Raw genomic sequence first — 207,907 nt, 5'->3', positions numbered from 1 at the left:
GGCCGTTTGGCAAAGAAGGCTATTCTGCTAGTGCTCTTGTTGACTCTGAAGTTCACTTTGACTAGCTGTGTTTATCGCAATTAGCAAGCAACTCGAACAAGCTATGTAAATGCAGCCTGAGATATTTACTAGTTGACCCAATTAGCAAACTAGCAAACAAAGCTAATATAGAGGCTGAATAATTAACAAACGGAACCAATATAGTGGCAAGAACATTTACATTCATACATTTTCTACGGATAGAAACGTAGATGTCTTCCTAGTTTTAATTAGTTTTGCTAGTCTTCATGACAGTGACTGGATCACTGGGTTAATCACATTTAGTTTACAGTTTAGAATGTTTATGTAGAGGTAAGTATTTTTGTCTTATTAACAGTGGCTGGACAGTAAGTTAATTTTCCTGAATCTATAAAATGCTTGGACCCATCCTGGTGAATTTACTAGCTGACATAAATAATGTTAGCAAGACTATAACACTTACCAAGCTATGCAAATATCCTGCATTCCAGCCTGGATCATTGACTAGTTGACTTACTATTTTGGGTAAAAAAAAAAAAATTCACTGTTTAAGGGTAAAATATTAGCTCAAACCTACCATAAAAGGGACAATGTATTTAATTTTATTCTGAAGTCAACAAACTTCTCTGAATGTATTTGTGTACCACTTCAATTCTTAGGATACCACTAGTGGCAAACTAAGCTTCAGTCATAAAAGTCAAAGTCGAAACCTCTGACTTGTAGTAGATAGAGACTCTTTCTGAAGTGGTCCTGGCTGTTTTCTACTTATATCTTTTAACTGAAAAGCATTTGTTAGACTCCTGCTCCTCTCAGCGAATGTATCTAGTATCTCCACAAAATTTGTTCCAAAATTTGACAAATCCTAATGTAACTGCATAGTTAGTTCCTAGTAATTATAGTGGTCAGGGGCATTTTGGGATATCAAGATGGTGATAGCGGGACAGAACGGGAAAGCGAGTTCGCAGTGTGTCTCTCACGGCTCACATATAGCACTTCTCTGGGACCCAACACAAACAGTTATACGGGCTCCTATCAGTCAAAGGCCCACCCCCCATATATGGCACCACTGGAAATGCCTGCTAGGCCTTATCTACATAAACACTAAATGTAAAAACAGTGATCTTAAAGTCCCATCGTGAACCCTAAAACTTCACAGTATACCCTTTCATGTCTTTTATATGTTTTCTAAGAAGGGAGAACAATTATAAAAAGTCTGACGTTGAGAAGAGATGCAATTCAACTTACAAACTACAAATGCAGTGGAATATGGTCTGCTCACTAAATAAAGGTAATGAAGGTGTACCTTTGATGGTACTGACCCTGTGACACTTTCTGAGAGTATAGCTGAACTATTCAACTCCACAATCTTTCCTGTTTGACCCCAGTCTAAGTTTGAGGAGGCTTGTTTTCAACCAGGCCTCTACTAATCCAGATTTTAGCCTTTTACCATATATGTCTTGATCTACTGTCTTGATCCCTCCGTGCTGATCCCTCGTCCTCCTCCGCACCAGGTGGGTTTATAGAGCATGACAAACACACTCACAACTCCATGCTCCTTCCAGCTAATTGAATTACTCTGTGCATGTGTTTCTGTGTGTGTGCGAGTGATGGGTCTGCCTGTGTGCGTTCTCATACAAGGAAAAGCCCTGAAGCTAGGTGTCATGTTAAGATAAGTGTGAGATTTTTACCTCTGCTTATTCAAATGAGACACGTCAAAGTGCATCTGCTAAAGTGCACTCACTTATTAGCGCTCATTCTATTGTGTATGAATGCATGCTTAATTACTGAAAGCAAGAAGAGGACAATGGCTCTATCTGTTGTTAACTACATTCAGCCCTAAGAATAGTTATTTTTTTCCATGCCATGTTCAACACCATGTTTTTTAATTAAAATGCCCCTTTTGACTGCACTATCCTCACAGGTAATTTCCATAATCCTGGACATATCTTCCCTTCAGGAGCGATTATAATTAAGCATTATTAAGATTGGATTATTCACATGCTCCTTCTTATCTCGGCCGGAGTTGAGTCGAGAGCACAGCACCCCCATGGCCGAGGCGGTGAAACAAAGGACATCTACAGGCTCCTTTCAAGGAGCCTTTTAACCATTGTTTCGCAATTACTATTTATTTTCCCTAAAGTGCGAGGCTTTCTCATGCAAGCACGGACTCTCCTGGAGCTAGCTGTAACCTCTAATGCGTTATGTTGATGCATCCAGCTCCCTCATAGCCTTCGGCCAGCCCTAGGCCCCTGTGACCTCACCAAACTCCAGACCCTAAAACAGGCCCCAGGGGTTAAGGGTGAGACATGCCCGTTTAAGAAGGCCTTAATGGAGACATAAAAAGCCAGCTTTCGTAGGAACATGAAGACGGAGGATCCTGAAGGACGGCCCCTCTACCCGTCACATCAGACCATGTCTTTGCATGGACGGCGAATACAAACTGCTCATTTTAAAGGCTAATTGTGAACGTTTGACGTGCCCATTTGCAGCAGCCTGGAAAAGACTTAAATGATGAGGACTTCATAGCCCACGGTTATGCAAAGGTTTGAATTAGAGTGAAGTACCACAATGATATTTAACAGAAAACAAATAGCAGATTATATGTCTTGACGTGTGTAGCCACCTCTTATAATGAACCGATATATTTCAGTATAGGGGGCACTACGGCTGAACTATTTGGGGGTATATGTAATTGTGACTTTTGATTATGATTTGAATTGCAGTTATTTTCTACCAGGAAGATCTGGCATGAAATTTGAAAACTGCATTCATTTAAAAATGTGGTTTCAACATTAAAAATTATTCCTCTTTAGCACTTTTTGGACTTTGAACGTTTTTGACACTGATGTTTATTGCAACAAACACAACTTGCATAATCTCTATTTTAAAAAGCATGACATGAAACAGGATCCTCAGAAGAAATCCATCCATTCATTTATTGTCTGTAACCACTTTTTCGGTTCAGGTTCGCGCTAGGTCAAAGAGCCTACCTGGAATCACATTGGCACAATGCAGGAACACACCCTACATGGGGAGCTAGTACATCACAGGGCACCAAACACTGCCAATCCACCTACAAACCTGGGTTTATGTGGGAAGAAAGGAAAGCACCATGGAGGAAACCCATAAAGACATGCGGAGAAAACACCTCCTCACAGACAGTCACTCGAGGCTGGGCTTGATCCCACAACCCCAGACACTGGAGCTGGGTGACAGCAAACTTTGGAGTGATATCCAATACTATTACTAATCACCTCATATCAGTCCCTGGCCTCATTATTTCTTTTGTGTCTGAATGCCATCAAATTTTTACAGAAATTATCCAACATCAAGTTTAAAGCTTCCCAGAAGAGTAGAAGCCAACAAAACACCCACTATTAATACCCTTAATTTTAGACAAAGTACTGGATGAATAGATGACCAAAACATGGCCAGATTATGTCTGTTTTTTTGATAAAGGTCCCTTAAATGTGACATGCATTGTTTTAATCAAAAAACATTTTTACAAAATTCTGAGGATGTGTAGTACCCTTTGCTACTCTCCAGTCTTTCTGCATGCTCAAAACCCGTCTAATGTGATTATGGAGATCCACTGTCAATAAGTGGGTAAAAACAAAGTGTCTCAGTCCTCTATGCTAGGCGCACTCTCTCTCTATATATATATATAAACATTGAAAAGCATAAACTGAAATGACAATATTGCGCTATTCCTCCTCCATCTGTGGATAACATTCATTAATTTATGCTGTAGATGGAACTGACTCTAAATTCGAGAAAGTGCTAACTGCATGAAAGTAAACACAGACAGAGGGTGCTACAAATATAAACAACTCAAGTAACGAATGAGTTTCTATGGTAATGCAGAAACTATGGAGCTTCTGAACATAAACAAACAGAGAACGGCATTTCCCCACAATCATAGATGTCTTTAAGGCTGTAATAAACAGCAGCACCCTGTAGGAGAGCTCCACTGTGCATTCTAGTTCCTAAAGATGTCATTTTGAATGCTCCAATTACTGAACAATTAGCCAGCTGGGCATTATAAAACAAAGCAATTAATGTTATGCTAATAAGCCCGATTTCTAGCTATTCTGTCATTTGCTAATTATTTGTTAATTAGTCTGACTTTGTAGCACATCAAATTAAGAGTGATTAATCAGACAGATTCTGGTATTTAACAAACTCCTCCACAGAGCTACAACAGATCTAATAATTCTGCACAGTGCGAGTTTGATTGCACAGGGAATTCTGAACAACGGCACAGGCCTCAGATTAAACCTATGGAGACATTTACCTCTTGAGGACAGTAAATATGTAAATGGATATAAAATCATAATACAAGACATCAATGTAAAACATCTGGTGTGCTCAAAACTATGGGCTGGCCACTCCACAATTAATTGGGATCCCTACAAGCAGAAAATGCTTGTATTTATTAAAAAATAATAATAATAAATCAAAATAATCATAATAAAATAAATGAATAACTTAATAAACATTTTTCAGACATTTGAGGTGTGGAAAATGTTCCTCTCAGATTTCTCTGAAATATTTTTCTATTTTTTCATAAATAATCAATACCTAGATTTATCAGATATTACATAAATAAAACCATAGTGAATATATAGGTTACACAATAAAAAAATGAACATGAATACAAAACAAACACTTTGGAAAATCTGGTCAGTAAACAGCACTTACACTAATCACCAGCTCCTAGAAGAATCACTGGTCATGAGAGCAGAATTGTCACACTTTAATAGATGCTTTAAAGGTTCACTAACCTCCTTACATTGCTGGCAGGCCAGTCCCACAGTGAGAGTGAAGGGGGCAGGTAGATGGGGTAGGTAGTCCAGGTGAGTGTGTCATTAAAATCCAGGTGTGCTCCTCCTCAATTACATCACTGTCCAGCCGCCTAATCACTGGCCACCCTGCCCAGGTCAGCCGCACCAGCAGGGGAATCTGGGAAATCACAGGCCACCGCTGTCTTTTAGGGCTGGGGAGGGACAGACTTGACAAGCAGTTTTTATGGCCCCTGAAAACAGAAGTGCAAGTGATTATCCTCATAGCTCTCAGCTGAGCCCGTCCTCCCCTCTAACCACAGTAGCCCAGGAATCCCACTAGGACAAACCCCAGTCATTAGAGTCAAAATGGAGAAGAAAGGGTCATGAACGTTCTGTCATTGCAAGTACAGATTTAGCGCTGGAGAGGTTTTTCAAACTGATTTGATATTTCCTTCACATAAGAACTGTTTTCCAGGGCTCCATAGCTTATCTCCCTAAAGTTACACAGAGCAGTTTCTTCAGTGCTGAATCTGGCGTAGCAATGACAGGGGCTCTATTCACCTTATTATGGGTCAGTGAAGCATCACAATGATTTTGAAGCCGTAACGTAAGGCGAAAATATTATGTAGCGTTCCTTAAATCCTAATTCCTTTAAAGACTAAGCACCACTTAAAGGACCTTCATGGATATTTCATATTATTGTAGTTACTGACATATATAAGTATGAATTAAAATGAAAATAGCAGCTTAATTTGCTTTAAAACTGATAATTTTATTAAATTGACGGAAAAACACGAGCTCGCTACGGAAATTCTTGAACGCAACCGTGACGTCACTGGTGGACAACAGCTGAACAACGCCGCGGTAAAACACCGTTATGACTGACTGTTATGACAGTATCTAGCTAAATAACCAACATTATTCATGACAATAGCCTAGCAATAAGCTAAACTCAAATGTAGAGGTACCGTTATTCTTGTAAATGTGATCGAAGTCGAACTCGAATTCCTCCGACACTATAAACCTCCGTAATGCAGCTACGTAGCCGAGTATAATCTGAGACACCGAGTTTAGCGAGTCAAGCTAACGTTAACTAACACCAACTAAAACAGGCGAAGTGAGTGTCCTTACCCTGTTTACCTCCATGTTACAGAGGCTCTTGAACACCTTTCGTTGGTGTCCTTACATTCCATTTTCTGGATATTTTGGGATCTTTGGGCCATTTGTTCACAGATGTCCCACTGTACATTGAATGATTGCAGCCAAAAACAACACACCTTTTCGTCATTTTGTATTAAATTAAGTGCGACGTCTAGAGTGTTGTCCACCATCTACGTCACAGGCAAGACGCCTATTAGAGTTTCCGAACACCGTTGGGGGGGACCAACGGTCTTTTAAACCTTATTCCTTCAATTAGTAAGAAATAACATGAGCATGTGGATGAAACTGTTAAGGTTTGTAAACATTGCAGCGACATCACGCTGGGCTCTGAAGTTTGTGGTGTCAGTGGAGAGCAGAGTTCTGTCTGTGTGAGGCGAGGGAGTCTTATGTGGACAAACGCTGAGTGTAAAAAAGGAGAAATGTTCAGTAAATCAACCTCAGAGCGCTGGACTCAACTATTTTTACTGTGTAACATAACGAAAGAAAATGTAACGGGGCTATCGCTTCGGTTTAAAGCTACTTCACAAACACACCACGTCAAAATAAAAGTCACTAATATAAGAAGTAACAGAAAAAAGGCTGCAATCTTTCTTTTCTTTGTATTGTTTTTATTATTATTATTATATTTTTTTCGTGATCCAAAATCAGTCTGATAAACTGTTACTCAAAACCCGTGATCCAATTCAAACTGTGAGTTTTGTGATCCATTACACCACTACTAAACTGTTCGGAATCACACGTTTCAGAATGAGCCACAGCTCCGTTCAGCACAAGAGCCCAGGGGTGAAGAGCAAGGAGCAGAATCTCTGGTTTTTAGTTGTTTTTTCTCAGTTCTCTTTCTTCCTTATTCACATATTTTCTACATTTAATTAATATTTTTTTCTCCTTTTTCTCCATGCTTATTGTGTCTGTTTTGCTCTGTTTAACTTCATTTTTGCACAATCATTGCACAAACAATCATTCAAACTGTTCAACTGTGCACACACACACACATAATATCCATAGAAAAGCATGATGATAAAGTTAACCAAGCCCAAGAACAAGAGCTGAATAGAGGAGTAGCTATAAAGCACTGGAAACATGTTCTCTGGGGTGAGGGAACTGCATCCAGAGAACTCATCTATATTGATGAATAGCTACATAGCTACATCTGCAGAGCTAATATCAGTACCTGATAGTGTAAAGCCTTCCCAGGAAAGTAGAAAACACTTTCTCCTCAGCTAATGTAATACATCAAAACAATTAGAGAATGCTAGTTTCTGCAGAGACTCTTCAGGACTGGATTTTGAGGCTAGTTTTGGGGGTCATTGAGGGCTGGGTTGAAATTGATCCAATGTATGTGTTAATGCCAGTGAACCTGTGTGGGAGAAGCATCTCTGAGAAACTCTGAAGGTATTCCAGCTCATGTTCATGTGCTGAGGATCTTAGCCTTGTTATTATGACAATAAAGTGATTATAAAGCCCCAACCTTAAGCAGTGACCTTGTACACACCACATTAGAAAAGCCCATAACTCCCTGCCCCACACACACCCATCCCATGGTCATACATACTCACACACATGGCTATGTGACCTTGTGTAGCATAGCCGACTTAAGCCTCATGGACAGTCAAAGGTCAGATAGGGGTTTAGATGTGTACTCAACACACACCTATTGCATACGTCTGGCCCACCCTTGAGATACTAGGAGTGTAAAAGATTGACAGGAACATATCAGTGGGACATTCATCTTATATGGGATCTTAAGCTGACACCAGTGAATACAAAAGATCTCCTGAGGGTAACGGGTCTCCTGGGGTCTCTAGACTGCTGTATGTTATTAAAGATCTTAGAGCATAATATGCAGTGTCTGGCAGGTACAAATCACACATTTGTAAAGTTGGTACTAGAGCTAAAAAAATTTGGGCACAATGCATATTTTGTGATTTTTCTGACTAATATTGCAGTTGTTATTTAAACTGCGATTATGTTCTATACTTTAAAGGTCTAGGACTGTTTTTATAACCAAGGAGAATTGGCTCTATACATTAAATTTAAAAGTACTTAGAGAGTATGAGGCCTTTGTTGTTATATTTTGCAGTTCATCATGTGCCACGTTTTGTCAGTCGGAATATGGATGTGGACTCTTACTCTCAGATTATGTAGTTCTGCTCTAACACAAAATGTGGCATTGTAATAATTACAGATGTCCATCAAAAAGGCAGCATCTTTCTTTCTGTGCTTATATCTTTCAGATTCACAGATGTTCATCTAACTCAAGCCATTGACACTACCTTCTCATACCACACCAGACCCTGGATTTTGAACTTTACACTCGTAACAGACTGAATGGTTCTTCTCTTCTTGGGCGAAAAGAACATTCATTCATTCATTGAATGTAACCAATTACACTTCGCAGGGTGACACACACTCACACCTACAGACACTTTTGAGTCGCCAATCCACCTATCAACGTGTGTTTTTGGATCGTGGGAGGAAACCGGAGCACCCGGAGGAAACCCACGTGGACAACACACCAACTCCTCACAGACAGTCACCTGAAGCAGGAATCGAACCCACAACCTCCAGGTCCCTGGAGCTGTGTGACTGCGACTCCTACCTGCTGCACCACCGTGCCACCCCCGAAAAGAACATTACCTCGTTTATTTTTTTAAAAAAAAGTCTAGAGAAGCTTGATTTGTCAGATTAAAAAATACAGTTAATCTGTGCAAAGCTTAATGACATATGTCTCCTACTTTGCATGGTACTCACTTCAGATTAACAATAATTACTGACAATGATGTATTAAAGCAGTCCCTAGTCCATGTGGTGAACACTGGTGTCTGAGTAACTGAGGGTCACAGGTCACCTGTGATTTTCCATTTTGCTCTTTACACACTGAGATTACTCCAAAATAATAACATAATTACATTTCAGGCCTGTATTTATTGTATATTTATTTATAATTGTATTATTATATAACTGTTTTTTGCACTTTCACACTACCTCTGTTGTGATACACTGTACGGTACATTCACACACTTAGTACCTTATGTCGTTGATTCTGTTGTCCTGTATAATATATCCTTGCACTATTGTTTATCTTTCAGATGTACAGTTTTAAAGTGTTTTCTCTGTGTAACGTATCACTGTAATTAAAATGTTCTCCCAATCTATGGTCATTTTATGGTTACTGTAGAATTAAAAATGACAGTTGTAAGTTTATTCAACTAAAAAGAAGTTGTTTGCAAAGCAAAAAGAATATATTCATCACTGCATTTGTTATGAGTTTCATAAAAAAGGGTGAAGCTCTGTAACAGCATGTGCACTGATTTGTTCTGTTCTTGCAAATAATATTGTATACAAGAGTACATGTGAATTTTGGTTTAGACAGTTTAAATATGGTGATTTTGATGTTAGTGATTGTGAGTATAGCGTATTAATACTTCTATTAATATAAATTATATAATTATTCATTATCTGTAACCGCTTATCCAATTCAGGGTCGCGGTGGGTCCAGAGCCTACCTGGAATCATTGGACGCAAGGCGGGACTACACCCTGGAGGGGGCGCCAGTCCTTCACAGGGCAACACACACACACACACTTTTGAGTCGCCAAACCACCTACCAACGTGTGTTTTTGGACTGTGGGAGGAAACTGGAGCACCCGGAGGAAACCCACGCGGACAACACATCAACTCCTCACAGAGGGTCACCTGGAGCGGGAATCGAACCCACAACCTCCAGGTCCCTGGAGCTGTGTGACTGCGACACTACCTGCTGCACCACCGTGCCGCCCTAAATTATATAATTATTAAATATTTATTTGAACATAATCATATAATACATTTTTATCTTTTATTTATTTATATAAATGACAAGGCAAGGTTGGCCTCAACCACCCTTACTCATATTGACTACGCCTTTCCTGAATGCTCCTTTTATACCCAAGCATAGCTGTACACCTTTTTGAGATGTTTAAGATTGAGATTATTTCACAGCATGAATTATTGCAGGTATCAATTTAAAAATGAGGGTATATTAAAAATGTATCCAGTAAAATATTTACTATGTTTTGTAGGTGATATACACATTACTGCCTTTGCATGTTCTTTGGACATAAGGTTTGTATCACTGAAAACGGGACAGCAGTACCAGAGCTAGATATCAGAACACTCTTTTCTCTACAGGCTCCTGTGAATGTGGTGAGTGGGCTGTGTGCAGCGGGCTCGTGTAGGACTAATTAGCATGTGAAGGATGAGGAGGCAGAACTCATTAGGGCTCTGGAAGGCTGAGCATACTGTCGCCCTCTCCCTGTAATGATGTTGAATCCACGGCAAGCCCGAGACACACAGCACTTTATCAAACGTCTCCTTGTTCAGGGTTAACCCTGCTGTTGACACTCATCATTCCCACTTCTCCATTTTGCTCCATAAAACCTTTGATTCTCCATCCCCCCCTTCACCTGTCTGGCTCCCTCAAACTCTTCATCTCTTCCTGCTAATGCCCTCTTGGTCGTTTTACTCACTCTCAGGGCTGGCCGTAATTCACCTGGTGTTTTTCATTCTTCATTAGTGGCTCTGATGTGACATGATGAGGCTGAACTAAATGGTAGAGTTCAGGTTGCTTCGTTATCTATCACTGTTCCTTAAGTGAAGTGTCAAAGTCCTCCAAATGTTACACAGACCATTATAGAACTATTATAGAAATTGATACAACACAGCCATTCATTCATAAATTCATTGATTCATCTTCTGTTAAGGCTTCATCCTGTCCAGGGACCGTGGTGGGTCCAGAGCCCACTCAGATTTACTGGGCACAAGGCAGGAACATACCCCATACAGGGTCCCCTTTTTTGCAGTAACAAGCTTTAGCTACGGTGACCATATTTCCTACCCTCTTCCTAAAGTAACATAGTGCAGTCTCTGCAGTGCTGAGCCCAGAGTAGCAGTGACATAGGCCCTGTGTACCCTATTAAAGGTCAGTGGAGCATCACAATTATTTTGAAGTTGTAATTTTAAGGTATAAATATTATATAGTGTTCCTTTAAATAGTTATGCATGCATTTATGTGTGTGTTTTTTATGCTTTTGTATGATAAATTACTTTAACAGCTTTCTACACATTTCTGTTTGAAGTATCAAGTAAAACAGTAATGTTAAGCACTGTTTGGCTGAATATGATGAATGTTGTTACCAGTTGAAGATGCGCAAACGTAACTGCGTCTCAGTTCTGTTCCAACCCCTTGAAGAATTGGGATGTGGGAAACACTGCAGACAGCAAAAGCTGAATCCCAGACATTTATCAGCAACTTGGAAATCCCTACATGCATTTTATAGGCCCCAGAAAGAGGACATGTGGTCACCCTATTTTATCCCAGTCAGATGGCTCAAAACTGGAACATTTCGGTGAGGATTGGATGAGATTCAGTCATCATTAGTAAAGTTAGGTACTAGTAGTTTATGATTATTTCTGGATTACAACAGTCACTTGAACTCATTCTGCAGAACAGTTGAGAGAACACAGTTCCAGTGTTCCCAACCCACATGGCATTGAGCATGGCGACCTTGAACAGTTTCATAAGCAACTGCACATTTCATTTCCTATGAAGACAAGCTCTTTGTGCCCAACTGAACATCTGCGTCCAGGACAGGGTGCATTCAATCTTCTGTACATGTATAGCCTAGCAATGACCTTGGGCTGCAGATTACACCAAGCTGAATTGAATTTAACTTGTGTGGTCAGTGTCTAAGAGTCACTCTGCACTAAACCCAGTCAACAGAAAACATGTCTGAGGGTTAATAGATAGTTTAACGTGATCCTAATCTGGAGAAAACCAATATAATGAACAAGGAACTAACCCAATTTTAGCATCAGAAGACATTCGCTCTATTTTAGTCTTCTTGCCTGTACCACTAATTAAGCGTGTAATTATTAAATAACCGTCTTTTGAGATGTGTGTGAGAGAGCAGCCTGAGGTGAATTCATGGCTAATCTAATTGGGGCACCTTGTCTAATAGTGTAGTAGTAAGAAGAAGAAGAAAAAGAAGACTAGACGCCTTCCGACTCGACGCTGACCGTCTGCACTACTGAACCCGTGAACGTCTTTCTCCACAACATCTTTAATTCTGCTACATTAGGCCCAGGATCTGATGTCTAGTCAGTGTGTGACTTGTGATGAGGACATTAACCCGGCGGTGCACTGGTTCCCCATGTTTGAACATTGTAGCTGTCCATCAGTAGAGAATGAGGGCCGGCTCTTTTTAAATTACTATAATTAGCTGAACATCTGGAATGCGCTTTTAGGTGTATTTTTATTCCCAGGGTTTGAGTTGAACATTTTGGTTTCATGCAGTACTTGTGTAGGCTTCAAAACTTTGATCTGTAAGCTATGCATAACCTTTCTTTGAACTTTTACGAAGGTCAGCCTGCTGCTGGTGTTGCACTTTCCCAAAGGCGAGAGTTTTATTAAACTCTAAACCAAATTCTGACAAAAACTAAACGTTTGACGAATATTGTTTAAATACATTTCAATGACCTCCAGAATATTAACATGAAAACAAACAAACTTTAATTGTAGCCTAGCTCCTCTTCTGACTTATGACACTGAATATGTCACTTTATTCAATGTGTAACCAATGAATGAAGTTTGAGGCCTGCACGTGAATTTTCTGTTCATTGTCTGTAATCACTTATGCATTTCAGGGTTGTGGTGGGTCCGGAGCCTATCCTGAATCACTGAGCGAAAGGCGGGAACACACCCTGAATGGGGTGCCAGTCCTTCACAGGCTGATACACACTCACACATTCACTCACACCTTCACACCTATGGACACTTTTGAGTGGCCTATCCACCTACCAATCTGAGTTTTTTGGACTCTGAAAGGAATCCGGAACATTCGGAGGAAACCCACGAAGAGAAAACACCAAACACCTCACAGACAGTCACCCAGAGTGAGCTTTGAACCCTTAACCCCACGACCCTGGAGCTGTGTGACTGCGACACTACCTGTTAAGAGCTGCGGTCCAACAACACACATTGGCAGGTAGATTGGATACTCAAAAGTGGGCCTAGGTGTGAGTGAATGTGTGTGTGTGTGTCACCTTACGAAGGAATGGCGCCCCCTCTAGGGTGTGTTCCCACCTTGTGCAGTAGTGATTTCAGGTAGGCTCCGGACTCACCACAACCCTAAATTGGATAAGCCATTGCAGACAATGAATGAATGGTAGCAAATTATATTTTAATTGTAGGTTTTTAAATTGTGTTGATTTCATACGCCCCATCTCCAGGACTTGTAGACAAGAAGGAACCAGTAGCATGCAAAGCTCTTGATTAGCTGCGCATGAACAGGAACTGTATTTAATGCAGTGTTAGCAAGAGTGATATAACCACCCCCAACACACACACACACACACACCTCAGCCCTAGACAGTGGAGCAGTGGGACAGTGTTAGCTGGAATGATACATGGGTTTAGTTCTGGGCCTGTGTGCTCTTGGCAGGAAGGTGGGATGATGTGGCATTTTTACGGCGCTCTTTTATTGGGGCTGTAAGGATTTGTTTGAAGTGTGCAGCAGTGTGGCTGTGCCTGTGTGTGCGCGCGCGAGCTGGGCTGCGCTGATTCTGCGCAGTCGCCACGCTGTGCCGCTGTTGTTCATCTGTCCTGAACATGCCCCGGGGGCCAAAACCCACTGATGCTTTACCTCATTTCCTCGCTTTAATAAAGCACGAGGAATTGGCCCGTGGCGCGCAGTCGTGTCGCACGGTGTGAGCGCCTTAATGTGCAGCACGTTTCAAACGGAGTGGCGCTGATGTGAGTGAGTGCAGCGATGATTACAGTGCGACACTCTCTGCGCCTATTTACCGGCAATGAAATGTGCCTGCGATACAAATATCCGCCTCACGAAGGCAATTGGCCTAATCAAGTGGGGAGAGTCAGGCAGCGGTAAAGCATATGTTCCACACTCAGGACTCAACTGCAGCAAATACACACATTTAATGTCTCTTTTTAAGTGCGTGACACTTATTTATGAGTGTGTAATATATATATTGACGTACATTGACGTAGTGGTGGTGTTTTAATGTGTGTCATGCTGGTACAATTGGATCAGACACAGCAGTGTGCCTAGAGTTTTTAAATTTCTCAATGTCAATTCTGAGCTGTGAATAATCCACTAAAGAAAAACATCCAGCCAAAACCAATGTAGACCAACAAGGTAGGTCCTGCAGGGGTCCTGACCTTTGAAGTACAGGGGGAAAAACAGGCTAACAAAGTATGCAAAGAAACAGACTGACTACAGCCAATAATTGTAGACTTCTACGGTAAATGCCGCTTACAGTGAATGTAGATACAAGGTTTCCCCAGTAAACAAGGAACGTCCCTGGACGTTCAAAATAGGTCTAAAAGAAGTCTGTCCGTGAAGGACATATTTTAAACGTCAATGGACGTCCAAAATCCATCTTAATAAGTTAGTTAAGTAGTGAACAATTAATAACGTCAATGGACGTCCAAAATACGTCTAATAGTCGTCTTTTCAATGTCTGTGTTTGGACGTCTTTTCAACTTTCATTTTCAACCTTAAGAGAACGTTGATTAGAAGGCAGTCAATACGTTATTTCAACGTTGAATCAACGGCTAAATGTTTACTGGGTTTGCTCTTAATCCAGTCATCGTTCAAAGTAATTGTTTACAATGTTTGAAATAGTTATAGAAATGCCATAGTTTTATTTTTTTCCTTTTGGGAGATTGTCCAATTTCTTAGAGACCTTTAAATTAGTGAAAAGTTTGTAATTAGATACAGCCATGTATCCACACTCACTGTTTGATGAGTTTCACTTGTCATATAGATGCATTTTGTAGTTTCATCTGTTAATTTGCATAATGTTAGCCTCCCATGACAATGTGTATTGCCGAAGGTAACATTTGTAGGAGGAGGGGTAACAGTCTGGGGCAGTTTTTCATTATCTGAGCTGGGACCCTTTGTACAACTTGAGGTTTTTAAAGATATGGTTTGAACATATTTGGTGTGATGGAACTCCCGTGGCCTTCATAGGGCACTGACTTGAACCCAGTTGTGATGGTGGCCTGTGAGTTAAATTCAGTGTGGGCGCAGTGTTTACAAAAGCTCCAACAGCACTGACACACCACCAGCACCACCGGCAATGAGAATGATCCACCACCAAATTACACCTGCTCTGTGGTGGTTCTGTGGGGGGGTCTTGATCATTGTAGAAAGGGACAAAAAAGGCAAACAATGTTTGCAGAGAAACAGATAAAAAAAGGCTTCTAAAATAAATACTCAAGCTTTAACAACAGTTACTATTATTAGTGTGTGTTGATGTCACTTTACTGTTTATGTTCATGATTAACTAATGTTAATGATGTCTGTGAACCTGATTATCTACTGAAAAAGTCTTTACAAATCTGCTTTTTTAGCAGTAACTAGATCAAGCATTAGAATACGTCTTTAGAATAGGACTAACCTTAAAAGCTGTTAATAAATGGTTTCAATTCTGTTTAATTAATGGTTATTAATTAAATTGTATACACCGTAAAGTCAGTAAAAATCATTTGTAACACATAGATAAAAAGGGCAACATTGACCTGTTGTTTTCCTAATAGTTATATAACTGTCAGAAAACTTTCTGAAAACATTGAGACATCAGAATGTCAATTTAATTACTTTTTAATTTAATGAATGCCTACCTGGAATCATTGGGTGCAAGGCGGGAATACACCCTGGAGGGGGCGCCAGTCCTTCACAGGGAAACACACACACACACACTTTGGAGTCACCAATCCACCTACCAACGTGTGTTTTTGGACTGTGGAAACCGGAGCACTCGGAGGAAACCCACACGGACACGGGGAGAACACACAACACTGCTCACAGACAGGGAATCGAACCCACAACCTCCAGGTCCCTGGAGCTGTGTGACTGCGACACTACCTGCTGCACCACTGTGCTGCGGTTAAATGTTGGTTAATTAAAAATGGTGGTTAAATGGTTAAACTTAATGAGGTGCTTTCCCAGACAGGGATTAAGCCTAGTCCTAAACTCCAACCTGCTTTCAATGGGAAATTGAATTTCAAAATGCTTTGTAGTCCAGGACTAGGCTTAATCCCTGTCTGGGAAACCACCCCAGTAACAAACTTATGAAACTGACAGACTCAACTTTGACTCACAGAGAAGGCAAAGTAAGATAAGTTTCCAGCAGGATCTGAGATTTAAAAATATAGATGTAATGTGGGTTCACTATTTGGCGCAAAACATGTCACCGCTGCCCTTTTTATCTATGTGTTATAACTCATTATTAAGAATTTTAAGGAGTTTACAACCTAATTCCTAACCATTGATGAACAGATTTAAAACCATTTATAAATATTTAAATATTAAGTGCACTCCAGATTAACCAGTGTTAAATCAACACTATTAGTATAAATATGTAACACTCATAAAAACTCTCAGTGTTAATTTAACACTAATGGCATTGATGTAACGCTGGTGAATTTGCTGTGTATTCTTATTCTAACATAGGACCAACTGCTTTATCTCTCCACTGGATACTGGTTTTGACCATTGCAAAGTCAAGTGATGGCTATTGGAAAAAGTCTTCATGCTGATTTATGCTGATTGACAAGGATATGTATTCCTCTTTAATGCCTTGCAATGCTCCTCGAGTCAATTGCTTGCTATCAGGGGGTGCAGTGATTCCCTGTGCTGTGGGAGCATTGACTTGGATAACTGTAGATGATATGGGCAGTGCCACAGAAGAGAGGATTAATAGCTGTGTGCTTATTTCTTCACCTCAGGAGGGGACAAACTCACCCCACAGGTTTGATCTCACGTCAGCATGGGAGCATTTAAAGGTTAATCAATCAATTTCATTTAGATCAAATGATCCAAAATCGAAGGTCAGGTGTTATTTTTAATAGCCGTTTGTCTTGGAAACAATTGCAGAACAAATTAAACGTGGATACTGCAGGGGGGGAAAAAAAGTGGTCAAGCCTGTGGCCTTTCCTAATCCGTCTAGATCAGGGGAGAGGGAAACAGCGAGTCATGTTTTCACTGGGAGAGGCGAACTGTGCCGAATAAATTACGGCTGACATTTGGGTCTTGATGAAAAGGTTGAGCTTGAGACACAGTAACTAAATAATGTTGAATGGTCAAATGCTGCAGGCAACGTTTCCAAATCCATTTCCCCAGCAAGGCTGCGTCCAGCAGCAATAAGGGCCTTTTAATTGGTTTGCCCACTGAGTAAACCACTTTCAAATGCAGGGGGCATTTCAGCAGACATCCCGTATGTGTCGCAGGGTGATTTACAGTAGCTTACGCCTCATGCTTTCAGCTACTTTATACAACAATTCATTCTGACCACATCTGATAGGTTAAAAAGCTTATATACACCATACATGTATCATTTTGCTCGTGGCAGAGTAACAACAGTGGTCGCTTGACACCAAGCAAGCATCCAAATGTAATATCACATTACTATAGCCTTCAGAATGTACACATTGGAACCATCAAGTCTTTATCAAGTCAAAATCTAAATGAACCATGCCTCAAAACTTCTAAATAAAAAAGTAGGATTGTGTCGCTTCTTATTTGTCAAATATATAGCAATTTTGCATCATGAGAGAATCAAATAACACTGGTTAGCCGATATTGCTAAGTGTGCTAACATTAATGAGTGGTTTTGTTGTTAGTGACATGCCCAGACATGGAACTCTGGGTCTATACTTTTTACTCATTTATGTAGAGCTTTTTCTAGACACTCAGGGACACTTTTACAATCAACACTGCATAGAACGCCATTCCATTCAACACACACCACACACACTGGCAAAAAGCAGCTGTCAAATGAGCACAGCATACTCTCGCTAGGTTTCATTCACACCCATTCACTCATACTAGGGTTTTATTTTTATTTTTTTTTTGAGTAGCCTATTCACCTAAACTGCATGTTTTGGTTTGTGGGAGGAACCCCACGCAAACACAAGGAGAACATGGAGTTTAGGGAGAACAGATGGACCTGAGCCCAATATCCCAGTGCTGGGAGGTGAATGTGCTGACCACCAAGCTGCCCGAGTGAAAAACTGGGGAAAATTCTGGCTGCTTTTTAAACATCACCCCTGTCACACACTCTGTGATTAAGAAAGAGCCATCAAAGCTTCACTAGCTTAGTTAGCCTTTAGCTGTGTAGGTTAATACTTCCCAAACAACTAATTTACCACACATAGCAAAGCTTGCTGGAGTATGTAGTAAGGGTGCCAGTCTTATTTATTAGTGCAGTGTGTTATATTGTAGCATAGCATTTTGTTTAGCTTTGTTTACACTGTAAACTACTGCAACTACTTTTATGGGGGAAGAAATTAACAAAAAAAAATGGGGTGTTTTTGAAAGCTTTGCAAAGCTTTGCCTCTTGTCTTTACTTTGCAAAATTGTTCAGTAACAGCAACAGAACACTTCAGAATCTGTTATCATGAATAGCATCAAACGCTACAAAGAGACCTCCGTGATATTAGACTTGGCAACACGTCCCTCTTAAGGATCCACTGATAAAACTATATTATACACATCTGTGTAATCTGAAACATTGAAATTCCACAACTGCTGCCCTGCTACTGTTGCACGTTATTGTCCCTGACGCTTCATAAGGGCAGTCAGTGAGTGTCTCTTGGGCCTTGCTTAATTTAGCCTGCGGTAACACTCCCCCTCTCCCTGCACATAATGGATGATCCCACACACCAGCATGCAGGAAAGGTTTAATTAAATCATATTCCAATCATAATCCATGTTGTTAATTAAACTGGATAATTTATAAGTACAAAAAAGAGAGTATTTATTAGCTGTTCCCCAGTGCTGCTAGTACAGCAGCACATTAGAGGGTGAGTAACCCCCTCCACCATCTCTCTCTCTCTCTCTCTCTCACACACACACACACACACCCCCCACTCCCCTTTTCTATTGATGCCTCCACATGATTGATAATGAGACAGTGACTGCTGTACTATTTGTCTAATGGCTGTGCAATTAAATCCCCTTGTAAATGACCCATGCCTCATTTCATCCTAATCTATGGAATTTTGATTGAATTTGTCAGCGCTAATTGAAAAATACTGCTATTTAATGTCTGCATTGCAGTTGCGGCTCAGCCTGCCTTTAACGAGACAGTGTCCCTGTGACCCTGTGGATTGAAGAGGGGGGGTGGGCTGTTATGGGGGGTCGTCCTTGATTTGGAATGGGGCGCAGAGCAGAGGTCATGGCTTTAGGGTGGGCGCTGAGAAGGTCCCCATAGATTAAGAATAATTTAGAGCGTGTACCAAAAAAAAAGGGCCCGACATGGTTTTTAATGATCTCGCCCACCTAGCCCCGGCAAACCATCAAATACATATCACATACATAATAAATCTACAGGGCTACACAAGCCAGTGCTGAGTTTACCTCTTCAGGAAAAAAACCTACTCAGGACAAGTGTACTGGGCACATCAGACCCAGGGCTGCAATTTAGCAATTTATACTCAGTACACTAGGTTATATGCTCATATATTTTATTCTTGAAACAAACGGAGTTGATGAATCAGCTATGCTATATAATATTAAGGAAATTAAAGGGGCGCTCAATTAGAGAATGCTATTCACCTTTAATTAACTCTGCTCATCTATGATGTCTTCACCATGTTTCCTATTTTTAAGTACCCAGAGATTCTGTTATTTTAGTTCTGAGTTTTAAATGTAAGTAACATTCAAATACAAATAAATAAATAAATACTGCCAGAATGTGTGCGTGCGCATGCGTGCGTGTGTTGTCACAGAACGCTGCCGTGTGCTGAGCAGACTGAGTGTGTGTGTGTGTGTGTGTGCTAAAGGAGATGAATGGGGGCAGCTGATTCACTGAGAGCGCGTGAGTGCTGACAGGAGTGGCATGAGGAGATGACATAGTGTCGGGGAGGGGGGCAACAACACATCTCAAATCAAGCCTATCTCCTGCTGCTGCTACGCACACACACCAAGCCTATGGAGACTGTGAAATGATTTATTCATGAGCTGTTTAGGGAACACTTACTATTATAAACACAGGTCAGTGAACCCACCACAATGCATTTTTGCAGAGTCTTAAAAAGTGCATTAAATTTTCGCGGTGGTTCTTTGTTAATAACCAGAAGCGTTCTTGGAACTGAAATATTTAACAGATATGACTGAAACTTAAGGAAATGACCTTGGTTTGTGTGTGTGTGTGTGTGTGTGTGTGTGTGTGTGTGTGTGTGTGAGTGTGTGTGTGTGTGTGTTTTGGGGTCACTAGATTAATCAATAAGAAGCTTGATTTTAAAATCATATTCTTTTTGAAATCATATTAATACAAAATACAGGAAAATTAATATGATGACGATTTAATTACGGATTTAAAGATATAATTAAACACCCATATTATTTTTTACTTACTGTTTTTATTACAGTGTTATTGTATTTTGCAGTGAATTCCGGACGTTCACCTTCATTTCACTACGTTCCTCTTAAGAAAAATACTATTCCTGAATTTTCCCTGTAAATCCATATGGAAGTTAGAAAAATGAAGAGCATTTCAAGCTCCACAACATTAACACAGCGTTTCTCCAAAAGAAACGTAGTCTATAATCGAAAACGTTACAAACGTGAGACTATAAATTTGAAGTAGTGTAATATGTATGTGTTGTGACGCCATCTTTAAAATAAACAACACAGACCTATTAAACTACTTCAAATTTAAAGTCACCCATGCAAATTATTGTTGTGGGTGAAGCTTAAGCTACAGATTTGTCCAAGAGAGTGCCCTATTCACTATATAGGGCACTCTTTGAGGGTTCTGGCATTTTCTAGTACAGTCCGAGTACATATGTACAACACCGCAGTAGTGTAGATGCAACACTCTTAAATAACACTCTTAGCTGAGCTGCTAGGATGCTACTCTAACTTCTCTTAGTATGAGGTGCACATACGTTGATTTTGTGTAATAAAACATATTTGCTGCGGCACAGAGGAACGTAACTTTTTACTACTGGGGTCCGTTTAGTTGATATTATGTTAAAGATATTATATTCTGTCTATTGTAAACAACTTGGGGATGTTTGTTATATTGATGACAAATTAAAAACATTGAGTCTAACGCTGTATATTTATTAGACATTTTTTTAAATTAAATAATGTCAACAAAATGGCTGCTCATTTCCCCTTTGAAGCTGTGTTTTAAATACAGTCTCAAAGGGCAAATACAGACAGCCAGGGTTTTACACGTCATAAACCTAAAGCACCAGTACCATCAAATTCTGGGGTGGGTCTTTTGAGCTGCAGGCGAGCAGACAAGGGCTAATTGATAGAGAGACGGGGATTAATAGCATATTCCGATCTGCACATACTGAATTAGGGCGAGGGTGTAGATTCAAGGCATTAGAGGTTTTCTTTCTTGGAAAATTCTGATTATGTAACTTTGATGAAGAGAGAGGGATGTAAACCATTTGAAATGATGTATTAGAAACAGGTGACATCCCTTATATTAGAGGCCAACTGAGTGCTAAACGGATAGCTTAGGTTTGCCTGGGGTGAGATTAGCCTGTGCGCTCCCCTGTGTATCAAACACAGCAGCCAGTGCTTGCGCGCGCCTTAACGCGTCAAGGCATCTCCAAGGCAACGCGTTTCCGCGCGGCCAATAAAAACGATCTCGCTCTTGTGGGCGTGTTCCCCGCACGCGCTTAAACCAAGGGAGCGCGAATCAAACAGGCCAGTCCGGCGACTGTGACGCGGGTAGAGAAGAGTGCGCGCGCACGCCACTTAAAGAGAGAAAGCGGGAGAGAGAGAGAGACAGACAGAGAGAGAGAGAGAGAGAGAGAGAGAGAGAGAACACCTCGCGCTTAAATCACTCCCGGGTTTCCGCGGACGGCACGCACACGCGCTTGGCTCTGGCATGCGGGTTCACAGTCGAGGACTCGGGAACGCGGACGCAGGATTACAGCGAGCTGTCTGACGCGCAGGACACTGGACACGGGAGCGCGCATAAGCTGCTGCATTTATATTTAAAGCCATAGAGATGTACGTCTATGGATTTAGAGCAACTATAGCATTGATTTTCTTTATTCTTTTCGCAAATTGTTTTGTCCTGCTTTAGTGTAGAATTAAACTAACAGCCTCACAGCGAATAAATCACCTATAAACCGCCACGTTTTTCCATATGGACGTTTGAAGTGCTTGCAGAGGTTTGAAATGAGGTTCGGATGTTCACTCCAAGTCGTGTGTGCAGTATATAAAGCTGTTTACAGATGTCTGCTTTTTGTTAAAGTTTAAGAAGGAGTCGCTGAAAGTTTCTTGTTGTTGTTGTTGTTGTTGTTGTTGTCGTGACGTGTCCGCCGTTGGGCGAGGAGCGCGCTCCACACTCCGCGCACGTGCACGAGCTTTATGAGCGCGGCCTTCGGTCCTTCGTCCTTCGTCATGATGCAGCGCTCCGCCGCCTTCAGTATCGACTCTCTGATCGGGGCTCCGCCGACACCGAGCCCCGGGCCGCTGCTCTACGCGGGTTACCCCATGTTCGTGCCCTACCGCTCCGTGCTGCTGCCTCCGCCGCCCGTGGCTCCTCCCCCGCCGCCGCCGCCCCCCGTGGCCGCCCCGCCGCTGTTGCCGAGCTCCGTGTGCTCGGGGCTCGCGCTGATGGCCGCGGCGCCGGGAGGCTTCCCCGCAGCTCCGCAGCAGCACCGCGACGCCGCCCGCAGGCTCGGGGGCGGACAGCAGGCGCTGCACGTGGCCTTCGACACGGCGCAGGAGGCGCGCGCGCACGGCGACGACCCCAAGAGTTTCGCGGGGAAGGAGACCACTGCCCTGCTGCCGCTGACCTTCCACGACGAGGCCGGACACTGCGCCGCAGGTCAGTTTTAGAGCAATTGAGATAGAGATGCGTAAAGTTTTTGCAAAAGTTTGAAGACACCTGGTCAAATTACAGACTGCGTATTTATTGTAGATTTGTTTCTCACATGTTTCTCCAAATACAGAAAAAAATCCAGTAACTGTTAACTTTAAGGTTATTTTCTGAGGAGGAGTTTAGTTGTTTTCACGTATAACATTAACAACTGTCATTTAGCCAGAGGGTTTCACGTGTCTGCAAATGACAGAATGATTTATCAAAGATTGGTACACCAGGTGAACCCAACATCTAGAGGAGAGCCATAACCAAAGATCAAGTTATAGCCTACATTCAAACCCTTTTCTGAGTATTCACTGTTCAATACGAATGCTTTCTTCTAAGAAGCAAAATACGGAGAATTTCTTGTTTGTTTGTGCCCCCCCTCAAATAGGGTTCAGCCTTCATTCATAAAAACATTTCACTTAGAATGAGTCTGAAAACTTTCAGAGTGAACAATGTCGTACAACAGAAGTACTTTTCTACTCACAATGTTTATCATATAAAATACTTTTTTAGAACTACCAAATGAAAAATACCTTTTCAGCGTTTTAAACGAAACCCATATTTTTAAATAAACGTTAATATTACGTCGGCCAGTTATTTTTTCTTACCCTTGTAGAAAGCTCCTCCTACTGCAGTAGTGATAAACTGTGCCTCTCATGTAACGTTTTACACAGAAATAAATCACATCCCCCGAGTTATTTCATTCTGAGATGTGACGCCAAAGAGAAAAAGCGGTCCCCTAAATATTTGATGATAACAATGCTGAAGCCGTAGGAGTGGAGGCTGAGGGAACTGCTGTGGCACGAAAGTCACTAATCGTAAAGGCCTCGAGCAAGAGCCTGCAGCCAAACTGCTGCGCACCAGTAAACGTGAAGCAGTTAAAACTAAAATATGAAGAAACAGCACCACGCTTACATCCACATCCTTTACATTTAAATAAACACTGAGAGAAATATAAACCAACAGAGGAACGTGACCCCAAAGTAAACAAGGCGAGGCACTCGCTTTCTACTTTATAGTCACCTTTTAGGGGTTTTCTGCTTTTATTTACGGAGAGATACACGGTTTGAGCAATAATTTTCGTCGCTGTTTAAACACAACTCAGTGCGAAACAAGGCACAGGTGTGGAGTAACAAATCCCTGATCGAGTTACTGCATTGTGACCTGGATAGAATAAGAGTAAACAAGCCAAAGTCATTTGAATAAAAGTAGAAGTTAAAAACCCAAAACAACTACGAGAACTTCAGTTCTTCAGAAATCCAATTTGTAACTACCCTAGTCTTCTCAATTTGTTGTGCCCTCTTGGATAAAAATAACAATCCTCCTAAGTTCGTGGTGTCACAGAGGAGCACACAAACAATTCCAGGAAATTAAACAGAAAACACTAAATATCAGAGTCTAAAATGTAAGAGTCAAACGTAATATATTAATCATAATGTCCGCGTTAAAATGACTCAAATACAAATCCGCCTATCCATATGCATTTATTATTATGGTAGCATACATTTAAACACTTTATATAATATTTTTTTTTATTTTGCGACGGGTGTTTCATGACGGTTACCAGACTGTCTAATTCTCAGAGGGAACTGAAAAAAAGAAACGCCGTTATTTATAACGGATTGACTCTTAAAACTGTAACCGTATTCAGAAATTACCCTCATAGCTCATTTCGAACACTACATCCTTAACAAGCCAACGTTATTCAAACACCTTGCGTATATAAGGAACCATGACAACCGTTAAACCGCTTTTCTGCTATAGAAGCCGTTTGCTAAGGCTATGAGTGACTTGATAGAAAATGAGGGATGTAACAAGTAAACAAATATCTCTCGTGCTTTTAAAGCAAGTAACGTTAGTTACTGACTTGTAAAAAGACGAAAATGATATTTATATCATTCTGAAATATCACATTTTTAATGTAAACACTCAGAAACACTGGGAAATGTGCTAGAGAAAACAAGGCAAAAGTTACCCCGAACATTCGCGATTTAAATAGCGTCTTTTTCCTTTGACTAGCAGAGAGGACAGGTTCCTTCCCTAGAGAGCTTTCATGTACTCTATATATTACTAGTAAATAAAAATCTAGTAATATGACGTTCATCAAATAGCAAGCCGATATTACACGTTAAATACGTGTTTTCACTGATGTGTGTAAAATGCTCCCAGGGTTTTAGAGGACATATGGCTGCTGAACTGTAGTGTTGTAATCTGTCTAAAGTTCTAAACTCACTTCAGTGTCGTACGCTTACAATAAAACACATTGAATAAAAGAGTATAGCAACGTGCTTATTTGAGGATGCACCATTTTGAGGTGTATTGTGTAATGTCATGGGGCAACTGTCAAGTGAATTCCAGTAAAATTCCCAGCGAATTAGAATGAATATGATAATTGATTTAGCACACTTTAGAGGCCTAACCTGCATTTAACTAAGTTTGTATTAAATCAGTCTGTTTTTCTTGTGTGAAGTAAAATTAAACTTAACATTGACTCGAACACTAAACTTCCTTCTAACCCCAACTTAAATCTAACCCTATAGCCGTACTCTTGTCCTGAACCTAGCTCTAACTGTAACCCTAAATCAGATTTTTCTGTTTTTGGTTTGAAAAAGTTGCTATAGGGGGAATTAAACACACTGCCTAACTGCGTCCATGAAGTAAGCACTTCAAAATTTGATTCGATTTGAATTAAGTTCCAAAACAATATAAAAATAACATTTAATACATCTTTAATTCTATTGTATTTCTTTATTATTTTATTTTTGTATTTGTTTTTTCATCTGTTAGTACATTGTTGACAGAATTTGAACGTACACACGTTACACTATAAAAAGTTTTAACTAAAAACCTACATTAAAAAAACTAGCTCCATTGGGACTTTTTTTCACAGGTGGAGCCCACAGTGTTCATTTTCATTCCTTTCCTCACACTTCACATTCGGACTGTCTGTGTATGACGTTTATGCTTTTAATTAATGCAGAGTCGTGTCAGGAAGAATCCCAGTTTCTGATTTTTTTTCTTTCCTTTAAAACATAAACTTTGATTCAGAACATGGGATTTTGCTTCCTACACTGAAAAAGGAAAATGAAAAAATGTGATGCCAAAAGCCTAAAGAAACATTTAATGCAGGTAGCAGCAAAATGTTTACACTATTCATGAAACTTTTTGATGCTTTAGAACAGTTTTTGTTAAAAGCCAGAATACACAAAAGGGGCAGAATGTCTATTTATTAATTCATTAAAAGAAAATTCTAATATGTCAATTCAAAGTATTTTCCTATATATTAGTAGTCACATACACTCATGTACTGACGACAATAACAACACTGTCCACTTGCAGAAATGATGACGTATTTACTCTAAGTATAATATATTTGTAAATACTGTACATGTAAAGGTATGTTCACAACTCTCCAGATTTCTTAAAATGAGGCCGTTTAACTTCGCTGATGCCTATATTTGCTGAAATAGAGCGTTAAAAATGATTGGTGTCACTAAACATTATCATTATCATAACAAAGCCTTTTGGGACTACAACTCTAGAATTTATCATCATCTCTTTCATCTATAATTTCTTGTACTGAACGCCCCTTAAACCCAATTACAAACAATTTGGCCCAATTTTGGTGAAATGCGAATAAAGACAGAAAGCCTGTGAGGGAATGAACGCATATATGGTTTCATTTCAAGACAGATTTGTTTAAGTGATTTATAAAATGTGTTTAATGTTCAAAAGGAAAACGATTACAGTGTCATAGGGATGGCAGCTGCAGTGTGCTATGGGCGTGACTGTGTGGAAGTTGTGAACGGGCTGCGTCCCAAATCAAAATAACTAACTTAAAGTAATGAATTCTTGTCAGCTTGTGTACTACATTTGACACACTATCTAGTAGCTTATGATGGTATGCTCTTTTGGACACAGCCTTTGAAAATAAAAGTTTTTTTTATAAACAAGGCCCCTGACTTGGATCCCCGTCTTTTGTGTTTACAGTACGAGGTCACACCAAGGACGAGTCCAAAGAGGACGAGTGCCACCGGAAAGAGGACGGTTACTCCATGGACAGTGACCTGGACTACAGCTCGGACGAGAACGGCGGTCACGGCGGACACCGGGACGAGGGTGACGGCTGCGGACCGCTGGAGGACGGGTCTCGGGGAGGAGGGGGGGCAGGGGGTGGAGGTGGAGGAGCGGGCGGGGGAGGCGGCGGTGGTTCCGCGGGGAAGAACCGGCGGCGGAGAACCGCTTTCACGAGCGAGCAGCTGCTGGAGCTAGAGAAGGAGTTCCACTGTAAGAAATACTTGTCCCTGACGGAGCGCTCGCAGATCGCGCACGCGCTCAAGCTCAGCGAGGTGCAGGTGAAGATCTGGTTCCAGAACCGGCGCGCAAAATGGAAGCGCGTGAAGGCGGGCAACGTCAACACCAAGGCGGGGGAGCCCTCGCGCAACCCCAAAATCGTCGTGCCCATCCCCGTGCATGTGAGCCGCTTCGCCATCCGCAGCCAGCACCAGCAGCTCGAGCAGGCCAGGCCTTGATACACACGATTAAAAGTCCTTTTATAGACTCTCTGCAAATCTGTGTGTACAGTCGAGTGCAAATCCGGGGCACCTCTGGTCGAATCACGTTTTTGTTGATTTTGGAAATGAATATAAGTACATTTTCTCTACCGAGAACATAATTTTGCACACTTTAAGGCACAATTAATACTTACACCTGTTTGAAAAAAAATATAAAAATATAAAACAAATTACAATTCAGTTTAAAAAAATGCACTAAAATAGTCAGATAAAAATAAACATGTTATAATTTTTCATTCAGAAAATGAACAAAACGTGTTCATTGACCAGGGGTGTCCAAACGTTTGCACATCACAGTGGATATCTGCGCTTGTGGAGGTTCCTGAAAAACAAATGGACCAAACATTTGACAGAACTAAGTTAAAAATCCTGAGAGGACTCCGCGAACAGATTCAGGACCAAAACAACACAAGCTCCAGAGCCACCGGAGACATTGTGACGTGTACAGTTATATCTGGAGCTCTGCTGAGGGAGCACTTGAGGTCGGTCTGAGCACCCTGACCACTGAACGGACAAAACGGACCAACTAAACGGACGCCCCGGGTCTTTTAAAACCTCCTGGACTATATATTTGTTATAATTAATATTCCTCATTCACTTTCAGTTTCTTTAATTTAACTCTTTCCCCGCCCTTTGAGTTGAAGGGGCGCGCTGCTAATTTATTTGTTATTGTGAGAAACAGTTGCTAACACTCGGTGGTTTTACTGGTTAAAGATTATTGTGTGGATTAAAGGTGGAATTTAAGCAGTTGTGAACGATTTGTCCGCTTGTTTATTATTTTGAAGGTATTTTAGAGATCCCGAGAATCAATACTGTTAAGCAAATGCTGTGCGCGTTCACGTGAGGTGTTTGTGTGTGCGCGCGCGCGCTCGTTGGTTCGCGTGGAGCGGTTTAGGGGCGTGTCCAGGGAAAGTGACAGTTTAAGAACTCATTAAAACTTCCTTCATTCTGTTTGGAATTAAATAAATTATTGATTATTTTAGCGTAGTCTGATTTTTCAGATGAGGCTATAGATAATTAAAATATAATCATTAGCAGTAACAACAACAACAAGGCAGTAGACCCACAAAACAACAGCAATCTGTGTAATACACAGCAAGGCTATAACAACCATTGTAATACGCTGTAATACACACATAACAACAACTGTCATTGTAAATGGCTGCAACAGACCCATAAGCCATCAGCAACAAAAACAACAGTCACTGTAATACGATACAACAATGATTTCAAACAACAAAAATCATCATTATCATTATAATATAGTAATCATGAACCTTTTTCCCTGAAGAATGAACAATCCAGTCAATTAATATATTTGTATTTAAGTTAAATTCAGTTTATTAATTTATTTATGACGGCTTTATAGAAATCGCAGTTTAAGTCCAAATAAACAGCAGCAAATCAACGGAAAACACGGAGGGGATGTAAGATTGAAAAAAGTGGAGAGTAAAATCAATTTAATTTAAAATACTTTCTCGAATCTACTATTTTTTATAAAAGCCTCAGAGGTGTCAGGGCAGTGGAGACCAAATACTGGGAAAGAAATTTACACTCTAGGCCTAAATTTGCTTCATCCGATAAAAACAGTTGACCTCTAGAATATCATATCTATAACAAATAATAAGAAAATAATGACTGCATCAGTAATCGTTAAATCCACAATCCTCCTGTCAGTAATCACCTAATCAACCTATTATCACTAAATCAATAACATTCTGTCAATAATCGCTAGTAGTCTATAGAGCTTTTACTATAAATCAATAATCTCTCTGTCAATAACCACATAATCAAACATCAGCGTCAGTACCATTTTCAGTAAACACATAAACAATAACAGTGTTTTAATAATCTGAATAACAACCTCGAAAATAATAATCATATATTTTGTCACTCATATGATAATATTTATATAATTTGTAAATATATGAATAATCAATATCAACAATCCTTCTGCTAATAATTATTACATCAACATTCTTTACACAAACGGTCACTTTAACAATAATCTTTTGATCGATAACCGTCAAATGTTCGTCTCTGCTGCAGAGCCCACAGTGCCCCTCTGTCCGCTTCATTGCCCAGCTACTGTTCGACGAGTTTGTTGTTGTTCTTGTTTTAAGGTGGTATTAAAATTTGAATTAACTGGTAATTGGTATTATTAGAGTAACACAGACCACTGTTTTTCTAAAACTTCTCCTCAATCCGCCACGTTAAAGAGTTAAACATGGCCGCCCCAACACCGAAATCTAGTTGATAATAAACGGATATTTAGAAAGTATTAACCTCCGCCGCTTACGACGAAGGATTTATTTTTCTGAAATTCAGAGTCGTGCTAATGACCTTAAAACTAAGGCCAAAATAACAGAAACGTGTACGTTTTCACCAAATGTTCACGAACCTAGCGCTCAGAGCCGTGGGGAACGGTCTGGGGTCAGACCTCGAGTCTTTCAGAGCCACAGCACGTTTTTATTAAACCGAAAACCTTGTCATTCATCGCCCAAGAAGTCCCCAATAAACCAGAGAATTTCTCTCTCTCTCTCTCTCTCACACACACACACAGTAAATAGATCTGAAATGTACACTGTGTTCTGTAATGACAATATGGAAATAGATGTTACAAGAGGAGAGAGAGAGAAAGAGAGAGAGAGAGAGAGAGAGAGAGAGAAAGAGAGAGAGAGAGGTGGGGCAAACTGTATTAGATGAGAAAACAAAAGGTGAGAGATAGAGAGGGGAGAGGAGGAAGACAGATAGAGGAGAGTGAGACAGCAAGAAGAAAAAACGAGAGAGAAAGGCAGGGGTAGAGAATGAACTGAGAGAAAGGTGCCAGATAAGGATAGAAAAGGGCAAGAGACAGAGAGTGGGACAGAGGGCGACAGAGAAAGAAGAAGGGTGCTCTAATGACATTATTGAAAGAAATGTGTTATAAGTTAGAAATAAAGAGAGAGAGAGAGAGAGAGAGAGAGAGAGAGAGAGAGAGCTCTGACAATTGCCCTAACTCTAATGAATTTTTTTGCAAATTGTAATCAAGGCGGCCGTCTTGGCTGACAGATAAATGGCCCCCAGGGGCCGCACGGGCCTCAGCTTTTCACCACGGAGTGTGTCCCCCTGCACTAAATTAACAGCAACTTGTCTAAGCTTCAAATTAACCCCCCAATGATTAATTCTGATGGAGAACAAGCCCTGAGACTTGTGCCCCTTAATAGACGCTGCTGGAGGAGCCAGAAACCACACAACACACACACACACACACACACCTCTGTAGGTGACCAAATCTCAATTAAACATGCACAAACAGAGCAGAAAGCTAGAAGAGTTTGTTGGGGAGTTTATTATCCCAGTAAATAGAGTAACAGTCATCACTGCATTTATTGTATATGGAAACAAGTTTTTGGACACTTACTCATCCAAATTGTCCTCTGAAATAAAGGGAATTAATTGGGATTGTGAACACTATTTTTTTTTGCCATAACAGTTTCTACTATTCTGGGATGGCTGTTCTCTATTGGGTCTGTACTCCTCTATATACTCCTCAGTCAACATTTGACAGTGAACATTGTGACCCTCGGCTCATGTGTTGATGATCTGGGGCGATAAGTAGCACCTCCTGCCGTTTCATGCTTTAGGACTTAGAGAAAATGTCCATGATTGAAATCAAAAAACACTTTCCTTCTCTCTGTATATATTTCTCTCTCTCTCTGCAAAGAAAAAGCATCTGGATTTTTTTAGGCAACGAAGAGAGCTCCAAACATTGAAAAGTAAGATCTGAGATGAGGATTTTCCTCTATTCCTGCTCCATAGGTGGTTAATATTAAATAAGGTTTTATGATTAGGATTATTTAAGGTGGAAATATACAAATTCGGAAGAGGGCTAACAGCATGAAAGTAAACACAGACCAAAATCGTTACAAAACTAAACAACTCGAGCTACAAATGAGATTCTGTGGTGATTCAAACAGTGAATAAAAATACAGTTCCAGCTTCTGAACGTAAACAAAACAGAGAAAACAATGTTTACCCCAAATTAATGGCATTTAACCACAAGAATGTTATCGTGGTCCGGTTATGATGTTAGAAGACAATGATAGTGAAATAGCTCTGGAAGACAAACACCACTCCAGTGGTCCACTGTGTAACCGTTAAATTAAACAGGGTTATTTTAACTCATGTGCAGCTGTTCCAGAAAACCCCATCCTATGGGCAATGCTGTTCATGGATATTACAGAGAGTGGGTGTAAACAGCTGAAAGCCTGTTTGGACAATGGTGCACATCAACATACTAAAGAGCACGAAATCCTGGTTGCCTAAATATAAGAACCGCATTTGTTTAATTATGTTTATTGTTTAATCACAAACGGAATCTGCATGAACCAGCAATGTCTTTCATTAAAGGGTGGGTAATGGAATCCTGGGGTTCCCTGGCATCTTAATGAAACATCTTTGAAATGTTTTGGTCAAAATACCACAAGGATTAAATACAGCAGTGTGTCCCCCACAAACACCCCCACCTGCTCCGGGAGACAGTCTGTGAGGAGTGTGGTGTGTTCTCTCTGTGTCTGCGTGGGTTTCCTCCGGGTGACTGTCTGTGAGGAGTGTGGTGTGTTCTCCCTGTGTCTGTGTGGGTTTCCTCCGGGTGACTGTCTGTGAGGAGTGTGGTGTGTTCTCCCTGTGTCTGTGTGGGTTTCCTCCGGGTGCTCCGGTTTCCTCCCACAGTCCAAAAAACACACGTTGGTAGGTGGATTGGCGACTCAAAAGTGTCCGTAGGTGTGAGTGAATGTGTGTGTGTGTATCCCTGTGAAGGACTGGCGCCCCCTCCAGGGTGTATTGCTGCTTTGCACCCAATGATTCCAGGTAGGCTCTGGACCCACCGCGACCCTGAACTGGATAAGCGTTTACAGATAATGAATGAATGTAAGCAACGATGATGACAATATTATTATTATATGGTTCTGCTTTTCGCATGGTTCTCTTTCTTCTCCATTCTTGTTACTGAACTCAGTACTCATTTCTTCCTGCTCATTGTGTTTATTTAGCTCAGTTTAAACTCGTTCTCACATAAACACAGGTTCACAGGTCGCTGTGATCAGGACAATTCTAATAAGTCTGCGCTGTACATAAAAAGCAGCACAAAATAATAACTACTAGTTTTATCCCATATTTTCTGACACAGTCCACAAAAAACATACTGGGTTGTTTTATTTCATAGTGTGTGTTGGAAGGCTCTAGATTTCCAAATTAAAGTGTACATGCACTAGAAAGGTCATTTCTTCATATTATGTCCCCTTTAATTAATTCCATATGTACAGACAGCCAAAACTGCATTAAATACTCTGATGATCAACTCTAATTGATTTTTTTACAGGTTTGAGTTTCATATAAGGCAAAATATACAACGTTCTAAACGATTATAGTAACCAACAGTACATTCTTTCTCATATCAGACCGGCAGTTTACACTGAGCCAGCGTTACATTCTATAAAAATGACCTGTGTGTGTGTGTGTGTGTGAGACAATCCTCAGGCAGCTCTTCTTCCTTCTGAACACAGCAAGATTATCATCACACCATGATGGCCCCACTCACGCCTCATTTCAGCGCCTCTCTAGCATTCCTAATGCCATTAGTGTGTGAATGTGTGTGTGTGTGTGAGAATGTGAGAAGCTCACACACACTGATAGATGAACACACAGTTCTGTTAATGCACTGAACCAGCGTTTCGGCTCACTGGACCCTATCACATTGAGAAGCCACGCTGATTTATGATGGGAGCTGATCAGACTGGAGCTGGACAAGATGCTTTTGGCTGGCAATCTTTTCATCACATGACCACACCAGTCTTAAGCCCAGTTCAGATCGTTCGCCGACATGCCAAACACACTTTTGGAGTACGTGCACTTAAAGGGAACATCTATGATTGTGGGGAAATGCAGTTCTCTGTGGTTGTTTACATTTAGAAGCTCTGCATCTTTTAAGGTGGAATAGTGTGTATGAGAAGAGGGAAAAACGACTGTTGTTTGTTTAACTTGTCTAAGTTTTTATTCACTGTTTGAATTACCACTAAAACTCATTGTAACTCGAGTTGTTTAGTTTTGTAGCACTTGGTAATGCAGATAGCCATCTCAGAGTTTGGAGACATTTCCACCTTCAGTGATTCAAAACAGCAAAAATCAATATTACCCATCTATGGAGCAGGAATAGAGCAATATCCTCAATTTGGTTTGTGCTTTTCAATGTTTGAAACCCGTTGCCTAAGAAAACTTCTGCCGAGAGAGAGAGAGAGAGAATGAGAGAGAGAGAGAGAAAGAATGAGAGAGAGAGAGAGAGAGAGAGAGAGAGAGAGAGAAAGAATGAGAGAGAGAGAGAGAAAGAATGAGAAAGAGAGAGAGAGAGAGAGAGAGAAAGACTAGGATATCAGACTGAGACAGACTGATACCTTTAACTGAGCAGGCAGTTCAACAGCAGTTTTTTAAAAAGGCTAAGAAAAGCCCTATTAATATTCACCTACTAATACCTATGGGCAATTTCAAACAGTCAGTTGACCTACCAACATGTGTGGGCTGTGAGAGGAAGATGAGCCAAACTCTGTGGACTTGAGACATGGATAGAACCCAAGATCTGAGATCCAGGAGCTATGAGCTGTGATAAATACATTAATTAATTAATTCATTCATTATCTGTAACCACTTATCCAGTTCAGGGTCTACCTATCATTGGGCGCAAGGCGCCAATCCACCTACAAACGTGTGTTTTTGGACTGTGGGAGGAAACCGGAGCACCCGGAGGAAACCCACGCGGACACGGGGAGAACACACCAACTCCTCACAGACAGTCACCCGGAGTGGGAATCGAACCCACAACCTCCAGGCCTCTGGAGATGTGTGACTGCGACACTACCTGCTTCCAAGGCAACCTTTTTTTCTGACACGTTCATAGTATTTTAATTTGAAAGTTGAATTTAAAGGTAATGTGATGTAACACACTGTGAATAATGTGTGTCTCAGGCGTCAAATTCTAAATGAGTTGATTATTCCCCGTAAGTTAAGTTCAGTTTGCCGTAGTAGATGTGTTTGGCACAATGTTGACAGGTGGATATAAGGCTCCCATTTTATTTCCTATCTTCATCAGCCTCAGAACGACAATTCAAAACGAAAAGCTTCTGAGGTCAGACCCCAAACGAGTCTTGGCCGATTGATTTAGAACACAGTGAGAACCGCTGCTTAGAGACCCCTAGGTTTGCGGTTCTCCTGAACTTGCCACTTGTGAAGCGATTAACATGGAAACGAGCTTCCTCCATTTCTCAAACTCCCCATCACCTCCACTTCCTCTCACACACTGAAGCACACACAATCACAGCCACAATATCTGCACTTCCTCTCCATCCTCTCTCTATACAGCGCTCCTTTTCTCTGCCAGCCTTGTCTAATCTCTTTAATTACATTCTGCTTCCCCAGGCTGCCCAGACCCCTTTTGTTTGTCTGGTCAGGGGGCTTTTTGTCCCGCTCCTTCGTCTCCTCCCTGCTTGCTTTTGTGGGGCTGCTGTGCTTTTCCCTGAGAGAGAGGATGAGGAGAGGATTAGAGGAGCATTATCCCATTAGAGCCTCCGCGGAGTCCACAGGGCCACGGCTCTAAACGCCTTCATCTACAGCACAAAATAATAACTTCTCATGGCGAGCTGAGGAACACACACACACACACACACACACACACAAGGCACAAGAACATGCTTCTCACTATACAGTGGCCATCAAATATTTGTATGGCAACATCCATCTTGGAATTGTTCCTTTCACCTAAATCAGAAATGGTTTTTGATCAACTCCAAATCAAAATGCAGGGCTTTGCTAATAATCTGTGTTTTCTTTGTGGACACCTGATGGTAAACAGTGAATTCACCAGCTATAAATGCATTCAGCTCTCCACAAGAAAACATGAAATGCTCAATATCAGCTGAATAAAAGCCTAAGATCACCATGCTGAATTATTAGTGCTATATACAAGGTCATGAAGCCCCCCTCACTGGGTCACAGCAGTGGAACAGTCTGGAGTCATGGAACACCTTCCAATGTGTTTGGTGTGAGCTGGAGTGGCCTTTGTTATAGAAAAGTAATCTATTCTCAAGCCTTCCAGGCAGAGTATAAACTTTTGCTGCAGCAAATGTGTAAATCTCTATATTAATGCCCTTAATTTCAGAAGAAGGTACCGCACAGCTCCAGGATTTCCAGGCCCCACGTTCAACCCCCGCTACGGGTCACCGTTCTATTCCACCAAAGGAACTCTAGTTCTTGAAACGATTCTGTTCATGAGTCTTGGAATCTTGGTTCTTTCCAGTGAGCCCACTGAATCTCCACATAAACCTTCAGGTTTAAGTACATTAATGTAATTCATATTCAGTGGGGGTCACAAATTCTGAAGGCAGCTGTCAGAAACTGTGACCCCCTATGCCATAGCAATGAAGTAGCGCCCTCTAGGGTCACAGAATTTGGTGTAACAGCGTAGCCAAGAGCCGCGGCCCTGACCAACGCGCCTAACCGCACCAGAAACACACAAAACCGAAGTGTGTTCCTGCTTTATTTCCTTATCCTATTATTTATTTATATGAAACATTGTAAATTACCCAGTCCAGCTCCACTGTGCGATAACGCTGTGTTTGAGGCTCTGAGCTCTTTCTCGAATCACTGAACCTCGACACACCCACGAACGACGTCATGGTTTGCGTTGATGTTCCAAATTTAGCTCCTTGTAGGTGGAAAAGCGCTAGTATTGAATAGATGTGTGCAGAATTTGGTGTGTTCTCCGTGTCCTCCCACAGTACAAACACATGCGGGTAGGTGGATTGTCTGTGTGTGATTCAGACCCACTGCAGCCCTGAACATGATGAAGTGATCACAGAAAATCAATGAATGAAGGAATCATTTATTTAATTTCAGAAGAACTGTTGCATGAGCAGGTGTCCTCAGTGGTGAATTGCCATACAAATCAATCCAGGCGTCACAAAAGTGAGCGTGACTGTGAGCGAGATGCCTTGGGATGGACTGCTGCCCCCTGTTCACTTAGGCAGCGCACCCACTGCGAACCTGAACCGTATGTAGCAGTTTTGGATGAAGTAAAGACAACATTCCTTGTTCACAGAACAACCAGTCGAGGGATTTATATTAAGAAGTATTATTTTCTTTATTGAAAGGAGACACATTACAGTATAAGACTCTGCATCAGGTATAATCTTTCAACACAGAACTGTACAGCTGACACAAACTCAATATAATAATAATAATAATTAGATATACAACAACGATAATCATAATCATAATGCCGATGATAATCGTGATGCCAAATGGACTGTTTAAGAACAAGTACACAAAAAAAACCAAAACAAAACAAAACAAAACAAAAAAAAAAGTAGTGTGAGAGCCCCTCCCCCCCGTTTTCAGATTAGCATATTCATTTATAAATAATCGCTCTGGTCTCTCAGGTCGGGCTGTTTCATGGATACTGTAGACAAAAATGAGGTAACAAAAGCACAATAAAAAAAACAAAGCAATCAAAATCGCAATGATACTATGTGTTTCTCACATTTTACACCTATGTACACAACGTGACAGCTAAATAGCAAGCAACAACTGGTCTAAAAGTGAGGATGCATGTAAAGCAAGTTGGAATTGACATGTGGACCCACGTGATCACCTGTTTATTCTTCCTATGAGGGGGTGGTGGGAGCGATGTCCTTTGGTTGCTGTCATGGTTTCGGCTGTGGAGGTGGTGCGGCAGCTCCTTCATTCTTTCCCAGTTCGCGAACAGATGGCGTAAGAGAGAGAAATGGACCACTATTTAAACTGGAAGTAAATCCCAACAATAAAAGAGCAACAAACAGAAGGATAACGTTGGTAAGTAAACAACAAAAAGGAACAGCTGGAACTCCTACGATTGCTAAAATGTTTTTTTTTTCTTTGTCCACTAGTGTCACCCGTCAGTCCACATGGTCTTTACTGTCGACTGGAAACATTTACACAATGAAGAAGAAACATTTACATCCGTTCATGCAAAAAAAACAAAAAAAATAAATCGCTTTTCACAGAGAGGTGGACGTAAGAGTGTGAGGAGGTTCACTAGAATCGATGTGTGAATGCTGTAGTGCATTTTGTCATAAATAACGGGGAACTGTGGTGCGACCTCTAGCAGGTCTGCTACATTTATTTACAAGGCAAACACTTCACATCTCGGCTGAGATGAAACAACGTATCGTTTTCTTCTTCTTCTTCTTCTTTCCTCCTGTTGTCAAATCTCACATTACTGTACACACTCTTCAATACAAGCCCCGCTCCTTCGTGACCCCGGAGAGCACAAAGAGCTTTCTGAGGCCAGGCCTTGTCCCTTCAAGGCCCTAAAGACTCTTAGAAACTCAGCAGCAGCATTAACTGCATGTTTAGTGTTGCAGACTATAGACTTGCGCTACGCTTCTCTTTCTCCCGACGCGCTCGCAGACCAAACCCTACACCAAGTGCCGTCACATAACTACAACACGGTTTTTTTATTCCCCAATAATGACATATGACCTGAAACAGAGTCTTACATTTCTCTGTGCCACACAGCAGCCAATACTGGTGTGGATGATTTGCAAACAGCGCCGCAAAAGTTTATTAAAAAAAAAACAAAAAGTCGCCTGGCTTTCGTCTGGCTTCATATTGCTTTAATACAGGTCGATCAGGGCTTGTTTCTGTAGAACAATCACACTATGGCAGATAAAATTGAGTTAAGAATAGAAAGGGAAGGACACTGAATTAAAAGATAGAGAGCGAGAGAGAGAGAGACTGACTCTACGGTCAAGGAGGAGTTATGTGGAACAGCGGCATAGAACTACGGTCACCAACACTCTTGTAGGAGGTCTACCTTTCTGCACAGCCTCAGCTGTTCCTGCTACAAACATAACAAGGTCATGACTGGATGTCTGGATGGGCCGCATTAGTGCTAGGTTTAATGGGAGGGCTCATTGTTTTAGATGACATTTTTAACATCGTAGTTCTCCAGGAAGAGGCTGAGTTACCACTGGCACAGTCGTTTTTGCTTAGTCTCTGTGTCGAGACTCAGGCTGGTGGACTCTCAGGGGGCCCCTGAAGACTATTTTGAGAACTCCCATCCTAAGAAGCCTTTCAGTTAACAGTCCTTTAAAAATGTATTTTAAATACCTCCGCCGAAAGGCCCTTAATGAAATCAAACACGAGTCACTCCAAAGAACCCTTTCAGGCATCTTTAAGAATGCAAAAGACCGAAAGACACACTTCTACGTTCAGAAGACGCAGCATCATCCTCGCACCACAGAATTTAAGTTAAAAAGAGGCTTTTTTTTCCTTTTCTTCAGGAAGAACATTTTCTCTACACCTCCACCACCACCTTTAAAAGTCAAAGAGTGACAGAGCGAGAAAAGACCAGCGGGGATCAGAGGAGCAGCCAAAAACGCCTGCCCTTTCTGAGATAAACACGGCATTGCACTCCAAGGCCTCGGCAGATAATGGGTTGGAAAAGAATGGGACATCTCTAGCGACGCTGACAAATGATCACACACACACAAGAGCTTCTTAAATCGGCAAGAGTCTCTCCGGCATAAATAAGTACATAGTACGAGTACATAGTGGAGAGTTTCTCCTGCTTCTCCTGAGCACCTGTTATTGAGAAAGAGCGAATAAATGAGGCGACGTCTTCCCCTCGCTGATGTATCCGTCATAAAGCACAGGGAGAAGTGCAAACGTGGGCACTGGCTTGCGTTTCATATTGACGGAGACGTGAGGTTACATCCCTGCCCCGAGCCTGCATGCTGTTTCATTTGTATTGATCAATATTATCAATATGGCTAATGTGAATAAGAAAGGTAATGACTCCTAGCGCGCTCTCACTTTTGCTCACACACACATACACAAGCCTGAAGTCGATTGTGACTAGCGCTTCAGAGGAGACGGTCAGACGTCCGAGTTGCTTTGCTGACAGTCGTCGAGGGAATGGTGGCCTGATGGTTAGCATCAGAAAAAAAGCATGATGGACCAAAAACAGAAGGAAATTCCCTTTAAGTTTTGAAACAGAAAAACTGGAATAATAAATATTACAAGCAAAAAGTTAGTGCCATCTATTTAGTCACCTGCAACTCTCTTTTTTTTATTTATTTATTTATTATTTTTTAATGTCGAACCTTCCTCTAGTCCGAGAAAACTCCACTCCAATCAGTCACAATGAAGGATCTCTTTTGAAAAGAATAAAAAAAAAGGTTTAAAACAAGCATCTTCATGTAATGTCATCAGAAATGTAAGATGGGTGTTTTTTGAGTCTCTACAGGATATTTTTCCCATTTCTTAAAAAAAAAATCCTTATAAAGGGTTGTCATTTAAACTGCTTCCTGATGGTGAGATTTCTCTTCTTTTTAAATAAACGCACTGAAAGCTGTATTAGAAAAAGTGAAAGGGAGAGGCAAAGAGCGAGGACATCGAACATGTGCAGTCAGAAGTTGGTCAGGAAGAAAAAAAAATATTGGTAAAGTTCTATGGGACCGTTTGGGTCAAGTGACCGGTCCCGCGTCACATCTTTGTCCCTTTTAGTCGCGTGGGAAATGGCAGCTAGTCGCGTTGAGTCTTAATGGCCACTCTCACTTTAATAATAATCTCCCATCATGCATCTTGCAGCATCAGATGACAGAGGCAGAAGCAGGCTTGGACTCTTCGTGCATCTCGGTGCTGCCATGCAGCCAGAAGACTGAGGGGTGGGGCTTCCTCCCAATATGTGTCACCTGACATGGGAGGAGCGTGTCATGAGAATGCTGTTTGCCACTGAAAAATGAGGCAGGCAGAACGTGAGCGTTAACAGCTCCTTCACAACAAGCTAGTGGCGGTCTGAGGCATTGCAAGTGCAAATGCAGTGGTTCCGTTAGTGTTTCTTCATTAACATTGTGGTTGTTGCAGTCATTCCCATTCCCAGTTGTAGCATATATGTCTTTTCTGAGCTAATCTAGTGGTAGGACTGTACATTAGGATGTGTGTCTGAACTGAAGGTGAGGGAAGGCTGTGGTTTGGAGTCATCGGGAAGGTGTGTGAGTGAGTGTTTGAGTTTGCAGGGGTCATGGGTGTCAGATAAGGGCTGAACTGCCTGTGCTGCTGCAGCTGTTGTTACGGTTGTTGTTCCTGCGGGAGAGGTTGGGTGTGGCGATGAGTGGGTAGCGCTCATCTGGACAGCCGTACTGGAGCAGGACGTCCACACACTCCTGGCTGTTGGCCTGTCGTGCATACGCCAGCGCTGTGTTGCCGTGGGCGTCCCGTGCCATGATGTCTACCCCGTACTGGGGAGAGGGGGACACAGAGAGAGAGAGAGACAGAGAGACAAAAGGGAGAGAGAGAGAGAGAGATAGACAACATTTTAGAAATGAATGTATATATTAGATTCACAAAACCTTTACAATAAAAAAGTCTATATTTACTAGCGTTTAATCTTCAGAAATGTATTTTTTAATTTTTTAAATACAAACTCTGAATGTATCTGAAATTCTGTAGTGTATAATAAACTACATTAACCCTAACATCCTTTTTAACTATTTGGTTTCTGCTCACACTTAAGATCTGATTAATGATTAACACTAAAATGTGCACTGAGACAGGTCTCAAAGTCTCATACCCAGATGAGGAGCTGTGTGAGGACTACGTTGCCCTTGCGACATGCCAGGTGCAGGGCTGTGCGGCCGTCTCCCTCTCCACACGTCTCATTCACCTCGTCCCGTGAGCCATGGGCCAGCAGGACCACCACAGAGCGAAGGTCCTCCTCAACCGTGGCCCTCAGCAGCTGCTGACCCAGAGGCAACTCCGTGCACATCAGAGTCGCCACAAACAACTTCTGCTCATACTTCGCCCGAATCCAGCGCTCACGCTCCTCCCTAAATACACAGACACAAAGAACACAGAGACAGGGTTTACTTCCCTGGGTACGATAAAACAAACAATAAAAATACCAGTGATAAAATATAGAAACATGCAAAAGAGACCACTCTCATTCATTCATTTCCAAACGAAACAGACATCTAATAGAAGTTGATGGTTATTATAAAATACAAAGTGTTGTTCACACATTCAGTGATGTGATGACAGTTAAATATCTTTTAGGTGCTGAGTGGTGAGCCTCCTGTGGATCATTTCAAATCTGAAGCAAGAGTGGAGTTCTCCTTTTTCTCACAGCTTTAAATGCTACATCTATGGGTGTCAGCTGTGCATCGCTGTTACGAGTCGTGTCCCCTTTCTCATACTTCTAATTATGACTTTTTTGACAGGAAATGGACTAAATAAAAGATGATTATAATTCCTCCAATCCAAAATCTATGACGTTGAATTTTCACATTTAGATTGATGTAACATAATGCATCAATGCATTTGTACAGCCTTGAGGTTACGTGCGGAATTATATCTGCGCAAACATCATGCGTTTTGACTCGGCCCTCATTCGGAATGACATTTAAAGGCTGATGGGATATCTGCAGACTGGTGTCGGTTTCAATTTTCATTTTTTAACATCCAACATCACATATGCCTCTGCATTTAGTAAGAGCCTCATATGACAAACCAAGGGAGAAGGAAAGAGAAAGAAAGGAGTACAGGAAGCAATCAATTTAAGGTGGTGTGTGTTTATTTTGTCAGAGAGAAATGTCAACCAAGCACCCCCTCCCTACCAAGCCCAGAAGGGGGCTATCAGTTGCCTGTTTCCAGCTATTCCTGCTAATCCTGTGCTATGATAGCACTAATCAGTGTTAATCCCTGCAGTGTAAACAGCTCCATTCAGGCCTGGCTTGGATTAGTTCAGGCCCAGCTCCTGTCTGAGGGCTTTGGGGAGTAGGCAGAGCCCCGGAGGAGCACACGGCAGAGGATATTGAGCTGTCCCCTGAACCACAGCTGCCCCTCAGGGGGTCCCAACCCAGGAAACCACAGAACAGAGGGCAAGAGAAACCCCCTCCAGCTTTGACTTCCTCTGTAAGCAAGGCAGCTGCTGAGAGAAAACAACACTGCACTCTGTCTGCCTTGATTTCAGATATGAGGCTATTGATTTTAATTATTTTACTTTAGATACAGACTTTAAGGAAACAAGTTTAACGGTGTCTAACAGTGCCACTTAGATATAATAACAATAACTGTGCATCACAGACAAAAGTTACCTGCTATTATAAGTGGATCTGAGAGTCAATAGAAATCATACATATTTTGTATTATTTTTCACTTTTTAATATTATTAATTCCATGATTTTGATATTTAACTTACTTTATTTTATGGATTCAGCTTGTTACAATGATATAAAGATGAAGAACTGGTAAATGCCACTTCAGTAGGGTCCCATCCACTTACAAATGTTTGTTTTTAATGGAAGGATTTTCGATAAATCCAACAAATCTAAGGGATGTTAATATTGGACAAATACTGGACAGTTTTATCTGCCAAATGCTTTTCCACCTAGGCCTTACTTCAAATGGTCCAACAGTGATGCTAAAAACTAATTAGCTCTGTATGGGTGTCATGGGTGGGAATGTGGAAGAAGTAACACTTCACTAGCGAGGCAGATTGGGAAAAAAAAAAGGCAATCAATAGCCCAGGGGGATCGATGGTTTCCTGGCATCCTTCTCAATCAAACAAAAAGAGCCCCATGCTGACTCCAAATATCCCATGGCACACAGAATTCTTATTCAAACCTTCAGTGTCCAACTTGTTGATATCTCTAAAAACTGACATTTCATCCAATAAAATTGAAAGGCGCTAAATCAATCTGCACAATTCCGCAAAGGACAGGAAAAAGCATTTTGGAACTAATGGGAGGAGTGAAGGGGCAGAGAGAAGAGAAAGGACAGAAAGCACAGCAGCAGCAGCAGCAGCTGTGGGAAAACTGAGTGAAGGGGGGGTTCTAGCAGGACGGAATGTTCCGGGGTGCTGCTGCTGGTCAGTGCAGGGTGAGTGAGAGGGCCGGGCGGGGGGCCACGGGCCACAGACCCCGCACAAAGCACACTGGAAGCTGGGGAGGAGAGGGGAAAAGGAGGGCGGAGTGGGAAGAGAGAGGAGGAGGTGAGGGGGAAAGGAAGAGGCTCTGCAGGGTCTCCCTGACCCACCCCATTTCTGCAGCCGGAGGAAATACGGAGCACTTCAGTGCCCACAGAAACGCATGCCTTCCCCGAGGAGCAGCGTTGCCAAGGGCAGAGCCAGAGACAACACCGGCAAACTGACTACGAATCAAACCACAACTCTAAAAGCAAAAGGTGTATTTCTTTTCTCACCAAAGAGCTGGAGTTTAATCCCTTTCCCTCAGTTTCTAATTATGTTTGTTAAGAAATTAAGCGTAATAACTACAAGAACACATGCATTAACGTCTGTGAAAGTAACAATACACACACACACACACATATATATATATATATATATATATATAAAGGCATCCATTTGGGAACGCAACATATCTTTCTCATTAGAAGTCCTTGAGAGTTATTTACACTCGAGGGTAGTGAAAATGGCATCCATCCATTAGGTGTCATGCAACATTTCACGTGACCCTGCCCACAGATAGAGACAGGTGCACAAAACAAACACACACTCACAGATGAGAAAAGCAAGGAGTAGCTAATTACCCCAATTAGCTTCTCCCTCATGTGAGGACATGGTCCCTAAAGAGCTCTGTTTGTATGTGTTCCCATGTGGCCGCTCGGTGCTTATTGATTGGAATGTTTCATTTTCATTGACCCATGTGCAAAAATAATCTCTTATTTAAAGCTTAAATAAACTTTGTCCATTAACAATGCTGACTTTATAAAGTACTTATTAAGACATGAACAAGCACGTACATTATTGGATTTTACAGTAATTGTACATCTGCCTTTTGCCTTTCATTCTGAGTTTGTCTTTTAATTCTGAGATTTATCCCTTGCTTCTTGAAATCCCAAACATGCAAAACAATATTGAGGTCTACCCCCTGCAGTGGCAAGTTAATATTAGTAACATTAATATTAAATACTGGTTATCTAACAGTCATGGTTTTGATTATGTAGCAGGCATTGCATGTTTTCTCCTTTTCTTTATGTTTTTGCTGGGCCTCGCGGTGCTTAGGCCCCTCAGTACATCAATGTCTTTTTTTTTTTCCTCCAATCCTTTGCATTGACCAGAATCAATTTAAACAACAGTTGAATCAAACATCTCTGTAGTGCTTTTGCAGTGTATACATTCATTTCGTTTCGTAAATTATTCCAATAAAGCTTCAAATTAATCTCCTACTTTAACATCATAATAAGAAGTGCAAAAGATTACGAATTACAGCTATAAATGTTTATATTGTGAATCTGAATCTTTGGTTTCCATTTGTTAGGCTATGAGGCCTTCTGTCCTCTATTTGGCCAGGATCATCAACATGTGTGTGTCTGCTGTTTGAGTCACTTCTCGTAACTGATTACAGTATGTTATTACTGGCATGATTAAATAGTGGGGCTGTTTGTGATCAGCACTGACACACACATTCATACACCCCACCTACAGCGTTTACTGTCAGGGCAAAGGAGGGGGCAGATGAGGAAATGCTAATAACAGCAGGCAGGTTTCTTGGCGAGGTTAATTCAACCCTACATATCATGCCAGCTACATCCAACATGGCCACCCGCGACACACTGACACGTCTGAACACGAGAGCACTTCATGTGAAATGCCCTTACGGCCTCTGGCCATAAACGATGCATGCACAGTTAACAGCCATTAGAGCACTCATTACCACAATAACATTCCACCACAGATACAACGAATACGGCACCAAAGAGTTTATCAAAGATATTACAGTTTTCCTCTTTGCTCAAAAGTAGTCAATCTGTGAAGACGGGTTTATTGTATTCATTCAGTGTCAGAACAAAAAAAAAAAGCCTTCAAGTGTAATATCAAATCTAGCAGCGTTTGTTTTGTTCACTTTTTAAGTTTGTGCCCCCTACTGACACTTTAGCTCTTCTGATCTTTAAATTAACAACGAGAATTTTTCTAAAATCAACTCAATGAGAGTTGTCCTCCTCAACAAAGCTGTTCCGAAAGTTGTCACAGGCGTCATGTTCCCTTTCAAAGAGACAAAAACATTCGCACACTACACAAACACACCTAAGCTGCCTTGTAAATGTCTTTTTCACGAGCAGTTAAAGTAGTTACAGGGGATATTTCTTCTGAGATTAGATATAATCTAATCCACTTGTATGAAAGAAAATAAAAGAAAATAAATGAAAACTTTTTAAAATTAAATGAAAATATTAAATGATCTGAAACAGTAATAAAGCTTTCATATTTGAGAGAAGACAAGCAAGCATTCTAGCTCCAAATCAGAAATAAATCCACAGGTTTCTGGTTAACCAAAACAAGTTCAACACTTCAGCAAACAAGTTGTGGCAGACTGACTACACTTCTACTAATGAAAAATCTTTCTACCTATACATTATGGTCTTTAATGATTCAGGGATTAGTGCTGAAAGTGTAGTTCAGTTCAGAGGTCTGGGATGAGTCCAGGAGTTTTGAGTGACATCTTAATAAGGCAGTGTTTCTGTGCTGTTGGGGGGACAGAGGGCTGCGTGAGAGGAGATGTGGCCTAATCGCTGCTGGAAGCAGAGGGGCGGAATGCAGAGGGTCAGCTCACGGGAGGAGGGGGGGATTAATGGGTGTTGGTGTCAATCTCTGAGAGGAAGGTTTCCTGTGCATGTGTGCGAGTGTGTTTTGTGTGTGTGTGTCATGCGTTCTCCCTGGTCGAGCACTTTGTGAGTTGGTGTTTACACACTTGCCAGTGTTTCCTGTCCGGCTCAAAGGCAGCGGCTGTTTACCCAGCGCTAACAGGCGGCTGCAGGATCACCCACCCGTGACCGGATGGCCCTCCAGCTGCTGCCCATCACACACTAACACACAGGTACGCCACCTCACCCATCACACAGAACTTTTGTAAGCACAGTTGAGGACAGTGCTAATTAAATGAAATTAAAGTAAAATTCAGATTGCTGTGTGTACAACAAAATATTATTTTTTGAAATGCAAAAAATGCGATGTGTAAATAAACAGCAGCTAAATATAATCATAATAATAACAATATTTAAAATAATTATAAGGATTACTCAGTTGTTTTGTTTTTTTTATTATTATTTGAATATTCTAGACAATTTTAGTCATTCAAACTATTCAATAGTTCAAAAGACATGCTTTTCACCAAACCACTGACCTTCTTAGAAATAAAAACCTGTTGACATTTTTAATAATCCTTATTCGAAATCATTTCTATTTATAAATAATTACTGCTGAAAGCCCAGAGCATCACAATAAGGTGTGATTTACATGTCTCATGACAAGGGCCTCAACAGGTTAACAGATTACAGCAGTAATCACATAAATCAACATTTACATCAGCAGGCAGAACCAAAACGGACCTGAAGGCTTTTGCATTAGCCTGTACCAGTGGTGGTCCGTTCAGAGAGACGAGCGGGTGGGCTGCAGGTTTGAGGGTGAAGATGTATGGGTGATGGGGGGCTGGAGAGTAAATCATTAATTTGAGCCAGGCCAAAGAGAGGAATCTGCTTCAGCTCAACGCCAGTGCTCTTTTCTTTTAGGCTAATTATACCACTAATTCAGCTCATTAGAGTCCCACCGACTCACAGGTAATGAACTCTGACAGGACAAATCTGTCAAACAGACAGCGACGAACCCTCACCTGCGCATGCGCACTAAACACATGACAGAACACACACACACTCTCACATTCATCTTTGAAGGGTATTTAAATGAAAACCACTCTCACTAGAAGTGTAACAATCCACGGTGTTGCGCTTTATCATTCAATACCAGCCTCTCGATTGAACACACACAGATAAACAATACAACAGAACTTAACAGCTCTGAACATTTTAGAATTGGTCAAAAGATTTTATTTTATTAAGGGCATTAATAAGTAGTTTGTCCCCTTTGCAGCAGTAAATGTAAATTCTTTTGGAAAGGGTTTAGAACATTTCCATACAGATTTGACTGCCTTCGATCACAGGAACATTAGTGAGGTCAGGTGCTGATGTTGGATGAATAGTTTTGGCTCACGAAAGCCACTGTAACTCATCCCAAATATATTGGATTAAGGCATTGCTTTACACCCTTCTAGCCGATGCTTGCCATTTGGCACTAGGCACTGTGACTTCGGCCTCATGTGCAGCAGCTCCACACCATCCACCATCCCATTTCAATTTATAAGAAGAGCGGCGTTGAGATTACACAAGCTGTATGAGCTGTGTCCACAATGGGTCCACTCTGATGCAGGGGAAGTTACTAATTATAGGGTAGTCTGCTAAATGTTGGTTATTAGTGTATTAGTGTGGCTCAAATGACTAAAACTGTAATATAGATATGCCACAATAAAAGTAAAATTTCACAGCTGTCTATTACATGCTAGAAGTGAATATCAGATAAATCTGATTATGGTCGATTCTGAACATACACCCCTAGCCAAGACCACTATACCACTACAGCTTCTCATGCTTCAGTGCACCGCAATATCTTCTAATAGGAAGCTGCGATGGACAGAAAGAGGTATAAGTGAGGGGAATGTAGGCCATTTATTAGGAGGAAAAAGCCGCGAAGGGACAATTTCCTTCTGAGGGAGAGAATCCTGTCTCTCGCTTTTTTCTCCCCCTTTACTTGCAAGAGGAAAAAAAACACAGGGGTCTGAAATCAATTACACTTTCCAGCCTAGTCGTTAGCTGCCCTTGGATAGACACAGATAATTAAGCTCAGCGCTTTTTTATTATGGGCAGATTCATTCCGACTGAGCTCTGGCCCGCACTGCACTCATATCAGTCCCTCTGGAGGCAATGGGCCACGTTGATATGAGGTTCCACTTCCATCGAATGGGATCAGAACGCTTCAGCGACAGCATGCAAATACAGGCCAAAAGCCAAGCGCAGAGAGAGAGAAAGAGAGAAAAATTTATGGGGTCTTCTTGGGTGGTGAATTATAAGGTTTCAAGTTTAATAAAAAATATATATTTAAAAAATCTGTTGTATCCCTAAATGACTTGATGTTTGACCCCAGACCATTCCCCACAGTTAGCTCTGAATGATAGGTTATTGAACCTGTCATTTTGTATTAAAGAGATATTTTTTGTTGTTATTTGATCATTTTAAGTTATGATCATAAAGAGAGAGAGAGAGAGAGAGAGAGAGAGAAGAGAGAGAGAGTGAGTGAGTGAAAGTGTGTGTATTTTCACACAAATATGCATTAGTGATCTCCAAGGTAGCGGCATAATAAATTACTCCTGATATCAATCAAGGGACTATCATTAGGGCTTAATCAATATATTGGTTGTCGGATAAAACCAGTCAAAAGTCTGAAAAATACTTGAAGACATTTTATCGATAATCAATATCCACCATAATATTTTAATATTTAATCTGCAATTCTACTACAAATCACTAGCACAGTGTCCAGTACTTAAGCAATTAACACTTCCAAAGTGCCAAAAGAAAGAGAGAAGTAGAGTAAGGGAGAACATACGATCGAAGGATGAAGACAGCAAGCACGCCAAAAACATGATATATCAGCTCCTCATTAATTTGGTATACAGCAAAGATGAGAGAGAGGGGACAGTTTGATGAGTCAGGCAGAAAACAGGCCCATTGCTTTGGCTTTAGTACATATTAACATATCTCCTCATGGGGACTGGGGTGCAGTGGCCTGCTCTGATTGGCTCTTGTCAGCCGGTTTAATGTCAATACTAAATTGGAAGCCTTGTTAACCTAGTTGGGACATGATTATGGACAATGGCAGGCAGTCATGTAAAAAATAACGTCTATTAGGTTAATCTAATCAAGGAGAGTTCTTTTATTTCTTCCTTTTTTTTTCTTTTTACAGATGAATTAGAATGGGAAGCCAATTATTTGAAACATTTGCACTGTGTCTGTCTGGAATGGAAAGAGAGCGAGACTGTTTAAAATGCGGCCCACATGCGAGCTCATATCACAGGGCTTTATCACGAGAGAAGGGTTGGTGAGTGACACCCGCAGACCGCTAGTTAACACTGGTTAAAAAGATCTCAGTAGCTTCTGGTGGACCAAAAAAAGCACAGATAGTGTAAGAGGAGAAAGACATGTATGTGTGTAGATGTGATGGAACAGTATTTTACCATTTTACTCCATCATGAGCTAATGAAATCATCAGTATTATGATGCTCATGATTCTAGAGTGGGAGAAACATTCTCTGATTTATCAAAGGTTTTACATTTAAAAAAATATATATTGATGCTGTAATATCACATACTTCGCAATGTTAAATATATCAGTTTATCCTACCTTTAAATGTTACACAGCTCGAGACTAGCAGTCCGGGCAGTGATGAGGAGTAGACGAGGCTTAGCATGTCCCCTTAAACTCTGGGGTGATTATTACACCACGACCCCACCTCCTCCTCCTGCTGGATCCCCTGGGCCCAATCTCAGCCTGGCTTTGGAGAGGCACACCTGCACCCCCGCACCAGAATAAGCAGCAGGTCTAATTTTAAACCTGTTAGCGCTGCCCTTTCTGAGACTGATCTCTGGCCATAAAGACGCTCTTTTTTTGCCCGCTTACAGCTGAATTATTACAGCTCAGACATCGGTCATGATGAGGCATGTAGTTAAGGGAGTCTGTGTGGCTGTGTGCGCGATTGGGACCAATATCTCAGCTGTCTGGCTGGGATGAAGATGTAACTGCACACAATCTAGGGGAAAAAAAAAACGGTTTCTGTCTTTCATTCCACTGTGAGAAGGCAACACTCTGCTCTGGGTCTGAAAGGATGTTTAGTCGTTATGATGCTGCTAATGTGAAAAGGAATGGCACAAGGCTAGAATACGGGAACTGGAAATTTAAGATGTGTGCTGTATGAAGTGAAACGTCTAAATATATGTTTTTAAAATGACTGAGGAGGAGAAGAAAAAGAAACCAATTTTCAAATCTGGACTTTGGAAGTGTGGAAAAAAAAATCTTAAAAACAACAACAACAAAAAAAAGACCTTAAAAACATGGTAAAATTTGGGTTTTTTGCTCCTGGAGCGAATTCTGATTCTTGAACTGGTTCCATTCCTGATTCTTGGAACCTTGGTTCTTTCCAGTGAACTGGCCCACATCTCTACACATTTAGAGGGGAACCATGAATACGTCATCAGCGGGGGGTGTCGCTGTGGCAGAATACAGCTCCAAAGTCAAAGATAAACTGTCAGAGTCATGACAGGGTCATTGTTTATTCTTTGTTTTACGTGGAGTCAGACCAGAGTGAGATATAATACTGTGTAAATGTTGCAGAGTTCAGAGCCGTCCTGCTGAGCTTGTGAACAGCGGAGAAATGTAACCAAAAGCCACAGTTTTGACCAACATGCATGGTATCGCACCTAACAGCAACAGAAACACACACAAACGGAGCATGTTCCTGTTTTATTTCTTATTATTTATTTATATGAAACGTTGTTAATGACCCTGTCCAGGTTGACTGGGTGATAACGCTGTATTTGAGGCTCTGAGCCCTTTCCTGAGTTACTGAACCTCAACACACCCACAGACGACAACACAGAAAAACCTACTCTTTTTTGGTTCCAGTTCCGAACGAACTTTTCTGGTTCGTGAACCAGTTTATGACGGTGGAAACGTTCCAACAGGTTCCAAATTTAGTTTGCGAACTGGAACCGTTCAGGTCCCTCATTGGTGGAAATGTGCCACTAGTGTTTATTTACAGCCCTGTATTGAAATCATGGGTGGGAAGGAAGGAGAGGTGGTTTCCTACCCCCATCCAAAAGTTACAAAGTTCAGTTTCTGTTAAGTCCTGAGTAGCAATGACAGACGCTCTATTCTCCCAGTCACAGGTCAGTGAAGCATCACAATGATTTTGAAAAGTGTCCCTTTAAGCAGTCACACAAAGAACAGAAGATGTGATGAAACCAATAGGTGGACAATCTAAACAATAAAAAAATGAATAGAATAAGGCTTGTGGGCAATTTATCATTAAGAATAAAAAAATAAAAATCATGAACGACTATTTTGATTGGAAATCTAATATAGGAAACTGTGGTCTTGGACTTCTGCAGAGTAAAGTACTCAAAAAAGTACTTGTCTTCATAACAACCTGATGTTGCCTGTTGTTTCTAAACTATCATTTACACTAGTGAAATGCTACTGAGGGTGTAGCCTTTGCTACGCATACACAAACAAAGGGAACTCTGTGTAAAAACACACACGGAAAAGCCAGGGCAGTGTGTTTTGCACACGTGGGAAGACACTCACCCTTGCTGACAGGCTGCAAAACGTCACATCAGAGGCGAGGGTTGGCAGCGCTGGCTGCCAATGAGCGCCACCCTCCCAATAAGTCACCACGAGGCGCAATTAGCACAGCTGTCACTCGCCTGCTGCCTAGGCCACTAATACAGCTAGGCACCCTGTGTGTGTGGGTGTGTGTCGGGGGGCTTCTGGTGTCCATGACAGCATTGCACTAATTAAAACAATAAGACTTAAACATGGCCTGGCTGACACCACAGTGCTCTAATGCCAAGACCTGAAGCTTAAAGCATGAATGTATGTGAGCAAAAGCTGCCCTTAAGAAGCAGAGGACCACACACACACACACACACACACCAAAAAGCTGGAATTCGTAAGCAAAGAGGTGTTGGCATGTTGACAGAGGCATTAAAGGTTAATATGGGTGCTTAAGGACGCCTGAGCTTGCCAGGTTTGTTAACATACACATGAATAACTAATAACAAAAGGAAAAAAGCCACCTTAAATACATGATTTAAAGGTAATATATACCCATTTCCCACAAGTTAACATGGATCCGTGGGGTCTTAATAAAAAGTCTGTGACATGCTTTGGCCCAAATACCACAAGGATCAACAAACACGGCATTGTTCTTACCTTGTCTAAACAGCCCTACTAAGGGGCTTCAGCAACTGTTCCTTTAACTGAGAATGAGCCACAGCTCAGTTCAGCACGAGGTGCACAGGAGTGAGGAGCAGAAGCTCTGGTTTTTAGTCGTTTTCACTTGGTTTTCTTTGTTTTGAATCTAAAAACGTTGATCAGTATTCTTATTTCTCTATGCTTGCTAAGTTAGTTTTTTGCAGTTTAAATTTTGATCTTTGAACACTCACAAAAATGTAGTTACGGTGCTGTGACTGTAGATGCTCAGACAAGAAGGTGGGGAAATTATAAACTATGTACACACAATGGGTCTGTCCCAAAACCTAGTGAGCTGTCTACATAGACACACTTTACATCATAGTGTGAGCCATCAAGTAGGCTTTCCCAATTCTTAGATACTTTAAAAATGCTGCCTACTGAGTAAACTGAACATCAAGGCAGCATCAGACCCTTCTTAAACCACGGAGGCAATCCAATGATACAATGTAAGAACAACTCCTGTCTATTTCACTCTTCTTCTACAGTAATAATAATTATGCTAGCTGCTGAGGTAAGTAAAAACCAAGACTACGTCCAAAAACTGTATCAAAGACTAGCCAAAACTCTGGATGATCCAAACTGTGCTCTTGTCTGGTGTCTGGTAAAAAATAAATACATTTGCCCAGTTTGTGGGTGTGTGGCTCAAACTTGTAAAAAGGAGAGACAGACTGAGGAAAAAGAGCCTGAACGGCAACAACTAAGATTCAAGGAACGTCATTTCTCTCCATGAAGGCGGACCAGCACAGCTCTGAAAGATAATTCCTGCCTGGGGTCTGAGAGGGGCTGCAACGACGGATGAGCTGGGCCAAGAGACGGAGGTGTGGAGCAAACGAGTGGCTCTCTCCATCTCCCCCCTCCAAACGGGGGCCCCTAATTGAAAGGCGAGAGTGGCCCAGACCTTGACAGGCGGGAGGTCAGTCTAATTGCTGCTGGCCATATTTAACATTAAGATAATCAGCCCATTAATTACCCTTTGGATCATTAAATCAGTCGCTTGCAAAATGAAATTTCGGGCTCTATTACTCACTTGAGAGACCACAAGGGAGGGTTTTCATTTATCAGCCACCAATCCTGAACACGGCACAGGCACAGGAGTGCTCTCTCTCCCTCTCTTTTGCTCACTCACTCTCTCGCCCTCTCTCTCTCTCACACTCACAGAGCATAAACTGCTTTTTCTCTACGCAAAAAAGAACCATACAACACAATCCTTACACAAAACAAACCAATTCGCTCATTCAGCACAGAAGCTATAGAGAATTAAATTATCTTTGATGAAAAACAACAAACAAGGTCCCAAAAAATACATAACTAAATAAATGACCTTGGAAAAATAAACGCTTAGCGAGTTCTTCCATGCTTTCACATTTCACATGGCAGTAATCATAGTACAGAAGGAATATGCAGATAATTGCCCTTTCACACAAGTAAATTTAATTGTAATAAATAATTAAAACACATTTATTTTGTTAAATATACTGCAATTTATTGTAAATTTCCGTGAAACTCTATTAGTATCATCTACAAAATGAGGAGAATGGACTCCGCATCTGTCACTATTATAGAGCACTTTTTTTTTTTTTTAACAAGTTAGATTCAGCCATTTGGACAGTTACAAGTTTAATCAATTCTGCTGCCTGTGAAGTGATGAGGAGAGGGCGAATTACACGCACCACAGCCCAGACATACATTGCCACTAACTTCCGCCCCCAAGTCTCAGAGACTCTGCTTATACAGACCTAAAGCTCACCTGATTTGTGATGAGTACTACTCTATTTTACATAATTACAGTACACTTCCTGTAATCATCATCATATATTTGTATGTATGCAACTCTAACTAATCAACAAGCTTATTGTTAATTAGTGAAAGAGTTATGTAAGGTGCGTTATATTAGACACCAAATGTTGTGAGGAACTACTTTATGTTCATTCTTTGTTTGCAAGACCTATATTTAATTAATGCAGTTTTTTAGCATTCCATAAATACCTACAGTATACAAGAGACATTGTGTATTATGGAATTTATCATGATAATGTTTCATATTGTCATATTATCCACCCCTACCATGTCAGTTTAATTAGTGAACTGCTACTAAACTTGTACAACAGACACAGATTTCCGAAATACTTTCCCCCTCCACTGGAGCAGTAAGGTGCTAGTCAGGAGCCACTTAAGAAATGCTAGAATAGCTGCTATTGACAGCAGGAGAGCGATGGCTGAAGCGGCCAGCTTCATGGGCTGGGGTTAATTGAGATAGTATCGACCCCTTCAGTAATCTCTCCTGCTCACTTGCAGGGCCACAGGCCCTCCGCGTATATAAATAAACGGCTACATGAGGAACAATAAACGCATTAGTGCATCGATGGTGAGTGGCCGAAAATGGCGGATCCATAAGGAAAGATTTTTGGAGGGCTCGAGTAATTAAAAGGTGCTTCTGGTGAGTAATGAGGCCGGTGAGGAGCAGAGAGTCGATATTCCTGCAGCCGGCAGTCAGCTTTAATTTGTTATGATGGCTGGTGGGGCCGGACCCTCTCTGCCGATAATTACATGGCTAAAGACGGAGGGGGAGGGAGAGGAGGGCACAGGGGGGTGACGAGTAATACCCACGCTGAGTCAAACAGACAACTCTCTATGATATTGTCTGACTGCTCACCAGTATGTAAGACGACATTCATCATCAGTCACTACATGGTGGTTGGGACAAGATGCAGTGTGAGATGCATATATTGTATCTATAAATGTACCATATTATTTAGTAAATATTTGGAATAATTAGTTACTAATTAGTTGTTTTGTGCAAAATATGAACTTCCTTCATTTATTCAGTGAAAAATCCCAATTCTTACACTTAACGTTATATGTAACCAGGGGCAGCTGTGGCCTGGTGGTTAGATAACTGGGCTTGTAACCGGAAGGTTGTCGGTTCGATGCCCAAATCTGGCAGGTCATGACTGAATTACCCTTGAGCAAGGCACCTAACCCCCCCCCCCCCCACATTCATAAGTAGTTTTAAAACTGATGACATTTCTCACCTGCTGGCGTCTGGTGCTGGCTTCAGGCGTCCCTGTGCATTGGCCTCCCACACACTATTGGCCAGCTCGTTGCCAATGGCAGACATGACCTTGATGAGCTCAAGGGGCCACTCATCCAGGTCAAGAGAACGCACACGGGACAGGTGTGTGCCAAGGTTACGGTGGATACCTGAACACTCAATACAGATCAGAGCACCCAGATTCAGACTGGCCCAGTCCGGGTCTGGGGAGGGAGAGAGATTGAGGATTGAGTGAGAGGGAGTCAATACGGTAAGTCCTTCTGAAACTGCTGTTTATGTTGTTTGCCTTTTTTTTGTGAATAACATTTTGCTGTTACATTAAATCCTAATGATAAGAACAGAAAAGCAATACTCACTCTGGGCCTCGCAGTCCACACAGCGAGAGTTTCCTCTCATGTTCCTGACTGACTGCAGTGCAATAGCTTCAGACTGGCTGGTGAGACGCGACTGTGGATTGACATACAAATACATAAGGGCTTAATATTTTCAGAATAATCCTCAATGTTCATTTAAAATAACCCTTCAATATTGCTTATAATCACAGAGGCAGTCATTTTCTTTGATATTTCAGATCAAAAAACATAACATGTCAGCAGTGGAACACATCATGCAGCATTTTAATAAAGTATGATTTAAAAGCAAAGGGAGAAAACAAGAGGAAGAGAATAAATAGAATGGAGGCACTCAGTAAAAGGTATTCTGAAGAGCAATTGGCCATGGCCTGAGGCATAAACACAGCGAGCGGGTGGAGAGCCAAGGCTGGAGCTGGGGAATAGGCGAGCAGAGTGGGGCCATATTAGCTCAAAGTAATTGCCATTTGTAATTTTGTGTGTGTGTGTGTGTGTGTGTGTACTGATGGTGAGGGGTGTGTGTTTAGGAGGCTATACTGCCATTCTGCTACATTGTGCACAGGGGCTGGAAGGACGTATATTTGAGATTTGAAATTTCAGCACAACACAAAAAAAGTCAATGTAGAATTAATTTAGTTGTGATGAACTGTTATTAATATACATTGTTTACAAATGTGGTCCCTCTATTATCATAGCATATGTTGTCATTGTTGGGATAAACCTCCATTTTGTATTTCATTCATTCACTCATTGTCTGTAACTGCTTAACCAGTTCAGGGTCACGGTGTGTTCTGAGCCTACCAGGAATCATTGGGCGCAAGGCAGGAATACACCCTGGAGGTGGCGCCAGTCCTTCACAGGGCAACACACACACACGGACAAATTTTTGAATTGCCAATCCACCTACCAACGTGTGTTTTTGGACAGTGGGAGGAAACCGGAGCACCCGGAGGAAACCCACGCGGACACGGGGCGAACACACAAAATTCCTCACAGACAGTCACCCGGAGCAGGACTTGTACCCACGACCTCCAGGACCCTGGAGCCGTGTGATTGCGCACTACCTGCTGCACCACTGTGTCGCCCATTTTGTATTTTGTTGAACTCTGGACTAATAGAAATGGCATGGTATATGGCAATCCTACCATAACAAGATTTGGAATATAACTGTTAAAACTATACAGTTATAGTAAACATGTTTTAAGAACTGTTTTTTCTCCCCTTATAGTTAAAAATAAATGTTAATTTGCATTGTTATCCAAGTCTGAATGCAGTGTGATCCTCCTGCATGGATCTACAAATCTGTCAGTTCAGTAATTGAGGTAAGTATTTCATGAATAACAACAATTAAATATTTGTCATGTCTTCTCAAAAACATAATTTAGCTAAAAGGGCATTATGTTTTTTTTTTTTTTAATGAATGGTGCATTGCATATGAAAACTCACATGACTAAATTTCCCTGTTCCTACTGTTAACTAATAATTGCAGCCCTAAAGCATTTCAAGTACAAGAGAATTAATAATGTATTACAGTGGTCCTTCTTTCTCCTGCTATAAATGGAATCTTATTATTTACCTTCTGCTTGCTGCTCTCACAAGACTGCAGGCTGGCAAGAATCTGGCTCTCGATGGCCTGCACCCAAGCGTCACGCTCTTCATAGGATGTCGCCTCAAAGTTCCACGTCTGGCCCGTCAGAGACACAATGATGAACTCAAAGTTGTCCTCTTGGTCTGGAAGACAGAATACAAGAAGAAGGGTAAAACCCATTCATGGAGGTAAAGACTGCAGACTGCTACCACTGCCTTGGTAATGGAATGATAAGCTAATTGAATTATAAGTTTCCACTTTTCAAATCCATGTGATACTTGGCTGATAATAATGCAGACTTGAACAGTGCCAGATAATTATTTTTTATAAAAAATAAAAAGTAAACAGACTGTTCAGTCAAGTTCAGATTGTCTTTAAGTGAATATTTATTCCATACAATCCTACGATATTCCAGGAAACCAACTTAACTTTCCCAGCCAGCAGTGATATCTCCGGCCCTGCAGAGCACCTGTTAGTTTTGGCTGGGACAAATATTCCAAGCTTTCCTGACCTTCAGGCCTGCCCTGGAGCCCCTTGATCAGAATATTCTGCTAATTACCGACCTCAAGCTTCCCCAAATCAGCCACTAGCCTTCTCCAAATAACTCCCTCAGCAGGGTGACATATGGATCTTCTAACCAGGGCCACGTTTAGGTTAATGGGCCAATCACAAGTCAATGAGACAGGAAAATGCGTGTGTGTGTGTGGTGGGGGGGTAACCGACTTTCAAAAGTCTGTCGGGTCTTTGAGCTCAGAGGGAAACAGGGAGCTCGTTTAGTAGTGTAGAGGGTCACATTTGGAAAGCGTTAGGAACAAAAGGGCATTGACTGGGTGAACATGGGGGGGACATGGCTGGCAGCAGCACACAGATGGCTGAAAGAAGGAATTCGTATTGATGAGAGCTTGCTGTGTGTCACATTCAAAGGGAACCCCCCAGAAACACGATCTCCAGGGCACAGGAGATCGCACACTTTACACACTCTGCTTATAATTTACTCTGGAAGGGACAATTACATAATGAAGAGGCAATCAGAGCAGCAATATACCCTGCACCCAAACACATGCACACATATATAAGCACTTGCCCTGTGTGAGGGCCTAAGCCAGTGAGAGCATCTGGAAAACAAAAATAAATAAATAAATGCAAAAATAATAATAAAATGGGGAGCACCAAAGTAAAAAATAAATAAATAAAAATAAAAAAAGTCTTGACAGAAGATGGGAATAAAGACTAGGCACAAGTCTGAGTGGTTTCAGTAGGTGGCACATTATAGGCACCACTGTATTTAGTTTGTCTAAAAGGTCATGAACACGTTGGAACAGAAAACAATGCTATGGCAATACAGTAGCACTTTTGAGAGACAATCAAATTTGCATACAATGAAAACCTGGAGTGATAGAGTACTGTTCATTAGCTATGGGATCCAGACCTAGTCATCTAACATCAGTACATTGCCTCACTAATATTCTTGTAATTGAATGAATGTAACTGAATCAGATCCTCAAAAGCATCTAGTATAAACATTCCTGGAGGTTTAGAGACTCTTACTGCAACAAAAGGGAAGATCTACTGATTTAAACCCACCTACATAGAGTTTAGGTAGTTTCACTAACAATGCCCAAACACTTAATACGAATGAACTAATATACAATAATAAAATATTCCTAAACATACTAAAAAACTGAAAAACAAAACAAAACCATTATGAATGATAACAATTTCAAACGTGTTTATTAATAACATACCAATATCCATATAATGTCCGCAACCATCACCTCAGCTGCAGGAAAGCTTCAAACATGTTGAGTTTTCGGTTCTGCCTGCACTCTGTTCTGAGAGAACTGTGAGAATCGTCGCCCCGAGGGACAATTTCTCAAGTTCAATTGGCAGGAAAACTCACTGACCATACCACTTCCCCCTCCCTCAGTCAATCATCGGCCTAATTGGGATCCGATCACACAAGTCCGGCAGAAAGTCCCGCTGAGGCTTCCCTGCCTGCTGGAAAAGAGCCTTCTGTTCAAACCCAGAATCTTAAATGACAGCAAAGAAAATCACCCACACTGCGAATCATTCAAAGGACTGAGACTAAAAACTACAGGTCTGTCGGCAAGACCATTAGTGCCATCAGGATCCACTTAAACATAATTCTTTTAAATCTTTAAATACAGACCTTGAATCCAGCTCCAGCCCTGAGATGACACTAGGGGGCCAATCAATTACTTCAACCATATAGTTAATCATCAGAGAATACAAAGTTCAGGACTGAAAACTGGATTCAAGTCAGGATTAGAGGCTTTATATTCCTTTTCGATGAATCCACTATAATTTTCAAACATGAATCCAGCAAACAACTTTAACCCTAAGCGATATTTTTATGTACAATAACAAAAGCATGATTTTTTTTTTACATGAATTATCACTAGTTCAAACAAGAGGTGATATTCTGTCAAAAATGACAGATGAAAAACAATGCCACATGATATTTTATAATGACTAAAATTGAATGAAATGTATGGTTATATTAGAGTATGGTTATGTCTGGTCAAAGGGAAAACATGTACACTATATGGACAAAATTCTGGGATACCTACAGAAGGTTCCAGGACGTCATGTTCTAAATTCATAGGCATTAATATGAAGTTCGTCCCCACTTTGCCCATATAACAGCTTTCAACCTTTTGAGAAGACTTTTTTCAAGATTTTGGAGTGTTTCTGAGGGAGTTTACCCATTCATCCAGAAGACCATTTTTAAGGTCAGACACTGATGTTGGACAAGAGGGCCGGGCTCACAATCTCTGCTCTAGGCTCTGTGTGGATAAGTCAAGGTTTTCCACACCAAACCATGCTTTTATGGATCTTGCTTTGTGCACAGGGGCACAGTCATGCTGGAACAGAAAAGGGACATCCCCAAACTATTCTTACAAATTTGGAAGCATACAATTGTCCAAAATGTCCTGGTATGCTGATGCTTTAAGATTTCCCTTCAATAGAACTAAAAGGCCTAGCCCGAAGCCTGGAAAACAACCCCACAACGTTGTCCTTCCTCCACCAAACTTTAAACTTAGCAAAATGCAGTCAGACAGGTAAGAGTCTCCCGGCATTCACTAAACCCAGATTTGTCCATCTGACTGCCAGATAAACAGGAGTGATTTATCACTCCACAAAACTTGTTTCCACCACCAAGGCTCTATCAAACGCTTGGGATCATGCTTGGTGATGTAAGGCTTTCATGCAGCTGCTTTGGCCATGGAATCCCATGCCATGAATCACCCTGTGTAGTTTATGTGCTGATGTTAATGCCAGAGGAGGCTTGGAGCTCCGCAGTTGGAGTCAGTTACCGAGTCAGCAGAGCGTCGGCCTGCCAGTACGTGGCTGAGTTGCTGTGGTTCTTAACTGCTAATGCTTTTCAATAATATCACTCACATTTGAAAGAATAGAATGATACAAATTGATATGGGAAAAATATAATGTCACAGTCAAATCAATACAAAACAGAATTGCAGACTTTAAACTGTGAATATTATTTTATTTCTATAGTTATGTAATGTAAATAAAATCCATAATAAATATGCAAATGAACAATAATGGTTTTAGACTTCTAAGGGTTGGAACCAATCTACCAACTAGCAACTCAATCACTACTGAAGATACCTGCAGTAAATGGAAAGCAGTGAAGGCCTTCTTCTCTGTGCTCTGCACTTGCTAATCTGTAGTCAATTTAAAAAAAATAGAATATAACACCATTTTATCTAAAAAAGGCACCTTTTATTCACCATGGCTAAAAATTCTCTTTAAAACTGAAAAACTTGTTTTAGTGCGTGTGAATTAAGGAAGAAACTTGGTTATTGTGTCAATTCTGTTCCAAGCATTTCTCAAGGTTTGAGATCACTGGAGCATCCTGTCTTAGATTGGGCCCACCCTTCAAAGGCGCGGGCCCCTCTGGGGTCAGCCGCAATGTTCCCATCCTAATTAAATTGCGATGTTTTTTTGGGGGAAAGGGTGGGCATATGACAATTATGGAAACCAACAATCCAGAAAGGAGCGATACAGAGGAATAATTTAAAGCATGCGCTCACCCCCCTTTGTATCTCCCTTAAGCATGTGTAACACACAATTAATAAAACTCAATATCACAGTGAAAGGGCATACTACTGCTACTCCTCCCCTCCCCATCAGTTCCCTGTGAAATGGGTTGAGTGACTGACGCTCTCATCCACAAAGAGCCAGCAAATGAGGAGCATATTATGCTGTTATGATACAAAGCTTAGTTTCAAAACAGCCTCATTACGGGCAAGCCCTACATTTATCAGGAAGGACACAAAGATATTTAAGAGAAAACAATACAGCCCCCCAAATACTAAATTTAATTTTCAGTATTTATTGTGCATGCTCTCTGCTTTTATTATACTTTTACATTATTAGGAGCATGTCCAGCCTTACATTTCTATTGTGTTTTCTGATTTAGGTTTTGGTGTCTGAGCTTGTTTGGACTGCGGTTTTGAAAAGTCCTGTAGTTATCAATTATTTCCCTTTATCTTTCTTTGTACTAATGGGTTATCTAATTTTATTTCCTAAATATCCCTTTAAATATGAAATAACTTGTCTGCCAAGGATTTTTTTTACTTTAATCTAAACATAGAGACACATACATTACTGTGCAAATGTTTTTGGCACAAGTTTATGTTCAGATTTTTTGTTTTGTCGAGAGCCAAACTGAAGTGCATACTCCTCAAACACTCTAAATGTTACATAGCTTTGTTCAATTATTTCAGCAGCACACCTGATTTTACCCTCTGTTTAAGGCATTTTCTCCATTTCTGCATATCTTCTTATATTCACATACATTACATATCAAAGAGATCAACCTCAGCTCGCTGTAAAGAGGCCATATTAGACCTAGAGTTCTGTCAAAGGCGATTAATAGGTCCTAAAGCTGAAACCAGACCCGTGGTGAAAACACATCGTTACATAGAAATGTCCATTTATCAGTTTCATGCAAAATGTAGACACCCAGAAATTCACTAATTACATACGGCGAGAGGTAGATGATGTGCATCTCTTGTATTTCAAAAAAACCTTCTTCATATGATGCGAGTCATGTAAGGTCTCACAATAAGATGGACATTTCTCAGAGAGTCAAGAAATGTTTGAACCATGCTTCGGCACTGTACTATTGCAAGGATGTTGATAGACATCAAATCAGATGCTTGAGCGCATTCATAGACCCCAAGAGGGTTAATTAAATGATTCACTAATCAGCCATAACATGTAATGGATAATGACTATAAACAATACCTTGCTGACATTAATAGATGTTTGGAAATGGTTAAACAGTACAATTACATAAGTAAGTATAGTCGTAGAACTCGGCTTTAATTTTCATGAAACATACTGTTCTTGGTACATAAACAGACAACAATCCATCACTTCTGAGATATTATTCATTTACAAATCATTTTTGAGCATAATTATACTTTGAATGTTCTTTCCAAAAATAAAGACAGGCAGAAAAACACACAGAAACACATATCGACTCAGACAAACACACACAAGTCCCTGTTACTACACTCAAAATAACAGTGCCTTTCTCTGCATGGCAGCATGCAGGCACACTAGAGCAGCAGGGCAATTTGTGATCTCTGACACCAGCAACCTTTACCAACACACCTAATACACCACTCACCGGCCATACACACTGCTGCATAGGGGCTACATGCACGGGACAGGGTGGGGGTGCTGCCAGTGATCGGGGTTGGGGGCGGGGTGGGGGGTGTGCAGGCGGAGGACTGGCTAGATGGCTGGAAACACAAATTAACTGAGCGAAATGTCAAAGCACACAGTATTGCTTTGTGACACAGGTCATTAATTCCCATATTATTCGCACCCTTTTACAGCATTAATAACCTGGAAAATATTACACAAGTTGTTCGCATCCAGAAAAGAAATATGTATCCATATTGAACAAGTAAATAAAAGTGGGGAGTGGGGAGGTGAATGAAAGGGGGGCCTTGAAAAGGACTGTCTCCTAATCTACTCCCAAGCACAAACCATGACATTACAACATCCATTTACATTTACGGCATTTGGCAGACACTCTTATCCAGGGTGACTTACTAAGTTAAATCATGTAAAGGGTGTGTGCGTGTGGGGGGGGGGGGGGGGGGAGGGGGAGGGGGGTTTGCGCAAGGGTTGTGTTTGGAGTCTTGCCTAAGGAGCCTTAATGGTATAGTGTGGAGTGTTTACACAGGCAGGAACGGAACACCATTCTTCTGTATAGAAGTCAAAGGTGTTCCTTTGTTACCCATTACATTATACCAAACAAACCAATACATTTCACAGAATCAAAGCTGATAAATTCCAGCAACACACTGACAATTGATCCACCAAACACACACACGGACACACAAGCCACACAACATCCATAACATGGCATGCTTCAAAGTTAGTAAGGAGGAGTGTGTGTACGTGAGGTAGGACTACCTGCTGCCCTCACTGTAGAGACATGTGATTTACAGTTTAGGGGCAAACAGGCAGATTAGGGGGATCTTCAGGGAGCACAAAGCACAGCACATGAGCACAGAGAGATGACTGGAGCTCCGTTTTCAAGGGTCTGCATCCCTCCCTGCTCTCTCTCCCCCCCTCTCTGGGGTTAGTTACCTTCAGTGGTGGAACTGTTGTAAATGTTGCGCAGACTACCAACGCGATTTAGTTTCCACGCTCTACGTTTGGCTGCGTCCGCAGAGGAGAAAAATGAGAAGGGGGGGGGGACCAAAAAGCAATGACAGAAGAGCAAAAAAGCAGAAGTGTCAAGGAGACAACAGCATGTAAAGAGAGAGCGCAAAAAAGAAAAAGAAAGAAAGACAAAGCAAGCAAGAAAGAAAACAAATAAGTGATAAGGCAGTATGTAGGAAAAAAACTGAATAAAAAAATCAATCAATTAATTATTAAAAATATAGGAAAAGAAGGGAGAAAAAGGACTGAACAAAAAAGAAAAGGGGGATCAGGAAAAGAAGAAAAAACAGGAAGCAGGAATAAAATTAAGAAAATCTATACGAATAAAACAAACAAATATGAAACCTATTAATACAAAACAAAACGAGAAAACTAACAAAAATCAAGAATCATTAAATGACGGAAAAGAAGCAGCATTTAGGCAGCTACAAAAGACAAAAGGGTAAAGTGTGAAGAGCAATGTGAAATGAACAGGCAAATACAAACAAAGATAGGTGTCATCAGATCAGTCCCCAATTCTTTCACACAGTGGGTTTGTGTTTAGTTAAATTAGTCATGAGGCAGGAACTGAGGCCAGTTTAATTATAGTTCAATTAGACTCTGAATTACATTAATTACTCTGTTAATGAACGGGTGAGTTCAAAAGTTTTCATTTATTCTCACTTAACTCGTACCAGAATACAGACTATATATCTATTAGTGTTAGCTGGAGTGTTAGTGTGTTATAATGACTTAGACATAACCGTCCTCTAGAAAATCTAAAGAAAAAAATGTATATATAAAACCCACTGCAAATCTTGGATTTAAAATAAACTGTGTTTGTGTGACCGTGTATCAAAGCAGCTCTTTTCCTCCGTTCTTTAAATAACAGCTCATTTCACCGACCATGTTAGGGCTGACCCGGAGTGTGGACACTTCAGAACTCCAGGTCTCTCTATCCTCTCACACACACTCCTTTCCCCTCAGGGCAACAGGGACATTTGTCACACAACAGTAGCCATGGAAAAATAAAACCCATCCAGCACCCCCCTTCCACTCGGGGTGCTACAAAAACAGACAAATAAATAAATAAGTACTAGGTATGCGAGGAAAATGAAACCTGTGTACCCTGCGAAGAGCTATTTTCCACACAATAGATTCTGAGGTATATTAGTTCAAACTGGGGTGCTAGGGGAAGATTTACTCTTTTGAGTGCCGACTGCGGGGTGGTTTTATTCACCTTTCAGAGCGAATCTGAACACATAACGACTTATTCCATTTGCACCTGCACTTGAAACTTGTTCCCTTGCCTCAGCGTGACTAAAGAGGCACTTGAAAACAGCTTTCGGGGATCAGAGAGTGTCAGTGTTAGTGGCATGTCGCTGAAGAAGATATGGCTGTGTGCTTTGTTACCATACCATTAGAGAAAGAGCCAGGGACATGTGTTCTTTGTTCTGTGGCGGCTCACCTGCGGAAGGCTTTAATTAAATGCCAGAGCCGCGTGTCACCCCCGTGTGGGGCAGGGCCACCTGCGAGGCCCCCTGCTGGCTTCTGGAATGTTTTCGCTCACCCCTGGCTTCTTCTAAAGCCTGCCTCTGTCCTTGCTCTCTGTCCTCCAGGCTTTTCATGTGTCTCTTGTTTCCCCCCACTGTGGCTCTGGAACCCTGGATAACATTTCAAAGCTGCCCGGCTGCCTGCTCTTATCACAAGCGGTAATTACTTAACGATGGCCACTTAGGGCCCCGCGTGGATGGTTGGTGATAAACTGTGATCAGCTGAGCAGCACACACACACAGCTTCAGTACCAGGTGCAGGAGCCGCAGCAGGAACTCATGAAACGATGGGCATGATCAATATGCATGGGGGCAGGCTGCATGATGAAGTGTGATCTTGATCTTGTGTGAGAGGCAAGAGAGTGACTTAAAAGTGGACCGCCATTTAGGTGGAAATTTGTGTGTGTCTGTTCAGGGGGAAAAAAACCTAAGTAAATTAAGAAACAGAGTTTGAAGAAATGTTCTAATGTTTTCAATGAGTCTAAGCTGTGCCTGTAGTGCACTGTTGATTGCTACACACAGTGATTTCACAATACGACACAATTCTGTTACATAAAGTCAGATACTTTCCCTATTGCAATATAAAATCTTTATATAATGTATAAAATATTGTTAAAATTCAAGAGCATTTTATTATTAAAATTTATTAGTGTATTTTATTTGTTTTAATGCACACTAGTATTTATTTACAAACATACACTGTGGTGGTTTTAAATTTTTTATTATTTTCTTTTATTTTACACAGTTCTATAATGAAATCTTACAAATATTCACCTCTCCTTCTGGAGATGAGAATGTAAATGTACCTTTAGAGAACACAATTGGACTCTCAAGTTGTACTGTAAAAGGTACATTTACACTGTTTGTATCTTTAGTGACCAATAATGTACCGTACCCTTCTAATATGATGTAATCGAACTGATCACTGTGTACATTATGGGCCCGGAGGTGCTGTCCTGCAGGATTTTAATCAGGGTTTTTTTCAGATATCCTCCTGTAAAACCGGCTAGAATCATTTTTCTAAACAATTATCACACAAAGCCCTGCCATCCGATGAAACAACGGAGGGATGTTCGCTACAGGATCCATTCGTTACGTTATTTTACATAAATACTGAATGAATATTATACTGCATACTGTGTCCAGTTGGGATTTTAGCTTGTCAGTCTTGCTGATCAGTCTTTTTACAGATCAAATGCTGGTCTTACCAGGTAAGGCCACCCAGATCCTAACCTAGCAGTGTGTGTGTATATAGTGTATCTATGAGAGTGTGCGTGATAGATAAAGCAGTGTGAGGGCAGTACCTGGCCAGCACAGCTCATGAATAAGCAGCTTGCTGACAGGCTGATCTTTCACGGTGCCGCTGGCGTGACAGCCGTCCCCGGCCCCACGCACCAGTGCTTAATGGCTAAATTGGGAGACTGTTACTAATCGCTTATTGAATAATGAAAGTGACACAGCTGATAAAAGATTTCAATACTGTAGATTATTTATAATATTTCACTTAAGTGCCTGGCAGATGAATGGGATCTCGGGGAGAAGGCCCGAGAAACGTCCGACAACGCTCAACCTTTTCAAAGAAAGGAAAAAAAAAAGGGTATTGTAAGACAAAGTAGGTCTCCAGGGAATGGCAGAGAAGGGGGAGGGAGAGACAAAAAAAAATAAAAAAAAGACTTGAACAGCGAGAGAGAGAGAAAGAGGTACTGAAAGCATCTGCATTTCTCACATCGTACAGGTCCAAGGAACGAGCCAGGACACAATTTATTTTTTTTTTCAATAAAATAAGGTGCGATCAAGGGGTCACTGATTAAAGGAATCCATCTGGCTCCAAAATACCCAGCTACCTCCCTCCCTCTCTACATTATCACATTAAGTTAAACAGCCCAGCAACAGTCAATCATACAAGAGAACGACCCTTTAAACAGAGAGCTATTAAAGCTACATGATTACAGTGGAATATTATGCTTATTGATTTCTGTGAACAATGACAGTTTCAATACTTGGGCGCAGTGCACTTCTCTGAAGCGCAAGATACATGACTGAACTTCAGAGATTCATCAGAATGCTCAAAGTATGCTTAACATCGGGGAATGGTCAATGTCCTTGGAGAGCACTCAATGGTCAATTTAATGAGTGACCTCAGAGAGACACTGCTGCTAAGGAAAATTTTTTGAAAAGTCCAAATATGTTGCAAAGTTGCTACTTCATTCTGCACCGGATCAACAAGCTTAACGTAGTCTAATATCAAAGCTTGCACACAGCCAAAGTTTTCAGAACACCTCCATGTTTTTATACTCATTGTCCATTTTATCAGCTCTACTCGTCCTATAGGTGCTCTGTGTAGTACTAGAGCATGGAGTTTGACAGAGAAACTGGGTGAATGGGGCCAAACAAAGCTTGGAGAGCTACAGATGGACTATAGTATGTAATTACAGAGCTAAAAAGAGCATCTATGTTAAGTGGAACTGAATATGAGTGTAAACAAAGAGGTCATTTTAATGGTTTGGCTGATACACAGTAGCAGAATCAACAAAAGAAAGTGTATTGCAGTCTAACACCTTAAAACATCTTAAAAAAGCTTTCATTCTGTTCTCAATATTTAGGATTATTATTGTAAATAAGTGATTGACTTGATTCTAGGTTTTAAATAAATAAATAAATAATAAAAAGATCACTGGTATCTGAGGATTAGGTTTTACAGAATATGTTAATATAAATTAACGTATAAAGTGGAACACATAGAAAAATAGGACTTTCCTGAGTACCATTTTTAGGTCTTTGGAGCTTTGGCCATAATATCCAACAACTATTCAAATATTCTAGGGAGTGGGAGGGTAGGGGGAGTTAACACTCTGTTTAAGCAATACACTGTGTTGGGCTGTTGTAGGCTTCATTCGTACAATGACTTTAATGTTGACGAGCCTGAATATAGTAGGAGTGTTGAGTTGACTGAGAGACTATATTATACAATTGTTTAAAATATATATATAACAAATATCCAAATCTCAAAATTCAAAATAAAAAACATACTCTTCAAACGAATATATAATAGCCAGATATTTCTCCAAAACACTTAAACAATAGCAGAACAACTGCATTCTCACAACAATAGTCACTATATTACATTGTTTGCGAAGCAGGCCAAGTCTGTCTAATGCGTACAGTAGGGTGTCAGTAAAAATACAAGATAAAATACTGAAAATATTGCTAACCAAAACTAGTTCAGTGAATCCCATTAACAGCTGAACGCCTGTAAGAAAGAGAGACCTTTATACTTATACTGAATTGGCACTAAGCTCCTATCTTAAAACGACACGATAATGGCAGTCGCTACAATGCTCATGCTCACTACACACACTCGTCAGTTCCGTCAGATTGGCCTCCTTTGGGAGTGGATCAATAAGGCCGATTGGGAACAATTTAAACAAGCACTAATCCTGCGCTCCCAGGAGGAGGAGACCACCCACACCAGCCTCGTCCAATTAATCACACCCACTCTGAGCTGACACATACTCATCGATCATCCCAATATTCTCTGTCTCTCGCACACACACACACGAGCAATGACAGAACTAAGTACAATCCTTTACAAATAAGTTATGAATATATATACTATGTAAGCAATAAAATGCAGGTTATTGTAAGATATATTGTCAAATATATTGAAAAATGATACATTGGTATCAGCAGCATGCTTTGACACAAACTGCAATAGATCCTGTTAACCAGGCCCAACTACAGATTACTGCAGACAAACTTACTGACCCAGTAACAGTGTTTAATTCCTATATGGAGCATTACTCATCATAGCATCACATACTTGTTTACATATGAAAATGTAAAATTTATTGCTATTATTGTAGTAACGGGTATAAAAAGTGCCTGAACTAACAAAGTGTAAAATAATATTTTTTGCAAGTTAAACGTGACATATGAAAAATATAGAACATCTGGAGTTCACACCAGAAATGTGTCTTTCTGATTTTATACTGTGTGTTACCTAGCTAGCAGGCACGTCAGAATTGTCCACATTCCCTCCTGAGTCTCTCCAATCACAACGCTGGACCAGCATTAATGTGAGTGTGCAAAACAAGAATGGAGAAGAAAGAGAACAAAGCAAAAGTGTCTAAAAGCCAGTGTTTCTGCTCCTTGCCCCTCATTTCTGGGTGCCTGCATTTTAAAGTAAACAGAGGCTTATACTCAGAGTCTGAGGCTGAACTGGTCGTTCTGAACAGGGCTGTTTAGAAAATGTTGGAAAACTACCATGTTGTTTTGATCCTTGGTATTTTGAGCAAATCTTGCCTCAGAACGTTTCATTAAGACCTCAGAACTGTTTCACCTGTGGAAAACGTGGTACAACATGTTCCCTTTACTCTCACTGTGATTAAGCCAAATAGGAATACGTTCTTAATGAAATGGACTGCAAACGATGATCGAGCTACTGCACTTGCTTGAGAAAATAAAAATAATAATGGATGCATATAGAAAGCTGTTTTTCTACAAGTTATAAGAGATTATATGATTGTTCTTTTGCCACCCGTCAGTAAAACTGAGCCAGTGAGGTCTTACTGTACTGGACTCGAAACTACCCTTGAATAAGCGTTTGAGGGTATGTGAACAGGTTTGTAGTTGTGTGTGTGTTTGTGGTAATTACTCAGCACATTCCCCATCAGCTGTTGAGAGCTAATCTGAAGGAAGAGAATGTGTTACGCACATCTGCTGCTCAGCAACATCTGTTCCGCTCACCATTTAGAACTCATAAGACTCCATGCATGTGTGTGCATGTGCATGAGGGTGTGACTGAGAGGAAAACTGCTGCCAGTACTGATTTTAACAGGCCAGAATTCAAGCCATTATGATTTTAGTTCAATTATTAACTGATGCCACTGACAGTAGTTAGTGTGTTAACTCACTGACTATTAGTTGTTTAATAATACTAACTTATTTGTTCACATTTCTTATTGAAGTAGGCTAACATTATGCAATCACCATAAGGCTTAGAGATGAGAGTAAAGTTTGTATAGGGTATATTTGGAATATACAGCTAAACATAAGTATTACTGTTGGTTTATAAACTTGCTCAACATAAAACTGCAGATCTTATCCTTGAATTTAATAGGGGCTCAGTCTGACAAGACCTTGGTGTTGGAGAAACATATCCACATGTTAAAACTGAAGGACATTTGGAAGCTGAAAAGAAAACAAATAGATTTATTCTTAGTTTTATTACCTAAATAACAGCTAAAGAATGTATATACAGCGAGCATTTGCCTGTGTGTGCTTGCTTTCTTTTTTTTGCTGTTTTGTAAACAGATGACCACAAAGAACCATATGGACCATATGATGGCAAAATGCATTCATTTTGAATGTGGCCTCAGAGGAGTGTGTTAAGATGAGGACAGAAGCATACACGCTCAGAGCAAGAACGTGGAGAGGAAGGGCGCGAGAAACCACAGCCAGGGAGCACAGTTACCTTCTGCTGTACCGGAGAAGCCATCGGCTTTGAAGTTGCTGGTGCTCTTCTTCCGGCGGTGTTTCTTGCGGTTGGCGTGAGGCGAAGGTGGAGGGTCCATCTTTGGACTGGTAGTGCTGGATATACTAGGACTGGAACACACTGAGTCGCCCAGACCAGTATCTACAGCGAAGAGCATGAGAGAAAGGCAGAAAAGAGACAGGAAGGCAGAAGAGCAGAAAAGAGAAAGACTGATGTAAATGATCAGGTCTCAAAAGCCCTTATATCCATAGCAATAGCCCAGAACCCAGTGCACTACATTCTATGTCCAAAAGTATCTTTTTGCATTTGGCCATTTATGGCATAAACATTCTTCATTTTTGAAGAAAATGTGCAAGAGCAGGTAGTTTGGATACTTATGGACATACATTGTAGATATAGTGAATGAGCAGCAGTGTTAATAGTAGGCTGTATGGCACTGGCATTTGGCCTGATTCTCTGGCTCAAGCTATAAGGAGGCGCCTTTCACTTATCATGCACGAAGCTGACAGCTGTGACTAGCGGCAGAATAAAATAACATTCAGATCACATCAATATCCGGCCGGCTGGGTGGGTTGGGGTGGAGGGGGTGCAGGCTGGCGCTGCGCGTGGCCCCAAGGACGCTCATAACTTATTTTACAACCGTTTAGTCTCTGCTCAAGTGGAAAACATGACAACTTATCTCCGTCGACAGGACGTCGTCCACAGCTTGCAATTAACCGCCTCTGTCTGAGCACGGCACACACACACGGTGTTAGTTTACCTTTTCTCCAAACAATCTTATCCACCATTGCTTTGTTGCTGGAGTAGAGTTCTGTATCATTTATCTATCATTTCACTTGCCTTTAACCAAATCGAATACTAGATTAACTGTTGGAGGGCTCATGACAGGATGTGTCCACCCCCACCCCAGCAGAAGCTGATCCTGAGAGTCTGAATTCCACATTATCTTCCAATCAGAGACACCTGCTGCACACAAATCCACAACAAAGGCCACTTTCACAGAGCTTAATGAGAACTCAAAATTGTTATCTTCCTGTTTGGTGAGTTTGAATGAACACACACACACAAGCTAGAGTTGCAAATGACTCGGGGGTAGGAGTTTGCTCCTCCTACGATGTTTGAGAGATGGGGTTGAGAGGCAGAGATACAGAAGAGTGTGATCAAGGACAGAGAGAGGGAAAGTGGTGGGGGGGGATGTTACGGGACTAGAAACACAACTAATGCACACACACACACACACACACACACACACACACACACACACACACACACACACACCAGAGAGCAGTGCTCTCTGTAGTGTAGTATGTAAAGTTCCATAGTATGTAGTTTGGGACACAGTCTCACTCTCTAACGTAAAGGTTAATCAAATGCTGTTCCACATTATAATAAATGTATTATTTTACTGCCTTATCTACATAGGAATCAGCTTATAGCTAGCTAATATTTTGGGTATTGGGTGGGCTTTGACTCAGCAAATATACCCCTTTTGTAAACTTTGTTGGTACAGGTGGGGCGCGGAAAGTCCCCTTCGTCTGAGTTGGGGAATGATAGGAAAAGTTTGAGAACCATTGTTTTAGTCAAAGTAAAACTCAGCGGCTGCCCCTAGAGCATGAAATAGTCATTGCCTCATCACAGACTGGAGATGACAGTGAACACAAAGCTCCACTATCACCAGGACTGTGTATGCATGAAAACAGAAGTGTTACTCAACAGGCCGGGCTTTGTGGGCGGACGGGCGGGCGTTTGCCCTGGAGCAGAGCGCCCGAGCGGCAGGACGACCTCTGACACACCGCCTCTGATCCCAACTCCCCCCGTGCAGCGACACACTGCGGCACAGAATCAAAGAGACACCCTCATTACTCTTGCGGTAATTAAAGCAGAGAGGGCAGCCACAGTCACCGACTCAGGGCCAGATGCATTATTTTGGTGCTGTATGGGGTGCTCTGGGGCACGCCGGTTTAAAGAGGAAGAGATGACAGGGGACATCACATTTGCTTCCTCCACAACCCCCAAGACAGAGGGATGAGGGAGGGAGAGGGTCAGAGAAACCATATAATGCAGGGAGATATTCAGCAGCAACTATACTGAAAATATCCCTTATATACACCAAGCAGACACACAATTAAATCTACCTCCTTATTTCGACAATAATAGTTGCAGTTCTATAGTTTGTAGTTCTATAATTACAGATTTAGTATGTATGTTGCTCGGCATACATTGTTTGCCTACTGTGCCGCTGTTCTTTGACAGTCAAGGCCCCCACAGGATGACTACAGAGCAAAGCACTGCAGTGACACTGACGTGGTGGTGCCGTTTGGGTGTTGCACTGATAAAAGTGGATACAGCAGTGCTGCTGGAATTTTTAAATCCCTCAGTGTCACTGTTGGCCTGATCATTTTCCACCAACCAAGCTATCCAATCAGCAGCTTCCTGTAGTACTGTCCTGTGACCACTGCTGCAAAACAAGATGGCCGACACAAACTGTGCATCAACAGATGGGCTGCTGTCTCTGACTTTAGATTGAGAAAGTAAAGCAACAAGGTAGGTGTCTAATAGTGTTCTGCGAATGGGTGCAGTGTTTAAAAACTCCAGCAGTACTGCTGTGTCTGATCCACTCAAACAAACACACAACCACTATCAAGCATTACTATTCTCTGCATTGCTAAGAATGAGGCATCACACAAAAAATACCTGACACTGAAGGACAGAGTGAAAGGTTATTAACAAAGTAACACACACACATATATATATATATATATATATATATATACACACATACACACACATACATACACACACACGTGTTGTGTGTGTATGTACAGGTACACACACGTACATTAGAACATTTAATGCTAGTATGATTCACCATCACCACAACAACTCTGACCAGTGCATCCGGTTGTTAAAATATAAAATCCTGCCTACTTTAACTGCACCAATTACCTTAGTTCTCCTTTAAATAAAATTGTCTGACATCTTAGTGATACATAGGTCACACAAAAACAGATAAGTGCTCAGTAAATGAAGTCTCTCTCTATCCCTCTGCCCCACGAGAGGGATATCCTTAGTGTAGCCACTTGGCAGCATTGCGCCAGTGCGGTGAGGACCTACAGCTAATTACTTTACCACGCATTATATTCCTCCCTCCATCCCTCCTCCTGTGCAGGAGAGAGAAAAAAAGAGACAAAGGGGGGGATCTCATTCCTGTCAGCTCCTGAGGCGAGAGGTGACAAGCAATCAGCATCATCCAGCCGTCAGCTTACATCCACAGCAGCAGTGGCCAGGCACATCATTAGACCAACAGAAAGGTTACTTATGAAAGAGATGCCGAGGGGACAGCACACATTCGCGCGCGCACACAAACACGGCATCACAACTGAGCAACCCTCCAGAGCCCCTCCACTGTGGCGCTGAGACCAGCCAGGCCCCTCTCTCATTACACACTGGAGACAGCTGCCTTCAAGACAAGTCCATTTAGTGCATATACCTACATAGGGTACATTAGGTACATTACATTCTTCTGGTGAACATTTATAAGGCTTCATTACAGAACTGTAAAATTATAAATCATTAAATAAATAAATAAACGTCCTGGAGATTAAATTGGGCGTATGAAATAAGCACAACTTATAAATCTACAATTAATATAGAATATGGTGCCATGATGTTCCCCAACTAAAGTATTAAACAAGTACATTTGAGGCTACCATCAAAGCTACATTTGCTTTTGAGAAAGTTCCATGTTCATTAAAGGAACACTACATAATATTTTTAATCTTAAAAATCACTGTGGTACACGACTGAGCTGTAATAGCTACTCCCAGCTCAGCACTGCAGAAAGCGCACTATGGAACTTGTGCAGAAGGGCAGGAAAACACCACCCTTCCTCCCCTTCCCCATTTATTTAGGTACAGTTCTATAAAATTGAATTACACTAGGGGGAGCACCAGGTGCAAAAGAATATGATTTGACATGAAAGCACTTAAAAAATTATACAATTTTTTGGCCCCAAGTTGTTTTAAACAGCCTTTTACTGTGTGTTTTGAATTGAGTGGAACAACAATGTCAGGCACTGTATACAGACATTCTAAATTATGATGAAACCTCTGCAGATGAGAGTGAGAGAGATGAAGAAATGAAAAATAATTATAATATCCTCATTGCACAACTATCTGTATCAGTGAGGTTAAAGTGGTGCGATTGTAGTCCGAAGCTCAGCTGTGTCTGTGTGTGTGTCTGTGTGTGTGTGCGTGTGTGTCAGCCTGCTGCAGAGGCCCCTGGGAGCCCGTTTAAGCCTTTCACAGCTTTAATGGTTATTTGAGGCAGGCTAGCGCAGGGGGCCTGGGGTGAAAGCAGGGGTAAACACAGGGAGCAAACCAGCCACACCGTATCACCACTGTTAATCAACACGCAAACACTCACAAGGCCTGACAGCTGTCACTCTATCACTCACACTCCCTCTGTTTGCACTGGAGTTAGTCCTTTATATTTTTTGAATATTAGGATTGTCAGCATTATAGACGCTATTTTTCTTAAGGTATTACTTTGTTTGTTTGATTCTCTGGACCATCCTTAGTACATTAGGTTGAACTCTACATGCTCACAGCTTACACAGCACTGATAGAATCTAACTGTAACCCTCATGTTCAAACACAGCTTTTAAAAGTAATATCTTCTGCATCTTTGGCAGACTACAATAAACAGTGATTGTGGGAGTTAAATTGACAAACAGCACACTATCAAAAGCTACAGTAAAGTCTCTATAGTTTTACGAATCAGTTAGCTGTATGAATAAGAGTGAGACAGCTACAGCTGGTATAATTACTGAATATATTGTATACAAGATATACACATTTCCTTTGGAATATACAGCTATTGTAGCTCACTCTGTCAGCCACTGTTCACTTTGTGAAACGCACCACTTTAAAATAAAAATAAACACACGATAGAGTCGATATAAACATGTGAACTACATCAGCATTAATTCATCAATCACATAATCTGTATTAATAGTGATTCATTAGTGACCTGCATCCTACAAACAGCATCCTGTTGTGCAGCAGTTCCTAAATATAAATGTTTGCCACCACCTTGTGGAGAATGTTAGGCTAACTGTGCATGAGTGAGGGAGTGAGTGAGTGTGTGTAAGTTACAAACCAGTTCCACAATGTTGCTCTCCATAGAAAAACCTGCATTTCCATTTTTGTTGATTTTTTTTTGTTTAATGTTTCATAAGTAAACCATCAGCTGTCCTTTACACTGTGTGAATGGACCAATAGAAAAGCTCAAAATTACTTGGAATTAAGTCTTTTTACATTGACTTCCACTGAATTTTATGAAGGCTTTATCCCTCTCCTGTAAAGTTACTATTATGGAGATACATGTTTTTCTTTTGGACAGCGACGATAAAAGCACATGTAATACAGACCCCAGCTACTAGTGTAAGAGAAAGTCACAGTGCACAAGAACAATCCCTCTATGAGCCTCTCAGGCTGCTGAATGAATGTGTCATTGATAATGTGGTGCTGTGAGTGCCCATTACTTTGATAAACAGTTAAAGGAGCATTAACGCTTGACACTACAATCAATGTGAGATATATGAGAGCACTGGAGAGTTTTGTGTGGGTGGGTGTGTGTCTGTGTGTGTGTACCTAGCGGTTGAGTGTTAATTCACTGTCTCTATTGAACTATTATGGAAGCCATGTTCCAAGTTCCACTGTACATACTGCCTCCCCAGTTTGGGAAAAAAAACAGCTGCAAGGAGCGTCCAATGTATATGAAGCTGGACCAAAACCTGGAGCTTTGAGACTAAAGCAGCAGATGAAAATGGTATCTTGCCTCAGACTATTACGAATGTTAAAGTACTCTCAAATATTTACTCATTTTTTACTAACTGTATGACATTTTTACCTTTAAAAAAAGTTGGATTAGTAATTAGATGGTCCGACTGCCTCTCGCTTGTGTGTGTGTGTGTGTTCACGTTTGTAGGGGAGCTGTACTATATAGTTTCAGGTGATGATGACTGCAGTAATCCAAGCAGTAGTCGGCCAAAATGTCTACATTGCAGGCGAGAGCTGACAAATGTAGACCTCTAATTCGTGTACCTAAAAATGCATTAGTAGCCATCTTTTAGTCTGAATTTTGTTCTTTTATCTTGGTCAATTTTAATAGATGACACAGATAGATACAGTACCTGAGAATGATTTACACGCATGTTGAAAGTACATTAAGTCATTGTTCTTAAGGCTAAGTAACACTAGCCAAACCTAATAGAGAAGAGGGAATAAAAATGAGGGCTTAGCACAGCAAAGTCGCTGGTTCGATTCCCACAACAGGCAAGGCAATTTGGGGAGGTGGGGGTAAAGGAACATCACTGTCCTCCTGCCTCAATCCACAGCTGAGGTGCCCTGGATCAAGGTACCTAAACCCCAACTGCTCCCTGGGTGCCAGGGATGGTGCTCTGGGTGTGTTCATTGCCCCTTAGGGCACTAGTGTTTTTGCGTGTGTTCACTGCCACAGTACATTCACAGTACTTTTAGTGAAAAGAACAAGGATTTCAGCAAGTATCACTGGTCATAGCTCTATATTTAGGGTGAATGTGATCAAAGCAGCCTTTCTAACACTAAATATATCTTTGTAGTTGTTTATGATGGTCTATAGACTTATGAACAAAGACATACATTAAAGTTCTACAAAGCAAGTGTGTGATGAGCTAAGCAGCTTTCAGCTTAGAATGTGGTGGTGTTGATAAGCTCCCATTCCATAAACTCATCATCGGACATCAGACATTTCTTGACTGACGCCATTTGCAGCAAATTAAAATGGCCCAGATTCAAGTAAAGTGTGTTTAGGTGTGTATGATTTTGGATTGTGGCTAGGGAGAGGGAGGTCTAGGTTTCTTTACTCTGACTGCTTCCCCTGCGACCCAGACCTGGATAAGTGGTGGCCAATGGATGGATGGATTGACGATTTTGGATGCTATTTTTGACAGTGAAAACAATGTTATATTTATGATACTCTTAGAAAAGTAGGCCTGGGCATAGTCCCAGTGGCAGGGGGGGGTGGTCCGTACCTGTGCTGACCCCTGAGTTGGCAATGACAGTAGCGTCACTCCACTGGTCGGCACTGGAGACCGAGTATGAGCGCTGGTGCATGCCGTCTGGTCGACTGTTGAATGATACAAGGCTGATCCCACTTGCCATCTGAGATGCAGATGAGCTGCTGCTCACTGAGCCTAGGGAAAGAGAGAGACAAAAATAAGGAAAATAGAAGATATGGCACTTCTTCCCATTAACTGACAGAATGATACAGATTTGTCTGGAAGAAAACAGATGTAGTTTTTTTTCTCTCCAGATTCCTCCCTCCAATTAAGGCTTTATTCATTTGACCTGACTCAAGGTGACGTCACAGACGTTAACCTTGTTCTCCGCACGCTAACAAGCATAAACATCAATGTGAGATTACTCTGAGGTTAATTATCCCCACTAGAGGGGCCTAATTAGGATATGTGCTTCCGAATATGGATTGCTTCCCAAACTTTGCAATTAAGTTGGCCATCATAGGCAGCTGGGTATAATCATACTAATAAGATTACAGTACTGGCGTCCTGTTCGTGCAGAGATCGCAATATATGGCATATGACATGCACACTCATGTACAATCATCCATGAGGGCCACTTAGCATCCAAATAAAAACGCTGCACCTCAGATTTAACAGGCCGTTTAACTACGTCAGAACAAATGTAAATAACAGCATTACGCAGATGTTTGGAGTGTCTGTTGTAATCGCAGCTGAAATGTTCTCTCCACCTTAAAAATAGCAGAACTGACCAAATGCTTCAGCCTCTCAGAAGTAATACATTGTTTTACTGCTACAATTCACCGCTGGCCTGCTGCAAAAACTGCACTGAATAAAATGTCATGACTCAATTTAATCTCCTTTGTAGCGGATAAATCAGACCCAGGCACCTCTGGGGGAAATAGCATGGGCCGATTGGGCACACCGAGGGAGCTGATAAACTACAGTTTTAACATCGGTGGCCATCTGGGAGAAACTGAACATGCCGAGTGAGATGCAGTGAACCCGTCCCCCAAACACAGATTTTTTTTTTTTATACCTTGCCAAGACAAGAAGACATGTTCCATCCATAGGATTCTTCATTAAATGAAAATAAACAAATAAATAAAATTATATATATATATATATATATATATATATATATATATATATATATATAATTTATTATACACACTAAGCAGCGTTTCTCATGACAACAACAGCAAAAAAAAAGTCCTTAAGTGTGGATAAGCATGTCTTTTAAGAAGCATTCATTTGAGCCTATATGGTTTGCAAAGATATGAAAACAGACACACACACACACACAGTAGACAGCTATGTGTGTAATGACTGAGCTCGTTTATAATTGGAGCACTCCCAAAGAGAGATATTACAACAAACACATAAGAGGTCCTTCTGATCACAGTAGCAACCCGGCCTCAGAGAGTCGAATCCTTGACTTACAAAAGCTTTCATTACCTTACGACTGAGTGAATTATATCCTTCTTCTCCCCCTCCCCTCCTTCCCTCCCTCGCTCTCTCTCTCATTAGTGCTCATTTCAGAGCTGCCTGACTGGAGAGCCAGCACTGATTGCATTAATATTCATGACAATAATTAGTACATGTATTATGGGTCACTGAATATTCATGCTATTAGTTCGGTCCTCCTGGAGCTGTGTGTGTGTGTGTGGGCACATGTGTGTACAGGGTATTTTATATTCCCTGGGGGGATTAAAAGATGTTGCTCCTTTTCAGTGTAATCGGTCTTAACAAGAGAAGATACAACAGTGTGACTGTCACAGTTTAATAAAAACATTTGATATTCAGCTTGCATTGTTAAGAAGCAGCAGACACATGCTTTTATATGAATTCAACAAGCCTCTAGACCTGAAATCATCTCAAGGGGCTGAAAACATTTAGGGAATTACCCAATCACTGTATGTAGTAGTGTGTCAAAGTGTCTCTTAGTTGTGGCTGTGCTTGCTTTCTTTTGTCTAACTCACCTGTCTACAGCAATTTACATGCACCATCTTATTAGGTTAAATTTATAATCGTTTTTATCAAGTTGGTGTTAATAATATAGGTTACAATTTCAATGATATTTCTTGCCATTTAAAAACTACACCATTTCAGAGTAGGATTTAGATTTACATACCATTCAATTCCAAAATAGAAGTCCCGTTACCTGGAGCCTGCCCCAGCTGTAGGTTGCTCATGTCCTTGGTGAGGCCATTGGTTTTGGGGCCCGGTGCAGCGCATGTGGAGATGGCTCGGGGAGGCCTTTTACCCGGAACTTTCACCGTAGTCCGCAGCAGATCGATCTCTTTCCCATGCACATTCTGCATGTAGTCCTGGAGTAAATCAGTTTAAATGTACTGATAAGATTTCTCAGTCAGGATACAGTTACATTTGTGTATTCATCGTTAAAATGCTCTTTCAAGTTATATTTCAGTGTAATATTGTCCTGTACGTGATATAGCTTAAATTTTCTAATATATTAGCAGCATTTTATATATAGTAATGATGATAATGTTATACAAATAAGAAATCAGTAAAAGTGATTGAAAAGAATTCAGGGAATATATTCATAACCATTTTATACACAAAATATATTAGATTCTTATGACATGTAGATGTTGTTTTATTGCCACAGAAATCTATGATTTGAGAAACTAAGCGTCTGTTCACACCTGGCATTAACATGTATCCTGGGTGATTCCAGCAGGTGTGTACATACAGGTGTGAACGGGGTACAATGCGTCTCATGGACACATTATAAATCAATCACACAAATCAATCGAACCTACGCTTCTCCCATCACACTACGTTGAATTACTGCTCACATTTTAATCATTTGACTAAAAAACAGTTACAATTCCTTCTTGGAAACTGCCAAAAGCAAGCCATGGCTCCATCAGAAACACGAATGGCACTGTGCATAAGGCAGGGGTTGTAGAGTCTAGTACCTCGGACATTATAGCACTAACTTCCATTTACTGCAAAAGGAAAAAAAAAACAAAAGCCTAGCTTATAAAAAAAAAAAAAAAAAAAAAAAGTACACAGACATGTGAATGCACACATGCACACACACACACACACACACACACACACACATCACAGCACGCGGTGAAGGTGTGTTTGGGATGACGGGCAGGGGGCCGGCGAGGCGCGTGGCTTTGCTCGCATCGATGATGAAAGTTCCTCGATGCTAATGGGGATGCAATTACCAGCAGCAAGCTGTTGGCCCACCGCTCCTGAAGGGCTCTCCTGTGGCTTGTTAAGCCGTGTTGAGAGCACTTGGCTTTGAATTGCCCTTTTGTAGGCCTCTGGTGAGGGACGGAGACGCTCTCGATATCACACACACACTCGTACACAGAGAAACGGGTCTTTTGTGGCGTCTGGTTTGCGATCTGCAGACGCAGGAAAGCCGCGGGTGGTCTACTCTAGCACTCAAAGGCCTGCCCCCTGTTCTTTGAGGGAAGACGACCCCATCGAAGCACATGTGCTACTGCGGCCCATCAGGAACACACACACATTGGGAATAGTATACCAAACTGTCTATGTGCAACACTTGGTCTTAAATAGACAAGGACAAAGCCACTTGAGGGATTTAAGGATTAGATTGCTTCTTTTTATCTGGAGTGTTCAAATGAGTGAGTCTGATGAAAACATCAACTGAACAAGTCACAGTGCATAGAAGACAGATGTCATTATATATCTGACGCTCTCCAGAGATGAATTTATTGTGTTCTATAGTATGTCTGGATAAATTGGTGTGTCCAACAGACGGCAGGATTTGCCAATAGAATAATGCACTATGGAATGAGTGTGTGTTTGAGATTTTAACATTAATTTAAAATGCTGGCATAAGAAATTGCAATAAACAGTGCTTTAAATTTTTTATTTATTTATTTATTATTTTTGAACAAAGCGAGAAAAAAAGGGAAAAAAAAATCAGTGACGTCCCAATCTGTCTCAATCAGGGTTGGGGGTCAATTCAGACATATTTTTGGGTTTTGGCTTTTATGTGGACACTTTATGTCCAAAGATTTGAAGCATGTCAAGCGTTTCTTCTGAATTCAAGGATATCCAGGTGTTGATTCCAACTCAGCAGCAAGAAAATGTTTTAATCCTTTCACTTTCCTGGCTTTTGGAGATTGAATTTAAAATAATCAATATTTCTTTTGTCAAGAACGCAGTTTGTTAACAGAAAATTGGTCAGACACTATTCTGTAAACATTAAGTAATGGTTTTTAATAACTTGCCACATTAAACCAATGTATCTGTGTACAATTATTCCTGGCAACCTCCTATTACAATCAGAACTAATTGTTTTATGAATAAAGTTCACAAAATTAGTAAATAAATAAATAAATAGAAAAGGCACACCAGTCTTAATTGGTGTGAATGTGAAATGCCTGTTAGCTGTTTAGGCCTCGTGTTTCCATGTTTCCTTGAGGAGTGACGTGTTTTGCTGCTAATTATGTTGCATCTATTGCCATCTACTTAATTAGCTGCATTAATGTGATTTCTTTTTTTTTTTTTTTTTAAACGTAGTTGAGCAATTAAAAGCCCTGATTGAGTTTCATTCTATTAGCCTCCACAAACACTTTAATTGATGCCTTTGTAGCAGACGCCTGCTGATGAGAGCAACCTGTTCACCAAAGGAGGGGGACACCACCGGACAACACTTTCTGTGAATTCAAAATGATGACGGTAACAACACAATCACGGTGGCAATGATTTCAAGCCAAATATGCAGCATAGTGAGATAGAAATTCAGCAAACAGAGAAATATTTATATTCAGCAATGTAAAGCTGCATTCATTATGAACACAGACTTAGAAGGGACATATCATACCAGTATTCCCAAGTTAACACAGGCTCCTTGGGTCTTAAATGAAACATCTGTGACATGCTTTGGTTTCTTTAAATGAGAATGAGCCACAGCTCAGTTCAGTGCGAGATCCCAGGAGCAAGGAGCAAAATCTCTGGTTTTAAGCCATTTTTACTCGATTCTCTTTCTTCTGTTTTGCTTTCTTCACATTTAATGAATTCACTCATTTCTCTGTGCACCCTGTGTTTACTCTCGTTTATTTCACTCCATCTAACCTCATATTTGCTCTTACATATATGTAGTCAGGCCCTTGTAATTGGAGATAATGTAACTGGAGGTGGGACCAAAGTTGGCTTCATTTTACATAAGATGACGCACAAAATCAGAACGACTCATTTTCTGTTTAGTGATTTAGACAGACCTCTAAACTGACAGCTGTTTTTTGTTTGTTTGGGTTTTTTTCTTTAACCTAAGTTTGAGAATTGGCCGTCACTCAAATATTGTCCTTTTAGAATGCTATCCAATTAACCAAACACAGCCATGTTACATCAGGGAAAGCCTTCCCAGAACAGTGGAGGCTGTTAGCACAGCAAATAATAGCCTTGGTTTCAGAAGAGATGTTGGGTGAGCAGGTGTTCACAAGTTTTGGTCATCTTTGAAATATTAGTCTATTAAAACCAGCTGTTAATGACTGCTTATTAATAAAGTACACGAATAATCAATACTTATATTGTTGAGCAATTGTGGAAGCCCTAACAATGTTGAAGTCTATGGGATTCGCATATTATTCACATAACAAGAATACATGAATACATTCAGCATGACGCAGGATGGGTTTCCCAAAAGAATTCTAGTACGAAGAGAATTCAATCACACAGAGCGCTCACTCTACCAATTAAAATCATCTAAACGTAAAGATTTTAGGACACTGAGCCCTGCATGTTTCACTCCAGACTAAGGACTGCTCATTTAGTTAAATATTTATTCTTCATTTCGGCATTCTAGCTGTCTGCTCGCCAGCCGTCATCCACTGAGCTAGCCATCTCTGTCTTTTTCACTTTATCCATTCATTCCATCTGTCACTGTGCCATCTCATGCTCAATGCGACAACATTAGGAGAATAACTCAGTCTTTGATTAACACTAACAGTGAGGCCTGAACAGATTCCAATGTAGACAGAGAGAAGAGAAGCAACAATAAAGTGGCACGGGGACAGCGTGCGTGTTAACAGGCCGGCAAAGCTGGTAATTAGGCAGAGCCATTATGGCATAATATCGCACATCATCAGTGTCAGCCGTGTGCAAACAGATGATGAGGGAGCCAGCAATTAACAGCAAGGCCACGCTCGGTGAGGTGAATATAGTGATGCATGAAGCACCAGCACAGAGGCTCAAGAATACGCAACAGAACACTGTACTGACAAAACAAAAAGATAAGCCATAAAACAGCAGAGTACAGAGGCACAGAACTGGCAATGAGGCCTGCAACATACGAGATACTGGTTAAAAGAGTTCATACATTTTGCATTAATTAGTATTTACAGCTATGTCTACATCGTAGATACAGTTTTTCTTTCATAGATTTCAGATAACTGAGCCAAACGTTCAGTTTCAATAATCAAACTTATAACGTATTTGCAGATAAGTGAATACAATGAATTTAAAATGATTGTCCTATGTTGTCACAGGTTTCAAATGCTAGGTAATACTTGAGGTGCCTAGAACACCATACAATTCAATCTACCATTCAGATAATATTTGTACAGTGATGGTCCTTGTTTTCAGTGAGTTGGGCTCATATTGTGCAGCTACATTTAGAGATGTTAAACCTATGAAGTGCAGTAATATGGTATTTCTGATAAAATCACCAACAGAGAGTAGATACAAGTTAGGTGTACTTAATAAAATGCTCATTTTATTTCGTCAATTCCTTACTTTCTTATGTTGAGACAGCATTTGTGTGTGTGTGTGTGTGTGTGTGTGTGTGAGTGAATGAGAGCGAGGGCAAGACTCACGTGCAAGCTAGGGTGGTAAGTAAGAACTCCATTGTCGCAGAGTGTGACATATTTCTTCTTCCACTCTTTATTCAGTGATTTGCCGCTTCTCTTCAAGAGCATTCCCTGTAGGCACAAAGTAAATAAGTGTAAGCAAACAAGCATCTACCATTACCTTCACTGTACCTCATTCTGTAATTAGAATTTCAAACTCCTAAAACCGTTTACATGTTTTGCACAAAGAATGTTAAATGCTAAATAATACTCTGCCTTAACAATACTTCACCTGAACCAGAACTAGAGCAAAATCAACGTGGAGCAGTTTGAGTATTGTTTGGCAGAAGAGATTACAATCAGTTATACAAACTACTTCATCTTAAAAGGTATGTACAAATTCATTAAATTCATATATATATATTTTGCTATGCATATTATTTTGGACATTTGGAGTCCCCTCATGCTCATATTCACGTTATGTAGATAGACACCTATGCGAATGCATGCACACAGATCATACACATACTCTGAAGAATATTTAAGTCTTTTACTCTCAAGTTTAAACCATAACATTCCCATAAGTTTCAGCCTTCAAAATCTCAAGCAGATCCAAACCCCCATTATCCCAGATTTATGGCGTCATCTGCACAAAACAACAAAACAAAACAAAACAGGGTGACAGCTTATTTGTATAGTTCTGAGAACAAGGAGGAATTAATTCTCTAAAATGCTAAAAGCCATGAGCGTATCTGAAAGTTCATGGCCACGTTAAGAGTGACGCTAGCCACTCTCTCCTACGCACATCAGCGACTGGCTGACTGACTGGCCGTTTAAGGGCTGGCCGCCCACACCTCGTTTCAACCAAATTCATTAGGCGAGAAGAGGGATAAAACTGTCCGCTGATTAGCAATTATGCTGCGTGCGGCGCGTGTGTCACTTCGCAGGACTTGTTAAACATTAACACGCAGACAGGGCAGATATTAATAGAGTCCATGCCCCCTTGGAGCATGGCAGGAACCACAAAAAAACTCTCTCTCTTTCTCTCTCTCTCCTTTTCTCTTCTCTCCATCACCCCACTGTCATAAAAATGCCATGTTCCCTCAGTGTCACACACCAATGGACTCCACCTAATTATGTGGTAATTGGTATCTAAACAAAGCTTTAAAAAAGTGCATGAAATGATGCACTGAATGACTTGACAGTTACTTTGGAAAGGAAGCACTAATAGCTGCCTAATAACAGCACAACTTCGCAGAGTACAGTGGAAAATATAACAGCTAATAATGACAAACGTAACATCACCTCCGAATGTTTATCACATTGTTTAATGAAGGAAAATGGAAATATCATGGAGGTCAATCTACTGTGCTGCTGTAAAGTGCCTCTGTTACCCATATAATGTGCACAGCAGCACTGAGTGGAGCTGCACAATATATTGTTTGCTTATGATTGTATAATTGCCATACACACAAGTAATGCACTATTATGGATAATACAGGTTGATGACAATATCTGACACATTTCATGTACATATCCAAGTATCAAATGTCAGATACTATAATGCCCCCCACCCCCTTTTCATTAAAAATATTTAATTGATCAAATATATCTAATATTATCAATATATTACTGCATTACTACAGTTGATTTTCTAATAAATCTCATAATATTAATAATAGCAACATCATCAGAATACTGATATTCTGTCCATATCTCATGCAACACAGCGGCACAGCGCATAGCGTTGCTCTCACACAGCTCCAAGGTTCTGGGGTTGTGGGTTCAAACCCCACCTCAGGTCACCGTCTGTGAGGAGGTTGGTATGTTCTCCCTGTGTCTGCATGGGTTTCCTGCCCAGTACAAAAACACATATTATCAATAGTACACAGCTGTCGACAGCTGTGTATTTTGCCCATAGGTGTGAAAGTGAGAGTGACTCCATGAGTGTGCGCTGCCATGTTATGGACTGGGAACCTGTCCAGGGTGTGTCCTGCCCTGTGCCCAATGATTCCAGGTAGGCTCTGGACCTAGTGCAGCCCTCAATGTACTCATACAGTGACTATAAATGTGTTTTTGTCACTTATGTCCTTACAGCAAAAGAATTTAAAACTTGATTTTGTTTTCAAAGGGGTGCTGGTAGGGCTGCTCTAAAAACTCAGCCTGGGGTGAGGTTACTATAAATTGTGTGTGTAAGTGTCTGTAAACTGTATGTGAATGTTTGTGATGTGTGTGTGTGAGTCTGTTTCCTCGGGTCCGTCCGGGGGCCCTCACACCCCGAGTTGGAGACGAGTGAAGACCTGGCACTGAGCGAGGGAACAACAGGCTCTCCTGCTGTGTGCTAAACGCAAGTTGACGAGATTTTTCATTTCCTAACGAGAGAGCCGCCGCTAGCCAGCCAGCTGCCACACACACTCAACATCCATTCCTTCATTAACACACAGACACACAGAGCGCGAGAAAGAGAATGTGAGAGAGAGTGTCTCAGTAAGGGTGAATGTGGAAATGAGTGAGCAAGAAACAACAGAGTAAGAATGAAATGCTTAGCGAGAGAAAGGGAAAACAAGGGTATGTTAAGCAAAATAATAATAATAAAAAAATCACAACCCAACTCTCAAATACAGTAAGAGCTAAAGTTTGTCATGTTAACATGCAAACATTTTCACTAATATGACTGAGCTGGATACTAACTCAGGATTAAACATTATTCTTTTGCCATTAAGAAAAGGCTGAAAAATGCACTCCCAAAGCCCCTTTCACACATGAACGGTAACTCAGAAATCATTCAAAGCTTACGCAGAGGACCTTTAAGTGTGAATGCAAACAATTTGACCAATACTTTACACAGATGTCATCCTGCTAATGCCCTGGTTAACGCTCAGTTTAAGGTCTGCATGAGCACAGAGCCTATAATGTCCCGGAGTATTTCCTGCACACGCAACGCCCCTCAGATACCTCATTATGCTGCCTACTGAGATATCTTAATCTGGAGGAAATGTAAGCCTTTAAACAGCTCCTCAGACACAAAGGCAACCCCAAAAGGCAATGCAGGTACAACTCCCATCTATTTCGTTCTTCTGCCAAAGCAAAAATGTTTAAAAATGGTGATAAAAACAAGAAGTCTAGAACTCATCATGCTGAAATTCTGAGGCATTGCTAGACGCTGAGGTTGCGTGCAGTGAGTGGGAACAATCCGTGACACAATCACTCTAACTAGTCTCAATAATCTGTCCCATGCAGAAAAACAACTTTTAGAATGCAGCCTACCAAAAGAGCTGTCTACTTAGGGAGCTCACTAGGTTTTGGGACATAAAAAGACAAAACAGAATTTAGAACAAAAATGATAAAATGACCACAAGAGAATATAAAATATATGAGCATAGAAAAGAAATGATGTTTAAATGAGCGCTTTGTTAGCTATGAGCAGGCTTCTTGTGTTGTTGTGGGTGACCAATATTTCTTCTCTCAGCCCTGTGCAGTTTGGGGTTTGTTTCACCCTCGTTTGGCAATCCATCGGGAGGATGACAAGCGATCATTTTGCAGGAGAGGCTAATTGAACGGCATGTCGCCTCGCTGATGGGGGTTATCCTTCACTATTTAAGGTGGTGGTCGGTGACACCTTGCTCGCCCCTATTTTACCTCCCCCTACCCTGACAGACTTGCAAGGTCTTCCCATCCAGGAGGAATAGAGGAGATAAATAAAACAAATCCAACCACCCTCACTCCTGCACTCTTTTCACAGATGCCTGGCTTTTAGTGCAATGTCAATAACCCTAGCACCTGTAAGCCTTTACTGCTATGTCAATATCACTAGTGCCTAAATTAGCTTCTAAGTGCAATTCCACGAAGACAAATAATAATGATGTGACCCACTGGCCTATTGTTTAAGATGAAGAGGTGCTACATATGAAAAAAATATTAGAAAAAGGTTTCAATTATTATTGTGGACAAAATTATCTTCTTGGACATCTAGTGGTACCAACAAAAATCCTACTGACATGAATATTTCGAAGCTTGTACTGCGCTGCCATAAACAGACACCTAAGACCTAAAAGAACACTGTGATATTTTTCCTTAAAATTACAACTTCAATATAATTGTGATGATTCACTGAGGTGTAATAATGAAAATAGAGACTCTGTTGCTGTTACTCTGGGCTCACCACTGCAGAAACTCCACTATGTAATGTTTGGAGAAGTGTAGGAAACCCTTTATTTCAGTACAGTGCTGTAGAAATTAATCACATTTTCATTCATTATCTGTAACCGCTTATCCAATTCAGGGTGGGTCCAGAGCCTACCTGGAATCATTGAGCGCAAGGCGGGAATACACCCTGGAGGGGGCGCCAGTCCTTCACAGGGCTAATCACATTTTGCAACTACCAAATTACCTAGTGTTCATTTAAGCCCTATTTACAAATCAGTTATGCAGATGAGATAAATGCACATTTAATGCCCCACAGCTGATGGATTTCAATGCTGCAAAAGGGTTTTAACCCAAATTTGATTTCTAATGAGTTAAAACAAGGCTTGCTATCTGAATGAATGGCCATTTTGATCAGAAATTAAATAAATGAATGTAGGCTTCTGAATGTAGGTTTCTTGAAAAAAAGGTTTCAGTCACAAGGCCTTAACATTGCTCAGATGTTAACAATAAACAACAATATTAATCTTTATTATTTCCAAAGGAGTATATATCAAAAACAAAATAAAAAATAAAAACAAGCAGAGACCAGTATCAGAAGCTAACAAAGACTACTAATCTCTGCTTACTTGTCCATTAAATAGGCCAATCTGAGCTTGTATCTCTTACAATTCAGTTCCACTATCTCATCCTTTATTTCGTCCATTAAGGAACAAAAGGATGAGGCCACTTTAAGATAACTGTGGCCTGAGGAGAGCCTGGAGTCAGTATTAGTGGACAGGATCCATCTCCTGCGTGTCCGAAACCAACAACGGGTCAACAAAGAGCAGGGCGTCTGCTTAGGGCAGGCTCATTGTTCCTGGGAAGACCAGAGAGAAGGGGGCTAAATTAAAGGTGTCATCCACACACAAGTTTGCCCCCAGACCTGTCACAGTGTCCGTGTGTGTTTGTTTGGGTGTATGGGGCACTTAGAGTGATACTGGCTGAAAGCTTGAGCTCCTCTATCTCTGTGGCCATCTGATCTGGCCAGCGCAGGCAGTGAGAGGCCACCATCCCACAGGACATTTATCATCAGCAGACACTCAAACTGCAGTGAGCTCACAAAGCACGGACACACACACACCCCAACATCACGACCAAAACAGTCCAATCGTTAACTAAAGGTAATGGACAAAGAGTAGACTTAACCCTTAACAGTAATTTAGCTGCTGAAATCTTTGCTGTAATATTTCAATTAGATCTAATATCAGGTAGAACACATCTACCAATATCAGGAGAAGTGGACTGGATGCTGGGGAAAAGAGTGGGAAAATCCAATTCTGTAAGAAATCTGGCCTGAAACACCACATATTTTAAAGATGAGATCTATATACGCATCAGTGAATAGTCAAGGTTTCAGTGTCAACATACACAGGAAATAAAATAATGGTTTGTAAATCAAACGTAAAAGCAATCTACATCAACAGGTTTTGCGTTTTCTATTTTTTCCTAGTGTTTCTCTGTCAATAAAAGACCAAAATATACAAAACATGTACAAGATGTAAACTATTCTTTAAGCAAAACAAAACTGTAGATACCAAAGTAGATCTGAGCAAGTAGCGTCAATCTCTTGTTAGCGAAAACATTTAGAAAACATTTCGATAAATGGCTAAAATAATATTTCTATTGCAAAATATATGAAAACTTTCTTCTAGTAGTTTTCAAACCAATCCCAACTATAAACTAACAAGCAATCAATTAATTTTCAGCCCAAAAGGAAAAAAAAAAATGTAGTGCAGTTTGGGGGAAATTTATTGTCATCTTTAATTTGGCTATGAACAGAAAGGAAAGATCAGAACTGTAAATGTAAAAACTTCAGTTTTAAGTTACCTTCATGTGTGGAAGTATTTTGTTTTTCTCGTTATGCTGTACTTGAACTTACTTTTTACTAAACATTTTATTCTTCTAAACATAAATGTGGAGCAATAACTGAGAAATAATAGTTTGCTTACATCATAGATGACTTCTAAAATGTAAAACACAAGCTTTAAGTAATTAAAATGTTCTAATTAAAAGCATCACACTATTTTACTGTGATGGGTGTTGGCTCAAGATGCAGGTAAAGGGCATACCCTAAAGACCAGGTAGAACAAAAGGAAGCTACAAAAAAAAAGAAAAATCCATAAGTGGCAAGAATTTTTCATGAAACGGCTGGGAAAAAAAAAAAAGAATAAAACTTTTACTTCTTTATCTTTGGACAATATATGACTTGCCCCTAATGGTCATTGGAACCATGTCAGTTTGGACAGATCTTTTTAAGATGGTGTCACCTACTGCACCTACTTATGCTGAGATAAAAATGTCAGGCAATTTTCCGTACTGTCACTTTAATTCAGCTCAGAAAGTGAATGTTATATATTCTTCAATGAAGCTCTTCATTTCTGTTCTACACAGCACAGAGGTAAAAAACCTCAGCCTGTGAGTATTATCTACCCACCAGAGTATTCGCAATATCACACCAAGGTCATGCGAAGAGCTAATGACTGATACTAACAAAACAACAAGCACCGCTTTCAAAATCACCACCAAGACAGATGCTGGGGACATTAGATAATCTAAACCCAAACAGTCCACCACAGCTAAGTTTGTGTGTTTGGTTAAATTATTTTCCACTAAAATTATACAGGAGAAGAAGGGAGAAAAAAAAATCTCATTTGCAGGAGGTTAGCATGCATGACAAAAATGCCATCTTGGCCAAAATGGCTCGGAGCGGTGACAACCTTTCCCAGGGAAATGATATTTTTCCAATCCCGCGGAAGGCGGATCATGTCACACTCGTTAAAGGCTTGATAGCAGGTCTTTAATATTCACCGTCTTAATTAGGACTGCAGTTAATTTCATTAAATTCTTTCGGTGCTAAATGAAGCAGATTATGAGACATCTTTTATTGCGAAGCGTGAAATTACAGCCTGCCCGCTGCCAATGGCAGGGCCAAACTAATGAATTACAGGGTAAATAACACCCGAATTAACCATCCAATTTAACTCCTTACAAAGCACCCTGCTCGGAGGGGGTGAAACTTTGTCAAATTCACACAGCTCAGCGCCCATCTACGCACCAGAACACACAATTACAAGCATGAGACTAATTTCCCTTTATGATGAAGAGAGAGACTTCTTGGTTCCGTTTTTATTTCGAGAACGAAAAGATGTCGGACAAAAGTCTGAAGATTTAAGAGAGTAATGCATGGTAAAACGCACGGTGAAAGAACAGAGTGAAAAAAAGATACCTAGAGACGTGTTAAAATGTGCTTTAAATTCATACAAATGAGATATAAAGCCTGGCTGAGGGAGATGGATGGATCACTTAGACAAATGGACTTTAAAGAGAGAAAAAAGAGGGACGAGGAAAGGAATATCTGGGTTCTCACCACTAAAGAACGATCGATGATGTTCGCAGTGCGAAGTAAGACTTGCTCATGGGAACACAACAAGAGTAATGACCGATAAAGATACGCAACTATTTGGTGCTTTATGGCCAAACAGTCACTGCAACTCTTCGGCCTAATCTCACTTTTTAATCCTCCAATCGCTCCCAGTTCTCAGTCCATCTCTCAATTAGGTTCTCTCCAGCAACACTTGCTGAAATTAATTTGTTGAAATGCTCTCGCAAAATGGCTCCGTCAGGCTCTTGACAAAGACGTGTGCGAACCTCTCCGCAGTAATTATCAGCTAATTAAGAACGCAGAACAGATGTTGGCGGACTCCAAGCCATACAGGGTCTGTAAACAAAGCTGGCGACCATCACGGCAGCAGTTAGCCACTTTACAAAACGCTCAACAACTCAATAATCACGTTTTCACTATAAACACATCTCCCTGCATTGGAAATGAACTTCTTTGGGACTGGAGTATGAAAGAAATAAATAAATAAAAATAAGCTTCGACTTAGCCTTGGAGTAGGTACAAAAAACAAACATATAAATAAACAAATTTACCACACCACTTATTCCAACAAGTCAAAACAAACACAGTTTAATAAACAAGTCAAAGCGAGCAGGGATCGCTGTCGTGACCAGACGCAAAATTATGGCCAATAAAAACAAAGCGCGAGGTCAAAGCTGAGCATGTGATTGGCAGAGGTCACACTGGTTCCGGTAAAGCCAGGTAACCCTCGTGACCCAGACACACCCCCTCCGCAGGCTCACGGCTGACGAAGCGCGCCTCTTCAGTCCCTAATTGCTGTAGAGTGGGTGCCCGCCCCACCCTCATTACCGGTGCCCCTGTCCACCACGTCGTTTGCACATTTTAATGAGGAGCATGTTCTAATGAAGGCGTTTTTACAAAGGTTTCGCCGTAGCTGAGAGCCATGGCGAGAGCGCAACCTTCAGCTCAGGAGTCAGAACAATATCCCTGGTAATGAGATCTCGACAAGCAGCAAATAAAGTGTGGCAGTGAGGGAGAGTGAAAAGGAACAAGAGCGTTCTCGCGTTACCGAAACGCACGTTTATTTACATCTTGAAGACATTCACATGGGTTTATAATCGTCCCATGCATGCTTCACCCAAAAACCCAAGTGCTGTGAGGTGGGACAAGAAAATAGCCTCATTCAGGTCTTTTTCAACATAAAAATGTGCCACAGTATAAGGGTGTTGAGGACAAATTGGTTGTTACAAACCTGTCGAATTTTGTTTAGCTGCAACAGTCCATCTCCTAAACGATAGCATTTTAATATTTTAAAGCTGACTAAAATGTATTTTTTTGGTTAATTTGCCTAGTTTATTTATTTTTTTATTTTTTTATGAGATTTCTCAATGGCTTCTTCTTCCACTGCAGGGCCAAATGTTTCTTAAGGCTGTTCCATACCATTCTGTGACAACACAAACCTGTTAGCCCATTTACATTTGTTAGTATGCTAAATAATGTTTCATATTTCTTTGTTTGTGTGCAAACCAGCACAGACTATCAGGGGCTTACCTGCGGACGTTAGCGGGATATGTGATCAACAGCGGTCAAGGAATGTTACCAACAAATCATATAATACACATTTTTAAAAGTATAGCGAGAATGACTGTATTTTGTACTCAACTCTAAAAACATTATATTGTAAAATAAAGAGTTTTGAGCAATCAGTGGATCTCTACGTCATTAAAGCCTTCCCACTCAAAGATTTTGTGGCCCTGAGTATGGTTAGCTAACCCATTTACTAAGCATGGTTTGTAAGCGTTCTGCACCTACCCATATTAGCTTTTTTTTTTTTTTTTTTTGAATAAGTGCTGGGGGTTAGGGGAGGGGCGCAGGCTTAAAGTAAAATCAGTGAAGGGGGCAAGTCCATAGAGGTTGAAAAACCCCTTTGAAAACATATTTGTTGGCAATTTACGGGTAAGTCAATAAAAAGTGCAAATTCCTCAAATTAAATATTCTAGTACCGATAATCTATTTGCAGCTTCTTTGACAATTCTACAAAATCTTCAACCATTAGAATACAATTGACCGTGTTGGGTGGTACACCCTTGTGTAAGTAATCGACTAACAATTATGAGCGTACCTTCAAGGAACAGCTAAGCGACAAACCTAACAAGCTCAGACATCTGCCATTTCTCATCAGCAGCCCAAGGAGAAGCCAGAGCTCTGACTGCGCTCAGATGATATCAGGGTGGTAGTGAGCTTCACAGTGCTGTGGGAGAGGGGTGTGGGTGTGGGAGAGGGAGCCGGGACGTGCCGGTGAGTTGAAAACGTTTGCAGGCGTTTAACAAAGTGGGAGAGAAAGGAATAAAGGCTGAGGGCAGTCTCATTAAAACAGCGTGAAATAAGTGCTAATGCAAAGCGTGTAGACAGTCGCGCGCCGGCGTACGGACACACATGAGCAAAGCGGTCTAATTGGGGAGCAGGTCGAGCGGCCAGCGGAGAGGAAGATCCAGAGCGACACGGACGCCTTTGCAAGAGGAAAGACCACGGGGAATTATCAAATCAATTAACGTCCTGCTCCAAAAGGAAGCTCTGGCCTGTGCCTGTGAGCGATAACCGTTCCGCTTGCTTTTGCGGTTGGGAGGGTGTGGGTGGGGGTAGTCCATTCTGCTCATGTTGGAGAAACACTCAATGGCCGAAGCTAGCATCCAATTAGAGAAGTGCAGCAGCGGGCCGGCCAGTGATCTGATGGAGGTACTCAGCAGCAGCTGAGGTTCTGAGAGCCTGTCTATCTATCTCTGTGTCTTTTACCGTTTCAGTGCAAGAGTAACATTTATTTTAGCATGTAATGTATTTTAGAGTGTTTTGGGTGGTGTAAGCCATGTAAGCTTTCAGAACGTTCATAGCTTCAACCGAACATAGGATACATTAAAATTCACCTTCTTAAGATGTTGGATTGGCTTAGGGCTTTGTAGTTTAATACCTACTCTAAATTAGCCTTTATTCCAACATACAACACTACAGTAAGACTACTAACTTGACATGTGCCACATCTGTAACATCTGGATAGAGATATCTGCCAAAAACTAAAAATCCAAATATTGTTCTTATAAGATCAGGTTTGCAATTTAAACACATCTTCCGAGTTAAACAGGTAAAAGTTTAGTCACGATACAAGCTGATACCGACTAACTAATGTTATCTAAAGCTAAGGCTAGGTTCACACAGCAGGTAAAAGTGGCCCCAATCCGATGTGTTCTTGGAGTGGCTGTGTGAACAGCAAAAATCGCATTAAATCTGACTATTAGATCTGATGCGGATTTGGCCTGCTTTCAAATGTGGTACTGAAATCCGACCCATAACCCATCTGTGGAAACATGACTCTGTCTGAACATTCAGATTGAAATTCATGTGACTTGAGAATGAACGTTGAGAATGATCCTAGGATTCAGGTCCAAAGCATTTTTTTTATCTGATGTGTTAAAGAAATGAAAACAGGCTGATCAAATATTAACTTGTAAAAAAAAACAGCTTTTTTTTTTGCATATAGAGGTTAGTTTAGGAGCATTAATTATTCACACTGATTCCACATATAAGGCACATTATATAGACAGTGTGAACAGCTGAACAACAAAATCTGATTTATTCACGAAATCATATTTGGGCCACTTTTACCTGCTGTGTGAACGTAGCCTAACTGAAGCAGAAATTTTGGACATTTAAACCTGAATGCCAAGCAAACAAAACCATTCCAGATGTTACACAGGATCAAACAGCCAGTGTAAACGACAAAAGTATTAACAAATACTTTCCAAAACAACAAACAAATGAAGTAAACAAAAAGCTAACAAGTCCATAGAGCTAGACCCTCCCTGTGAGCTCTAAAGGTGAAGAGCAGCAGGTGAAATCTGGCCATGGGCTGCAGGGGAAAGCGGGGGTCTATGATGAATGAAGCCTGTTGATTGATCTCCTCATGAGATGACAAGCTCTGGCACTGAAGAGGCCCCTCATCCGCATAAGTACATGTAGGAGCGTGCGTGTGTGCCGAGTTTACAGGCTCCTTCTGACACCGGGGAAATTAATCCCTCATTTATGTACCTGCAGTGTCAAGTGGCTGAAGGATGCTCGAGGGACAGGGCTCTGTGCCAAGCCTGCAATCACATGCACATACACTAACTACCAAAGGCTCTTTCCTGGGAAGAACCACACGCTTATTTGAACTCTGAATATTTCACAAACCATAACAAATGCTAAAAATCAAAAAGCAAAAACAGTACTGGCCAAATTATTATATCATACCCAAACCTCAATAGTTTCACTTTAATGTGTGTGCGCACTGTGCACTGTGCATGTTTGTAGAGTGTATCCATTGTACACAGACACACACATTACATTTTTGACCCAAAGCTTATGTATTATTCATAGAAAAACATGAGTTGATGACATTTGTCATGTTCGTAAAATATGATCATGTAGTTCTTATGCATTAAAAAATAAGAAAAATCTTCCTCGACCTCTCATTAGAGTTCTCCTGGCGCTACACAGTAATTAGAGTAGCTATTCCAAAATGGAGAGAGCACACCAGGCCTCAGCAGTGGTCAGCTGCACCCCCATCCCCCCAAAACAGCTGTGTGAAACAGGCCGGCCTCTCCATCTGTCAGTTCTGCTCTGCTCTGGCCAACCTCATTTGTTCATCATTAACTACCATCGACTAAACAGGATGCATGCAAACGAAGCAGCAGAATTGGACTAGGTACTGCTAACAGAATTTTGCTTTGTATGCCACGGCAGAAACACATTCAATTGCTGCTGAAAGTTCAGTCAGAATGACTGACAGAAGGCAAGCATAATTTAATGATGACATGCTTATCGCAGTCAGACATTTGTACTTTCAGAGAGCACATTTTGGCTGATACAACCACACAATGTACAGTAATTTAAACCTTTTGAATGTAGCAAAGACATTGCCTTCACCGGGCAATAAACACACTCACACCTTCGGACACTTTTGAGTCGCCAATCCAGCTACCAACATGTGTTTTTGGACCGTGGGAGGAAACCCAGGCAGACACAGGGAGAACAGACCACACTCCTCACAGACAGTCACCCGGAGGAAACCCAGGCGGACACAGGGAGAACACACCACACTCCTCACAGACAGTCACCCGGAGGAAACCCACGCGGACACAGGGAGAACACACCACACTCTTCACAGACAGTCACCCGGAGGAAACCCACGTTGACACAGGGAGAACACACCACACTCCTCACAGACAGTCACCCGGAGGAAACTCACGCGGACACAGGGAGAACACACCACACTCTTCACAGACAGTCACCCGGAGGAAACCCACGCAGACACAGGGAGAACACACCACACTCCTCACAGACAGTCACCCGGAAGAAACCCACGCGGACACAGGGAGAACACACCACACTCTTCACAGACAGTCACCCGGAGGAAACCCACGTGGACACAGGGAGAACACACCACACTCCTCACAGACAGTCACCCGGAGGAAACCCATGCGGACACAGGGAGAACACACCACACTCCTCACAGACAGTCAACCGGAGGAAACCCACGCGGACACAGGGAGAGCACTACCTGCTGCGCCGGTTGTTTATTTTGGCTGTTTTAATTTATATTATTTTCCAGTGTAAAATTAAACAATTATTTATATTGCTTTGACTCTGTGAACATCCGCATCAATTAACTTGTGATATTCAGATTTCATGCATCACTCAATATAAAGTCACATAACACTCCCAGGAAGTTTGCTGCATTTGTAAACTATACAAGGACAGTGTCATGGAGTGATACCTTTCTGTAATTCGATTTAGGTGCTTTAAAGTTTGTGAAAATATTTAACTACATATTTCACCTCAAGTTTTAGTAATAGATTTCATTAATGGTAGTATCCAGTGGGCGTGGCTTTTTACCACAGCCTGGAGTCATTACTTAATGTATTGAAAATTATCATAGGGCTGTTTCTGTTTAAAACAGTGCACTCTGATAACTAATCTCAACTGCAACACATTTTGAATATCATCCTTTCACATCTTCTACCACAAAAAGACATAAATGGGATTAAAAAGTGGCCCAATACTAGTTTTTTCTCACAGCACTATCATGTTAAAAAATGTTTACATTTTAAATCATAATGCCACGGTTTGTAACAGTAGAAAAAAGCAGTTTCTTTAAAATTAGAATCACTTTATTATCCACTGTGCTTACACATAGAGGAATTTGTTCTACGCCTTTAACCCAATCCGTGCAGTGAAACACACATTTACACACACTCTACTGAACACTAGGGGGCAGTGAGCACACATGCCCAGAGCAGTTGGGGTTTAGGTGCCTTGCTTTCAGTCAAGACCTGCCAGCTCTGGGGATGGAAACAGCAAACATCCAGTTACCAGCTCAGTTCCCTAACCACAAGGCCAAGGTTACCTCTTTAAGAGGTCCTCAAATATTATGCAAATGCAAGTTGTTTTTAGCTCATGCAGATTAATTGCAAGCTATAGCATATGGCTTTGTAATGCTCAAAAGCAATACTTACAGTACAACACTACCATTCGTTTTTGTCATTTCTGCAGGCACTAATCCTTTGTGAAAATGTACATTATGGAAAAAAGTAGCATTCCCAGCATTCGATGCCAGAAGCCATATCATCCAATGGCACATAGCGAGCACAGCTCTAGCTGTCCCACTGCTGCAGGGAGTTTTGAAACAGAAGACCAGACTGTCAGAGACATCCCTTTGCAGTACAAGCGTTCCGGCCCAGCAGGGTCCAAACCCACCCATGGACCGGCAGCTCCTGCTCTGGTAGCTAATGCTGCTGAAGGGCGGAAGCGGCACGCTAATAAACACAGATCTCATTTAAAGGAAGCGCTAATCAGTGATGCAATTTGTTCATTAGAAAATTACAAACAAGGCTTGCCGCGCTGACATGAGAGGGTGCGATTAGCCGTGCTAATTACCTGATTCTTACACTCCAGTTGAGACGCGCAACGGAGGATGTCTACCCACCCCCACTTCACCCCCCACCCCTTCGCCTCTTGTTTGTGACAAATTAAAGCCAACTCAAACAATCTCTCCCAGAACACCGTGGGGAGGTGGTTGGGTGTTGGAGCTTGAAGGTAGAGCAACAGCAATAGCCCATTCAAAGTGCTCCCCCCTGCAGGAAAGAGCTGGGCTTTGAGGAAGGGAGAGGGGTGGTGTTGAAAGGGGTCCATATGCCGACCGGTAGAGCGCACTTCATTAAGATCCTTTTACCTTCACACTATTCTCGACAGGAGGAGTAGAAGATAGAGATAGAGAGAGAGAGAGAGAGAGAGAGAGAGCCAAGAGAGAAATCCCTTCCCACTCCTTATCCTAATGATCTTGTTTCAATACACAGGGGATCCCAGCTCTAATTGATGTCAAGTGTATGCTTTCGCTGTTAATCAAGGAGACGGCATCAAACGGGCCCGGCGAGGGTCCGAGTGCTGATCACAGGCCCCTTGCCAGCAACATGCCGCTCCCGGACCCCAATTATCCCGCCGCAGACGGCCAGCCAGACCCTACCTGCTTAATTGGGATAGCACGGCCACTTCCAATGCTGTCTGCTCGGCCCTCCAGTCCTTTCTTCTCCTTGTCTGGTTCGCTCCCCTTGCGAGACTGCGGAAGGGAGGGGAAAAAAACATTGCTTTTGAGTGAGAGGCAGGCTAGCAACTAATTTAGTTTGACTCTTGGCTAGACTAGAAAGTGTGAGAGGCAAGGGGCACATGTAGTACTTCAACGGGTCAAAGGGCATGCGAGGGGCGAGCTTGATTTTCACATGGACCCAGGCAATGTCCTCGTTTGACAGCTTTATATTAAAGAATGTGCAGACTACAAGCTTATAAAGCAGTCAGTATGAATGCATGCATGTGAGCGCAGGCTAACCGTGAACAGGTTTGAGCGGCGTTTGGATTGCTTGCGGACTGGTGTTGGGGTGTTGGCTGTTTGGGGCACATCAATGCGCAGCTCCTTCTGGCTGGTGCTGGGAGTGGAGGGAACGGAAGAGGAGTAGTCACTCAGACTTCCACCTCCATTGCTTGTCTGTCAAATGCAGAGACACAGATAGAGGAGATTTAATCAATATCACATCACCAATAATGATTATAACTTCAATCTTAGTGGTAAACAGCTGTCACCGCAATTTTACAGTCTTCTACAGCCCTGTTAGAGGAACACTATGTAATACTTTTACCTTAAAATTACAGCTTCAAAATCATTGTGATGTTCCACTCTCCTGTATTATGGAGAACACAGCCTCAGTCTTTGCTACACCTGGCCCAGCACTGCAGAAATTGCACTATGTAACTTTTGGAGGAGGGTAGGAAACCACCACCTTCCCTACTGCTCCCCGTCAATTTTACAATGCTGTAAAAATGTGTTAAAGTGGGAGAGACCCAGTAGCGGGTGGGAGGGGGAAGGGGGAGGAGAAGAAGAAGAAAAAAAATGTATATCTTACCTAGTGTTCCTTTAAGGATACACTGAATATTTGGAATTTAGGGCTCCTGGAGTCCCCTTACAGTTACAGAGTGTAGTTAACTTTTACAGCACTGTCCTGAAGTCAAGCGGGAGGTGGCAAAAAGGAAAGAAGGTTTCCTAGCCTCCTCCAAAATAACAGTAGTGCAGTTTCTGCAGTGCTGAGCCCAGAGTAGGTTCTGTTGGTTCTGACAGTGGTTCTGTTCTCCCTACTACAGGTCAGTGAAGCATCACAACAATTTTGAAGCTGTAATTTAAAGGTAAAAATACTACCTAGTGTTTCTTTAATCCATCTGGACCGACATAAAATCTATGTTTGCAGTTTTCAAGTCTCCTTCCCATGATTTATAACTTCAAATATTGTACAAGACTAGACCATTTTAATTATTTAAATCATATACCTGCAACTAAATTGGTTTTGAATACACATCATTGAAATGCACAGCTTCTTGGGACTTAACCCTTTCTATTACAATGTGAGACAAACCCAGCATATGTTCAGCACATCTCTGCACAGCATACACAAGATTTTAGTTTCAAAATTCCATGTGATGCATGTGTAATAATGTGTGACAACATCTGGCATTAATACAAGCAGTTCCACACATTAAGTGAAATGCGCTGCTCTGTTAAGGAACAGTGTGGGAGAGACATACAAGGGCTCTGTTAAACCTTTGATAAGAAATCAATGAGGACTGAGCTGAGCGGATGAGTTGTGTGGGATGAGCCAGTCTGTGTATATGTTCTCCTCTGCCATGTGGCCAGTCAGAGAGTAACTCATTACAGAAAAGACCACCAAATCATACACTGTAAGAGAGTTTTGCATATGGGCGATTAGTGGATCCAAAACTATCCATACAATTTTAATCAAATTAAATAGTAATTTAATTTTACTATCAGCCGAGTGTGTATCAGGACTTTAGGTCCACTAGAGACACTCCATTAAGTGTATATCCCACCTGAGTAATATGTACAGCTGACACAGGCGCTGAGCAGACTGAGGAGTGGCTAGGTGAATTGGGTAGGGATTTGCAGGGTCCAATCGACAGCTGCTGCTTCTTCCGGGTTGCGACGATTTTCTGAGCCACTGAAAAGTCACAACACACAAACACAAAGCACATGTCACAGCCAGTCACAACAACATCTATTCACCCGACTCGAAGAGACTAACAGCAACAGAAACTGGAGGACAGCTCTTCGGATACGGTGATATATAACATGGAGATTATTCCCACATTGACATTCTGCTCTTCCCCTGGTTGGACTAGTCCACTTCATTACCCCTCATAAGGGGCTGTCTTGCAGTGCTGACCCACGCCTCTGATTCTACCATCACTCTCCCCTAGTCTCCACACACACCCCCAGAACACCCATTATTTAACTATTATTACGCCACGTTCATTACTCAAGCCCTCACGGAGAGAGCTATCGGCGCGTGCAAAAGGGCGATGTCAATCAATCGCTCCCCTCTGGCCCTTATCGATTGATGGGCCGCCGGCCGCGGTGGCAATCAGCCGCACTCAGCAGAGAGATGTTCAAGCGCTCTGTCATCTTCCCCCTACTGGCTACATTGATCCCTGAGCCGGTCTGCCATGACGAGCTCCTTTTACCACAAAAATTCCTCAACAGACAAGGAGAGGCTTACAAATAAAGTAGGGCCTATAAACGATCCTGACAATCAAGAGCTCCTTTATAACCCAGGGAGCTTGGATCCAGATTCAGGCCAGAATTTAACAATGGCTTGACACCAAAACCTGGCCAGATAGGTGTATTCATATTTAAAGCTAGTGTCATACTAGCTGGCTAGTTCAAAACCCTGGCCTGGAACCTGGATCCAAGGTCCAGATTTGATGACCTTTGCTTTAAAACTCATAGATGGGAGATGAAACTCATGACTGCTTTATAAGCACAAGTTTTAACAAAGAATATTTTGTTACCTTCTTTGTTGGGATAACTTACAAACGGTGCCAAATGTATTCAGTATGAGCTGATGTTTATTAACGTTAATAAAGCCATACATCTGATTTACCAGAATTTACCGGTATTGGTTATAGGCTGGATTTACAACCCTTTTCCCTACATCAAGGTGTTCATATAGTGCACCACTGGTATAGTTCAGAGGTATTCAAATCCAGACATTTGATCCATGTTCCAGGCCAGGATTTTCCAAAGGCTGGCCAGGATGACACTACACCAGAGAAGGCCAGATGCAGAAACAGAAATCCGTAGGTAGGAGCTGGATCATGTCCATTGTGTTTTCATGGGATTACACTAAAACTGACTACTCCTAGTTGCAACTATGGTGTTATACCAACAAGCTATTATGAAATACCAGCCTGGAACATGGATCCAAGATCTGGAATTGAAGACCTCTGCTATAACTGATAAGACAAACAGCAGTCATCTTGAATACTTTGTTGATATTTTAATTACTTTTAAAGATGATTACAGACTGTCATACCGTGTAAGAAGTCGTGCTACTATGTAATATGAACTGTAGACTAAACTGCAAGACACATGCACACTGTTGGTTAAAGCCTCTTCTCTTCCACCAACCAAGGCCACTCCACACAAAAACCCTTAGCTCTTCTTTCTGGAGTGGATGGGCACGTTAGGGCAAGAAAGAGTTAAAGGAGCCTCCACCTCCAGAACTCAATTACTCTTCTCCCAATAAACACGGCCGATACTCATTCCCCTGGAAATGAAGTCATTGTTTTAATTGGATCTATTAAAGGCCTGGACTTTAATGATGATTCGGCCATAAACATTTACCTTCAGGTGAGAGAGTTCTGTCCAAGGGCAGCCGCCATGACACTAGACTAAACTCATACACAGAAGCCGACCTGCTGTTACAACAGCAGCGCCCATCTGTGTTTGTTTAGACTCAAACACCACAACACACTAATTCCTTGACAGAAGGTGCATTTAGCCTCCTTCCAGACCAAAATTGCAATATAATCCTGACAAGACACATTTGTCTGGCATAACGATTTTTCACTGAGCACCACAGCCTCCATGCAATCTGCAACAAACAAAATGTAGCTGAGAGGATTACTCAAAACAGCTTAGTAACACCATAATGTCACACTTCTGGACACAGGTTACAAAGAACTATGAGGCAGTCGACGGAGGTGGCTGAGAGATATATGACCACATATCCACAAACGGCCATTCCGGCTGTATTTTACTTTAAGTGTTAAGAACAGTTATGATAAGCCTGTGTTAAATATTTAAACTACACGGCTAATGCAATTTAACTTTACCCATCAATCTCTGCTCCCCAGTGAGCGGCAGCCATTTATCCTGGTGGGAACGACCAGCGTTTGATCAGATTTATGACACATCCTTCAGCCACTGGAGTCGAGAGAGAAGCAGGCATCCTAGAGTACATCCTACCGCAATTGACTATGTAACATGGCAATACCAAAATAAGAGATGTTGAAGCTATTCCAACAAACAAAAATGTTGTAATAAACATGAACTAGGCAATTGGTTTAATTATTTTGGTGTTTTAAAGCAGTTATGCTTTGTGTTAACCTACAAAAGCATTCATTTTTCAACAGGAAGAATTAGGCCACAATGAACGTTGAAATTTAAAGTAGGAGTGCATGATACGGCAAAAATATGTTATGATTCTTGAAGACATTAACATGATATATAACTACATGATGATGATATTGATTTTCTGGGATTTAGTAAGAATTTAAAGACAATGAAAAAGTATGAAAACTAGTGCCACATTCTAAAATGCTGACACAAACTTGGAAGACTTCTGAAAGTCTACTGTTAAATCTAAGGGGCTCCAAACCATGAAAAACAGCCCCAGACCATTGTTTCACCTCAAAGAAACATGATACGTTCTTGTGACTTGTTTGGCTGCTTGGCCACCGAGATTAAATTTATGAAGAAGCAGTGTAGAAGTATTAAGTCATCATCATGTACAAACTCCGAAAAATCTAGAGCGTTAGGTCTGGATATTTTCCAGAGATGTCCTTTCACACATGAAGCATACAGTCTGAGAATTTCCATGTCAAGACTGTGATAGTCAAGACAATGATGACAAAACAGAAGCCATTGTTTGTGGTCATCCAGGCTGCACTAAAATAATGGCAGATCGCATAGCCCCGTTACCTGTAAATGTACACAGCCATGCCAGAGATCCTACCGTTATTTTTGATTCTCAAATCCATTTTAACTGTAAAGGATTTGGAAGTAGTTATCCATGCTTTCATTACGCCACATCTTGATTACTGTAAATCTCTCTACCTGGGTATTAACCAGTCAGCTTTGTGTCAGCTGCAACTGGTCCAAAATGCAGCTGCTTGGCTTTTAACTGGGACCAAGAAGAGGGAGTACATCTCGCCTCTTTTGTCCTCCCTACATTGGTTGCCTATTAAATTCAGAGTTGAGTCTAAGGTCTTATTGGTTGTTTTTAAAGCTTTAAACGGAATGTCTCCTGCGTCTGTATTCAACTCCGAGAGTTTTAAGATCCTCCAATAAGTTGTTGTAAGACACATCGCATTCTAGACTTAAGTGACAGAGCATTTTCTGTGGCTGCCCCCAAACGGTGGAACAGTCTGTCTGTGTTTATTAGAATGTTGATCTTTTAAAGTCCAATTTAAAAACACATTTATACTCTCAGGCCTTTGGGTGCTTTAAAAAATTTCTAATGAACGTATAATTATGTTTAGTGTAAATCTGAATCTTGTTGAGATTTGAACCTTGAGATTTGATTTAAATTTTTTTTTTTTTTGCTATTTTTATGTACATTTATACATTTCAATGTTTGTACTTTCATGCTGTACAGCACTTTGGTTAGCCCTTGTGGTTTTTAAATGTGCTTTAAAAAATTAATTTCAAATGTCAAATTTCAAGACATGTTCTCACAGCTGGAAATCTTCCATGTGCTTTATGGGGGTGGAGCCTGTGTAGCATGACATGATCCTCTGGAATATTACTGGCTCTATTCACACATCTGTTCCCTTGGACATTATCCAGACTTTGTACTAGGAGGCTAAGCAGGATAAACGTTTGTAATGTCCAGTACAAAGTTACGGACATTTGTGTTCACAAATACAGCTCCTTTGGGTAACGTCTGGAGAAGTTTTGGGTTACCGCGCATGTATGAAAAGGGCTTTAGTGAGTGCTTCTATTAACGATAGCTGACTTCAATGCGCTACATTTATTGGCTCTGTTCTGGCATCTTTATATTATCTGTGTTTATCTTTGGAGACTGCACAGTTATAGGCTTGATTTAATGTATGAATTACACATCAGGTGTGAATGAAACATCTGGACACTCCACTAACACAATGTTTCTAATTTCTTTAGACCTAATAGTCACATCTGAATATTTCTAATTTTATTTTCTATGTGATACACTGTATATAGCCTGTATAAGATGGCTTTTTTTTCCCCTGAGGTTTTCTGGTCTGACCTGTGTCTAATGGGTCAGAATCTCCCACTGACTGGAGCCCTCATTCTGCTGTCCACCAAAGGTCATGGCCTCTATATTAAATTCTCAGCTGGTACTACATGGTTACCTTGTCCTCTAGCATAGAGAGAGAGAGAGAGAGAGAGATGGTAAGAAAGAGTGTAAGGTAAGAGGATATAATAAAGGTAAAAAAAAAAATTAAATAAAAAGAAGAGAGATTAGAGTGTGTGTGTGTGTGTGTGTGTGTGTGTGTGTATGGGGGGGAGAGAGGAAAAGAGGGCAAGAGTGTGTGTGTGTGTGTGAGAGAGAGAGAGAGAGGGATCGAGAGAAAGAAGAGAAAAGGGGGAGCGCCCTGCTGAGTTTATTAGGCTGCTGTCAGGCCGCTTAGCAGCAGAGTGCTATAAATATTAACTAATGAGTCGGAGGGAGCGGCGGGATGGCAGATGAGCCGCCCGCCAGGGATCCCATACAAAGGTCAGAGAGCTACCTCACTTACTGCTCAGTAATTACACCAGCTCTCAAACCTGCTCTACACACGCACACACAAACACATATATGAACACAACTGGTACACACCACACACTGTCTGTTCAACAGAGCGCACTCTAGTAGACACACACACACTAGCTTTAACATGACAAGACTGCTATAACACTCAGGCCTATCTCTGCAATTGAAAATGATGAACATGACGAGGTACAAAGAAATTAAGAGGCTGTCAATAACTGGGAATGGTCAAATATGAGTGTCAGCTCTCTGTCGTCACTAAAGGTAGAATCTTAACTGATCTAATGTCTGATATATAACCATACTTCACTCATATCGGACGTGGCTGGCAATCTACATTTTAACAAGACTAGGTCTGGCCCAATTCAAATCTGCTCAACTACTAAACATGGTGTTCCTTGCTTTTACTCTACTATAGTATTTTGATTAAGGAATCAGTTAAATTTAGTAATTGAATTAAAAAGGCATTATTTAACAGAGACATTAGTGCTTTTAATGTGACACTGCCTCTTGGCTATATCTCCACTCTGTACTATTAACTGACCAGTGGCAAAAACCCTCAGGTAATAAGGAAAGAATCTTCTTGCTCTTTTTTAAAGTAGGCTTTTTAAGGCTGCAGCAGTCTTTCTGTCTTTCCCACTCATTGGGTCTTAAATGTAAGATGCAGGCTCTACACTGCCCTCTGGTGGACTACAAAATTCAGATGCCCCAATGTTCTTCAATATGAGAAAGTATGCCACTGGACATTTGCTCATTTAAAAATCAAAAATCCACATTTAAATTATTTAGATTTGTCTCTACATTAAATCTGTGAGCAAAACTACATTTCCAATCAGGTGCCAAACGTATGCCAAAACAACAAATGAAGGCTAGTTCTTTGTTAATGATTCAATGTTCCAGAATGAATCTATGTTAGTAGAACTAACAATGAAATAACAAGCATCACTGCATCTTCTGGAAGTCAGTCCTTTAAGAAGGCTACTACTCACCATGAGCAATAATGCCTTGGCGCTGAGAGCCCGTCAGTGACAATTAAAACAACGACAACAACTAAACTAATTACGGCAATAAAAGTATATGACAGTGACAATGGAGAATAATCATAGGATATTAAAGGCCAAAGGAGAGAGTGAGAATCATAGAGAGTGAGACAGAGAGAGAGGGACAGACAGACACACAACGGAGCTCGTTAGTGTTAGCGTGTGCTAACAAAGCTTTCCATCTCCTGCTCTGACACTGCGGCTGGCTGGCGAGGAGAGGAGAGGAGAGGGGGAGTGTGGTGTAGAGGTAATTAGGATAATTAAATTAGTGCACTGATGGACTCAGGCTGGGGAGATGTCAAGATCCCTCACCTTTACCAAAAGCCTGCCACACACACACTTAGCTACAGACATCATGTACACATGCAAATACAGACTCAGAGTCGCAGGCTATTTAAATTACGCACCAATTCTACTGGGCTAAACCCTTGGCTGACCCCGGACTAAATAAAACGGCCCTTTATTTGTCCACTGCCCATCTCACAAACACTTTGTTATATAAATTTAATGCAGATAACTACTCAGCCAATTATTTTTAATGGTTAATGTTCTTGTTATTCATGCAATGGCATTCGGCGACCCTGCGATCCTGATGGCCAGCATCGTCTGATTCATGACAATTTAAAGCCACTGTATTACTGCATGCGCAACTGCTGACAATTACCATTTATAAGAAGTGAAAGGCCAGACAAGGTCCCTTCCTGTAACATGGGGCCAATCTCGTTTCTATAGACTTTTGTGCCATTGAGAGTTATGAATTTGAGGGAATAATCATTGATTTAGACACAAATAACCATCATCAAACATGTATTATACTAAAGAGAGAATCGATATCGTTATCGCTCTTTAAAAGGATCACTGTTTCCTCTCTAATCTACACGTTAATTATTTCTCAAACTTGGAAAACAGATCAAAACTTGGCCTGTCTGACAAAATCTGTAGCTTTATACAATAATATGCAAACATTTGAACAAATCACACAAGCCTCACTATGGGCCTACGTCTTCTCAGAGGACATGATGCTTATTCTAATAAGAAAACTTTCCACTGGGCAAAGGGCAAACCTTAAAAATATACTAGTAAATATATCTCAGTATCATATAACATGGAAATAATTATACAATATTACACACTGTACTTGTATCACTATAAAACGTGTATAAAACTATTATAAAAAGTTGATTAGGACTTAGCTGAGCATAGCTTGCTGATGTGCAAATCATTAAAGTAAACAACAAAACACGCTTCCATTTCTAAAAATTAATAAAACTGAACTATTGTATATTTTTACATTTGAATACGTTAAAAGTTGTCAGTTTTTCTGTTTGTCATGTTTTATATTGTGAACATCTAGATGGCGATGGGATAACTATCTGCACTTTACTCATTATTTTAAGTCCATAGTAATAAGCATCACATATCTTAATCCGGGGAGACTTCAGTGCAAACATACTGGATATTGACACCTGTCCTCAATTACTGTATGTGTACGTGGCTACAGTTAAAATGCTCAAAAAGACACAGAAATAAACTAACAGCCACTAACTAAAATAAAGACATGTGAAATTCATTAAAACCATAATCACACTGCTACAAACATTACACATAACAGTGCTACTACCCTCAGACTGTGGAAATCATTTTAGACAAGCTTGGAAAACCCAGGACAAAATAAATAAATAAAATGAATAATAAATAAATCCTACACATTGTAGGACGCGTTGTAGAGAAACAAACCAAAGCTAAAAGGCTTGTCGACAACACGCCTAATGAAGGGATGATGTCATACCTGAGTTCATACCCAATTATTTTTGAGTGAGCATTACTATTGTGTTGTACACGTTCCCTGTAAAATTGAAGAGACCGTGTGTGTGTGTGTTGTAAAGAAACAGACCAAGACCGCATCAGAAAATTAAGGTCATGTGCACAGTAATTATGGCCACTGCACTGCTTTGATGCAAGAATAAGCCCAAGTCAGGCAAATGAAATGGAGTGTGTGGGTGCATGTGGACACACACACACACACACACACACACACACCTCTGGGCAGGGGGGGAAAAAAAGAAAAAAGAAGAAGAAACCAAGACGCCATTGCGACACAAAACATTAAAATAATCATTTTGGTACTCATCAATGAATTCCACTACAGTGGATAATTAGAATGCGTGATTAATTGAGGATGATGGAATGAAAAATGCAAGGAGACAGCGTCTGTAATGATAAGAAATTTAGCCTTTTCTTCTTCTCATTTAGCGCTACTGATGAGCTTGGCCATTGCACAGACACGCACCCTCTCTTTTGCTCTCACTCTCTCACACAACCCCCCCCCTTCTCTCTCTCTGTCTCTCACACACACACACACACACACACACACACACGGCTAAATTACAGCAGACTTGGCTGCAGCCAACAGTGTAATAATTAAGGGGATAATGGCTGAGCGTTTAGAGTGTAAATCTCCCTCCTGGGCCGAGAGCTTTACGCTGCTCAGCAAGCCTGCCTACATCTGCCACAGAACCAATCACTCTCTAGTACACACACACAAACACACACACACTAGAGATATGCAACACATTGTTTCTCATCATACCTGTCTTTGTGGTGCTCATATTGCAGTGGTGTGATACATATGTAAAATACAGCTAATCATTTGACTAATTTTTGTGTGTGCGGTGAGCTTTCGGACCAATCAGAGGCACTCACAGGGTGTTTGGATCAAAGGAATCAAGGCCCTTTTTATGACTCAAAACACAAGAATACAAAACTATAACCAGCGCCCTCTCATCAAGAGTTCTCTAATGTGTATTCAATGAATTAGAAGATTGTTTGTCCATATCTAATAGTTACTAAACAGTCACTGGGGTGGTCCCCTCAATGCATCTTCAGCGCTTTTAGTTGTGGAACCCTACTCCAATGCAATTATATATGTTTTGAAACTTGCTTTGATTTCATTTGTTTTGTCTTGACATTTTTTGCTAGTTTACTACATTTTTAAAATGTTTATAACAAAGTAAAAACACGCACAATTTTATTTGAAAACACATCTAAAATGTGCAATTAAATTTTAAGACCATAATGATATCATTCCTGTTAGATTTACACTGTTTACACTTTTGAAAACAAAAACATAACTGTGCATTTCCTTCTTCCAGTTTGCACTTAATTTTAGGCTATAGAAATTATAATTACATTTGCACAAACACATTTTTTACTATACTTTGAGAATTTAACAGAAATATATATTTTGATAAAGAAAGCTGTGAAGTATGCAAATAAAACAAACAATTCAATAATAAATATATTTTAAATACCAAATCTACTCCTGGGTACGTTTAAAATAATCAACCTTTGCACCATTTTGGCAATATTTTGGTTCCAAACAAAGGCAGACAAGGCAGGGAAATCACATGATGTTAAAGTGTAAAATAAGTTATGCAACTATTAAAGAGGCAAATTTATGAACATACAGTAATCACATTTCTGTCAATGGAAATATTTGATAAAAGCTATAAAGCTATTTAACATCCACATTGTACTTCATAAACTGAATACGGTACATGTCGATACTGTTTATCCAATACTTCTGCAGACAACAACCATCCCTGTTTACGTTACCACTCGTCTACATTAATAGACTGCTACCAATAATTACAATAATTTTTTAATAGATTAAATTATTGCAATGAGACTTCTTATGTCCTGAAGTTGTCCTTCACTACGTTGTGCAGAGCTACTACTTAAAAAAGGCAACAATATTCAAAGGTTTAAAAAACAAAATACACGGCAATTAAAAAGGCAAATTTAAACACACACACAGATCCCAGTACAGGACTTAAGCCCCAGGTGAGTAATACAAGGCCCTGTGGGGTTGGGTGGTACAACAGGGAAGCACTAAATGGGTTTTGATCCAAATGATTTCCCCATAGGCCGAGCTCTGGAGGCGGCATGCTGTCTGTCACTGACATTTAAACTCAACACTGCACTATATTTTATACAACCATTTCTCCCACATACACACAATACATTTACTGAGCAGGTGCACCAAAGCAGTGTGAAGACATAGCACACACATCACAATATACTTTGCTGTCAGTATTTCTCCTACGCTAAACACCAGCATACATTATCGAAAATTAGTACAGAGACTGTAAACCCGCGAACTAGGGCTGTGCTGTATCGTCATCATTTAAAAATGTGATAAAAGTGATATTACGACTTGCTTATGTAATGACGTCATGCAGTTACCCATAATATGGCATACCTTCTTTACACGAGTCACACAGTGAAGTACGGTGGAAAGTGGAGGAATTTGCTCCAAAACAAGGGGAGTGACTTCAGTCGTGTGGAGGTGGTTTGGATACAAAATACCACATGTACAAAAAAAAAACATGTTATAATGTAAGAAATGAAGGAAGCCTTAACAACAGAAGGGGGAAACACAACTAATCCCTTTTACCACGCACCTGGTTGAGGACGAGGAAAATCAAAAATGTCTTTAGAAGAGTTCAACAGCCAGTGAGCTCTAACCCAACAAAAACTCACTGCACTTAAATAAAACCATTAAATATTATTAATATAGAATAAATATATAAAATGTTATATATTTAATATTAATATAACTTTTATTTTGTTGCAACAGTGTGTTCTTGAAATTAATCAAATATTTTTCCGTGTTTTGTCATAAGCCAAGAATATCGTTATCGCCGATATACCCTAAAAATATTGTGATATTATTTTAGGGCCATATCGTCCACCCCTACCACGAATCAATAAATACGTAACGTGAAAGGCCATTTGAATCTGTTATACTTATTTAATAAATGTAAATTTAACAGGCTCACATTTTCCCTTAAGCCCTAGTGTTAAATAAATAAATTAAACTATAAATAAAGTTTTTTTTTTGGTAATATTAATTCCTTTTATATGATACTGGTTTTAAACATTACATATACATGTTATATATTTGCAATCCATTACATTTACCTGCCAAACCAAAGCTCATAAGATAAAACACTGTTTTGAGCCTGGTCATATCTGCAGTAAACGTAGTGTACTGATATCAAACATTAAGAATAAAAGACAACTTTAAAAAAAAAAAAAAAAATAATAATAATAATAATAATAATAATAAACACTTTCATGCAGAACCCTAATCTGCTACACAACCAATTAATTAACTCCCTGATCAACTAGAACTGGACTGAAGCTTCAAGCTCTTGAGACAGATGAGCAGACGGAGTGACCAGTAGATAAACATGAATTTCTTAGCATTTTGTGCCCCCTGGCGGATACATCATGTAGTGTGTTGGGACAGAGCACAGAACAATAACATCCTTCCAGGACTAGAGTCAAAGGCATTCGTTTCACCTAACCTTCATAAATAAACAGAAATTAGAGGCTGGTGATAAAATTATTCAGTTCAATGTATAAGCCTCAATTTTAGCAGACACACAAACCAATGCTTGGGCCAGGAGACATCACAAGGACCCGTGAGGATTGAGTAGTAGTTGAGCTGAGCATAGGAAGCGAAATGGGCCATTTAACATGCAATTAAAAGCTGATTAAGACGTGGGCTAGCTGAACTATTCTGCAGAAAAAGTCACCTTGTTCTCTTTGATTTGTGATCTCCTTGCGCTAATATGGCATTATATTGCGTTACAGAACAGCTGTGTAAGTTAGCTCTTAGCAGTGATTTGGAGGACACTGTTGTGAACCATGTGCAGAGTATTACATTTCTTTCTTTTGAACATGAAAGGAAATCTGCTGGATCTGTAAGAGCAAGCTCTGTTTGTTCCAGTGTTACACAACTCCTCTCAGGAAAATACGCTCCTGAATAAACAGATTATATAACAGGTTATACTTTACATAATGCTCTATAAGCTCAAAAAAACAAAACCCTCACTTATCTCAAGGTGTAAACAAATATAAATCTCCTAGGATCCTTCTTAACTGTAAAATTAAATCTACAAATACATATATATGAATAAATAACTTACCATCCTGAAAGACACGTTCCACATTGAGGCCGTAGGTGGCACAGGTCTCGTAGTATGTACACCTCTTCAGGTCGTTAGAGAGCTTGCGCGCTCGAGCGTCGTCAATGACGCGAGGATTAGCTGCACTGATAGCATCTGCACACAGGGAATCAAGATAAGTCATTGCAATATTACCCAGCCACATAATTACACAAGTCAATGTGAACTTTGTGTTATACGCTGTATGTCCAAAGAATTTATACGAGTTTATTGACGCACTTCAATAATTGTTTTGATTTTATTTGATGGTGCATGCACAGCTTCTGTAATCACTTTAGAATGTGCTAATGAAAAGGGATGCTCTGGAGCAGCTGCACGTGAACCAAAAGTCACTGTGACCAAAGTCAAGTATATAAAATCCTACCATGGAGTCGAGGAACTGAGTGAGACAGCTTCATCCATTACCTCCGAGAAGTGGCCTTTATGAACCTTAACTAATCAGTGCTTTACCTCATGTTTACGAGGCTGAATGCTGTCACATAATCACAGCATGAAGAGGAGTTGCTGTTACTTCTACAATAGAGTGACAAGCTGCCCCAGATATCAGGCAGGATTTTCATATTGTCACTGTCCAATTAAAAACATGTATCTCCATTTTTGTTGATTTTTAGTTTACTACATCATTTGAACACAGCAGCTGTCCTTCATGTTGTGTGAAAAATTCATGATGAATGAACCAATAGAATTGCTACAAAATTACTTGGATAAAAAACATTTTACATTCACTTCCATTGAAAGTTACGTAGTAACTATTTTGGGAGAAAACACTTCAGCGCCACTGCGCATTTCACGCATTTCTGCGCATGAATTTGGTTCAAATTAAGAAAAGTTCTTTTCAACTCAGCGTTTTTGAGATGTGCGTGTGCCCTCTAGTGCCAAATGCAGGAAATGCAACACAAAGAAAGGCTTCAAATAAAGTAAAGATCGGGTATTTTAATTAATTAATCAGAAAAAAATGTTTTGTTTCAAGCTTAGTTTAGAAAAAAAACATTGCAAGAGAATAAAACATTAGCAAGTCTCGCTCTCATCATCAAAGAATTGTAGTATTTATGTTTCAAATGTACTTATTAATTTTAAATAGACTTAGGTCATTAAATGATCTTCAAAACAAATTAATAACTTTGAAGATAACTGACTTTAACCATTGATATTAACATGTGCACTTAAGTATACCTCTATTACTCAGTTCTGTACCATTATGAGAAACTGTAGCACTGTAATCAAACCCATAGATGGAGCTACAGCATCACAATCTGGAGCGAGAAAAAGCACTCCTGTGTATATGAAAGATTTATACATCATCAGTTACTACAAAGTCAGCTGACATGCTGAACACTTCAGTTTAGAGATATCTGCATATCACTGTGAAATGGAAGCTCATGGAAGGAGGAATATAAATAGGATGATAATAAAGATGACGCTGTGCTATGTTCTGAATGTTGGTGTCCGTTGGAGACAAAAACAGATATTTTTTTCAGAAATACATAGCTCCCTAATGCATTCATAGTAATTATACATTGACATGAGCAGAGCAGATATATAAGCAATTACAGCTTATAGTCGTTCAGCAACAAATTAATTCTATTTATATAAAAAGTAAGGCATCCAAAGAGAACGCATATGTCTTCAGTCTGTATTTTAAGCTCCAACAGATGTCAATTTACTGAGTTTATTAAAAAACATTATTGGAATCTTACATGTTATGAGGGAAAATAAAAAACAAACTGAAGAGCAAAACAAGAACGTTGGGGACACACTTTATGAACAAATGTTACCAAGTTACAAAGACTTCTGTGAAGCCGTGTGCATTCTGTAATGTGAGGCCATGTGAAAATATATTCCTGTGGACCGTAGGTTCAACTCACCCTGAGTTCCCACAAGCACCAGGGGCACATCGGCAGTGTTGCGGTAGTTGGCCATGCGGCTGTAGTAGTGATACACTGTCTGAAAGCTGATTTCATCCTCCAGACTGAAGACGAAGATCACCGCATCCACCCACAGCGCAAACTGGAAGAAAGGGGAAAAGGGGAGAGAGAGAGAGAGGGAAAAGAAAATGCAGTTTAGCATTCCAGTTTCACTAAAACAAAACAAACCTTCAACACTGCCTTTCAGTGTTAGCATTCCTGAGAGACCTGAGAATACAAAGTACGTGGGATTTCCTGTGCTTATTGGCAGAAGAGCACTCGACTTCTTATTTGTGTAAACAAATGTCACTGACCCTGTGAGAACCACATGACATCACTGTACTGTGGCTTTACTGTAATGGTACTGGACTCTCACATCTCCTCTCAGAAATATCTCCTTACTCTCAATTCTGAACATGCTGAGTGTATGTGACAGACAAAGGGTGCTGGTGCTTTGTTGTCAAGGACATTGGATTGTACTGGAATGTACTACACAGTTGGGTAATCATTCCTGCATGTTTATTTCCTTTCATGTTTACATTTATTGTCAGCTTTTGTCATTTTTGCCTAAACATGTCCTGAAGTTAGTTCCAGGCAAGAACTTCAAAGCATTCGATTTAATTTCATTGCATGCTGTGGGAGTGTAATACCTACCTGTGCCTCCGGAGGGCCCCCTTCATCCCTGATGAGGAGGAGATAGCTCTGCCCATCCACTACAATCTCCTTTTTAAAGCGTCCACCTAGAACGGAAGCAAGCAGTTCATTAGAAGGAATAACACTGTCAAGACACGGTCAAACACTGCTGCCAAAATGGAGGGTGAGTGGTGGATCGAAAAGCGACATGGAGATGGAGGAAGCAAATGTGGTCAACGTTTTCTTTTCATTAACTTTTTTACTCAAGTATATTTTCAATTATAAATACCTGACTAATTATGCCCCATATAAATATAAAATATATATATATAAAATATCAATTCTGTTATTAATTAATGCTTAGAACATTAGGACTGTATGTACAGATCAGCTCTCTCCTCTAAGAGCAGGGACTGGTGTCTAAATGTGGATGTATAAACAATCGCTTGGCTGAATGCAGCGGAATCATGTAAACAACTTAGCAGTCATCCTACTGCACAAGGCCAATTCTGACTGGTGCTGCCTAAGAGCAGTACAAAACTGACTGTAGAGCAGTAACACAAGAGAATACCAACTGATGAGAGAATTGAGTTGTGCAGTAGAAATGCACAGTATATTATTGTAATGTACAGTACAACAGTGTATAAAAGCAGGTCTGCTGCTTTCCCAGCCCAACACAGTCAACAGAAAATATCTGGCCAAATCCAAAGTGTGACCACTACTGTGATGTTCATCTAAAACCGAGCAGGAAACAGCAGTTTGGAATAATGCAAGCAGGAACTTTCTTTCATTAGGAATTTACTGCCTGAAAACGTTTACTGTATAGTCTGATATTAGTATGCATTAGAAAGCATAATCTGCCATGGATTCTGCAGCATCTTATGCAGTGTATTTAGCTATTTTCATTTTTAATTAAAAAAAAAATCCTACGCTTTGCACAGCTTCCCACTTAATTAAGCCGTAAGCTTGCTGAGAAACTGAACTAATCTCAGCTCAACAGCAAACTAATTCTTTATTTTTACACCCAAAAGTGTTATATGCGAATGCCTGTTAGGGTAGACATTACCTAGCAAAACCTAACCTGAGCATGGTACAATAGGTTAAGCTTAGGATGCCAGAGAACATAGTCAAAGATCAAGTATTTGAATTTTCACTCTGTAACGTTAGCTAAAATGAGAAATGTTCTATATAATATTAATGAAAGTAAATAAAGTAAATTAACTCTACAGTAGATGTACTTTAAACAGGAAAGTCAATAAAAGCCAATAGCTGTTCATACATTAGCATGGGTATTATTTAAAAAAAAGATAAATATAGCTTTGTGATTCACAGGAGAGGGTGCAAAGGGAGGGCAAAAAAATAAATCTCAACCCTAGAGCACAAGACATTGATCTGTAAAGATCTTAGGCCACTAAATATATCAGTGTCATAAACGCAGCTTATTGATGATGAAAACCACTCCTGTTGCCATAATTGTTTGCTTTAGATATGTTTTACCAAACACCCTGTGGGCTCATTTAAACCTTCCTTTAAAAAAAGTGAGCACATCACTGTGGGCAAATTTAAAGTCATTTTCATCTTGTAAAACCAGAGGTACCAGGTTTTCGTCACTCTATAACCTATGCACAAGGCTTCCTTCATTGTTGGATGCATCAAGAGCATAGGAGCTCAAATCAAAAAAGAATTACGATCGGAAAACTATCTACTCTGATTTGTATAAACAAATTAGTATAACATATGCATCATTTATATTCCTATTCATGTGGGACTTATTATTAATATAAATAAATACATTTAAAAATCTAAATCCTGTGCTTGATTAGATCATGTTCTTTCCATATCAGACAAAAGCAACATCATTTCAGAAAACTTTTGAAAAAAAGAAACAGGCAATTGTTGCATTGGCTTTTAACATAGATTTGTATGTGAATGCTTATTTAAACTATCTATGGCTAATATATAATTACTTATATTGAAAATGATATTTTTCAGGTACGTATCTGCCAATACTCATACCAGTACATAAGTATATTTTTAAAATGTAGAAATAAGAAATAAAAGTAGTTATATCTACTTAGTTATTGCAGTAGCGTTACAAATATAGTGAAATATTTCAGAAATATCACAGTAACACAGCATCACATCACGTAAAGGTTCTCTTCTGGTGTACGAGCAGAAAATAATATTGTGGAATATGTTTTAAATCCAAGCATCTGCACGATGCAGACTTTTTTCATAGCCATTATCATTTACTCTTTCAGTACCATTATGATATTCTCTATCCTCTGTTCACAAAGTCTGACTTCTGGGACTGCCTCCAATAATTGCCTTTGGGAGTGTGAGCACATTCCATGACATATAAGCAATATAATGTAATTTAATCCAATGTAATATAATATACAATGTTATGAGAAAAGCACATTTTTCCTGTCACTCCTTCACTGACAAGTCCTGGCTTTCTGAATTCAGAGAACTAATGAAATTTGGTAAATTGAATAGTGAATAATCTGCTCTAACTGTCCTCAGGCTGGGTTAACCTGTAAGTAAGCGCAGTTGGCCCAATTTGACCTCTGGACCCTGCTTCATGTGAGAGATGGCCCTGGAGGTCAGATGAAAGAACAGAGCGAGTGAATTAATGATGAAGGCAAAGGCGAAGATGGGATGTCTCTGTCTCCCCAAGGCTGAGAGGAGGGCAAAAAAGCAGTTCATTTAATTGGCGGGGATTCCTGTGTGTGTTTTGTGTGTGTGAGAGAGTGAGAGGGGGGTCAGCGTAATGGTCAAAGGGTCTTAGTGTGTGCAGAGTTAAACACTGCTAACCAGCTTGACTCAAAACGAGAAGACCTGAGAGAAAAAGCCTCACTCCTTTTCTTTCTGCCGAGGCCCAAAATCAGCTCAGGGGAGCTACACTGGAGCTGACACTGACCCATGTCCTTTCACTGCTGACCTTCAGCTGCTTAACCTTTCGACTACTAAAGACGATGGTCTATATGGGGAAAGAAAGGAGGAAAACGATCAAATCCCTGAAGAGATCTGAGGAAGGACATTTGCAACACTAATTATAGTTGCTTAAAGGGGAATGTCAGCGTTTTTTTTCCACGTTTTCTGTATAATTTATGAACTGAAAGCTAAACATCAGTTTTGTGTGGAATGTTTTAAATATTTATAGTAGGGGTGATCCAAACAAGGGGTCACAATGTCTGTTTTGCTAATATATGCATATGCACAGAGCAGGTATGTGGGGATCATTCTCAATGCTGCACCGACACTGTTGCACTGATATGAGTGGATCTGACACAGCAGGGTAGCTCGAGTTTTTAAACCCTTCAGTGTAACTGCTGGACAAAGAATAGTCCTCCAAACAAAAAATATCCAGCCAACAGCATCCGGTGGGCGGTGTCCTGTGTCCACTGATGAAGGACTTGAGGAAAATCAACACTAACTGTGCAGCAGTATAGGAGCTTTCTTCTATGACTTTACATCTACAAGGTGGACCAACGATGTAGGTGTGTCTAACAGTGGACAGTGATTGGACACAGTGTTTAAAAATTCAAGTAGCACTACTGTGCCTTATCCACTTGTACTAGCTAAACACTGCTGACTGAGCTGATAAAACACACACGCGTTTTTATCCCGATCTTGTGACAGTAAAACATTGCGAAGAATGAGGTTTGCCATATCAGAATAAAGTTACCATCTAGGAAATGTAAAATGGTGTAACAGCAGTAAGACACCAATGTATATGAATGGGGGCCCATGGCACTGCTGAAGCACTGATTCTCAAGCACAAAATATGGCTCATTGAGGCTCCACAAAGAGAACACTTTGGCATGCTTTCTGCTGATAAAGCTCTATCTGCTCCTGCTTCTTCCCTGAATGGAGAGTCTATATCCAGTTTGAAAGCTGTTATGTTCTCCGATTAAACTGCAAGATGGCTAACTCCTGACAGCTGCAAAAAAGAGGACTAACAGTGAATAATTCAATAAAGTGAAAGACTGGCTGTCTGGCTGTGTGTTTGGCGGGGGGTCTGATTATGTTGTTGTGCGAGGCAGCTCATAAGAGCACTGAGGCGGGACGGTCAGGCTGGAGCAGACGGCCGCTTCTCCATAATGACACGGTTTTGGTACCGCAAGGGAAGAGGAAACTGAGTCGGGTCAGGAAAGCCAATGGCAGAAAAGCACAACTCTCAGCCACAGTTATTTATAACACCATTACAGTACAGCAGCCAGTGAGAGAGAGAGAGAGAGAGAGAGAGAGAGAGAGAGACATATACACACACCCTTTCACTAATTACACTCTGGTTTTTGTAACCTCAGCTGAGTTTAGAGCTACAGATAAAGACTCAAAGCTTCACATATCCAGCATTACCAGAAGCTGCATCTCCAACAAATGCAAAAGAACAATACACACACAAAATGATCCCATTCTGGACACAGCTTCAGCGCTCTGAAGGGTCTCACACTGACACAGCCCGAGACTGCAAGCTCGAGTCCGACGATCTCCAACAGTAATCGAATGATGGAGTGGGTGAAATGGAGGATGACAAACAGCAGAGCTACTGAGACAGACAGAGGGAGAGAGGGTGATGGCGTGCCACTTCCTTGACTTTAGCTTGATTTCTTTAAGGTTCGTCTGGCAGATGCAAGCCATGCAGAAAGAGCTTCTGTGTTGGGGCTATAATGGTCCGCTGTCTATAGCTCTAAGGAGAGAGCGCACTCAGCACAACAGGGCAAAATGGTGTAATGGGCTGTCTGCTATATCCGAAAGGCATGTAAGGTTGGGCAATATGAAAATATTTGTTATTATTGTGATAAATGATCACAACATAAAATGGGGGTGTATTTATACAAATACCAATTGACCACATCCAAAATGATGTACCACCTCTCTTGTCAAATCAGAGAAATCATTGAAAAATGTGGACTATTTAGGTCTAATTAGAAGGAGATCTGAGCATGGGAAACTAACCCTGGAGCTAGAGGGAGCTGTTTTATTTCTGATAAGGGCACTCTTTTATGCATCTTTTTACACATGGTCTTTATACTAAATACCAAGGTTAGTGTATTGTATCTTCATTCATTCACTCATTCATTACTTTCAGTAATTCAGTGTTGCACAGCATCTGGAACCCAGTGAGAATCTCCAGGTACAAGGCAGGAACATACACAGAATAGAGCGTCAGTCTTTCACAGGGCACCCCACACTCACACAGTCACTAACACACTCCCACTTATTTAAAATTTTGAATCGCCAATCCACAAACTGTGGGAGGAACCCTGGAGCTCTATGACAAAACCTGTTATGCAGTGGTGCTGCCCCGACAGTGTAGCTTAACTAAAGTTTTAATTACTAGTGCTGACCCTGAGCTCCAACTGCTGTCTCTCAACAGGGTTATCTGAATCATCATCACCTTCAGAAACTTACTGAAAGCATCTGATTCTAGCATATGTCTGGATTACATGCCCCTCATTAACACCTTCCAATCGGCCTAATAATTCAGAGGAATTTCCTCACGTTGTTGTTCTCAGGTCTGTCAAGAGTTTGTTCTTCAGTTGATCAAAACAAACTGGGCTTAGAGACAGTTGTGATTGTTTGAGAGATTTTAGGGAGCCCAAGTTACAGCAGGCTAATTGAATGTACTAAAATATTTGTAGCTACGTAACCGCATTTCATATGTTCCAATGCATTCACGGATATAATGAAGATGAAATATTGTGATAAATCATCTGTACATTTTGTGCCCATGCTTAGAAATAACCTTAAACCTATCAAGCCATTTGAAGGAGGTTACACACCAAGCCCGGTTCACTCCCTGGTGAATTACCCAGTGACCTCTCTATGATGGAGTGATGAATAAAAATCAAGGAGGTAGAAGAAAAGAAGCAAAGAACGAAAGTTACCTGCATCCACGTCAGCTAGTTAAGAGTGCAGCCAAGGAAAGAGAGAGAAATAAAAAAGAAGCAAAAAATCAAGAGGTAGGCCAGTTAACATGCATAATTCAACTTAACTCTGTGTGTGTGAGAGAGAGAGAAAATTATATACAAGATATATATATATATATATAAGGGAAGATAAGCACAGCATTCATTCATTCTTATCTGTAATGGCACCGCGCTGCAGGAGCAGAGGGTTGTGTGCAGCTGTGTGGGGGAGAGGAGCTCAAATCAAACACACATGTGCCTGCCCCAGTTAAAGAATAAATAGATAGATAGATAAATAAATAAACAAACACACAAACAAACAAAACATGCCCTCAGGACGTCAGTCCTACTAATCTACAGCACTGACAAACTTGAGCATAACCACTGTGGTTAGCATCCTACATTTCACTCATAACGTGAAAATAAGAGGGGGAGGGAAACCAAAACAGGAGAACAGAAGGGAGAAGAGGCAGAGAGAGAGAGAGAGAGATGAAGAGAAGAAAAAAATAGAGAAGGGAAGAGAAGCTATAGGGGAAAAAATAAAAGTCCCAAAAAACATTAACTTCAGACTCCTCTTTTCACATTCCCAATTCAGCCCACAAGTGCAGCCAGTCTAGCTGTGTAGAGGAAGGAAATCATTGCCACATTTCAAGTTCACTTTTTGATGGTGGCTGGTGATAAACCCTGCTTTTTTTTTTCCCCCACTCTCGCGTGGCTGATGTTTATAATCACACTGAAAGATTCAGCGGAGTCTCTGCGTGTTCTATCAGCATCATGTGAACGCTGTGTAAACGTTGAGCAGCTCAGGTGGGTGCTGGGATTTGGAAAATGGGCCTTGTTATGGTGAGACCTGAGGGGTGAAAGGCTCCCCCTCTGCTTGAATAAACACACACACGTGTGTGCGCACACACACCCTTCCTTGCCACTCTGATAATATCTCGATGAGAATGCGACCATTCATGTGGTGTGTGTAGTGAAAACAAGCGGATGGCGGGGTGGGGATTGGGGGGGCGGGCTGCAGCTTTAAGCAGAATAGTTATAAAAAATAAAAAATAAAAAAAAACGAATGCTGGGATTTTTAAAGGCTCCAGTCAGATTTTGGAACAGCACTAGTAAGTGGTTTTGGGGTTTGGGGTTACTCTACCAATGCTAGCAGGGACTATTTTTAAACCTCAAACGGCAAACCAAGCGGGAAGGGAAAAAAGAGGAAAACATTTCTACGTCTGGGTCGGGTTTGCAGGGACACAAACTCTGCATACAAGACCACACCGTTCTGTTTTTAAAGACAATGCTAGGCTGTGATCATTTATTTTAAAAAATACCAAAGTTAGAATCTGTGAAGGAAAAGCGTGGTAATATTAGCAGAGATGCCAGCAGCAGGGATCAGAAATCTCCAGCTGTGGATCCAACTTTACAAAAAGCGCATGGCTTCAGCCTTCTCTGATGTCACATTGTGTTGCTTTTGGCACTGGCTACTATAATCCACGGCGGCAAACACACAATTGCCGTTTGCCTTTCTTTCGGGGCGATTTCCCTGCTGACCACTGGTATGTGGTGGCTGAAGCTTTATAGCAGTGAGAGCGAGAGAGCGAGGGAGGGAGGGAGAGCAGGCTGCGAAAGGCCAGCGGCCACCGCTGACCGACCAGCCCTGTGGTCAGTGTATTCGCAGAGGAGCTCCCATACAGAGCACTTGACTTAACGCAGGCCCACTGCAACCGAACTGAATATTCAGAACACAAAGTCATCCCTGAGTCTCTCAGAAGGTAGAGTTTAAAATGACCGGATGATAGCATTAATAAAGAAATCAATTATTAACACTGAAAGCATTGCTGAAAGCAGATCCTAGCCTCAGGATGAGAGCATATTGTTGGGGTTTTCTGGCTGTATGCCGGCTACATTCTCAATTATACATGGAGAGTATGGCAGAGGCCTGCAGCTCAGTGCTATGGTCTGAGGGAGAGTGTGAGAGAGACTTCAGGCTCTATGCCTTGGGGGGGAACACTTTAGTGGGCTACTGACCTCATTTTTGGGCATGAAAAAAAATCAGTAACAGTAACTTTTTCTAAGAAAGTATGTAACTATGACAACATATGAAAAATAAATAATAAACTGCTATGACTGAGGACATTTTGAGAAAGAAGTTGAGAGATGAACAGTGCAGTGAATTCTTACCTTCTGGACTTTCCTCCTGAACATAAGTTCCCGTCAGATACCTGTGCACCAGAGCCGACTTCCCACTGGCCAAGTTTCCAACAATGCCCTGCGTTACACAGATGAAACAGCAACTTATCAACGATCAACACACTAATGAAGGCAAAGCATACAGCTAGAATTCATCTCAAGAGCCTCTGTTGTAACAAGAATGAACCAGCTGTCTGTCAGAAAGAAGTTGGGACCAGTGCCTTTGCCTATGATATATACACTTTTGGTCTTTGGTTGGAAAATGCAGCCAATTTTATTCTCACTGGAAGCTGTACATGTGAGAGAAATTATTCAGTTCATGTGGAAAAAAAATGATTCTTTATACATAGTTCTCATTATTATCACTTTGTTTTCTTTTTCTGGCTCTTTATTGCCAAAGAAATTTCTGGTTCTGGTTGTGGTTGTCCAAAGGCTGATGAAGTTCATTTGTCACACCCATAAACCTGTAACAAAGGTCACTTCTTTTTAAATAGAACTGACGTTAACTACGCTCACACTTTCTGAAGCATCGTAAAGGGCCACATCACAGACAAAATGGAAAACTGTAATCAATGCAGAAGTAGTGAAGATAACATAAATGGTTTGTACAAGACCAAACTTCAGCACTTACCACTTTAAGCTCCGGTACGGAGCGGCTTAATGTCCATTCCTGACTGTTCACGAAGGCATCTGTAACACAAGACATTGAGGGCATGTTAGAATTGATGACATGGGGGGGGGGGGGGGGAATAATAATATTAAGATAGCATTGCCACAGACACAGGCCTAGTGGTTAGGGAACTGGGATTTTAAACGGAAGGTTGCCGGTTCGATCCCCAGACCCGGCAGGTCATGACTGAAGTGCTTTTGAGTAAAGCACCATACTCCTAACTGCTCCCCGGATGCGATGGCTAGGGCTGTCCACAGCTCCGGGCAGTGTTCACTAGTGAGTGTGTTTCACAGCACGGATTGGGTTAAAATGCAGAGAACACATTCATCTGTGTACAAGCACAGTGGCCAATAAAGTGAACCTAATTCTAGTTCTAAAAAATGGCCTGGACAGAGAGACATTTACTTTTATTTTCCTGGATGATCTTCAATCCATAAAAAAATAAAAATAAAAAAAAACACTACAGAAATTTAGATCTGGTGTTTTTTGTTTTTACGGGGGGTCCTAATAATCAGACAGATCATTTATATATTTTGGCCATCTCCAGTATCAGAACAGCAAAGGCTAACATCCCTTATATGTCCAACCATTGTTGTTGCTCATCCAAAATTTCTTTAGAATTCCAGGGAATTAAATGAGAGTTTGTCTCCACTTTTCTGCAGAAACAAACTTTGCTTATCTGGGAAGGCTTTACACCAGTCTATTAAGATCAATCACAAAAGCATTAGCGAGGTCAGGTACTGATGTTAGACGATTAGTTCTGGTAAACAACCCTCATTAAAATTCATCCCTAAGTTATTGGATGGAGCTCCATCCCTCCCTAGAATGCAACTCCACTGCTGCACAGCCCAATGGTGGGAGATTTTACACCCCTCTAATCAACAGTTGGCATTTGGAATGGCGACCTTATGCTTGTGCGCCACACTGCAGCACAATTTCCACAAACTACAGTATCAAATAGAGCTTTAAATATTAAGCAGCTCACATTGACAGCACGAGACAACGATAATAACGACAAACACTTGAGGAAATCCAAATGAGGGGCACATACAGAGCACACATTACAATTTGACGGCAACGACACACCACTACATTTAATAATGTGTGTTAATTAGAGGTTATCAGGGTCCAACCACCCTGCGCTATGTGATTAAGTAGACACTATAACACAGTAGCACCACAGAAACTGCAGGTGTACCCATTCATAAACCAACACTGATGCTTGAAAAGAACACAAAGTGGTAAACCACAATCAGAGCTGTGCAAGCAGGAAAGCGTTGAATATTTCTTCCTTGATGCAGCACAGCTTATTAAAAGCATGTCATTAGTTATGCCCCATCACTGACATGAAATTACCCCCAACAGCCCCTATTTATGAGCACATACATTTGTTGCACCAGTGCCCAGAGCGTAAATACTACTGGGTTTCATCAGCGCTCCGCTGTCTACTATAAAAAGCCCGTGTTTGCTCTAGAGAGCACACAAACATTTCGCAAGGGAATTCAGCACGCCGGTCGATAGAATGAAGATGGGAAAACAATAGCTCAAGGAGCTGCTTCAAAGCTTCAGTTAGTTGACTGTCACAAAAGAATTGAGCTATGAAATCTGGGTTAACCAGCCTGGGGTTTAAGTGGTGTTTAGAAACTTACTAATGTCTGATTTAAAAGAATGACCAAAATGTGAGCTTCAGAAACAGAAATGAAATAGTAAACAGAGTAGTGTAGTATAGTCAATCTAACAGTCCTATTACTTCAATTACAGGACTGCTGCAAATAAAGATTCATTTTTCAGCTCTTCCTCACTGTTTTTATACTGAACCCATGCTGGATTTGGAAAGCGTGTGCATGTGATAAAGCTCGGAGATATCTCTGCTATCAGGTCTAGAATCACTTACGGATTTACTGATAATTACAACCATGAAATCAATAATTAAAATGCATCATCCAGTCCTTTCCATTATATATGCAGGAGTGTTATGTATGTCAGTCTATTACTTCCTATTCCTTGTTTTACTGGAGCACAGGCATACAAGGAAATAGCATCCATTTCCTTGCTTAATTATAATGTTGAGTCATTGTGAAGTCTAATGCCGACCAGAAATTAGGTCACTTGAAAATGAATGCAATTTTTAAACTGACTTATTCAAAACTGATAATGCAGGAGGGTGAAGTGAGGAGAAAAAAAATTATATAAAAAAACAGTTTCCTTTAATTTTTGTATTCCAGCCAATGCAACTCAGTCAGCATGAATTTTTTAGCTATGTTAAAGCCAACACCCAGTTGTTTATAAGTATATAAAATGTATGGGTAATCCTTAAGACATTCCACAGACTAGGCATATAATCTTCAATACATATTTATATAGTAATGCTCTTTAGTAGTAGTTAAAACCTCCCAAAAACAAAAAAACACAAATCTCTCTGTTGCATGTTCTGAACTGTGAGAGGGAGGGGGAGGGTGGCTTCTGGATGAATTATATCACAGAGGCGACATGGAAAATTGTTCATTACATGCAACCCCCTGATATTCTCCAATACCAAGAGGGTTTTCTCAGAAAACAAAAGCCTGCATCACTTTAATGTGCCCATATTAATCATCAACTACCGTGATACATTTTGAAAAGTTTGCGATGTCAAATTTTATCAGCAAGACCCAGCACAATTGTCATGGCGCACAAAAGCAGGCCTTTGGTGTGTGAAGCCACTGGCTGGAGGACAGACAGGGGCCAGCTGACCTCATTTCTCCGGCCGCCACATTGAAAGAATCACAGACGCGATGCGAGTGACAGCTCTCTGTTGGCCCACTGCAGCCACACCAATAGCACCTCAATGTTGACAGACACACATCTCATCCTGGTCTCAAGGGAGTGAAGCACTAACCAGAAATCACAGCCTCTATTTGAGCTATTTAATTGTAAAGCAAGGCATGAAGATGCCCATGACAGCGTGTCGGACAGTTAATCTAATCTAATCACCAGTGCCACAAGTCTGGCAGACCAAGGTCAACAGTTCCTCCGTTCTTATTTCCCTGTCAGTTTTCTTTCCAGTTCCACATGCAAAGCATGTCCAAACTGTAGGAAATTGCTGATCTGACCTCTAACAAATCATCCTGTTACTGCAGTCTGAAGGTTGAGATCCACTGAATCAAAACACAAGAAGTTAAAACATTGCCACTTTTCACGATCAGGACTTCAAGAGAGCACAACTAACAGTTCACATAAAAAAGTAGTCAGTGTGCAATTCCCTTTCAGACATTACTATCGCATGTGAGCATAATTTCAAGATGATTTCATAGCTTCTCACAGCGGGCACAGTTTAATATTTAATCTGGAAGCAGCTGCAGAGCAGCAGCCCACCTCAGACCTAGGGGTGTGTATTTTATGATTTTTCTATTAAGATTTTCCAGAAACAACATAAGTTTGACAATCTCTAAAATATGTATAATCTGCATATTCTCAAAGTTTTCATACCGTCATACCATCTTAAATTATCAACATGTTATACGTGGAGGGTGGTGCATTGTCTGGCTGCGTGAGCCTCGAATCTGTGAGCACAAAGTCGAGGGAAGGGTTTGTTGCGCTGTGCAGTTCACCTCAGCAAAGCCCCATGGTGCACATCGGCACGTTGATGTTTCTGAGAGAGCAAATTATAGCAAGTGGTGCTGAAGGAACAGAAAAGTTAATAAATAAGTGAAATAAGACAGTTCTACATTGTTTAGAAGCAGAAGCATAGCTGGCTAGCTAAGAGGCAACTGCGGTTTAGCGCACGATAGCAGACGATTTTCCAGCCAAGAAAATAAAATAAAAAATAAAATAAACCACACAAATTTATAGGATAAAGCCTCAAACCTGTGAGCACACAGTCAGTTGAAGTGTCTTCTGAGTATTTGCTCAGAAGACACTTCTTGAATTTCCCCTGGGGATCAATAAAGTAACTATCTATCTATTTTGCCTGTTTTCAGTTTCATTCCTCGCTCTTAGAATTAACTCACAACTGCGGTAGGCTTGTGTCCCCCCCCCCACCCATTTTCAGAGTGACATCAGCAGTCAGTGAGCTCCCACAACACCCCCTCCCAGTGGCTCTCTTAAATGCACATAAATGAACTTTAACCTTGTACTCAAAGACAGAACAGAAATGTGACACACAACACAGGTGTCATAATTTTGATATACCGCCCTCATTTTGAGATACCATCCACTATTTTTTTTTTTTTTTAAAGTGTACATCAGTGTACATCAGTACTGTTATACTGCCCAACCCTTATAATAAACTGGAATTATGGAAAGGCAACTGCAATATTTTTCCCCCATCTTTGGCCAATAAATGACTCATCTTGATATTCATCCATTCATTCTAAAAGGGCTTAAAAAAGGACTGCTAACCTACATAAAACAGTGTGAGGTGAAGGTAAATGAAAAGTATCAAATGTTAAACTTCAAAAAACGTGCTGCAGTGGTACAGGCATTAAACTATTATGCTTGTCTTTCTCTTAAAAGTGATCTTTACTCAGAACTACATTCTTCCAAGAAGCAGGACATTCCTAACCAAATCTCCCTTTTATTACAGGACAATCTATGCTGTGGTCACGCATTCACTTTTTATATATTTATACATATCCCTGTATAAATATAGATATTATTTAGGCTATAGATTTGTTAGGCTGAATGATTATATTTATGTGCTTGTGTGTGTGTTTCTGGCAGAAGTTTTGTTTCATTAAGTCAGTCCATCGCCCCCTTGCTTTCCCATGACCTGCCTAGCCCTCCCACCCCTTCAGTCTGGGTTTCACACACATACTCACACAGACCTGGGTGTGTGTGAGTGTAAAGAGAGAACAAGAAAATACATGGTGGAAACACATGGATGTAAGTGTGGAGGAGGAGACTTATCTCTGCAGACTGAGATTAAGACTGAAAAGAAAAGAAAAATAAACATGCCTCGTCCACAAACCTGGGTCCTCTTCTAATTACTTATTTATTCAACTATGTCATTCATACATTTTCGACACAGGTGCTCCCTTTTGAACACACACACCATTTAAAATCTGTGTAAAATCTCTAGAGAAAGGATATGTCAATAGATATGGAAAACAGAGCTATAGCAACAAAATGCACACAAATCTAATGTCAACATGTCCCATAATAAGCATGGACTAGAAGGATAGACAGGGATAGATTAGTGGAGCTACATCAAAGACCTGATTGAGTTGGAGTGGCATATTTGATCCAGCTCCCCCATAAAGACAGACTGTCTGACTAATAAAAATATTATACAGAATAGTTGGTAACCATAATTTAGGACTAGGGTTGGCCAATAATTCAATATCAATACATATCACAATATAAATGTTCCAATAACAATAATATGATTTTATACACATTTTCAATATTTCAATTATTTACAGAATCTGTCACTGACTGATGGCACTTCCATAACCGCTCAATTTTAAAGTTAGTTTAAAAATATTAATATTCACATTTTTTGGCCATATTGGCCAGCTCAATTTAGAACTGTGCATTTGGTATAGTGTACTGTAGTCTGATTTCTAGCTTGGGTAGGAAATGCTGGTTTCCATCATGCTGTGCTAATTTTTGTGCTCTCACACACCTGATTCAACTCATCTGTTAACTGCCAGGTTTAGTTGGTCTGTTTTAGCAGGGAAGTCAACAAAATTTGCTGAACAAGGCACTCCAGGACTTGTGTTGGCTGCCCATGTGCTAGACATTTTATCGGGGTTTCGTAGGGAGTCAGACATCACATAGCTGGTAGAGCTGGCCAAAATGTACAGGGTCGGACATTTATATGGATACACCTTAATAAAATGGGACTTCAAAATGGCCGCCATGGTCACCACCCATCTTGAAAAGTTTTCCCCCCTCAAATATACTAATGTGCCACAAACAGGAAGTTAATATCACCAATCATTCCCATTTTATTAAGGTGTATCCATATAAATGGCCCACCCTGTGTATCACAATCTATTTCTCAACTTTGATCAATACGATTATCATTCCGAAATGGATACGAACAATAAAAATGCCACAGAAAAACTGTGAAGAAATTAAAGCAACATGACCACTATCAAACAAAAACCTCTTGGCTTGGTCGATATTAATATTTTTAAACTAATTTTTAAGTTGTGTACAATGAGCTGACGGCAGCACCCTGTAATGACCATCAGTCAGTGGCAGATGCTGTAAATAATGTATATTGAAATATTGAAAATGTGGATAAAAATCATATCACTGTTATTGTTCCATTTTATATTGTGATACATATTGATATTGAACAATTGTCCAGCCCTAACAGCTGGTCTTTGATTAAGCTACTCATCCCATTCCTCATACCTGATGCTGATAATTTGTCAGATACGACAAAATAGTGTCAAAATTAGGCTAAATTCATGTAGTCTGATCCTGGCATACCTAGGGCAGTGTGTGTATACTGAAAGATTAAAACAAAAGGACACGACAAGAACATTTTCTAAAATACATTAAAAAAAACTGCTACAGATTTGAGAAGGTCAGTGCTGCAGAGCCAGAAATCCATAGGAAGTGTTTTCATTGGATTACACTGAAACTGACTCCTCCCATTGGGATTTACAGCCTAACAATATACCAAACTATCTAACCATATCCACCCATGTAGGTGGAGTTGGATGTGGTCCATCCCCACCCAGTGGACTTCTGGTTCTGCTTTGATTGGCACATTTTTGAGCAGATTTTGGGGAAGTTAGGGACCTATTACTTGACTTCTCAACTAGTCAAAAAGCTGTTTGGGCAAGCATTATAATGAATAAATCGTCCATCCACAGGGAATATATTTTGATCTTTCAAGCTCAGTATTACAGAGGCCACTACCCCTTTCCTCTGTGACCTATATATGAACATCTTCAACTGCACTGCCATCTTACAGAGGAACCTCTGCTTTTTCTCTCAGCAAGTAGCTCTGAATCACTAAAGCACCCTTCACACACACACACTGCACCATCAACCTGTCCTCAACCCCCTCATACTTGCCATCACATCCTGAGGGGAGATTCAAAGAACTAGGCCACACACACACACACTTAGATGCCTCACATCAGCAATGGCAAAAGCTCTTGTGTGAAAACACATTTAGCCTATTCAAAATTTGTGGAAGCAGAACTAACGCACAAAGCACAATGAAACTGTGTCAAGCAGATAGCTACAATCAGACACACTGCTGAATACAGTGCTTAGAAAGGGCTCCCAGCACTAAAGAGATGCATCAGCTTCAGTTTAGAAATCTCCACTGCAGCTCAGGTAAGGAATTGAAAGTCTACCTGAATTGGCCAGATCAACCACAGCAAGTTTAGCTTCCCAAGCTTAAGCATGCTGAGGAGTGTGAAAAAAAGCTTATCCAAACTCCCAGATCACACAACTGTGTTTGTCTTCTGTGCCACAAGGTATTTATGAATAAAACAAGGTATTAAGGAGTGATACTGTCCTAGGTACGCCTTTTATTTGGTGATAGATAAGAGCTGTAACAGTGGAAAGTGATACTATTGTTCTACAGGTTCCTAGTTCACCTATGTAAGTAGATCTACAACAGGTAGTGTCTCTGCCAGATAGCATCAGCGTCCTGGGTATGTGAGTTCAGTCAATGTGTTTACATGGATTTAATACTAATCAGATAACTGCACAAAATCAGACTTTGTTAGTAATCTGATCAACACATTTACATGCACCTGGGAAATCAGATAATGGGAGAATTCAGCAATAATATGATTTCTGATTTGCTACTGTCAATAATACCACAGAAAGACGTGATAAACTTCCTGCTTCTGCTGTTTATAAACACAGACCCAACTTTACCTGCAGATTTAAATCTTATTTTCGTATGATTTCTAATATTACGCAGTGCTGCTCTTCTCACAGCTACCTCTACACTGCATAGAGCATTTGTTCTCGGACGCAGCGTGTTCCTCCGTTACAAACAGAGACCCGAGCTGCTGTTCGTGTTGAGGGCTGGTGGGAGGGAGGGGTATTAAATTAATTTTCTGGTACAGAACAGTGAGTGTCGGATACGGCTCTAGACTCAGGACCGAGAAATCCGAAGGAAATCGAGGTGTGGGTATACATGCACTGAGAAATCAGATTACTGAGCTCAAATCCAGCTCTCATAATGGATTACTTCATCTGACTTCTAGACATGCTGTTTAAATGACCACTTGAATAATCAGATAAGTGCCAAAACACGCATTGTGCATTGTGATGTAATAAATAATAAACAAATAAATAAAATCAGATTTCTTTCTATACTAAAGGGCCAGCTGCTTAATTTTCTATTAATGTGATATGAAACAGTGGAATACGTCAACATTTAAGAGGTAAAAGAGTATTTATTCAGTGAAACATTAGTACATGTGCATACACTGGACAGAGGGTAAGATTTGTTTTCACCAAATAATGCACAACTATCTTAATGTTTTGATGTGTCATAGACAAATATAATGCAGAGTCCATTTTGTCCTGCAGGTCAAATCTAAACAGAACGGAGATTGCGTTGCAACAAACATGAAGACAAAGACACTTCACAAACATATGCAGTTCAACAGTAACTAAGACTGGAAATAGTGAAATCTCAGAATTACTCCTTAAGTGTAGCAAGGACTCTGAGGAGTACAGCTCACTACAGCCTTTTCACTCAACTCCATTAGCGCACACTCCCTCTCTCTCTCTCACTCACACACACACGTTACTTCTTTGCACATCAATCCAGTGATGAAGGCACTGAACATCTTTCCCTCTCACATACACTCTCTCCCTCCCTCTCTCCAGACACTGAGAAGAGTCTGTTTCATCTCCTCCGCTGCTGCTGCAGTTCCTTAAATAGCATCTTGAACACAAAGCCTTTGGTTCCTAGTGGTTTTTACTGAAACCAAACACACAAAGCACCAAAGGAGCCCTTCATTTGCACTACTTACTCACAAAGACTCCTTTGCACCACAGAGGCCGTGTAAGCAAGGCAGGACCCACACACACACACACGCACTGCTTTCTGCTACACACTCAAGTTAGAACCACACTCCCCCACTGTTTTAGTGAGTTTAATTGTATGGTATGGTAAATAACCATGCCCTTGTGTTGAGCTTACATGTTCAATGGCATGTTCAGAGCAGGCCTACAGAGGCCCACCAGAGCACATGGAAAGAATGTATCCAGTGGTCCCTACTGACCCTCTCTCACACTGGCCTGCTTTGTTGCCCTCCTGTACTGTGCTAGGATTCCTGATGGCCACCCGTCTGCTGCTGGCCTGTTCCCTGGACGCCACTCAGGCAGAGGATGTTGCTCCAGCTGTTTCCTGTTTTCAGAGGCGGGGCTATGCGGCTTCCAGTTTCACCAGTCCTCCCAGGACAGGCCAAAGTCTGACCAGTGAGCACCTCACCACAGAAATGAATGTTTTTTGCACTCCAAACATAAGACTGACAGTCAGCCAAACTGGCTCATTCAAATTCCCAACACGATCGAACTTGGATGATAATCCACGATTGGACAATATGCACCCCTCGCATGTTAACATAATGGGAGGCTAGTGTCAATTAACTTGATGGGCAACTGGTCAATAAATAAAAATAAATAAAAAAAACAGGAATTAGAATTAGCTTTAACTATCAATGATTAGTGCATCCCAAATAAGTCAATTGCTGCAGTGACCTGTATCCTGGAAACACAAGTTCATGCGGTCGATGAGCTAGTGCGCACCGACTGGTATCGGTGTGAATCTATTTGTAGCCTTCAGCATATACTGTCACACAGACAGACACAAACACAAAGTGCCATCTGAGTCAACCATGCTACTGACATGATACACGGGACATGGCCTATATTTCTACATAAAGTCCTGAAATATATCTACATTAGCTTTTTAATATTACAGGGACAGCGAACATGACACTGAGTTGCTGTCACCTCAAACACCATATTACATTAGGGAAAAGGAACTTTGCACTACTTGTGCCATAGGCAATCCTCATTTATACCGTCACCATCCATTGTTTATTCATCCATACTAAGCATGGGGGGGACTTGATGTATAGCTATTGTCAAATTACCTCACATATCTTGTATATTATGTATAAAACTGTAGACTAGCCAGTTTCATATTTAAACTCAGTACAGCATTGTTAAACTTGGCATAGTGTAATGTGTGATTTAAAAAATAAATGAATAAATAAATAAAAACAATTAGAAAAAAACTAAACATCATGCATCTTCAAAATATATGATGTATGCATTTGTTGATACAGCCCTCCATGAAACAGCATCAGATGGTAATGTTTTCCTGGACATAGGGGGTTACACAGTACGCCTTCAATTCACACTGGAAGTGTGTTTATTAAACACAGTAAATGAGTGGGTGAAATGATAATGATTTGAGACTTTGTTTATATGTATGAATGCAATGAGTATTGCATGATATTGCTTTGATTGCAGTCTATATCAGGTTGTGTAAATATGGGGGATTGATCCTGCTATTTAACTAGGAATCTAAGACAAGCTGCAGAATAAATAAAGTATATTATGTAGAGTCATAAATGAACAAGTAGCACCTGAGCTATGCAACATTCCCTCTATTCCACAGCTAAATCAAATGTGTTAATATATGCACTGAACTGAACTCAACTGACTTACAGTATGCTTTTTTCCACACCTCTGTGGGAGAGCGGTAATGAGTTAATGCGAATGCTGAGGAGCGAACCTGCACTGCGGAGAAAGATCTGTGTCCCAGATTTCAGACTCCAAGGGCCACACACACACACACACACACACACACACACACACACACACCACAGCCTCCACATTTTACACACACAAACTGAGGAAACGATAACGGCAGGCATTATCACGCCTACTGTGTTTGGGTGCGTCACCTCCTCAGGGATATGGGACAGATAAGCTTGCTGAACAGGACAGATCTGCTTTCACTCTCAGAGCCGGACTGAGGTAGTGGGAGATGAGTGAAAGAGGACATAGATGAAGGAAAAGAAGAAATTGAGATACAGGACATGTCTAAGAATGCAGCGAAAGGAAAACCTCCGGAGCAGCTGCATATGAACATTAGTACTGTAGATCAGTGCCATTATCTCACACGTTATAGCATGAACCTCGAGTGTATTATTTCGATTATAACACAGTTAGCCTTCGCCATATATTATTAGGTTTTAAGATAAAGACGACCATGAAAATGATTTGCTTGTTTATCAACCTTCTGCGAGGCTGAATAGTTCCATTCGGGCACATATTCCTTTTTGCTCTTTACAACCAACTCTGGATCTTTAACTTGTGCGATGATATCTGAATTTGGTTCTCTCCAGTGAGCAGGTCCGTGTTCACACCCGATTTGTTGTGAAACAAGGCTGCATTATTCAGAGCTGCTCTCTGTCTAAACCAGGACAGAAGCAGAGATAAACGCATCAAGTCAATAATATGTCACACACCAAACGATGCCAAGTTCTCTCTGTTTAAGTTAAAATGAGTATTGTAGAGTATCGCTACAGAGCCGTGCTTCAAAGCTGGTAAACGAGAGCAACTGAGGTAAAAAGCGCCTCGACTCGAGTTAAACACAATGACAGAAACCACATAGACGTAGCATTTACTGTTTATTCAAAACGTATTTATTTCCGATGTCCTTTTATTTACAAATCAGAATGCAGAGTCCACTGTGCCATATCTCTTTACTTTGTTCAAAATAAGGTGCGCAAATGGACAATGAACCGATGTCTTTTAAGCGCTGGCGTCGCTGCTATGTTACATGTATTTTGCGGAGTGATACCTGAAGAGCTTCTCTCAGAGTGCCATTATCTTGTAATATTGGCACTCTTGGAATGTTTCTAAGCAAATCACATTGCAGGGACCGAACTATCTGTGGTATAATAAAAGTTAAATTCTTCAACAATTCAATAATGAACACTTTCCGGTCTGTTTTGACATCTGCTGTGACAGCTGTAGACCAGACATTACACACTCATGGAAGTGGTTCCAGGTTTTGCAGAATAGGTTGCCGAGAGTGCCGCAGTAATATTACTGCTATATGGCGGCATTTGTGCAGGGACAAATAGACATGGCAATAAAGAGCTTTTCCACTTCCTCTATAGAGGAACAGTCTTGGGCTAGACTTTCCACCTCCTGCTAGTCTCCCAAAGCCTGACTAAAATACACAGAGATCAGCTGGCATCTCCTTCGTCTCTTCTGCCCTTCCTGCACTGCTATTATTATTCTCACGTTGCTTCTGAGTCAATGCAATGCGTAGGAGACAAAACACATGGACACACAAGGGCACTAACTTGGATGTAAAAACACAACCAGAAATTGCACAGACAGCATCAGAATACAAAGTTCAATTCATATATTCATAGGACACAACCTATGAAAAATTGCTGAGGATTGTTTTCCACTTCATAACACCGTGCTATAGACGCAGTATAAGAGCAGTCTTCTTCTCCATGCATCCTTTAACGCAACACTAATGAAAGCTCACAAAATTATTGAGGTATACAACTTGTTTGTTCAGCATTTGACCTCGGTACCAAGATCCATCACAATAACTGTCACATGGCTCTGTTTTATTTTCTTGCGGATTAAACGAGCAAGAAAAACATTCAGTGCTGCAATGAATCTCAAAGTTATTACAGCTGTTTCTTAATGCAACGTTAGGTGCTGGGTCCATCCACAGTGGACACCCACAGCACCACCAAACTTACCCCGCACAGTCAGGTTTTCATTTCCACCTTAAATGATGTTGCAGGTAAATACTGGCACCTGCTCCATTTAAAGATGTAACGGAAAACTGGCAAATTAAACTTCAGACTCATGCAGTTGTGAAAAATTAGTACTGTGCTCTACCCAGTTCTGTGTGTGTTGTAGTGGTGCACTTGTGATATACTTAAAACATCTACCAAAAAAAAAATTCAACAAGATCTTGGTGAATAGGAATCTGCCTTCAGTCTTGTCCTAACCACAGGCGGCAGACACATTTTTGTGGCAAAATCAGAAATTATATGATGCGCTGAATAACCATAATGAGATTTCCACTCCCAAGGGTTAATGCACATTTATCCGAAAATGATCAACTCATGACAAAACTATGTACCTAACAACGTTATCCAAGTTTTTAATTCCCCTGCACCTGTGAGATTACTGCTGTTTATAAGAATGAAGGATATCTGCTCTTGGCATTTGGGGTTGTATCATCAAAGGTACAATATTCGTGTTTACAAGTCAGAAACCACTTTTATTACACACCTTATACATTCTGATTAAACCAACAGCTGCAAAAACATGCAAACAGCAGACATATACGAACCCATGCACTTTCATTCTTGTTTCATGCTGTAGATGTGCTAAGACAACAAAGTATTACCCGCATAGCCTTTGAACCAGCAAAGGCCAAACCAACCCTTTAGTTCAATTTAACTAAGCAAGTCAGGGGATAGAATTTAAAGAGATAAACATCACCACTAATAGCACAAATGTATTGCTTCATATTGTGAAACACCTGGTAATATAATAAAAGGCATTGACTTATTAATAATTTGTTTGATATAATACAGAGAAATACAGAGAAATATCAAACATATAAACGTTCCTCTTACTCCAGATGTATCTAATCAGAAAAAACTTGGTGTCTAAACATTTTCCTTTATTTTAAGTACAGAGCTATGAGACTAATGTTACTAATGATGCTTTTTAATCAAACAATTACATTTATTATTTCACAATAGTCATCAAAATGTAGCTTTACCCATATCTGGGCCCAAGCCTCCTATAAGCAATCAAGCAAAGAGCAACAGTGGCAAGGAAAACAAATTTAGCACACGAGGAAAGAAATCTGGTTGGACCTCGTCTGGTCGACAGTAGAGGAGAGCACCAAATAACAAAACAGCAGTAAAAAAGATCTCAAAGAACACTGATGTGGTTTAGTTGGTGTAGTGAAAAGTTGAGCAGAGCTGAACGAATGAATCCGACCAATAACTCTTTCAAATTGGCTGAACCGGTTTTTCCACAAACTCACCTCTGGTACTTTGAACACCACACACTGAGAGCCAATTTTATTAAAACACACCCACTTCAATGCGAATGGAGATTGGTCAAGAGGCTAGAAGCAAATAAGTGATTGGAAGGAGGCCTCATTTGCACACTATAGCCTTCGGCGAAGTATGGCACAGGCCAATATTGCGATTATCAACAAACAATACATCATGAAACCCTTCCAGGGATCAATCAGCTGTTAAAACTAAGACTCTGAGCTCAGCTCCAGGCTATAAGGACACAGCGATAAAGACACACAACACACGAGGCGAGCCTCAAGGGGCTCTATTACACCTTTTTCAGCAGTGTCTGGCTAAGCTTATTAGCGGAAGAATGCTTCTATCTCCACATATGACAGCCCAGCCACCCACATACAACACCCAGTTATTACCTCAGACTGAAGAGGAGCCCATTATCACAGACAGAGAAGACCTGATTCTCTTTCACACACTAAGGGGTGCCATTAGCACCAATTCACTGATATATATACAAGGCTGACAAGTGAGTCAAGCTAAGGAGATGGAGGTTTTCCAGCCCTTGCTGCTCTGACTCCAAAATCATTGAAATACTAACGAGTCTCATCGTAGCAAAGTGAGATGACATACTGCAGATCCACAGACAAACAAGCCTTGCTATCTCTGTAAATACACCCCAGCTGAACCCAGTGCAGTCTTCTCCCAGACAAACCGCTCTCTCAGGACAGAATCCAAAACCAATTTGTGGCCAATTAAGTCCAGCAGTTAAACTGTCCTGAGGAATGTAATTTTACACTATGTACTGAAAGAACTGCAGAAGCGCATAGACAAAGAAAATGTTCAAAAATAAACTTAAGGAGGAGACACCGCTGTCCTGTATGTAAACAAGCATAGGGTGTGGAGGTTAAGTAAACATCAACATTTAAACCCCTTGAGCTCTTTATTGAATCTGTTAATCAAACACTGTGACACATGGCTAACGGACAATGAGGGCTAAACACGGACACTCACACTGCACCAGGAACATACATATGCAGGCTCAAACACACTCCACAACAAAGGCAGGAAGGCGGCAGTAAAGGAAAAAACTGTAAAGCTGCTTGGCTGATGCCCAACGTACCGTCAGACAAAAGCTACACTTGGAAGAGGCACAAAAATCACAAAGACAGTGAGAGGAATTCAGTGCCTCTTGGCTGTTAATTGAGGGTGGCACACTTAGAACGACTCTCATTACACACAATTATTTCAATACTATTAATTATCAAAGAAATTCTGTTGTTCAGAATGAAAATTCAATACCTAAGCAGCCAGTTTAAAGAATCCACAACACACGTGATATATCTGACAAAATCTAGACCTTTCTTTGTACTGCTGGGTGAGATGACTGCAAATCACTGTCACAATTAATTTTATCTCGATTAATGAACAAATATTCTGATTTTAGTTTTTTGCTATCATAGTTCACTGTCAAAACTTGCAAATATGCTCAATAGGATTGTAATGGTACATGTACAGGAGGTCCTCGAGTTACGTCAGTCCTGAGTTACGATGTTTCGTGGTTACGACACATCTCTCATTTACTGTATAAAGCCTTGTTTCGAATTAAGTGGTTTTGCGTCGTAAACGTCGTAACGCAAACTTCGTGTTTGGTGTGCGCGGCAGAAGAATACACAGTTACGCGGCTCGGGACCGAGGAGGATAGGTGTTCGGATAGGATAAGTGCTTACAGTATGTCATTTACATACAGTATGTATGTATGTTCCAACTTACACCGAAAATCGTAGGAACGGATCAACGTCATAAGTCGAGGACCCCCTGTATGCTTAGAGTGTTTAATGTGATGCACGCTTGACCATTTAACAACAATATTTAGTGGGACCTGTGAGAGAAACCCAGTCATGTAGCTGAAAATAGAATATATTATTGTTTATTAAAAGATCTATATTAAAAATCCTGCCTTCAGTTTTCTGATTTTAAGCTCATCTATTACCTTTAAGCACACTACATGAACAACACCTCTGCTCCTTCAAAGTTATTTCATTCTCTGAGTTGTAATCAGGATAATTACCAAGCTTCCTTAGAATGACCCTCTGAGGCGTCTGTCAGTCCCCATGTACAGAGGCATTGCGGTGGTGTACTCACACAGCAGGAATCTGAGATTGCTGAAGGTTGGAGAGGAGCCCAGGTACTAGTCCACAACTCTCCTGGTGCCACACAGTGCCAGCAGAAACACCATGCCTGGCAAAAGCAATCACCGCCAGGCCTCTACAAGCCAAAGATAAAAGCCCTGCTTCGAGGAAGAAGTGAAAAGGCTAATGAAAGTAGAACCAATGGGGAATAACTAATTAGTTAATGATGGCTGGGCAGTTTTATATGTTTTCTGGCAGGCTTTCATGTGCTCAGTGTGTTTCTTGAATGAGTATTAGGTGGAGAGAAATGAAGCCAAAATAGAAAAAAAATAAAACATCGAGATCACAAGAACTACATAAAGACAAAAAACTTCCAAGTGTTTAAAGCTGATATCGTCTCTTCTGCAACAAGCTAGTGCTCAGTGACAGCAGGATGTTCTGAGTGCATCTCAGTGCCACTCAGTTTTCCTTCCATTCCTGGAGCTTAATAAGGATGTAGGGTCAGGAACAGTGCAAAGCACTTCAGTGTGCTCTCACAGTAACAATCTGACACGTTCAGCCAATGGCCTAGTCAACACCAGGCCAGTGCCCACAAACTCATCACAATGACTTGGTAACTTCACCTGTGGATGACCCCAAGTGCACCCAAGCAGAAAAAGAGGTTGGAAGAGATGCACTGAACTTCTGGACACCTGCTCAACAACAATTTATTGTGAAATTGAGACACTGAGAATTTCTCAATGGAGGAATCTTGCCTATATCAATTAAATAGATTTTTCTTGTAAATTTGCTCATCCTTTTTTTGTCAGTCCTGTTAAAATGCCCCCCCCCCCCCCCCCCCCCCCCCCCCCCCACTGTGTTCATGAACTGTCCCCTTAAAACCATACTACAGCACATGTAGTCATGTGATTGTGCCCCATAAAATCTGGCATCATGCAAATCTAGCAACATGAAGGAGAACCTAAACACTTAGGCCAACCGAGCAGCTTGTACCAAAGAAAAATTGTGTCTGTCGTTTGGAGCACAATCACATCACCAAATATAAACAGTGCATGGCTCCCAAAACAAATACATTAAAAATTAAATAAACAATTTAAAAAATTTTAAAAACCCACAACAACTTTAGGGAATACATATCCCCATATGGGATCATAGTTTTAGTCCTTGAGTATATGTACAAAACCAGCCTTGTCTGTGAATTATGAGGACAAAAAAAAAACTAAACTACTCATGTAATGTAATTGTGGTAGAAGTATCAATAAATCGTGATATTGGGAAGTCTTTAGACTAGATCTGAAAATATGTTGGTCACAAAGCTATCATATACTGAGTCATTTTCTGAAGGGCTAGAAATATTGGATGCTGCTTTATCACATCAGAGAATGCAGATCCACTACAGATCCACAGCCCAAGGCTGGGAGATTTTACATCCCTCAAACCAAAGCCTGGCATTGGACATGGCACCTTAGATTCAAAAGCAGATGCTATATAACATTGGGTCATGTCATTTGTGACCCACATAATAGTAAATATGTTGGTGAATCAGTCTAAGCACTGGCTGATATCAAAGGTTGGAATCCACATTAATGTCTCAGCAATTCAAGACCAGGGGTCCTAGAGAGCACAACTGGCCTCATTCTCTGGGGGAAATGGACAGTTCCCTCACCCCAACACTGCCTATGGTGTTACTTAGCATAGTTTGCCTTCTCTGAATCACTAGACATTTCAGTGTAGTTGCAATAGTGGCAGTTTGAAAAGAAGCAGTGGGATGGCCTTCCACATTTAGTAGGAAGCATTTGTTCTCCATCACCCTCTGTTGTTTGTGGGCACCATGGACAATTGGGGTTGATTCCCTACAAGAGTGGAATTGAAGATGACTTATTATTTGGGGGGGAATGACTAAATATTACATAGTGGTACAAGTGTTATCGAAAAATTATAAATAAAGACTAAACCTATTCACACTCAAAGTCTGGGTTGTTATTCAGAATGTTACTGGTTACTGCTTCATTTATATTTGGAGACGTTAAACTGTATTTTATTGGCACGTTCACATTAACAGGCCATAAAAACCCTGGTAAAAAATTATGCTCACAACATGAATAGTCAATTGTGCTTTCATTTCTAAAATGAATGTATGAAATTACATACACTCCTGCAATATTCCCTCATAAAAACTGAAAATTGAAAAAAAAAAAAGTTCTGCTTTGCAGGCGTTACTTTTGCACACAGCAGCTATACACACTGCTCTTCTCTCTAATTATGTACTAAATACACTCCTGTGAGATATTCAGTCATAAATTAAACATTAATATACAGACAGACAGCAATGTTTGCATATTGTTTTATTCTCTAGAAATGAACTGGCTTCTGCTCAAACATAAGCATTCCAGTAATTTCCCAGTTATTGTCCTGTTCCTACATAAAAAGTGTATGAGGTAAAAGGCTATAGAGACAAATTATGGTCCATTACCTAGGGTCCAGAAAAATGCAGGCCCCAATCGAGAGAGCGATTTTAATTTTAATATCATTTATTGAAATAACCATTTTTCCTATACCAAGATAACTGCCACTGCTGAAATTAAGATGAGCTACATGTAATGTAATGAAATAATGTTTATTATGTGACAATACAAGCGAGCAAAATCTGATACCAAAAATGGTAATAGCAATCCATTTTATTGACTAAAAATATTCAGAGGGGTCCTGCCAAAAAGTGCATTTGGGGACTAGATATCAAAACCCAGCAGTGCTGGCAAGCCACTAATTATGCAAAGCTTTAACTACTCTTTGTGTATGGAATCACAATCTGTTTTACCTATTCAAGCCAGAGAAACACACACACATATATACACACACACCCCTATTGTTTGGGTGAAAAACTGGTCCATCTCCTGAGGGCAGTCCATTCGGGAAACAGTCAGCAGCGAGGGGTGGGGTTATAGGGAGGTGTGTGTGTGTTTCCAACGGTAAGTTAACGAGAGCCTCACTATGACAAATTGTGCCTGCCTTCACCCATCCCTCAAGAACACAATCAGTCACCCTAGCACCCTGTACCCATTTAATCACCCCCCCCCCCACCCCCGTCTCCACTCACCCTGCAGGCATGCTGTTCATTTATTCACTCACTGCTGAGGTACATATCCTAATTTTCCTCTCCAGCAAAACATACACACAGATGCACATCTGCTAACATGCAAAATCAGCGGGGACCCAGTTACCACGTTATCAGATCAAGCATCCTGTACCCATGCATTAACACAAAGACCATCTACAGCTACAGCTTCATGAAGAAAGGCTGAGCAGGCTGGCCTTCCTCTGTATAATTAAAGATGGGTCCATCATCTGTACAAGATTATCAGGATGCTAACCCGCAGACAGGCACGGGATTAATTGATAGAAGGTTAAGAAGCTTTAGCGCCTTGGGGACAATGCGGGTGTGGACGTACTGCCCTTAAAACCGGTCAGGCTGGTTCTACATTTAGCCTAAACCCAAAGAAGTGCGAACCAAGAGATTAACAACAGTGCACACAGTGAAAAGTAAAGGTCATCAAATCAAAAGGCCTGGTACATTTTCATAACTTCAACAGATGAAAACCCCACTCGAAAACACTTCCCCATTTCCGATGACTGATTACAGTCTCATGTTGGAAACTCACGGTGGGAGTAAACAGCCTACTGCTACGGTTACCCTGCAAGACACAAAACAAAGCAATGCATGTTTATGCAGTTAAAACCAGGGCTGCACGATAAGAATCAGCTCATTGGGAGAATTTTGCCCCCATACACATAACCAGCAGTTTATTTAGTCCCATTTTGCCTGGTATGTGTGGCCATGTCTTATGCACATCCCATGAACCGGGTAGGTGCACTCCTGCTGCATTTAAATGCTATTGCTACACGTTTACACCTTTCTACTCCACAGAGCAGAAATCATGGGGCCCCTCATTAGCCAAGAAACTTATACATTAAGAAAGACTGACAACGCGTTCTGCTGCTCTGCATCTGCATATTAATACAAACAACACGATCAGATTCAATTAAGAATCAAAGACGAATAAACCTGAATGAAGAACTAACAGGGGTTTAGCAGAAAATGGCCCAGAGTTGTTCAGACACTTCTTTATCATCACTGTATCAATGCTCATATTACCACAAAAGTATTCAATACCTTATGAATATATTGAATACCTTGTGCAAGTGTGTTAGATAAGTTCATGCAGCTCATATATAGTGTGAATGTCAGTAATAATAGGAAATCAGAAATGGAACTGGCCATAAAAAGCAAATATTTATGACCTGAATGGAGGACATTAGTGTTGTTAATTGTAATTTCATATTTATTATAACTGTATTTGATTTAATGTGTTATAAAAATGTGGGAAGTTTTAAATAATGCTTATCTATCTATGGTGTATGTTACTGTTAGTTCAAAACATTTAATTTACTTGAACCATACTGCAATAAAACTTAAAACCATGATATTTTGGTCATAAGAAATATTCCTCTCCTCCTATTCCTAGTATGCATAATTGGTTAACACCCACCACTCAAGTAAAACACATTCATGACCATGGCCAAGCACGTGCCGCCAGCTCCGTGGCCTGTGGCGGTTGTTGAAAGTGATCCTCTGCTCTGAGAATGGCCTTCATTAGCCTACCGCCTGCAGCCACAGCGCTGGCCTATTGTTCTTGCAACAAAAAAAAAAGCACACAAACAGGGTCTAACCCAAGCCTCAGGAGTCACCCGCCAGCGACGGAGACAGTGGAAGAAAGGAGGGAAGATGGGGGAGGAGAGAGGAAAAGAAAGGGAGAGAGTATTAGGGAGCCCTCCTCTCGCTAATTGAAGAAACCATGAACAGAGAGGAAACCGTCATGGGTCAACAGCTTCACTGCAATACCCTTCCCCTACACACACACACACACACAACCCCCCACTGGCTACACTATCAGTATCTGTCATTAGCTGCCTGAGAGAGACACACACACACAACCATTTAAACATGCCTGCCATTCTCAACCCATCTCAGAATAAGAGTCTCTTTCTGGACAGGAAGCTGCGTCTGTGTTAATTACCCAAAGCTCGTCGTCATCAATCAGCTCCGTTTGTGTGTTTTGGACGGCTACACTCAAGCTGAGCATGTGTGCAGCCCTGCTGCTGATGGACGACTCCAGGGGGCCGAGCCAGGCAGGATGCGGGCTACATCCGAAACCGTGGCGACACAGAGGAGCTTTTTCATTGGCCGTGTCGCTGCAGGGTTCCTGAGCGGCACAGACCTGGCTGTGTGGGCCTGTGATTGACACTCTGCAGGCAAAGAAAAGACTGTAATAATAACTCTTTCCTCACACAGCAGCAACCTCGGCATTCTGCACACGCTCAGTGTGGGTCTAGTATGATTATATGAACAGATCTGATTGCTCCTAAATGTTGATTACAATCTTCCATCTTGATAAACAGACAAGGACAAGCTGGCAATGTGCAGATCATTTAAACAGGGACCTGCATTCTGATTAATCTTGATATTCTTATAGACTTGAGAGATTCAAGGGAAGGGAGAGGCCACAAAAAATGCAAAGTATTGCAGTTTACAGAGAAATCCGTTTATTATTCCAAAACATCATTAGCCAAAAAAAATAAATGGGTTTGGAAGTCCTTGTATATAAGCTTGTATATGTTGCTCAATTAATTGTCGAAAACCCTGTTAAAAGCATTTAAGAGAATCCATGGGGAATATGACAAGAGCTGTATTTTTGTCCAGCTCCAGTTGCAATGTTTTGTCCCCAAAGCTCAGTATATTTCCTCCAGCTGACAAGAATTTTAGGACACCTGCAACTACAGGACACCGAGTGCATCACACTATACTGCAGCTTTTCAGCAGGCAAATTATACCCCAAATATGAGGGGGGAAATGAAAACACCTGGGAGACAAGTAGATAGGCCAAGAAAAGTCAATCATGACTAGAGAGTGCATGAAAGAGAACGGCATTATACAGACAAAATGAGGAGCAAAGGGGAGAGAGAAAGAGCTGTAGAAAGGAAGTGCTTAGCTCAGTGGAAACGTTCCCTAACGCGAAACGGCAGGGTGGCAGACATGAAGAAAGAAAAAAAGAAAAAATTAGCACACCCTCGCCACCTGTTCAAGCAGAAGAGCAGAGCTGAGGATATGACCTCTACATAAAGGTGAGCAAAACACACACACACACACACACATGAACACAGGATGGCAGAGGGCTGTGCTTCTACATCCCCTAACTGCAGCAGGAGGGCGCTGAGGACCAACAATGCCCCGAACCCACAATCTGCTGTAGAAAAGGGCAGCATGTTTCTAAGACCACCCGTCCATGCTTTACTTTTCCCACCGCCCTGACTCTGCTGGTGACTTGTAGACTAAAGGGAAGTGCTGGTTCCCTCCGCACTCTGGAGCTATTTCGAGGCCACTTCTGCTTCCAACAAATAATGCGTCCAGCTCACAAATTTTCTCCACACTCTGCGATGATTAAGAGCCTTCTCCCACCACATGGTTGAAAACCTAGATGTCAAAAGCCAAAATTGGGGCACAGGTCAGCAGTGCAGTGGAGACACTAACTCCACACTGTGTTTATCCACCATAGTATTTATCAGTCAAAACAGCTTTATGTGATATGACAAATAAATAAAAAAAAGCTGAGGTAAGTCATCTCAAACAAAGGTGCTAAAGTGGTTCTTAACACTATTGGTGCATTCCACTACATGATAACTACTGTACTTGACTCTACGTAGCTCTACTCGCTTTCTTGGCCCACGGTCCCTGGTAGAAAAACACTGTCTCTAACAGGAGCTGTGGGCTTTGGAAACCATAACAGCAAAAGCAGTAAGGTCAAGCACTGTATTTGTGTGTTGTTTTTGTGTCTTGGGACTCAGCACGATAGTCAGATAAAACAAACATGATCACTCTTGTAGCATGGAGATTTTACAAACACAGTTTGTGCTGGATGTCTGCATTTCGTTGTGATTGGCACAACTCTCTCTGGCCAATCAAGGCTGTGCAAGTTGTACACGCCACGTTTAGTTCTTACTCAGCTTGCCTGCAACCACAAGCAAGCAGGGACTAAAAAAAAGTACTCCAGGTACCAGGTACTAAATTTGCCTAGTGAAAAAGTAAAAAAAAAAAAAAAATCAGAGTAGAGCTGAGCCAAGTAGGTACCATGCATGTGCCTCTATTATATTCTCCTTAATCACAATAATATTATTGTACAGACTAGGTTTCAAGTTGCTACTACTGTTTTTGCCTTACTTGCCACTTCATTATGTAAACACACTTACTGAGCACTTTATCAGCACAAATTACCACAAAGACTCACTATACCAGGGCTCTGTCAATCCGGCAGAGGTTTCTGACTGGGAGTTTTAAAAGACTGGCTGGTATGACACTATACTTCGCCAGTCATATGCATTAGCATTTGCCCCATAATGTCATTTGGGCTGAACGTATCCTGAAGAGAGATCCAGGTCCAAATTTGATCTGATATATGCTTTTCGATGCATACTCTTTGTTATATACATATTTATGTATTTGTAACAAATATTATTAAAAGAACTATACCTAAGATATTTGTAACAGTAACATACTGTAGAGATATGCTTTTATCATAATGTGTACCATATACTGATATAGCTGGTAATGCTAAGTCCTAGGTTAGAGACGTCCTTGATTGTTAGCTTCATTATCCAAATATCTGCAAATATCTAAAAATTCATGTGCATTTAGGGTAAGCAAAAAACTGCAAGAACATTTTGTCCGATCTAATACACAGCACATGTTCAAGCCAGGTTCTGCCTTCTCACTGTAATCAGGCTTCATCACAAAGCAGGTGACACCTGCAGCCGAGCAGAAAACGGAGATGCTCCAGCTGCTTAGTCTCTCACACACTCAGTGCTGAACTCCTGACACAGCACAAGGCATTCGAGGCGATAAATTATGACTTCTGGACGTAGGACAGTGTGTTCATACACACTTAAAAGCTGTGCAATGCTGTGGTAATTCACAGCATGCTCATGCCTTGGCTGAGGTGGCTTGGCACAGGTTCCAATGGGCACAAAAATGGAACAGCATGTGTGGGAGTGCGCAGGATGCATCTGTCCTGCACTGGATATCGTCTTAGAGGAGGAGGGCTAACAGCAGGCAGCCATGATGCCAAAGCCTGGAGAGTTCACTAGGGTCAAACCTACTATGCCAAAATCACCCGCTAAAACACAGAATAGCAATGAGACCAGGAAAGAATGAAGACAGAGTGAGGAGTGGTAAGTGACAGAAAGCATGTCCATGCTATTTTAAGAAGTATAGACTATGTGTGTTTTTCCATACTCGTTTTAAAATATGAGTAAACATAGATAACCTTTAAAGGGGACATATATATAATTTTCCACAAATGTAGACATTTCTCTGGCCCAAGAGTGAGGAGCAGAAGACCTTTTTATTTTTTAGTCATTTTCACCATATTTAATCAGCACACTTATTTTTCCACACACATTGTGTTCGTTTCGCTTTGTTTAACCTTGTATTTAAGCCCTCAACAAACGTGTGTGCATAGCAGAGATCGGAGCAACTCAGATGAGGCAGCGGGACAATTCTGAATTGCCTACAATCTACGTAAGACGCAGCCCAAAATTAGAATGACTCTTTTTATCCCACGTTTGGTTTATAAAATTCCACAATATGGGTTTGTATTAGTTCAGAATTTCCAAACCAAAAGTCATTGTTACACACACATTATAAAATGTTTATAAAACATATTTTGAATTTACTTTAGTTACAACATCTGTCACCGACTGATATTAATTAAAGGGCAAATTAAAGTTTGTCAGTTTAGTGCACGCCGTTGAAAATTTAGTACAAAAATATTAATATAGACAAAGCGAATAGGTTTATGTTCGATGGTGATGTCATGTTTCTTGTTGTTAACGTTTAAACTATTCATATTGATATCAGAATTATATCGTATCGACCAAAATTAAGAAATATATTATGATATAAACGTTGGCCATACTGTCCAGCCCTAGATTCAAGATTTAAAACATCTATGTAAGGATTGCTGACTCGATCTCTGACTTTCATATAATACTGCACATAAAACACATAACAGACATAGGCATGATTCCGTATCACTTGATTGTTTAAAAACAAACCTGTGTGAGAGTACCTCTCCATGTTTCACATACATATGTTGCAAATGGCCCATCTGTTTTAATTAAGTTGGTGTGCAATGTGCTGCTGGCAAGCAGATGTGGACAGCTGTGTGAGCTCTCTTTCTCTTTCTGTTCTCTCTGTATCTACTGCCCACATATTTCTGCACCCCAATCTCCACTGGCACACTGGCACACCCAAACTTGCTTCCGGAACAACATTCCCACATGGAATATCCCTGCTTTCAGGCACTTTTCCATTTCCCTTTCCATTAAGTGGCAGACAGCAAATAACAAAGTCAAATCTTCATATATGTCATCAGAATTAACACAACAACTTCCAGAGGCATACCCTCCGAAGGCCTTCTGACACACAAACATGTTTCCCTTAGTTTGCACCATATTTAGGCCTGAGGCTGTGCAGAGCCAAGCAGAGAATTCCACTTAGCCAGATAGCCATGCAAAACAGCAACTGAAAACTGTTCTGTTGGATCTTGTGTGCAGCCTCTGTAACGGCCACACTGACCTTTCCACTCAACCGCCGGGAAATGCTTCTATTCCCATCTTCCTGTACCTCATGACTGAATGCTTTTCTTATATTCTTATTATTTTTGCTTAAAGGTGAGCAATCTGTTATCATGATATACAATGTCATTGCAATTCATATTATTGGTAGTATTACTTCTGCAACAACAAACATTCACAAAAATGTTCTGAGCCAGTTAAAAACAATGAAACTAGTGGTCCATAATAAGAATGCAGTTAAAATTAATCAATTTCAATCAAAGATGACAATTAAACTTCTCAATATTGTGAATAAAATGCTTTTCACTTCCCTTGTTTTACGCTGATCAGCACAGATGCACTCAAACAACGCCTTCCATGTTTTTCCACAGATATTATATAACCAGTTTATAACCTCTGAGCATGGCATATACCATCCAAAATCCTCTTTATTAAAGTTTATCAACAGTGCTTGAAAACATGACATGCCTCTCAATACACACAACACAATAAACAGAAGTAGACACTAAAGTCTGTATCACATCCACTTCATATGTATTTACAAATCACACAGCACTAAAATGCTAAGTAAACTAAAGTTGAAGTGGATTTACTCTTTGCCAGTTTTCCACTTATCTGCATCTGCATCTTAAAGCACCCCATAACCTGCACAGAAATACAGCTCAACAGTTGCCCAACTACTCCATATTACAATACTTTAATGTTATTGACTCATTCATTTAAACATGTCCCATCCTAAAATAGTCTTCAATACATCAACGTATATACTCTGGAAACGTCTTCTACTGTTTTAATCACCCTGAGGAAGAGGTAGTTTTTATACAAATTATAGATTTTCAAATTAGTCAGTAACTGGGAAACAAGGACAGTGGTGTCAGAGCCAGATCACCCTATACATTCACAATGCATTCTGCGTAGGGCCGCAAATTAATGAAGGCCAACTCATCTCCACCTTGTGTCAAGTTAGGTAGGGTTTGTGCATCATCAGAAGATGAAGCTATACTTCATCTTCTGGGGGGAGGGGGGGACTCTACGAGACTCACGCTGTGGGAACAGCAGTCAGGTAAACCTCTGATTGTTCTTCTTGAGGGTGAATTCTTAATAAATAATAGTCTATAAACACCGCCGTGGCTATGAGGTTGAATGCACTGTGCGGCTGCTCTCCACAACCTTAAAAATGCAACAGTTTCATGAACCAAACTTTGAAGCAGAAAAGTGAACATATACCGACTAGTACTTGTTTAAGTACACTCTAAAAGTTCTTTACGATTCCATTCCACCTTAAAAAAATAGATGTTACTTCCAAGTACTAAGTTGGGTTTGATGTTTCAGTTCCACCTTAAATGCTGCCACAATATTTACACAATCACATTAAGACTGGCATATTTGACGTTTACGTTTCGCCTTATATATAGTTTTTTTTTTTTTATAAATGTTTTGTTTACACCTCATTTTCTTGTGTATATGGCTGTTTCTTCTTAAGCCAACACATGGAGGGAGAATACTAGTGTAGAGTCAGGTGCAACTGTCAAAAATGGTCACATTTTGGCTCACAGAGTTCAGGTAGGAGGGCCCCGTATCAAATCTTTGCTTAGGACCCCAGGAAAGTCTGGACCGTGTCTGGTTGGTGTTAATCTAAAGTATATGGCCTCAACACCAAGACTGAGATGCTTTAGGCAGGCATGGCTTTGTTTGAGAGGTATGATCCTTTCACTCATACACACCAAGCTGGCTGCTAACACCATTAATGAAGGATTTTGGAGCATTATACATTTTTACAAATATAGCAGCTCAAATCTGACATCAGTGACATGCATGTTTCCTGATAAGGAACACAGGAGCCTGAAACATGCACACAAACCAGAAAAGCCCAACCCCCCTGCTGCCTAGCATCTGGATATTCCCTAAGCACACACAGCAGTGCTAATCTAGCCACCCCCTCCACTACACACACACACACACACTGACCTTAATACCATGGTGTCCATCAGAGTGTAAGAACAGACATAGCCTAAACATGACTACATCTAAGCGATATATATATATGTGTGTGTGTGTGTGTGTGTGTGTGTGTGTGTGTGTACGCGTATGTTATGATATACTTCATCTCAATCCTCCAACACCTAAAGGGTTCTTTAGTAAAAACTATTTAATATAGACCAAACCACGTAAAGTCAAAACTACAAAAGTGGGTTTTATAGTTCAGCAAATGGCATTTCATTAACTACAGTTCAATTACTTATATAATGTATATATGCTAGGAGTTTAAATACTGGGGCAAAAGAATAATGATTTTCAGGACGCATAGTAATCTTCAGGCGTCCCGCTGGTCTCTATTCTGACCGGCCTGCCATTTCATTAACCTCAAGCTCAACAAAAGACATGACAAATTCTCTGAGGTGGAAGACTTCCTAAAACAGCTACAAGCCAAATACTTTTCAAACTGGGCAGACTCGTTAGTGCAGAGGCCAATTACTGGTGGAGTGAGAATCAGTGCCTAGCTCATGCCTTTCAAGTCAGTGCATTTCAAAATTACAATAGGACACGGCCCTCACTGATGCTATCTAAGAAGACAGCATACCGAATATACCAGGACTGGTAATGACTTTAAAACCTCTTGCCGTACAAGAGATCAAATGTCTGAACACCTCTCAAACTTAAGGCACTTTTTAAGCCCTATCCTGACTGATGTGCTCCTATCCAAACTGTGTTTTTATTGGTTTGTTAACATGGGTTCTGTTCGCTAAACACCTGTTCTAAGGTCCACCAAAACTCATTCTGCTTAGGGCTTGTCTAACTTCTCCACAGATCCAGATTGGTGTCTGTGTCATGACATAGATAAGATAATTATGAGTAAGCATAGCATTTACAGGCTCACTGATGTGATGACACACACAGTTCTAGTTGAGCTTCAACTACGTGTTGTGCGGCCCTGTAGAGCTGTATGTCAAGTAAACGCTGATTGGCAATCCGGTAGACATGGTCATGAGACCCAAACAGGTTTTACCCTGAACCAGCGAAAAAAATAAAGAAAAATCTGACGATTTTCTGAAGTGGTACAGTGTAATTGTTCCACAGGTGCCCCACATTTAAAATCTAAAAAAAATTAACTATTACCTTTTGCAGTATTCTCTTCTTTCAATTCACTCTGTACAATGAACCATAAGACCTGCAGCGTTGTTGCTTCTTTTTTGCACTCTAGTTTGGATGCTGCCTCTAGTGTACAGAATTCTGTTATTCAGCTAAAACGTGTCTGCTGGCACCTATGTGAATGTTTACGTATGACGCACCGGTCACAACGCAGAGACGTTTACATGGATGTTTGCTGTATAAACCAGTATACTTCAAGGTATAAACCAGCCTTCACAAGCAAAACCTGGTTCACACTTTGACTGTCTGCATCAAAAGGGTGTTAATTTACACAGTATGCTTTTCTCTTCTAGCAGCACATTACTGAAGTACTGTCAGCATAATCTGCAAGTTTCAACGGTTGATTCTTTATAGAAACATCATTTCCCACAGCAAAAAACACCTAACAATAGCAGACAAGGCACAAAATTGACATCACACAATGCAGTTGATTTTGGTACACAGAGCAAAGAACATATTTAGTCAAACATCAGAAACCTGGTTAACTACGAACTTTAATTATTAAAAAGCACAGTAGGCGTAAATACGGGTTTCATTGTGATGCAAATGCTGGAAAATATGCAACTCAGGGTATCAGGAAATTAAATTTAAGGTTATGTTTTAATACTACTAAGAGACAAAATTAAGACTTTCACAATAGCAAAATGGCAAAAAGCACATGGCACCAATGTTTTTTTTACTGCAAGTATGTAATTCCTATATTCTCTGATGAACCAATGTTTCAAATTAAAGCACTTTGTAATTATTATAATTATTAAGAACAAGAGAGCACCCAATGATTCCAGGTAGGCTCTGGACCCACCGCGACCCTGAATTGGATAAGCGGTTACAGATAATGAATGAATGAATGAAGAACAAGAGGTGAACGTAATTGAAAATAGTCGGCTTTGTCCAGCCTGTCATTAAAACGGTAAGCTTACTTGCATACAACATCTGGAAACTGTCCGTGGCAAGATCTTTGGGAGATGGACTTAAGACATTAAGACAAATTAAGGCCTTTTTTATTTATTAGATAAATGAATTTAAAACTTTTTAAAGATTTTTTTTTTTTAAAAGACAGGGACACCCTGTAATTACCAGGGCAATTTTTCCAGCAAAAACCCTGACCATTTAACATCCATATCTGTTTTGATGCACTGGTTATGATGCAGTGTGACAACAAGTTCCAAACATCCAAATAGTGATATTTAAAATATATAATGACAACTGCATTCATTTCAGCTGGTTAGCAGTCATTACACTCTCCTTCTGAAGAAACAAGTAGTTGATCACAAGGAATGTGAACTCCATCATGAATTAGAAGTAAAGAAACATTCTACCCCATATACTGGCATAACAAACCCTAGAAAAGCATAAGCTACATGTCCAAGTAGTGAGAATGTTTGACCCCATGGTGACCCCTGTAAATGTCCTACTGAGTTACAGTTGCCCAGTTAAGACAATCAGAAAGGGTTTTTAAAAGGGCAATGGGTTTTCCAGCTTTTTCCATGCAACTCCACTTGCAACAATGACTTCGCCAAGCAACATGGTCCCCCACATTAAAAATGCATTCTGCAGGATGTCTGCAGTGGGACAGAAGCCAGAGAGGGTACAGGGCTGACCTACAAAGAGGAGGCTGTAGAAAAAGAACAGAGTGAAAAGACATGCTGCCATCTTCTACAAGACTCGTTATTTTAACACAGTCCTGCTTCAATGACTTGATGCAGCCAGGACAAACCACAGAGGGCTTGTTACAGCATTTTCACTGCTCAACGAGTTCTAGATGCCAGACAGAAGGGGTAATATAAGGCAGAGGCTGTGGTACAAATGAGGGGGAAACCTCTATTTCAGCTGAGCTCTGTTTATAGTGAGGATCACTTAACTCCCAAGAAGAAAAACTGACATCAAAAAAGGTATGGGGGTCCAAAAAGCCTCATGTGCTAGGGGGAAAAAGGCACATTTCAAAATCTGAACTGAAAAAGGGTACTTTCAACATTTAATACATTTGGAGACAGGCATTATACAATTTGAGCCCAATACCCATACTGAACTTGAAGTAAGGGCCAATACTGAACTGCTTTTTTAAAGCCTTAAAAAAATGGACATGAACAGCCCTTATCCATCAAAAGAACTCTGGTTCTCCAAGGATATGTCATCAGCGGTGGGCATTGACGGGGCTTGGCTCCAGTGTCAGAGATCTGTAGATAGAGTCATGACAGGGTCATCGTTTATCCTTTGTTTACAGCGGGTTTAGATCAGAGTGAGATATGATACACATGTAAGAGCATCCTACTGAGCTCATGAACAGTAGAGAAAATTAGCCAATGCATCTTATGCCGCGCAAAACACAGTCCCAGAAACACACAAAGGGAGCATGTTCCTGTTTTATTTCCCTTCCTTTATTTATATAACATGCTGTAAATGACCCCATCCAGCTCCACATTTTACTTGAGGCTCTGTGCTATTTCTGGAGTTTCTTAAGCTCTTCAGGCACACAAACATCAAGTGTTTCTAATTTTGCGCTGCACCTTACGTATAATACAGACTCTCTCTGGAGTCCTGCTTATGTGAGAGAGTAAATGATAAGGACTCAAGCAAAAATGGTTAAAATGCAGGCTCCTCACTCCTGCACACCTCTCTCAGCTGTGGCTCGTTCTGATTTAAAGGAACAGGCACTGAAACAGTCGTTCTAAACAGGGCTGTTCAGACAGGGTGACAAAGGTACTGTATGATCCCCGAACCCTTACTTTTTAAAAAAAAAAAACAACAACTCAATTTAACCATTTAACATAGTTCCACAGCAACAAGAATCGTCTACCACATCCACACAGGTGTGACTTCTTCACACTATTGTGCATCACACTTTCTCAGAAGACCTGAGAAAGTCACCTGCAGCTGTCTGAGTTTGAAAGGTATGAGACTGTGACAACTTTATTCGACTGAACAACAAAACTACTGCAATTAATTTGTATTCAAATGCATGCATCTATACAATAGTACAAGCCAATTGTAGTAGCCAAATTGGCTGATGAATGTTTGGTTAAAATCACATTTCTTGATTACAGTTGTTCAGTACCAACAAGAACTATGGTTATGCTCATGATACACTATATGATAGCCCATTCCTCCACACTCTGGGGCTGTAACAGAAACGCTGCACAAAATTGCAGTGGTGGCAGCTGCAGGGATCCTGAATGATGCTCCAATCTCCCTTTGGCTCCTAACCACAATGAGATTCTTCTCATATTATGCCCTGTGTGCAAGCTCAAATATCATTGCTCGGAGTGGGCACTAATGCAATAGAGTTTTCATTTTTTTTTTTTTTATATATGATTTAAAAAAAGAAGTTTCAGACCAATTCATGCGATATTCAAAAAGTTATTGTAACAATTACTTTCTAAAAAGCCCTACTTCTGTGTGTTTTAGCAGTCTGGCCCAACTCAGCTTTACTTAGACACCTTTACTTAGACAAGAAGCTGCAATCCTGCACTTGATCACACTTAGCCCTCTCTATCCACACATGCAACGTGCATTACTTCTGCATGGCTGTAAATGTAGGTCACACAAAGCCACCCATACCTGACACCATTAGGCCGAGCGAGAGTGCTGAGGATGGGGCAATGGGGGGAGACAGAGATGGGCTGTGGCAGTTCAGGCCTTCGCCCCTGCAGCCTTAAGGCTCAATACTGCAACTATACCACCGCCCTGTCCGAAAGACTCAACTACTAATTGAGGACGGATACATAAAAATAGATATTCCACAGAGAATGATATAGTATGCAGTCTACATATAGGCCACTTGGGTGGGCATCTATTAAAAACCATGGGCTAAATGGGGGTTAAACAAGGTTTCAAAAGCCCATCATTGGTGGGGAGTGGGGGTTCAATGTGGATTAAACATATACTAAGTGAATAAAAAACAAATAGATAAATCTATAAGGCAGCTCTGTTGCTAACTGCATCTGTACCATCTATCACCATCAGGGACACACTGTACTACCTGGCAGATTAGACTGAGAGTCTCAAGTGAGTTATATGTCCAAAGTCACAGTTCCAAAGTCAGCAACCTGCCACAAACACCATGAAAGACTGTCTTTCCTGCTACTGGCTTTTTTTTTTTATGAGCCAAGTGCTCTGCTGTTCTAAATGTATCCCTGTAATTCAGGAGGCTTTGAAAATACCACTGTGTACAGAACTGAACAAATTCATAACCGGAAATCATATATAGCAACATGAGCCACATGGGGAGGTTGGCCATGGGAACAGCAATGGCCCCAAGGAATGTGACAGATGCCAAAACACAATGAGAGAAGCAGTTTTAGGCTAAAACTTGTTCGTTCGTGAGCGTCTTTATCCCACTCCATCTGGTCCTGAACCATGAGGAGGGTCTGTGCCGAAAGTGCATTGGAGAACACATTTTTCACACGCTGCTCCCATAAAGTTACACGCGTTAGCAAGACATCAATTAGCACAGCACTGCTGTGCTAATTAATGTGAACAAAGCCTGATGCAGCTGCACAAAATAAGAACTCTGAATACAAATGTCAAGGGCATCTGGATATCTGTGCAGTCATCACTGAGCAACAGCACATGAAGCCAGAACTGAGCAAGTCTAACAAAACAGTTATAAACACAATTAACTTGAAAAAGACAATACATTTCAGATAACTCGCTACCGTCATAACCTAACTATCAGAGGGTGTCTGCCTTGTGTAGGAGTCTTTCCTTTACGTCAGGAATGCCTGAAGAATTTGGGAAATGTGGAACTAGCCAATCAACACTGGTAATATTACACCACACACACTAACGTAAACATAGTGCACAGGTCGCAGACATTACAACTGCTTGGGTCATCCACACAGACAGGGTGTCTTCAATGAAGATTAACTCTCCTTCGTTAACAGTCTTAAGTGCTATTTGAACAGGATTAGTTCAAATGCTCCTGGGTCAGCAAAAAATAATTTCAGGTTTATTTCAAACGGACATGTTGGTAAAACTGCTATTCTATCCTGCAATTTATTTTTACTTTTCCTTAAGAAACCAGACATAAACAAGGGTTTATTTGCCTTCTCTGTGTTTTAGATGAAGCCAGTATGTATTGATTAACCTAAGACTGTTGTTTCTTGTTTTGTCTGCTCACTTTAAATTCCCAGGTTAACGACAATGCTAAAACACACTACTTTCACTTAAGACAGCAAAATAGATGAATAAGCTAAGATGTGTCTTATCCTGTGCAAATAGGCTACAAACATTTACAAATGCCCTGTAGTAAAATTACATTACACCTCCTCCCCATGGAAAAATATATTAATTCAACTGTAGTTTAGACAGTAAATATATGAGGGGCTATTATGGATCAACTAAAAAGTGCCCAATAATGAAACTGTGCTCCCCTGAGAAGGGTACACAAGCCAGCCACGGCAGTGTCTTCGTTAGATGAAGTCGATCCTCACAGATCCTCTCATTTCCTGCCCCGGACCTCTTAGGATGTGTACGGTAGACAGGCTCGGCAGAGAGAAGCAGCCCAGCCTTTCAAACAGGGTCCGCTCACCTCTCAGGCAGCAGATGGTCTGTGGCTCACGCTCTGGCAGGTAATTCATTAAGGGCAATTTCTGAGCACACTGAGCATCTACCAGAAGCTCCACATTATCATATCACAGACAGCAGGGAGGGGGGCATCTCAGGCGACCTGCTGTCGCTGGGAGCTCACAGAGGCAGATAATGCACACAATAAAATTGAGAGAGATGGAAATGTTGCCTAGTTGTGGCCTTCCACTTCTCTGGTCATTGCTTTGAACAAATTAACCCCTCACTTTCTAAAAGAAAGGCAAGCAGACAGAGGAGGAAATGTGTAAAGGAGTTTGCATATCAGTAGACGGGGGCAGAGGCTAAATAATAGTAGGCTTTTCACAGGCCATTCACTGGTGCATCTCTACATAAGCTTAGAGATAAATTCCGCTGATAAAAGAGACATTATAAATGTTCCTACATCTGGTAGCACTTTTTCAAAAAAACGGCTCAACCCATGTCTCGAAAAGTGGTCTTCAGTTCAAATTATTCGGCATGACTCTTTGCATCTACACAGACATACATTCTCACCTACACTGAATGATCACTGGATTTGGAACAACTACCTTGTACCTACAATCATTATCCATTTTATCAGCTCCACTGACCATACAGGAGCACTTTGTAGTTCTACAATCACAGACTGTAGTCCATCTGTTTCTCTGCATACTTTATGTCCCCAATTCGCCCAGCCTCTTCTTCAATTGTCATGGGATCACCACAAATCAGATATGAATTGGGTGTTAAATAATTCTCAGTCAGTGACACCGATGTGGTGGTGACTGAGCTGGTAGTTTGTGCTGTGCTGTTATGATTGGATCAGACACAGCAGGGCTCCTCAAGTTTTCAAAGTCCTCAGTATCACAGCTGAACTGAGAATAGTCTACCAACCAAAAATATTCAGCCAACAGCATCTTGTGGGTGGCTGAGGACGACTAGCACAAACACCTACAGATGAGCTACTGTCTCCGAGTTTCCATCTACAAAATCAACCAAAGAGGTTGGTGTGTCTTACAAGAGTGGACACAGCGTTTAAAAATTTGTGTCAGCACAACACACCAACACAAACTCAGCGCTGAGAATGATTCACCGCCCAAATCATACCTGTTCTCTGGGGATCCTGACAATTGAAGAGCAGGGTGACATAGATCAAGCATGCATAGAAACAGGTGGAAAACTGTCTGTAATTGGAGAAGTGTAATTGAATTGCTACTGGATGGTCAGTGGAGCTGATTAAAATGGACAATGAGTGGAGATACAAGGTAGACGTCCCTAATCCAGTGACTGCTCAGTGTAGAAGTGTTGAAGCCAATAGAAGCAGAAGAAAAAGAAGAAGAAAAGGAAGAGACTAGACACACTTTAATGAAACACAAACAGAGGCAGCCCTAAAGAAAGGCAGCTAAACATCACTTTTGTGTCCAAAACAAACACACATCCCAACAGCTTCCAGCCCAGCTCTGCAACAATAAAAAGCCAAGTGCTTCTCCACACACTCCCCTTCACTAAGCTTTAACAAACAGTAAGACAGGACAGATAGTTACCATCCTGCAGGAAGCCATTGACGCTCTCTGAGCTGGACTGAGGGTTGCCCACAGTGGACCTCCTCTGGGAGCCCAGCAGACCGTTCTTGCGAAGGGCGCGGTTGCTGGGGCTGCTGATGGGCGTGGATGTGCCGTCTTTCTTGGAGAAAATGCCACTGAAGAATCGGATAAGCCTGCGCTCCTGGCCACTGGAGCGAGAACCAGACCCTCGAAGGAACCCCTCCTTCTCAGCCAGGGACTTGTCGGTGAGCCTGAGCAGGTCACTGTTGTCCAGCGTGCGGTTCTTGCCTTTTGCTCGCTCCCTACGGCTCCCGAGGACCTCGCCCACGTCTAACGTGTTCCGTTTCTCTCCTTTCACCACTGGATCGGATTCATCAAAGGCAGGATTTTGGAGGATCAGAGTGGACTGTGACTTGGCCTGGGCCTCCTCGCGCTCAATGCAACCCGAGCTGCTATGGTGTTTCTCTTTGGACAAGGCCCTGATCCGCAACAGCTCACTGCCAGTCCAGTGGCGAAAGCTGAAGCTCCGTCGCAGCAGGCTGGGGTGCCTCTTGACCGGCGGGGTCTGGGGGGCCTGCTTGGAAGCTTTCCCATTGGCTTTGGCCAGCAAAGAAGAAACACTGCTGTCCTTGGGTAGTTTTTCACTTATTTGGGAGTCCTTTTCATCTTCAGATGGCTTTTCCTCAAGTGTGCGCACGCTGACCTGCTCCTCAGCACTCTTGGAAGTCTTGAGCATTCTTTTCTTCTTAATGCCCATGCTATCTTCATTTCCAGTAACTGCTCTGCAGCTTTCCTCATTTTCACAATGCACATTAAGTCTGTCAACTTCCGTATCCTGCGCTGGCAACAGTGCACCATTCTCTGCGCCTTCTTTACAGTGAGCCTCCTCTGGTGACGAGTTAGCATGCGTTTCATTCAACTCCAATGAGTTATCCTTCTGTAAATGGCGTGCTTTGCGTGAAACCTTCAACCTGCCAAGCTCCAGCTGCCCAGTGCTAAACGTCCTGAAGTTCCTGTAGGCGTGAGGTGAGAAGTCCTCCGACTCGTCATCCACTTCTTTGACCTCTTCTAGAAGGCAGCTGCGCTGGAACTCAGAGGAACCTTCCCGACGGTACGCGCTCACTTTGGGGTTCTCTAGACGCCGAGGTGCAGTGCCACTCTGCAGGTTCTCCTTCTTCACTAACGTGAGAGAGATCCGGTAGACGGTTTTCCTTTGTGGCGTGCCCCGCTCCATCCTTTCCGGAATATTACCATCTAGAAGGTGCATTCTTTGGCGGCTACAAGCACGTAAACAATCACACGCAACACAACAGGAGCAGGCTTAACGGGATATGCTTAAAAGTGGAATCTTTCTAATGGCCATGCCACTATAATAATACTATCAATAACAATAATAATAATACCACCAATTCAGGCAATAACAACTTAATGAGAATAATTTAAATATTAAATTAATGTGCAAATATCTTTCCCTTGATATGTAAACAATCCAGGGACATGGGAGCTACCGAGGTTCACACAGCCACTATTCTGCAGGAGCTCAACAGAGCAGCCGACCTACAAACATCCAAATATCCATCCAAACCTCCGGAGCGTGGAGAGCTCAGATCCCCACAGAGCGCTCACTCCGACAGCTCCTCATCCCGCAGCGATGCTGTCCGTCTCGGGAGGAACAGTAATGTTACCGCAGCACCGTGTCCCCACAGAGAGCGGGAGCGTGTGTTTGAGGCAGAGCGTGTGTTTGAGTCTTTGCTATTGTGCCCGCATGTCTCTCTCACGCTGCGCCTCCGGTCGGTTCCGCTCTCTTTCGTTCCGTTCCGCACCTCGAGCTCCTTTGTTTCGCCGTGTCCAATTGATATTCGCGTACATTAAAACGGCGTGCAGCTAGCTCCTCGGTAAAGCACGCACACGAAGCTTTGAGAGATCCGTGTCTTGCTCCGCCAGCTCTCTCTCTCTCTCTCTCTCTCTCTCAGAGCAGCGGCCAGCGCGTGTAGAAATCCTGAAGTAAAACCCGGAGCGGATTCACACCGCGCTGGATCAGGAGCCGGGCTGTTACAGAGGCTTGCGTCATTAATTCTCATTCTCTCACTCACTTTCCATCCATAGTGTTGTGCCCATTGTGGCATATCGAGTAAAAGTACTGACAGGAAGGTCAAATACAAGTTTGGACTTCTGCTTGAAGTGAACAGGCTTTTGTCATAAAATAAATAAATAAATAAATAAAACCAACAAACGGAAACTGATGTATTTACCAAAGGAATAAGGTACAGGTGAAAAAAGTACAGTCACATTAAACTGGAATATTTAAAACAAACGGTGTACTGCAGCTGAGCGAGAGACATTTTATTAGGTTATATATAAAATACTTTGTTAATTTAACATGGACTATAATAAAATATTAGATTATTTCATAACGTAAAGCTAAATTCAGCTACGCGGCTAATTTTCAACGGTCATGAGATTAAACACAACAGCAATACGAGGCTGTCCATTAGTGAATATCTCCGTGAACTCAGTCTATATTCATCCAAATCGATTTTAAATATGTGTAGTATAGGGTATATGCTCCTGAGATCTAGCTTATTAGTTGAACTATAGGTTTAAGCTCATATTTCATGGCATTTGAGTTTTCCAGTCCAATTAAAAAGCTTTTTATTTAACATGTCCGTGTGGTGTTTGTTTTTGAGGACATTTGTTTTGAAACTGCAGTGTTCCATAGACAGTCTCAAATGGGCTAAAGTTACTTACAAAACCTAAGGAAGTAATCCTGTCAACTGAGCTGCAGGTGAGTATTGTAGGGTTGAGTGGAGATAGAGAAGTTTGTCATAACCAAAGCAAACCTGCCTAGTGTCTAGAAACATAACAGTGTCAACGTCCTCACATTGCACCCTTCATTTGTGGAAGACAGCTTCAAAGAGGAACAAACACACACAGAAAAGGACACAGAAGTAAAGCAGTGTTCCTGAAAACGTATCCAGTTCTCGTTATAAAACAAAGCTTTCTTTTAAACGTTCATGACAAGCTCATCTGTAGCGAATGACAACAGAAACAGACTTAACCCTGAACTCCGTTCCAGGATTTGAGCTGCTCCCAAAAGGTCGCGCAGGGGGCGGGGCCTCACTGCTACCGTCTGTCAATCAAAGTTTGAAGTCCACCCGGGCTCAACTGTCTTTGCGCCGGTTAATGTCTAATCATACCACAACTAGAGCACGTTCTCTGGCTTAATGATACGAAGACTATGGATTTATGAATATGCATGGAGGAGGATAATGAGATCCTATGGCTTCCTAGGACTTGCCATCTCATGAGTTCCCTCTACTTTATCGAGACCCTAGGTCATAATAAAGATATCCCTACTATGAGATAGTAACTCGTAATTATGAGAATGATTCTCATAATTATATCTCAGTGAAATGGCTCATTTTCCTAGTGGAAGCAGAAAACTGAAAATATGGGAATTACTTACTGGGAAACATTAATGTTTCCAGGTTTGCATTTATGGGAGAGGGTGCCCACTTTTGTCCTGTTGTCAAGCAAAACATTACACACAAATTAAGATAAATAGGTACCCTATCAGTTTTTATAAAGACATAATTCAAAATATGACACTTTATCTTGTTACAGACAGAATATTCAGAATGGATTCGTTTTTTATGATATTATTAGAAGTTATAATTCCAAAGGTTTGCTATATTTTAAATGTTCTTTAAGATGGTGTAATTAAATGTTTGTGATTTAATATTATCATTATATCAGTGGCAGAAATGGCTTACCAAATGTATCCAAATTTTATGATATTTATTCAGTTAAAATATATATGTATTTTCAAATACTAAGATATCTCTCAAACCCCACCCCCTTCCCAAGCCTCCTGTCACCCCACATATGATTGAGTATAATTGCTCAGTCAGGTAAGAGCCTCCCTGATAACAGTTTGTAATTGGAAAACACATCATAACACAAAATGAATATGATGAAGTAACTTATGCTGACAGTTCAAGATACCAGCTACATGGATAGAGTCAAACCTTCTGACCTGTATTGGTTTACACATACCATAATAGTCTCATACATAATAACAAAGACTTAATTAAACTGCTAATTTTATCTCAAGGACTACAAAACATGGTGTGTATGTTCAACACCAAATGAAGTAGACAGAGAGTACGACCCCCACCCCCAACTCTCTTTCATCTGCTCTCCGGACGGCTCTCCATTGCCCCCTCTCTCACTCACCCAGTCTCTGGGGGCAGGGAGGTGTGGGTAATAGAGATTACCCCTCTTATCTCCACTCAAATCCCCGCGCCTTCCTTTCCGCCTTCAACTCCTGCCTAACATTTCTGGAATCATTATTGAGATTAAGGCGGATTAGGCGGGGCTCGTTAGCACCCATCCCGACCCGCTGCTCTCCACTTTCTCCCCCCCCCCCGCCCCTCCTTGCCCACAGCACAGCACAGCACCACCTGCTCTCGTCAGGCTCCATCAAGGTCGCTTCACCAGTCCTGCACTCCATACAAACCATTCAGCAGTGTCTTCACATCAAATCTGATTTAAAAAAAAAAAAGCAATCCAGCTCTGTTTAGGATTAAAGGCAAGGGCACTTAGTATATCAAGGGGAACTTTCAGTTCCTTTGCACAAGGAGATCTTGTTTCTAGGCCAAGCAAAAAGGAAGGCTACAGGGAAATGATTCTGTGTGCTGCTGTGTACAATGCTTTATTGCATATTCAGTCCATTCCATCCACTGCAGCAACTACTGTAAACATTTAATGGGGGATTATGAAAACACGTCTGTCCTCATAACATGTACAAGCCAAAACCCTGCTTGGAATTGACCTAAGACATATCCACTATCCACACCAATAAAAAAAAACAATGTTTAGACATTTGCAACTACTTCTCTGTCATTGGTTCAAAGTTTTCTCATTTTAACAATGTCGCATTTCCTTTTGTTCAGGCTGCAAAGCAAAAAGAGGACCTGTTTCCCATAATGCCTTAATTTAGTTTTCTTTCAGAGAAGCTCTAATTGCACCGAGCCAAAGCCCTGAACAAGCAAGACTGCAGCAAATCTCCTACACAGGGGAGGCAAATTACACGCTGATGTACAGCGCCAAGTTCCAACTTCAAACAGAGCTCGTCCTTTTATCGTAGTCAAAGGCTCGTCACAAGCAAGACACGTACAGAGCAACTCTGTGGATCTCCAGCGCTTCCCATATTTTGAACATGACGGTACGGACTCCTCACCATAGGATATAGGAACCGCTTGGATTCAAAGGGGAAACGAGAGAACATTCACTTCAATTATGCAAAAGAAATGTAGACATCAAGCATGTTGAGTTCCTGCATATACTGCATTAACATTCCAATTTTTTACATTTGCACCACCATATAAACCATATGTCGGCTGAGGTGTGACCCTGTTGAGAATTCTGTAGCATCAAAAACATGCTCAAGCCTTGAAATCAAACTGTGCCCTCATGGTGAACAGGCCTCTGGTAAGAGATATCCAATAGTAACCTACACTTGGGAGTCTTGGGAAATGCAATTTCACCTTATCGGAGAATGCAGAGGTGAACATAATCAAACTATACGACGCAGTCAGTAAATGCATATGCAGATCAATTTGGAGCATATGCTGGAAGGCTGCTGAAAATCCATTTCAAAACATCCATCAGTGTATCCCCCAAAACATTTCTGCTTCTTCTGTATTCATGGCTCAGAAAAACAAAGGGATGTGATAATTGCAGACGAGACCATGAAAGCTCCTTTAATGAAATTACATCTCAAGTGCTTCAATGGTAAGCCAAGTTGGAGAGGGGGGGGGGGTCAGGAGCACCTGTCATCTTGTAAGGCAATAGAACATACTCTGATCAAAGTACCATGTTCCTGGTTGGGTTCATTTTGGCAGATGATAATACAAGACTCATTTTAATCATGTACTTTTAAAGGTTTTACTATTATAGAGGCATTTTATTATTACTAAATTTCATAAACAAAAGCTTAAAAGTTATACTGCATTTAAAGAATTATGGATGAAACATGGCTAATTTATTTATTCAGATATCTTTTGCACGTATTTAACATGCAAAGTTCAACGTACGCTGCAAACCGAGAATGAATCGATTCCAACTCTAAGAATCATTGGTCAACATGACATACAAGTGACTCATAGACACTCGAAGAAATGATTCTGTGGGAGTTGTCGACTCTTCACTTTTCCGCGTGGCTGCTCTTGTTGCCCTGGCAACAGCAAACAAACAGAGCAATTTCCTGTTTAACATTATATTCCCATAACGTTATATGTTTCCACATCAGAAATAACAGGTCATTTATTCGTCTTTCAAATGTTTATCTTGTTTTTATTTGTTGACGAAAAGTGCCAAACATTGTCATAGTTTTAGTGTTCAAACGAATTTAGTTCATCTAGTTTTCAATGTGACAAACGAATACGAATATATTGTTTCTGCATAGTTTTCTTTAACGAAATTAACACCAGTGTCCAGATTTCTAAGTAGCCAGTGTTTACCATTAGTACAACAATAATGTTTAGTTAGTTTCTCAAAATCAAATAATATTAATACTGCCCTCATAGGTCTACTTTAGCATTATGTACTCTCACTGTCATCTGGAGATGGATGTTGCGGCTGCCTTTGCTGCAACATTCATTTGCAACATTGCTGATGATAGGAAGGAAAATGCAGGCACTTTTTTACAAAAATGTTCCAAATGTTGTTGTCATAAGCTGCAGAAATAAACTTCTATGTAAAATTGTACAAATGCTGACAAAACTTGTTTCCCTTCAACTTTAACTTGTAAATTGTTTGTCTTTATCTGAAAAGTTAAACTAAATTTTAAAGATTTTTTTCCAGGAACGAATAACACATTTAGTGCCATGTGACAGATTTCCCTCATGTGCCTCTTGCAAAAAACTCACAGAAGAAAAAAAAGCCCAAACTGGGAGGGCTTTCAAGGTATAATTTCCAGTGATGAGTTCAATCTGTGTCAAGAAAAGAAAAGTAAATGTTATATTGAAAGCATAACAGCGTCCCCCAGAATCATGACTCCGGAATGTTTAGAGCTGGGTAGGAACAACTCCATATAATGGAGAGCATATTGACTGTTTCTGGGGAGCGGCAGGGAGTAGATTGCAAAGATTGCAACTGACCACCAAACTCCCACAGCAGAACCTGAGTCACTGCTGTGATGGGAGGCTGTGCTGGTTCAGCATTCATCTGGGCCGGACGCAGCTGCCCGGTGCCAACCCAGCTCCCCTGTCCAGCTCAGCACTGAGCCAGGGAAAGGGGAGCTGCAAAATCAGCTGACTAGGTCAAAATTCAGAAAGCCTGTACAATCCTGAGGTACACATTACAACTGTAGGCAGAGAGTTCAGGTCAAAGATAATTAATTGTTTGGATCATATACCTGAGAGGATTTATTCCTTGATTAAAGGTTTGTGACATAATTTGGTCAAAATATGACAAGGATTAAACAACACAGCACAGCTCTCACCCTCCCTAAATAGCCCTTTTCACAATGACTGGTTATCTGTTCCTTTAAATGAGAATTAGCCACTGGTTATCCCAGCAGAAGCGCACCACAGTGAGAAGTGAAGTAGTATAAGTTCTGGTATTGCACTGGGTTCTCTTCACTCTTTGTTCTTGCTTTTATTTTCCCACTCTCACATAAACAGGCTGTGATTGGAGAAACTCAGTAAGTAGTAGGCAAAACAATTCTAAAGTGTCTGCACTCCATGTAATAATCAGCAAACAATCAGGATGATTCGTTTTGTCCCATATTTTCAGACTTACAAAAATTTCCTGGGTGGTATTATCTCCCACTTTGTGGGTTGGTAGGAGCTTCAAATATCAACATTAATGTGCTAATGCATTCAAAAAGCCAGTTTTTCAGATCACTTTCCTCCCTTCGCAATGTCCACACCTCTACCCATTCCACAGGGACAGCCAGTGAGGACAGTGCTTGCTCCTCATAAGCATACATAATACTCACACATTAAATAGCCTTTCTTCATTGAGGAGTGCGTGTCACAATAAAAGAGTTTAGAGTGACTGAGTATATTTTAAGAGCCTTATATGAACTATATTTATTTGAAAAATAAGAACATATGCTCTGCGATGGACTAGCGCCCTGTAAAGGGTGTGTACAACCTCGCAACCAATGTTTCTGAGTTGATTCTGGATGAACGAATGAATGAAAGAGCGAAGGAATCTGCTTATATAAGATAGGCAGAAGAATCTGAAAACCACCAAAACAATTATGACTGACATTCCATGAAACAAAGAGCACAAAATGCAGAACAGAAAAAGGGAACTGGGAGTAAAAAGAGGCAGTTCTTGTAGATGAAGGTGCAGGAGGAAATTTTTTTTTTTTTTTTTAAAGTCAGAGAAAGAATGTTCCCCTGTACATAGGCACAGTGTAGAGAGCGAGCTGACCGAGGACAGCCAAAGAGACGAGAGTGAGAGTGATGCAGAGGCGAGCTGACTTTAGCAGGTGTTCTCCAGTCCATTCGCCACACTTGGCGAAGCAGGCCGGGCCCTAGGGGGAGAGACTTTCATCGGAGATAAAGGGCTTATAGAGGAAAATCCCTGTTTAGCGCTCTGCTCCAGTGGAAGGGTCTTGGCAGACTGGAGTGATTGGCATGTTTTGTTTTTTCTCAGCTGCACAGTGTCAGGATCCTGATAGTGAACAGAGAGCTTCTTTCAGGTGCAGCTAAGTGTTCAATCACTGTTCTGCATTATTAGATCCAGCTGAGAATCTTGGAGAAAGGCATGCTGGCTCTTTAAAATGTTGAGACGTCATCACGAGAGGCTTTCATTATGTGTAGCCTGGATGGATTAGACATGTTTTCTCACATAACTCATACCCAGCAATATAAGGTGCACTGAAACTTATATGATGCCAACCGGTTTACATCACAAGAACAATTCCCCTAATCCATTATAAAGCCATATAGCCTAGAGTTTATCTACAATGTCCCAGCCTCTGCTGCCTGCTAAGCCTATCTAGTAGCATTAACCTGTGTCTACATTAGGTAAAACATCCCAAGTCTAATTCCACTGAGGTTTCCAAGACCTGAAAAATAGAACCTGAATGAACTGACCTTGCACATGTACATCCTGCTCAAACTAACTGGTCGATTTGTAAGACTGCTGCTTTTAATTCCCTATACACATAAAATACAAATAGTAGTCCATCTGTTTTCATGCTCGGTTTGTTGCAGTGCAGCTCTGCCCCATCAATCACTGGTCAGTTTCTGAGTGCAGAACCACTAACCATGTATTACTGAGGTGCAGGAGCATTCTCAGCATAGCAGTAACACAGACATGGCAGAATAGCTTCAGGCCAAGCTGAGCAGCTTTGGAGGAAAAGGTTGCAAGTAGGGGTGGGCGATATGGCCCTAAAATAATATCATGATATTTCAGGGTATTTTGGTGATAACGATATTCTTGCCGATATTACAACAAAATCAATTTTATATTAATGATATTTTTTAATTTCTTATTAATTACGTTTTTAGTACAAATCTCACAATTTCAAACATTCAGAAGAAACAACAAATAAATGCATAAACATTTGCTTATTTTGTAAACACCCGTAACTTTCCAAGATGACACTGTATAAATAATATTTCCAAACGATCTCCACACGACTAACGTCACTCGTATTTTGGAGGAAATATTTGAACACAGGGCAAATTTCCACCATACTTGTCGTCTTGCCTAAATGATTCATATAATGAATGTACGCCATATTACATGTAACTGCATGAAATCGTTACATAAACAAGTCAGAATATCACAATAATCATGATATTGATTTTTTTTATCATTTAAAAACATTTTGCGATATTACTGCACATGATACGACATGGCAAAGCCTTAGTTGCAAGACAAAATAAATAAATAAATAATTGTTTAATAATCCTCAACTTATTTCATTAAGCAATGACTGGGATATGCGGGTGTATCCAAATCTCAGAATTAACCGACGAAATAGTGATGTTTTATTATTACTTTATATTTAACATTTATTGCTACTATGCTGAAAAAATATCCCCAAAGTCCCCCGAATGTGAGTGACATTGTGATCCAAAACTGTGCATGTGTCAGGCAATACATCCCTCACTGTAGACTAAACCAAATGGCTTTGAAAAGATAAGACACAATACCAAATTTCCTTTTCTAATACTGATAGAATTATCAGTCAAAACTGAATCATTAACTTTTTGCCAAAGCATGGTGTAAATGAGTAATTTTTAAAATCAAGCATTTCACAAGATGAGCATCAAACAGCAGCCTATAACTGCTCTAAAACTGTGCTGCCCCACAGAAAGAAATACACCACTAACACTAGCACTCAATGTGCTGTTTCAGGGAAGAGTTTGTTATTGGACTGAATTGCATTTGTCCTTGTTGTCCTCCCATTCTAGCATTTTCTGTTGATATCATCCCAACAGAAAAACCTGACATTGAATCAGTGCCTCTTCTATTTCCTAATAAAGGGCGATAGTTTACACTCGCTTGTGAACAGAACAGACAGGTATGGTGAAGGCAAAAACTTAAACATGATGTAAGCTCTCTGCTAAGGCCATTAACATTTCAGTCATTTACATTTCAATCATCCCTGTCCATAGAGCTAAGTAGCTGTGAGGCAAAATGGCAGCAGGACAGAACCTCCTGATGCCAGGGAGTTTATTGGGCTTGCGTTAAAATGGAGATCAGGAAACCAGCAGGGCCCAGATGGGACCTGGCACTGCAGCAGAATAGAAAAAGGAAGAGGTTCTACTCTCTCTAGTCTGCTTTTGAACACACCCTTGGTTGCAGAGGCTGCCTTGCCTCCCACGCATACACATTCTCACTCTGCATCGCATTAAATATGAAACGCAGTGCTGCAACACACAGCGGAGGCAAAGCCTTGCCTCTTCACGTCGACACGCTCAACAGAAACACAAACAGAACCATAAAAGCAGGTTAGGGAAGCCACCAACAGGGCCGGAATGGGATGGATTTGCGGTTAGTGTGGATAGAGGGGTATGTTTGGCTGCTGTGGTGTGGTTAAGGTGCTCATCAAAGGGGGCTTGAGTGATCCAGGGAGTGAGGAGTACTGTGCTGCCTTTCATCTACTCCTCTCTACCGCCCCCCACGAGGCTGCAGAAAATGGGTCAGTTAGCACACAGAGAGAGAAAGAGAGAGAGAGAGAGAGAAAAAAAAGATAGAGGTGTACAGACCCCTGCTGGCACACACTCACACAGGCATGAATACTCACGCATGCATCTGCTGAGCCATGGATTAAAAATAATGCTTACACACAAACAGTGCTGCAAAACACACTTCTCTTCTCTTAGGACTGGCATCTAAAAGTAGGCTAGCATCTAATGGACACATACAGTTCACATCACGTCACAAAATGTCAGTTATGTGTGCTATTTCAGGACAGCTTTTACAGTACTGTGTCAGATACATTCCTTTATTCCACACTCTGACTCTGCAGCAGTTTCTAATGATATTGGTCCGATACTGAGATCTAAGCCAATATCCTATCAGTCACACACCCTAAACAGTTGAGCATTGCACGTGATAACATTTAATGTAGATGTGGGGGGTTGAAAAAAGCTCACACTTCTTACCTGTGAAGACCATAATGGGCAGAACCGCAAACAGCACATGGAAAAGAAAGGAAGGTTTATTATTAGAAGCAATTAAAATCATTTTACTAGCGTCACACTGCTAATTTTGCTATTGCAGTGTAGTGTGGAACTACATAACAATTAGTGAAGCCTTCATGGTGGTGCTGATGGTCCCAATAATTGCAGTTTTAGTCATTTAAAAAATAAATAAATAAATAAAATAATTCCATCATAGGATTACCCTCACTTCTCTCCAAGGCCTTGTCCCTTTAGATTTAACCCACAGGGCCACAGTCAACTCATCATTTTGCATTAACAACGGATCATTAATTATTCACAAGGTGATTTAGTTTCTATGTGGCATTTAGCAAGGTCATTACATATTTAAAACATGGGTGGGGCCAAGGGAGATGCGAGTCATGTAGGGAGAGTTCTGATGCCAAGTACAGAAACACACTCTTGCACTTGACCATTGTTAGTCAGCAAGAGTTTCGCCTCAAAAAAGACAGCTTGAGTGTGTGTGTGTGAGTGAGAGAGAGAGAGAGAAATGTTTTTGATTCCTTTAGGCAAAAGAGGAAGAACCAACAACGGCAACACACAAAAATGTGGTCATGACACCATACAAGAGCATTGTGTAAATCCATGAGACACTAGTGTTATTTTAGAAGCCAAATGTCTTACTTAAAGGGATTCCAGACAAAACATCAACTATAAAAAATGAGTCATTATCCAGCATTGGAAACAAGCAGGACATGTTAAAAAACAAGAGCAAAGAGAAACTAGGCAATCGTAGTTTAGCCGGACCACCATTAGCCACATGTCACAGAGGTGTTTCTGGCATTCCAACAGGAAAGCCCAAAATACATACCCTCGTCATTGGAAGGTCTGGAGAAGCATTGTTGCTTCACATCAATGTCTTTGTTTACAATAATAACAGGTAATAAACTATAAAATATGTTTATTACTAGTTTTTGAACATTTCTAAAACCAAGCACCTTAACAGTTTTTCACAGGGCATCGCTGGAACTAGATATTTATTACTGGCTTACATTTCTATAAGGGTCCGACTGATAAAACGGTGCTGTAACAAATTCCCAGCATTGTTTACTTTGAATAACAAAACGTCAGAAAGTCAGTAACGGTGATATGTATCATGTATTTATGTTATAGGGACAGACAAGATTTCGGTTTGTTAAAAATATAGAAAAAAAAAGGCTGTGTCACAGAAAAATTCTCCAAAACATAAAGAAGACACTATGATAAACATTTCTTCAATAACATTCAACACATTTCTGTTGGAGGCTCCAGTAAAACACTGAGCTGCACTGCGGTGGGCGGTGGACCTACAGCGCTGAAGCGGCGCAAGCATTTCCCAATTCAGTTCCTAACACTCTGACCCTTTGAACACTTGAACACAAGAGAACCTCTGGTCACCACTGAACAGCTCCAAATATAGTTCACAAATTGGAATGTGAAATATGGCTGAACTAACAATAGATGGTGTAGTGGTGCCGTCTTAAGTTCATCCCGCTCCTGCTAACTTCCCCTTGATTGCAGGACAGTGCTATAAAAATTAATTGCACTCTGTAACTGTAGAGCAGCCAAGAAGCAAAATTACTAAACCTTACCTACTGCTCCTTTAACTACACATCTAAAGTTGCAAGATTGTTTAGAGTTAAATTTTCTCTACCCCTTAAAATCATTTTATTTCACATACATTACTACTATATCACCCTGCGACCTTTTGCAAGCCTATATATTTAATTATTTATTTATTTATTTTTATTAAATCCCTTCAGACAACATGTAAATACTATAGCTGTTTTCAGATTCACATGCTAAAGAAATTTGTAAGGCTACATGTGTGTATGGGTAGTACACCACATCATTTATTAAAATCACAATCAATGACACAAAGGCTCTAGATTTAACCAGTGAAGGACCAAATGTGGCTCAGCAACTCCGTGAGTATGGTTGCTTTCCAAAACACAGCCAGGCACAAAAATCCAGCAGAACATTTGGGTACAGAAAGGCAGGAAAGCCAGCAGCTGAGCCACCAGCCCCCAGGGCATCCCCATTGCACCCATAGTGCCAGCCTTCCCTTAATTACCCAACACAGCTCACAACATATGCTCATCCTCTCTTTAATCACCCAACACACATACACACTGCTCTAAAATACTACCCCCTCCACAAACCTACATTTAAAAACCCTTTAAAATGTGACTTATTGGTAATCAGTAATCTGTGATTACCAGCACATTTTCTAGAACATGGCTAAAATAACATACTTATATACAGCAGCAATCATAAAGCAGCTTAATCTGCTAAAAATAGGCCTTGAGAGTATGTAAAGCTAAATGTCTGCAGAGGTCAGGATGGGCATGCTTTTACTGCCTCCTTTAATCAATTTATTATTGAGGTACACTGGTACAGAAGTGCCCATCCATTTGGACTACTTGTGAAAGTGGCCTAGATTCCACTTGCTTTACGTAAGCAGCCCTGGCCAGCATCCTGCGGTCCAGCGTGGGACAGGAAGCAGCAGCGGTGAGGACGAAGTGACGAGGGGAGCAGGGATTATGCTCCTTAATGTGATCCTGCAGGACCGATCCCTCTCTCCAAAGAGGATTTTGTGCTGCAGTGGGCCACAAGTAAGATCCCACGCAAAGCAGCAGATTTGGGACTGATCGGATTTTGAACCTGAACCCAAAGCCAAACGGGCAGTAGGCAAAAAAAATTAAAAAATTATAAATCACTGACCAAATCAGAAGGTCAAAATGTAAGACTAAATAGAGGGGCTTAAATCCTTTTGGAACAGAGTTAATCTGCACCAAAAAAAGGAGGTTTACAAACACTGCAGCTACTGAAATAACCGAATACTGCTCAGTAATATGTTTTGTAGTGAGGGCACTGTGTTAAAATAACAGCTAATCACACAGAAGAGGGTGTTGGGGGGGATGCCGTTTCTCACTCAATATTCTGTTGCCATCTAGCTGTCATCAGCCAACACAGCCCACTGCCCACGATTACGCTCATTTAAACCCATTAAGACTTTGCTTGACACACTTTCTATGATGACATATGAAGCATAGCTAATAAACACCACCTTTCTTCAAACTCCAACATCTGCGGCAGATCAGGAAAGACTGCTATTTCAGTGACTCGCAAACCTTCAATTACACTGTGTTTTCTTGATGTTTATATTCCATGTGGGCTTTTCCTTTAATGTAGAGACTACCCAAACCTAACCAACACATTCTGATCCCAATTCCATTCTTTAGAAAACCAGCAGCGTAGAATCTCAGTGTATGTCGTGAGCACACATCCATCGTCTCAGTACAGTGCGGCTTTTCGTGCTTTCCTCTGAAGAATGCCTTGTGTAAATTGTGTCCAATCAATAACACTGTGTACATCAATTACACTTAAGTGCACAGAGCGTCTGCCCCTGATTGATTCTCTTACAAGGTGCACGGTGGTTTTTAAATGGATTGACTCGTGTGTCTTGTCTGAACTGCTCACACTACCTGAATCCCAGGTACACGAGGTAGGAGACGGATACAGCATGTTGCTTGACCGACTGAACAAAGAAGAGAAGGGGGGAGAGAGAGAGAGAGAGAGAGAGAGAGGAAGCTCTTAGTGTGGGGAAAAATCAGGGCACACATTGGCCGAACTCCACAGGAATCTTCTGGAAAACACAGGAAGCCTTTCAAGTTTTCGAATAATGTGGGGAATTTGGGAATTATTCGTCACATAAGCATAAAAGAGCCCGTTGTACAGACATAGTAGATGAAAGATGACTGAAAAAGAGCCTGCTGCCCACTGCTGTAGCAGCTCACACTCAACTTGTTATCTTACTGTATGCTTCTTAGTCAGAAAAAAAACAATAAAGAATTCGTACATTAAAGAAAATCTCCCTTGATGTTTTCTAAGGACTTGGTCATAAGGGTATTTAGCCAAACCCCTTCACTTCCATCATATGGCGGATATCACAATGTGGACACTCCAGAAACTAAACTCGTATTTGACGACCATTTCAAAAGAAATCGTAATAAATAAATAGCGGGCTTGTTTTTTTTTTTTCCAATGTCAAAATCTAATAAAGGGTATTTAACTTAATTCTCATATTTCCAACGGAGCCACTCCATCTCGAACCCCTATAATTCATTTTCATTCAGCGGATCCTGTTGTATCTTTCTGCCCTTCCCAACAGACTCTCCTCTTCTCTGCATGGTTTTCCCCCAGACATCCTGAATGCCATCAGAATTCCAATGCTGCTTACACACTCCAAACCCACAGAGAGGAGTGACAGCAGTCACCGAGGCCGAGAGGAATACGCAGAGCAGATCAGGCGCCACCCCAGAGCGTATGGTTGGATGGAGGAAGAGTGGATGAGGGCAAGGAAGAATAAAAGATAGTGTGATATTCTATTTGTTAGGCAGGAATTGGATAGGGGGAAGGAAGAGCATGGAGCATGGAAGCTGTCTTAGAAAGGATGAAAAGGCATCAGAGCATTCACTCTACGCACACACATACATACATACACACACAGATTTCCCTAGCCCTGCCCTGGAGACATCATTAAGAGTACTGGGAGGGGTACCATTAATTATTCACTCTCTGTGTGTGTGTGTGTGTATACATGGAAAAATAAGCCATCAGTTCCTATAGGCAATTTTAAACAATCTCTTGATAGTACAGTAGTGACACCCACACTTAACAGCTGATTGCAGTTTAAATTTCTATTAATTTCAGAACCATATCAGGGTTCCCACATAGTTTTAGGACTGTAAAATGTATTTCTTAATATATTCAATTAAAATAATTCACAGCAGAAGTAAAACAATTATAACGGAAAATGTTAACTACTTTTTTTTTAACCATACCTCTGCAGCATTTGTGTATGAAGATGAATACATCGAGATACAGTTTACTGAATTAGTAGATGCTCAACTGCAGGGATCAGACTACACGAATCTAGCCCGATTTAGTCGTATCTGTCAAACTTCTAGTTTCTGAACCCAATGGTCGACCTAATGGTCGTGTAATGTGACATAATCAAAGATCAGTGATGTGGCATCTGGGACGCCCCACGACACCCTGACTTTTCGCCTACTCTTAAATAACCTATGGCATGTTCCTTGACGAGGACCATTCGGAGGACAGAGCGCTGCCTGGTGCGCATATGTAAACATGGAGAAGAGGGAGGCTGCTGCAGCTGCTGTCAGGAGGAAACAGGAAACTGAGGAGTTTACCTCAAGTTCCCTTTGCAGGACAGACAGTCCATACTATCCTCCTCTTTGTAACACCCAGGAAAAGGTCCACAATCATTTTTTCTTCTTCTTCTTCTTCTTCTTCTTTTTGGAAAACATAACCGCCAGCAGCACACACAGTGTAGCCATGATTGACCGTTTCTTGACCCGCCTCCCTGGGGACCTCTGAATTCACGCAATGATGTGAACGAAGAAGGGTCCATGTCAAACGTGAAGTGTTGCTAGTCTCGGCGTGAATTTATAGCGCTAATCTGACATAGTGAATGTTGTGAAAGACAAAAACATTGTGTATTGCAATCCTGGCATTACATGGAGCTACTTACAATTTTTTAATAGTTTTAAAGAAGTAGTATTAGGAGTCGTGTCCAAGGAATCCCATTGCCACGGCCTCGGTTTGCCACAACTTGCCAAATGGCTTTGGTAATTACTTTTCCAGAGCACCAACTACAATGTCCACAGAGAAGCATAATCAATGTGTGCGCACCGGCTGCCTCTCAGGAGTTGTAAGAGAACTTTTCAAACTTCAGCAGTAGCATTTCAATTATGATTTAATGAAAGACTAAATAAAGTAAATATTGTTTGATATTTCAAGCTGATTGTGAATTCAAAAGAGTAGAATGTTTAAGAGCTGCTGGGCTGCATTTGTTGCCCACTAATAGAGGTTATACACTGATCAGCCATAACAATAAACCCTCCTCCTTGTTTCTACACTCACTGTTCATTCTCTCACTCCTTGAATCCATCTGTTACTTTGCATACTGTGTTATACACCATTTCACCATGTTTATCAATGATCAAGACACCCACTAAGCAGGTATGACAGGTTGGTGGATAACTCGCAGTACTGCAGTGAAACTGACATGGTTAACAGGGGGCTAGTGCCTAAAATCCCATCATCTGTGCATTCCTAGTTAAAAAAATAAACCCTGGTTGGGGTGTGTTGGAACAGCAGCTTGTGAAGAACAATAGTATGGAGCAGGAGCAAGCAAGCAGCACTGTATAAATCTATACATAAATAATAGGAGACAGGGGCCTGACCTACATCTACTGTGCATGGCCCAAATGCTAGCGCACACACACAGAGTTACACAGATACACCAAATGACTCACTCACACAACTGTTATTAGACCAGACAACGTAGAGCTAGCAATACCACAATATAGGTACAGTATGCTAAAATATTCCACAAAATAGCCCAAGGCTCTTACAGAATAATGGCACTACTGTAGCCTACGCCGTCTCAAGCTGAAGCCAAACTGTAAAAAAAATAAAAAGTAAAATAAAATAAAATAAAAAATACCCCCTCCTCTGAGTCGAAGTTCAGTTATTTCTTAAACAGGCATTCCCATTTATGACTATCATTCAGTGAGTTAAATGTTAGGTGATGTAGTGCTTTCATCCATCAACATGAAGCAAACATCACACAAAACACACCATTCATTCAAATCTAACTTTAAGTACACCCTCCCAAAGTATAGATCAACTTCTTTAAATTGCTCTTGAGATAACTGCTGCAATACACCAAGATTCAAAGTAAGAAGGGGCTTTCACAGATGTGACCATGGCTAAACTATCTTGTTAACGAAACTACATCCTAATTAGAGACCCCGCCCAAAAGGTGTTGTGTGTTTGTGTGTGTATAATTTGTTTTCTTTTTTTTAATGAACATATATAGCCCTAGGAATCATATCAACAACAACAAATTTCTGTGATGGAATCACTGTATGGAAAGTTGACTGGGCAGCCATGACGTGAAGGTCAGATCTCTGACGACATGATACATGGACAAAACATCTATAGGTCACATCTTGCAGCTGCAGTGTGAATTCAGCTCCCCAGCACCGCAGCTCTCTGCTGCCGCACAGTGGTTAGAATGCATCACTGAGTGTGAGAACAGAGACTGCTATTGTGTGACAGTTTTGAAGGCCACGCTGATATCTCATTTGTATGCACACTGACACTATGTCCTCAGCAACTATAAATAAAGATCTCCAAGGCCAAAAATGTAAGAGATTATTTCATATCACGCATGAAGCACCCTGGAAAACATGCCTCAAAAAGATCAAACATGTAAAACATGATTTTTTTGGAATGATACAAAATGATTTTCTGTAAAAACCTGCACTCATTTCAATGAAAATATGGTTATTTACACTACTTTTAGATATTTCACATCATACCCATCATTACACATTGCCACATGGGCTGCATATACAGTGGCCAGCAGGGGGAAACACTGTCAACTTAACATTCCAAGCAAATTACTAGGTCAGCCATAACACTCCTAAATTTTAAAATAAGGTCTGTTTTGAGTCAAGGTACAAAAAAAAAATGTCCCTTGGACAAGGGAAAGTATAGTTTCTTCTTATGTTCTGTAATGCAATGCAAAAGTAGTTGCTTGCCTCTACATTTTACATTTGTATAACTCACATTTCATAGAAATAAACATACTACATGGTTACACAATATTGATGTCCCTAAAATGCCCACACTTTACCAAATAATTTTGCTCACATGTCGACTGATTTTAAGTAAATCCAATTACATTGACACTATTGACATTCCTTAAGAAAAAATGCCAGGTTTTGCAGTTACAAAAATACCATCTTGCTAATCACTAGCAAGTCATAGCCATTTACAGTGGATGCAAAATACAGGTAATATATTAAATTTTGCAAAATACGTTATACAGTTCAGTTACATAAACACCAAATACACTATGTTAATAATGTACCTTGTGGAAGAATAAGGCAGCAATGAAAACTTCAGAACAACACTTATATTGGTAAACTTTTTGCCAGTTAATGCAGTACGTTGTATTCGAATAAACAATAACTGAAGTGGGATCTCCATGGATCAGATTTGTTTTTCCAGTGCAACCCACACATTAGTGCTGAGCGATATGAGCGCAAATATATATCACGATTAATTGTACTTTTACCACGATTATGATTGATGAATGATTATTTCATTTTTGTACTGTTGACCCTCATATTTCAGTGACGAGGCTTGTTCTGTAAATATGCTCCAGTATTAAATGTGGAATATTTTTTCTAATGTTGCTGGGAGCTTGTTCCTCTCTTGTTTATGTAGTGTCATCTTAATTATAGTCAAAACACAGCACGTCAAAACCAAATACTTTTTCTTTGGTACTAGCTGTTCAAGTCGCTTGGTCGGCCTCTGTGTTTAGGTTGCTTCCACGTGGCAGAATCACGTGACTAAGGCTTGATATAAGGCATGCTTTTAAATGGGACAGTACATGAACACACAGTGGGGACATAACAGAATAACAGTTATCAATATAATCGATATAGACAAGATTCTGTTGATTTGAAGTTCTGAATGTCGATTTCGATTAATTTTCGATTAATTGCCCAGCCCTAGCACAAATGCTTAAACAAATGTGGGGAACTTGAAGGCCAGTTCGACACCTTGAACACTTCATGTTCCTCAAACCATGAAGCAGAATCTTTTGTTTGTCTGAAAGCACTATCCAGCAGAAAGAAACCACTGCCATTAAGAACTACTTTTGCTATTAATGGGGGGTAATAGGTTTGCAAAAAAAATTTAAGTAGTAGTTTTTAAGGTGGTTCATGTCAAAGTAACATCCACATGAAAGTCACGACACAAGATTTCCCAAAAGAACTGCTTCTGCTGGCTTGCCTTTGTGCATCCTTGTGCCATATTTAAGCCCAACTATGCAATGGAAACATACTCGGCCATCTACATGACAACAAAACGTGATCAGGCTTCTTACATTGCTTCACAGTTCAGTTCTGGTGCTCAGGTGCCCAATGTAGGCACTAGACTGCAGTGGACAGGGGTCAGCATGGGTCCTCTGACTGGCCTTTAGATATGTAGCTTCTTATGCCGCAGTGCACTATGTATTCTGGCACCTTTCTCTCATTGATAGCATTAACCTTTCAGTAAAGGGCAACGGCAGCTCTTCTGTGAGACCAAACCGGATGGGCCAGTCTTCAGACCACAAGCATATCAGTCAGCCTTGGGTGGCCATGACCCTGTCACCACTTCACCTGTTGTCCTTCCTTGGACCACTGTTCGATAGGTACAAAGGCTGAAAAGTATAATCGCAGAATAGACATAACAAAAGTCTGGTATGAGCCTTATTTTAGCCATTTACAGCAACATGGGACATGCACATGCAGCATATACAATGAAAACCAATGAAGTGAGGGCCAATAAATGCTCTGAGGGAATGTTTTCAGGCAGTGGTTTGTAGTGGTGTTGTAGTGGTAGATGAGAATATTTAATCCCCCTCGTTCATTTACCTCACCTTCCCTCATCCCATCCTGCTATAACCCCGCTAAACATCTAGGGCCCCCACCCCCCACTTTGAGAACCACTGCTGTGACCTCAATAAAAGACGGATGGACACTAAAGTCCAGTGACACAGAACCGAACATAAAACACTGTAAAAAATAAATAAATAAATAAATTGACAGCAGCATGGTGCTTATGCAAGGACTAACATGTTTGCATTCCAGTAGATATTACATATTCCAAACTTATTTATTATAAAAGTATCACAATATATTTAATTAAGTCTTGCCACAAAGTGTAAAACCTGTCATGTTTATACGTTTAGAGTTATTTAGCATAAGATCTGCCCTTTAGAAAATGCTCTAAAGCATTCATCTATAAATCACAAAATGAAAAACTGAATGGAGAATTACGTTTTTTTAAACATAGTGTATCTTGGTTAATTTTTTCACAATATTTCCTGAACTGCCATTTTATGGTTTGGTTAAATTCCATTAGCAGCACTTGGTTTAATGTAATGGAGGACTACTTAGCTTACACTGTTATAAGAAGTTTACTGTAAACACTGGTTAAACAAACAATCACAAACAAACCTGCTATGTATTGTTTTGTTTTTAAACAATTTTTTTTCAACTCAAATATTTCTCCATATTTTCTTAGCCATCTATGAAAGTACTGCATATTTTACAAAAGGCATTTGGAATGGAGACTGCATGTGAAATGTTAGTTTTGACAGTGTGCAACTATTTTAGGAAAGGCTATGTAATGGGCTTCATGTATTGTGAAGGGCACTCTAGCTCATCTTACCTCCAGCCATAGTGTATATAGGACAACAGTGCACACGGTACGGAAAATGCATGCATGAACAGGAGTGCAGGCAAGCTAAACAGATGCAGACTGACATGGCCCAGGCAACCCTGGCACCTCCAGACTGCAGGGGGCCCAGCGGGACAGTAGGGTTGAGTCAAGGCTCTGTGCGCTGGGATAAAGAGCCGCAGGATGCCTGGGGCCTCCAGGTTGGAGCTCGCTGAGTCAGTCATGCTCATACGCTTGGATGTGTTACTGCATACTGACACAGCAGGTCTGTTAAAGCCAGGACACATGAGTGGCAAAGTAATGTGATACTACTGCTTTCTGGGACAATGACATGTGTATGTAATGCATATGTGTATGTGCTATAGTGAATGGGTGTGGGAATTAGACAACAGTAAGTATACATGTGTTTATGTTTTTGCCCAGGGTTTAAAAATGGCCAAAGCTTCTTATGGGTGAGCTTCTGTGCTGTAATTTGACAGAGATATGCATAGTTACTAATACAATATTCATAAAACTCAGTGTGATATACTGCACTGACAGACAGCTTCTTAACAGTTACACATCCTTGACTCCCTAGTCACGTCAGTCTGCAGTTTTTACAATCATTTAAGTATATTCTGGTTCCTTCCTGATGTTTAAATGACTAAAGTCACTAAAGACATGTTTATATTAGGTCTCAAATTTTTAGCAGCTTAGATTTAGGTTCTTAATAAAGAAAATTCAGCAAAACTTGTGGTTCTGGTTAAATAAAATGTAAAATAGGTCATAAATAAACATACCGTGACCCTGTAATGAAAGAAGATGATGATGATGATGAATAAACATGAAGTAATTCTATCTCAGTCTATTCTAAGTCTTCTATCACGTCAGATTTTGCACAGCCAGATGCAATCACACGATTCAGGGACAAAATGACTTGCTCTCACAGTAAACCTGTTTCATGTTAACAGCCATTTTGCATAATAATCTCAGGCTGAAGAACCATAATATTTACAGCATATTTTTCATGTGATATCTTGCACAATGACGTTAGTATCAGATCTTTTTAGTCCTATAATTGCACTTTTCCACTGCATGATACCTACAGATCTCGGCTCTACTCGCTTTTTGAGACATGGCCTCTGGCCCATGGTAGCTTTTACTCTACTACAGCTTCCCCAGGATCCCCCCCCCCCCCAAAATGCAGCCAGTGATGTCGCAAAACAGTTTCTGACAGGAACCCACAATGGAAGTGTTGTTTACTCATTAAGTATGTGTGTTGCTGTAGGGTGTGTTGGGACTGAACATAGCTCCGTACTTCAGTTCAGACAGATCAGTGTAGTTTTTTTGTTCCTTGTTGCGCCGTTCAGCTCTTTAATCGTGCACCAACACAAGGGAGGTTTTTAAATCTCCAAAAGACCTCAACATAATTTTATGAGCTGCTGTTTTGAGTTACATAAAAACTACTGCTAGCCTGTATATTTTACAAACACATTTTTTGAGCTGGAGGTGTGCATTTCATTGTGGTTGAAAAGTCTCTTTATCCAATTAACACTCTGAAAAAGTTTGCACATCACGGTTTCTTCCCTATTCTGCTCTCCTGAAACCATGAGCATGTGGGTACTTAAAAAACAGATCTGGTTCCAGGTACCAGCTACCAAATTTGTAAAGGCAAAACAAGCCAAGTACAGGGGGCAGCACGGTGGCACAGCAGGTAGAGTCACTGTTGCACAGCTCCAGGGCCCAGGAGTTGTAGGTTTTAGCCCCGCTCCTGGTGACTGTCTATGAGGAGTTTGGTGTGTTCTCCCTGTGTCCGCGTGGGTGTCCTCTGGGTGTTGGTAGGTGGATTGGCAGAAGATTGTCCATACGTGCGAGTGCTGTGTGTACCTACCCTGTGTAATATATTGCGTTACAGTGTCAGTCCCAAAGCCCAGATAAATATGGAGGGTGGCATCAGGCATGAAAACTGTGCCAGATCAACTGTGGCCACCCCTGACAGAAGCAGCTGAAAGAAGAAAACAAGCCAAGCACAAGCCATGTAGGTACCATGCAGTGGAAACGCGCCATATTCTAGACTTGTTTTCCCACCACATCCCACAAATGTTTGATCAGACTGAGATCTGAGAAATGAGGAGGCCAAGTCAAAACCTTGAACTCTTTGTCACGTTTCTCAAAGTGTTCCTACACAATTTTGGCAGTGTAACAATATGCATTATCCTACTGAAAGAGACCACTGTTATTAGGGAACATCGCTGCCATGAAAGGGTGTACCACATCTGTAACAATGTTTAGGTTAGGGGGAATAATATCAAAATAATATCAAAATGTCAGGACTCAGGGTTTGCCAGCAGAATCACACAGAGCATCACACTGCCGCCTCCAGCTTGCCTTCTTCCCACAGCATATCCTGGTTCCATCTCTTCCCTAGGTTAGTGATGCACACACTCTCTGACATAAATATGCCTTAAAAGAAAACGTGAGTTATCAGAGTAAGCCTCTTCTCCGCTGCTCCGTGGTTAAGATCTGCTGTTCACCAGTTCACCATAGGTGCTTTTGGCACAGAACATCGGTCAGCCCTATACACAGCAAGCTGTGACAAAATGCACCTTGTAAGCGGATAGTGTTTTGTAAATTAATATCGCTAATTATCTCCATAGATTCACAGATAAACTGGTTAGTTATGTTAAGAATAAAGGCTGACATTTACAGCTATTTGAGAATCTGACTGGATGCCAGTTAACACCTGACCGCACAGTGCGACACCATGTTTTCTGTCTAAACATGGTCCCTAACACCCATTTCCTAAAACAGTAGACGGCATAAACATTTGGGTTTTTGGTTTTACCCAACTTAACCCCTGTATATAACAAATGCTCAACTGAATTTTTAGTTACTGTTCGTTATGATTAGGTCTGGACAATAATTCAATATCAATATATATCACAAAATAAAACTGACTGTCGTCAGTTCAGCACTCAATTTAAAATTTAGTTAAAAAATATTAATATTGACAACGCCAATACACAATCCATCCCGGTCCAAACCCACTGCTCAGTATGGCCAATTTAATAATTTCACAGCCAGATTTAGTGATTTTCCAGACCTTCTGCTGAGTTAATTTAAATAAATAAATAAATAAATACAACTTTTAAAAATAAACAGACGACTAGTACCAAATCTATTGACCTTCTGTACAAATCTTAGCTACACCTTATAGTAGATTATCGCCAGTAGCACAACTCGTTACAAAACACCTGTTCTGACCGTGGGCGGGAGACACGGCTCTCTTCGCGTCTCCTGTGCTCCCAGAGACATCTTTTTTTAAGTAAAAGCACTTCAAAACACTTAAGCCAAAATACAACGTTAGTCACAACTCAATGATACAATACTGTTAATCTATTGTTAGGTCCTTGCTGCTTAGCAGCAGTCCTTAAAACAGTACCTCCTCTGTCAAACAGGAAGACTCCTCCTCAGAATCTCCAGTAAGAACGACAGCGGTTGTAAATTACTCAAAGTTATAAGACAAAAAAGTGCATAAAGTGCAGAATCATCTTAAACATATATAAGCTCTTTTTCTAATAAAACAGGTTCTCAATCAGACCTTTTTGTTTTTGGGGGGGCGTTTTTTTTTTTTTTGTGTATATAAGTGTTTAAAAATAAGAATCCTACATTATATATGAGTCCTACATATATAAAAAAAATCTGCGTAAAAGACAAATCAGCAATAACCTCTACGATTACAATGAGAAGACCAATATGCCAATCAAAACCTAATAAGCATCTTAAAAACAGTCTGATTAAATCAAACAGGACTTTGTATCTGGGCTGGGTAAAAACGCTAAAGTCTAAAATAGCACACAGAAACATTAGGGGCTTTTCTGAGCTGTGCAGAAGAATCAAGGGTCTGTGTGTGTGTGTGTGTGTGTGTGAGAGAGAGAGAGAGAGAGAGTGTGTGTGAGAACCCACTTTCCCCAGGAGGCGGCAAAGCCAGCTGTAATTTAGAGTGTAATTCAATTGCATACTGTATTTTAGGTCACAAAGTTTAATCTGTGTGCACTCAGACTCTCAGCTCCATCCTCCAAAAAGCTTCTCAAGACGATCCTCCTAGAAAACAGTGTTCCTCTCTTCTCTCCCTCCCCCCTAACTGATTCCAGCACTCAAATCTCTTTTCCCTTCTTCTTTTCAAAGAGAGGCCACAATGTGAATGAGTGTTCCATTTCAGAGTTAGAGAAAGAAAGAGACACAGAGAGAGAGAGCGAGAGAGAGAGAGACAGACAATGCAAGAGAAGGATTTATTATGCAAGGCCTCAACCTAGCCCCTATTCTTCACTCCTCTCTCTCTCACACACACTCCTCTCTCAGCCAGCTGTGAGTCTATTCAGTTCCCCAACAACAAAGCTCAGGGGAACAAACAGAGCTGGATAAAAAAATAAAGGGAGGGGGATCCCAGCTCTATGGTCGTCACAGAAAAAAAATGCTTCCTCTCCTTTCTTCCTTCCACCAGCTCGTTGACAGAACAGAGGGAGGAAGAGAGCAAAGTTCTGTTCTCCTCACACCAAGAAACGCTGAGTCGAGAGGTCACATGGGCTAGTGAGGGAGTGGAACGTGGCGGGACGGCACGAATGAGAGCGGGAGTGTGAGAGAAAAGGAAAGAGAGGAAATAAGAAAGGAGCGTGGGGGCTTGAAAATGTGGAATGTAAGGGATATGAGTGATGTTTACATGCTTTATATGGCATGAGTGGGCGAGTGAGAGTGTGAGAGAGAGAGAAAATGTTCACATTAGGCCTGTGCCTTATATCGTTCACGATAATATTGTCATAAAAAAAATTTTAAATCGATATCGCAATAAACTTGACATTGAGACTTGTTTATTTAGTGACTCAGCACAGCAACTATTCTGTGTTTGTTTTGTTATTTACTGTGAAGTTTTAAATTAACTTTTTCTATAATTGTTTACTTTTGCTGTTTAGATGCACACACGAGTTTTCTGCACTTTGGTTGTGTGGTAGATTTATATGCTACATTACTGTTTTATACAAAACCAGAACCTTGGGAAGTTACAGTTTACAAAATAAGCAAGTGTTTTTTCATATCACCAAGAATATCGTTATCACCAAAATACCCTGAAATATCGTGATGTTATTTTAGGGCCATATCGCCCACCCCTAGTTCACATCTAAGGAACCATGATATTATATTGTTACAATTAATTGCAATTCTGGGCAGCACGGTGGCGCAGCAGATAGTGTCGCAGTCACACAGCTCCAGGGGCCTGGAGGTTGTGGGTTCGATTCCCGCTCCGGGTGACTGTCTGTGAGGAGTTGGTGTGTTCTCCCCGTGTCCGCGTGGGTTTCCTCCGGGTGCTCCGGTTTCCTCCCACAGTCCAAAAACACACGTTGGTAGGTGGATTGGCGACTCAAAAGTGTCCGTAGGTGTGAGTGTGTGAGTGAATGTATGTGCGTGTCTGTGTTGCCCATGAAGGACTGGCGCCCCCTCCAGGGTGTATTCCCGCCTCTGGACCCACCGCGACCCTGAACTGGATAAGCGCTTACAGATAATGAATGAATGAATGAATTGCAATTCTGATATAGTTAAAGTACATTAAACTTAAGGACAATCCAATAAATACTGACTACCATTTTAAATTTCCATATGAACAAGGCAGTTTTTGAATGCTGCTGCGGCATTCATTAGATATAAAAAGTACATTAACAAACAAAGAGTAGCTAAAATGTTAAAAACGCTTATGTCGTTTGTGCCAAGACTGACCATTCTGAACAACAAAACTTATAAGAGTGAGAGGCAGTCATTAGTCACACTTCACTGTAACTCTGACACTAAGCACTTATCGATCTGAAGTGCACTTTGAATGAGCTCAGATGCTTACTCTGAAAAAACAGTGAATACAACAAGACTGGGAACCTCAAGCATGTTTTATTTATACAGAGTAGTAGAAGACACAATAGTGTGTGTGTGCCGTGTACGTCCTCTGGCAGCAGACTTAAACAAGCAGGGAGATAAATTATTCATTTGACCAATTATTGAATATTATTTTGTATTTTTTTATTTTTTTTTCACTGAATTGATTTCTGTTTTGGAGCATGAAATATTTAAATGTGAATTCATTCACTCGAAAAAACTCTGAGGTGTGATTTCACTTAAGACACTTATTATTATCTGAACTACATATATATTTGAGATCTACACACAGAGTAAATATGGATGTAGTCTAATAGACCAAACCTCTGCCTATCATCAAAGATCCTGGGTCATGTTGTCCCTTAAACTGCTTTAGAACCACATACTTTGACCAGAAAGGGCCATGTACTGACATGCAGTCTGTTTTTGAGTGATGTGTAGGGGCAGGTTGTCCTTAAAATGTGGTTACAAGAAACAACTTCCTTTATAGCTTTTAAAAATGTGGTGCTACATGTGTGTTATTAGTGTTTTTTTTAATCCTCTACCTATATACATAACAATTTTTTTAAATAAATAAAAAAAATACAAACACACGATCCAATAAAAGTTTAAAAATGGAAAAAAAGAGGGGAAAATAAAATAGAATTAATAATAGAAAAAAAACTAATTCTTTTTTTATACATAAGGAAATGCTTATAATTTGCTGGATTCTTTTAGAACTAAATTGCTCAGTATCATATTGACGCAGCTAAATTACATTATTAGACAATTCTGAGGAATAACAAGTACATAAATAAATAGCTGAAGCAAACACTAAAAATAATTTCCAGTGCTGGTACACCACTGACACTGCAACTTCATCCAAGATGAGGCTTAATTCATGTCCGGGAAGCTTGATTAGTTAGTGGGCTCATTTGAATACTGCAGCATTCTATGAGCCAAAACTGAAATAGCAAAAATTTTAAAAAAGTGTGTGACATATTCAAATAGTGTGTGTGCAGTTCTAGTGACATCAATGTCAACCTGAAGGACAGCTCACTGCATGCATTATTCACAAAAGCAGCATCTCCCTTTAATCTTTCCACACGTCTGCTTGTCTGCACGTCTGCAGGTCAAGAGCACCGCTGCGGTGAGTTGACTGCCAGGCGTACAGTTTGATTGATGCAGAGGAGGTTTGGGCCACAGCGACATCAGCAATTGTAGCATCACAGATCAAAGCAGAACGCAGCAGTGAGAGGTGTGCTCGCTGGGAGTGACTGACAGCGCACACACACACACATATATACATACACACACACACACACACACACAACTGGATGACTAAGGCCAGAACAGAGCAATGATGTCATCCTGCGTCACTAGGCCAGACGACCCCTCTGCTGCAAAACTGAGTCACTATCGTTCCGGAGAGATTCGCATAAAAATCACTGGCTCAAACAGCAGAGCTTGCTGGCTAAATATTACTGAGAGAGAGTTGGAGGAAGAAAGAGAGAGAGAGAGAGAGAGAGAAACAGAGAGAGAGAGAGAGACAGAGACAGAGAGAGAGAGAGAGAGAGAGAGAGAGACAGAGAGAGACAGAGAGAGAGAGAGAGAGACAGAGAGAGAGAGAGAGAGACAGAGAGAGAGAGAGAGAGAGACAGAGAGAGAGACAGAAACAGAGAGAGACAAAGAGAGAGAGATTTACAAACAGGGAGCTGGATTTGGACAGTATTTTTAACTAGAAAAGTCAAAGAATGACTGTGTAAAGAGCTCAGCAAACTGCACCAACTAGCCAAACCCCAGCACAACCTAACAATCTCTCTGTGCCTAATAATGAAACAAGAGCAGGGTTTATTTCCCTTTATTTGAACTGAAGTGGGGAAAATAAAAAAACTCAGTCAAACGGTTCTATAAACAGAACCATCCGTAGTTGAAATCCAGTCAGCATATAAACACTAGTACATCTCAAGCCTGATTTATCCTGCCACTGTAATAGATCAAATAAAGTCAGATAGCTCAGACTGAAAAGGAATCCCTACAACCACAAAAAAAAAGTCATGCTCCAAAAACCTCAATTTTCATGTGCATTTCCTGCAACCAAAGATATAACCAATTATGTCTCAGCACATTTCAGCTGAATGTCTAAGGAGGCAGCAATTAAGATCTGGCAAAGATTCAGCCATTCTTGTTGACATAAGCTAAACAATGTTTTCACCAGCCCATTCCATCTGCAACGTTTCGAAAAAAGCGTGCATGTATGTGTATTTTATTGTATGTATAGAAGAAACAAGATTTCTTACTTTATACCACACACAAAATCTGGGAAACTATATATTTCATTTTCAGATGTGTTTATTTTTCTGAAGATATTCCTAAAGTGATAAAAATGTTGAAAGGAAAAAAACTGAAGCTCATAAAAATTGTTAACAATAGGGAAAACCAAGATCTAAACAGTACTTAAAGCTTTGAGAATGAGGAGAAAGCAAATCTTGCATTAGATCTGAAAGAATTCACGATGCTAAGGCCCATTCCTCCTCTCAGAAGACAACTTAAATGATGTGGGAGTGAAAATACTGCGACCAACTCCTAAGATTAACACTGGACTTAAAGCAACACTATGTAAGATTTGGTATTTTTGTCCATGGGCTCCCCCTACAATTGTAGAGTGTTATACATATTTCCAGCACAGTTTTAAAAACAAGTTACAATTATCTGGTCTCTCATTCAGTCATGTTCTCTTTTACACTTCTTCCACAGTTGTTAGTGCATATGGCTTGTGTGCTGAAGTTTTACAGAGATCTTGACAGGTTTCCTACCCTCCTACATAATTTTCAATATCTAGTTTCTGCAGTGCTGCGCCAGGAAAATCAACGGTATAGGTGCAGATTTCCCTATTACAGGTCACTACATCATCACAATTATTTAAAGGTTGTAATTTTAAGATAAAAATATTACATAGTGTTGCTTTAAGGTATAGATAGGTAAAGATAATATCTCTGCAAATGTATTTGAATAATAAAAGCTACACTTATTACCTTACAACGAATAAGGAATTGCTTCTATTAAGCAGCAATTTTGACTAGAAATTAAATAAATTATTAAGATAAACTGTTTCTGATTTTTGAACAATATCGTACGGAGGAAACCTGCATGAACAAATTCTGGTGGATGGTTCTTATTTGACATCGGGAATCCCATGAAGATTGAATGGAACATAAATATGAATTAATCATACCAACACACTTAGGCTTACAACCGATATAAAATATATTAAATATTATCCTCTTATATGTAATCTCTTCACAGGGAGCTGTGATACAGTTTTCCCAGACAGTAGGTAACTGGGTCTTGAGTACAGCACCTCTATATCACTGCAGCACTGCTGCATGCGAATCTCACCTCAATTAATCTTAGATTGAGGCTTAAAGGGATGATGAAAAGAGAGGTAAAAGCATGGATAAAGCATTTGGCCCAGTTCCCAGTCAGCAGCAACGACCTAGAACAGCTACAGCCTGCCGCCAGCCAAGTCCACAGGGGTTAATTAGCCTAGTGATGCCAACCTAGCCAGCGCTACCGCCATAGTAACCTTAGCACACCTGAGCGCATTCTCCCCAGTGGATGCATGTGCGCTCTTCTGTCCTCTCAGTGGCAGCTTGTCCACATTAAACAGCTTAAATAGAAATTCTATATTCCAATGCCAGGGGAGCGAGTCTACAGCTGCCAAAACAACGATGCTGGTTTGCCAAGGTCGGCCCTGCATCTCTAACTACAGATGAGGCAGATTAGAGCAGGATTTTGCTTAACGTTACATTATTTATTTTCATTCTAGCAGCATGGCGTAGCTCAGCCGACAAGCCGCTCAAAATATCTGCTGCGGAAAGATGCAGGCCACCTCAATACGTAATACTCATTCCAACAACAGTGCAAGGTGATTCCAGAGATTTCCCTACCTAGCTTTTCTTTTTTTTCCCCCCCGATTCAGAATTATTATTATGGGCAAGCATGAAGGAAGAAACCACGAACATTTCCAAGTAACCATTGCCAAGGACTAAAAGGAGAAATAAGGTCAGGCATATTGGGCTATTAATCCACACTAGTTGTTCTCAGAACTGGGTCACTGCATATGGGTTATAAATGTCTCAGGCTTGTGAGGTGTAGTAGCATACATTAATTACTGTGTTAACACGTTAGTGGGGGTAGCTGCTGGCAGATGGTGACCCGAAATAAGAAGAGGCTTCTAGAGGAAAGTGCCATTGATTTTTTTTTTCTTTCCCTTTTTTTTAAAAAAAAAAAGAAAAAGTCCAGATGGGAAGACTACCTCCTATTGATGCATTTCTTTCATTCCCAATAGTAATTCAGCCTGTCACGCGTGCCATTGGGCGACAAAGCATAGCTATACCAATGATTAACCCAGTGTGTAATATGGAAACTGGGCCGAGCTAACTCTTTTTGAGTGTACATTGAACTTTGTTGACAGACACAAGTTAGCCTTCTGAGATCAGGTTCTTGCCCAATAGACTATGGTCTTGAATACAAAAACTAGCACTTTAATCCACAATTCTCTGCAATAATGGCTCACTAGTATTGGTCTTACTTCTACCAGTGTGTTGCAATTGCTTCAATTTTAGTGGTTGCCCAAAATTGGCCCCACAAGCTTTTTTAAGACTCTATGGAAATCTAGGTTGTACGCTGCAAATGATGCAATTAAAAAAAATTTGAAACAATCATGCAACAACCATAGTGTGTGGTCTTTCAGAAGTGTTTATTTACACTAAAAACAGAGAAATTGTCCAGTATTGTAGTGAATCAAACTGCTAGCAGTGAAGCTGAACAAGGCTACATCCACCCCAATGAATGTACCCTTACAAGAGAATTTCACTGTCAATATGTATTACATAAGCATCACACAAAGCTCAAACAACTGTATGATCACCTTAAACGTATTAGTTTAACATAGATACACAACTGTTTTCTTTGTAACTGTAATTAAAAAAAAAAGCTTAAGGGAAATTCCACAAAAAAGTGCAGAGAAAAAAAAAGAAGAAGAAAAAAAAACATAACTGAACTTCACAGCTGACTAGTAGTTGGTCAAGTCTAATTCCCTATTCCCCTTCTTAGGTGTGGCTGCTATGGAAAGCTTGAAATTCATGTACGTATCCAACCAAACCTAAAGGATACTGAAAATCTAAGAGCAGCAACTGCATAATCAGCCTCTCAATAACTTGAATCTGATTAACTACATCTCAGAAGCTGCTTGGGCCATAATCTTGTTGTAGTGTAATCAGAGCTAATGATGGACACAGCCCCCCTTCGTCTCCTGCCCCACAAGACCTATGTAAATGCTCCCGACAAGCAACATATTGATCGTGAGTGACACAGCTAGAAGGAGAAAGAGTGTCTCCAGTCGCTGAGACAACTAAACCGCAAGGCCCGACAGCAGCTGGAAGACTTCTGCTAGGTTAGCGGCAGAGTGATCAATGCAAAGGAAGTGACATCACGCCTCTTGGGACTGCCGTGGGGGGATGCATAGTGGCGAACAGCAGGAAGGCTATTTTTTACCTCTTTTTTTTTTTACAAGTCGGTGCTCGGCTATTGTTTCGTTTAGTGTCGTGTCTGACTCTCATGTCCTGCCTCACCATGTAGTAAGGCAACAGGAACATGGAGAAGGGCTAAGATATCCCCTGCCTTTTGCAGCTGTATACCACAGCTGGTGTGGTCCCAGCTCCCCTAAATTTCCTTAAAAGCAGCGATATGATCCCAATATGATCCCACAGAGGAGCTTTTCCTCCTTTTGTAATGCTGTAAATTAGAATCGTTAGGGATGACCAAGGCCGCAGTGGTGTCTGTCTGCAGCTGTTCCAATACTGCTGCAAGCAAGTTCACCCACAACCGCAGCGGCCCATGTTGGAAACGACGCTCTAAATCACTCACTCCTAGCAGAAGGCACATCAGAACTGGCTGGAGCAACATCTGTGGAAGGAAAACAGCACATAACCAAATTCCCATTGAAAAAGACAAAAAAGGTTAAAAACCCACAAAAATAAACTTACATGCGAGTTATGAGTGTACACCTGACACAAAAGCCTATGGCAGTCAACGCAAAAGTAGCAGTATCTGTAAGGATGATCTACTGCTGTGACACAGAGTAGGAGTCAGACACACAACAGCAAGCCAAGGTCACAACAAAGGACTTTGTCTGGAAGCATGACATCACCAGTGTCACCATTTCAGAATTACCGCAATGGCATTTTCTTACAATAACACTGAAAAATGAAATGACACAGTGAGCTAAGGCAGCCTAAACAGCAGATTCACTGATAACATCTCTTAACAAACACTCACAGTTAAGTCAAATAAAAGTCACAGACTTTGACACCAGTCAGATGACCTGCTATATCTTTTCAAGGGGCCCTGTGTTTCTGGAAGCTATGGCTCAAACTGCTGCTCAAGTGTCTCCAGCTACCAATAAAGGTTACAAAAGAGCAGACTGAATGACAGTAGAAGCAGTGGCCTGAAAGCTGCCCGACATTAGGCTGGTCAGTGCTCATTATTTTTCAGTAAGACTGGGAGTGGGAAACAATGAAGCCTATGTAGCTTGTAAGCAATGTGGACTGTGGAGCGCGGAGACTAAAAACTGTAGACCCACAGTGAATTTCCTTGTGAAACTGGACCAACAGGTGAATCCTCTCCTTTCTAATCAGACAATTTCAACCGACAGCTCACTGCAGCCACAAATGTCTCTTTTAATCAGATAAACACTATTCACACCTTATACTTCCTGTGGGTGTCAAATAACTGATGGGAACTAGGTTACACAAAGAGCTTATGCTCCAAAGCTGGACACTTTTCAATTCTTCTCTGAGGGTGAAAAACAAGAACCTTACACTTTGACATGCTAAACAGAAAATACTAAAGATGGCGTGGGTATAGATCCAATGTCAGCAGAAAACACTGGATCCAGTATCAAAAGGAGACTGTAAGGAAAATGTAGCCTTTAATACACAGTAAAAAGAATCCCATAAAAATAGGACGTAAAAATAACAGCATATTAACTCTTAAAATACAGACATTTTCACAGTGTAGCACTAATCCAGGTTGTGGACCTGTCGTTTACGTCAATGTTTTAATATTTGTACCGTAAAAGTAGTAAAGTTGTATTGCACCATTTCTAATAAATAAATAAATAAAATAAATCAATAAAAATAATAAAAATACATGTTTTTTGAAGTCAGATGTTATGTGAGATGATGTAAAATGATCATGTATCAAGGTGGAGTCTTAGGACAGAGTATATATGTACCATGTAAAACCATACCTAGCAACGGGTGGCCAAGGTTTCAATAGCTAATTAGCAGAGTACCTCAGTGCACATTATATAACCAGTCATCGCATATATTAGCTGTCAGAGAACCACAGATTCGATTAAGAGCCTAAAAGGCAGAAGAACAAATACGCAAAGCAGAATGATGGTGTGATTTCACTTCTGTTTTTTTCTGTTATCTGGGAAAGAACAAATCACTATTCAGCTCAAGCTGGGAACTCTTGGTCTCTCACCACCCACACACAGAACATCCAGCACAGCTAGGCTGGGAGAGTGAGAAAAGGACAGAGAAGGAAGGAGCCACTTTGCCAGTTCTCCATATTCTTCCCAGCTTTGTCTGAAGCACTATTTATTGCTTTTTTCAGCTTATAAAAAACTGAACGAGTTCAGCTTATCTCCCTTGAGTCAAAGGATCACCACTCCTACAGAAACCTTCTCTCTAAGTACTAACAAAGATCTGGATCTTATAACTAAAATGGAGCTGTTAGCTGCTTTAATCACCAACCTTATTGTGTGTGTACACAGAGCTCCTTAATGCAATCATTTTGGGCACAGTGCAGTCTTGTTAATCCCTGAACCCGGTCTAGACTTAGCAGGCTCTTTGGCATATGGACCCCCATATGTGTCCCCCTTCACTCATTTGGCCTTAGCCTCCACTCTCAATAGCTGTGCTTGAGGGCTTCTTAATTAAATATAAACAGATATATGGTCTCTCTGCTGCAGCTCCTCTAGCTTACAATGCAATTTTAGCAGAACACTGACCACAAGGCTGAACCTCCAGGGTATAACAAAAAGAAAAGCAATTTTAAGATATAAAAAAATAAAGCCAGAACCTAAGGAGTGACAAGCAGGATGCAGGCAGTCAGAAGTAATTTTAAAGAGAGAGTTATGACAGTGCGGCTGTGTTGTGTAGGGAACGCTGTGTGACGCATCCCTGCCCGGATATGCTTAACGAACCACATGGACGGCTGCTGACTGCCTTTCTGTAATGGTGCCCTCCGGGCAGGCGAAGTGGGAGGGGCTGCATCTTCACTCTGCATCCCCATCTGTATGACGCTACTGCGGATTTGGGGACACCTAGCACTTTGCCATACCCAAGTCACGCCGACCCTTGGATCTACAAAATGATTAGCAGCTCGGCAGCTTGACAGGCCACCTCTAAATAATCCCAGCGATGGCAGGGCTTAAGTAGAGGCTTTGCATCTGAATTGGAGTGACTCACAGTTTATATGCTACCCTTCTGCAGGAACAGCCAGTTCTCTTATTTCATGTCCATTTCAGGGGAGCAAAAATTAATGTGTATTCATTAAACTGAATACAAACCATTGTGAATGTGGATTTTTTTTCTTGCTGTTTCTTCATTTACTTAAAAAATATATATATAATTTTCATAATTTATATACACTTTGTACGCACACAGCCAGTACGGCTTCTGTCCTTTCATTACATCCTGAGAAGTAACTGTATGTGGCACAGAGAGGTTTCAATAGCAAAGACATACAAAAGCCAAAGAGGGAAATGCATGCTATGCAAATTGAAGATGGCATTTCATGACAGCACAACAATGAGGCACAACTGAAATTAAAGTAAACTAATACACCCGAGGTCCAATATGTTTTCTGCTCCAGCTAGCACTGAATAAGTTTAACTAAATAGATTGTAAATGGGAAATGCCAGCAACACGCTGGAAAACATAACATCTCATGAAGGTGATTAGAATAACATTTCAGTGGTTTAAAGTACAGTCTAGTTAAATTAATGTCATGCTGATGTAGCAGTCCCTAAATGAAACGGTAAAGCTTTAGACTAATCCCATCCAGCATAAAACTTACTTGCAGAATGTTAAATCTTTTTAGGATGCCTTTGTTATAGTGAAGGTTCATGTTTATCATTTCAAATCTCTAAAATATGTAGCTATAAAATCACAAATGTCATTCGTGCTACACATAAACATAGTAGCAATTAATACATAAACATTTAGCCAGTGATAGATGTTGTCCAGCCACTGAGGAGGGACATGCCTCTTTCAGAAACATATAAACAAAGACAAAAATGGTATACAGTCGGGTGAGAGTTTATTAGAATGGAAAGAACTAGAATGGAGTGAGTTATTAGACAAGAAATCTGCCACTAAAATGAAGAATAATATAAAAATATGTCTTGCTTAATTTACTTCATTAAATATTTATAGGCTTACTTTTTAACAACAGTAATTTCTTGTATATCATTTTTAATGGCTTATAATACATTTAATGGAGATAAATATAACTGATAAAAACAAAAGCAGTTTATTAATGCAGAGGTAAACTGCGAAGTGAATGTTTCTTATGATACTTTTATGTGTTTTTTAAATGAAAGAAGATTATAATTTGGCTATCCACTTGGCCATTTGTTCAAACTGAATATATATATATATATATATATATATATATATATATATATATAAAATATAGATATTTTTAGCGTTTAAAGACAATGAACAAGTGCAGGGAGCAACTGCTGGGCATCCTTTGTCCAGTTTAATTAGACAAAATGCAACACTGATAAACAATATCTGTTAGTTTTTGAGAGTATTGTCAAATGTGGGATCACTGGTGTTTACAGGTTCCCACATATCAGAACTCAGAAAAACTAAATGTTTATTCAAATAATGTGATGATATTTTTTACCACATCGCCTTCCCTGCTGTTAGATTTGTGGACATCAAACCAGACTAGTGCTAGTTAGGATAAACAGGAAGAACATTGCAGCAAGAAGCGTAAACTTGCCCTGTCATCTCTGGCTTCAATGAGCTTGAGAAGGATGAAGGGCAGATAGGAGAAGATTGCATCTGCTGGGCCAGGTGGTAAACTGCAGGATGCCCTTACACTGATCGCCTGGGCTCAATAATGCTGAAAAAGTAAAAATCCTCCACTAATCCAAGGGATCTGATTTATGTTGATTTTGAGGGGGGGGGGGTCCTTTTTAATACGATCCTTTTTTACCATACGCTCTTACCATGTGGCCACTGCATGCGAGGCAACCTCACAAGGCACCCTAAGTCCTAATACCCTGTTGATACCAGGGCGTATATAATAAATTCAGCATTTTCCAGCTATGATATGAACTTGCACAAAGACTAGTTCACTGCACAAGGCTATAGTTTATATGCTAATAAATGCCCTTTACACAGCTTCACTGAGATGCAGGTCTTGAAGTTCACAGAAATGCTTTGCATACAAAAGGCTGCATCCTACATGCATAGGTTTTAAAGAGGCCGGCCGTGGTAAGGGTCGGTCTGCAAGCCTCCAAAGTAAGCAGACCACAGAAGGAGAGTGAATCAGCAGGGAACAATGGGCACACTGCACAAAGTCAGATCACTCTAATATATGAAGACAGACGCACTCCTGACATCAGCATCCCGGGACAGAGCAAAGCCTGGCAAGGTTGCATAATCACTAAAACCAGTTTAAAAGCATCTCCTGCTTCAACGCAGCAATAAGCCGATTGCATAATTCCTCTTCTTCCATCCACTTTGCTTTCCCTCTCATCTCATTTAATACTTTATTTTCAGTCTTTTGCCTCCCATCCCCTGCATCTACATGTCACACAAATCTTTCAGCCATCATAAAAAGCAATACATATTTCTCTGTCATTCTTTATCCACCCGTCGTTTTTGCTCAGACTTCTCTCTCTGTGTCTCAGTGACTGAACGTCATTCAATCCAAATCGTTCCATTTGAAGTCCCACAATTCTTGTGGGTCAGAGATCAGAGGGTGTGTCCGGTATCAGTTTTCAACTGGGACTTGCCATCTGTCAAAGCTAGTGGTCACAGAGGAGTCTTTCAAAGTGCCATAAACTGTACACATGGTCTCCAATTTTCAGTGAAATATTCATTGCTCTTTAAACGTGCACACATCATAAGAAAGTTGTAACTGCTTCTTATTATAATCATCATTATTATGAGTCTTTTACACATATTTTGCACGGTTGTTTTATTCTAAAAGAAGAGGCTGGATAAAGCTTCGTGCATAAAAAATGAATTAAGACTGATTTCAATCAATAAAACAACAAACATTTCAAGTAAACTTCAGGAAGAACATAATGAAATCCAAGACATGTCTATGATATTATAACCTATTAGGTTATAGCTGTTCACCAGAGACTGATGACGAATCTGTAACTTTACCTACACTCATTGTTCCGCTGAGGAGATACGAATTCAGCAGAAAAACACTGCAAACGGCACGAGTGCTGGCTGAGCTCGGGCCTGTTTGAAAAAGGGGGTGTGGTGGTTGTGACAGGTTGTCTCTGTCAGGACTGATCCTTGTACATGCCTGAGCAGGCCAAGTCCCATTCCCCATTCCCCACAGACTACCATACCTACACTTTCACAGAGGTCAAATGCTCACCCACCAAGCTCTGGCATGAGGTCTGAAAATGACCACCCACCAACTAAGCGAGGATTAATGAATGAAATGAACGCAAAAGAGCTGACACGTTTCAGTAATGCATGCTGACACAAGCATGCTCCTAAGAAGAGGTAAAAACAAAAGCATGTATCACAAAGTACACAAACCTTATTTATTAACCAATTTTTGGCTTACTACATCATTTGAACACATAAGCTGTCCTCCATACTGTGTGAAAAATGTCATGATGAACGGACCAATAGAAATGCTCCAAAATTACTTGGAATTCAATATTTTTATATTGACATCCATTGAAAGTGAAGAGGGTTTTCTTCTCCAGTAAAGTTACTTTTTTGGGGATGCCTGACTCTGGGTAGAATACTGAAGTGCATCACGCCAGACCAGAAGACATGCCACATCTGGTTTATATAATCAACAAAGCTAATCTTACAACAGATTTTATCTTGCAGGTGTGTGTTGGGAAGGTGAGAAATTGAATAATCAGTAATGGTCATATGATAGCCCCTGTTCTCTCATCAGTCTGCCTCCCTCTGATGCCAACTGGAGAGGTTCAATTCGTATAAAATACGTGAATAGCTCTGTGAGATAATTTTACAGAACAAGTGCTGTGAGCAGACCATATTAGCTTTTACAAAGAGGAAACAAGTAACCAAAGCCTTCGGGAAACAATAAATTTGACTATGAATCATATTAGGAAGTACATGTTTGTGGCATCAAGCATTTAAAACTCTGGTCACCAACCCTCCTTGTGCATATGTACTTTACAGCAGAGCTTAGCTCCAACCTGTACGTTAATTACTCCACTTACCTAATACTAATAGTAATGCATGCGATCCAGCCAATCAATGATTACTGAAAGGTTTATCTGCTTTATCCAGGTGTGGTCTGAAGTTCACTATAAATGAAGGTAGATTTTTTTAGGACCAGTGTTGTTGACCTGTGAGATCTAGACTGACTTCCCATCCTCAAACTGCCATTAACAGTTTGGCAGAAAAAGAAAGTCCACCACCATTGATTAGTGTAGTGTATGTGGTTTTGGACAAAGCCATAAAGTTTCTGTTGTCTCACCTTCGATGGCAATGACATGCTCCCGAATCTGGTTCTGCAGCAGAGGCTCATCCACTCGCTCCAGCAGCTCGTAGATGGAGTAGATGTTGGGATGGACGGACTCAAACCTCTGGATCTCAGCCCTAATAGCTGCTGAATTCGCAAGATGCTGCTGGTAATTCATCTCGCCAAACGTGCTCCTTCACTCGGCGACTGGAAGTTGATACGTTTACCTGCGGCTTGATTTGGGACAGATTCCTGCAGAAACTAAGTCATTCCAAGCGTAATGGTCTGTCACTGTCAATAACAGTATCCGGAGGTGGTGGTTTTAATGACAAATGAGTTCGCTAGCTAGTGTTTGTTTCTCATTCGAGCAAAAGAATATAACGAAGTGCCCTCGTGTCGGCTTACACACGGGCTTCCCGACGAGATGGTGCGTTAGAAGCGTCTCCACACAGCGCAGCCCCGAGCAGGAGACCGGACGGCGGAGAGAGGATATGAGCTCTCCCGGTGGAGTGAAACCTCGGCTGTGGGACACAGTGAGCTAGACACCGCTTCCCCATATCCTCCACTCCGCCTCCGGAGCAGGGACAAAACACAAAAAACCCAAAAACCGCGAGTATGGAAACTACAGCGCCCGCAAATCACCGAGTATTTGTCATAACTAGCCAACAGTGCACAGTGATGGGAAGTTCGATTCAGTTTACCAACTCGACTCTTTCGAACGGAGCTTCAGTGACGTACTGTCCGATTCTGTTCACAGAATCGACTCTTTCCAAACGGATTCACAACGGTCTGATTCAGGTGTTCACTGAGGTCAACTTCATTCTCTGCTTCTCCATATCAATACAATCACATTCAGTTCCACGAGTCCAATATTCGACGCTTAAACTGAGAGCACCAATTCAGAGTCTGTTTGTTGTACGTGAATGGTAACAGACCATTCTAATCGCACCGCAAGTCTTTAGAAGGGATAATATACACATACCATACATGAATCAGTATTACCAATTCTTAAGTTGGTAAATTAAACCTAATTACAAAGCTTGTAATTACAAAAATGTCAGTGGCACACCATCTCCAAGATCAAAGCATCAAATCCGAAAAAAGTCACATGTCCTTCTTTATATAAAAAAAAGTTAAGCTTAATTTATAGAAAATGCTTGCATATAAATATTAATGGGCAAAATCACTGTAAAGTATTGCCCCTAATGGTTCAGTTTTAATAGCCTATAACACACTGCGCACAAAATAACAATTTAGTTCGAATCGAATCTTTTGCTCTGAATCGTCTCGAGATATTTATGGAAAGGAATCGGTTCAAAGAAGGATTCGTTCCCGAGTCGCTAACAGGCGAGCTAGCTAAGTTAGGAGCGCAGATAAGAACAGAACAGGCCTTTCAAGCGCACAGTTTACGGAAAAAACAACACAAACGACTGGCTACAGACCTAGGAAAGGCTCTCAGTGTATTGCTCTAGCTCAAAAGGCGAATAAAGTACTGCGAAAAATAAGCGAAACAGCCCTGGAAAGGGTAGAGAAGTAGCTCGGCTCTCTCTCCCTCTCTCCCTCTGTCTGTCGCTAGCGGGCTTAGCCACACTCCACTCACTCTCTCTGTGTTGTTCACGTTAGCGCCTTCCGACCGAGAACAACAGCTGAAAAACAGTTTCTCCAACGGCGACAGGAAACCGATAGAAACCGGGCTGTATATCCCTACGGTCGCCGCTGTCTTCTCGTTATTTCTGGGTCCGAGCGCTGCTGTTTTTGTCTTTATTTGAGGGTCCGGGCGCGCTCCACTCCAGCCGTGTCCTTCTCTCACATCAGTGCGCGTGCTCGAGGCTCGGGACGCTTCCCTGCTGGATGAAAAAAAAAACCGTGGCCGGCGGAGGCTGCGCGAGCACTGCGCAGTGCGTTCCGCGCGCACACAGCAACAAAGGAGGCGCGCTCCCGAAACAGAGAGGCTCCTTTAATGTCAGAGACACATTTATGCCAGTGTTTCATAATGCTAGGTCAAGAAACGCCTGTTTCAGGCATTTGGAAAATATAAATACCCATTAAGAAAGTCATAACAATCAAAACGTTTCTCATAATTATGACTTACTATCTCAAAAACATAACTTGCTATTTCCTAATAATGAGATCCTGTCCGTTATGTGAAGATAAATAAATATTATCAGAAAGTTTCTTATCATAATGTTTTACTAAATAGTAGTGGCGCATTAATCAGCCTTAATCCACAATCATGTAAATGTAATGACCCATAAAACAACTTATGAACTGTGAGTAGAGATTAACAAAATATTAGCATTAAAAACTACTTAAGAGTAATCCAACATCCAACATCTACACATTCAGAAAAAGTGTCCCTGTAGTGGCACCCTCAAGGGTACATATTCAGCACCTTTAGTCAGGGAACAACTGTATCATATTCTATATTAATTGTAGCTTCTTAAGTTGTGTTGATTTCATATGTCCCATTACATCTCCAGGATTTATATCTTATATTTTATTGTTTTGTTTTTTACAGTTCTGTAATGAATGCTTACAGCTATCAACCTCTCCTGGAGAAGAGAATGTAATGTAATTTTAGTAAATGCCACGTTAAAAACACTGTTGTACCTTTAAAGTAACATTTATCTTGTTTGTAACTTTAGTGTAAATAATGTACCTGTTTTGTCTGAGAGTGCATAAGCCCAAGCACTAAAAATATGTCTTAGCTCTCTTCTCTTGGATCTTTTTCAATGCCAAACATCAGTATTTAGAACAACAAAGCAAAAGAGCAGAGTGAGTTTAAATACAGAAAAGGATTTTGGGAAATACAAATGCAGTATAAATGTAAATAAGTCCCTCAGGCTGCCAAAGCAATAAAACGACTTCCTTGTTTTTACATTTGCTGTCCATTTTCTCACCCCCACTGACCATAAAGTTGCACTTTGTAGTTGTACAGTTACAGACTGTAGTCCATTTGTTGCTCTGCTTACTTTGTTAGCCTCTTTTTAGCCTGTTCTTCAATGCTCAGTGCTGCAGTGACATTGGCGCGGTGGTGGTGTGTGTGGTGCTGATACAATTGGATCCGACAAAGCAGTGATACTGAAGTTTGTAAACACCTCAGTGTCATGGATGGACTGAGAATGATCCACCATCCAGCCAACAGCGTCCTGTGATTAATGATGAAGTTATAGAGGACGACCAACGCAAACTGCGCAGCAACAGGGGAGCTATAATTTCTGATTTTCATACCTGCATAACACACATTAACATACACCCACTGCATTAACGTCACTTCAGCACTGAGAACAATTCACCACCCAAAACATACAGCTCTGTGGGGGCCCTGACCTTTTAAGAATAGGATAAAACAGGGCTGCAAATGTATGCCGAGCAAGAGACGATTTACCGTCTTTAATGATGAGTGAGTGGATGTGATAAAATAGTTTTTATAGAAACGAGGTTGTTTTAATATTTTGGCTTGTTGGTGTACACTGAACAAAAGTGGCATCTTGGGAATACTTGAAACTGGGCAGTGCTAGAGTGGGATTAAAGGGAAATTCCATGACCATGAAATAAACAAAGTCATTTTGAGTGGTTAGATGTGAACTATTTTAGATATCCATATCCTGATGATACACACATTTAATATGTGACTTATATGCAGGCTTTAACGTTTTTGATCAGAGAAGACATTAAATGTTGTGGAGAATACTAAAAACATACCTGAGAAAATGCAAGAGATGGATTTCCCACCCCCTGCATGTCTTCTTTGTCCGTTTGTTGAGAATATCTTGGAGATAAGTCATACTAATTTGTAAACAGACTGGTGTGCATACAAAATGAACACTGCTTAAGTGTTCCAGTAAATCTAGTCCACTTTACAACTTCATGTGACTTTCATTTTAGTTTGTAGAATAGTTCATCTTTCTTCAGCTGAATCAGCTGCATTAGAGCAAGAAATACGAGAAACTTTGTTCTAACGGAGGAAGAGGCTTGTGCTAGAATCATGTTTTTTATTGTATGCTGGTTCACTGCATATGACAAGGCATCTTGCATTAGGAAGTAAACATTTGAATTGAGCAGGCAGATTCTATATAACCATTTCAAATGTTGAATTTCTATAATAGCTTGGTCCCAAATTGCACACAAAGAACAGATGTGTATATTTGAGATTGTCACAGAGTGCCCCGTGTGGCATATTGTCTGTGCGTGATTTTGAATGAGATAATCAGTTTATATGCAATGGCTAGATTCCAGTCAATTCCACACAGATCGATTTATTGCCTGACCGCCTACTGGGCCAGACTAGAAGAGGCATTTTCATTTACTGACTGACTGACTGACTCCTAATGTTGAAAGTAATTTCACCTTCTGCTGTTAGTTCATCCATATTTCACAAGGTGGCGCTACACTTAGTGCTTAGGAAATCAAACAGGAACATACTCTGTTTGTGTAAGTTTCTGGGGCTGTGTTTGGCTCTGCGTTAGTTACATTTCTCTGCTGTTCATAAGCTCAGCAGGAAGGCTCAGAACTCTTTGACATTTACACACGTATTATATGTCACAGAGAGAGGAGGACTACTGAATTGTGTGTATCTTTGCCTCAAACATTGTAAAGGGAAGTGATGGGGGGACATTTTGTAGCATTAGTGTGTTTATAAAACTCCAATTAGGTGCACACAGCCACATTAAACTTCACATGCTCTACTCTAAACCTGTTACACTGAATAAATAAGTAACTGTAATTCTTAAAATCAACTAAATGTTCTTGCTCTTCTTTGTTCTTTGGTGGTAGATCATCTAGTATTTATTTTTTAAATAAAATGAACAAGGAAAACTTGTTATAAACTTGTTAAGTTATGCTTTTTTTTAAATTTCTGCATTTATTAGTCCTGCCCTCCATATTTTCTGTACAACACAATCACATCAAACCACATGTAAACAAAGACATTAATATGAAGCATCAAAGCTTCTCCAGACCTTCCAATGGCAAGGATATGTATTTTGGGCTTTCCTGTTTTTGAAATGGCATAAACACCTCTGTAACAATGGCTAATGGCGGTCTGGCAAAACTAGGCTTATTTTATAAAAGGCTTGTGTTTATCTGGGTTTTGGCCTCTGTACACACGAAAACTGAATTTTAGGTCACAGACAACTGAGGTTTTCTACAACGCTCTCCAAGGTGAAGATTTTTTAAAAACGCAGTTGTCATGGTTCTTGTGTGGAACGAAAGAACTGATATTAACGCTGACGTCACACAGCGTCTGTGCCTAGCTCTTCACTCCCGTTATAGTCATTAAGCTACAATGTACATGCAGCAACTAGCAATACATTTCAGATTCCCACATATTAATAAATATAAATGATGCTGTATTAATGCGAAAAATATAATGCACTATTTAGATCTAGATTTCGTAATTTCGTCACTCGCATAGTGCAGTACATAGGGAGTATAGCGTGATTTGGGATTAACACCTCTGTGTTTCTCTCATGCATCGTGGTGTTTTGACGCCTCTCTTTAAGAGAGTACTATTGCCTCCTACTGAACTGGCATGATAAGTCCAGGTGGCAGCCGTTTTCGTATTCTTCTGGACGGGGATATTTTTAAAATCCGCATGCACGGGGCCTGAGATTACAAAAAACTATATATATAAATATTAAATACCTTAAAAGCTGCCTGTTACCTTGTTACCTATAATACCTTGAGATATTAATGACACACACACACACACACACACACACACATTATATGTTATATATATAACAGGCAGCTTCTTTGAC

At 40.8% G+C, this 207,907-nt stretch overlaps 2 protein-coding genes across 7 annotated transcripts; one reads left to right on the top strand and one right to left on the bottom strand.

Moving 5' to 3' along the window:
* The first annotated feature begins 19,886 nt into the window (after positions 1–19,886).
* On the top strand, positions 19,887–28,115 carry gbx2 (gastrulation brain homeobox 2). 2 transcript variants are annotated; one of them, XM_066666289.1, is made up of 3 exons: positions 19,887–20,023; positions 22,336–22,832; positions 26,862–28,115. In XM_066666289.1, exons 1-3 carry the CDS (start codon positions 19,986–19,988, stop codon positions 27,401–27,403), a joined length of 1,077 nt encoding a protein of 358 aa, XP_066522386.1. In that variant the 5' UTR covers positions 19,887–19,985; the 3' UTR covers positions 27,404–28,115. The 2 variants fall into 2 exon arrangements, with proteins under 2 accessions (XP_066522386.1, XP_066522387.1); XM_066666290.1 differs by lacking the exon at positions 19,887–20,023 and having other exon boundaries at positions 21,856–22,832.
* An 8,519-nt stretch (positions 28,116–36,634) lies between these two features.
* agap1 (ArfGAP with GTPase domain, ankyrin repeat and PH domain 1) lies at positions 36,635–203,947 on the bottom strand. 5 transcript variants are annotated; one of them, XM_066663040.1, is made up of 19 exons: positions 202,161–203,947; positions 125,353–125,411; positions 124,713–124,800; positions 122,520–122,534; positions 116,644–116,729; positions 115,951–116,092; positions 114,047–114,181; positions 102,029–102,156; positions 100,482–100,637; positions 100,122–100,214; positions 85,051–85,155; positions 80,385–80,550; positions 78,215–78,376; positions 71,119–71,280; positions 57,370–57,524; positions 55,800–55,890; positions 55,424–55,646; positions 41,088–41,343; positions 36,635–40,755 (listed from the first exon to the last, which is right to left on the bottom strand). In XM_066663040.1, the coding sequence occupies exons 1-19, from the start codon at positions 202,321–202,323 to the stop codon at positions 40,546–40,548; spliced, it is 2,595 nt and encodes an 864-aa protein (XP_066519137.1). In that variant the 5' UTR covers positions 202,324–203,947; the 3' UTR covers positions 36,635–40,545. The 5 variants fall into 5 exon arrangements, with proteins under 5 accessions (XP_066519137.1, XP_066519133.1, XP_066519138.1 ...); XM_066663036.1 differs by lacking the exon at positions 202,161–203,947 and adding an exon at positions 161,473–162,939; XM_066663041.1 differs by lacking the exon at positions 122,520–122,534.
* Positions 203,948–207,907: the final 3,960 nt, after the last annotated feature.

This window comes from Hoplias malabaricus, chromosome 3 (assembly GCF_029633855.1).
Source record: "Hoplias malabaricus isolate fHopMal1 chromosome 3, fHopMal1.hap1, whole genome shotgun sequence".
Taxonomy (NCBI): Eukaryota; Metazoa; Chordata; class Actinopteri; order Characiformes; family Erythrinidae; genus Hoplias; species Hoplias malabaricus.
This window is presented reverse-complemented; position numbering and strand designations above follow the sequence as displayed.

Excerpts from the sequence above, each read along its gene's own strand:
- gbx2 (XM_066666289.1), top strand. The coding sequence starts at position 19,986 with ATGAGCTGTTTAGGGAACACTTACTATTATAAACACAG. Across the intron at positions 20,024-22,335 it reads ACTTACTATTATAAACACAG|CGCGCTCCACACTCCGCGCA; the intron begins GTCAGTGAACCC and ends TTGGGCGAGGAG. Across the intron at positions 22,833-26,861 it reads GGCCGGACACTGCGCCGCAG|TACGAGGTCACACCAAGGAC; the intron begins GTCAGTTTTAGA and ends TTGTGTTTACAG.
- agap1 (XM_066663036.1), bottom strand. The coding sequence starts at position 162,739 with ATGCACCTTCTAGATGGTAATATTCCGGAAAGGATGGAGCGGGGCACG. Across the intron at positions 100,638-102,028 it reads CAGCTGTACATATTACTCAG|ACAAGCAATGGAGGTGGAAG; the intron begins GTGGGATATACA and ends TGCATTTGACAG. Across the intron at positions 57,525-71,118 it reads CTTCTCCGGTACAGCAGAAG|ACCAAGAGGACAACTTTGAG; the intron begins GTAACTGTGCTC and ends TCTGTCTTCCAG.